Raw genomic sequence first — 288,358 nt, 5'->3', positions numbered from 1 at the left:
TTTAATATATTTTAAAATGTAATTTATTAATGTGATGGCAAAGGTGAATTATCTCTTTGTTCTACTTATTCTATTTTTATTATTCTATTTTTTTTAACATATATTGTCTTGTTTTCACAAAAATTTGTTTGAGATTAAACAATAATTGGCAGACACCCCACAGTGCCACTGTGGACCCCCTAAGGGATGCCGAGACCCCCTGCTGAACACCTCTTATCAAATCAGTAATTAATTTGGACTGTTGTGTGGCACCTCTTGTCCATCCACGGTACAAACTGAAATGCCCCATTGCGTGCCACCCTCACTTACGTCTTCTTTCTCCTCTTTCTCAGAAATGCACAGGATATGAGTCACGTTGTGATATTTTTCAAGAAATAATCAATTAGAAAATAACCTGTGCTACAATAATTCTTCTCACGTCTTTTTCAATAGACTGTTATATAAAAAGAAGAACAACAACATCAGCGGAAACAGATTTGACGCACCTTCACAGAGGAGAGTTGTTTGCATTTAATAAACAGCTTTTGTGTGTTTTCCTCTGTGAAAGTAGAGAAATCTGGAATGACAAATCTTCCCTGCAATGCCTTCAGGATGAAAGACACAAAGCCAGTCATGCACCTGCAAGACGTTCACAAATGAAGCATATTAGCAGCATTAAAGATTAGGGGTGTTTAGTATTTATGTTTAAGATGCTTTAAATTTGACTATTGGTGTCAAGATTTAGTCTGGCCTGTGAAAAGTGCTCCTGTCAACAGTTCCATCTGCTTCCTGCAAATTTCCACATCAGGCTGTAGCGGTCTTTAATCCGTGGGTCTCTTCGGATGATTCCTGAGCTCCACAGGGCCTGCCGAAATACAGACAGATATAACATCCTGCACTATTGAATATTAGCCCATATTAAAGCAATAGTTCACCCAAAAAGGAAAAACTGCTGAAAATACTCACCCTCAGGCCATCAAAGATGTTGATGATTTCGTTTCTTCAGATTTGGAGAAATTTGGAGCAGATTTGGAACAGATTTGGAGAAATTTAGCATTACTCACTTGCTCACCAATGGATCCTCTGTAGTGAATGGGTGCCATCAGAATCAGTTCAAACAGTTGATAAAAACATCACAACAATCCACACTCTAGTGCATAAATTAAAGTCTTGTGAAATGAAAAGTCATTAACTGATGGACTGAAGTTGTGTGAATTACTTGTGGAATACTGATGTTTTTATCAGCTGTTTGGACTCTCATTCTGATGGCACCCATTTGAGGATCCATTGGTGAGCAAGTGATGTAATGCTAAATTTCTCCAAATCTTTTCTGATGAAGAAACCAAACTCATCTACATCATCGGGTGAACTATTGATTTAAAGATGCTTTTTATGTTCAAAAAACTGACTGCAGTTTCACCTCTTCCCCCAGAGACAAAACTATCAAAGAGCACATCAGTAGCCCTTTTAAAATACAATGTGTTGTTTTTTAGTATACATGTGGCTAGTAGCTCATGAAGCATGTTAAGCAAATGATGCCTTGTGCATTTGAGACTCACACTTTTTTCTAAAAATGACCTTGATGCATCTCTGGTCAGCCCAAGTGTTGGCATGCTTGGGTGGCATTAAGTTTGTTCTGTTCTTGGTACTGTCCGTATTGTGCCTCCATTTGCTTATAAAAGATGGCATAGGGAAAGAATGGGAAATTTTAATAAAGCAGAAAAATGAAAACTAGATTAGCATTTCCTGAAGAAAAAAGAACTTGCTAGGCAACTAAATATTATATTTACACTACTGTTCAAAAGTGTGGGGTCGGTTTTTGAAAGAAGTCTCTTATTCTCACCAAGGCTGCATTTATGTGATCAGTAAAACGGTAATTTTGTGAAATGTCATTACAATTAAAAATAAAAGTTTTCTATTTTAATATATTTTAAAATGTTATTTATTCCTGTGATGCAAAGCTGAATTTTTATCATTACCTCAGTCTTCAGTGTCACATGATCTTTCAGAAATCACTGTAATTATACTGATTTGGTGTTCAAGAAACATTTCTTATTATTTTCAATGCTGAAGACAGGTGTGCTGTTTAATATTTTTTGTTGGAAACCATGATAAATCTTTTTCAGGATACTTTGATTAATGTAAAGTTCAAAATAACAGCATTTAGCATTGAAATAGGTAGCAAATAAATGTTTAAATATATGCAAGGCAGACAAGATAAATCACAATTTATTATTATTATTTATTTATTATTAATAGAAGTATAAAAGTGGACCAATTCAGTGTGCAAATACAACGATGGCACCATTGCTGTAAAATGCCACTTAGTATTCCAAAGTCAATTAAAAAGTCAATGACAAATTTCCAGAGAGAAATATATAAGGAAGCTGAAATTATCTACAAATAACGTTTGAATGGAGTTTGTACACCAAGCCTAATTATTTGCTGACATTTAGTACTTAAGGTTAGAGGTGTAGAACAAAGACTAACCAGAATGTTTGAGGAAAATGAATACACTGCTACCTCACAAGAGCTTTAATAATAATAATAATAATGAAAAAAAGCAAGAGTACAAAGCTACATAAAAGCAAAAGAGAAATAACAGGAGGTAGAAATGTGTACCACTGGAGATAAGTGCACATATTGTTTTATTTTGCTCTTTTACCTGTAGAGCCTGGAGAAACGTAATTGACTGGCCTCTGGGATGGATAGGTATGTTTTGGCACAGGTTGTGGAATGTTCCCTGCAGCTTTTGTTTCCTAGTAACATTAAAAACATGTATTGAGAGCTTGGCTGTGAAGAATTATCTATATATAGACTATTACATTTTAATTATATATAGCATCAAGCAAACAGTCTGCACATTATTTTTTCAAGTGAGAAACTAGCTTTATGGACCTAATGATGCATGCTATTCCTGAATAAGCTTATGTAAGTGCTTTACACTTTTGAAGCCTGATGAAATACAACATACAACATAATGCTGGTGCCAGACATACCCTTGGAAGTCTAACTAATTGCAGGTGTTTAGGGTGCGGGGAAACATATTGAGACATATTACTCTCTCATGTCAGCATGCTAGCTAATAAATGTTAGGCTCCAGCAGTAACAACATCAGCAGGGCTCAGATTTTATTACAGGTGAAGTACATGCTTATTGTCTTTGTACAGATATGCTACACTAAGGGTAAGCAGCAGATACAATGTGTCTATAATGTCCAATGTCTTTAATGTATTCAGTTTAGTTATTTTTTTTTTAAAGCAGAACAGTAGGGCAATGGAAGGGAACGGAGCCGATTTGTAAAGATTAAAATATTAATTGTTTCAAGACTATAGCCGCATACACAATACCCTGGAGCAAAAGCAAATTGTAGAGTGTACTTCAAATCTTAAAAGTATATATATTTGTAAAATGTTTACTTGCAGATAATATGATATTTATGAAATAAAAGGCCATGACTATTTTTAAAACACATATGTACACTTTTAGAAATTATATCAAAAAGTTTTACTGTACATTTTCAATCATATTTCAATTATTTTTGCTGTGCTTTAAAGAAGCACACTTATTTTTATGTGTTGACTAACATAATAATGCACATGTAAAGTACTCAATTGTAATTTGAAGTGTTATTTCATTTCATATCACATATAAATGTTCAAAAATTTTGCAATTTCATCATTACAAATGTGTAATTCCACATTTATTTTAATACATGACATTCAACTTTCAATAGAAATGACATTCAAGTATATTTTAGTTTACCATAAATGCTTCTCAGTTCACCGGTACAGTTAAACCAATATTACAAACACACTATAACTAATTGTGAAATTACTTATAAAGATGTCTTAAATAAAAAAGCACATAATTCAGCTAACTGGAGCTAATAGTGCAAATAAATTTACATTTCATAATTTAAATTTAAATTATAAATTCAAATAAATAAATCTAAACTATAATACATTTTCAATTAACATGCAATTAAGAGTCCAAATACAATAGATTCAGTTTTTTTTTGTCAGTAATAAGAAGTATTTTTAAAAGCTTTTTTTGTTTGTAACCATTTTTTTTTAAACAGGGTTAAGCATGTTAACTTTTTTTTTAAGTGTGAATAATTTGTTTTTCTGTGCAAAGTTATTCAATTCGACATGGCAATGCAACTCGATAAACTCTAAAACAACTGTAAATATTATTTCAATGTTTTTACAAATCAAGAAATACACAAGTTTAATTCTAAGAATTAATAGTGCTTTTAGAAAATTACATATACACTTCTGCTTTTAAAACCTCCAAAAACCAAAAACCAAGTGTCTCGCTTCTTTCTTTTTTTTAAGAAAAGGAGAAAAAGAGAGGGGAGTAAAAATAATTTTTTTGTGGTAATAAACAGTCTACCATTTGCGCTTAACTTGAATTGAATCTGGAATAATCCTTTAAGTCAAAACATCTCTTTTGCAAATGTCAGCTGAATGGCTAAGTCTCATTTTAGACAGCAGTAAAATGGCACATTAGCACAGGTGTATTGAGATGTCCCTCACCTCAGTCTTTTTAATAATGCTAGTCTTAGTTTTACGCCTCCGGGTCTGTTTTATAGTTTATGTGTGGGTGTGGTTATGCAGAACTCAGCATGTACCTTAGACGCAGTAAACTTCATAGGTACTACGTTCCTGTTGGTGAGGGCATCTGTCATCTCTCCATTCTCTGAATGAGTGGGAGGTAAAGAATAAAAACCCAGGATGAGAAAAATCCTCCTTTGCTGAATCTTGAGAGAGGTTTAAAGATAAGATTAGTGCTTATTTGTGAGTGCAAGATTTAAAAAGGATTTTCAAAGTTGAAAACCACTAAGCATTGCCTCAGCAAAGAATGTATATGAAGCTATTTTAGAATCTAGGACACCAAGTTTTTCATGCGAGTTTAAGACATTGTTTGTGTTGTGTTGTCCTCTCAGTCCAAAACCTCAGCAAATCCCACACAATAACATTTTCTGAAAACTAAAACATATGAAACCATGCTGCTGTGGATAGGGGACGGATGTAATCTGTCTATTTTTACTCTTAATCTTCCATCCAAAAGAACGATAAATCTTAAAGGCATACAGTAGTTGAAAAATGAAGATCATGTAATTCCAAACCTGCATGAATTTTCTTCTTATTTTGTGTTCCATAGAAGAAAGAAATTCATACATGTTAGGAACAGAATTATTTTCATTTTTTGGTTGAACATCCTCATCTCAGGAAGTTGATTTTGTGCCCAGATGGTGGTACACGCCAGACGAAGTTATGCAGAAAGTACTTCCACCCCTTAGGGTGAAACTTGAAAGTAAATTATGTTTCTTTAAAAGGAAACCCACATAACATAAATATGGTTTACAAAACAATGTGAATGTGGTTGATAACAGTCTAAGCAGTTTTACTCCTTGCCACAAGTCTTTGGGTTGCTCACTTGGGGCATTAAAGGGATAGTTCACCCCAAAAATAGAAATTTGCTGAAAATGTACTCACCCTCAAGCCATCCAATTTGTTTGTTTTTATCAGCTTTTTGGACTATCATTCTGACGGCACCCATTCACTGCAGATGATCTATTGGTGAGCCAGTAATGTTAAGCTACAGTAAGTTTCCCCAAATCTGTTCCAATGAACAAACAAACTCATCTTCGTCATGGATAGCTTGAAGGTGAGTGAATTTTCAGCAGTTTTTCATTTTTGGTTGAACTGTTGCATTAAACTGCTGCTGCAGTCTTTATTTCTAAACTTAAAAATACAACTGTAATTAATTTAAAAAATAAATGACTATAAATGAAATGTAATTTGTGAAGAAAAAAATGTTTTAAATGTTTTAAAAATAGTTATATTATTATAAATTTCAAATATACATTTATGTCACTGAAAAAGGAAGATATAACAAAGATTCTGTGGCTTTTTATGGCATTATATGTGTTCGTCAGCCACACTAAAACCAATTAATGCCACATCACTCCTCCCCAGAACACACCCACTGCCTTTGCACATTTTTATAGCCCAGATGTTGACCACTAGCCTAGTTAAATGAGAGTGTCTTCAGAACTGTCCTATTCATTTGGGCTAGTTTAAGCAGCACTCTCACACTGAACTTGGAGTTTCACTATAAAGCTGATGTGAATTTGGGATTTGAGTGGTGACCCGATCAATGATCAGTATAAACTGGAGCTAATGTGACACACAACCAGGAAATCACCAAGTTCACAGCCACACATCTAAATGACACTCTTACAGTGTTTTGTTTGACTACCTCTTTTGTCGTCCTCCTTATTTGGCTCCAGCAGTTTGTTGCTGTCCAGGCCTCCGTATCGCTTTCTCCATTTACGTCTGAGAGACGGTGTTCTCTGAAAACTAAAAAAATAATTTTTACTATCTGTTCTCATGAGTTTCTTTAAAAAGCATGCATGTTTTATTTCAGATATGCATGAAGAAAAGTTAGAAATGCAAGTGCTTTCTTGACAGCTTGCCTTTTGCAATAATAAACATCAGTAAAACACATTAATATATAATTCTCAGAGGATTTTGTAGATTCACTGGAATGAGACTTTGGGATCAAAGCAAGTGTGTCTGTGTAAAGACAAGTCTAGTCATGAAGAACAGTTCAGCGGTGAGAAACATCTGTGTGAGTTCTGACACAGCAATTGTCAGCTCAAATCAAAGCTGTACTCAAGAGCTTGTTGAGAGAATATATTTTGCATTTTATTTTACTTAAATTAGTTAGAAAGCACTATGGCTTCTTTTTTTGCAGTCCTTGGGTCTAACTGAATAGAAAAGACTGATTTCAAGGTTCAGACTTTACGCATTTAAAACTGACTTTCTGTATGTTCAAGAGTTAAAAACAGTTCTTACCACAGATAGGGAATTTCCTCTGCTTCTTGGCTTAAGCTGTTCTCCATGATGAAACTTCCCTTTATACTTTGGTAAAGGCAAAAGAAACTAGGAGTTTTTTTAACAAATCCAAATGGCATGTTTGTCTAGCATCTGGAGACAAAGATGAGTCTTTTTGGCAGCTGTGGATTCAGTGAGACAAAGTGTTTGAGCCAGTCTCAGTGTGAACGACCAGTTTTTAGCTGGTTGAATATAGGAGGAACTTAACTGCATCTTGGAGGAGGGATCTCTATTCTGGAAAGGAATACCCCGTAAATAATAGGAGAATTAAATAGACAAGAAAAAAAAAATACTAGTACTGCTAGACTACTGCTACTACTGTTGTTAATAATAATAATAATAATCACTATTGCTACCAAAAATAGTTATTTATTTAATAATATCTTTAAAACAATTATTATAATATATGTAGTAAATAATTTCATTTATAAAATACATGAAAATCACTATTATTATTATTATTTATGATAAGTAATAATATATATTATATGCCATCAAATGAAATATAAGAGCAAACACTCTTATATTTCAAAAAAAAAATCAACTTTAGAATGACAAATACATTCTCTGAAGCCTTTTTCAAACACATTTTCCTCACGCGGTCTCTGTTCTGCACATTTAGACAGCAGTCCTCATTGCTGCACCACCGACAGATGGAGAGGCCAATGCTGAGCTGCTGCGCTATTTATCCAAAGTCCTGGAGCTGAAGAAGAGTGAAGTATCATTAGATGGCCATAAACGCCAACTATGGTGTATTTAAACGTTTTCTGTCCACTTTAATGATGTATTATTAATACTTAATGTGGCTTCAATTGCTTCACATATGGTTCAAAATCCAGAGAAAAATTATCAAGGTGACTGCAGCTGTCAGCCAAGAGGAAATCCTGAAGAAGCTAGTGGTTGATACCGAAATGGACTGTTTTGACCAACATGTATCAATGTCCAGTTCTGTAACAGTTGCATCTTAAAAACCATGGTCCATGCAATAGTATATTTAGATTTCTGTCAGATAAAAAGATATTTTATTTTTGTGTATTTACCAGTTTTTAATTATTTTGTGTGTATAGAGGATGCTATGATGGGAATGTTGAATGCAATCCAAACATATGATTTATTAGTTATTATCATATATTTAGACATTTTTTTGAATGCATTAACATTCAGGATAAATATCCTGCTCTTTTTTTTTTTTTTTTTTAAGAAGTGCCTGCGGTTCCACACCGGTGACAAATGTGTTCATTAGGAGAACCTAATGAGTACGGTTATCAAACATTCACTATAAGAGCCCATCAATGAATATTAAAGATTTTTAGAGTCTCACTGTCTGCATTTATATTCAGCTTAAAATCTTACATGTAGTATCAATTGGACATCAAGAATGTATTCCCAGTCATTTTGAATCATAAATTATTTATATCACAAAAAGCATTTTACAATCACACATAGACATATTGGTGCAAATCAGACTCTTTGTGCATTTATATTAGCCGTGAGCTTAACACCATGCATGAAAAGCAAGCAAAGAAAATATTTAGATGTAAATCTAGAAATACTATTCTTTCATTTTGATTATTTACTTATGTACATTACAAAATAAAAATGCAAAAACTTTTTTTTTTCTTTTTTACTAAGTGGCATTTTGAGGCACCCCAACAAGGAGAGGAAAAGCCATGGGGAATGAAACATATTTACATTTAATTGCGCAGCCATTGCATTGAATACTTTCATTATTTTTGCAATACAACCTTTCCATAAATGGAAATCTCTGGTTATTTGCCTGTTCCCGAAGCTCGTTCTGTAATAAACTGATATTAAATAGGCCTTATGAAATGAAAAAAAAATATTTTAATCTAAAAATGTATTGAATCTAAAATTAGTTGTCAGATATATCCAATTTTATAATACGTTACACTTGTTATACAATAACATAACATGCATAGAGGTAGGTCCTGTATTAAAATTAATTTGAACCTTCTGTTTTTCACACACACACACACACACACACACACACACACACACACACACACACAGACACACACACACACACACACACACACACCACACACACACATGATTGAACTCCACAGGTTGTTTCGATTTAGATTTTTTAGATTTACTCCTGCTCAAGTGACTCAAGGATTTTTTCTTACTTGTACAACTATAAGCTTGATTAAACCAATTTATGTTTGTCATTAGCACAGTCATGAAGACATATCTTGTTATTACAAGGCTGTGCGAATGATTTATGTCCTGTGGATGGTGAAATCCTACCAGTAATTGAGGAGAGAAGTCTCTTTTAGAATCAAATGAAGATGAGTGGGAGTAGAAGACATGCTGGCCCTTCCTCTACTGAAGTCATATTTCGCAAAGCTGCCTTTCTAAAAGCCATAGAGCCACACAATATGCCATGATTTCAACACTGTTCTGTTAATGGGATGAGTGTCTATTAAAGTCATTATGTCATATGTTAATTGCAGGATTACTTCATTTAACAGTTGCCCTCAGCTATTAGCTCTGGCTTTTTCATATAAATCTGAGTCATTGAAATTACGAATTTATATCACATATTTTTTTTAAAGCTATTGATCAGGCAAGCTCTCATCCTTGACTTCAAATGCGGCCCTCTGCTGGAAGTGCAGGAAATATATTCAAATATGCTGGTTGTAAATAAACACCTTGGCTAAACAACACAATCTTTTGCTAGCAGCTACACTGCACTGCATAAATCTATGAAGAAGATTTTACATATAAATCAAAGTTTAGTGTTTACCATGAATATTACTTTAATCTTTCTTTGCAGATATCAAAACTGGTGACTTATTACTTATGCTCAGCCAGATCCATCTCTCCTGCCAGCATCATGCTTACAGTATAACTGAGACAAATCATATTTCAGATCAGCCTATAGCACATGAAACCCCTCAAGCCCTTAAGACCAACTCATTGATGTATTGAACTGAGAAGATTGTAAAGGCCTAATACAGAAGCAAAATATGATAAAACGCCTAACTTGTAATAATTTCTAGAAAATAAGTATAAATAATTAAACACAAATATGCAAATATGTCACAAATTTCAAAATGAAATATAAAAAATAAAAATATATCATATTTCAAACTTAATGAATGGAAATATGTAACTTGTGATAATAACATGAATGGTGTTTTAAAGGTGGGTTAAAAACACACAAGGTTAATGCATTTAAAGAAAAAATAATACATAACATCTGAACATGAACAATTAGGGGATCCTTTGTTTTTGTAAACAGCAAAGTACAGGAAATATTCTCAAAGTTCAACCCCAATTAAGCGGTTTTCTACCCGTGGTTGCTCTTTTGTCCTGTATTAGAGCAGATTCCCCTCTCTACTGATGCCATCAGCATTTTAATTGAGTATTGTTTTTTTTCTTCACACACCCAGACAGAATATACCAACCAGCAGCTGTATATGGCCCATCTGAACATGTATATATCCAGATCAAGTGACAATACTGACTGGTGATATGGGAGTAGAGGATGAATCAAGAGGAGATAATGAGGCCTGGTCTCTCCCACACTGGAAAAGAGAGACCACTACAGGGATTCATCTTCAAAGAATCAGTATGTGATCTCATTTTCACACACACGCAAACTCATATCTTTGCATATTACTTGGGCCCTTGTAATTAAACACTTTCTTGCCTGGATACACACCCATACGCCTCAAATTAGGCTTAAATGGAAATAACAAAAAACACATTTTGAGCATGCATTCCCACACAAACCCCTTCACGAGGCAAAAGCTGATGATTTAAATAAAGAGAAAGTGCACTAATTTTAATACTTATTATATCTGTAGTGTTTTGCTAGGTTTGCAGAGGCTGAGGATGTCACACGGCATCCAAGACAAGCACAGGAAGCTAAGAGATCATTAAAAACATGGCCTTTGAAGAGTTTCTCTATGATCTCGTAAGCGTTATTTCTCGATTTTCACCTCTTTAATCATGGCAATCCTCCAAACACAAATTCCTGCCAAAGTAAATGAGCACCATTTATTAATGTCTGACAAAGCAGCTTATGAGAAAAGTTCACTGGCTGCTCAAGTGACGCTGGCAACATTCTACTGACATGAAAAGTAATGCAAAACAAGATGACAAGTTAACTCCTGGGGTGCAGATAAAATCAAATTTGCTACTGGCCGCTTGCATTGGGGCTGATCTGCCTGTCAGAATGAGGAATTGGGCAGATGTAGGAGACAGCTGTAAGTGACATGGCCTTTAAATTCAGGGGCCTGTAAGCACCAAATGCTGTTCTGCCATCCTGTCTCCTCAGGCCTGAGACATGAGAAATAGCTCAGCGGTGGCCAGTAAGTACACACAACTGCTGCTAGCTAGCAAGGGAATTCGGGAACTTTATGAGTGTTGCCTTGTGTCATTTGTCCTGTCTGCTTACATCTGCAATCTAGCATTGCCATCAACATTTGTGTTCATGTGTTTGACTGTGTAACTCTTCAGATATACACATATGATAAAAATATTTTTAATATAATAATATAATATAATATAATATAAATATAATATAATATAATATAATATAATATTATAATAATTATCTGAATTTATTAACTGAATTTATTAATGTATTTTGATTCATGACTCTTTCTGCAAGTTACATTGTTATGCCAGTAGGTGGCAACAAATTAATCTTTATGAATGAGTCCTTTAGCCTAATCATTACCTTAGTTCTGAACCAGTTCGCACATTGATTCATTCAGGAACTAAAGAAGTGACTTGCTGCTGAAAGTCCTAAATTGCATACTGAGTAGGTACTACATATATGCAACATCATCAGTTACATGGCTTCACTGCCATTCCACAACTTCTCTGTCATGGCCTCATGGGATAGTAAAGTGTCCATCACATTTTTGAACTTCACCAAAAGTAGTAGGTCACTGCTTATTCTGTTTCAACTAAGCAAGCCAAAGTTGACAGCGGCAAGGAACCAAAACTCCATCAGTGACAGCAATGGAGAAAAAAACCTTGGGAGGAACCAGGCTCAGTCAGGGGGCCAGTTCTCCTCTGGCCAGACGAAACCCCGGCATGGCGTGGTTTAATCCAGGCTGCAACACAAGTCAGATTGAGCAGAGGACTCGACTGGTGCATGGTCTTGTGCTGATGGCCATCTAGGTGATGAGATCTTTGCAGAAGATCTGTCTCTGGGGCGCATCTAGGAAGTGTTCCCGGTTCCGGTTGACCTAATGAATGGAGCCTAACAATCCTTTAACGGATTTGAATTATAGAAATGTGATAGTGTACTACGTGTATGTCAAGTTAAAGAGAAGGGTCTTTCATCTAGATTTAAACTGATAGAGAGTCTCACTCTCAATGTTAGGTAGATTGTTCCAGAGTTTTGGTGCTAAATAGGAAAAGGATCTGCCACCTGCAATTGATTTTGACATTCTAGGTATTATCAAATGGCCAGAGTTTTCAGATTGCAACAGACATGAAGGACTATAATGCAATAAGAGCTCGCTCGAGTACTGAGGAGTTAAATCGGGGCTTTATAAGTAATTAACAAGATTTAAAAATGTGAATGATGTTTATAGGGAGCCAGTGCAGTGTTGACAAAACTGTCTCAAAATGTAGACAAGTCAGGAAGATTATTTACAAAACAGTCTTTTGTGGTAGAAGTGATGGTTCTATCATATTTGTAACAAGGAGTTTGCAGCTTTAGCTCTATGGAGTATACACATGTCTAGATAATGATCTGAGATATCATCACTCTGCTGCAGAATTTCAATGTCATTTACATCAATTCCATGTGACAGTATTAAATCTAGAGTATGATTAGGTCCAGACACGTGTTGTCTAACCCAAATAGAGTTTAGAATGTCTATAAATGCTGATCCCAATGCAAAATGTAATTTACTCGTTTTATTAACATAATGTTTCAAACTCTTGAATATACTATATCACACTCACAGATAGTCATCTAATGTTTGCTTTCACTGACTGTTAGAAAGTGGAGTCCTAAGCATTTTGATACAGGAAGCAAAGCACACAATTTTGGAGAAGAAGACCCATTTGAGGTTAGTGACCTCTGAGAGGTTAATTTGATTCTTTCAAGCAGGATGTAATTAGATATTTAACACTATCAGGGTGTGCACCACCTAATAAGTACCTTGTTGTCTGACTCATTTCTGAGGCAGATTGTTTTGCGGTGTTCCCTTCTGATCAATGGGCAAATCAATGAGTGAATTTTTCCCCCACAGGGCTTAATTTTGACTGTCACTTTGATAAACGAAACAGTGGAAGTGGAATGCCTGAAGTCTGTGTTTAAAATGGACACAATGACCAATTTGTGCACATTCAGTGCTTGTCACTTTCTGATAAACCACCAACATGATTATGTTAAATGCACAATTAATAAATAATTCTGATCTCCATTTCTGCAACAGTGGATATGATGCACTAACGAATTAATAGCTTGTGGAATATTTAACTTACATCTGTATGACCAGGCTGATTCCAAACAAACCTGTAACCATAACAAAGTAAAAAGGAACAGTTGTTTAGCAACAAGAAACAAATCATGAACAAAACAGAACAGAGCTTGCTAATATAAAATTTTACATTCACAAAAAAACATTAACTCCTTACAGAGTTTGATGATGGAAAAATCATTGACTGAAAACGAGTTAATTGGAGTGAAGAAGAAACCTTTTTTATGGTTTTGCTGAAGTTTGTTCAGGACAGTCTGTTTGGTACAGCCAAAATATGCCCAACTGATGTGCAAAAGTGCCAAATTTTTATTTAATTCCTTACATTTCTTATATAGCGCTTTTCTAGGCACTCAAAGCGTTTTACATTGTGTGGGGGGGGGTCTCCTCATCCACCACCAATGTGCAGCATCCACCTGGATGATGCGACGGCAGCCATATTGCGCCAGAACGCCCACCACACACCAGGTATTTAAACGGGATGTGCAATATCCTCGTCAAATCAATGATACACTGAGAATATGCAAAACTTAATGCTTATAAATGTGCACTGTGATACAGATATAGATCTTAATCAGGGTAGCTCCATATTTAATTTTTGACAGGAATGAAAATGAGGATGTGATGGAGAAGTACAGGGCGTTCAGTGGATTGTACTATTGTTTAATTCCATTCAGCTGTCTAACCCCCGGTTTCACAGACAAGGCTTAAGCCTAGTCCCAGACTAAAATGTAAGTCTGAGCTATTTCATCTGAAAGAAACTTGCACTTATTGATCTTAAAATATATCAATGCCTTTGTTTTGTCTCATGAGGGACACCAGTAATGTTTTTTGTAAGGCACATTTATAAAAATAACTTAAATGTCCTAATTGAACTATGGCCTAATCCTGGTTTAGTCTAAGCCCTGTCTGTGAAACCAGGTCTAAATGTCTTCCCCAGACAAAAAAACAAAAAAAAATCTCTATAAAACAGTTTTGATCATGTTGTGTCACCCTTTAACCTGCTGAACATCGCTTAGAAAGTTGTGGGAAAACTATGTCATCTAGGAGCTTTATACAGTGGGTACCACTGTCGTTTTCAATATTGCGTTAAATTCATTTCGTTAAATTCAATATGGCATCTAACCTGACAAACTATGGGTTAACCATTTTAAAGAGAGAAATGTATTGTTAATGGGCTGTAACAATTAAATAAAAATTCATATATTAATCATGTTGTGTCACCCTTTAACCTGCTGAACATCGCTTATGTATTGTTAATGGGCTGTAACCATGAATTTAGATGTCTTGTATTTTTCTCAGTGCATGAAGTACAGAGAGATTGATAGGTTAATCATGGGGAAAAAGCATGGGATGTCAAACACTGCAAGGGTTATGGGACTGGGGATGAAATTTGCGAGGTTGAGGAGGCACATGGGGTTTTTGGAAGACATGCAGACGTGGGCAGACATAAGCGGATCCCAAGGAGACAAATGGGAATCAAATCATGCCCCATAGCAAAGACTGAATATGGCAGTGGAACAAGGGTAAGATTTTAAACCCCTTAACTCAACACTCACTGCAGTGCTAAAAATAGCTGAAGGTTTGTGCATTGCACTTGCTGTGAAAACACCCTGTTTTTCAAGGCCTTAGGCAAATGTCACTGGCAGGTATTGATTTGTGTGATTTTAACATCTGTATAGTTAGTTGATGGATGACGACCATCCTTTTGATCATAAACTGGCGAGTTTAGCAATATTCCATTATCAATGAACTGGACAATTGCTAGTTGTAGTTAAACCCAGTTAAATGCTTGCCAGCCTAGCCAAGAGAATGAGTGTATTTAGTAAAACATCCAAAAATGTTTTAAATCAGCCACAGAGAGTCATTTTGTGCATTCAAATCTCTGATTCTTCAATCTAAGCTTGTCTGGTGGATATATTTTTAATGGGGGTTCAGGAACATATTGTACTCATGAAAATGATTTTCATTCACCCATAACCTCTATTTCCGATCCAGTCCTGTTTGGAAAGAAGAAAGTGTTTGCTCACCACACTGTTTGATTTATGAACTCATTGACAGGGGTTAGAAAGGCCACATCTTTTCAGTTAATTTATACCCACAGCGTATTATTTGGTGCCATCCATTGTCATTTAGGAGAATGGGAATATTGCAACAAAAAATAAAATATGAAAGTAGTGAAAATTTTTTCCCCTGTAAACACACCCCAGTCTGTGTTTTTTAAGCCTTCTCAGCTTTGTACAGACACAGGGGATTGGCTGAATTTTTCTAAAAGACACTTGGTGTGTTTGCCATTGATCGGTTATATTTTGATACGGATATGGACTAAAGAGAGTGAGTCATATGCCTCACGCCCATTGTTAAAGGGTCCTGTTGGGAAATTAAAAAAACATCTTTCGGATACAACTCTTGTGCGAGTTAATCCCCGGCATATACCTGACAGGGAACTTATTTTATTTCCACAAATGAATGCAGCACCCTAACTGTGAGACGTATTCTGCAAATTCATGGTTAGTGTGAATGTTGTCGGGCAGAAATTGTTTGATCTGCTTATACACAAATAGCCTATCAAATTCAAACTCAAAACAATTTCCTCTACATGTGATGTCACAGATGGGCAAAAAATTTAGCCTATTACATCTACCCAAGAAAGCCAAGCCTTGCATTCAAATTTTTTATATTTTTTATTTTAAATAAAAATCTCTATTCACATTCCAGTGAGGCTTAGACAGGTCTAGACGTGCTTAAGTAGTGAGGTGTCTACTTTAGAGTGCAGATGGCTCTCCTCCCCTTCCAATTAAACACATAAATTATTTAGATTTCCCCAAAATTGCTAAAAAAGCAAACTTCCTCTCCACATTACCACTCTTAAAATATTAGAATGTTCAAGTGCTCATTTGAAGTTTCAGACAACTTTAAGGATTGAAATGCTAAATAAATCAAATAATAGACATTTAATATATGCAACCATATAATCTTCCACTCATTTTATGCATATCTTTCAAATATAGCCAGATACGCCTGGTATAATTACTGTAACACCAGGAGCCCCTTTCTATTAAGTCTCTGCTGTGTGAAGCATATTTAGAGTCAAGCATCTGTATTTATATTCTGGTGTACAAACAATTATTGCTAAACATTGTATATAATACACGGATAGATAGAATTTAACTACACCAGTTGTAAGCTCTGATTTGAAATTATTATAAAAATGGCATATAATATAGTTTAATTAACACATGTATATAGTCTTATGCAATCAGGTTTAAACAGCCATGCATGCTTTCCAAAGTGCTCCAAAATGTTGAAAAGCTTCTCTTATACAATCGACAGAGCCTGCAGTATATGCTCCTCACAATTGAATCAAAACACATAGACGGATATGTTCTTAGTGAAGTTGAAAATATAACATTCCGGGGGCAACATTAACGCATTTGACTTGTCTCCAGCGCATTTACGCAATGTACCATAACGCTTACGCGCGAACGAAATCAATGTTAAAGGCGGGGCGACAGCAGATCACATAAATGTATGAGCTGTGGAGCCCATAAAAGGGTGCAAGGCTGTCGAGATGGTTATTTGCGCCAAAACTTTTAATAGAGACGTATAGGCGTTGCGCGTTCAGGTGCCAAAGCTCCCTGCATTCAGGACCATGGAGAGCTACAGTCTGAGGACGCGCATGGCAGTGTGCGCGTTGCTTCTCTGCTTGTTGACCGGAACCAAAGCGAACGACTCAGAGCCGGAGATACAAGTGGAACTGGACACAAGAGCCATCAGAGACTTCTACCCCAAAGACCCAAACCTGACAAGTGAAAAAAAACAGCTTGTGAGTAATTCTTCTTTTTATTGCGCAAAATGACAGATTTTACTTAGACATCATTGTGTAGGCTATAAACAAAAACGTGCCATAACTTTTAAAAGTGTGAATTGTTATTTTGGTCTATTTTCGAGTGATTTGACTGAAAGTAAACATCTTTCCAAATGTTTTGTCAAACCAGCTCGGAGCTCTGCAAGAAGTTCTGGAAAAGCTGCAGACGAAACGAATTCCACCTTGGGAGAAGAAATTTGGTCAAGTTCCCATGGTATATATTGATATAATATATTTTAACTTTGCGCATAAGTGCGTGTATCGGGTGCTGGCGACATGGACATTGCCCAATTGCATGGATATATGTGTGTCTTGGATGTTTTGTGTCTGTTTCTTTTATCATTTATATGTAAATAGTAAAATATCGTATTATTTTATTTTCAATAAATAGTATTTCTTAGATGGAAATTTCTATTTTTTAATAATCCATTTCGGGTCTCCAACCATAAGCCTTAATCAAGTGCGCTTTTACGCAAATGCTGTAATGACAAAAGTAACATGATCTCTCCCGTTTTCTCTTGCTAGTGTGATTTGGGAGAACAGTGCGCGATCAGAAAAGGCTCTCGAATCGGCAAGATGTGCGACTGTCCACGCGGGGCTTTCTGCAACTTTTTCTTGTTAAAGTGTTTGTGATGGAAACACACAATTCTGAATGGATTGTAATAGGATTGAGTCCATATGCATTATATATCATAAATAACTACAATTTAATTTATATTAATATTTTTTTAAGTGAAGAGACTGAAGACACTGAAGCAAAGTTGTAAAGAAATTGTTCTTCAAATATTTAAGTGATCATGTAAACATGTGATACTGTCATACTTAATGTTAATCTGCTGTTTTGTGCATTAAAGTGCAATATAACTTGTTTTGTAAAGTTGTCTTGTGTATCAGTTACTTTTATATTTGCATAACCCGAATAGTATAATTTTGTTTTGATAAAAATACAATAAAATTATTTTAAAGACCAACCATATATATATATATATTTTTTTTTTTTGCTACAACACTTTAAACTTGTAAAAACTATTGATTAAGGATGATTCAAATAATTGCGAGAATTTCCATGAAAGTAAAGCTCAAAAAAAAAAAAAAAAAAAAAAATTTAACTCACAGCATCATTGAATGTGATCCACGCACGCTGTAGAGTTAGTTGAATCATGAAATTTTGCATTGTTAAAATACTCAACAGTTGAAAAATATCCAGAATAACATCATAGCTGAATTTGCCTGCAGAACATTTATAACATTTAATGACTTTTCTATATTCATATTCTGTAAAATGAAAAAAAGAAAAAAAAGAAAAGTTAAACAGTAGACCATCCCTCATTAGTCACTGTCAGCCACATAAATAAACTGGTCAATAACTGTGAACTGCAATGTGCAAAAATCTATTTTTCAACTTTTCTACAGTATTTTTATTATATTATTTAGATATTAAATTAGTATTTATTTATATCATATTTAGCATGATTAAATTACACAAAATGGTGCAGGTCCACAGTAGAAACATACAATTTTGTGGTAAGAAAAACTGTTGGATAACATTTATACACTGCACCAGGATAAGCATCACACTGTCATTCAATCTGTAGAGCCCTGAAAAAATACTTATCTGTCCTTTGCCTGTAAGAGCTGCATTGATCTCTTCTTTCTTGTTTGGAATCAATTACTTGCCACTTGTTCCGAACCAAGGCTAAACAAGGTTCTGACAAAGTGGAATATGTTGAGAGGTCACTTTGTTACTTTGCTTTTGCATAGCTGGCTCTGTAAGCGAGCTTTTAGCCATAAGAGTCAGAATCAGATTGTTATGATCAGAGCCTTCAAAGTGAATCCACAATGTAGTTTGAAAGCAAATAGGGGAACATAGGTTTTGTTAAAAAAAAAAGAAAAAATTCTCAACTTCTGAATTCGATATTCCCTCTGACTGGTCAAATGGTGCCAAAAAGTGCCTCTCGTACAGATAATATATCAGTGATGACAATTAGCATAACATGAACTGATGGCTTCACAAAAAGTAGCTGTAAATCTATCTTTGAAGCGTCTTGCTTTGGCTCAGCCGCCTGGAACCATTCCTGACAGACAATCTGGTGTTGATGGTTATTTGTTGAGATGTGTCATACCCAACACTGGCTACATCCGTCCTCAACTTCTTTAAGGTGCTTATGTGTGCCTTTAGACTTATTGCTCGGCTTTGTCACTGATGCCACATATGTGTGCTGCCCCCCAAAACCTCTTCTGCAGATCAATATTTCATCCTTTTTGGATGGAAAAGAATGTGATGTTTGCCCCCTAGAGACATAAAAGAAAAGTAGAGCCAGGCTTTATGTGGCTGTGAAAAGCCGTCATTGTTGAATTATTTGTACCATGAATGGATTTCTGCTGCTGTCACATGGAGGATTGAAAATGGTCATAGCTGTAATCACATGTTGATTGTGAAGTTGATTGAATGGCTTTATCAGGACAGTAACTGGTAGGAGATGATGTCTGTTGCAATAAACTGACAGCTCAATTATATATTTGCGAAGTACTAATAATATAAGTTCGGCTTCAGAAAGAACAATTTTTTTTTTCTGAGAAAACAATACAGTTATATATATATATATATATATATTAAAAATATATTTAAAATTAGGATACATAATTTAAAATAAATTATTAAAATATTAAAAATAAATAATAAATTATTAAATTTAAATTTAAATATAAAAATAAAAATAAAAAAAAAAAAAAAATAAAATAATATTTATATATAATTACAATTATTTAGAAAGTAGAAAATAGAACATAAAATACATTTAAAAACATTGTTTATTAAATTAATATTTTTATTTACAATAAAATAAAATAGAATTCAACAACATGTGCTACTGTGTTTTGGGTGACACATTATTACACATATTTTTTATTAATTCTAGGCACTTTTTCATTGAGATTCAACTCTGGACCTCAAGCTTAACCTTCAGACTCTGCTCATTCTTTCTGCTTGCATTCTGTGTGAGTCTTTCTAAGGACTATCAAATATAGCTTAAAAAAAATTGGAACGGATATATGAATTTATATGCACAATATATCAATAAATATGATAAAAAGTAAATATAAACAAAATATAATAATATGTAATAAACATGTCATTATTTAAAAATGTAAAAAAATTACTCTGGAAAAGAGAGATATCAATGATATATTTACAATTATTATGTAAATAAATGTATTTTATTATATGTAAGATTTCACTGATGTTGAGATTCGAGTTCTGACCTTAAGCACAACCTTCAGAAACGATGACGTTTCTTTTCTAAAATCTCCTTCTGCTTGCATTGGGTGAAGCCTTTCTATTTGCACTATCCATATGGCAGCTTGCAGCAAAAAAACACTGAATTTAATATAAATTTATAATCTAAAATATTAGAATAAATATTATAAAAAGTTAAATAAAATGATTTATAATAAATATATTAAATAAATATGTTATTATTTCATTTTTATATTTAAATACATAAATACGTACATTTTAACTTAATAAAAAACTTAAAAATATATAAATAAAATTAATATAGAAAATACAATTATTTACATTTTGCTTGATGTTGAGATTTAAGTTCTGACACCAAACAACAACCTTAAGACAACCTTACCCTTGCTAATTCTTTTTTGCTTGCAACCTTTCTCATGACTGTCTAATATGGCAGCCTGCAGCTAAAAATATACCAGCATCACCTGATGGATCAGAGAGTAGGACTGCAATGTCATCCTACCTGCTGTCTGGATTTGTGAGGTATTTGCTCTACGGCTCATGTGAAAAAACTGCCAGGTCATTTCAGCTCCTCGGCTCAGCAGTTAAGTAAGGCATTTACTTGCCTAAACAGCAAAATTTTGGACTTGTCAGTCAAAGTGTCTGTACTTATAAATCCCAGAGGTGCTGAGAGATCTGAGGAATCAACAACAATTAGAGAGTCCTTGAGGCTGCATATATTGTTCAGTAACTGCTTTGTCCAAAGCATTTACAGCATATCTGATATCTGATATGTTGTGTTTAGCGGTCTGTCAGTTCATTTGCAAGTGCCCGTTATACAACCCAATTGGCTGCTCAAAACTATCCCAAAACTATCCCAATCGCTTTCCATGGGGTTCCCCTGGTAAAATTCGCATTACAGGGGTTATTCGGGTCTCTTCAACCAACCTACAAATTGACCCTATTGTCACTATTTGAGATTATTTGCACTTGTCTGTAATTTCCAGCAGAGGGCAGTTTGAGCTCATTTCTATTAAACTAACAGACTATGCTGACTCACTGCAAAAATCCAGCCCATGGCAAGACAGGTGCTTCTGCATGTTAAATCACCTTCAGAGGGAAAGCCCAATCTATTATTTGTTTATTTTTTATATTACCTCCCGATCATTCTCTCTCTGTTTTAAAATCTTTGGTTGCCTTACACTAATAAAATTAGGGAAATTACTGATCTGGGCAGATTTAGGGATGTATGAAAAATACAGCTTTTTAAAAAAATTTTTTTTCTATTTTTTTCTACATATACATTAGATTGGATGCAGTTAGTCCATTTTATACAAATTTTATTTAAATAAATAAATACAATTTTAATAAAATAACAATACAATAGAAAATAATAAAATGTCAGAGTCCAACAAAACAGAGTGCAATTATTTTTGTATTTAAATTTATGTTATTTATAAAAATATACAAAATATTTTGATTGCTTAGCAATGCTTATGTAGATTGACTAACTTGCATTTTCGTTTAACTTGTATGTTAATTTGTATATTTATTTTAGAGTGCACATCTTCAAGCTTTTAGCATTATCTGATTATTAAGCATTATTTTTTCATATTAACAAATTAATATATTATTACATTATTCTACTACACTGAAAAAAAATGGGTGTGAAAAAAACTGAAATTGCTAGTAATCTAATCATTATACACACACACATCAATATAAAACCACTGCCTATTGTAATGGACAGGAATAACAATTAAACCTTATTAAATAACTATTAATTATCATAAAATCATAAATTATTTATTTACAGCAGATGAATATTCACCTTTACTGCACATTAGCACATTATGAGGTACTGTTCAAACCATAGCCCATTACATTTGAGTTAATAATGTTGCACCGTATTTGCATCGCGACGCTATTATTTTAGGCGTCGAGCGTGACATCACACAGCTGCATGGTCTTTTAGCCAATCACACGCAGGTAAACAGCGCCCAGCCTCGCATAGTTTCAGCAGCCCTCCCTGTCTTAACTTCGCAGACAGGGCAGGTGGCAGCAGTTGTCATGGAGATAACTGCAGGCCCGGCGTCGGTGCGAGGGGTTGTTTCCATGGAGATCCCGCCCCGAGGTGCGCTGGCAGCGGTGGAGGAGGACGAGGACCGCGAGCAGTCAGGCTCCGAAGAGCGGCTGCAGCATCTCGGCCAGCTCCGCCGCCGTGGTCCGACCTCCCGCCAGGGAAACTTTTACATGCTCATCGTGATCGGAGAGATCGCGACGGAGCACCAGCTGCACACCGCCAGACAGCACACATAGAGCGCGGGTGAGCCTCTTACTGAAAGCATGGCCTCATCTGACACATTAAATATGGCTTATGATTTTTCCAGATTTTTTTTTTTTAATCAAATCATCTTGTTGAATGTATATGTACTCACAGTTGATTATAACAGATACCAAATTTACTCTCATACCTATTTAAATTTATTAAGTTATTATGGTATTATATGGTTTTATGTTGTCAAAAAATCACTAAAATCGCTTGCATACTTTATCTTAACTTCATTCAACCCAATTTGACACCTATATAAGCTGCATACTGTACTGCGGTGGGTGTGTTTATGTAATTATTGACGTACCTCGGTCCAAACAACGTCACAAATGTCAATTTCCAAAAGATTCTCAAATATATCATTTGCTTAATGGACATAATTAAGTAACTTCTACACATCGCCTGTTATGTGTACTTCTTTGGAGAGTTATATGATCCGATGAGACAGTGCATACTAGTGCCAGCAGCAGCACACTGCGGAGATCTCGCGTGAGTGTACAGAGCACTGCGTCATGAATTGTGCATTTTATAGCTGAAATTGATGAGGCTGCAGTGTTTGATGGTCTGTAAGGACGGGGATCTCGTGATATTCTTGCTTGTTTTACATTTTTTTTTTAAATTTACCACTATGTTTTTAGGCAGGTGTTTAAACTCTAAAGGGCGGTGATTAATTATGGCAGTCCCTGGTGTTTATTTTTTTTCAAGCATAAAATAGGCAAGGAAAAGGTGCATACAGTCTCAGAAGAAAGGGATAAAGCTGTCACTGGGGCAGAACAAGGGTGCAAAAGCTAAAAGGGTACATCTTTGTATCTTATTTACCCATAAATGGTGTATTAGCACTTTAAGGTCGGTACGTAATAATACTTTAAAATTTGCAATGTTAGTACCTAAAGTGTAACAATTTAGTTCTTGTATCAAAAGGGGTACTTTTTTTGGTAGACTATTATTCTTTAGAAACACTCTAAATTAATATTTAAGCTTATGTACAATAAACTGTTCAAAAACTCCTCTTACACTTATGTCACAAAGTATGTCTTAAAAAAAAGGATATGAAATTTCATAGACGTAAACAATCGAAACTTGAAATTTGTTTTGCAGGATTGTTAAATAAAATGATTTTAATCCTTTTAGCTTGTCACAATAATTTCCATAATTTCTAATTGATTTTATGATAACTCCATTTCATTCATCTGTAATTAAAAACCATTAAAAACAGACGAAAAAGTGCAAAGATCTTTTCACTTGTACTTTGGTTTAAAGAAGCAAGCAAAAAAAAAAAAAACAATCCATGCATTTTATATACCATCACCATTACCATATAACATTTAAATCTTTATGGTCTGATTCTTTTTCTACAGTACACAAATCATCAATTAGTTTACAGAAAAGTATATTGATTTACAGTGTTAATAGTGTTTTTATATGGCAGAATAGAATCTAGTACTGGTTACTTTTTATTGTAACTTCTTTGCTTTAGTACTTTAAAATATGTTTTAATATGTTTATCTGCCAACTCATAAAAAGTTGGGTTTGCTGAATGGACATCTTCTTTTCATAACTACTACTGACATTTCTTCTAATGATCATGAAACTTGACTTTTGAGTGTAAAACATTTTTGTTTACAGTATTGACACAGTTTGTGGCATTAATCACTCCAAAAAAGTCCATAAGCTACAGTATATAAAGTAACAAATCAGAGCTGCCAACTGCACAAACCTGAGAAACAACCAAATTTAGAGCATAACAGTCAGGGTCAACTATGGTACACATGTTATGCTACTCACATTCAGTACATTTACAATCCTGACATGCACACTCTGCAGCATTCTCTAATGTTTGGACGTCTAGAAACCCCAGGATTATCCCATTCCTCCTGACAGACTTTTAATCAGCAATTAGCATATCGATGAGAATGAAATCAATACCGTAAGGAATGTCTTGTGTTTCTATAGGCTGTGTAAATCTTAATTTGGGAAAATAGAAGTATCGGTTCATCTCTTACGGTCATTACCTGTTTTAAATCCCAATGACACAGCATTTCTGAGAACAAACACTGCAGTGTTTACAAGATGTACAGTACACTTCATCTACAAAGCAAAACAGAATCTGAGGAAACTAGCCCTTCATCTGTATGAAGAAGAAAGAAAGAGGAGGACACATTCAGCCGAGGAGAGTTAGAGACATAGAGATTTACATTCACTCCACGGACTAGTTCAAGATACACTCAATAAATAATAAATATTCTGAGCTCAACGCACTACATCTCGTATTTAGAACTATATGGCGGGAATGTCTGAGACCACATTGAAAAATGGGCTGAAAAAATTACAACCTAAATATAACTATAAAAGTTTTCTTGAAATGAGTAAACTGTAAATGATTAATAAATGAATTGATATAAATATTTGAATTATTAATTATCAGAATACTTTATTAAAACATTAATATTATAAATATTATTAATAAAAATGCACATTTAAATGTACATTCATTTTTCAACTGAACTTTTTACTCAAATTGTAATATCAAGTAATAATAAGTAATACAAAATAAGTAATTAAGTAATATAAATAATTTGTAATGAATAAAATGGTGTGTATAAATATTGATATGACGATACCATATATCACATTTAAATGTTAAGTAATAATAAAAATAATAATAATAAAAAAGTATATATCAATTTGTCATTAATTAAATGGTATATATAGTCTAATATATACATATAAAAGGAAATTTGTTAATTTTTCAATTCAACTTTTCACACACATTTTTATAATATATAATATAATCCTTTGTAAGGTATTATACATGAAAAAAGAGGAATATGGGTAAAGCTCATTATGTGAAATGAGGGTGTGAATGAACATTGCGAACACATGTAATTTCAGGTACTTTGCTTATATTGATCATGTCACATTTCTCTCCTGTACCTGCAGGCATCCGTTCCTGGGACATCGATGTGTCAGAATGTGACCTGGACCACCAACTACAGCTTTTCATAACCAGACATTCCGCCCAGTTCTCAGCCGAGGTCAGAGGTCAGTCCGATTGAAAGGATGACATCTAGATCCTGCAGTAGAGTTGAATGCAAATTTCAGAAGTCAGAAGTTTATATGAAAATCTACTGTATAAAAAAGATAAAGCTTCCATTTATTTCTTAGCATGCCACACATAAATAAATATTTTCACTTGGAGTCAAGCTGTTCATACACATATTGCCAGCCCAAGGTCATACTGCAGTGGTCTTGCTTACAGCAAGCTCACACATAACATGCATGATATGCAGCTAATGCAGCACTGAGAATCTCTCCACGGGGAGTCCAGCATGTGTGTTTGCACAGTCCTGCATGGCACAAGTGGTTATCAAAGACCTGTGTCAGGAGGAGAGGAGCTGCAGAGCCAGTGCTTGACTGCTGGGCAGGACGGACCTTGATCTGTGTAGTCATAAAAGCTCAAATGTGCCTCGGTGTAAGACAGGCCATTTTATAAAAGCGACTAGCATGGTATTGCTGAGCAAGTGCCTTACTATCCATTTTAAACCTTAAGCTGCTGTCAGAGGAGGTGAAATGATACAGTAGCTGGAACAAATTTCAAAATGTAAAAGGCAATGTACTTTAGCATAGAGTGCTTTTGATCTGAATATATATAGGCATGAGATTGCATGTTATCACAGATTATGTTCAAACCAACAGTGACTGTGAATGTCAAAATGCTTTCATATAACAATAGAGTGCTGCAAAGTAAGCCAAAACACCCCTTCCAATGATCATTTTAGCACTTCTGTTTTCATCATTCTTAAGTTGGTGGGTTTTTTTAAACAGGTTTTTGGTTAAATGAGTGAAATAAGGTTTGTGGTTAACACAAGCTCAATATATTTTCACATTTTATTATATGACATAAAATACATTACCTTGTGTTTTTTTTTTACTTGTCCTGAAAATGTTGGCTGTTAACAAGTGGCTAAATGGGACAACATTGGTTGTAGGGAACATTAAACGTCAATACACCAAACAAAAAACCTCGTCTACTCACTAGTTTGCTTTCACAGCCTCATTGTGTTTTTAATCATGCTCCCGCAAACTATTTTAAACGTCCTCAAACCTCAAAAACCTTAAAGACTGAAGGGTGTAGTTGTACTCCGTAGTCATTTCTAGCCTTCATTTAGCTTCTGTCAATCCGCCGTCTTGGCTTCAAAATTCATAAAAGCTGTGTTCATTTGTGGAGATTATCACAATGAAAAAAAAAAAAACACGTGTAAGAATCCTATAAACTTTTGGTCACAGAGCTTATTTTCTGCATAATCCAGAAGCCAATGGAAAAAACCCTACTGAGTTGTTGTTGCCAAGGCGGAAACCAGGTCATGGCCTACAAAACCTGGACTTTTTGTTGTTGTTGTTGTTGTTAATATTATTTCAAGCCCAGCAAAAATCCAAAAAAACACCAAGTCCAAAACTTAGAAAATAATAACACATCTCTCCTCAGTAAGCTACATTACTTGAGGCACCATACATGTCTTTAACAAAATATGTGAATTATGTGCCTAGTAATGCTTACTAGGGTTAGAACCAAAATAGCACCAAATAGATGGAATAAAGCTTTGGAGGTAGAGTGATGGCCTCTGACCCTGCTGAAGGATGTGATGTGTGCTTAGATCAGATTGTGATGACTGTTCACTGGGGTGATACAAGGTTAACAACCACTAAAGGTTGATGTCTCAGATTGTGCTTTTCTGTGGCTCGAGGCCTGTCAGACACAAGGCTCCCAGGCTGATGGTGCAAATGGGACCACAGTATTGATTCGACCGTATCATATTTAGCATGTGCCTTAGCATAGATCAATGACATTCAAACTAAGGGGAATTCAGTGGCTGTCCTAGGGCACAAATAGATGTGCTTCTATTCTAATTGGGAACACAATAATAGATAAAGTATTGACTAATAGAATTTCTTTGTCTAGGACTGATGGATGTTTTGTGCTCATTTTTTTTCAGCCATATAAGCACTTGAAGTTGAATTCCTTTTTATTATTAAGGATATACTGCAATATTTTTTTCTTTATTGTGTTCTCATCCTTCCCTTATAAATGTCTTTTATAAATATATAATTGATGAGCTGCTGCCATCTAATGGGATATTATGAGTAATGCAGAATACAATGTCAAAAGAGGTAAAACAAAAGATCTATCTATCTATCTCTATCTATCTATCTATCTATCTATCTATCTGTCTTCTATCTAAAGAATTCAATAATGTTTCCATCAACCGTTTTGTATTTGTAGACACTCCTTGTATTCACATCTTCTCATTTCTCATCTGTTTTTGGTAAGTATCATTTAACATCTTTTTATTTACATTTATGCATTTAAAGCAGACGCTTTTATCCAAAGCGACTTACACAGTGCATTTAGGCTTTTTATCAGTATGTAAGTATCAGTTTTAATGCCTGATTATGTCCTCACAACCCTTGGGTGTGATCTGCACTGAGTTACTCAGCAGTTTGAAGCTGCAGGTGGCTAAAAGATACAGCTGTGTCATTCCTATTATGCAGCAACATTTTCATGTCCCATCACATATGTCAGAATATATTGGATAAAATATTAACCTCACTCATTTTAAAGATGGAAATCATAGTAGTCATGTAATAATGATTATTAAAAAATTTCCACCATTCAAAAGTATGAAAGTATGGGGTCAATATGATTTTTTTTTAAAAGGAAATTTAAATAATTGTATTCACATTAAATGATCAAAAGTGACAAAGACTTTTATGTATGTTGTTGTTTTTTTGTTTTTTTTCAAAATGAATGCTCAAATAATTTCATATAAATTATTTTAAACCTTCTATTCATAAAATGATCCTGAAAAAACATGTATCATGTTTTTCCACAAAAAATATTAAGCAGCAACAGAAAATTCAGTTTTATAAATTATTTCAATTACACAGAAATAAATCATTTTAAAATATATTAAAATAGAAAACAGTTTTACTAAAATATTAAAATATTTCACAATTGTACTGTTTTAAACTATATTTTTTAAATCAAATAAATACATCTTTGGTGAGCATAAGAGGCTTCTTTTAAAAACATAACTGACTGACACCAACATTTTGCACTGTAATGTATATCTAATTTATCATAATGCACATAAGAGTACATTTTAAATAATTTCATTCACTCTGGCTTTCATTTATGTAGCCATTTTTATTATGTCCAAACTTCCATCATGAAAAACTGGCAATTTATTAATAAATGTTCAAGGTTTTAACTAACTAGAATTTTGTTAGTTCCCTAATGACATAATCAACTAAGAAGTGTTGATTAAAGAACAACAGCACAAACATCTGTGTTTATCTTAATTAAAAGCATTTGAGTCTGTTTGACTCAATTAAAAAAATTGTATGATAATTTCAGATGTAAAGTCATGGTAAACAGTAAAAGAAATTGCCAATCCCTCACAAAGGCTAACTTTAGATATATATATATATCTATATATATATATATATATATATATATATATATAATATATATATATATATATATATATAGGAATGACCTCAATCAGTCAGTACCTCAGAGTCTTGGGGGGAGGTTCAGGGCAAGGAAACGGCATGATCAGTGTTTTCATTTTTTACTGAGTCACTCCTGAACCCTCCTTTCTTCTTCTGGAGTATGTGCACATTATATCGATTATAATATAAACAACTGTTGTTATCCAATTAGTATGATACTGTATAGATTTATGATATCTTAATGTATCACATTATATTATATTAATAATAATTTGAACAACTGTTGTTATCCGATTATTTTGCACTATATGAACTTATGATATCTTAATGTATCATTTTAAGAAATGTCATGAGCAGGAATAGCAGCCTGCACTAAAATAAATGGTGTTTTTGCTTTTGGTAATATCAGATACTGGTATAATTGGCTTTTTATTAAACTGTGACCACCACTGCATTAGCTGCTAACAGGCTTCATCTCCTCAATATCCTGTTTAGATACTGAATGAGTCGTTTCGACCACTGTTATGCTCTGTGAGTCAGCGGTTGGGAAGAATGATTGTCTGCAGGCAGGAAAGTAATGGTCTGGAGAAGATTTTCCTATATTTCCAGTCCCGTCTGAGTCATGAGTTCCCCTCAGACTTACTGACAAAGTCTATAATATTTAGAGAAGACTGTCCATTAGCATTCCCATGCATTACAAAGGCAGTTATTGTCTTGCATAGGACCGTAAGTGAAGTAACTAGCCAAACCGTGACCTCTTGACCTTGTCTATCACTTAAGTGAATGTCCTGGCTAACAGCACCTAGCCAGTGCTAACCAGAATATGACCCAGACATTCCCTCTCATGGTGTCTGACTCTATTATCAGTGATTTTTTCGCTAATTTGTGTCTCCCACAAGTCAGAGACCCTCAAAGCAATTCTTTACAACCCCAAACACCATTTTAAGAGTGTTATCCTTGCTTACGTTGCTGATGTAAATTTAGCATGCATAGACAAAAGTTTGTTTTAACAGTTTAAAAGGAGAAGAAGTGAGTCATTTTATTTAATAGTGTCACTGGGAGTGCAACAAGGGTCCTCATGTACAAGTTTATGCCATCCATTTGAATCTTTCCTTTCTCTCTCAGGATACACACAAAGGAAATTGGTACTCTAGAGCTGAAGACTCAAGCAGGACCTATTTATAATGCAAGCACTGAGCCATAATTATGAATTTCACTGATGCTGAGGGGGAAGTGAACAATCACATGACTTTCAGACATACTCCAGGCCCAAAGCCAAAACTTCATAGCTCTAAAATTTAAAAGCTCTTTTGAAGTATTCATATTTGTGTGTATATTTCTGTTCAAAAGTTTAGGGTCAGTAAGAATTTTTAATTAATTCAGAAATTAATACTTTTTAAAGAAATGAATGTTTATTCAGCAAAGATGGATTAAATTGATCAAAGGTGACTGTATAAAGTTACATGTATAAAGTTACAGAAGATTTCAGCATGCCTTTGCCATAAAATACTAGCATTGAATATAAATAAAAAATCTAAACTCAGGAAAGGGCTGCTGCTCTTGACAGCAGCAAAAGATAACGTTCATACACACATTGTGGCCTTGAGGGAATGAGGTGAATAAATATATCCACCAAATATTATTATCTTAAAATATTATATTAATAATATTAATATTAATAAAATATTATTATTCTCTGAAAATCAATTTACCCAGTTCATGGGCTGTACAATAATTGTAAGAGCTAGAACAAACACAATCCCCTCAGTTGTTTGTGCAATCTTCAGCAGCTTCAGGCTTTTTGGTTTTTCCACTGATACAAAAGGCCAGTGAGACATTCGTGGCTACACACAGACATTGAAATGAGGGACAAAACAAACACTCAAACTGATTAAACAGATTATTTTTGCTATGCACTTTTATGATTTTTTTTTTTTTTAGATGTTTGTGATCTGTCATACATTATGGATGAACAGCAAACATTAAGTGAAGTGAGCAGATACTGATAAATGAAGAAAACTCCTAGGAGCTGGAGGACTTTGACAGAATTTCTGTTTTGTAACTAGTCTTGGCTTTAGAAACAATCACTGGTTTTGGTTGATATGGAAGACTTTCTTTCAGATTATAAATCATAGGGTACTACCTTTCAAACCTTTGGGATTAGTAAGATTTTTTTGGATATTAGTACTTTTATTCAGCAGGTATGCATTAAATTGATTAAAAGTGACAGTAAACTTTATAATTTTGCTAAAAGATTTATGTTTTAAATTGAATACAACAGTTTTCAACATTAATGATAATAGATGTTTCTTGAGCAGCAATCTGCATATTAGAATGATATCTGAAGGAGCATGTGACACTGACGACTGAAAATGCAGCTTTTCAATTATGGAAAAATTATATTTTGAGATATGTTCAAATGGAAACCAGCTGTTTCAAATTGTAATATTATTTCACAATATTACTGTTTTAACTGAATTTTGATCAAATAAAATGCAGCATTGATGAGCATAAAATACTACTTCCAAAAGCATTAATATATATATTTTTTAAAAAAATATGTAATATTATAGTGTTTTTAGAGCCATTCATTCATGCAATTTTGTGCTGACATCCTAGGGAAGATGGTCAGTCATGCATAATTGAGGCTGCTCAATATTTATGATTAGGATATTGATAACAATGCAGATTCGGTTTGATTCAAAGCACTAAACCAGAGTGTAATACATACCTGGCCACTGATTTTAGCATTACTTCATCTATATGTTGCTTTCAGTGAATCATCAGAGTGGATGCATTGGTTATGACAGCTAGTTTTCCAGGGCATTTTAATAACATTTAATCATTAATTAAATTACATGAATGAATAAAATACACAAAGGAAAGTGAGAAAGAAAATAATTTTGCTTGCTCCATTCATTTTATAATCACTACCCACCTAGTGATGAGGAATAAAATAAGACCGTTTGAATCATTTAATTCTTGTGGTTCAGTTTAAAATTTATAACACACATAAAACACACCAAAACTCACACATATTACAAGATGTCTAAAACTCACAAAAATTTCTCACGGCAATTCGTACATATTTTACGAGGTGGCTAATTCGTACAAATTTGTACGACCACACTCATACAAATTCATATGATTTTTGCCAAATCGTACGTATTTTCCCGAGTTGCACAATTCGTATGAAATTGAATAAATGACCTACACCTAACCCCGCCCCTAAACACCACCCACACTGGGGTTTAGACAAATCGTATAAAATCGTACGAGTGAGGTCGTACAAATTCATACGAATTAGCCACCTCGTAAAATACATACGAATTGGTCGTGAGATAGCAATGCTTCCACAGAGGGGAAATTGAAAATATAGCCCGTCTGGCAGAATGGGCACAGCAGAAGAAAACACTGCACCAAAATTCAGTTCTCTTATGATGCCATAAAGCCATGCATTTGCCTGCAGCAACTTTATTCGGGTCAAGCACACATTCATAAGGATGTAACAAACTATAAAAAAACATGAAATGATAATGTGACATTTTCTAAGCTGGGTGAAACTTGATTCAACCTATTGAGAACTGACTGGATTATTGAAGTGGTCTCTATAAGACAGGTAGTTTGAATGGAGGGACTGAAAATTAAGAAGGCTTGGTGTAAGAGAATAGTCACCATTTTGATTTCATTTTGACTCTGGCAAATCTTCTTGACCTAAAACGAGGCAGATATACGACTCAAAAACAGATAGCCTAATTGAAACATGCTTGGATACTTGGATGATCTAGTTACTTACACCCACATTCGGTGTGCATTTGAAGGTCAAGAGATGCATTTTTGAAAAATGTAAATTATGTTTTTTTAAAAGTTGAAACTTTTTTTTTTTTACTCGAGCGTTACACTGTCATGAGACGCATACAAAAATGGCAACTCAAGATTAATATGTCTGTCTAGTGCATTTACATAGAAAACAAATGGGAACTTTGCATTAGTTTTCATCCGAGTATGAGGATGGATGCCAGATGCTTTGTAATGGGCCTACGGGTAAATGGCATATAACATGTAATAGACATATATACCTTGATCTGGAAATAATGTTTAATAAATATAATGTAATACCATATTAGACATGAAAGGGTTACATGTGGTGCATTGAAAGTATCACTAACTCCCCCTCCTCCCCCGCCGCCTAACCCTCCTCTTCAGACAGTAGCTGCATCTGTAGTTTAATTGGCGGGGGGGCTGCAGCCAGAGTTGCTGCAACCATCCCGCTCTGCTCGAGAACCCAAATCTGCCAACCCACACACACTCTCCGACCCCTCCCACACACACAGAGCAGTGACTGCGCTCCCGAACACCCATCAGTCGCGAGACACACGACGGTCTGTTAAAGCGGCCCGCATCAGCATACGGTATGTATCACTTTCTGTCATTCAGATACAGAGACAGCGTTCTAGCGTGCGAGGCGGTCTCCGGCGTGACTTTTACGCAGTGTCGCAGTGATCCGGACAGTCAGTGACACTTTGCTTCATGAGACTGTGACGGTCGCGGAGGGGTGCGTATCCTTATTTGACCGCATATTTGTCTTCTTCTTCTTCTTGATGTTATTAATGATGTTAATCACGTAGTCATGGGCTTATGGGGCGCCACATAGGCTTATGATGCGTTTTTAATCGCTATGAGGCTACATGACGACGAAAGAATTAGGTAATTAAAGGTCCAGACAGTCGTTTACCTGTAATTTCGACATATGTCTAGGGGACAGAGTGTACGATCAACACCTTGCTGTGCTTTATCCAAAACTAACTTGATTCATTTGTGATGGACGGAGGTTGGTGGATAGCTCGCGCGGACGGGCTAACTTTTTTGCGTTTAATTAATAATAATCATAAATAAATAAATTAAAAAAAAACACAGGTTGTGAAATTTTTTGTTCGTTTATCAGTAGGTATTTGAAGTGGTTTCGTTATTTTATTATTTTGTGCTTGGGTTAATGACCACGAGAGTTGATTATTTTGCTGCATGACACTACACTGAGATATTTTAGGGAGGCTGTGTTAAGATGCTAAACGTGTACGTCTTTGTCCGGAGGAATATAAGCTATGCTCAAAAGTTGTGAGGTATAATCAGGAATGTTCATGTAAGAGTCGGTGTAATTATTTGAATGATTCTTGTTTATTAACTATTCTTTTAGTAGCCTATTTTTGTAGAATAAAAAAAATGGACAAAAGAAATGTTAGTATTAGTGGTGCAGATCGTTTTAGATTTCCACAAAATATTTTGCGAAAGATATGTTTATAGAAACGTATAATTCACAGATATTTTAGATGAATTAAACGCAAAATATTTTACATGACTATATATTACATAGAAAAGGAAAATATGGTAGCATTTCAGTTCATTCCAAAAATAGCACAGATTCCAATAAAACTCATATCTTTAGTCGGCAGACAGTAAAAATGCACTGTTTGGAAGTCTAATTAGCCTTACTATATATTACATAACACACACTTATTAGTTAATTATTAGTTTTATAATGGCATAACATTTAATTACAAATTAAAATGTGCGATTTATTAACGAGTCGTTTGAATACAACAACCGTTCCGACTGAGTTTTTATTTTATTTTATTTTTTTATTAACCGCTTTGTTTTGATAAAAAAAAGAGTGTGTGTGTGTGTGTGTGTGTGAGAGAGAGAGAGAGAGAGAGAGAGAGAGAGAGATAGAGAAGAACCGTCTTAAATGATTCATTCGTTTGATGATTCAATCACACTGGTCGCCCTGTATGTTTTGATTCACTGAAGTGAACCGGCTCAAAAGAGTACATTCGTTTGAGAATCGGACTGCATTAGTCCTGCAGTATGTATTTGATTGACTAAAAAGAACTGACTCAAAAGACTCATTAGTTCTTCAATTCCAATAAAATTACAACCAAAATAACGCAAAGTATTGGTTCTGTCTTAAAATCTAGTAAGATGCATTCCCTCGTCAGCAGATTCTACAAACTTATGATGCTGCGTGGGTAAGCAGTTCAGTTCAGATTGTTTTTTTTTTGTTGTTGTTTTTTTTTCTTCAGTTTTGAAAGTCACCTCTACAAATCTTTTTTTTTTTCTATTTTTTCTTAAACAGTGATTCCATTAAGTTAAGGCTATTATTTACTATAATTCAATAATATACAATTCTACAAAATCTTGATACATTCATAAACAATTAGCAATCCATGATTATGATGCCCCAAAATGCTGTCCAGTTTGTCAGAAGGTTTGAACAGCCACTGATTTTGTTCGCTGCCCCATGACTCAGCGTTGCTATCTGTGACTCTTTCTCTCTTTCCCCCTTCTCTCTCTTTTCTGTTTGCAATACATTTGCACATCTGGCTGCTTAAAGACCATTCAGAAAAATAATGTCTAAATGGATGACTAGCTCCATGTTTGAATATCATTGTGGAGGCCAGTTAAACCCACAAAACGACTCGTTGCTTCATTCGGCACAGCTGACATTAGTAGTAATGTTAAGTTGTTTGCTCTAAACTTATCTATATCATATAGGAGTACAAAAACATCAATTAACCAAATCAGACCTGCTTGAACTAAATGATCTAAGTACTCTAAAAGATTGCTAGCTTTTGAGGAGATACTGGGGGCTATTTTAGGTGCATTTGTTTGTCAGCTCAGTGCTGAAATGATTCAGTCATTCCTTAGTTCTCTTTTCTGATGCAGCTGTCTGGGTGGGATTCTTATATAGAGAAACACCCACTGACATCAGTGGATCTAACAGCATTAGCTGCTGAGTCATTGTCCCATTGGTACTGGTAGTAGCCTAAAGCAAAGTATGGTAGAGGTGCAGAATGTTTAGTGGACCTATTTTACTTTGAGAGTGTCTTTATAATATGAGATGTAATTTTCCTTCCAAATCTGTAATCTTATTTAATTGGTCTTGTTTTGTGGCAGTGTGCTCTGTTATTAGGTTTTAGAGAGATTCTGTAATAAGTTTTCATGATATCATTGATGTGAGGCTCAATGTTAGGACACTGAAGGGCACGTCCATCCCACACAGAAAAAAAATGCAAATAAAGACAAGGGCAATTGGGTGCTTGGGCTTTACCAAAGTGACACATGCTTTGTTCCATTTGACATTGGAAAATGAATGCTGAGAAAGGAGCAGCCATTTTAGACCTAGTTTCCACGGACAACACAAATGAATGGTCCAACCTAGAAAACAGTAGCAACTCAACTTTGGACATACTGGATAATCCTTCTGGATTTAGGAACGGTCAGTTGAGACGAACAACCTCTCATTGGTGGATTACTCAGTGGAAAGGGACACAACTTAAGTGGCAGGTGCCCGTCTGTGGATTGTAGCACTTTTAATTACAAATGAATATCTTAGACAGGCATGCAGTTTTGTCCTTATCTTTTTTCCTCAAACATTTAACCGGAATGATTGCTTGGTGCGGTCAAAATAAACCATTAAAATCTAATATACTTGTTTACTCTGAGTATTTATACTGAGTCAGCTCATTAGCCAATTTAAATGTATACTGGCAGAACTTTATGTAATGGCTAATGGCACCTGCTCATTAAGTTTGTAATAAAGACAGAGTGAATTTGAAGCGCAGACATGAGTTGAGTTAAATGTGCTGAAAATGAGGTGTGATGTCACAAGCGCTCACGGTCACAGCGAGGTGATATGATGATGCTCTCCCATTTGCTTTGGTGATGTATTTCAGTCTTTATTCAGTCTTTTGAAGGGCGTTTGTGTTGGTGGGTATGTGGGTGAGTGCACAAATGGCCATCATCCCTGGAAGCTTGCAAATTCAGTGTGGGAGGATCACCCCTCTCATTGTAGTGCTGCAGTGAGAATTCCTCTGCTGTTGAATCACTGTGATCTAAATTGGCCTGTCTAATGTGTTGCTTGTTCTGGTTTAAGATCTTTTACCTCATTGTTTGATAATCATACATATTGCCTTAGGAGACTTTCTGCGTTAAATGTTGTTTCTTTGGTACAGTTCTTTATGTGAAATATTACTGCATCAGGACTGGATATTGGCAATGTGGAATGGTAGAATCTGTAATCTGGGAGTTAAAATGTAAGCTTGAGCTCATAATACACCTTTAATTTATTAATAATGCATGAGACTTAGCTTATAGGTAATTGGGCATGTCTGAGGTTCAATGAACAATTGTTCATTTTATATGCAGACACTAGTACACAATACTAAGTATTCAAATGAAAAATCCAACCACTCCTTTTAACTGGATCTCTTCATAAGGCTGAATAATATTTAGATCAAAAAGATTTATGATAGGCTTAATACAGCATACTATCTGGCTCTGCTCATGTAAAGTCAAGTCAAGTCATGTACTATTTATGTACTATCAAATTTTATGTTTAGATGCATATGTTTTCAAATCCACCCATAAGCTGTCTGTAATCATCTGGTTAAAGGACTGTGGAAACACTGACATTTCAGAGCAGATGTTGACTCAGAACAGACCCATGTCCTCTCTAAGATTAGAAGGTGTCTACTATTTATACTGCTTTCTACCTGCTTTCATAAGCACTCCTCTATATTACAGTTTAAACATGATATTAACATCTCAGCATTTGTATATTCATAACTTGGTACATCACTTGGTATGTACTCATGACGTTTTCCTTTATTTGAACTGCCTACCCACCAGTGTTCTGGGGATATATTAGATCTTTGCACAATAAGGCCAGTTATCAGGATTAAAAGATGCACTTATCAAGCTTCTAGTTTCTTCAAGATATAATGCTTTTCTCTATTGTTCTTTCGTTCCTGCCTATTAAAATGTACAATTTGTGTGGCCATAATATGTATAGAATGATAAGACATCTGTGTGACACCAGGACATTGTTGTGAAGTGCCGGAGTGTTGTGGAGTCTCGTCAGTGTTGGAGAAACATCCAGCCCTTATTCAGGACCACAATGGTGTGGCTTCAAATGCTAATGAACGGGCTGTGTAGGGCATGATCTCATAGTTGGCTCAGGCTTAGGTTGGAGTTTTCTGGCCTCCAAGGAAACAGTGGTACAACACCAACAATCTTCTCATACCCTTTTGATTGCTTTAAAACTTGCTTCCTCTGTAGCCCACATATGGCCTACCTAATGTTTTCACAATTCACACACTGAAATGTATTTATATTGTTTTTATTATACATTTTGGTTTTGATTTTAATGATTAGCCCTAATTATTCAATATTTTATATGTACATAAATACTGTTAGGCTAATTTGATTGCATATGCAGCTTCATTTATGTCTTTTATCAAGTTATAGACTGCCATCTTATAGTGCTAGTTATTAGACATGACTATTTTTGAGTTCTGTGAATCAGTATTGACAGTATAATAGTTCAAATCAGAAATGGTCCATGCAAATGAGGAATGAAAGCACAACATGCACTCTGGCTGGGTCATTGTGCCACTTTCCCCAGGTGACTGTCTGAGATTCAGTGACACATCCGTGATAAAAGAGGCTTTAATATGCTTAACAGCAGAATCAGTCGGCACTGCCAAATCACAGGACTAGGATTACCAGAAGAAACTAGGGCATTCGCTTCTTGTGAAGATGCAACAGGGAGCATCAAGAGTCCGAAGACATATTGGCCACCTTGTGTTAGTGTTGTTTTAGGGCTTTATAGAGTGTATAGAGCACTTAAAATCATGTACAGTGGCAGAAATTGCTCATCTGCAGAAAATGATGGCGCCTAGCGGTGTAATTTATAAGAGTATTACTTTAATGGATTTTTTAAGTTTCCTATCATACTTCTCTCAACCAGAGCACTGGACTAAGACTGGATTGATGACGCATTTATAGGATGACAATAAGTCCCTCAAAAGTAACATTAATTCCCTCCATTCTGAAAAGCTAGTTAGCTACAGTACTTGAGATAGCAACAAACACCTGTGGTGCTTCATGCTTAATGAAAGTTCATCTTGCGTTTTAAATAAAAAGAAATGCCATAATATTGCACAACCTCTGTGTCAGCTGTACATGAAATGGGAATTAAATGGCTTGTTCCAGATTTAGTGTTGCTGATACAGTGCACTACAGCAAGATGTGCTGTTCACAAGGTTATCTGCTCCCAAAAGCACACAAGACGGTGGCATGAGTGACTGTTTTAGATGCTCAGATGAGGCGATTCTGTTCCCAAACTTCCACAGGCCTCAATCTCTTGGGTGACCATATCTAGAGCAAAATATCTGGAGCAGCGCTGATTCTTGGTCTGTCTTCTACCATAGCACTATTTGAGCTTATTTTAACAGAGTGCTCTCATTTTTTAAAGTTCATGAGCAGATATTTATATCAAGCGGGTCAGGTGAGGTAGTACTGGATCTTTACACTGAGACCTTCTTAAAAATGACTTAGTGTTTTACGATGCTAATGCGATTAAGGTGTTTGTGCTATAAAAATTAAGTCATTAATTAATAATCAGTGGTCTCTTGGCCTTGGACTTTTGGATTACTGTTACAATGCTACAATCTTTCCCTTTCTTTAGCGACTGTGGAAATTACCAAAGGGAGTAGTGGAAACTGGAAGCTGTAGAGTAGTGGAACACACCGCTCTGCAAAACCATCTGTTTATTTAAAATGAGTTTTGTGGTTTTTAAGGCCATTTGAAAATTACAGTCTTTCTTTTCCTGTAATAAAAAATGAATAAAAATGTATGACTCATCCTGCATTACAATTTTTCACCTGTCCAATCAAAAAACTCTCTAGAGAATGAGATGTCCCACCCCCCCAATGCCATATGTGAGTAGCAAATCATGGTTAATGGTTCTGATGTACAGTAACTAAAGCCTAACTGACTATTTTTAAAAAGTGATGAACCCTTTGCGTCCTGCCAAAGTTTCCTGTTTCAATACAAAATATGTCAATACAGTAATTATGCTTTTTAAACTAAATATAATATAAATGCCACTGAATAAATGTATTTTTGTTAACAGGTTGGTAAAAACTCTTCTGGAACTTTTTTAAATATATATTTTTTAATATAAAAATTGTATTATTCCTCTAACATTTGTTTCAGCTAATTCTTACGGTTTGGACATTGTAATTTTTTATCACCTACATTTGTTAATTCTCTGAGTTCTGCCGCTTCCTAAGATTTTCATCAAACAACAACAAAGCACACAATGCGTTCATTACAAAGCCAATAGACCCATGAAGCTCTGGGCTTTGTGCCTGAGGGAGAGCAACTGCAGTGCCTGAGACTTTCATACCTCCCCCGTTTCTTTGTACTTTGTCACTTTGCAAAGGGCAGCAGGGTCGGAGCTACTAGTTTCCGTGGCAGCCCGTATTATTTGCATTCAGTGCGTCCTGGTGAAATCTGTCTCACCAGTCTTCACAAATGTTGTACTTTCACTTCTGTACTTCATCATTCTCATACCATCTGGCTCATAGAAGCAAGGCCGGGCTTAGGCCAGCTTGGTCCAAACCCCAGTCCTGCTGCGTTTCAGCAGCTCTTTGATTATCCCACTAATTCCTCTATACACCCTGCCCTTATAACACTCTTTATACAACTGAAAACACAGGATAAATGTGTTTGGACTGGACTTTTGAGATGATATAAAGACTTATGTTGCATTTGTGTCATGTGATTTTTTTCCTTATTAGCCTGGATATCCTCTTATCGTAATTTACAGTTAAAACTCTAAACCCCTTACTTATGACTGTAATCCAAACATCCATGATGTCTCATTAACAGGATTGCTGCTTGAAATATATTGCATTAAGGTTGTCTTTTAGCTGTAGATATGCTGTTCTGTACATCTTGGGAGTCCTTTTCTAAATAAATGAATATTGATGTGAGTGACAGCTATGCCTTTCAGTGTCCTACTGCAGGGGCATTCAAACATTAAATCAACCATACGGCTGCTATAATTGACTTTCAAATGAACAAATCAATGCAATGTTGGTTAAGGAACATGCTTTAAAGGATTGAGCTCTGGCTACTGTGCATTTCAGTGAGTTATGGTTTAGCATTTAGCCCTATTTCCGAATAAGTTTTCCCAAATCATTCAGATGAGTGTGTTTCCTTTTTCTCAGAATACTGGCATAAAGTTTATTAAGTCTAATTAAGTAGCTTAACTTTTTTAGTAAAGTAGCAAACCTTTTCTAGTGAAGCTCTTACCAACAGTCATATTGTATTTTGAATGTCAAACTGTATTGCACATGCAAATTCATCGCCAAGTGAGCTCTTTCTCAAATGTAGTACTAGAAAGCCTGATTTGTTCTACTGAATCATTTCATCCTAAACAAATTTTCACTCATATGTACCGCTGGAAGGTCTGGTTCATTGTAGTAAAATGGTTCGTCCAGAAGTATGATTCATTTTAGTGAAACAGTTAATCTTGAAGTGATTTATTCAGGTGAACCAGTTCCAGAATCAAAAAAGATTCACTAATTCAAATTCTTTCATGTCGTTCCAAGCTTCTTTATTGCAGCTTATTTAGTTTCTTACTTATTTCTTATTAAGTCAAATTTTATGTTATCACCCTATTTATCCATTCATTCAAACTTTTATTGTTTTTGTGTGAGAAAAGTACAGCTCTAATTAAATTATAATCATTTAATTTTATATTGTATAGTTACTATATATATTTTAAAAAAAAGATGTCCTTCATTGTAGTTAGTAGTTTTGCTAACTACTACTACAAAAGATTAGCTTGAATGTAGTTTAATTACTACAGATTATTTTAGTAGTAGCTTAACACTTTTTGAAAAGCCAATAGAAAAAGCACAGTCATTTCTCTTAAGGGATTTGTAACAGATTACTATGTTTACAGTCTTTCTACTGCTTAAGCCTCAGACGCCCATTTCTGTCTTTTCACTTTCTGTATGAGTTTTCTTTTATTACAGGATGACCTTCAACTATGCTGCATCTGTTTTAGATTTACAAATTACAAATCGTGAATAGGCTCAATAAGTGTAGTCACAATAGATATTTGTAACTTAATATCAACAAGAAAAACCATATGTATTTCTTACAGGTCAAAGGACTCTGCACCACAAAAGTGATGTTCTTGAAACGGTTGTATTGGTGAACCCATCAGAAGATACCGTTATCTCTGAGGTAAGTAATTTATAAAAAAAACACCTCTGGACAAGATGCTGTATGTAAAGTATTTCTAATAAAGATGAATAATAGGTTTGATGTTAGACTGAATAACCTTGTTGAAATATAACCTTGCTGCAAACAGACTGACTCTAATAGACTAATGTGTTTTAAATGCCTTTTTGGTCTCTTATTACATCCTAGATCCATTATCTTGTATCTGACCCAGCTGTGCACAAGCTACTGGTCCTGAGTGGGCAGAGTTCTGACCAAGGTGACCTGGTTCTCCAGTCTGGAGTGTTCAGTCATCAAACCTTCTCACGTGTGGTTGCTGATCCTGGAGGTAGTTTTAGATAATATAACTGTATTCAGATTGTGTATATACAAACCCGATTCCAGAAAAGTACAGAAAGAACACTGTACAATTTGTGAATAAAAACAGAATGCAATGATGTGGAAGTTTCAAATTTCAATATTTTATTCAGAATACAACATAGATGACATATCAAATGTTTAAACTGAGAAAATGTATCATTTTAAGGGAAAAATAATTTGATTTCAAATTTCATGGCATCAACACATCTCAAAAAAGTTGGGACAAGGCCATGTTTACCACTGTGCGGCATCCCCCTCTTCTTTTATAACAGTCTGCAAACGTCTGGGGACTGAGAAGACAAGTTGCTCAAGTTTAGGAATAGGAATGTTGTCCCATTCTTGTCTAACACAGGCTTCTAGTTGCTCAACTGTCTTAGGTCTTCTTTTTCGCATCTTCCTCTTTATGATGCGTTAAATGTTTTCTGTGGGTGAAAGATCTGGACTGCAGGCTGGCCATTTCAGTACCCGGATCCTTCTTCTACGCAGCCATGATGTTGTAATTGATGCAGTATGTGGTCTGGCATTGTCATGTTGGAAAATGCAAGGTCTTCCCTGAAAGAGGCGATGTCTGGATGGGAGCATATGTTGTTCTAGAACTTGGATATACCTTTCAGCATTGATGGTGCCTTACCAGATGTGTAATCTGCCCATGCCACATGCACTCATGCAACCCCATACCATACATAGTCTGGAAGACAGAAACTGAGCGCTGATAAACAACTTGGGTTGTCCTTGTCCTCTTTAATCGGATGACATGGCGTCCCAGTTTTTCAAAAAAGAACTTCAAATTTTGATTCGTCTGACCACAGAACAGTTTTCCACTTTGCCACAGTCCATTTTAAATGAGCCTTGGCCCAGAGAAAAACCCTGCGCTTCTGGATCATGTTTAGATATGGCTTCTTTTTTGACGTATAGAGTTTTAGCCGGCAACGGCGAATGGCACAGTGGATTGGTGTTCACCGACAATGTTTTCTGGAAGTATTCCTGAGCCCATGTTGTGAATTTCCATTACAGTAGCATTCCTGTATGTGATGCAGTGATGTCTAAGGGCCCGAAGATTGACCTAATAAGTTGCAAATTGGTCGTCCAGCTGTTCCTTATAGTACATTTAACTTTTTCGGCCTCTTATTGCTACCTGTCCCAACTTTTTGGAATGTGTAGCTCTCATGAAATCCAAAATGAGCCAATATTTGGCATGACATTTCAAAAATGTCTCACTTTCAACATTTTGATATGTTATCTATATTCTATTGTGAATAAAATATTAGTTTATGAGATTTGTAAATTATTCCATTCCTTTTTTTACTCACAATTTGAACAGTGTCCCAACTTTTTTGGAATCGGGTTTGTATATATATCTATATATATATATACAATAGTATAATATATATATCATTTTCTTGTATATACATCACATGTGTGTGTGTGTGTGTGATGTATATCTTGACTAATTTTGGACTTGTTTTCATCATGTAGGTCAGTAATTTGCTGGTTAAAGCCAGCTCTGGACAGTGGGCATCACTGACTGTGTCTTGCCGTGGTGAGGCAGGCTGGAGCTCTCTGGGGCAACAGCAACGCATTAGGGAGTTGCTGAATTATAGGCTGAATCCAGAGCCCATACTCCCTAAGATGGAGGGGGTTACTGAGTTTACCGAATACATATCTGAGACTGTGGATGTACCATCCCCATTTGACCTTCTTGAGCCTCCAACCTCTGGAGGATTCCTAAAGCTGTCAAAGCCTCTCTGCTGCTACATCTTTCCTGGTGGACGAGGAGATTCTGCGCTTTTTGCTGTCAATGGTTTTAACATTCTGATTGATGGTGGCTCTGAAAGAAGGTCATGCTTTGGAAGCTTGTCAGAACATTTAGATCGTATTGATTCTATCCTTCTTACCCATATTGGCGCTGATAATCTCCCTGGAATCAATGGACTCTTTCAAAGAAGGTTGCAGAAACAGGAGGAAGAACACTCTCAAGGCTCAACCACCTACAGTGATTGGATGAAGAACCTGATATCGCCCGAGCTCGGAGTTGTGTTCTTCAATGTACCTGAGAAGCTTCGTGCATCAGAATCGAATTTGAAAGTAAAGCGAAGCATTGAGGAAGCCTCTCTTACATTGCAATACCTCAGCAAGCTAGGAATTAAGCCTGAGCCTCTTTTTCGAGTGGTTAGTAATACCATCGAGCCCATCACTCTTTTTCATAAGATGGGTGTGGGCAGGTTAGACATGTTTGTCCTGAACCCTGTGAAGGACAGTAAGGAAATGCAGTTCCTCATGCAGAAGTGGGCAGGTAACAGCAAGGCCAAGACAGGGATAGTGCTTGCAAATGGAAAAGAGGGAGAAATATCTGTCCCATATTTGACATCTATTACTGCACTCGTTGTATGGCTCCCTGCCAACCATACAGAAAAAATCATCAGAGTTTTGTTCCCTGGAAATGCACCGCAGAACAAAATCCTTGAAGGGCTTGAAAATTTGAAGCACCTTGATTTCTTGCGGTATCCGGTAGCCACCCAAAAAGACATTAATTCTGGCATTTCACCTTCAGCTGTAAAACAAACAAAGCTAAAGCAAAGAACTGACAGCAAAGAAAGCCTCAAATCATCTCCCAAGACTCAAGCACCAGCTAAGCCTTTAAAGAAAGAAACCGACGAGCATGAGGATGTATCCGTTGTCGAAATGAAGAGTGACTCTGTCAACGAGAACAAAATGGAGAAAAAAGAAGCAAAGAAGCACACCAAGCCATTGAAACCAAAAACAGAAGTGACAGAAAAGAAAAAATTATTGAAGGAGAAATCACTGAAAAAACACCCCAAGGAAAGGGTGTCCAAAATGGATGAAAAGAAAGACAAAGAAAAGAGGGAAGTTAAGAAAGAAAAACGTGAAATTAAAAAAGATGATTCTGTGAAAAAAGATGAGAAAAAGTTTAAAACCAAGGACACTTCAAAACCTGAACTGAGAAAAATAACTAAACCTGACCTGAAACCTTTTACACCAGAGGTGAGGAAGACCCTCCACAAGGCCAAAACCCAAGGGAAACCCAAAAAAATAAAGAGCAAACCTACAACTGCCAAGTTAGAGAGTGCAGAGATGTGGCAGAACCAGTGGGCTGAGAAGATTGAACCTGAGGAACCAGAGAATGGGACAGGAAAATTAATATCTGCTCCATCTATTCCAGAAGATTTAACAAAAGACTTTGATGAAATGAGACCCACTGAAACGACAGATCATTCTGAAGCCCCTAAAAGTGCCCTTACTGTCTCTGGATTGCCAGCTGAAAGAGATGATGATGTAGCAGAGGAGCAAGAACAAGATCATGTTACAGAAACCGATATCGTGGAACAAAAAGCTACAGAGAAAGAAGCAGCGCCATCAGCAGAAATCCAAGAAGTGCCATCAGCAGAAGTGAAAGAACAACAGGATGAGCCCCAAACATCAGAACTAGAGAAATTTGAGGATGAGGGTGCTGCAATTGAAGATGAAGATGAGGAGGAGGTTGAGACAAAGCCTGTTAGAAAGAAGACAGAGGAGGAAGAGGAGGAGGAAGACATGGGAATAGGAGATGAAGAAGACGAAGGGCAATAAAGGAAACCAAACTTAGAGGAAGTGGACAGAAAACATGAAGTTGAGGAAATGGAGAAGCAAAAACAAGTGGAGGAAAGAAAGACTGAAGCTGAAGAGGAGCAGTTTGAAGAAGAGGATGTGATTGAAAAAGCTGAGCTAGAGGAGGCAGAGGATTTGGATGCCATTGCAGATGAAGAAATAAAAGATATCTCTGCTGAGAAAGTCAAGGAAGAAGAGAATGCATACTTGTCAAATGTTGGAGGTGTTACAGCTGGCATTACCTCTACAGCCCAAGGAGCTGCAGCAGCAGAAAACTTGTCATATATTCAGGATGAAACCATCCCGGTTACTCTGAGACTGAACAGACCATCTCAGATTAGGAGATCCATGAAGAAGCAGAGGACAGGATACCACACCTTCAATATGAGGTTGGTAGCTATGATGTCTCGGTCCCAGACCAACCAGGCTCCTTTGATGCCATCCATGGAATGAGAGAAATGCAAGCCGCTGTAATGGGCAATGGAACAGGCAAAGTATTGATTGGGCAACAGGAGCCACCTATTTCCATCTACACCAGTATACTTGCAGCGCCATTAGCTGAAGAGGAACATGTTTCTTCAGCAACGTCTATAACGGAGTATGACAAACTGTCTTCTTTACCCACTTCCATTGCTGAAGATCAGTCAGTGGCATCCGTCACAGCACCTCAGACCGAAGACACTGGAAAAAGTTCCCTAGTCTTGGACACAGTTCAACCGGTTACCCAGACTGAGGCCACCCAAGGAAAAGACTACCTACATTCAGCTGGAACCGTCTCACCAACATCCTCCTTGGAGGAAGACAAGTGTTTCAAATCATCTCCATCTGAGGAATTACCACCACTTCCCTTAGAAGGCAAAACCGAGGGAATTGAGATGGCCGCCCAATACGGTGATGAAGAGGAGGATGAATATGAGGATAAAACACCAAATGTTGACATTCCACTTGGAAAGTTACAAGAAGCATATGCCTCACTTGATAAACTTGAACACAAGGAGAAAGAAATGGACAAACCCAAAAGTCCCGTGCCTTTAGTTCCTGATACTTCATCCTTTGAAAGATCCTCACCACCTGAGATGGAGAAGGTATCAGTATCACCTTCTAGGGAAGACTCATCTTTTGAAGCACAAACAATACTCTCCTCCCCATCGCACAGTGTTTCTAAGCTTCCTGTTACTGAAGCTAGTGTTTTTCCAGATGTGGAAGACCGATGCATAAGCCCTGATGACAGCACTGTAAAAATGGCTTCTCCTACACATTCTGGACCACCTAGTGCATCTCACTCTCCCCTCAGAATGTCACCTGTGGAAGGGAAGGATAAAATTCTCCTTAAAGAGACTCATCAAGAACCAGGAGTGCCACTTAGCCCCACTGAAATTAAATCTGAAAAGGAGAGTGCAAAAACAAAAACTTGGTATTTTAGATGAGAAAGAAAATACCTCAAGCAGAGGAGGAAGAAAAGAAGAGAATTCAGGAAGCAACCTCTGTACCATCTCCACTTGTTGATGACCTGTCAGCTAAAAAAGAAAGTCTACCAGTTCTACCATTAAAAGAAATAAGAGATACAAAAGTAATGCCTGATCCAAGTGTTGAGAAGAAGGGCAAAGTTGAAGAGAGCAGCAAGGCTGTAATTCTTGAGGATAAAGATAGCAAGTTATCTGATGATCATGATGTTAAAGAAACTTGTGATTTAAAATTGTCCACAGATGAAGAGAAGAAAGAGAAAGAAAAGGAGGGTGAAAGAGATAATAATGCTGAAGGGATGCATAAGGAGAAAGACCAATTATTAAAGTATGCAGAGGTTACAGATAAAGGTGATATAATATCAGAACCAGAAAAGGCAGCATTGCCATCTAAAGAGGATTTTGATAAGAAAATTGCAAATGAAGAAGAGTTGCAAGATAAGAGTTTTCCAGCAGTTCTGGAACGTTCCGAGATAGAAAAACAGGAGAAACAAACAGAAAGGAAAATTCAGACAGAGAAAGCCAAGATATTGTCTAAATTAGACAAGGAATCCAAAGAGAAAGATCTGACTGATATATCTTGTCAGTCCATTGAAAGCCCAGACATCAAAGCAGAAACATCAACATCTCATGAATTAGCCAAAAAATATATGGAGACACAAGACACTGTAGAGACAGATGTGACAGCTAAAACCGGAAAAGATCTCTGAGCAGAAATCTGAATCAACTGATATTACACATGAACAGGTGGCTTTGGAGGAAACTGATTCATCCGTCTGTATAAGCCCATTTAAGGAAGACACAGATGGCCTCAAATCTCAAGTACAACAGTTAAGTAAAAAAACAGATGTAATCTTGAAAGATGAAGAAAAGTTAGAAAGTAAAAGTGAGGCTGGACTGACATATGAGAAAATGATTCCAGCTGCCAAAGAACATGAAGACTCTAGAGATATAAATGTAGAGAAAGTAAAATCTGTGATGCAAGAGCAAATTTCCCTCTCAAAACCAGATGTTCAGTCTACAGAGATGCACGTAGAAGTGTCCATTATGGAGAAGGATATGTTTGCTAAAGATGATCAAGAATCTAAAGGGATGTCAGCGCAAGAGATGAAATCTCATATATTAGAAGCAACTCCAGGTGAGACTGAAATTACTAGTAAACAAGATGAAGACTTGAAGGAGAAGCTATTGGAAGAAACTCAAACCAAACAACATTTAGAAAAAGCAGATGTATCATACAAAGAAGAGCCTCAAATAACACATTCCTTAATTTCACAATACACAGATGAAACTAGCCAAGATATGGAAACTGTAGAGGAGACTATATCCAAAACACAAATATCCATTTCAGACAAAATGGATTCCTCACCAATATTCGAGCAGGAACCTAAAGATGAACCACCAGAATTGAGCCAAGTTCAAGCTTTGCTGTCTGAATCTGAGAAATCAGATTTGTCTTCTAAAGATGATCAGGACCAGAAAAACAAGGAGTTAGCGAAGCTAACTATCAAACTAGATGAAGAGTCTATAGAATGTCAAACTTATGAAAAAACAGATAAGCTTACTATCTCTAAATCTGTGTTTGATTCTGAAGTGAAGAGCGAACCCCAGACACTAACACCAGAAAAAAAAGACTATGCAAGCTAAAGAGGATGAAATAAGCAAAGGCACATTTGTCAAATCTGAACACCAGTTGAGTTTGAAGACATTTCCGCAAAACCATATGAATCTAAAGAGAAGTGTGTGGAGGATACTCAACTTCAGATATCTACAGATCAATCAGTATTTGAGAGTGCCGGTGCTAAAAGCGACCAACAGTATGAAGAAAAACACACTGAAGAGATTGTAACGAAAGTACCTCAGCCAAGTATGGCAACAGATGTGCCATCTGACACAAAACAAGAACCTAAAGCAGTATCTGTGGAAGAAAGGTCAGAACAGATTCCAACAGAATCAAAAACTGTGGATTCGAAATCAGAACACGATACTGTAGAGAAACACTGAAGAAAAGAGATCCCATCGCAGAAGAGAAAAAACAACTGATTCAAAAGTAATCAAAGAGCCTGAGAGAAATAAATGATAGAAGATGCATCAAAATTGGTGTCAGTTGACACCAAAATGGACTTGGGAGGCAAATCTTTGGTAGAATCTTCAGAACAAATGTTTGAGACCTCAGATCTGAGCTGTAAAGAAAATGTGGTATTGAAAGATGAACCTAAAGGAGATATCAAACAAGACATATTACATGAAAACAGATACTTGCCCATTGTCAGACATTGGTTTCAAATTTAAATTTAGATTATAAAGAAAAATTTATTGAAGAAGCCTCCTCAACTGTGGACAAAACAAAAGACACCAAGTCGATCTTTGAAACTACATTTCCAACCAAATTTTCAGATGAAGATGAAAGCACTGAGGAGGATGAAGGAGATGCTGTTTGTATGGGAGGGGCTGGTTCAAGACCATTATCAGTGGAAACTTGGAAGTCTGAAGAATCAATGGCAAGCAGTTCTGCACAACCACCAGAGACAAGTATGAAAAAAGAGGAAATTGTGGCCCATTTAGAAGAAAAAGAGTTGACTAGAGATTCCAGTGGAATATCACCTGAACCAGAGAAGGAGTGTAAGGTGGATACCACATCACTTACAACTTCTACTACAGATACAAGTACTAAAGCTGTCTCAGAGACTCTAATTGAGAGTAAACCAACGAGTATCACACTGCCCATCTCTGACAGTCAGGCAAGTAAGGATGACCAACATGAAACATTGCTCCCTTCAAAGGAAGCAGCAAAACCTGAGAAGGAGGCTGAGAGGGAAAGAGAGGGAGAACGAGAGGTTGCCTCTCCAGGGCTAGAGTTACATTCTGATTTTCAAAAGACTGGCAGTGCAGATGAGAAATGTCCTGAAAAGACTGATAGCGAGAGAATGAAATCTGGTGACAAGATGACTTATGAAGTGGAAAAAGAAATATATGAAGCCTCTAAATATGAGCCTTATGAAAAGCCCATTTCAAAAGACACTGAAAGAGAAAGAGAGGAAGAGGACCAGTATCCTAGTCTGGATAGAGATTTAGATGACAATAGAAAAACAAGTCAAGACAGTTTGCTTGGAGCTGCTTGTTCAGTAGAGGAACAAAGTGATGATGAGCTAGTGTCTTTCAGCAAGGTTGATTACCAGACTTCACCAAGTATTCCCAGCAGCCACAGTGCCTACTCAGAGCAAGACAATAAGGAACGATACCAAGAGGAAGAACTGGTTAGAGAAGAGAGACCAGATCTTTTTGTTGACAATAGTTCTACATATGACAGAAAAGCCACTTCGGCAACAGGTTCAAGCTTGTTTGCCTCTAGTGATTTGCAAGACAAATCAGAGAAATTGGAGAGAGAAGAGAAGGAGAAGGAGAAAGAGGACACACATTCTCCTCTTCAAGGCAAAGATGATGGAAGTCATGTTAAATTGTCAGATAAAGAGCCATGTACATCTGCTTCCAGCCTTTCAAAACCTGATACACAAGAGAAAGACCATAAAACAGAAGAAACATTGGCAATGCCTCATTCAGAGGACCTGGACATGACTAAAACCCATGTGCCTGAAGCTTCCCCTCCACAAGGGATCCTTACATCATCACAGGATAAAAATCTTCAGAGTCTAACAACTCCATCAACATCTGCTTCCGATGAGAACAAAATGGAGAGTCCAATCTCAAGTGATAGTAACAAAGATAAAAACAAACTGGATTCAGCTGAGAGCCAAAGTGACCTGTTTTCTTCTGGTCGATACTCACCACCTGAAAAGGACATGCTTGCTGCCAGGTTATCACCTGATGATCCCAGTGCTGCCACTCCTGGTTCTTCTGGGCAGTCCATGAAAGTCGATGACAATGTTCTTGCACTTGAGTGCCCTGGCAAAACTGATTCTCTTTGCAGCAAGTCAATGATTGTGAGTGCAGAGACTGAGGAATGCTTGGTCAGAAGCCAAAAAATATTTGCAGAAGAAGAGGAGGACTATGAGGATGAGGAAGAGGAAGATGCAAGTGACTTGGATATTGAAAAGGGTGCCAGAGAGATGTCTGAGAAAGAGTCCAAGGTAGCATTTGATACCATAACTGCATCTACACCACTCGAAACAAAACAAGAAGATACTACTGGTCCCTTAGCATCTGGAGCAACTGCAGAAGATCTACAAACAGAAACAACTGGTGATTCATCCGCAAAAAAGTCCCCCACAACAGAGCCTTTAACAGTACCTGGAGAGCACAAGGATGTAATCAGCAAGGAAGATGAACAGTCCAAGAAACAAGATGCTAGTTCAGTCCAATATGACACACCCAAACCCAGCGATGACAAACATGAAACACAGAAAGGGACATCTGATAAAAAGTCTGAAGGGACTGAATCCCTAGCTGTTGCTCAAGCAGCAATGTCTGATGCAACTTACTCATCATCTTCATCCTTTAGTTACTCTTCTTCAACGTCCGCCTCATATTCAACGGGTCAACACCCTTGGAGAAAGCATAGAAAACACTGATTAAATATTCCTAGTGTCCAACTAAGATCAGATGGAGACAGTATATCATATGAGTACTCATCGTTAAAAGAGGAAGAGTCACCCATTACAGATTTACCATGTTTAAAAAAAGACGAATACATGGAAGTCTCAGAACGAATGACACCTGCTACAACAATAGCTGAATCAATATCTAGTCTTGCCAGGTTTTCTCCTCTCAGTCCCTTGGAAGAATCCAAATCGTTACTTCAAGATCAAACATCATCAGCAGAGGAAAAGTCAGAGGAGGATATGTCAAGCATTAAATCTGACAGGGATCATGTCTCTCATCCTGAACATGTAGCAGAGCCACATTCCTCAAAATCACCAGAATCAGCAACTTCTGAGCATGCAACTCATCCAATTGTGGTGGCATCTGTGACATCCCTCAAGTTTGACATTGCACCTTTGGAGAAGGCTGACTCTGCAGACAAACAGTCACAGGAAAAATCCTCTGATGATGAGCCTGAGGACAACAAAAGCATTTTTGAGGAGGGAACCTTACCATGCAGAATTGAATGTGAAAAATCTTCAGCTACTGAAAAATTAAGCACAGCATCTTTACCAGAGCAACATGCTGATGTAAAACCCTCAAAAACAATATCAGATCCATCTCATCTGCAAACCATAGATGGACCAACAGAAATGACAAGTTCTCAGAAGGTGCCAGTCACAACATGCGGGCCTCTTAGTACTAACACACAAAGTGAACAAAGTATGAAGCAAGAAGAGGCAGAGACGTCTAAGGAAATTAAAGACTTGCCTGAAAAAGTACAGGAGAGGGTTGAAATGAAAGAAGCCAAAGTGAGCAAGATGGAATATGAAGAGAAGCATGAGACAGATAAGAAAGAGGGAGTAAAACTTAAAACAAGTGAGGAAGAACAGATACAACCTGAAAAGATGGTCGAAGTGAGGTCAGAAAAGATGGGAGAGAGCCTAGATAATGGCAAGAAGTCAGAGCAGCAGAGCGACAGTGAAAGGAAAACCGAGCAGTCAGAAACAAAGAAAGACGTAGAACAAATTGAAAAAATTGTAGAAAAGGAATGTAAAGAAAAAATGGAAGAGAAGAAAGAGCAAACAGAAGAAAAGGTGATGGAAAAAGACAGCAAAAAAACAGATACGGTTGAGTCTAGCCAGCATAGTGCCCTTGCATCCACTATGCAGCATGAGGATTTTGTATGTCTGGAGGCTCCACCTGGCTATGGGGAAGATGTTTATGAGGGTATAAAGCAAGAAAAGGGGGGTGAAAAGGAGGAAGAGAAGTATGATTCAATAGAACGTCCACCCACTCCACTATCAGGAGCACAGGCTTGTTACCCTGAGGTCTCCAAGACGTCAGATGAGGGATTAACTCGACCCTCTGATCTCGGTATGGAGGCCATCTCCTCACAATCACCTTCGCTCTTCAAACACCGCAAAGGAGATATCTCTCCATCCTTTATAAATCCAAGCCCACAGGAACTATCAAGTGAGGACGGAGAGGAAGATTCCAGAAGCGATCATTCAAAGGATGATGATGGGGATGAGCGTGAGCAGCATTCTGTCAAAAGGAGATCTCACAAGCAGCAGCATCATCATCCCCACAGTCACCATGAAGTTGGTAAGGAGGGATCGCACAGCATTCCGAGTGGTACAGCGACTGGGCACGGCATTATGCTAGCAGGGGAGGAAACTCCTCCTACATCTTTGAGCGAGTCACTCCCATCTCAGTCTGACTCAGATGTTCCTCCAGGGACTGAGGAATGTCCTTCAATTACAGCAGAAGGGAACCTTGATTCTGATGAAGATGCAGAGCATCTACCGGTGGACAAAATGTCTGCAGCTGCCGACAACGGAGGAAGTCATCATTCCTCCTCCCCGAGGAGTCACGATCCCCCTCCCAAACCAATGAAAGACCCCCTTCCTCACCCACCACAACCTGATGTGTGCATGGTGGACCCAGAGGCCCTTCTTAATGGCCAGACCCACACAGAACGACCAATGAAGAAGGACCTTAAAACAAATAGAGGCTTGAGGAAGACACTAGGGAAGTCTGCATCGCCGGCACGTAAGGTAGATGCAAAAAGCAGGAGATCTACTACCCCTGTGAAGCAGACATCCAAAGACTCCTCACCCCATGATCTTAAAAGAAAAGATTCAGAGAAGACTTTTCATTGTCCCAAGATGTCTGAGACACAGGGATCCAGGGGAGACGTCTACAACCCAGGAAGAGGATTGGTCAATGGCGTCAAGAGTAATGCAGGTGCAAACATCAAGGATGCATGACACATTTAGTACCATATTGGTTTCTGAGTGATATTACAGATTTTAATAATTTATTAGCCAATATTGGATATTTAATTGCGCATGCTAATTTACCTTTACTTACTTTTAAATTATCTTCACTGTAATGTAACACTCACTTCAATTAATTCTTCAAACACACAATTGAATACTGTTAAAAGTAATTTTTGCTGTTAAAAGTAAAATAAACATCCTTTTTCATACTGTACATTATAATGTTGTGATACCTAAATTCACTTTTAGCATTTAAAATAACAGATTTTTGTTTTTTATTTAGTGCTTTGTTTTTAATTTATTTAGAAAAACTAGTACCAGATTTTTAAATGTTGTCTGTTTTTGGGCAATCAATCATTACATGGAAGAATTATCAGTGTAAGCCAGACAAATATCTCAACTGCACAGCAATGGTTCTTCATTAAACCCACACATGCAAATAACCAATGGTATATACTTTTAAAGGCTCCAACTTGAAATCCAGCGCTGGGACTCCACCTGGACCACCCATCTATGTCGATCTAGCTTACATTCCCAACCACTGCAGTGCTAAAAATGTCGACCAAGAGTTCTTCAAGCGAGTGCGAGCAGCATACTATGTCATCAGTGGAAATGACCCAGGCAGTGGTGAACCCAGCCGTGCAGTTCTAGATGCACTTCTAGAAGGGAAAGCACAATGGGGCAATAATCTCCAGGTATGATTTGACTTTACAGTAAAATGAAATATATGGATGAGTCTGTAATCTGTTGTTGTAATCCCCTAGAACAGGGGTTTTCAAACAGGGGTCTAGGGACACAAGGGGGGTACTAGGTAATATTAAAAAAAATTATATATATTGCACTCAATATATTAATTCAATCCATGTTTAATGTAATAATTGAAACCCCTGTCCTAAGGTCTTATTTGGCAAGTAGAACACTGCATTTCATCTGACCATCTTCTTCTCATTTAGGTCACTTTAATCCCAACACATGACACAGAGGTAACTCGGGACTGGTATCAGCAGACCCATGAGAAACAGCAGGACCTGAATATAATGGTCTTGGCCAGCAGCAGCACAGTGGTCATGCAGGATGAATCTTTTCCAGCCTGCAAAATAGAATTTTGAATTGGTTTTCTATTTAGCGCTTTTCGTTCGTTCCTCATTCATTTTTCTAATTTTTTGGGTTTAGATGAGTTTGCTCCACCCACAACCTTCCATCTGCTGCCATTTATAGTTTGTATTCTAATCCCCTCAAAAATGCAACAAAATCCTAGTGCTGTCAAAGGGACTTTATTATAAGCTTTGGTCCTGAATCTATTGTACATTTTTGATTGCATCTGCAAGGCTTTGGCAGAAAACTGAATGTTCACGAGCTAGCTGTTATGAAATAATAATGTAATGTTCAAGTAGGCTAAAGTTGCATTGCAATTGAGTTTTCTCATATTCTTTAACATAACTTAGAGACCAAGATTTTATCCTGCCCTGTAATTTGAATTCAAAGCACAAAAAAGCACAAAAATTGGTTAATTCTTATCTGATTCATGTTCTGCATCCATAATCATCAATTTTAGCACATGTACCACATATAGACAAAGTTGTACAGCAAAACATACTCTAAACATAAGGTCACAAGGACTTGAAGAAACAACCTCTGAGAACAAACATAAAAACGTAAAAAGTTCAGAGTAGCTGTCTTGTGAGCTACGGTTACAGTGAGGCTAGATGCAGTCTCTCCGTGAGATCACAATGCTAGCAGATAGAGTGAAGAAAGAAAAAACTGTACTCTAAATTGCTAATCCAACGCAGATTTGTGCCAAATCTCAATTCTTTCAAATGCTGATTTACAAAAAACAAACATAATCCAAGATTTGGGTCGCTTAGGTGACAAAAGATGGATAATTCTCTATTCAAAACATCTAAGCAATCCTGCAGTTTTACAGTATCTCAATAATGTGATAGTAGGGAAGACTGTACATGTATATATACATGCTTTTAAGAGTAAAGCAAAGTAGATGACATCTTGACAAACCACTAACCCCTGATATGACATATTTTGGTTTGACTAAGCTCTAATTCGATCATGTGATCAAGGTTATAGAATGCAAAAAAAAAAAAAATGGTTATAGAAAGAATAACAGTTTAGTGTTTTCTCAGTATTGCAATTACTGTACTAAAGCATGATGCTCTCTAGCTTGGAGTAAACTTTGTAGGTATATTAATCTAGTGATCTGTTGTGGGGATCTGTTGGGGTCCAGATCTCTTTTGCAAAGCAGACTAATAACGAGCAGTTTAAATACAGTCTGCTCATAAATCGAGTAGACCACTGTTAGAGTCAAATGGAAATGGTATTTTTTTTGCCAATTACATGATGTTCTGTTGCTTTAGTGAAAATATAAATGTTGCCACTTTAAAACCAACAATGCCAATAATGCTTCAAATAATCTGTCATATATTTTGGAGTAGAGGATTCAGACTTGTGACATGCTGAATGGTTTTGTTTGTGCGTTGCTGATATGCTTGACCTGATTTTTTCTTCCCCCAACCTAAGATTCTCTGACCCACAAGCACTTTAGGTTTAACTTGTTTGAAAGGAAACTGGTGGTGGAAATTACACTATATATTAAAATGTAGCAGTAGAGACATTTGTTACAGAGCGACTAATCAATAGAATTGAATATTTGTTTCATGGTTGCTGTGAGAGCAGACAGTGGAGGGTTACCCTCGTGCCTTTTGCGTGTTGTTTGACAAAGAAAAGTTACACACACATCACACCCACACACACACACACACACACACACACATTACAAAAATATGTGTACTAACAGAGATTTATTTTGGATTAGCGAAAATTTCAAAATTCTTTATAGCCTTACTTCTTCTTTAGATTTACGCTAATAAAGTTTTAATTGACTAAGAAGTTTGAGTATTATATAAAAAAGCAGGCATTAATAATGATTACATTACATGTACAATTGCACTTTTCTAAAATGAAGTCAGTTTGGTAGGTACAGTAGGCATCATGTAAATAAGTAACATTTTAATTTATTTGAAAAAAAAAATATCTAGTTAAAAATGACTGATCAACATTTGTTTTTTGGTCTGATGAAGTGATCAAGAACATCTTTAACTAGTTATTATCTAAATCAAATTCTATGGAGGGTCAGTTTATTGAGAACAAATGCACTTAAAGTTCTAGAACAGGAACAGTTTAAGATTTGACTTTTGTTGCCAGAATCAGTATGCATTAATGGGCATTTTTATGGCTTATATCTTTACAAATAGTAAAAATATGAATTCAACCTAAACTGAAGTATCATTTACAAACAAGCTAACAATTAGTGTTTCTGTTTGCACTGGAGGCAAGAAAAACATTAGCAATCTGTCATTGGCTTTAGAATGCCTTTGGAACTAAAATAGTCTTGATTTGACAGTAGCTCTACATCTTCCAGTTACATTGTGAACAGTATCTTCAATAGCAAAAAATCAAGGGCCTCACTGGTAAATGCACAATTGTTTTGGTGGTCCTTAAAAGAACCCTTTGTTTTCAAGGCAGGCAGCAGCCATCATTTACACTATTCCAAAATAAGCTCTGAAACACTGCATCCTTAACCCTAATCCAGTATATTCCACAGTGAGTGGTTTGTTTTTTTTAGTCTGTCTTGGTTTTTATTTATTTTTTTTTTTTGTTTTGTAAAAAGTCAGTATTATGCATTGCAACATACTTAATTTTGTGTCATTTGAATATAGATTTAAGTTCTTCCTTAGAAAAGTTGTCTTTGAGATGGGTCAGAGTGACAGGGTCTTTGTGTACTTTTACTAGCTGAGAACTCACAGTTTAGCAGTGGTGGTCAAAACCTAAGAACTAGGCCTAGGGCCCTCAAAAAAAAAAAAAAAAAAAACAAGGTGACGTTAAAGATTATTACTAGTTTATTAGTTAGATACAGAATTATTCGCAAATCATGCCCAATTCCAATGAGTGTACGCAAACCCACACTGAGACCAAATTCTTTCATTTTTTTTGCTAGTGGGATTGTTCAAATGGGCTGAATCTGTACTGTAGCCTACATTATATGGTTTGGATATATTTTCATATTTTAAAACATGAGAGTTTTACTTCAAACACCTGGCCTTAGTAACAAGTACTATATGGTCTTATTGAATAGCTGTGATTTCTTTACACAAAATTAGTTTTGTGATAAAGGATGAAATGCACTAAATTTAGCTGATAATTTTGAATGTAAAAGTTGCTTCGCTGGATGCTGCTTGAACAAAACAAAGAACTAGCAAAATATGCACATGGAACAGTAAACCTCAGAAAATGGGTCACCGAAAGAACTGGCTAAGATCATGAGTGACTCATGACAAAATATTACATGTTCAGCTGTTGCTGATTTTAGTACAGATACATAAATCTCTTGAAAATAAGATTTAGAAACTTTGGTTTGCAGATGGCTGTTTCACAACTACTACACTGAAAATGGAATACACTATAGCATTGAGCTTTCCTCCTTTACAATGAAAAAAAAAAAAGCCAAAATAGAAATCAAAACATATGTCATAACCTGTACATAAATCAAAATAGCTGACGTGCTCATTTATGTGAAATGCTTTCTTTTAAGAAAGTTCTATGGTCATTGTAATTCTACTTTCCTAAAGATAAAAAGACTGCTTAAAGTACCTCTATGAATCTCTATTTCATTCTACATTCAAATGCATCATGATGTGATGGATTCATTTAGCCATGTCATGTATACGTATCCATCTTTGCATGTGACCTTATTAGTTATACTCCTGAATGTAATTGTTTAATAATCAGAATTAAAACTATTTTAAGAAGATATATTTGAAGCTAATTGTCTTTATGGTACTGAAATGTGCATATATTATTGGGCTTGGGCTTCTGTTTGCCCTAAGATGTTGTCGAGAAGATGCTGTGATATTTCCTCGTTCTTTGGCGCTGTATGAATCTTAGTTATTCTCTTTAGTGCAATATTCAAACATTCTGTCTCTAAAAGCTCAATGCAAAAGTAGATTTCTGCTGATTTACTGTAAAGGGAACCATCCTGGTGATCATCAATAAAAAACATCAACATTTGGAAAACTCTTTCTGTGTGGACCTCTTCATTATTATTATTTTTTATTATTTCATACACCTGTCAGACAGACTGTCACCCAAAATACAATATTTAAACTAAATGGTCGATCTCAAAACAATACATAAGCCTGATTAAAAACATACCGTTAATCTGACAGTCTGAAATACTTGATTCTGATAGGTTAGCAACAAAAGTGGTTATAAGTCTTCCTTAAAATATTATAAGCCATGAATCAAACCAACCAGCTATGAGGTGAATCACAACATTACAAGCTTTTATTTGTAGCCAAAAAAGTAATTATATTTTAATATAAGTTGTTAATGAAAGTTGGTGCTTCATGGGAGAGGCTGAGCTCTTTTGGCACAATTTGCTGCCTGTGACTTGCTGATTGTGGAAGTTTTCTGCATGAATTGTCATGGGTAAATGATTTTTCATCAAATTCCACTGTTAAACTTGATTATTTATAAACAAAAAAAAAAAAAAAAATGAAATAATAATGCGAACAGATGACTTCAACAAAAGCATATACCATTGATTAACAACATGAGAGAGCTCACAACAGGTCTGTATTTATAGGTTTATAAGTTATAGTTAAAAATCAATTTCCCTGTAAAGAAAATAAATGGTAACGCTAAGGTGACCATATGTCCTGTTTTTTCCAGAAATGTATTCAGACCTAAAAAAAAAAAAAAAAAATGCGTCCAGCCAGGATTTCTAAATCGCCCAAAATGTCCGGGATTTGGCTTTTGCTTTCTACAGTCGCCATTAGGGATGGGTGATACCATTTACGATACTGATACTTTTAAAGGCTAGGATCATCGATATCGATTCATATAATTATGAAATTTATTAAATTACTAAGAGTAAAATAGGGTAATGATATCCACTAAACTTTATATTTACGCATTTTAACATTCAATATGCCTTAACTGCAACTTATTAGGTTTATATTTTTGTTTATACATATTTAAAATAGGTTTACTGTGGTGGTAACCATGGAAATCTACAAATACTATAGTTGAACTGGTCACTTTAGTAAAACTATGGCTCATTTTCCTAAGGGACTTCCAGTGACAGGCTGTTGCACGCATAAAATGCAATGTTTTTATTCTGACAGTGCTTGATTTATACTAAGATTACAGAAGAGAACATGATCAATATGAACTTTTAACATTCAATTTAAATAAATGTACAATGCACAAACTATGTAGGCTACAATTTCAGTTTATTTATTGTGAAATAACCCAAACATGTTTTTTTTAATGTTCTCTGACACAACCACCCTAAAATGATAAAGATCCACCCAGTGTTTTTTTTAATCTACTAAAATCTTTACCCCTTTCTCAAATCGAGCCGATCTCAGATGCCTGTCTTTGTGACGTCACACATACATGCCCCTCCCACGATAGTTTGATTGACAGCAGCAATGTTTCAGCAAAGACTGGACTGGTGTCTTACCTTAGACTCGCCCTGAGTGAGCTGTCATCAGTCCTTCGTGGTTTCCACGCTGGAGCAGATGTAGACAAGAATGACTCCTAAGCGATTGAGGTGTACTGTTGTTAGATGTAATAATGAACATAGCAGTCATCATTTACTCCCGACATCTGAGCCACTGATGATGCAGTGGATTACGGTTGTTTTTGAAGGGAATGTGCCCTCGATCAACCTAAATGCGTCTGTTTGCACAAATCATTCATGGTCCAGTTTCACCAACAGAAAAAATTTGCATACAGTTTTTTTAATGAATCTTTGGAAATCGCCTTTCCTAATAATAATGCTAATTAGCAAGTTTCACAATGACATTTATAAAGTAAACAGTCTTTCTGAGAGCGGCTCAGAAGAGAGGGGCGGGGTCAGCAGAGCTCATTAACATTTAAAGGAAAATGCTACAAAAACGGCTTGCTCTGAAAATAGCTGATTTTGGACGGTAAAAAAAAAATGTGTTTTTACACTACCATTGAGAAATTTAACCTAACTATGTTACAGACTTTTCATTAAGACCTTAAAGAAGCATATCAACTTGTAGAAAATTGGCATCCGATGACCCCTTTAAACAAAATCACTGGTAAATTAAAATACCCTTAGTATCTATATTTTTTATTTGAGTATCGATACTTTCGATACTCGCATCAGTATGTTTTTTTTACAGCCTATAATCATTATCGATATATCAATACTTCAGGATCGATACGCCTACCCCAGTCACCATGCATTGTGTGCGTTTTTGTTTAAGAGCCCTTTTTTTTTTCTGAGGAAATCTGTGGTGTTACTGTTGATAGATGTTTGAAACTAGAACAGTCATTTGAACAGTTTCTCCTACTTTCCTTTAACACTGACCTTAACTTACCTCATGCTAACTGAGCGTCCACAGCAACACACACATTTTCCGAAATCTCTGAGCACCGGCCGATGACACACTTCTTAATTCGCCAGCTCACCGTCACGGATAACAGGCCTCTTGGTTGCTATGACGATTTTATATTACCAGCAGGCGAGATTTCAGGGCAGAGAGGTGGAAGCAATTTATGATATTGTCTTTTCAATTTGATTAATGTTCTCGGTAACCTGTCAGAATTTATATGGCACATCAATTGTGAAATGAATGAATTACGCAGCTACTATGCAATTCAAACTAGGCTAAGAGAATATGCACAATATCATTCACTTCAAAACCTGTCCTTGTGGGAAAAATAGCCGCTGGACATTTGGCATATTTGTCCTCACACTAAATGAAAACAAGCTAACAGCACAGTATGACTTCATTTTTAGGACGCAGGCTGCCTGGCGATGACTCGCTGTCTTCACACACCAGGCACTCATTCAGTTGAAGTCAATAAGGATGAAAAATCCGTCACTATAGCAACACAGCAGCACAGCTGAGGGCAAAGCATGAGTCATCATTATTGTTTTGCATCACTCTTTTGAGACTCATTCACACCACAGATTGAATTTCAAAACCTCAATTAGGTCGGAGAGAATAACAAATGGCACCAGGTATAACTCACAGTGATTTGGTATACTTTGAAGCTGAAAGGTTTAGAAAAAAATCATCACAAAGACACTTGTAAAGCAATTTTATTAAGTAATCTAAGTCTCTAATATTAAATATACTTTAAATTTTACAGAGTAAACACAACAGCAGATTGCAAACAGCTGAACATTCTTGAAAAGGTCTAGCTGCAGCTCGTTTTAAGCGACAGGTCTCCCAAAAAATTAAAATACTGTCATTATTCACTCACCTTAAAGTTGCTCCAAACCTGTATGAGTTTCTTCCCGTTGAGCACAAAAGAAGATATTTTGAAGAATGTTAACAACCAAAAATTTGACATAGCCATTCACTTTAATAGTTTAGGGGAAAAAATACTATGTAAGTCAATGGCTACCGTCAACTGTTTGGTTATCCACATTCTTCAAAATATCTTCTTTTGTATTCAACAGAAGAAATAGATTCATACAGGCGACACGAGACATGAGGGTGAATAAATGACGGAATTTTCATGTTTAGGTGAACTATCCCCTTTAATCATTCTCAAACAATACCTTTTGCATTTCATACAATAAAAAAACAGCAATTTTCATTTAAATTTCATTCAAAACAAATCATGTGATCAAAAAAAGAATCTAAAAAATATAAAATAATTCTAATATAAACACAAACTGAAAAAAAAGAAGTAAAATTAAAAATACGCAATCTTGATCTGAATGATTAAACATTTTTTTGTGGACTCATTGGTCCTGTGTGCTCCTTTGAGAATTTATTTGAGTTGCATTACTCTGTAGGTGACAAAAAAGATGCACAGACAATTACTATTGTCGGTAATGTCTCTGTCTCTCCACCGGAGCTCATAAGTACAGCAGAAGAGCTAATTACTGGTTTCAGAGCTGTATTAGCTGACAGATCAAACTATCAGATGAATCTCAGCCAAAGAGGGCTCGGTATCGTTTAGGCAGAAGTGCAGATAGTACAATATTAGCAACCATGTAGATAACTAGGACAGTATCAATCTTAACCTCGATCCTTTAAAGAGATACTGCAAAAGTGATGCAAGAGCAAAAACTGTTTCCAAGATCTACTTGCTGTTGAATCTGATGTTGGATGAGGGCTCTGCTACAGAACAAACACAGACCCGGCCCTGGATACGGTACTGGGAGGGCTACTGGTGTCTGCACACACAAACACACACACAGTTAATGTCCTTGTCTTTTAGAATTTTTTTATTTCTACTTTTTGTCTTAACAAAAAATATCCTTTAAATGGAGCAATGTCATATTCATTGATTTAAATCAAATTTACTATGAATAAAATGGCGTGTAATCTTAATTGCAAAAAATATTTTAATTAAAAAGAAAAAAAAAAAGTCATTTTTACCAAATGCACTACTTTTCAAAAGTTTGGGTCGGTAAAAATGTATTGCTTTTATGGTCACCAAGGCTGCATTTATTTGGTCAAAAATACAGTAAAATACAGTTCACTATATTATAAATATAATTTGTTGTTGTAATTTCAAAGCTGAAAATTACTCCAGCCTTCTGTCACATCACATGATCTTCAGAAAAATGTTAATATGCTCACTTTGTGCTCAAGAAACCTTTTATTATCAAAATTAATCTTTAAAACACATATAAATACAGCCAAACCAGAACCTGTTCTTAGTATTTATTCATATTCATCATGTTTAGTGACCGCATTTATAAACAGATATCCTGCTGTTTTGTTCTACATAAAGAACCTCATAGAACAGAACAATTACACTATTAATCTGAAGATATGTTTGTCTTCCAGCATGTCCCTGGCCCCACTTTCACAAACAATATTATAGTAAATAGGGTTACAAAGAGGCAGACAACGCAGTGACAAACGCAACCTAGATTTTTAACTGAAAGCTTTTTCCTAAAGCCACAGACTGAATATAAATCACTAAACTCCCGGGGGACACTGTGCGGCATTAACGCCAACAGTAATCATCTAAATGGCAGAGCTAAAAACCAGAATAAACCTGACAACAAGTCTTAACTACTTTTTGCACCAAATATGAGGTTCATGTGCCCTCAAAGTGCCTTATCCTACTGAAAAAGTACTGTGGAGGTATGCATATGTGATGGACATTGGTTATGATAATTTTTGAAGGCATCTTAAGTAATTTGCGCAAAACCCCTATTGTCTACTGACCATGTCCATCCCTTTCTGACCATAGCTACTTCCAGCAGACGCGCTGTCACATAGCTCAAAATTGTGTCAAACTAATTTTTTTAACATGACAATGACTTCACTACACTCAAATGGCCTCTACAGTCACCAGATCCCAATCCAACAGAGCACCTCTAGGATGTGATGGAAGATTCGCATCAGGGATGCGCAGCCGACAAATCTAGAGCAACTGTGTGATGCTATCATGTCAATATGGACCAAAATCTTTCTGGAATGTTTCCAGCACCTTGTTGCCATGAAGAATTAAGGCAGTTCTCAAAGGCAAAAGAAGGTCCACGCACAAGGTGTACCTAATAAAGTGGCCAGTGAGTGTACATCATGATAAAGTGATGTATACTCACACCAGAGAGACTGTGCAGCTGGTTGGTTCTGGACTGGGGTTGACATTGGCGTCTCCTGATTATCAACATCTATGGATGGCTGGGAGTGGCTCTCAACACATGGCAGACAGGGCTAAAGAGAGAAAAGAAAAGAATATACACTCTTAAAAAGAAACGGTTCTTTTACAGAGATGCCACAGAAGAACCATTTTTGGAAAGGTTTTTATGGATGTTAAAGGTTATTTATGGAACTGTTGATCCTCAATAAAAAAACCTAAATGCTAAGACCTATTTTAAATGTAAGTGGCAATTCAAGCAATTTAAGCAGTTTATAACTACTACACGCGTTTGGTGTCCGTTCAGTGTAAATAATTATATCTTTGATGCAAATGTGATCAACGTCCTCATAATTAGATTTCATGACAATCAAGTGTAATAATGAATGTGAAAGTATTCGTCCACTTACATTTGAGCCTCTTAAATTGTGTCCTCGCTCAGTTCTTACACAACGTCGTGAGGAACTCGTCCACCTGCTTGAGGGACAGTGAGTTGTGCAGTGTCTCCAGTGGATAGATGAGGGCACCAAGGAGCAACCTTCAAACCCTGCACCAACACATGGTCCAAAACACAAACTCATCATTACAGATTCCCTATGAACACTTTCTGAGCTCTTGTACATGAAATACACAACAAAAGCATGAAGTCAACCTCATGTGACCTACAAGCACAGTATGGCCATACAAACATCCAAACCACACCATTTAGACACTGGGAATCCAGAATTGTTTTAGCAGCCTAAAATCTCAAGAGATGCACCATGATGCAACTGGAACTGCATTGTATCATGTTGGCTTGTGACACATTAGTATCTTCACAATTAATTGGACGAAAATGAACAAGTTCTAGAACGTTGGTCCACTAACAAAGTGTTTTTGCATCTCGTTTGCAAGGCATTATCAGTTTTAATGCTGAGAGAATTAAGACGGACTGCTGCAGACTAATAAAACAATTAGGAGCTTTACACGTTTAAATAACCAATAAAAAGATTAGAGAAACTTTCATTTGAAAAACAAGTGCCATGCTTGAGAGACACATTTTAATGTCTCTAGTATATTGAAATGGATTTAATTAATGTCTTCGTTTGCTAATGCGTTTAGGTTAGCAGTAATGGAAATCTAGAGATTATAGAGAAAAGGTGTAAATGGAAGCAGTGCACTTTCTTAGTTTAATTATGAGGGAAAAAACATGGTTACCATGGTCATCAGGTAGTTTAATTTCAGCACTTTATATAATAAGATTAGCATATTCTTAAAATAAAACCTTTTTTTTAATCTCTTAAACAAAGTGCACTGTAGTTCTTGTCTGTCCTTTACAATAGCTGGTAATAGATGGTAACTTGGAGAACTTTTGCAAGCAGGTCATTTCAGTTAGCGAGTGAATCTGTGAACAAATTAGTCCTGATTTTATGAAAACAAATCCTTATGTGTGAGAGCTATAAACAGCATACAGCTTGGATGAGTGTTATTTGTTTAATTCTACTGAAATAACGTGTGCCAGGCTGCTTTTTGTCATGCAGTTTGTACACACCCCTATGGTAAGATCATACATGCAATAAAAAACTGTTTTTTGAATTCCAGACCCCCAGAACACTATGATTCACTCATTAAAATACAAAACCTTAGAATGAATTTATGCGCATAAGCAATGTCTGATGATGCACTTTCATGTTTCCTTACACAGGTTACATAACTGTGTTATATGTATATTATATAATATTAAGCAGCATATATATATATATATATAATTTTTGATACCATGATACATTTTTTTAAGTATTCCCTGAAGAATACAAAGTTCAAACAACAGCATTTATTTGAAACAGAAATCCTTTGTAACTGTATAAAAGCCATATAAATGTTTAATTGAACATCAGTGGCATAATCCAGGTTCTACCATTTCATAAAAAGCATATGCTCACTGGAGGGTCCATGCATTACATTGATTTTACCATTGTTAAGCGGGATACTCCACCCCAAAAAGGAAAAAAACTTTTGTGCATTAAATCCTTCCCCCATGTTGTTCCAAACCCGTAAAAGCCAAGTAAGTAACATGTGTCAAGGTCCATAAAGGTATGAAGTCGTCGTCAGAAAGAGAGAGATGGAGTATTCTGAAGATGACTATCATATCTTTTATGGACATTGACACTGTTATTTACTTGGCAGTCTATGGGCCCAGTCACAGGCCTCATGTAATAATAAATGTAACTACAGGCCCTCATTGTCGACTACTCTATAAGTTACTCTAATAAACATGTAAAAATGGTGTAAGATGGCTTCATTCAAGCATTATACTTACTCTATGCCAGAAGTTTAACATAAGCAAGTGGTCCTTCACATTCACCAAGCCATGATGTACAGGCATGCGGTACAGAAAAGAGGTTATGAGATGTTACACACTGAAAGAAGGCCCAGAGTGAACGAAAAGCAAGAAGTCAGACTAAAAAGCAGAGCAGATAATTCTAACACTTTGGCATACGCTGAAGCATCACAAACTTTGTTGCACGTGTACACCAAAAATAAGGTAAGTGACAAGGGGGCTGACCCAGAGAGGGCATTCGGGGGGTTTCTGGCCAGCACGGAGCAGAAGCGGAGGTGGTAGGAGCAGCGGTGTAAGGTGGTGTGAGCAAGAGCCGGTCGTGAGCAGAGCCAGCCCAGCTAACGCTTCTTACACCACCTGATGCCCCATCTAAGAGCTCTACGGGGGAGAAAGAATGAAGCGGAGGACAAAAAGGACTGAATGGATGCAAGAGTGAGAAGGTTGAGCAACAGAGAAGCATATCACAAATGTGGCCTGAGGAAAAGGAATTCCTGGGGGGGGGGCATGAGACAGAGGAAAGGTTCCTATAAAATCTCTCATTTGTAATTTTTTTAAGAATAAATAAAGTTACACTGTAATTTAAAAAAAAATGTACAGGTACCTGCCACAGGAATTCTGGGAAAAGTAGAGGGGAAGAAATAAAGTAAGGAGAGGTGGTGGTAGAATTTTAAAATTACTATTAATTTCTCATTTGTAATAAAATACAGACTTTATATATTACTACAATTAAAAACATACACTGTTTTTGTTTGTTAATTGTTTAGTTAACTATTCTTCTGAGAATAGGGAGTCAGTATTCACAAGCAGAAAAAGTCAAAATCCACTGAGTATCAGATGTCTCGAAAACTACTGAGTAACAGGAGGAAGAGGAGGGAGAGCAGGAGTACAGGAGGGGGAGGGAGGAGGTAAGCAAAAGATTGTGGCAGAGCCTAGAGGAGGGATAGCGGTGGGCCGTATCTGAAGCACAGGATTTGGGAGGGAACTAAACATTGCAGGTGAGGGGAACAAAGGGATGGACAGATGGAGGAGGGAGGAGGAGGAGGAAGGAGAGGCCACCCTGCAGCACACAGCAATGAGGATCCACTGCCTCAACCCCTTGCTGAGATGTTTTTGCCACAGGTGAATCAGCAACATACAATTAAATGAGCTGAAATTAATGTAATTCGTTTTTGTCAGGACCTACAACTATTTTCAGAGGCAACCAAAGTGCAATTAGAGTCATGTAATAAGCAAACTCTCCGAACAGAGCCTAAAGATTAACAGAGACTATTTGCATTTCCAACAAACGTTTTAATTTATGCTATTTGTATTTGAACAATGAAACATTTGGATAGATTAGGTTTCACAGTGCATGCAAACACTCCGAAGTCTCATAACATAGTGGAGTCTATAGAGTCTAGTGAGATCAGTGGCGTACGAGACACCCCTGCAGGGGACCCATCGCAGACATTCTAAAAGGCATTCACAAAAACACAGTAGGGGAAAACAGGAATAAAAAAAAACTTAAGGTCTCCTTTTTTTAACTTTTAAACTTCTTTTGACTAGAGCGCCTGTTTCTGGAATGTCGTGTATTGCTCGAGACACTGCAAAATACGTGAGGCACGCGTACATTTTCAATACTTACATCACTGCTGATGGGAGGGCCCCATCTCGTTCTTTGCAGGGGGCCTCACAGATGTGTCATTAAACCACTGGTGATAATATCCTGTAAGGTCATTTCTTCTTGACTGGTAAAAAAGCAAGCCAAATACACATGTCCATAGAATAAAGTATTTAAATAAATAATAATTTGTAATTAAAAATAAGGCCCTGTTTTTTAGCTTGAAAAAGCCAGGCACAATAAATGACAATAATAATAATAATTAAATAAATAGTAATTAAATAATATATTACAAAATTAATTAATAAAAGACATCAACAGTGCAAAATCCTATTGATGTCAAATTGCTGTAATTAATAAAAATTATATAACAGTATCATGACAAAAATGAGTTTCCCTAGAGGAGTGTTAAACTGTCAAATGAAATAAGCAGAGTTTGATCATTTCAACTCTTCCTTAGGCTGTAGTGTGTAGAGAAAAACACTTCAAGGTGAAAAAAACACTCTCAACCTTCAATTTGAAAAACCCATCTGAACTCGAATCCCTACAGTGACAGCGACCACATTCACAAACAGCCTTGTGGAGACAATAAAACAATATTGCATCATTTTTATATAAGGGTTTGTGTTCTTCATAAACAACAGACTTGCTTCATGAGCAAACTTATGAATGTGAATATAATGATCATCTTTAAACCTACTCTGCAAAAGTCTAAAAAATGTAAGACAAACAACTTGTAAGTCAAACACTTGGTATATACTAATTGAAGCTTTGAAACGTACCATTTCAGCTTCTACTTAAGATGTGTAATTAAAAAGAACAAGAAACAATCAATAACATCATGCAAAAGTGCTGCCATCCATACATAAACAAGTTTGGGGTCGTAAACATAAAAATGGTTAGGGGGAGAAAACACATCATTCTCTTAAATTCACATTTCAAACCAAGATCAATATAAAACAATAATTAAGCCTCATCCCCATTAGGCATCTATGACCGACCATGCACCATTGAGTGGAGGTGTGTCCATCATACCCACTGGCAAAAGGTGGGCGTTTAATAAATTACAAAACACTGCCCCCCCCCCCCCAAATTGTAAAAATACAAAATAAATAAATCAAGCTATTTTTGATGTGTTTTCCAGTTAAAATATAGAAATATCCGGAAAAACAAAAACACATTTATAATATAAAAAATAATTTACTAATTTGATTAAGAATGATTTTTTTGCAAGGAAGATGTCTACTTTGATGCGTTTAAAATAATGCATAATGCCATGTGGATCATTAAAGCTGTAATGGTGGTGGAAGGGTTAAACCATTTCTGATCAAGTGGATCAACATGAAAGATGTTCAAATGTTTTTCCACACAAACAGCAATATATCAAGAGAGATAATTCAGTACAGCAACCCCTGCATCTAGCCAATCAGAAGGAAGAAAGAAATGAATTAAGATGGGTGTGTCTTTGTGAATCTAAATGAAAAGTGAAGAATCCGATTTATGAATTAATTAATAAAAAAAAATCACAAATGGTGCTAGATATACAAAGACTATGTTGAAGCAACAGCAGAAGGCATGCAGGAGAGTCTCAAAAAAAAAAAAAAAAAAAAAAAACGGACTCTGAAAGCTCCAAACGTACCATAGTCGTCAGATGCCTGGCATACGAGACAGAAAGATCTCTTAACTGCCGGCATAGAGAGCAGCTTCTGAGGGAGATAAAAGAGGCATTCGGCAATTACTCGTGTCACTGTTGCCCCTCATGAGCTTCTCACTTTTACTCAAAAACTACCAGCATTTTTTAATCCTCCCACCATCATGCCAATCGTTTCTGTTTCTCATAAAGCCATCAATAACATGCAGGTAAAAAGTAAACGTGGGGCCAGATGTTGCCCTTGAATGATGGAGACTGCGAAACTCAAAAACAACAGATGGTCAAACTACCCAGGCCTTCTCTGTGCTACAGCGTCCTTTTGGATGCAGCGATGACATGGGCAGTATTTTGAGTGCTATTTCAAATGTCTTTCTTCAAACAAGGTAATCCTCTTTATCTCAGAGGACACAGCAACACCTTGGGACAAAATCAATTAATGCCACTATGGAGTGAGAGGAGAAAGTTCTATTATAAACTATTATTATTATTAACAACAAATATTATTATAATCATAAATATCAAATATCAAATATAAATATAAAATAATAAAAATCTTCATAATACATAATTAATTTCAAAATGTAATTGACATAGTGTATTTGAGTACTGAGAGAGAAATGCATGCGCTCGCCATTGAATGTGGGAAATTAGGAGTGCAATTTTCCAATGAATGTTTTGAAAATACTCATAATATCAGAGTTATGGCAATGGAGTCTTTAGAGACTGCCGGTGTAAAGCCATAATTTGTGTTTGCCATGGATATTATCCATCGCAAAACAATCAAAACACATTTTCAGCAGTCGTCAGCAGGACACTAAAAGGTTTCCCTTTTGATAAAATAGCTTGCTTAATAGGTGCAAATTTAGCAAATTATGAAACAACTGTTTGTTTATTCTCCATAAACATGCAGCATGTCAACTAAAAGCAGTTGGAGGTCGCAAAGGTGACAAATGATTAGTTATAAACATTATTCCCCAGTAACGGTGGCAACCTAATTTTCCCAAGCGAGACTTGATAAACAGCTAGACACAAAATGGTTTAGGACACAGATGTTGGTGCGTAATGCCTTTATTTGTAAAGTCTTAAATTTCAACAACATTTTTAAATGGACGTATGTCCTGAAAAATACAGCCAATAGGATATAGTAGCTCGTATACAAGACAGGGACTACTGAATAATAGGCTCGTGTGGTTGAAGTTGTCTATTATAAGTTAAAAATGGCAATATCAGTAAGTTATTCAGGAAGGAATCGTTTTGATGGAATGTTGTAATGAACTACGTCATAACCCTGTGTGTGGGTGTTGGGGGGACATACGGATTTGAAAAGACAGCTTTTCCTGAGTGAGGAGGGCTTTTGCGGGGAACTCGAGCTAGGTCTTTCCGATTGGGGAAGGGAGGCACTGAAGGAGTCCTTGCACACTGGGGGAGCCTGCGTGTGGCGAGCGGAGGGGACAGGGACCGTGGGGTGCAGTGGTTGGGGGGGGACGCGGGTAGTAGTTGGTTAGTGAACATTGCCGCTTCTAATTTGCAAGGAAGTTTAAAGGAGATTAGTTCACACCAAAATTAAAGGATCTGTTCTAAAAACATTTCTGAATTAAAATTGACATTTTATATTTCTTAGGGCATGAAGTCAAAACTACCAGGATAATACAACTGTCCAAACAAGATGACATGTTTTTTAAAAAACAAACGTAGTTTAGCTAAGATTTTATATAATCTATTTTTTCCGAATATTATTAAAATATTTAAAAAATATATATAAATTATTTTTAATTTAATTTTATATTTTTATAATATTGTGTTTTATATTAATAAAGTTTACTAGAATTATTACCAGTAATTATATTATTATAGTATTAATAAAATGTTAAAAACTATATAATTATTCGAAAAAAACCAAATGATTTTTGCATGCAAATGTTAGATCTTAACATAAACCAGCTCATTTTAAATTAAAAATACAAACATTTATTAACTTAATAATTCATAATAGTTATTAAAATATTTTACCTAAAAAAAATACTAGGCTAACTTTGGAAATGTGTTGTCTATTTCTCGATGGGTTATTTTTTTTCACAATTATAAATTATTAGTAAATTATTTTTTTTTAAAGTTTTGTTCTTCTTGGGCCACTATTATTGGTCATGACCCCTTTTTGACATTAAATTTTTGGCGGGATGAATTATCAATATTAGCTCAATTCCAGGCATAGAGAGAACTTTTTTTGATTATAGAAAAACCAGTTAAACGGCTCGGGAACATAAATATATTTTCCGTGCAGGGAGGGCGTGAAAACACTGAGTGACACTAGAGCGGCCGGTACTGAAAAAACAGCACTTGTTTAAAAGCTCAAAGGAAAGGCATGCAGGATGAAAACATGCATTTGGTTTTAACAACACATCAGTGATCTGACCAAAATCAGGCTATAAAAGCTGTAGAAGGGAAGGGTGGTTTCACACTGCACTTTCTTTTCCATTGACCTTCCATTCATTAGCATGTAACTGCGCCAGACCGGAACGCAAGCTCAAATTACAAAAAAATGTAGGATCTTGCGGTGTTCCAAAGTTCAAAGTTGGTGAACTCTGAACTGCGACATTGTCGGATCAATGTGAAGATGTGGTGACCAGCTGAGAAGATCGATACGTCACTTGCGTGTACCTCATTGATTGTTACAGAAATCAAAAATAGAGAGAGAGAGAGAGAGAGCAAAAAGTGTAGGACTGCTTCATATTTTATGCCATAGTTGCAGGCGTCCATCTTTTATATCAATACATCTTTAAAAGATTATAAAAGATATTCAACACATGTAAAAAAAAACCGACACATGGGTTCCACGGCGAAAGTTGCCGATAGATAGAAACAGTATAGACAAGAATAGCAGAGAAGGTCCTGCCAGCAAGCACACGATTTAGCCACTATGGCAGCTTGGAAACATTTCCGGATGCGACGTGGGTATCAGCATTGATTTAAATAAACTCGAGAAGGGTCCGTCACCTAGTGTCATGGCCACTAAAACCGAAAAAACCTAGCGCATTTAACGGTCAACAGGGGAGTCCGTCATTTATGAGAGAGTTTGAGAGGGTTTTTACAATGAGACTGATGTGAAAGGAGCAGATCTGCTACATGAGAACATAACAAAAAATGAAAATGTAATTCCCACCTAGCCCGCTGGGGTTTGATCTCAGGTGACTGACAAGAAGACGACGGGAAAGATCCGATACGCCGTCCTCGAGAAGATTGTGTTTACTCTCTCTGAAAAGAGCCCTGCAAAGGCATACGGACAAATATATAAAAGGACAGACATATACACAAAACAGCAATGCTAATCGTTTTAGCGCAAACCCTTCTTTCTTTCTAAGTACAATTCAGCTTGTTCATTCAGTTTTATAAATTGCGAACCGCGTTTTTTTGTTTTTTATTTACCGAGATGCCAAGAACCCCCAAAGATGATGACCCCCTGTGATGGACATAAGTGATATATTTTTATATACACACTACGATTCAAAGGTTCAAAACATTCTAATATGTAAAAACACAAAAACGAAAAAAGATAAAACTAAGTTATCTGTCAACGTCTGATTGTGCCATTACTGTCAAAAACACACAATGTCCAGATATAATCACAGTTTGGTTATGTCTAAAGTGAAAGTAAACAGAAAACACCGGATGTGTGCCTGTACACCAGATGCATGCAGGTCTTAAGGTGGACAGCAGATAATAGAACTAAACATGCTGCCGCTTGTCATTAAAGGGAAAGTTCACCCAAAAATAGAAGTTTTGTCCTTATTTACTCACTCTCATGTTGTCCCAAACCTGTATTAATTACTTTCGTATGCTGAACACAAAAGAAGATTTTTTTGAAGAATGTGTGCAACCAAACAGTTGCTGGTCCCCATTGACAGGAGAAAAAATAATAACAGAATTCACTGGAGAACAGCAACTGTTGTTGGTTATATACATTCTTCAAAATAACTTTTATGTTCAATTGAAGAAAGAAACTCATTCACGTTTAAAACAAATGAGATGATGACAGAATTTTAATTTTTTTTATTGAACTATCCCTTTTATTGAGAACTTTAATAAAGTTTGGTTTACAAACAAAGAACAGCGTGGTTCCCAACAACTCACTGCAGGTCTTGATTTATCAAAACACACTTAGAAGAACTCATTAATACAGTTGGTGGTAAAACAAGAATCAATGTATAATTTATACTGTAAAGTGTATGTAGAGTTTTATTTATATATTTGTTCATTCAGTATCTTGAATGTTACTGCTAAATGCATGTACTATACCTGAAAAACCAGCACTGTTTGTTTTATTTGTATCTTACATGTATTTTTTGTATCTTTGTTCTTATTTTTCAATAACAAAAGATAAAATAATGACAAAGAGATTTATCTTTGCCCACTTTGGCCTAAATGTCTGCCATGCTTTTTTTTATTTATAATTTGTTACCTTGTAAGGCTTGGGTTTTTGAAAATAGGGAACTTGCAGAAGAATAGTAAAACCAACATGACTTTCCTGAAAAAAATCGTGATATATATTTTTGCCATATCATCCACCCCAATTACAATTGTCTTTACTGTCATTTTTTATCAATTTAAGGCATCCTGTTTGCCTCGATGAAGTATTCTGTAACGTAAAATATTGATAAAATAGATATAATATAATATATATATATATTTCAGAAATTCCAGACGTCAAACATTTGAAACTGCTGATAACTATGTGAGAAAAATATTTTGTTTTATAATAAATGTTTTTGTAATTAAATATAATACTAATTGTTTCCAAAATTAAATAATTGCATCCTATACTGTCATTAAGGCAAATTGTTAAAATATCATCAATTTTCACAGAATGCCACCAGAAACTCTTGAATCAGACTATATAGTCTTCACAAAACTCACTGCTATTTGCCTGCCGCAGTTAACATTGCACTATTACCACCACACTGTTGGCGGTAAAATGAATTTCATTTAAAGTAAATGTTTGAGTCCATTTTTTTTTTTGTGAGAGGCAGCGGTTATGAAATAAAGAAAATTAAGGTCTACCAGAAGAGCCTATAGTTACAGTACTGTACTCCACAGATCCCGCCTTTTCGCTGTCTGCCGTATGAGTGGCGAAAGCGACTTCCTGTCTGGAATGTTGAGTACGTTAGGCTCGGTCAGTGCAGCTTCCTCGCTAGGCTCTGTTTTTTAGAGAAGATCCGTTTTGGGAGGCAGGTCTTCAAGACTGCCTGGGTCTTTCTGCTTCTCGTGGTTCTGTTACATATGAATGGGAATGTTGGGAGTGGTCCACCAATGCAATATTTCTTAGTTCCAAAGCTCAGCAGATCAAAACCTCATCAAATTAATATATACTTAAAAAAAAATATATCATTGGCTTGGGGCGAGTGAAACACAGACCTCTGAGGAGGCAGGGGCCGGAAGCCAAAACCCATTGGTGCATTATCCTCATCCTTGCACCCCTTCACCCCTGGACTAAAGTGCAACTCCACGTGAAAACGTTCCTCTGAGGAGGGGTCCTACAGGCACACATGTCAGCACATGAAAGAAGCATAGAAACTGAGTACAAAGGGCTGATGCCACATTTCATACCTTGTTAATTATGTCTTCGCAATACAAGCATAAGATAACAATCTGTGTCATATAGTTGAGTTTCGGTTACAGCGCTGAGGTAGTCCTTTAGCCTGCTTCCACTGGTTCATCTTTTTGCCTCCTAAACAGACACAGATGAGATTAAAGAAGTAATAAACTGCATTAAACATGATCCAGGGCATAATGTGCATGTTTGATGATTGTTTACTCACCATCTAACAGGCCTCCGTAGCGGGAAGATGTTAAGAAGGGAGTGAACGTGGCTCTCGCTGGTGAAATAGAGCCGGGTCCGAACGTGCCGACCCGGCGACATCACTCCCCGGGAGTACCTGAACCACCAGGAGGGATGAAATACACAACTGGATCACTCACAGGTTCTGAGTCTGCAGAGCTTCTACAACAATAGATGAAGCTGTATACCGCATGGTTGTGATGATAAAGTGGGAACTTTTAATTTTGTTAACAAAAACTGTTCACCATTTTGTGCAAGTTAAAATGGATATCAATTTAAAAAAAGGACAGAGTTAAGCGTAAGGGGTTGTGAGTAAAAACAACCACAAAAAAGCATGCGGAATGTACTAATAGAAATTTAACACACTATACAGGATGTACAGTATAGTATGCAAAATGTGATTTTAGCCTTAACTCTCTCAAAGAGTTTGGCGTTGCACCCCCAGTATAGAGACTCACAGAGGATGCAGCTTGTTGACGGCCTCATCACTCATGTGTTCTCTGAAGATCCAGCTGAATCTTCTTGACCAGAGGCAGGCAGTAGGCACTGGCAATATCCAGCCTCTCTCTCCCGCTTTAGTGATTCCATACTCCTGAAAGAGAGTGTGCATGCAGATAACAGCAAGATGAATAAGAATAAACAAAGCACTTATTATCCGCATTTATCGATTCCACTACCTGTGGGATGATGATGTCCGCAAGTGCTCTGGACAGACGGAAAAAGCTCCAGCGTGTCCTCCAGACCGAGAGAAAGAATTGTGTTGGTGTCATATTTGACACAGTCATAGATGTCCGGGATTTACTGATGTCCCATAGCGGCCGTTTTTCATGCGGAAGTACACGCTCCAGTTTGGACCAGCGCTGCAGCACTGAGCTCCAGAGTCTCGCTGTGGTATAGCTGCAGATCTGTGAAAATAAAAATATATATATATTATATACACACACACACACACACACACACACACACTATATATATATAAAAATGTTATTTATTTACTTACTTTTTCATTTTTATTTTCACAGAAATTTTTATATTTTATTAACACAAATAAATCTAAATAAAATATTGCAATTATTTAAATATACAGTAAAATGAATAAACACATATATATCTTTAAACATTTTATAAAATGTATTTAACGTTTAAATATTTGGAATTGAGGAATAACAATACTGCAAGCACTTAGGAAGCACTTCTAATATTCAATACTACTGCAAGTAAGAAGTCAAAGAAGAGGGCAAACCTGCAGATTTGGGGTCTTCCAGCCTTTTACAGATCTGACAAGTAAGGCTTTTAATGAGGGTGTGAACTCCATCACAAGTCCTGACTGGATTGATAATTACCCCCATAGAGTTCACCAGAGATGAGCTGCCTGTTGGAGCCAACTTAAAGAGACAGGACACATTTTAGGGCTAGTTAAGTTAGATGAGATTATAAGACATTTTTTTAAATAAGCAGTTGCAACTTGCTTCACCTTATTGTAATCCTCCTCACTAAATTCTTGTGTCTTCTGCATGATCTCATGTAATCGAGCTTTGACTCTCTGCTGGCAGTCAGTGAGAGAGTCGCTGTCACTGTCCAGCAGTCCGTTCATGTTGGCACTCTTCACCATCTGAACAAGGATTGGAGTCAACTCTCCTTCCAGTGCTAACAGACCCTGAATACAGCCACGGGAAATAAAAAAAGAAAAAGAAATCAATACAAACAAATAAAAACAATAAAGAAAATCAACAAGCAAAGTAGCACAATTTTGAACTGAGTAAATCTATTGCAGTTTACATCGATCTCTTCTAAAAGCATTATGTAATATCAACATACCCCGCAGACAAAACCCAACAAACCTTTGCAAACGCCGCCGCAGTCATCTGCACACGACCCTCATCAGATGCATAAATTTTGAGGTCATGGCGGTAAGTGCTGTGTAAACGGAGAAGGCCACAACCAGGGAAGCCGGCATAGTCACCTGCAAAAGCACAGAGAATCAGTCTTTGAAATAACAATTGCAAGAACAGAGCTCCTGATTTATGTGTATATCCTGGAGTTAAAGGAACATTCATATTACATAACCACTGTTTACAAACCTACATACAATGTGCTGTACGACCAGCTGGCTGAAGAATTTCTCCACAAAATTTGAAAAACCATGCGTTTCAATGCATCCACACTTGCATCTGGCAATATGGGTTTAGGTGCTTCTCACATGAGTGTTGCATTGCACTACAGTATATCAATTAGCAAAGAGGACTCTGATTTCAGATTCCAGAATGTCCATTTCAGAGAACAGATGAGTCCCCTAAAACAAACAACTAGGTCCGTCCAGTTTTTAATATTTTTTTTCCATGTAAGCAAGTGTCAGATATTTAGCCATTAGGCTTTGAGCATTACTTTTTTAAGACAGTAACTTTGTAACAATTTTGAGATGTGCTTACAGTGTGCTTTATCTAGCTGGTTTTGAATGCAAGAACATGTCCTGTGTATATACAGTCTTACTGGAAGTCCAGAAAAGCCCAAAAGATAGGTAAATCATAATTTGGTAAACCATAATTAGATACTTCTAGATACATAGTAAAAAAAAAAAAAAACATTAAAAAAGGTCACAATTATGACATTAAAAAGTCAACAGTTTATGCAAGAATTATAACTTATGTAATAATTATGACAAAAAGTTGAAATTGATACAAAAAGTCATATTTATAAGATGAAAAAAAAAAATCAGATTATTACATATTAAATCATATTTATGATTTAAACTTTTACGTCTTTGTTATAATTTTCATTACCGCAGTAACAGACATTGAAATAATGGCACAGTTGTCAAAGAAAATGTATGTGTAACACCAAATAAAGTCACAGTAAAAAATGTGTAGACTTTACCATTTTCAAAATATCTATGCTGACAAAAATAAACCTGCTAAACATACTTGCTACTAGGGAATAAACTCATGAACTATGATATTTTATCTCAGTATGTCAAAGTTGGACCAATGTTCATGGAATCTTCCACACTATCCATGGCAAAAGCGAAGCATGTGGTGTCTTTCTGATTGGACTAGTTTAATGAGATGGATGTTAAAGAATTAAAATGATGAATGGGGCAGACGATGCATTATCAACCCAATATCAAGACCACGCACAAATCCAAAATGTCTTCTTACCACAGTCAATAGGGGACTCACAGCCAATGGACCTGCAGCTGTCTAGTTAACAATTCAAGGTACAAGAACACCACATTAACCAGCTTTGCAAGATGCTGCGGATGCTGAAGCTAAGATGCTATGATGAGAGAAAATGGTTTGGTCTTAGTAAGTCTGTGAACTCTTGACATTTAATGAGTTACACTCAATTAGGTGCAGTGTGCAAATATGGACTCGAATTTGAGGTCCAGGGGGAAGTGATGTAACTACAGAGGAGAGAATCCAAAGCATGACTAAAAAAAAATTTGTGCTGGCATACTGAAAGTTAAAGGTGCTACTTGAGGTCAAGTAAGTATTCATTCCTCCCCAGTCCTGCCCCTACATGCTTTTGTATGCCAAGCCCACTGAACAAGCAGGTGGAACAGGTTTCCTGCACAAAGCTATGAGCTTTGAAAAACTGCATCACTGCCCCACTAACTAAAAACAGACACAATATCTTGTCAAGGCATCCGATTTATGATGATCTCATGCAAAGGGAGCAAAACAACTGTTCTTGTAAACAACTTAGGCTGGATCCACGAAAATCTTAAGACAAAAATTAAAGATAGAAAGAGCATGCTTTGTTGTAAGTCTTAATATCTATAATATTATGATTTATATAATATTAATATCTCAATGTATCTGTAATATTTTATATTATTTGTATAAGTTACAGTACACACACACATTTTTGTATTTAGATCTGAGGCTATTCTAACTGTAGGAGGATCTTTTAATTATATTATAAATATATATACACAATGATTAAAATTTTTGTGATTATATATAATTATTAAAATAACTTATATTCATTATGCCCAGCTTTATTCTTATCAATGCTACATAAAACTGTCCCTGGAATTAATAAAGATATCTAAGTGTCTGTATTATTTGCCCATTAATAAAACATACAGGAGCCCCAAAAAGTATATAGACACTTTAGCCACATTTAAAAATGTCTGAATGTCATTGCATGAGATGCAGTATATCAAAACAAGCTGTTTTCTTACTGTTAAGTGTGACTTCAGTTTCAAACTACTTTTTAGGGCCACTATTTTTATCCAGTTTATTAGGCCAGCTTTCTGGCTGGTGCAAGTGTTGAGTTATACCTTGTCCTCCAGGGTACATGCAGCGAAAGGCTCGTCCAAGCTCCTCAGCCTGAACTCTACCCGCGGGCGTCAGCTCACCACCCCACTTCAGCACGAGCAGCAGAGATGGACCCTCCTTCAGAACATCTGCCATAGACACAGGGAGGTCAAAAGTGACACAACAGCAAGACAGCTAATTTGAGTCAACATACATACTGCACACATACCTTCCTCTTCACTGGATGCTTTGGGCTGCCCATTTGGCAGGTAGGTCAGCTGCACCTTCCTGTTGATCCCTGAGAAATGGCCATACCTGAAAGACAATACACGGGGCAGGGGACAAAAAACATACCACCCCCTCTTAATGAGCATTCTCACACTGAACAACACAGATAGCACACATCAGACACAGCACTGGGCTCAAACCACTAGCAGGTGCTCTGTGGCCTCCATGTTTCTGGAAACATGTATCTGAGTGACCTTCCCAAGCTGGCAGGGGTTAACCTGTGCCATACCAGGACTGTCCCTACAGGAACGACAGGCTTTGGGAGGAATAAAGCATGGCATCCGCAACAGTGTCATGTTTATAGGTTACACAGCACAGCAGAGAGCGGGTCATTCTGGATGGCTGGATACTACAATTTAATGAAAAATGTATTAATGTATAATATCTTTAATATATGTTCAAAATGTGTTCAAAAGTCTAGAGCCGGTAAGACCTTTTTTAAAGAAATTAATACTTTTATTTAGAAAGGATGCCTTAAATTGTGATTTAAATGACAGTAGACATTTGAAAGACACATGAAAGCTATGACATCAGAATAAATAGCATTTTTTAAATACACTGCCCGTTCAAAAATAAAGTCACACACTCTAATATTTCGTTGGACTGCCTTTAGCTTTGATTATGACTCTGGACTCTGTGGTGGCCAATCCATAATGTGAAAATGATGTTGCATGCTCACTGAACCACTCTTTCACATTTGAGCCAGATGAATCCTGGCATTGTCATCTTGGAATATGCCCGTGCCATCAGGGAAGAAAAAAAACCTTAATTGACGAAAAAACCTGGTCATTTAGTATATTCAGGTAGTCAGCTGACCTCATTCCTTTGGGCACATAACATAATCATCCATGCAGTAATTATCCAATGGGAGGATCTTAACTATTTGCTTAGTTAAATCCAGGTGGTGACTTTTTTTGGATGGGCAGTGTATATTTAAATAGAACACAGCTATTTTAAATTGTAACAAAATCTCAGATATTACCGTTTTTACTTTATTTTGGATCAAATATATTCAACCTTGGTAAGCATAAGAGACTTCTTTCCAAAAAAATTAATAATCTTACCAACCCCAAACTTTCGAAACGATAGAGTAAATATTTAGGGAACAATAAATAACCAGAAACTGAAGCAAAAAATAATTTTGACATGATTTCTTTTCAGTCCAACCTTGAGGTTTTCAGGTGTAGACAAAGGATGCACAATATATCAGTACCATATCAGTTGTCAGTCAAATTTATTGGTATATGTTAATATAGTATATACTGGCCATTATTGATTATTATTATTTTATATTATTATTGTTTAAACAATGTTAAATAATATAATAGTAATATTTATTTACAAATAATAATTCTAATTATTTATATGAATTATTTCGAAATATTTTTTAGATAATAAAATATAAAATAATACACATCTCACTAAAATCAGCCAGAATTGTAATATCAGTGTATCCATAGTTTAGAATATTTCTAGTTTGATACAACTTTGTCTAAACCTGGTCTAAAGGTCTCACTGAACCACAGAACTCACAGAAACTGACTCTGGAGTGAACTTGCTCTGCTGCATTATGTTTAATCATCCCAAAGCAAAGCACTTCCCCAGGCACCTGTTTCTTAGTAAATCTATGACCCCGAACAACCGATAATGTGTTGATTAGGTGCCTCATTTAATCAACTCATTGAGAGGGGTCTGGAGGAAGTGAGGGATCGTGAGAGATTAGAAACAATATCAAAATGGCATGCAGATGCCACACAGAATTGCAAAAGGGTTTCATTTCCAAGGTATGGTCAATTTTGGAGCCCTCATTAATGTGTCAGTAATTTGGAGAAGATCTCGGGTTAATGAGGGTTATGATCCACTTTGCCTGCTTTCTAAAGAGACAGGGGATTAAAGGCTGCGCACTGATTATCATTCAGGCTGGATTCCCTTTGGAGAGAACAGCCAGGACACAAAGAGGGACACAAAGAGAGGAGAAGAGAGAGAAAAGGAATGAAGTTAAGAAACTGATCCATATGAGGACACCTAAGGAAGCAAATGAGTCAACGTCACACTCAAGTCAGTTCAGTTCATACATTCAGCTGTTCATGAAATATCAGGTTTAGCATCCATGATTCTTAATATATAATAGCAATGTAGGTTTTGGCTGTGTGTGTGTCATCATGTCTGATTAGGCTTGCACTGATTCCACAAACTTTAAAGACACTAAATCTCCCACCTAAATTTCACAGGCACAACTAGGGAGACACAATATATCATACCATATCTTTAACCAGCCAGTATTAGAGATTTTTTTTTATTTATTATTTATCGGTAGCGGTCGATATAATATAACAAATAATTATATACTCACATCCACATTTTTTTTCATTTCATTTTGACCTATGGACAAATAAAGTTAATCTACAAAAAAAAAAAATAAAAAATAACACTGTTGAATGTAATCTTCAGCAAATCTCAAAATTGAATATCCATTCATGTTGTACAGTACATTATAATGTGGTGATGCCTTCTATTTTTAATCTAATTTTATTTATACATTTCAAAACAGTACAGAATTTGAATCGGGGTATTGACTGTAACATGAACAATTATTATCTGCTTCTCTGTACTGAGCAAAATTGAAATAGATACATGATGTGAAAAGAGAAGTGAGAATTTTCAGAGGTGTAAACAGTAGACAGACAGTATAGCAGTTACTTCCAGAACAATCCAACATGTTTTAGAAATGATCGAGATGAGATGATGGTGTGTGTACAGTAGCTTTTCATAAACTCACAGGGATGGAAACAGAGGGTTTGGTATCACACCTATTGAACTTGTGAACAGTTAACTTACATCTCCAGAACCGTCTTCAGTTGTTCTAGTTTGGATTTCTTCTCCTCAATCTCACAATCATTATGTAGGACCAGTTCTGCCAACAGCTGACGAGCAATATCCAGCACTTCCTGTAAAACATCAAATAAAGTGTTCAGGTTTTCATAATGATGTGCAAATCACAACTGCACTGTCACAGATAAGTACATGCACAGATCAATGGCCCGAAGCCTAAATCAACCATCAACATGGATCATTTTTACACGTGCATGACACACCGATGAGTCTCATGGCTGCAGCATTCCAGACATAACACTACATCTGTCTTAAAAAAGACAGCTCAATCCTATTTGACCTTTGACCCTGTGGTTCAAATTCCTGGCCTTATACGAAGTAAATCATATGGATGGAGGCAAACCTGATATGAAACTGAAATATTATGTCAGTTCTTGCACCAACAAAACAAGCAGCACTTGTTATAAAAATAAGTGAACCACACAGATCACTTGTACTTCAAAATAAAACACACCTGGAGCTGTTTTTGGTTTCTTCAGCTTGAGTTTTCCGGTCTTATAGCCACCATATTTCTCAAATAAATCAAAAAACCTGAGAGAAATGGAAATAACCAGAAGATAAAATACTTCAAACATATAAACAACTTTGACCCAGCCCCCATGCGACAACCACATTAAATACAGAAGTGAATCCTATAAATGATCATTCAGTACAATTCTGTTTAATTAATTAACTTTGACCACTTAAGTTTAACTTAAAGCAGCCTATTAGAATTTGTCACTTACAGGGCGTTCCTGACCTCCATCTTCATCTTCTGTTTGGGCGTACGGTCGCCATGGCGAATTACAGCAATAACACAACGGAGCTCCATCCTTCAGACAAGAAATTACATATTCAAAAGCAACAACACTCATAGTAAGCATTTAATTCTACCTCATTGGTTTTAATAATCCAGAATCCACAATAAAAACCTAAGAGACAGTGAAATGCATTTTTAGTACACCCACATGGTTCCTGAGGTAGTTGGGACGATAGGGATGTCCTCTGCTTCCATGGGGATCGACCAGGGAATGTGGAAGTGAGGAGCCAGCTCTCGCATCACCATGTTCCTGAAGGAAAGACATCAAATGTGAGCTAAAATATCTAGAAATGACCTTTTAAGATAGGAATGAATATATCTGTGCTGATTAATGACACTATTGCTTTCTGTAGAGCTGCTTTATAGTTGAACTGAGTTTGCTCGCTTACTAATAAACTTTGCAACATTTACCCAGTTTACTAATGAAATAAATTGAATCAACATTGGACTAAACTGAAGTGGATAATGACACGATTGTCTTTTTAGACCAGCTTTAAAGCTGCAATTGTATTCGCTTCATTGTTAAAGAACTTTGCAACATTAATACAGTTATTTACTTGTTGGTTACTGCTAAGCTGATTTGAAACAACCTGTATTGTAGTAAGCACTATATAAATAAAAAAAAATAAAAAACTTGCTGTTTTGCTTTTCTTCTCTGGGTTAAGCTGGTCTTAGCTCCCAGCCTGCCAAGTATTTAGCTAGTTTAGCTTGGTGGTCAGCTAAAAAATTAAGATGTTTTTTTCAGGTCAGAAGAGAGTATTTTATTTTTCAATAAAACTGAATGTTAGTTTGATGAGCACGTGTTGAATTTTAAAGAAAAGGATTTGCTATTACACCGGGAAAAAAATGGTCTATGATTAATTTGAAACAATTTCCACTCAGAAATTGCAAATAAATTTTACACATAACTACATCAAAAAAGAATCAAATTTAATTAATTGTGAAATTTTGAAGTAAAAAGACTGAAATAATATTTTCTTTTCAAATGTACTCCAAAAATCTGTTTTATTTACAACTTTAAAAAAAGGTGTTACACTGTATGTGGTTATGCAGTAAAAATTGCATGATGATGAGATTTTTGAGAGTTACCACAGACAACAAGACAGCAACACGGCCTCACCTACCCCAGGACTTTGGCACAATCATCATAGTACTTCATGGAGTTCTTTACAAAGCTGAAGCCATTAACGTCACAAACGAAAGAGTGACCATTTGCTCGGAGGAGGTCAAAACCGCAGACTGTTTGCTGGGTTGGAAAGATGTTATGAGACAAAAAACACCTTCATTATCACTCTTAGCAGCTGAGAAAACACTTTGTGTTTTTCTTTTGTGAGGCTCACCTTAAATGCAAGACACACTTTTCTGGCCACAAGCTTCTCCATTGCGGTGAGCATCACAGGATAGCGGATCTCCTTCCCCTCACTGTCTCTCTCCACTTTCCCATCCAGAGCAGGAGACTTCCGGGCTTCGGCGGCGTGAGCATAATCAGGGTCCTACTGTATAAACCTACAACATCCATCAGGAATAAACAAACTATCCAGCCACTACATACAGCAGAGTCTTAACATGCATATGTACCTTAACATCTGTGCCATCTGTGGCCATGAACTCCTCGTAGATGTAAGATCCAGTCTTACGAACCATACTTTCAGGAGAATACACACTGCTCCGACTGCCAATCTATAGGATGGACAGTATGAGCTCCAAACCAAACAATTCTGAAGTTATTACTAGTTATCAGTACTGTACCTTTCTAAAGAGAGACGCTGGCTGCCACCGCCGGCTGAGGTTGGGTAATAGATGTAGACATTGTGGTCCTCGGCGGAGACAGGCTTCTCCACAAAGGGTTTGTGAAACACTTCCCCGTTCACTTCCCACATGGTCCTCGCTCTCCACCAGGATTACATTCTGATGTCACAAATGTCACAATCTTTCACAACACAGAGGGTATTTATGTATACACTATGAGGAACTTCAAAACAATTCACACAAAAAAAAAAAAAACAACACACATTTTAAAAATATTTTTTAATTGCGATTTCTCTTATAGAAATTGCAATTGTTTGTAGGGCTACACAGTATGGTTTAGTTGTTGTAGTGATTCCTATTATTATGAAATTAAAATATTAAACAAAATAAGAAATATTACAACTACAAAAAGGAGTATTTAATAATAATAATAACAGTTGTATTTTAAAGTACAGCTGTAAAATGACAACATTAATAGCTGCCTTGATTTCTTTATTTTCAAATGTTAAATCTGCAAGTTTTATTTTCATGAAAACCGCAAGGAGCCATTAAAGCTTTTCTTTTGTTGAAAATGTCTGTTGCCAGGTTATAAGTGCTCCTCATTACAACTTTGGGAATGTTTCCAAATGCCACCTAAACTAAACATGCAAAGACAGAGTTATCATCATTAACGAAAAACTAAAACAAATAAAAAAGGAATTAAAATAAGACATTAAATACATTTATTTACAACTTATTTTATTTCAGCTACATTGCTCATTTTCATTTAGTTTAAGATGAAGTACTAAAATAAAAAACTAAAACTAAAGCTACTGTAAATAAAAATTATATTAGTATATCAATGACACTAAAAAAGCACAGAGCTTTTATGAGACACTGAAAACACAGGATCATGAGCTGCTCGCTTGTAAATGAACAGTGCCACGCTTCACTCTGAAGGATACAGAAAAATTATTCAAAGTTATGACGAAGGTAATAATCTTTACCCTCTGGTCTGTCGGGGTCCCGGTTCAACACTGCATAGCGTGGAAGGTCAATGCCCTCTTCCTGTAGAATCCTGTACACTTCCCTCCTAAAGCCGTGAGCATAGAGTTATATGTCCCAGTCAACTCTCATAACAGGGTTTGCTTGTCAAGAATATTTTAGAGAATGATATGCCACACCTGTCTTGAATGAAATACTGCATGTTGAGGTCGTTGATATGGAGGGGGTTTCTTAGTTTGGCATAATTTACTGCTTTGTCAAGGGGAAATCCTTCAAGACAAGAAAAAAATATTGTATCCATTTGCATCAATTAAATCAATCAATCATAATTTGGGGTTGTCAGATTTTGATTTGATTTTATTTTTTTGTCTCTTTTGCTTACCAAGGTTGCATTTATTTGATCAAAGTACAGTAAAAACGGTAATATGGTTAAAAATTATTACAATTTAAAATAACTTTTTTCTATTTTAATAGAATTTTAAATGTAATTCATTACTGTTTTGAAGGCAGCATTAAAGGGGTCATATGACATTGCTAAAAAGAACATTATTTTGTGTATTTGGTGTAATGCAATGTGTTTATGTGGTTTAAGGTTCAAAAAACACATTATGTTCCACATACTGTACATTATTGTTTCTCCATTCATGGCTGAATGCCTCAAGCATGTGACAGAAATGTTACGCCCCTTAACATACTGTGATGCCGTCTCCGGCACTACGAGACAAAACCAATAAAACCCATTATAAACGAGGCATTTGTTGCATCCAGTGGGGACATAATTACTGATTATAATGACTTATACTGTCTTTTTTATGCGTTGCGTTGCATCACGCTGCGTAAACATAAAACGTGGTCTGCATTTGTGATCAGAGAAACGACAAACAACAAGCGCTACTCTACACTGCTCAAAACACGTGTTTGAATCATCAGTGACAATCCTTTACACATGAAAACGTACTTACAGACTGTGAGTCAGAAGCGCCAGACTGTCCTTACAAAGATGGAACTGTCTCACTTTATAGAAACAGACACTGACAAAACAGACAAAGTAGTTTCGCTTTCACAACGAAACACAGCATCTCCCACAACATGGCGGCGGCGACAACAGCGAGAATAAAAGTTACGCCTTCTTTCTTTGCATGAACATTTGTGTGGCGTTATGTAAATCTTCCCACATCGTGATGTAGACATATGGGGCGTGTTAGAACGAGCCGTTTTAGGAGGGCGTGGTCGACTCTTAACTATTATAAAGAATATCTCTTTGGATTTGAGACTTTAGTCTTTGCAGCTTCACAGATCTTCTTTATTCACCAAGAGCTTGTAACACTCCAAAGAGAAAGGAAAACTTGAAATCGCATCATATGACCCCTTTAATAATACTGAGACAATATGTCACATTGAGATTTCAAGCTGATTGTATGTGAAACTGTGGTGTGATGTCAGATACCTTTGGAATGGAAGGAAATGAGGCAGTCACACAACGGCCACTTCTCCACCGGTTCATTGAGTATAACTTCCTCTGGAAAAAACGTCCACGGTGATGTACTCAAACTTACAGAGTCTCTCCAGAATCTCAGTCATTGGTTTGGATGTCGATTTCTTCATCATGGAGCAGATCCCCACCACAATCTGACGCTTTGACTAATAGAAGAAGATAGCATATGGGCATCACTTATAAAATGTAAAAAAAAAAAAAAAATTAAAAATCAATTAATGAAACCTTTTCTGTACCTGATCCTCTTCCTCATCCTCCCCATAATGTCCTGAGATGCTTCTCATGTCTCCCTCATCCAGCTCTCTGCTCTCACCACCCTCCCTTCCAATCAGGAGCCGGGGAAGTCCACGGTTGCACATCCCCTGTCCACTTGACTTCGACATTTCTGTCGAGTCTCTGTCAAACAACCAAATTCCCAGCACACCATCTCGTGCTGATGCTCAGTGGTGGAACATTACATAGATGAGGTGTGTAATCCAATCAGATGAGGGTCCAGAAGTGACTTCAATGCCAAGGTTCTTAGAAAATGACAGTGTGTTTAATCCTTACAAATTTGGTGTCATCCTTCCAAAACCAGGAACATGTTATGAGTTCACCTTGATTAATTTTTCTCACAATATTCCTTACTGTTCTTACCTGCAATAAAGAGCCAACACGCAATATATAAGAAATTAATACTTTGTAAGTATGCATTAAATTGATCAAAAGTGACAGTACAGACACTTACAAGATTTCAAATGCTGTCCTTTCAAACTTTTAATTCATCAAAGAGTATTGTTTATACATAAATATTGTGTCTAGAGCAGCAAATCAGCATATTAGAATGATTTCTGAAGGATCATGTGACACTGAAGACTGGAGTAATGATGCTGAAAATTCAGCTTTACCATCACAGGAATAAATTACATTTTAAACATATAATTTAAATAGAAATAGAGTTATTTTAAATTGTAATAATATTTCACAATATTAAAGTTCGTACTGTATTTTTGATCAAATAAATGCAGCCTTGGTGAGCATGACAGACGTTTTTATTCTTCTTCTTTTAAAATAAATAAATAAATAAATCTTACCAACAACAAACATTTGAACAGTAGTGTAAATGTAAACAGTGTAAAACATTGTAATGTATTCCGGAAGCATCATTAAACACCTTTGCAATTTGAACTTATTTTATGCATATTTTACTTAATTCAGGAATCATGAACAAACAATAGAAACACAATTTAAAGCATTCATTGGTTTAGGATAACGATAATTCATAGACCATATATGTGCATTGTTCATTTTCGTTTAATGTTAATCTTGATAAACAAATTTTTATTTCCTCAACATAACAAGTACTGTAGCTAAACCTTACCTTAACCAAGATTAATAATTGCTGAAAAATTGCTGTTCAATATTATTAAATGTTAGCTATTGCGTTAACTACATTATGTTTACATATATTACCTTATTCTAAAGTGTTACCACATTCTTTGTACCACATTCATTCATTTTGCAGATGTTTTAAAATAATGGTAATAATACTAATAAAAATCCTACAACATATAAACAAGTCTTACAGTTACACTAAGCCTACATTCCTTCCAAAGTCATGTCATCTCTTCCAATATGCTGACTGCTAGGGAAAGCACGCAGCACTAGATACAGTATATATATGCGGTTTCATATCACATTTCCATACCCATGCTGATACAGGTCATGCTAGCTATATTTCTCTAAGCAAACACGGCACTGCTGCTTAATCCAAACTCTCCCAGGGCTACTTTTACACAATGTCTGAACTCCCATCAAGACGTTCAGATATGGAATTTGCTATGCGGTTTGTAAGAATACTACAAACTACAAATAGCAAACAGTTTGCATGTGATCAAGGGCCCAATAATAGCCATGGGCCCTTGGCAGAGGTGAATCTGGGGGAGGGGTGAGACTTGGATCAAATGCTGAGGTCTACGGTATCCAAAGATAACTCTTCACGCTGTGGATGTGTTGACAGGGAACATTAATTTAAGAGGAAGCCGTCTACAGTGACCCAGGGTCAGGAAAAACACACACACACACACACACACACACACAGAGATAAACAAACTCATAAATAAATGCTACTATCGCTTACAGCTAAAGCCACAAAGCAACCAGAGTTCAACATCCCTACAAGATAAGAACATATGTCTTTTTAGTGCTTTTTGAACATCTTAATCGCACATGGATCAGAAACTCATTGCCTTCTTCTGCAGGGCCTCTCCTGTGTTGTGCAATCTTGTGTTAAGCAAACATGCCAAAGTAAGTATGTCCAAATATGTAACATTCAACATGCACTATGTAAATGTCTATCATGATTATTCATTTTTCAGCCTTAAATGGACAGATTTCTTTATGTTTACGTCTATACAGCTATACAGTCTATACATTTTTGGAATTGCAAAAAACATCTGAACACACCCTCTTCTGCTATTGGTCAAAAAAGATAGCTCCGCCCTAAAGTCATGCAATTGGTCAAGCCGACATTACTGGGCCGGAATTTTGTTTTTTTATCGACTCTCTTGTTATTTCAAACTTGAATGCATTTCTTTATTCTGCGTAACACAAAAATATATTAGAATAATTTAGAAAAATGTCTGGGTTTTTTTGTTTGTTTGTTTGTTTTGCCCATATAATAAAAGTCAATGAGCTCCAAAGTGGTGTTTGTCCAGTTCATCAGCAACATGCCAACATGATCCTGTGATGATGAATCTAGCAGTCCAGCAGCTACTACTAACGAGAGAGCCAATGACCTTTCAGGATCATATATAATGTAAAGTGCTTTTATTATGATTGGGAGGATTGCCAGTATTTAAGTTTATTTCAGTCATAAATGGTTACCATTAAGATAAAGAGGACAACAGCAGCAGCACTGCAATAGAAATGCATACCAATGACTGAACGTGATCATATGATTTATTGTGCTACTATAAGAAAGTTATTTTCTAGAAAAAAAAACATTATTTAATTTATCTATTCATTTAAAGTTTGAATGTTGTGGTGTGCATTTTGTTTTTGTTCACAAAATGTCAAAGATTTTAGCAAATAAAAACAAATTCCGCAACATTTTGAAAAATAAATTTAGTTATCTGAAAAATTATAAATGTTTCAGTTTTCTTTTTTTTAATCAATTATGATAAATACCAAAGACTTTAGTAAACCAAACCAAATTTTTCAATATTTTTAAAAAATTTACTTCATGGGTTTATTTAAAGTTATGTATGTTTTGGTTTGCATTTTTGTTGACAATAAAAAAACAAATGTCAAAGTCCGAACCATATTTTTCAACATTTTGCAAAATCTAATTTATTTATTTTATTTATTTAAATCAACAAATGTTTTGGTTTATTCTTTATGCAAATTAATTGCAAGAAAGTGAAAGTATTAAAGTGAATGATTGACAGAAAGTATTAATAGCCACAAAATAATTAATAATGTGCACAGCAATAATATTTAAACACAATCAAAAAAGCTTGCAGTTGTAGAATATGAAGAGTTCTAAATTGCATAACTGGTCCAAAATGGTGTATAATTAACTAGAAAGTTAATCATTAGCAGTCTATAGTAAAAATCATTGCTATTCTATTATACCTTAAAAAAATAAAACATGTTGAAGGTAGAATCAAACTAGGAACATCTTAAAAAAAAAAAAAAAAATCCTGTTCCTTGAAAAACATAAAGCTTTTCTATCATTTACTCACCCACAGTCAAATCCAATAAGACTTACTTTCATCTGTGGAGAAGAGAATAGAATTATGTTCATTATCCCACAAAAGAAAGTAAGTCACACGGGAAGCCACTCTGTCTCTCTGTTATTTTTATTTTTGTTTCATTTTTGGGTTAAACTATCCCTTTAAGTGATTTTTTTGGCCCTCAACTTTAATTAACAGAGTTAATTTAGGACACTTGCATTCAACTGGCGCATACAGGTACCAACCTCACAAATTAACCACAATGAACAAACATCTCATGCAAGTAGAGCATGATCCACAAAGGATATGTCCGATCTGCAGCTCAGACTGATGGCTGTATTTTAACACACTGCCTTAAAGGTAGTCCCGAGAGGCCAGGCAACACACACACACACAGCCCAGATGCCATGCTGCTGGATGAGGAGCAACTGGAACAAGTCAAGCAGGAATGCAGTGCACTGCACCTCATAACTAGCTCCTATGCTTCATTTTCTATTCAACAAAACATTTGACGAGTAAAAGGACAAGATATAAGACGAATCTGAGCTACAGACAGAAAGTGGGTGATATGAATACAACATCCTCCTCTCATCGCATCATCAGATAGACGATTCAGCTGCCAAGTCAAACCATCACTCAACCGAGTTCATTTAACTCACGCAGCGAATTAACTCTACAAAAACAAACTTTATAAAGCAATAAATGAAGATATACAGAAATGACTGCGACATGGCAACGGTCCACACTGCAGGATACTTACTTGCTGAAAGTGGAACACTCGGCCACGGACAGAGCTTGACTTCCTCATCTGCTGTCAGAATGAAAACTGGAGCTCCGTTTGAGCTTAGAAAACATTTGACAAGCGCTTTCTCTTTCGTGCTCGATGATACGGAATCTGCACACAGATGACTGCCTCCTACAGGACCGGCGAAACAACGCACTCCTTTAGTATCCAACCATGCAATGCCTGGCATTAGATTTTCTTTTTTTTTTAACAGTTTATTGTACATTTAGATAAATCTAAAAGAAAATCTAAATCATGTGATTTATGTTTTGCATTATATTTAATACATCAGACTTTTAAGGCCTATATAGTGAGATTATGGAGCCACGCATGATGTAAAAAACAAACATATAAAAATATGCAGTTTGCTTTAGTTGTTATTTATATTGCCAAAATTAAATTCTGAACATTCCTCAAAAGCCTGATGCATCATATTTGATACAAACGTCTTAGCATGATGTTTGTAGAAAAAAGGATACTCAAGTACAATAAACAAGTTGTTTCAGTAAATGTTTCTCTTGAAATATTAACATAAAGTTCATTCTTATGTTTATTTTATAAAAATCAGTAAAGATTTCACAGCAAAAAGACATGTGAACCAACCTGAAGGAGGACACTTTTAAATTTATATCTTTACTTATTAAAAAAATAACCAATGACATAAGGCATGAAAAGGATTCATGTATTAAATATGATACACTACTTCCATGCTCATATACCATGTTATCATATACAAAAACTTGCTAGAGCAAATATACAGTTGTTTAATTGTTTCTCAAGGGAACCCATGGTGAACACATGGTCTTATACAAAAAGTATTAGGTTTCATTCTATGCCCATTTTGTGTAAACCAATTTTTATCTAACATGAATCTGTTATAAATAAACACAATCCAAAGCAGTAGTTTTGAGTTCAGTTCAAAGACAGCAATGAGTTAATTCAATTTAATTTACATTTAAGGTGAACATGTTCAGATACTGCATATGCTGGGACATGTGAGTTTGTTCTATAATGGAATATAACATTACAGTGTTCCAGATTAATAGAGAAAACCTCTACAGACCTGCTTGTGATTATTCAATGATGCCCAGACTGAGAGCCTGAAGTCTACCCAGAGTCCAGAGATGGTATGGTCTCTGATGTAAAAATATGGAATGAAATTTGTCATTGAAATGTGGACTCGTGTGATAGAAACAAGTCTTTTCACAATATATATATATATATTTAAACTTGTATTGTTTAAAATTTAAATGTACTGTAACACTATATGAATTTATACATCAATAATGATTATTTTAATAGTAATATAAAGTGCAGTATGCAAATTACTTTGGTGTGCTACTGTAAGTATAAATGTCCATCAGCCAAATACTATCTACATATTATTTATAATAATACTTTAAAATAAATAATTAAATAATGAATAAAACAACAAAAACAATAAATCAATTAATTAAAATTGTGTAAATCCTAAGCAATTGGCTTTGGAAATAATTTTATTAAATAAGAAAAAAAAATGTCTAGTCTTCATGGAACTTTTGCTGCATAAATGTCACCGCATTAATTTATATTAATACATAAGTTTAAAAAATAACCTCTCTGTAACCTGTCAGTTGGTCACTGGATGCTTATATACAGCAGTAAGGGTCTGTGGCTGTGACATCTCCATAATGCCTCCATTCATTTAAATGAAGCATAGTAAAAAAAAGCCCTCAACAGACACCTAAAAGCTATGTCAATACCCTATTGAGCAGGCCAAATGGGAAGTGAGTCAAAGCAAGCTTGTTCCAATCCAGGCCCTCCATCATATTGGGCCAAGTGATGAGAATTTGGGTTTGAGACCTGCGTGGCCACAATTGATCGCATGTCACTCGGGTTCACCACAAAATATAGAGAGAATAAAAACAGTGTTGGAACACGTATGATTGTTTCCAATCAAAAACACACATAATAATGAATCATTTTAAATATAATCATTTTTCTAGCTTGAGATCTCAAGAGATGTCAGAACACTATGACTATGAACCAACCATTACATGGTCTCTAAACATTTCACAGGCAGAAAGGCCTAATTAAGAAATGAAGCAGATTTCTGTTGAATGAGTAATTTTAAACAGTTAAATCAAAGGAAGGCTATGGACCAGATAACCACAGTGCATTTATTTTGAAAACAGCTGCAACCGAGCTTGCGCCCCTGTGGCAAACTATCTTTCAGTGTTCTATAGGCACGCATATTGCAGTTATATTGCCCCCCCCCCCCCCCCCCCCACACACACACATGCACGCTGCAAAGTTTCGGGAATGACATCCGCATGTTTAGTGATTCATTCTCGAAATAGCAGTGATTGACACAGTGATAACCATAGCAATGGACGGGATTTAATTGTGTTTTTATTGTCAGTGATTTAATTCTGGAAAACAAATCAGCAGCAAGAGTCAATGCTATAGTCCACAGTTTAGTAAATGTTGGTAACCTCTTTAAGTTATTCTTGACTGTGCTGTATGACTGCTTTGATGTGTTGCAATACGGAAGGGCATTGTTTTAATGCCTACATCAGAAAATTTATTTCTTTTGCCTTTTTGTAACAGTGTGGTTGTTAGAGTGTGCTGAATGTGAAATGATGTATGCGATGCAAGACAATTTTTGGATGAAATTCCAACAATAAAAGTGAAACTGAAGTGATATCAACTATATTTTGTGCACTATGTATCATGCTTCCATTCATTGTTTGTCAGAAGCTAAATGTGAAGACAGACCGGATCAAAACACTTGCACTGGTTGTCCAAAGAGGAAGAATTAATCATAAAGAAATCTGACAATTTTTAGGTTTGGCGTTTGGTCGAGGTCTAATATTATCATTTGTGACATGATTCAAGTGTATCCTTTCATTTTATGACCAATTTGGGGGCTATTAGTGCACTTAATCTCTTACACTGTGTCCTTCATGTCAGCTTTTTTCAACCTTTTATTGAGAGCTGGACTTCCATCATATGTCAAGCAATAATCATGAAACATCTTGATCATCATAAAAAAAGTATGATTCACAAATTGACACGAATCTTTAGCCATGTCATAAATTCTCTGGCAATTTCTCTTTTGTGACATATTTATGTGACATACGGACCTCGATTTTATGCATTTAATAAAATACATTACTATATGTAAATGAACTATATGTATTGTTACAAAATCAGAGCAATGTATAGAGGTTTTGAGCCATATTTCAGTAATTTGTGAACATTAGCCACTAAAAATGTTCCTATCATGATGACCCTCGTCCCAGGCAGAAAAATGAAGCATCAGCAGTCCTTGATTGGCATGAAATTTGCCACCTCAAAGAAAATGCGACTTTTTTCCATGTCTTCCGCATGTTGCTCTGAAAAATAAGCAATCAGCATGTTCACTCTGATGAATGTGTTTCTCGGTTTCATTTTAGAGAGGAACTTGAGCAAACATTGTGATTTGCAGGGGTCCTGCTATGAACAAGGACATACTGTGTCATGACGGTCTGAGTGAAATCTCTTTTAGCTTTAAAGGTCAGTTTATCTTCAAGTTATGTTCTTAGACAAGCTTTATCACAGTCATAATCAATTCCTGGATCACATTTACATTATATAATTTATAATTGTATATTACAATTTTTATTAACATTATTATTTATTTTACATGATAATACCTTACACATATCTTAATGTTATCTATGTTAAAAATGGTTTTTGCTGCTCAATATTTTTGTTGAAATCAGGATACATTTTTTCAATATTTTCTGAAGAATAGAAAATTTGCATTTATTTGAAATAGAAATCTTTCATAACATTACTGATGTATTTACTGTCAATTCTGAGCAATTTAATGTGCCCTTGCTGAATAAAATTATTTGTTAAACTTTTGAATGGGAGTGTATCACAGTTTAAACTACAATATTACAGTTTTTACTGTGTTTTTGATCAAATAAGGCTTGGTCAGTAAAGACTGCTTTATATTAAAAATCTTAATTATTTTAAACTTTTGACTGGTATAGTGCACTCAAGTTATTTTTCTTTTACATAGAAGTATTAAAGAATAATTACATTTAAACCTGCAGTACAACACATATACTATTGATATTGCCATTAAGATGATGTCATCACTTTTCCGGTTCATGAATGTTAACTAGTATCCAGGGATGTGTAAAATCCTGGCCCTAATGAAATCACCCCCATCCTCCACCTCATTCAAAGTCATCACTGAACTACAGCTGTTATAAACTAAGCATGTTATAAGGGTCAGCTTTTTTCACCGTTAAGTGCAGACAATACCTGCAATTCACTGACTTCCCAGTATATTTGAAATAAACCCTGAATGGTCACTCATGAGACCTCAAAGGTTATTAGTTTGATTCATAATGTACGCAGAGCAACAATGTGCTAGTATGAGAATCAACAAGGACAGCTTGTGAGACTAGACACAATGTTTTGGTTTTCCTGGTAATTGAATTTCTGTTTTACACACATGGTTTATAGTTCACATATGTGAATATATTGCAGGTTTTGTTTCTGTTGCATGTGTAATGAGGTGTACCATCTATTTGGAAGTCCCTACTCAAGACATTTTAGATATCGATGTAGAAATAACCTGTGGGAAATGTTTACTAGAACAATCTAGAGAAAAGAAATGGATAAGTCTGCAGAAAAGGAGGGGAAAAACATTCAAAGTGTAACCAAGCAATTTTATGTAACTTCTAATGAATCTCTGCTCGGTTAAATGTCTGAAATGCTGGCCGTTGCAGAATTTTCTCTTACCTAATAAGCCAGTCTTGTCACACTTCCTCCCAAACTGACAAATTCCTTGGACAGAAGGGACTGGGCACTCATGGGTTTTAAAACAATAAATTTCACATTTCTTGACCATATATAACCTAAGTAACCATAGCAAGCAAGTTCAATTGCGTAGCCAATTGAAAGAAAAATGAACTGCCTATTGTGCAAAGCAAGTTTCTTCACATACTGTATAAGGATAGAAAGTCTTAAAGGTATATCTCACACTTAAAAAAATGTGTAGAAAGCAGGTTCTGTTGGAGAGTCATCACTTTAACACTTGAACTGTGAAATTCCAGCACCATCAGACGTAGACTGATATTTGGTTGAGAGATTCTTGCAAGATCCACCAGTGTCTCTAAATATACCACACAAAAGGGCCACAATAGAGCTATAAAACCTGTACTAAACAGGAAACTGAAGCACAGACCGATGTTTCCACACAACTGATGAAGACTAATAAACAATGCACATTTTATGATATTCACTACTTTAACTGTAAACAAACATGAAGCAAGACAGCAATGACCCCTATGACCTCTTCTGGTTTCTTGTGGAGTTAAATTAAAAACCTAATTAACAAGACCTAGGTAGGAAATATTAGGAATCTAAAATACTGGAATGAAAAATGAATTATGGGTAAGGGAAAACTGGGGTTGGTTGGTACAATTAAAATTTTTTGTTGATTATCTCAGATAAACCAACTAGCTGGAAATAAAAAATGAAATTAAATGAAAAAATTAATAACCAAGACAGATTCAATGCCAATACATTTTTCCTATTTTTTTTTTAATATACATATATTATATGCAAATATATATCAAAATATAACAGACTCCCATATCTATTAACTATAATTGATATAATCTCTGTAAATTCTTTTTAATAATATTTTTAGCTGAGAAGTTGTTTATACTCACTTTTTGAGCTTTTAAATGTATTTATAGAATCAATGATTGCGGGTAAAGAGGAATTTTTTTTTAAACTTTTTTGTGACAGCACCTTATTATAGCCCAGAACCGAATCATGTGTCAATCAGCCCCTACAACTTATCAAGCCCAGTCTAACGTTGTGATTTGAACATTCAAAATGCCACTCAGTGGCACTCAATAGCTCTCTGCCTCCCCTTTTCTGTTTCTCTCTCTCTCCTGCTCACTTTGCTAAACTGTGCCCAATTTGAATTAGATCCCTTTCTGCTCCTGACTCAAACAGGGAAGGCAAGCAGTCTAAAAACACCGGATTTTAGACATTTCCCAACCGACAGATTAATGCAAGACACAAGGACATTGCAAAAAACACAACTAAAACAAGCAAGCATTACTAGTTTTGGTAAGTTTTTTTTTTTTTTTTTAATAATAAAAATCATTTATTTATTGTTGTTATAATATAGCTTGAACGCTATTAAATGCATTATTAACTGTATCTATGCACATCATATTTTTTATTTATTTGTCTGTTAAGTTTAGAAATATGTTATTCAATGTTATTGGTTACATGACTATAATCTATAAGACTATAATAAAATCTATTATTTTTTTTTATATTAATATCAAGTATTTATAAAGCATGTTAATTAGAATCATGAAATAATTCAACAATCAAATTAAACTGGATGCACGGATGGAATGGATATGTTTTATTAATATATTATTATTTAACCAGTATTATACTGGCATGCTTGCCTTTTAATTTGAGTTGGCATCTACTCTTTTCCTTCATTTTTGGGGAAAGTAATTACATTGAAGTTTGGGTAATTTTGGGTGTATAAATAAGTGAATGGAAAGGGCCTTTGCTTCTTTTTTGTATACAATTTCAATGCAATATGAATGTTGCAGTTTATTAATTTGCATTTTAAATATCAGGTTATTTTCAAACATTTCATCTTGGGTGTAAAATTCTCCTGATATGGCTGGGGGAAGTTGTATCATAGGTACTTACTAAAAAATGATTGCAAGTGTGCAGCTATGGTCGTGAACTATGACCAAATGCATGCCTCCAGATTACATGTAGTATGTCCATGTATTAACATATATACTTTCACCGTACTGTATCACAGTACTAGACTTACTTACCTGCCACTCTGTGTTAAATGTGGACAGTGTTCTTGTCCTGTGGCTCTCTTGGGGTTTTGGTGATTTAGGGCCTCCTGTGGAATACAGCAGAGTGTTTACATTGGCTTTAACGCAGGTCTGCGTACATGAGCACAGACCACAGCAGAAACAAAGCTCTGCTTATTGGCCTGTGCCTGATGGGAAGAGAACATACCACACTGGTTGAATGGAGATACTGTGGAAGTCCTCTCTCCACCCCGGCTTGACAAGACCAGAATATAACTGTAGAACATCAAGTTGCATTTTTTTAAACAGCATTTGAAAGGCACATGTGACTGGTCATTTTAAAGAAGGCAGGACACAGTTCACTTATAAGACTAAAACTGAAGCTAGTGGCCAGATATACTTTATAAATATCGTTTATTTTGGTTGTAAAAAAATTGTCATCATTTATACACTGTCAGATATTTATTCTTCTGGACTAGAACGTAATTTTGACTAAATTTTGACCTCACACTACCTATTTTGCATGTGTTTGGTGTGTGTGATGTGAAAACATATTTTCTGCAAAGAATCTATTGAAAATAGACAGTATTACATACTAAAAAAAAAAAACTATTTTACTTTTTTTATTTATTTTAAATTTATTTTTTGCAGTGAAAGCATGTTTTAAGCTCTCATTTACTTGTATAGGAAGTGGTCTTTTTTGTTCTTACTTCTGATCCTAACTGGCATATAACAACCAGTAAAACAGAAGTAAGCAAGGCATTAGAGGTGGGAGATAAAAAGTTACTTCAGAGCCGTGCCAGGATGGAGGTCTCCTACAGTCACTCAGTGCATTTAAAACAGCTTGATTCAGAAAAACCTGAGCAATAGCCAAAAGGGAAAAATGAAGCAAAGTAGTGAATGATGCACTGTACTCATTATCAAAACTGAACTTTTAGCATTTATAAATCATAGAGGGAAATATAATTTTTTTCCCCAGCAGATTTCTCATAACCACTAATTAAAATTCAACTTACCAAGCCCAGAACATTTCCTGTGGCTCAAACTGTGAAACTATTTCTTCTTTAGAGACAGACAGAGAGAAAAAGAGTGAATTAATGACGTCATGTTTTCCAATCTATTCCAAATTTCCACCAGGAGTACAGTAGCTCAGCCAGGCTGTGTAAAGCCTTGGAAACAGGGAAGAAAATCCTCTGGAATGGCTTGAGTGACTTTGCTCACTCCAGGTGTGCCCTATATAATCTACACCTTTAGGAGTACAACAGCTTGGTACTGGAGCAGTAGTCTTAAAGGGACATCTGTGTACCTTTTTTACCCCCCACTCTAAGTTTCTAATATGCACTTTTTAGGGGTATTAGAAACAAAGTTGTGCCTTTAAAGGCAGGGTAGATGCTCTTTCATGTGTTTTGGAGGAGGTGTGGCTTTGCAGAGTGATTATGCAGGAAGTATGGGATCTTGCTTTCAAAGCTAGCTTGCTATTGCTAGCCTTTCCTAAATCGCCCACCCTACCTTGTACTATCTCAGTGACAACCCCTAAAAGTACAACTGCATATTTTTTTCTGACAGACTATATCTTGTTTAAAGCAGCTTAGGCTTTAGTTCACTGCATCGCTGTTGAATATTGGTCAAATTTGTGTGGTACTATATATATAATAATGTAAAGCATCCACTCTTATTCTATATTTCCTAAGGTGAAACATGTCTTTAATTTGGCTCCTGCTGTATGCATGCATCCTGCCATTTCTGGCATGATCTTTTTTCGGGGATATGGCTGGGTAGGTTGAACTTTTTAGATTGCCAATTTTTACTGCTTTTAAGTGAAAAAGCATTTCAAAATAACATTATGTTTTACAGATCAGGACAGCACCCTTAGTGTGAGCATCCCTGTGGAACAGCCACTGCATCCCCTATTAGGGGAAAGCATGGTCATACCTTGCTACTTTCAGGACAACACTGTCCAGGACCCTGGCGCCCAAACCACTGCCCCACTGACCCACCTTATTAAATGGAGCTACATCTACAAGGGCAGTATATCTCTTATTCTCGTTGCAAGTGGGGGCCTGGTGCAGGTTGAGACAGACTACATGGACCGGGTTCATATGATAAACTACCCCATGGTGCCAACTGACGCAAACCATTTGAGATCTCAGAACTCCACTCCCAGTGACTCTGGCAACCTACCGCTGTGAGGTCTTGCAGGGGGATTGAAGATAACTATGATTCTGTAGAAATGCAAGTTCAAGGGTAACGCACACATCTGTTCAGACAAAAAAAAATCACAATCATTAAACATATAAATAACTGAAAGGGAGAATTAAATAAATGGGTCAAATCTTTACAGGCATTGTGTTTTCACTACCGAGCAATATCTACCCGATATACTTTGACATTTGAGATGGCAAAGGCAGCCTGCATTCAGAACAGTGCTGTTATTGCAACTCCTGCACAGTTTGCAAGCTGCCTATGATGATGGATACCATCAATGTGATGCTGGGCTGGCTTTCAGACCAAACTGTGAGGTAATGTGAAAGGTCAATGTCTAATGGAAACAATATTAATATATTTATAAACATTTAGTAGAATGTTTTTTAAGTATATATATATATAATATATATATATATATCTATATATATATAATATAATATCTATATATATATATATGCAGTAATGTTGTTAATAAACATTTAGTAAATTACTAAAGGTAAATTAATAATTCTATACAATTCTCCAAAGGTATCCCATTCATGAGCCAAGGAGCCCTGCTATGGAGACAAAGAAAATTTCCCAGGGGTACGAACATATGGAGTCAGAGACATCAATGAACCTATGACGTGGTACTGTTTTGCAGAGAAAATTGTCAGGTACTTCAGGCATTGTTTTCTAAATTGTAAATGTAACCAAATGGTGGCATTTTTGCTGTGTTTTTTACTTTATGGATTCTCCTCATCACCCAGGCAGTGTGGTTCTACTCTCTGTCTGATGTGAGAAGTTTGTCACCTTTTGCAGAGGCTGAAGACCAGTGTGCAAAGTTGGGAGCCCAATTGGCCACCACAGGGCAACTCTATCTAGCATGGAAGGCTGGCATGGATGTGTGCAAATGCTGGTTGGCTAGCAGACAGGAGTGTTGCGGTCCCCCATTAACATCGCTCGACCCCAGTGTGGTGGGGGGGCTTTTGGGGAGTGCGAAACAGTTTACCTGTTTCCTAATCAGACTGGTTATCCATACCCAGATCCCACTATGATGCAATATGTTATGTAGGTAAGCACAGAGAATGTAATTCATAATTTTTGTACTTTGTTTGCTAAATCACTTCACATTTACACACCTCAGAACAAATCATATCATAATGTCACTTAAAAACAGAAACTCAAATGGAAAAACTTATTTAATCACACCTTTTTGTTGTTTCCAAACTTTGGCATTCAACAAAGTCTGTGTCCTCTTATGATTCAAAAGACTGTCATTCTCACAAGCATTTTATTAATTATTTTTTCAGAAAAAGAAGATAAGGTTTCGACAAAGACCTCACCCATTTCCTGAATAGACACGTACAACGGATTTCCATGTTCAGTGTGGCTACAGTCAACCTCAAGCCCTTCAGAACTATACTGAAGAAGATGACCACAGAAGGGGAGGTCCATGGCCGCTAGTGACAGAATGAGCCTCTTAACAACACCACAAGCATAGAAAGACCTCTACCTCCCAACATAACTGAGGTTGAGGAGGACATCATCAATGTGGCCACAGCTCTGCCTTACCTGGGATATGAGATTCCCATGGACAATGTCACTGCTGGTAAGTAAACTAAACTGGATCCAGTGTTATGACATAGCCACATGAAATTAAAAGCCCACACACCACTGAGGTAACTGAGCCAAAGTAATTGAACCAAAACAAGGATCGCAAGAGTTACAGGGGACAAAATTAAGGTGTCTCAACTGATTGTTAAAGCAGATATTAATCCCACATGCAAACAGTAGAGTTTAAATATGGCCAAATCTTTCCTCACCCTAGAAACTAAGGGAGTGGTATTCCACTATCGTGCTCACTCCAGGCGCTATGCTTACACCTTTGAGGAAACACAAGTGGCATGTCAGAAGCTGGGAGCATCATAGCCACCCCTGAGATTCTTCAGGTCTGCTTATGAAACCTGGCCTTCATCAATGCAGTGGCAGGTTGGCTACATGACCAGACTGTAAGGTAAACTTATTTTTTCTTTTTTTACAAGTTTTATGTGTTCTAACAGCATTTGTTTTTTTATGTTGAATTAAACTGGAATCCTGAATCAAATATTGTTGACACCTTATATAGCATTCAACACCATTTTCAGGTATCCAATTGTGCATCCACAAAAGAACTGCTCTGGAGATCAGAGGCCCTTTCTGGCAATCGTTCTTACAATGTTAGGCCTGCCACATGAGCGGTACGATGTGGACCTGTTACATGGACCAAGATAAAGGGTGAGTACAAAATAATTCATGACATAACGATAACACTTTTATTTAATCATCTATGAATCCCTCACTGGGGTTCTCTCTGTCCCTTAGGGGAGATCTTCCATGTGAGTTCATTAGAAGGCTTCACCTATTATGAAGCTGTTGACCATTGCAGAAAAATGGGTTCTACACTTGCCTCAACTGGAGAACTCTATGCCGCATGGAATCAGGGTTTCCACAAGTGCAGTCCCGGGCTGGCTCTCTGATCGCAGTGTCCGCTATCCCTGTCTGCATCCAGGCTTTGATTGTGGTGAAAACGAGACAGGAGTGCACACTATTTATGCACAACCAAATCAAACAGGCTTCCCGAACCCATACTCCAGATATGATGCATACTGCATCAAAGGTATAGAACCTTTTAAGAACCTTTGTATAGAACCTTTGTATTTATGAGTTTGCGATGAAAGGCAAGAATGGATGTTGATCTTATAGATGATTGTTTATTTTTTTCAGCAAATCTTTCTATGCTGCTTGATGAAGATTGTTGAATGCTACAAGGACGGGGGATGGGTCTTAACTGACAGACATAACAGAGCTGTGCTTAGACCTGGTATGAGATACGTTGGATATTGGCCACTTTGCCTACTGCTTCTAATCTTTACAGCATTACTGTCTTATTTTAAGCCAGGCCAACTTTCTGTGATGTGTGTTTACAGTTCATCCAGTTGTTCCTCCCCGTTGTTGTGGACCGATCTGGATCTGGATCTGGATCTGGATCAGGCTCATGCTCAGTATCAGGTGATCATGATTCCAGTTCCGGGTACATGGTCAGGGAGTGGCATACCCCGTGGGAGCAGATCCAGTTTGTCTGGCCAAAGTGGTGATGGATCAGGGCAGTCACCTTGTGAGGTACCAAGAAGGTGGTGCAGATACAAGTCATGTGGCAGACTTCTGCCTCAGCATTGGCTTTGGAGGTAAGAGAAGGTAGTGGCAGTGGCAGTGGTGTTATCATTACTTCAGGGAATAGAATCAGGGGACCAAGAATCTGGAGAAGAGTCCTGGACTCTTTCATGAACAAGTGGGAGCTAGTGGCCTTCCATCGGGACTTAGCAGTGGAATTAGTGGTTCAGGAACAAGTGGATTCTTCAGTGGTGTTGAATCAAGTGGATCACGCTTCTTTGGTGTGTCATTTTATAAACACAGAAATTTATTGATCTGAACTGCAAGACCTTCTGGAGAACAGGAATTGTCTGGTGTTTTCCTCCATTTGACTTTGACTGATGTTAGTGGTTTTCGGCTCTGCTCCTGGAATCTGGCTCTGCCTCTGGATTTTGGATCTGGCACCATCATGACTTTTGGATCTGGCTCTGCCATTGGCTTTGGATCTGGCTCTATCTCTGGCTTTGGATATGGGTCTGCTTCTGGAGCTTCAGTTTAATCCCAGTCATCCTTCAGGTGAGGTATCTGGCCTCATTCATAGTCAAGATGAAAAGATTATCATTCTAACGGACGATGAGGTCGCCGACTTGACATTTAGGCCCTACAATCGGAACAGAACAGGGTCGTGGAATCACTAGAGATCAGTGGAGAGGGGCAGTAGTCAACGAACATTATGCCCCCTGAGGACCTCTCCATATCTCTTTCTAATAGTAGTACTTTTATATAAAGATTATTTGGAGTGCCAATGAAACCGTGAATCTCATACCAGAAAGATATGAGCAACTTAATGTCATCACAGATGAATTTGATGTGACTGATCAGTCCCCACTGATCACAACACCACCCACAACCTCTATATTCACCAACTTCTTCAGCTTCACTACAGACACCAAAGCTATGGAACATACCCCCACTGAGCCATCTATTACTGATGGTAATAACTGAACAAAAACTTCATTTTGAATGTTTATTCAACTGGTGTACAACAACATACTTTTTTTAGATTTTTTAATTGAGATGAACATGTCTGTCTTGGGCAGCTTCTGCTACCCCCTGTGATGTCCAAACCCCTGTGGTCAGGTTTATGCTCTCTACAAGATGGCATTACAGTATGGTCAGTGTCATTCAGGATTCAGCGGGGAAAACTGCTCAACACGTAAGTGAAAAGTCATAGAACGAGCATTTTAAAAATAACTGAACACATACATACCATCTTGCTGTGTATTTATTGTGACTGAAGGACAGTTTTAACCACCATTGTCTTACTGCCTTGTTACTTCCTACCAGCAAGTAAGGGTATTATCAAACTGGATTCACAGGGTTTTTTGATTTTCTTATATGAAATTATAAAACAGTAGGGCGCACATATGAATGATGATTTATTAGGTCATTTGAAAAGTACACAGATATACCCTGCTCAGTGTGTAGGGAGCAAACTGCATAGGGACCCTGTGAATTAGAATGCAGCCTGTAGGTCTTGTTAGTCTTCTGTAACTAGCCACCCCTTAAAGAACACATAATAAAAACTAGTAAAATTCATTGTCTCTTTTGTGTTATCAGCGGTACAGGGATGTTCTGAGGGGTGGATTGGAGTTCATGGGTAGCTGTTTTATATCCATTTTGATGAGCGTGAGACCTGGACCAGTGCTGAGCCAGCACTGTCAAGAAGCTAAAACTCTCACCTGGTTAGCATATCCTCCCAAGAAGAACAAAGAATTTGTAAAAAAGTGAGTTTATATTCTGATTTCTAATAAAATACATATAGCTGCTTGTTTATCTAAATAAAAGTGCTTATACTTTTCAAAACCACCTAGCTCAAGTTCACGACTATCAGTGGATTGGACTAAATGACAAGGATGTGCAAAATCAGTTTCGTTGGACAGATGGAAGCCCTTTGGTGAGACAACCTTCCTCTGAGATTCTTTCCAAATTGAGTGATGACTTTGTTCTGAAGCATCTGCAATATGTCATTATTTAAACCAGTGCTACTTTCTCTACAGGAATATGAAAACTGGAGACACAATCAGCCAGACAATTACTTCAGCACAGGAGAAGACTGTGTTTGTTATAATGTGGCATGAGGATGGCCAGTGGAATGATGTACCCTGCAACTATCATCTTCCTTTTACTTGCAAGCGTGGACCTGGTAAGAAGAGTGACAGACATTAACTTCAAGCACCAAGTCAGTCCTACCCAAATTAGCAAAGTGAGCTATTAGCCTAACACAATAGCTATTTAATTTATTGTGTTATTTTACTGTAATTATAGCGCAGCTGCATCAAGCAACTTTGGTCTAATTACCAATGGACAATGAATATTGTAAATTTAAAGGAACTACTATTTCCTTGTTTTAATGAAGAGAAGTGTTTTTTGCTATTTTGTTTGACTCTTTTTACTGTAGTCACATGTCATCACCTCCTGAAGTGGAAGAATGCCAGGATATTAGGCAACAGCAAAGATCGCTACCCTGTTAATTCCATCATTCGATACCAGTGTGACAGTGGATTCACACAGCGCCCACCTTTCAGTGGTGCGTTGCTTACCTGACGTCAGTGGCAGGAGCCTAAAGTGGAATGTATAGGAGGTAAGCATATGCCACTCACACTAGAGGACAAAGACAAAGGACAAGTTTACTATGTGTATGCTACATAGATTAAAGTAAAGTTTCAACTTCAAAGTCAACAAAAGTTTTTGTGTCAATGTTATTACCTCCCTCAACAGGCAAAACAATCGACAGTCTAAACAAAAGATCCCTCAAGAAACATCCTAAAGCAGTCAGTAGTCGGACGTGGACAAAGGTCCTCTAAACAAGACTAAAAACACACCTAAAAACATCCAGAGGACTGTTATTAATAAAGATCATCTGTACAGAAGCTTTGTTTACCCCCCAAAAAAATTTCAAAGACAAGGAAAGAACTTATGTAATGACAAATTTTTACTTAACCATCTGGCTGATTGGTTTACGTGCTACTCAGAGCTCTGTTTTTGGGGGAAAGAGAGATATCTGGGTTTATTCAATTTATTTAAATAGGATTTTATTTTCTCATGCTTTTTTAGTATGTTACTTCTGGGCCCAAGAGATAATACAATCTAAAAAGAATAGACTAAATTGCACAGAACGCCCCTTGAGGTTTCACTTGAATTATTACATAAGCACCACTTAGTCCCTAAAATAAAAAGCAACGCACAGGAATTTACTTTACCATTAGTGAAAGTATTTAAATGTTTCCTCCAGGCCACAAAGTGATGCTAATGCTTACTTGTGTGAACATTTTCCCTTCTTTCCCCGCTAACAATTTGCACAATCCTAAACTATGATCTGTGGCTATGTTCGGAATGGAATACTAGCTTACTACTTACTGAATTAAAAAAATGAGTGTCGCCAATAAAATTAGCATATTCTGCACAGTATACTTACTACATACTGCAGCAATAGTATAGGTTGTGTAGAATTATACGAACATAGCCTCTAGAATCCCCCAAAGCCCCCCCTCCAATTTGCATAACCCTATTTCGTACTAAATGTACTTCAATGATGATTGGAAAATGCACATTTTTGAATACAATAACACTATCGGGACATTTTTTCATGTTTAGTATTGTCACATGCTGTTTTGCATTTGAATGTGTTTTTATAAAGCTCCATAATCACCTTAACTTTAAGGTTCATACATTTACATGTGGCTGCATTGGCCTTGCATTCCTTTTTATTTTTTTCTACAATTTAAAATGAGGACACAATTGATTGTGGGCAATATTAGCCCAACAATCACAGAAATATATATATATAATAACCATCCTGGAACCTTTGGCATAATATATATATATATATATATATATAAGGTGCCAGAAATAGGGTATGCCTACCATCCTGGAACCTTTGGCATACCATTTTCAGCATATTATGTTTTGGGATGTAAAAAAATCCTTATCTGAGATACTATTTAGGGCAGACAGTGTGCGAAGTGGGACAACGTCCAAAAACAACTGTGTATTAGATAGCACAAAGCTAATATTGTCTGTGTACCTCTGGATAACACTAAAGTTCAGCACAAGAAAAAAGGCTTTAATGACCACAGCTGGACACAATTACATGTAAGTACATTAGTCTTTCATATAATTTAATTAAGATGTATCTTTTTTTAAATGTTTTGTTGGTGGTGTAAATGTCTTGTTGTATCTCTGTGAAACTGTGAAAGAGATAAATTCCCCAGCTTTTTACTTCCGATTCTAGGTCAACTGGCATAGCATACAAATTGTTTACTCAGATTAGAATGATTTATTAATTTATTAATTCACTAGCTCATATGATTTGGCTTGACCTCCATAACAGACTTAAGATCTAATATAACCTACACTGTGTTCACTTTTCTGGGAAACAAACCTACCAATGACTTGCTTGTAGTTCTTTCTCCATGTTTAACTGGGATGGAAAACATTTTAACCCCCCACCCCCCCCACCCCCACCAACACACAGAAGTTGACCACACACACACACACACTTGACATTTAAGTGGTTGTATGGTGAGTTTATGTGAGAGAAAAAGAAAAAATGTTAAGGGAAACTTATGCTTGGAACTTAGCCTCTATATACAAAAAAAAATAAAAAAAATAAAATTACACCCCAAATTATCATAGGGATTATGTTTAATGTTTACTCTATCCAGGGTTCCCACAATCTGACCAATCCATTTCCATAACTTGTCCATGAGATTTTCAATTATTTGTAAATTGTGATTAACGAACTAGACAGAGATTCTGTGGAGACTGAACAAACAATGGCAAAATCAAACACAAATTTGTGGCATCTGCAACAAATGATGCAATACTTTTTGGGGCCACTGTATGTATTTACACCTGTATACAGAGTCTTTAATGTACTACATACATAGGATCAAGCATATATTGTCCAGAGACAGGTCAAAACAGGACAGTTCATGTGAACATGACCCAACATTACTCAACATCCAAGACCTCAATTACACGGCAAACAAATCAGTGCCTACTTCATGACATTTTCTCAAGGGAAAAGAAAAACCTAAAAGCTCATGAATATACCTCTCTTACCCAACACTGTGCATCTTTATGTGCAGTTAGCAGAGTGAAAATGCCAGGCTGAGGAACACTGCTGTCTTTTTATGCGCTACTACTCCTCCCCCGCCTAAAATCCATGTTTAGGAAGCAGGTGTAAATATGGTACATCTTTGACGCCAAAGGATCATGAAATCCTGTGGAAAGGGTGGCTTAATCATATCCCCCTTCCCCCCATAACTGGCTTAATACTAAAGATAAACCGGCTTAAAGGATGCTGGATTGCTCTTGAACCCAGTGTTGTTGTTGCTTTACTTCTTTGACGCGGGACCCCCGCTGACTCAGTTTGGCGCGCCCCCCTGCTGGGCAGGATAAGAAACGCACCTGAAAGTCATAATTATCCTATATGGACGGGACAAGGCTGACTTGTTTCAAAAACACAAACAGGCATTGTCTAGGTGATTTAGTGGGCGGTCTGAACATTTGAAATTACTGAAGTAAACACATACAGAATTGTTGTTGGAAAAAACTATTTATTGAAATGAAATCTGGCTTTTTTGAATGATGTCTCAGATTATATTAAGAGGTCATGCATACAAATAATATACCAGCAGATTGCCACCGACTAATTGATTTATTTGCATTAAAATGCTACATAATACAAGCGATCAGATCATAAAAAGTCTTTTAAAAATGACCCACCACCAATTTCAGTCTTTAGCCCTAAACAAAAAAAAAACATTGTAGAACTGTAAATGCTGTATAAAATGTGATGACCACACAAAGTTAGTTTAAACCTTCATTTTTTTTAAGTTTTAAAGTGTAAATATCCAAATTAGCACTTGAAATTTAATTTTCCAACACATTAGAACATTTAAAGGCAACTTTAGACAGCTGAGTTAAGGCTGCTCTGTGCCTACTCAAAATTTTGTGTGAAGAATAATGTTGCATAAAAACTAAAAAAAAAAAGCCAGACTAAATAAGCCAGCTCTAAAACCCACCACTGCATATGGTTGTATTTGCTGTGTAAATGCATTCATGCAACCTCTGAGCAGCATTAAACAGCCTGGGTAAAGACACCTTAATGCCACATCAGAAGCGCTTCTGTGCCACCTTTGCACTGTAAAATTGGTAGGAATTCAAGGACATTTCAAATCAAATCAAGACACAATAAAAGACACGTTATTACGAATTGAATATCATTAGTGTAGTAGAAAGAAGTACTGTTCACTGCGGTTTTTTTACAGAAGTGTTTATACATTTGAAATAAATTGGTACATTTTAATCACCAGTGGGCTTTGTAGCAATATACGCCATGTTTCAAATGTTTCGGAGGAAAGCCAAAGCTGCGCACCCCTGGTTCTGATGCCCCACAGTTCATCCTGGTTGGATGATTGGGTAACGTACGCTACCGTCAGCCAACCAGCCCGCATCACACTGGTCCAATCCCACAAACCTCCAGGCTGCGTATAACTGGCCAACTTTAGCAATACGGCCTCCGTCTTTCCATTCTGACAGGCCTCCGCTGCTCTCTGTGCAAATTTAGTTTGATGGGATGCTGCAAGAAGTAGACCTCTCCTGACATTGAAGAAAGACATAAGATAACTTGTCGCATCATATTTGGTGACTTGAAAATAAATGTGACTTAATCTCAGAAATGAATTCCAATAATTGATCCAAGGTGACAAAATATAACTGCCACATCAAGGCAAACAGCTTTACAACATATGCATGACTGATTAAAACAAGGAAGAAGGCCATTTTTAATCCTTGTTGGCAGGTTCATCCCACTTGTCATCCTCAACTTAGATTTTTAAAATAGGAACATTTTGCAGAATTTTCCACAATTGCAGCCACATGTACTGTATCCTGAGCCAAATTACCATTAAATTCAAAAAATTCGAAAAAAACAGTAAATAATTCTCTGACAAAATTTCACATAAACAACCAGCGTAAGCCAGGACTGGATGAAGTTATATGAGGGTATATTTAAAACTCCACTTAAACAAACATTATTACCTTTAATGGATGAAGTGAAGCAGAAGGCATCAAACCGGTCCAGACTTTTGTCTCGAGCGCCGTAGCTCCGTACACCAGGTGCCAGGTCGGTGCCACCACAAGCCTCTCGTGGCACTACGATGGGATATTGGGTTGCCGTCCCATCAATGAGCCAAACCCAGCGTTACACCAGTCTAACCCTTCCTCCCAACAGCTGTAGAGCTGCTCAAGGTAGCCAGCTGTGCATCCTGTTTCTCACATGCCTCCTTAGCCTCATGAAAGGTCATCAGATTAGCGCCCCCTAGAGGAGTGATAGGGGAACACCACACCTGCTGGAGCACAGAGCACCAAAACACCCACTGAATAAACATAAGATCAACTAAATTTTAAGATAAAAAGATAATTACATATAATTAGAAAATTAAAGATAAGTAGGATTTGCCAGTATGTTTGGGATCACTTACACAATAAATAAATACAGTACAAATATACTCCAGTATAATGGAGTTGTTAATAGCAGTTAGAAAATAAACTAATAATATATATATTTTATAAAATACAATATTAATACAATAAGCACCTCGAAACTTAAGATGCACTGTCACGCTCTCGTCCTCGAGACCATCAATAATTTCACACCGGTAGCGCCCGGTATCGTCGGACTGTAGCGGGTTGATGACGAGGGACACATCGCCCGGGTCGCTTCGGCGGAGCCGCACACGTCCTTTAAAGTCTCCGTAACTCCGGTGACGCGTGCCGATGGCCACCATGACGTCACGCTCCCCGCCGCTCACGGGTTGCCAGAACCACTTGACCCGTGTCAAGCGGGGCTCGCTGAGCGCCGGCTCGTAGCGGTAATGACAGGGCAGTGTGACGTTACTCCCCTGCACACCCGACACTAGAGTCTCAGGAGACTCAACGTGAAGACGGATCTTGTGGAAGTATACTAAAAAAGACCATTAAGTAAGTAAATAAATGAATAAATAAAATATTCCAAAAGAGAAAGAAACTATTATTTGATTTACTGTTTGTTTATTTGTTTAACTATGCAAAAGTAAAATAGCTTTGAAATAGCAGATTTTGGTGATGTCTTAACCATCCTTTAGTGTATATTTAAACTATATTATTATATTATTACTAGGCTATAAAACATATACTATATAGCCTAACTATATAATTCCCACTGAGTTTATAACAAATATCCTTGTTCAGGAATTTTAAATAATTAAAATATAAATAAATTAAAATGCAAAACCCCCAATATTCAATGAAAAGTGATAAAAGTACATGTCATATAGCCCATCAGAAAGCTAGTATTTGGTTGCTGGTTTGTTATTTTGCACACATGAGTAACTCATAAATGAAACATACCATCAACAATATCCATATAAAAAAATCAAATGGAGAATATAATAGCCACCGCATAATAGCACCTCACCGCTTCCGAGGACCAGGTGCATTAAAAGCACCAGCAGATGGCGTAAAATCCTCATATTCACGGTGACTCCCTGTATCCCACTGCTTTCCAACAGTGTCCTTGAATTTTAAGACAACCCAAGACGTGTAAAGATCAGCAAGGAGTTCAGCAAACAAATCGAACGCAACATAGCCTATATTTAACTTCAGCACTTTTGAAATCTGATTTATTTTAAAAAATTGTTTGATTTGCTCGCCATAAAGGAGATAATAATCAGATATTTACTTCAAGAACTGCAGGAAGTTGAGTGCTGGTTAAGCGACTGAAGAAGCAAAAGAAGTCAACTAGCTATACAACTGAATTAGGCCACATAACAAGTAGTTTTACGACAATAGTAAAATGTAGCCTAAGTAATAAAAAATTATCAAATTGATAGCGTTTGTTGTTGTTGCATTATTTGTAGCATTCAAAAGAATCTGCTAACATGCACATTCATTAAATAATAAAAGCATTAACGCAACTTACCAATGTAAAATACTTTCTCAGGCTCCTTTTGCTACAACTACTCTGCTCATCGTCCGAGGTGAGGAATAATAGCTAGCTCTCTCTCCCTCTCTGTGTGTGTGTGTGTGTGTGTAATAATATTGTGGGACAGTGAGGTGACGTCACTCAGGCATCTCTTTTGAAGTTCTCCAGCTCGCGAACAATAATAATTGTGGGGTCTACAAAGCAGTCGAGGGCTGCCGTCCATCATCACGGTATAATTTTACAGCATAAGGTGTGTTGATAATTTCCCAAAACTCAAACTGAAGCTTTGTTCACGGTGCCAGCGAAAATATATTACACCCAGGTCTCTTGTTACGCGGGTTTGTCACAAAAAACAACAACAACAATTCTTAATGGCCTCAGAGGCTGCCTGGCCTAATAACACAGTTGGTAATAATAGATTGTCACATACCGATTTTTCTTTAACATTCCGAATGCACAGTGTTATAAATTATGCCCTTTTAGGTGGAAAACAAGCTCTAAAATCTGTACAATAAAAATATTTTGTAATGTAATAATGTGTAAATAGTATGCCCAAAAAATTATCACTGCATATGAAATTACACACCAGAAACATAACTGCTGACCTTTGACCGAAGTCTCAAAAAAGATTACTATGGGAAAGTCAGTGGTTGAAATTTCTCTTCTGAGCAAAAACCCCCAAAGTGTGCTAATTTTCCAAAGTCAGTAGCAGAGGAAAGTATCCATAGCCTTGCAGATGTGAAATTTTCCTATATATAGTGTTCATCTTTTATCTCTTCCCCAAAATTCTGACCTTTTCTCCTTGCTATTTAGTGATACAGCTGATGTTAGATCTAAAGCGCAATATTTAAGGAGGAAAAGACTGTTAGTTGGCCTTTGAAGGGGCCAGAATGTTGTACTGACAGCATCACTCAGTATTATGACCCCAAAATGTGCCACACTGCACCACCCTTTCTCTTTCTCTTTCACAGTCACATTTACTTTTGTGCAGCAAAATTTTCTCAGGCTAAATCCAGTCATTTCAATAGAAATCGACACACTTTGAAAGTAACTTCTATGTGAGCTGTATTTCATACATCACTACATTATGGACACTTTAAAAGATGAGGGTGAGCAGATGTACATCGCCTCTCTCACAGATGCTCACAACATTGGCGACGCATTTGAAGATTCCCGTCAATTAGTCCCCACAGCCAAGATGAAAGCCATCGCCTTAGGCAAGGAACGCCAAGGCCCTTTGAATAGCTGTGGGCTTCACAGAAGCATGATTTTGGCAGCTATCATTTGGAAGAACATTGTACTCTAATTGTTAGCCCAAAATGAATGGGTCCAAAATGGCTGGATGTAAATGTTTTAGATTCTCCTGACGCCCTTGGCAGTAGTTACTACAGCCTGCCTGAGAAAATATGACACAGATAAAGTGTATAAATGTTAATTAGCTGCACTGTGCATTCTCCAAAAAAAAAAATCTGAATATAATGCATCCTTGTTGAATGAAAATATTAATTTCTTTAAATAAAAATAAAATAAATAAACAAAAAAGTACTTAGCCTACCCCAAACTTCTGAACAGTAGTGAATCTATATAAAATGTTTTTTTTTTCACACATGTACAGCATACAGTATTATTTTTATTTTTTAAAAGGGTGTTTCTTTTTTCAAGATTGTGTTCCCTATGAATAACTGCACTGAAAGGCCTTGAACAATATATGTAAGTGCTTCCAAACATCTTCTGAATGACTATATGTGTGTGAATGAATGGAATTCAGCCACACAGTTTTGTGAGTTTTTGATTGATTTATTTTGGCAGTTTCCATCAAACAAGCTTCCAGTGAAACTCTAGTAATACTTCGGTTTGTACTGAAGATTTTGACAGCGAGGGTGAATTTTACAAATGTTGACCCAGTTTACAACCCTTCATAAACTTGTCAAGCAATGAGGCGAATGAAGCGAGATTTCCTTTGTATAGATGTTATTAGAAAGCAAAGAATGTTTGCTTCTGACAAAATATTTGCTATAATACATCATCCAAAATAGCCTTGTTTTTCCAGAAAAGAATCCTTCCTGGCTTTGCCCATCAGGTGCTGCTGTTTCCCTGCCATTCTTTCGACTATCACTTGATTCTCTCCTGCCTTCCTGCTTTGAATCTCTATAGAGCCTGTATATTAGTGTGTTCCAGTCAATCAGAACTGAAAGGAGTTATATATAGGTACAAATAAATAAATACATACAGTACATAAATAATAATACAATAAAATCCTCAAATATTTTTTCAATATACACACTTGAATAATAAAATATTAAATGTATTATTAAAATAAATAATATTAATATTCTTATTTTAAATATATTTTATTATTTTACATTAATGTACGATAAATACATAAACACACACAATAATATAATAAAATCATATTTTCATTTTACACACAAAATAAAATATTAAAATAAATTATTTTAATTATTATAAAACTAAGTATTATGACTTATTTTTATATATTTCATTACATTATGTGTAATAATAATAATAATTCTATTATTATAAATAAATACGATTATTCAATATAAAAATATTAATATTCATTATTTAGTTTTTTTTAGGAAAAGAATGCTTATGATTTCCAATTTGATTAGTTGGGGAAATTTCCTAAGATTTTAACTTTCCTTATCAATAACAGCATACTGTGGAGGATTCATAACAAGACAACATGGCTGATAGGCCATAAGTATCTATTAATATTCTTTATTTGTTTCTACAGTTGAAAACATGAGGAAAATATTTCAAGAGATACTAAGGAAATGCTTCTAGCATAAACAATCTGAACACAAGAAGAGTGCTACAGTATGAGGCATTTAAAAAATTACAAAAAAGAAGACAAAAGTTTAAGAGCACATTGAATAGAAATACCAAAGTCAATGTGTCTTTACAATTGTGAGAAAAATCAGTACAGAATCCAAAGCAAAGAAAATCAAAACGCATGCAGCCTAAATGCAGAAATCATGCTGGATTATCAGAATGATCTTCAGTGTTTGTTACCTTGAATACCACTTTGCTTCTTCTCAGAAAATATCTCAGAGAAATACTGCCCATATATATTCTCCTAAAGCTCTATTAATATTAATTCATAATACTCATATCATATTGCACAAGCCCAAAATTGTAAATTTATTCGAGTGGATGGGTTGGGGTGAGGGGTCACAATGCATCATTTTGAAAACATTATGTAGATTGGACGGTCATATCAGAGGTTCAGTGCCACCGTAAAAAATTATTCTAAATTAGATTTGCACCCGTCCCGCATCTCATTATGGGACCAAATATAGTGACAGGGTACATCAAAGCTTACAATGTAAGTGTGGCCCCATAAAAAAAAAAAAAATTATATACATATCCTTTGCTAACATCACATTTGCTAACATCATAATAAGAAAAACATTAGATCACTTTGGCTTTTAAGTGTTTTTGTATCCAAAAAATATGGTTTATTTCAGAATTATGCTGGAATAAAATGAAACAAATAAAATTCAGTAGCACACTGCAAATAACTGAACTGCACCTGAGAACAGTGGGCATTCAAATTAAACAAAAGTGATCAAACAATAATAGATTATTGACTGTCACATTTTATATTTACGTTTGATGAGGCTTTAAAAAAAGACTGCATTAGCCTAGTTAAAAAAAATAAATTGATTTAAACCAAATATTATTTTATAGAAGAAAGAAATGATCAAATGGCTACTTTTATTACATAATATACAAATTAGCACAACCATATTTCGTGACTTTTGTCACTGTCTAATTTAAACTACTTCGTAAGATAAGATATAAAACAGCTTGACTGCATTTAAAACCAAACTAAAACACTGATTCTTGTGAAAACAAATAAATTGTGACTTATTTGGTATGTACAGTTTCTTTTTTTCAAGAAAAACTGAGTTTGAGTTTTACTTGACCAAAAAAGAAATAGAATTGTTACAACTCATTTGTAACAATAAAGTTTCAAAACTTCAGCTATTTTCTTATATGGTCATCTAGGGTTAATAAACATTGACTTCATCTTCAAAGGGTCACTGCATCAGACTTGTGTTAGTACAAAATATTTAATGGTAAAGGCGTCACGCTGTGGGTTTGAGCTTCTTTTCCTGCCGGTCCCCAGCTGTGTAAGGTGGTGTGATGATGGTGCCCTCTGTTGCTAAGAGTGAGGCAGTGCAGGCGTGGTTGAGGGAAGAAGGAATGGTGGGAAGTATAAAAGAGAAGGAGAGAGAAAGAGAATGAGAGAGGGGAGAAGGAGAAAGAGAGTGCTACTCATCGCAGCCCAGCAGCTCCATTCGCAGGGTAATGCGTTCATGCCACGCCCACGGCAGGATGCGGACGAATCGTGCGTAGAAGGGGGGCTCGAACACGTTCTTTTTGTGCACGTTGTTGTCACTGTTGCCAGGGAAAATCTGCAGGTGAAGCAGAAGGAAATAAAGATGGGGTGAGACAAGGACGTGACAGACGGATAGAGGAAAAAAAGCAGAATATACACAAGATGAGCGGCCAACGCTGCGGCCAGTTGAAAAGATGTGGGGGAAGTTCGGAATCTGTTAAACGAACATTCTGTCATCGTCATGTCGTTCCAAACCTGAAAGACTAACTTTATTCTATGGAACACGGTAGATGATATTTTGTAGAATGTTTCAACTTTTTTGTCCATTTATGAATGACAAAACAGCATATTGGTTCCAACAGACTTCCAAATATGAACAAAAAACCCTACATTTCTTCAAAATATCTTCTTTTGTTTCATAGAAGAAAGAAAGTCATACAGGTTTGGAAAGACATGAGGGTGATAAACTGATAGAATTTTCATTTTTATGTGAACTATCCCTTTAAGTTTTATAATTATTGGCATATTGACATATTTAATTGATTTCACATATCCATATCAACATACTGAAATCAGCAATCCATGTTGACATATTGAATTCACAGATCCTAAAAACAGAGCAATGCTGAGAACATAAACATCATAGTTATTTTATTAGTTATATGCTATTATAGTATTTATTAATAGTTTTGAAATAGATTTAATTTTAATATTTTCAGTTTTTAATAAGTAATTTTGTGCTTTTGTCATTTTTATTAGTTTTTCTATTTAGATTTAATTGATTTTCATTTCATTTTTTACTTTTAGTAATTTTAGTCCTTCAACAAACATATTTTATTTCAGTAAATTTTATTTTTTAAGTTTTTAATGAAATATTTATATTTTATTTTAATTTAGCTTTATTTTAATTAACAAAAATTATTTAAAATAGTATACATTTATAACAACACTGATAACTGGCACTAAAACATAAAAACAAATGTAATATGAAACATAATATTTAATTACGTTATGTATTACCTAATTATTTATGTTTAATATTAACAGTTTTACTTTTGATATTTGTAGTACCTTAACTTATTTTATTTCAGTTAGTTGTGAAGGCAACGTTAAGTTTTTCCATCTTATTATTTTTTTTTAAAATTTATTTTATTTTTAATTCATTTAAAATAAAATAAAAAATGTAATAACAACACTGATCACAACCACTAAAACATAAAAACAAAAATGACAATTAAATCAACATGAAACAAGATTTGCGACCCATTTGTGCTCTGAGTGAAACATTTAATGTGTAGGTCAGGATAAGACTTGATCCAAAAGGAACTGAGTAATTAGGGGTTAAATTGAGGAATGAAATCGTGCTTGAAAACCAACCTTATCTGTTTTTGTCTTGTCGTCTTTGAGTATGGTCCAGTATTTGCCGTCATCACTGTGAGACACTTTAAAGGCGGACACAAATTGCACATTACCAAAGTCTTTGGCCCCTTGCGTGATGATCCCCGTGATGCGCTTTGGTCTGAGCAGGTCCACCTAAAAACATACATAAAACAAAAAGATAAGAACAACTCAGCAAGTGGTCTTACATAAAAAAACTGGCATTTAGTTATAATGATCCATATTATGAGTCATTCACTACATAATTGTAAGAGGTTTGTTGTCTGTAAATGGTGGCCTCTCAGGACAGCACTTTCAGAGTGCAGATTGAAAATTATGGCAATCTGACTGCATTCAGCCAATGAAAGGTCATGCAATGTGTAAATGTGCTAAGATCCCAAAGCACCAGCGATCAAGAAGGAATTCAACTCCTATGCAAACACTACCAGACGTTAACAGAAGAGAAGACACTAAAACTCAACATGGACAGTATCCAGACAATACTCCCTCTTAATAAAAATGTCTTTCTTTAAAGTTGCAGTGATATATACACTATTGCTCAAAAGAGTGAGGTTAGTAAAAAACAAAAAGTTAAAGAAATGAATTTCATTTATCAAAGACATTAAACTGATCAAAAGTGACAGTAAAGACATTTATAATGTTACAAAAGATTTCTATTTGAAGTATATGCCATTCTTTTGTATCATGTTTTTAAATGCAGCACAATTTCCCAAAAATATTAAGCAGCACGACTATTTTTAACCCTGATATGAATAAATATAAATGTTTTTGAGCACCAATCAGCATGTTCGAATGCTTACTGAAGGATCATGTGACACTGAAAACTGAAGTAATGATGCTGAAAATTCAGCTTTGCATCAAAGGAATAAATCACATTTTAAAATACAATCAAATAGAAAACAGTTATTTTAAATAGTAATAATATTTCGCAATATAACTGTTTTTATTGTATTTGTAATCAAGTATTTTCAGCCTTGGTGAGCATAAGAGACTTCCTTGAAAATTAATAAATACTTTTAATGGTGTGTGTGTGTGTGTCTGTGTCTGTGTGTGTGTGTGTACAAAACCATACAATAAAAAAATCTTGTTTTATACGACCAGCATTTTGCCTTCGCATTGCCTCTTTACAAAATATAAAACTACAAAAATCTTAAAAATTGTGACTTCATTCAGTTTAAGACATACCCCAGATTTTACACATGTAAATATTTGAAGTGACTCTGTCACTTCACAGCATTACAAGTTTGTCATCTCACCTGCAGCCACTCGGAGTGGCTGTTAGTGGCTGCTGTCCAGGCGTTGGTCTTGCCTTGCTTGTCCAGACGAGCATAATGTGGGTGCCAGGTGAACGCCTCGATCCCCCAGGTGCGGAAAGAGCTGGAAGCTGTCATTTGCCTGTCATCGATCAGCCGTGACTTGATACCTAGTGGCTCGGAGCAACCTGTCGTGTTCAAATACACTGTGAAGTGAGACAACAGAAAGAGAGATGGGACGGAGACAGGAAGTGGCAGAGAGATGGATGGGAAGCGTGTCAGCACAAGCAGCACAAACAACATCAGTGCTGAGCAAGTTTCATGCAGGTGAGCGGCAAGATGCTGTGTGTGATGGGGTGTGTGTGAAGCACATTCAGGCGAGAGCCGGCAGTGTAATAAGCGTGCTGTGATGGACAGCCTGAGAGACACAGATGGAACAGTGAAGTGGCCAATACTGTGAATGAAACATTGACATCTGCACTGTTTTACTGATTAGAAATTAGACTTTCATGTAGGGATGCATGATATAACGTACCATATCGCCCAGTATTAGAGTTTTTTTTAAATGATCAGTATCATTGATATTCAACATTAGTACATTCAACATAGTACATTTAATATCAGCCATTAAAAATTGACCAATTATATAATTTATAAATTAATTGTATAATTTTTAATACAGTTTATTTTTTTAATTAATTTATCAAATTGCATACATTTGTATACATTTATTTATATTTAATATAAATTGTATAAAAACCAATTTATTATGTTGATTTATCAATGTGAATGCCAAAACTTGAAAATAATTATTGGTTTATCGGCCAAAATGATCTAATATATCAGTGCATCCCTACTTTTATAAAGTGACATGACATGTAGCCAAGGGTGTCCCATACTCAGAATTAGTGCTCTGCATTTAACTCATCCAAGTGTCCTTAACTTCACCACAAACATAGACAAGCAGGAAATTGTGCAAATTGTGATGCTGCTTACTCACTTTTTCTTCCATTAAACCACAGCAGTATAACCATATTCTAGTGGAGATGTTTTGTCTTTTGGCTTCCATAATTCTATTCATAAGAATGTATAAACATGCAAAAATATAATTATGACTTTACCGTTGAGTTCACAGCCCACCAGCTCCATTCTCAGTGTACACGCTGTACGGCACACAACGGGAATGATTCGTATGTACTGAGCTATGATTGGAGGGTCGAACAAATTGGTCTTTGTCCCATCATTGTCCATATTACCAACAAAGATCTGAAGAACAGAAATGTATACATTCATTAGTTATTTAAAAATGATAATATAATTACAGGCTAGAAACGTATGAAAAATGCTATTGAATGATCATATTTGGGCGCCTTTATGTTCCAGGGATTTGATTTTAATTAAAAGAATATATATATATGATCACATGAAAACTGAATGTCTTCATTTTCGCAACTTTTCAAATTATTACTAGAGTTATTATTATATTATATAATAAAGATGCAATAAATATATATATATATATACACACACACACACACACAATAATCAATTATGTAATTAACATAGTAATATATTGTCCCAGACCCATAATTTTACATTTAAAAAATACAAATTACTATTACATTTAAAATTATGGTGATCCAAACAAACAGTGAAATAATCAGAAACTCTTTCAATATTTCAGAGTGAGAATTATTTATATACATATTTTAGCAACTACAACTGGCCAAAAGTTTCCACAGTTAAACACCCCAAAATTCCAAAACAGCCACTAAAAATAAAATAGAACAGAAAAATTTGTGAATTATCACCATGTGGTTGCTCTGGCCCTCAGCTCTGTACATGGTGTAGGTTCGCCCATCCAAACTCGACGCTACCTTGAAGGATTTGATGAACTCGGCTGTGCCCATGCGACTGGCACCCTGGGTAATGATGCCAGTGAAACGCATCTTCCTCTGCAGGTTGACCTGTTATAAAATGAATCATTAAATGAGTCATTTTTGGGTGAATACAGATAATATTTGAACTCCAAATATGTATTTAACCAATGAACTGAACAGACTTGTTTACCTCGATCCAGGGGTTCTTGTCGTGTGTCGCAGAGGTCCAAGCATTAACAAGTCCCTTGTTATTCAGTCGGGCCAATTCGGGCCCCCAGCGCTGCAGTCCCAGAATAGCGTAGTACACCGAAGAGGCAGAAATCTGAGACTCTGCGATGCCTCCTCCTTCCATTCCCAGCAGAGAGATGCATCCTGGGAACCAAATGCAGACATTAGCAGATATTAGTGCTCAGGAGACAAACAGGCTTACTGTCCGACAGACAGATGGATAAACAGTGTGATGACCGCATTCACAGGGCAGAGAAATAGCCATTGTGTAGTGAATGAAGTCACCAACTGAAAAGCCAAATATGAGGAAATGAAGTGAAAAACAGTTTGCGTACAGGAGCTGGACATGTGTGTACTGGCAGTGTCCTACTTACGCAGATGGCAGTGCTTTCCTACAAAGGGCGAGTGACATTTACAGGTGAAATCGCCATCAAGATCTCGACAGGTGCCTCCGTTCTGACAGGGCTGGCCGGCACAGTCATTCACATCTGCAAGAATCATAAGGTTTCTGTAAAACTCACCAAAACTGGTCTGGACAAGCCAAACATTTGTCAAAATGAAAGCGATTTTCTTTGTGACCTCTAGGTGGCGCTCACTGGCAACATGCAACTTCTACAATGGTTTGCGTTACATAAAGATAAAATATAACAATAAAATTCTTTGCTTCAAAAGATAAAATAATCTAATATAAATTTATTCTGCAAAATTGTTTCCAAATGCAGTTTGTAACATGAAAAATCCTTTAAAGTCACCTATATTTATTAAACATATAAACACATTCTTATTGCTTGAACAGTTTTTTGTTCTGATTCCCTCAACAATGTCATTTACGAAACAAAAATCTCTTTATTAAAGCACAAAAAAATGAAAAAAATGACAATATAGGCCTAGTGGTCCTGATAAAAATAAAAAATAAAAATGTATATCACTTAATTATATAACAAAATCAAACCAAGTGGCATTCAATTAAAAGAAACATGTTTAGATTTTGATAAATAATGAACTAATAAACAATATTAATAAACAACATTTTGTAATGCACAGATGTAATAACATAGATGTAATGCAGTCATAACAATTTTTGGTGAGGGCAAATACTTTCAAAGCTCTTATTGTCAATATCCAAGAAATGTGTGCTCATCCAGTTAGAAATGAATCACTCAGTTAACTACAATAATGTTGTACACGTGTCCAGGATGTGGGTATAAAATTAAGGCCAGAAACAGTTGTCATAAGGTTTTCAACTTATGATGGTTAGCTACCCAGAATTGAGGGCACATAAAGGAAACCCACATATGACACAGCATAATCTCAGCATGACTGGTTCTTACAGACGTTCATTAAGAGGATATAAGAGACTGAGGCAGACCTGCTGAAGTTTCTAATCCACTTACGAGCAACATGGCCACATCAGATCACCAACATGCTTCAAACACAAGTGTGTCAGAATTATTAAAAGATCAACATAATGATGCAGAGCAAGGGTAGTATAATGGTCCTCATGTACCTGAAGTGCGCTATATGTTGTGGGGAAAACTAGCATGGATTTCAGCTTTAAAAATGGCACCAGTCAGAAAAAAGACACTGTGAAATAAATCATTCCAGCAAAACTGGAAAGGAAATCAGTGGGATTATCTGGTGTGTGCATATGGAGCATGACTGGGTGTGACCGGTCACAGTGGTCCAGTGCCAAAACAGTGCTCAGGCATACTGAAACACCTCCAAACCTCTAGAGGTCAGCGAGTAGCACTTCCCTGTTCCCTGTAAGTGTTAAGAGCATTACTACGTGCTCGACTGACCTAAAACTTCACTTCAGGCTGCATTTTTTGCCTTATCTGTGTAACCTCTAAATAAATATGCTGTCATACAAACTCACAAAAATTAGCAAAATGCATTTTTTGGTTTTACAACAGAACGTCAACTTCCCAACAGTATTGTCAACTACCCACATATGGCAAACACTGTCAACTCTACAATGCGTTAAACCACTAACAAGCTAATTAGGTTTTTAGAGACCTTTCCAAAAGCATTTAATGTCAAAATGCTCCCAAACGCTAACTGTTAATGCTAATATTATCAACTCTACAATGCATATAGCATACAGTAACACAAACAAGCTAATTAGCAACTTTTTGAAGTCAACTTTCCAAAAACATTTGTCAGCTACCTAAATGCTTACTACATCATTATAAACACTTCAAGTGTTTAACTGCTAACAAGCTAATTAGCACCTTTTCTAAGCAGTTTTAAATAGCGGAGTGGCTTTTAATATTTAGCCTGTTGATAACTATAGGAGGCGATGGGGTTTAGCACTGAACCAAAAACTATCACTAAGATATGAGACCCCACATTTGTCATCTGTAATGATGAAGTTGCAATTCAGTACATTTAAAATATAAAAACTTTAAACGTAATATGCAATTACAAACTGCAGTTAATTTATAATCAGGTACTTCACACATGCACATCAAAAGATTATTAAAACAATGACTTAAAATGTAACTTTAAGGTAAACTTTAAACATTACAAAGTCCACTTAGATCTTAAAAAAGTGTGTTAAGAAACAGTCATGAAAGTATACTCTTTAAGTACATTTAAATGGCCTTTTATTTCATGAATATTATCTGCTAGTAAAGTTTTTTTTAAATATTCTTTTAAGATTTGAAGTGCACTACAAATGCATATTCAATACAATTAAGCACACTTCTTTTTCACAAGCATCGTGCAGTTCAAGTTTCTATTTCAAGCCTGGCAACTCAGAATAAAACTATAAAATGTTAGCCTTTTTTTCCTAACATTAATGTGAAGAAGCAAATCATTGCTACCCCCTGAGAAGCAATTCAACACAGTAGTGCATTGTATTACTCTGAGAACATCAATATCTAGCTACATAACGTGAAATGCAATCTAATGTCAGCAACATTATCCAAATCAACAAAATGCAAGGTCAGCAGGTCTCCACTTCAAGTGAAATCCAAGAGAAAAGACTGAACCATGCTAAGAAGGAACAAATTACAGCTTTTTTCCCCATAATGTTGTCTTGAAACAGCCTCCCTTACAATACAGTAGCTACACAGTGAGTCTATGCTCAAGACACAAGACTGTGTCAAAAGAGACTATACACATTTTCCACTTTTTTGTGTTTTTTTGTACAACTGTTCATGAAGATTGCTGCACCCATTTATGTATTTTTTCATACCGGCTATTTTGTTGTGGTATAATCTATAATCTATGCTCACTTGTCACCAAACAACAAGGAAAAAAACACAACTAGCTGTTATTGGTTGTTTTCTGTGTCCATCATATGGCCAATTCCTGTCTAAGTGGGTGGTTCTTGACCAAAAAAGCTGCAATGTGGACATTTTGCTAAATAACTAGTTTTCTAACTACAAAGTTGGTCTGAACAGTGACAAGTAAGTACTGTACAGTCAGGGTAGTGAGACAATATAAACAATGATATGATGATTTAGTCAATAAATCCAATGTTAGTGCTTTTTGTCAATTATATTTAATTTTTATAGGGCCAGTGTTTTTAATGTAAATTAAAACTATTACTATTACAAGATTTAATTAGTTGAAATAAAGTCAAAATAAAATAAATATAAATATTTAAACTTCATTATTTTGCCTTGGCTACTGAAATAATATAAGTTTAAATGTAAAAAAATACAAAAAAAAAAGATTAAACTGAAATAAAAATAAAAGATAAAATAAAAAACTGTGTAAAAAAGGAATAAAAATATAACAAAAATCTCCTTTATTAAATTTAAACACTAAATTTAAACATATTAAAAAATAAAGATAAAAGCTCATTTAAAATATTAATAAATACTATAAAAGTATATAAATATTACACTGCTGTGGACCAGTTTGGTAAGAAATGCTTCATGCTAAAGCTCTAACCAGCCATTAAAATCCCTTGACCGCAATGTTAAGAAAGTTTAGTGAGAAAAAAGGAAAATAAAGACACTAGTTGAGAAAAATACAGCAATTAGAGGTGAGAAATTCGAGTGAGAAAACTAGCTTTTATTCAGTGGAAAACATGGAAATTACAAAGTAGTGGCATAAGGGCAGCATTAATTTAGCTAGCTAGCATTAGATTCAGGAACCAAGCGCTTTGTTAACTCTTAGACTTACTTGCAGACACACAAAAGAGGCACTGACTCTGCATTTAAACCCTACAGCAGGTTTCTGTTCAGGTAATGTGACCAGTGCTCCACTGCGTAAAAGCTATTGACACAGATTTCACAGCCTCTTGCAGGGCTTTCAGACCAATTTCATGCTGTCACTGAAACATTTCTGCCAGCTGAGAGCCAAGGATGAGCACGGACTTCATTTACTTTGCTTCCTCCACTTGCATTTTACCCAGCAACAGGGCTAGTGTGTGACAGCGTGGGTGTGCAGTCATATTTGAATTTATGCTGCCACTATGTTTGGCACTAAACTACGCAGTGTCCACAGTCTTTGCCATCAATCCAAGCATGATTTAGACGTCTCCCTGAGGGATTAAGAAGTTTCTAAACAGTCAATTCAATGTCAGTGCCATTCTAATCTAGCCACATTCCCAGCCGCACTCTGAAGATGAGACCGCATGCTCAACTAAACCCAGTCAAAACATCATAACCGTGCTATCAAGCATGGAAATCTGGCACCGAAGCCATAATGTCCACCGTATTCAGAGAGAACATGAAGGAGTCTCTGTGGTGAACTAAACAATACATGCTGTCTTAAATGTATAGCATGGAAAAGCAACATTCAATTTTGGGAGGATTTCTGGCTTTTTTTTTTTTTTTTGCTTCTTGCTGATTAATTTCTTATCCGCGAAAAAACAAGTTTACTTTGTCAAATTTGTGAAATCAAAATGAACTCCTCAAAATAACTAATAAAATACTGTTGCAAATGAAAATATGAGAATGACAATTGATCAAAAGTGACCCTATTTACGTTCTTAAAGGAAAGGTCCATGCAAAAATGAAAGTTTCTGTCATTTACTCACAAAAAAAGATATTTTGAAGAATGATGGTAGCCAGACAGGTTGTTATTAATTTATATAAAAATAATGAATTTTTAAATGCAAAATTTCAATTGTACTTCAGAAAAAAAAAATGTCAAATCCATTTGCCAATCAAGTTATGATTTTTTATTTATTTGATTTAAAAAATTTTTTTTTGCGTTTTTCAATCCTGCTGAAACTACTGTATTTTTTCTTTGCATACAGAATTGAATTTGGCATAAAAGAAGCTAAAATGGCCTAAAACAAATAAGCTTAAAACAAGTTAAGACTATTTATATACATGTGTTTTAAAATATTGGCTTTTAAAAGCAAAATAAAATTACTGGAGCGACTTATTCGCTGTTAAGGTGTGTTCACAGACAAACAGAGTAATTTCAATAGTAATCTGTGCGAGTTTTAGTCATTTCAATAGTAATCTGTGCAAGTTGCAGTCATTTCAATAGTAATCTGTGCGAGTTTCAGACATTTTAATAGTAATCTGTGCGAGTTCCGCATGAGGGCAAAAAAGTTCCCCACACACATTTTGAAACAGGTTGAAGTTGTTAATGCAAATTCACCATTTCACACAGAAAACTACTTAGTGTGAAAGTGACTCCTGTGTGAGCTGTGTATGTATTCATATGTCGCTACACTATTAACAATAGACAATGGACATTTTTGCCCCATATAAAATTTCACAAATGTAAACGCATTTTTAACAGCACTTCTATTCAGTACATCTTACTGAATCCAGATGATTTTATAGCTACAATCTGGTCAATTAATTACCACTTGGATGCAGATGTGATCTCAATCCTAATGTAAATTTGATTTCACAGCAATTGAGTTTTTCATAATTCTCAGTGGTGTCTCCTGATAACCACTTACATGCTTGGCATGAAACAGATTCAATGGTTTGGATAAAAGCGACTCACTGTTCTGGCAGTGGATTCCATCGAAGCCTATTGGACACTTGCACACATATTCAGTGAAGACGTCTCCTCTCGGGGTGTTGATCTCACAGAAGCCATCGTTTTTACAAGGGTTAGGTTTGCAGGGCCCTGAGAACAAAGGTCATGTGAGAAATGATCAGCCTCAGCTGAACTGGATACAAGTAACCTCTGCACTAAATTAAACAGTTTTTTTCTCTTGCATAAATATAAATAACTGATAAGACTTTTACCAATATCTGTCTCGTTGCAGGTGGGTCCGGTGAATCCTTCAGCACAAATGCATTTAAAAGGATCTTTTGTTGCATCAGTGACACAGGTTCCTCCATTCAAGCACACATTAACTTCACAGAGTCAGCTGAGAAAAGACAAAGATAGTGGATTTGATATTATATCCATTTTTGACATACCTTTCGATAAAACTCAGTGGGGCTCATTCATTAAAACATGATTTTTATATATATATATATATATATATATAGCCACATTCAAATCCATGGATTACAGAGAAATTATTCATCTTGTGTTTCATGAATAATACTCTTTTGGGTTTAATACAGTGCCGTCAACAGTAATTTTCTGATGGGACGCTTACTGATGGTGTAGATTTCTGTTTCTTATGAAAAGGGGAAGTGAAAAAGACAATTGGTTCACTGTTTGGTCATGTTTTTATTTGGACATGACCCAAATTGCTAAAGTGGGTTGCATCATTACAGAACAAATAGATAATAACAAATAGCCCTGTGATTTATACAAAAATTATTCATAACGGTCAGGAATGTTTACGTGGGACAACAATGCTCTGAGGAAAAAAGAAATGGAAATGCACATGGAAATTTAACAGAATAAAAATAATAATAATAAAAATTAATAATTGAGTTAAGAACTTCCTAAAGGATCAATGGAAGTATAAAATTCATCAATGTAAGATAATAAAAAAATAATTTAAAAAAGACGGGAAGAGGAAAAAAAAAAAACAGTATATGGGTTTGGAACTACAAAGGGGGAGCAAATAAAATGGCAGAATTTTAGTTTTTTATTGTACTAACTAAAAAAAATAACTGCACCTCTTACAGTTTTTATGTATATGCTGAAATGGAAACAAAAAAACAGTCCACCTTCATATTTTTTGGAGCTGTTACTATATTTAAATGTAATTTTAAGCCTGACAAATATATAGGCCTAAAATTTGCGGAAGTTACAACTTTCCACCAGGCCCCACAACTCGGTGTAAATAAACACCTCCGTGAGAGAGACTTCCTGCGGCTTTTATCATTGTGTCCTCCCCTGGCACCGGGTCCAAAATACCAAACAGAGACACTCAGCAGGTAGTTATCGAGGTGAACCAGCCACTCAAAAATGATAATTAGCCCACATTTCATGCAGCTCCACCACAGGTTTCAATCGTTTCACGTGACGCACGGATTGTTTCACGCGCAAGACACCATTTGGTTCGCGGAACAATCTAATGGTACTAATTCGTTATGACAACAAGCAATGGCTTCTTTCACACTCAGGGCAACTAGATTCTGGAAGGATAATGAAGAATCTTGAATTTATTTCCCATCCTGATGATAAACAGAATCTTCTTATCCAAACGATTGCAATGCTTATCTTTGGATATGGAATGCTCCTCCTTTTCATGCAATACCAGAAGGCTGAAAAGCACAAATTCGCTTTGCAATCTACTCAAAGAAAACAATAATTTTATTCTGGAACCCAAAATAAATAAATGAATAAATAAATAAATAATCTAATTAATTCCCTTGGAATTGCCTTTGATATTATATGCCAGGAACAAACTGTTTAGCAGCTCAAATCAAACCCATCCATCAAAAAAAGCACTGAAAACTCAATGTGGCGTAACAGAAAACTGTCTATGGCTAGCTTGAGAGGATTTGTAGTCAACTACTTTTATCTTGGCAACCAGTTATGACAAAATTGACAGGGGAAGTTGAGAACTGAAAGAAATTCATTGCGACTTAATAACTTTAAACACAACTCATTGCTAGTCACATTCTGCTTTTGTTTTCCATAGAAATGTAACTCTGAATAGAAACCATTGTTGTCCATTTGCATGGAATGTTGCTTTTAAGGTGCTGACATGGGAACATGTTTTTGTTGGAAAACTCTTGTATCTAACAGGATAATTAACAAAAAAATGGAATCATGCCATCATTTACTCACCCTCATGTCATTCTAAACTCATGTGATTTTCTTTCTTCCGTGGAACGCAAAATAAGACGTTTTGCACAATGTTCAGTCCATACAATTAAAATAAAGTTAATCAAGTTTCGGCAAAAACAGTGCGGCAAAAAAAAAAAAAAAAAAAAAAAAAAACTTGATTGGCAAATGCTTTTGAAATGCAATTAAAAATTGCATTTAATTTATTATTTTATTGTTTTTAAAAGTAATAATATAATAATAATAATAATAATAATAATAATAATAATAATAATACATTGATTAGAAAATTTTAAAGAAAAGCACTAACCAATTTACAAATTATTTTCAAATATTTATTAATTTACAAATTACAATTTACAAAAATTATTATTTTTATTCTATTTTAAATGTATTAATTATTGCTTAAACTACAATTAAAAAAATGAATTAAATTGTTTTAAATTTGTGTGTCAAATAAAAAAAAATATTAAATTAGTTTCTCTTGTTATATTTAAACTATTTTTTTTGTTGTTTTAATGTCTTTTCATTGTCAGTTTAAAAAGTAATTTATCTATTGATGTTTAATGTTTAAATTATTCAATTTAGCATTTATTTATTATTTTATTTTTAAGTAGCACTCCTGGTTCTTGTACCCACCATTCACTTTCAGTGTAAGGAAAAGAGCAGGCAGAGCATAATCATCTCCTTTTGTGAAGAAAAAAACCACACAGGTTTGGAATGACATGAGGTTCTTGAGATTACATGCATGAAAACTAAAGTATAGATAATAATTTCATTATCAAGGAGGAATCCACATCAAGCTGTATCAATCTAAACATTTACCAGCTATATCTTAACCTAGTTTAACTGTCAGAGAACAAGCGATGTTGGCATATGTTGTTTCTGGAAGGCCATTAGACAGAAGTGAACACATCAGCTGAACGCAAAATCTGTTTGATGAAGTAAAAACATTTGATCAGCTTCTCATCAGCTGAGCTGGCCTTTTGATCAGCAAAAGCTCTGAAATAGGAGTGAAAGCGGATTATTCTGCCACAGGCTTTCAGATAGATGGCTTTAGGAACTATGGAATATCACATGGTCCTTTCTCTGAGTTAAACATGTAAAGGCTGGCAACTGTGGGATTGTTTCGCTGCTCTATCACAAATGAGGCACGCAAACAGGGACAAAAAGAAAGCAGAAATGGAGTTTGGCCAGGCAAACTGTGACCTGAAAAAACAAGCGAGCAGAGCTGAGCCAACTCAGAAAAATGAGTAATAACCAACGTGCTATGACGACCAATCCCCAGTATGGTTAAAAACAACATATTGTGACCTGCACTGATATTGAAAATGTGGAGGCTCAAAGGGATACACCTAAACATAAGAATTTTGGAAATGAGTTTGGAGCAACACTGAAACCAAATGCTGGCTTGTTACAATATTTTTGCTATTTAATTTGGTGATACTAGTGGCTACAGAAATTACATGTTTATACAAAAAAAAACAATTGAAGTAAACAGTTTTAAGATAACAAACACCATTTGATGTGCTACTATTAAGGTTATGGTTTGCCAGAAAAAATACTACATTTTTTTTTACTAAAAAGAACCAAAATGAATAGTTCAAAACTGAAAATAAGGTTTAGCTGAACAGTTCAAAAACCATAAAACCACTCACTCCTTCATTTCATATATCGTAGTACCTCACTTGAGGCAATTTCATAAAGATGCATGACCGGATCTGCAATCTTATGAGTACAACAACTATTTAATAATTAATAACGGGTTAAAAAATATAGGGAAGGGGCTTTAGAAATGAGTCATCAGCATGAGGAGTCATTCAGCTACAATCTGCTTGAGCGGATCACGCACACTTGCCAACAAAAGAACCCGCCCCTGACTGTCGTATTAGGAACAGGTGCAAAACAAAAACAACAGACTGGAGGACAACCTAAACACTGCACACGTGCATGTGAGAGAGCAACGCAAACGCAACAACACACCTACACGCCAAATCCCAGTTTGATTCTAGGAGATACACTTGAATGACAGGAAATGCAACTGTACTATTGCAGTGCACTCAATGTTTTATAGGCTAAAGACTTTTTATAGGTTGATACTGGCTGATTTAGTGACCACTGTAAGTTACGAAGAATCATATCTTTCATGAGACACAAAATTTCCTTGGTGATTTTTAAGGACTTAAAGAAAAAAATACTGTAACTTTCACAACTCCAAGGACAATGTTAAAATTTCTATATTTTGTCTAAATTAAATAAAAATATTTAAAATTGTAAAGAATAAATTATTTTTTTATATGCAAATGTATCACAAACGATCAGAGAAATCACAACATTACAAATTTTACAGTATGAAAAAAAAGTTTTATGAAATTAGTTTTGAGATTTAAACAGTGTAACTTAAATAAGTGGAAGCTGTTTTGAAAAATGAATTTAAAAAAAGTTAGATGATGGCATGGGTAATCTAGATATAAAAAAGTGAAAATTAATATGCAGATTATAGAATAATAATATAATAGTTAATCAAAGGCATGTACAAGACAGAGCAGCACAAAACAGCTCATTTTGACTCTATAGTTCTCCAAAATTATAAGTGGGCTTAAAAGTGAGCAATTTAAGAAAAAATTAAAAATTAGAGAGAAAAAAATTATGCCGTGCACTTGACACTGATAAAATATGCATACAACAACTATCCAAGTAATGTAACAGAACCTTTTGAAGTTGTTAAAATCAGGTGATCGTGTCTAGGTGTTGATTTGTGTTTTGCAACCTTTGTGTATATTTAGAAGCCCAAAGTGTTACCTTTTACGACTCACCTTGGAACTTTACTGTACGGCTTATAGCTTCACACTTTACGCTAAAGATGTCCTGGATTCCTGCTGGTGTGAACATGCATGTGTGTAGGTGGTGTGTTAAATGTTAATGTTCAGTGTGTTTTCTCAGGCTATGCGGTCATTCGCACATCATTTAAGATGCCTTCATACAGCCCTGGGGAACTCTGTGTTCCAAACCTCACGTTCCTAGTACATCACTGAATCCCACGTTAAAACTCCTAGAGCGGCTCAAAGCGCTGAGGCATGCAGCTTGCACCTCTTAATGACCAAGCAAATGACCCATAAAGATATAGACTGCACACAAGAAACATACTGTTCTTGGACCAATAAGCTGCTTTAATTGGTAAACTGTCAGTGAGCTTTCATCTTCAGGTACCAGATTTCTGTAAACTAAAGGCATTTCTCCAGAACACCACAGCCATCTGTTCTTAAAAATAACCCACAAAGACTAAAAATACACTCTGACGTACAGAGAAAAGGCAACGCAAATAGGCTTATAATTAATCTTACTTGGAAATGCTGTAATGTAAAGCATAATATTTTGACGTGTTTTTCACTCAAGCCACGGATTTAAAATGGACATAAATCCAGCGTATTTGTTCAAAACATAGTAACAAAACTTTCCTGTCAAGTGTCGAATATGCTCTTTTAAAAATTCAACGCACCAGATTGGAAAATGGAGCATGAGACCAAGATGGAGCGAAATGAGAAATGCAGTGTTGCGCTGCCTATGAATGAAACATTGATTAGAGCTCATTGAAAATTAATCACAGGAGAAGCAGCCTTCATTGGACTGCTATTAGTAGTGGAGTCGTCAGACAAATGAGCCCATCCCCGGAGGGGAAGACCCCGCTGCCAGATGGCACGGGCCACGCGACAGCTTTTGAACGGCTCGCAAACACATTCTAGCAAAAGAGAGCGAGTGAAAAGCAGGAGGCTGTGTGGCCGATCATAATTAGCATACGCTCTCCGTCAGCTGACGTCTGAGAGGCTAGGGTTGTGTTGATAAAAGTCTTTATCTGCTGATTTTAAGCAGTTTTTTTGGAGACCCATGAAGATTTTGATGGATGAGCGCTGATCTTAGATCAGCCTGAAATGGAAGCTTCAATCCAAAGCTGTTTGCCTTCTTAATCCGATAAGACAAATAACTCTCAACTTTTAAAGGGATAATTCACTCAAAAATTTACATTTTGTCATCATTTAAACATCTTCATGTTGTTTCAACCCCCATATGATTTATTTCTTTTGTCTAACACACAAAGTGATGTTAGGCCAATTGTTGACGCTGTTCTCTTGCACACACTGACACTGACTGGTGACCAGCAGCTGTCAAGCTCCAAAATGCACCTAAATGCATCATAAATTAGTCCATACAACTATATTCCAAGTCTTTTGAGGCCACAATATAGATTTGTGTGAGGAACAGACTGCGTAGAGAAGCTTATCAGTCAATATTATAACAACAAAATTTCTGTCTTTTTCTTGTTTTCTTACTAGATTTGGGAATACAGTGCACATGTCATATAGACTACTTTTACAGTACTCTTTTGTCCTGGGTCACCATTCACTTTCACTGAAAAGAAAAGAGCAACTGGTAAACATCTGGCTTTAAGTTCCCATGAAGTCAGAAATACCACAGGCGTTGGATAGACAAGATGATAAGCAAATGATGAGCAAAATTCTCTTTTCTGAAGAATGTTTTGTTTAACTGCTTCCAAAATCATTATAGTGCGCGCCAATTTCATCACTTAAAGTGTGAATGTAAGAAGATCAAGGGAGGCGACAACTGAACCATTTGAAACTTCACAGAAAATGCTTTGACATGGAAAACTCTCTGGAACACTACAACAAACCCATTCAAGAAGCAGTCAGCATTACAGTAAAAAAAACTCTGCAGGAAAGAGGGTGAATTTTCCAAAGGTTTGTGCAAACCTGTTCTGCTGCACTGGTCATTAGAGGCAAGAAGTGCCCTGGCCTTGTTGGGTTCCTCTGTATATAGCGCGGCCACATTCACTGGAAGTGACTCAGTGATTTGGTCACTTGAGCCACACCTACAGACTGGAGTCCAGATCATGGCTTGAGGCTCAACGGCAGTTGAGGAACATTATTCTAAACAAGAAACTACATCCGTGAGGCAAAAAATGAGTAAATAGGGCCAATTAAATATTTCAAACAAAACCAACTGAAATCTAGACATTACAAAACAACACTTGGCAGTACAAAAAAGGTCATCTTCCTTTGTTTGTTCAGGGTTTATAAGGAAATTAATTCAGAACATGCTGTCAAAAAATCTTAACATACATGAGTGGCCAAGGCATGAAAACTGGTGCTCAAATGGTCTTCCACATCTGACCATGAAGCTTAAAGTCTCTCCAAGCATCTAGGTCACTGGTAAATGATTTGAAATCAGGACATGATGTTTTTGTGTACACTAGTGTGACAACAAAAGGATACAGCAGAGACCCCAAGGCGTTAAAACGCAAATACAGACACGAATAATATACATTTTGGTCGAACAGAGACATCAACTAGATGACCACAGGGACTATTCATAAAGTGAAGCCTCCAAGACTTGTTTACAAGACCATAGTGTAAGAATGGACAGTAAACACCATTCATTCATTACTAAATGTATGAAAGTAAAAACTCCGGTGTAATAAAGACTATATTACACACAAAAGAAAAAAAAGACAAGAAAATAAGCCGTCTGGTGTCTTGACATTTAAAACGTTATATATAGATTTCACTGGCTTTGTTTATAAATGTAGTTTTCCATGCGTTTTATTTATTTTTTTGTTTGTTTGTAGCGCTCAATGCACAGACGAAAACAAAAAACTTACCGCTCGCAGTGGAGACTGAAACAGCAAGAAGACAAGCCGCGAAAAGTGGCAAACTAACAAACAAGCTTAAGAAAGTTCTCATGGTGCCGAATTGTAGTTCTTCGGTGAACTTCTCGTCAGTCTCTGGAGCCGTTCGGTATGAATCCGTTCGCCGTTATGACTACGGGCAAGATTAGAGGCGAGAGAGGGACAATATGTGCTCCCACGTGTATCTCTGCTCTTAGCCAATTACATCCTGTTTTTAAAATGTTGCCCCGCCCATGACCCCACCCCTTGGGTAGTCATTAGTGAGGATGGGATAACTGGGCGCTGCTTGATTGACTTGATAGAGTAAACAAAACAGCTCGGTTTACATTTGTTGGTTTTAGGCATTTTGCCGTGTTTACAGGGATAGTTCAGCAAAACATTTAAAATATTAAAAATATTTTTACTCACCCTTATGTCGTTTCAAACCTGTAGGCCTATAACTTTCTTTCTTCTATCCAGCTGTTTTTCTCAGAATGTTCTGGGAGCATTGGCTTTTGGTAATAGAGATAAAACCTAAAATTAATAATTTAATGAACGTTTTTGGGAAGGTTAGCTTTTGTTTAAAACAAAAAAAAAAAAAAACAGAACGTTCCCAAAACCTTATTTTCCGGTGTTTTCAATGTGGAACCAAATAAGAACGTTAGAGGAATGTTATGTGTATGTGTTTGTTACCATTCACTCTTGTTATATGTTATCAGAATTTTATATATTAGCAGAATTTCTTTAAAGATCTTAAAAGAAGTTGATTTTTCTGAATGCATGATTAAGGCTTGTTAGAAGTGTTTATTTAAACAGGAGCTAGGACCAGTTTAATGCTGATAATGTGATAAAGTGGATTTTTGTGACAAACAAATGCTGTATTCATGCAAAAGCATGACTTGTTTGTAAGGTAAAGGTAGTGGGTGTATTGCTCTAAGATCCATTTATGCGGGTCAATGCAAAGTGTGGGTGATGGTCAATTGGTGATCTTAGCGCATCATGCTTTTCTTTTAGTATCTTGTGCTCTTGTGTAAATAAATGCAAGTTGCTGGACAATGTGAACTCGAAGAATAAACTCGAATCCAGTAAATTAGAAATATAGAAAGAGAAAAGGTATGTTAGTTAACCCCAAATTTGAAAGGACTTCACAAAGTCAAAACGTTTAAGGAGAAAACCAATTGTTCATGCACCACTAGATTTCATTTTATGCATAATGAAAAATAGCTTATTAATGTCTCTCTTGGCTCTGTTGCTGGGGCCCTTAAGAGCTCGTGTCTAAATGCTCCTCTACAGACACTTTAGCCAGTCTCACTTGATTTGATTGAATATAAAGTGAGGTTGATTTTCCTCCAGCGGAGCCACTAATCTCTAATAACATAATGGATGTCGGCCTGAGGGAAAATCGTGGCGCTGGATTTTAAACATCAGACATTTAGGATCCTGGTTGTCTCACAAAATATCTATCTTATTTAGCGTGACTAACTGAGTTTCATTTATGGCACTTACAGGAAATAATACAATAATTTATGAGGGGGATCAAATCAGCTGTGCATTACAGACACAGAGTGCATTTGGCCCTACTTGGAATTTGCCGTGTAATTGCTATATTGAGTCTTCCAGATGTTTTTGGACTGTTGGTCCACTGCTGTTGTCACTTTTACATCTGCTTTCTCCAATTCTCAGAATTTCTGTGAGAACATACCACTCTGACGAAAGAACTTGTAATACATGGAAATTGTAAACAACTTGCTCCAGATATGACATGGTGTGTGGTTTTCAGTTGTATCCTGCCATCTTGTGGAAATTATCAATCAGCACACTGTTCTTATGAAGCCGGCTATTAAATCAACCACAAATCATCTATCTATCTATCTATCTATCTATCTATCTACCTACCTACCTACCTACCTACCTACCTACTTAAATCAATCTATCTATCATTTATGCTATTCCAATTGATTCCCTTCTTTATTTATGCCATTCCAATTATTTATTTGCTATTTATTTAGATTTACAATGTGGGATTTTCCCCTCTATTTTAAGCATTTTAATTCTGGGTGGTTAAAATGCATTTAAATGCAACTTGCAGTAAAGTCGTACAGTATGAAGGAATAACATTAGCAGGTCGTTATTTAGATAGGCTAAGTTAAAATTAAATTATAGGTAAACAAACATGTCCAGTAAGATGCTAAAAAGAATAACATTATTTATCTATCTATCAATTAGTTAGGTGAATATTTTTATTCTATTCTGTGGAACATGCAAAACAAAGGAGATTGATCACGTTAAAAGTTCGAAAGTAAAAAAGGCTTACTTTTACTTTAAACGTTTAAGTAAGCGAACTTATAATGCTTTAAGTGACTTTAGGCATGTGGAAAGGTTCTATAAAATAAAACTTCTTCTTAAGTACAATTACATATTGAAAGCTTTTTTTTTTGTTTTGTTTTTAACTTTCACTTAAGTATGTTTTTGGCCCAATATTTTGACTTCTCATTCAGTAAAAATGTAGCACAGTATCCATACTTAAATTTAAGTGTTATTTCTTTGTACTTTTTACTCACTTCAGGTAACAGCTATTGAATGACAGTGAAGTTGACGCTATTGTAATTCTAGCTCACAGTGCTGGTGCTGGAACCAGCTGAATAGCAATGGCACTGAAGGCGCGCCGACTCTGACGTCATTGCGACTCTACTCCAATCAGAGGACACGAATGAAGACGCGCTCCGGTTGCTGGGTGTAAAGTGAATGACGAGGCACGCTGCGTGTTGTTTGAAGTCGTCTGATTTCTTTGAGTAGCTACAGTGAAGATGTCAACAGCAGCGGCACAGAGGAACCACGACTGTGAAGCCAAGGTATGCATTGGTTTCTTTTTGCGTATTGTGCATGCTAAGAATTCGATTTTATAGTTCTATTATATCATAGCGTACAAGAAATGCATAAATTGCTCAACGTGTCCTGTATTGTCTTATAGCCAGTGCAAAATGCACGTAAAACAGCAACTTTATATTGAAAAAGTTGTATTAAAAATATTCTAAGTTTGTCAGAACTCTATGGTAGGGTCACTGTAAACTGATTAACCGCCTGTAACTCTTGCATGATGTAGTTTACTTTGACTGGATGATGACATCTGGGTCAGTGAAGAGCCTCTGTTTTTCTGCTGGACTAAACACTGACATTCGGAAGCTGCTTTGTAACCCAGCACATAATTTTTAAAGGTCAAGGTGTGGTATGAAATTATCAGCATTCTATGTGCAATATTTATCTATTTTGTATTTGTCATTTATCTTATCTTTATATGTGTTTGGCATATTTTTTATTTAAGTTATATTGTGTGCAAATTTCTATTTTACTAGATATGCATGCATGCACAGGTGTGTATATATAGAGGAACAACAATTAATGTCTGATATTATAAAAAGAAAGAATATTATTTAGTTTAAGACACGTGTCAAGATCTTTGTATCCTTCTAATATTTTCTACAAAAAAACAACAACACTGACATTATTCATTAATTTGCAAAGTTTTACACAGTTTTATGAATATTGAGATGCTTATTTACTTAGGCTTATTCCATTTTATCTGAACGTAATGTGATATTCTACAGTCTGCTTATTTATATATTCATGTTTGCACTTCAAAAGTTATTATAAGTTAAAATATTAATACATTTTCTTTTTCCTTATTATTATTGTTATTATTTCCTCAGCCATTAGTAGACTAATCCATCATGAGTGCCCAAGTGGAGGCAGACGTCCACACAATATCCCCTGAGATGCCTGCCATGTTTGATGGCATGAAGCTGGCTGCTGTAGCCACGGTGCTGTATGTCATAGTGCGGATCCTGAACCTGAAGTGTCCCACAGTGGCTCCTGACATCACCTGTCAAGATACCCCTCTCAATTGCTACCTGCTCAAGTCTTGCCCCATTCTAACCAAAGAGTGAGTGCTGCTGCCTAGAAAGCTTTCTTGTTATCCTTTTGCAGTCCTCTCCCACATGGCGTCTTTTTTAGATGGCAAAATACAGTAATGACTAGAAGAATCCAGGAATAAATGTTTTGTTAAATAAATATTTGGATACTACTTTTGAGCCACACTTTATAAATATTATGCCACATGCCAATGTATCCAGGTACATCCCTCCCTTGTTGTGGGGGAAGAGTGGACATCTCCAGACTGCTCTTTATGGGAAGATGGGAAGGGTAAAGTCCCCTAAACCTCGTGGCCTGCGTAAGTTCCTGCCCATGTCAGATGGAGCCACTGCCACCTTTGACCTGTTTGAGCCACAAGGCGTCCACAGTACTGAAGGTGAGCTTGGGTTTTGCAATAAAGGGATATTTGACCCCAAAAAGGAAATCTTGATCCAAAAATATACACAGAGCTATCATATGGTTCAAAAAGACTGAAATATTAAACACAAATAATCTTTTTTTTATGATGCATTCTTGCATTTTTAGACCTTGACAGCCTGACATTTTCATCCACTTAAGGTGTTGATGATTAAGACGATTCCTCTGGAGAGGCAAAGGTGTTGCTCGTACTTTCACTAGAGTTTATCTGTCTCTGTCTCATCACAGATGACATCACCATGGTGATCTGTCCTGGGATCGGTAACCATAGTGAGAAGCATTATATACGGACCTTTGTGGATTATTCACAGAAACAAGGCTACAGGTGCGCCGTTCTCAATCATCTTGGAGCACTACCAAACATCGAGCTGACTTCTCCGAGGATGTTCACGTACGGTAAGCCACGTGTGACAAGCATGCTTGTTTGTTATGAAACAAGCATACTTGTGACTAACAACCAGAAAGCTGGTTACAGTTTCTTTATAATAAGATGAGTTTTTTGTTAAACATAATATATATACATACATATATATACATATTTGGTCCCCATAATGTAGGGAATACTAGGTGCATACACACAGACACACATACACACACTTAGATTCTTTAGAATTGTAACACAGAATTATAATTATAAATGATAAATAATTTTTTATACTTGTTTAATATAGTATTTAATATACTATTTATATATGTGTGTGTGTGTGTGTGACATATATATTCTTTAGAATTTCTAATTATTTAATTTAATTATTTTAATGTAATTTAAATAAACTTATGTTATATTAATATAGAAAATGTACAGGAATCACTGAATGCTAATTTCTATTATGATTGTTTATGGTTTATGTAACACTGTGTTAAAGGTTGTACCTGGGAGTTTTCAGCCATGGTGGGCTACATTAAACACACATTCCCACAAACTCAGCTCATTGTGGTGGGCTTCAGTCTGGGAGGGAACATTGCCTGCAAGTACCTGGGTGAGAATCCAGCCAATCAGGAGCGAGTGTTGTGCTGCGTCAGCGTCTGCCAGGGATATAGTGCTCTGAGGTGAGAAAGTATTTTTAACTTATGCACTTAATGTAAAATTACAACTAATTTATGTGATTTTTGACTACTTGGTTTTCTGTTTTAATTGCTTGTCTTTAGGGCTCAGGAGACATTTCTACAGTGGGATCAGTGTAGGAGGCTGTACAACTTCCTCATGGCGGACAACATGAAAAAAATCATTCTATCTCACAGGTAAGTATCTTTATTTTTGTGACATATCTGATTGTAGTTGGTCAGTCAGGGCATCCACTAAACTGTATGTTTGACAACCAGTGGCAACCAATTTTTTTATATCCCTATTAGCGATGCAACAATACAGTTATACCTCATTTATTTAACCCCGGTTTTCGGTTAGGTTCTGATGGCTTGGCACATCAGGCTGCTTTTTTTTTTTTTTGCGATTTGCAGTTTCAAATGCGATTTTTAAAACAAATTAACAAAAAAAAATTCCCAACACACTAGAGAAAAACATGGACTATCATATGTCTACTTCAAATTTCTTTTGAGTGAAGTATTATTTTTCCTGTTTTTACTCAGAATTGGCCATTATTGAGCGTTATAGACACATGTAATGTCTGTTTAATTCATACCGGAAGCCACAAGTATATTTAAATATTTATTTATTTTATTTATTAAGTATTCTACCTCATGCTGTCATTTTGTGAAGCCACATCAGATCACAAAAGGAAGTTCTTTTAAACACTCCACTGATGTTGTGGAGTAAAACCATGGTCATTTCATCGCGCAGACTCACTGGCACACAAACAGAGCTGATTCAGAGAGAAATAGAATTCACGGAAATTATTTAAATGCAAAACTGCAATTCACAATTGTGTATTGAACCGTGTGTGTCATACAGAATGGTTCAGTATTATATTTAGAATTGTGACATCCCTAATCCTTATATATCCTATATTTACTGACCATGTGAAACTGAGTCAAGTAAATCTATCCTGTAGGGCAAGTTTATTTGGTATGAGCTCTAGCAAAATGGAGCCCGCCGACCTCAGCCGGCTGTTTATGGCCACTTCACTCATGCAGATTGATGACAACATTATGAGGTACTTTAAAAGCTTTTATGAGACAATTCTGACTGCATCTTAAGTTCCCATAATGATTCTTTTCGAAATGTATGTCTCTTTTAGGAAGTTTCATGGACACAGCTCCATAAAGGAGTACTATGAGAAGGAAAGCTGTGTGCATTATATTCACAATGTAAGTAATATTGTTGAAAGCCAGTTTGTTGAAAGTCATATTGTTTTGACAGTTTTTTTTTTTGATAACCATAATCTTATATGTCTCTAATATCAGATCAGTGTTCCTCTCCTCCTGATGAACACTTCAGATGATCCATTAGTCCACCAGTCACTGCTGACGATACCTCGCACACTAGCAGGTATTTATATATTCGATTTTTACTATTCTATCTAATACTTTCCATTTTTATCCATCTTTACTGGAACGAGTTAATGGATGTGTCAAGTAGCTTTTAACAGGCAAAAAAGAAGCCATTAAACATACAAGACAGACCAAAGGAGTGTAAAAAAAGGGCGCTCGTCGTCGACATGTATGGCCTAATAGTGCTTTTAGGCGCCCATTAAGACTCTCAGCATTGCTGTGTGTCTAAGATCCTGCATTGGACACCTGTGCTGAATTTTTCAGGGCCATCTGATCCGTCCCTCTGTGATTATTTATCAGATTACTGCCGTCAGCTTCTTCCTTCAGCCTCAGGTGAAAGATCCAACAGCGAACCTCTATTAACTGCTTTGAACTGAGGAAATATGGGTCACCTGATCTCCAGCTCCTTCCCTTGAGCTTCAGCAGAACTTTAAAGTTGATGCATTTTTAAAGAGGCCACAACAGAAGTCTTTGTAGCCTCGTATATCAATTTGGATGGATTATTGAGCATTCTGAGTATATGTGTAATTGATATTTAATGCTGTTGATTTATAATAATAATAATAAGGTGCATTTATAATAGGATTGAAAACTGATTCTCATTCTGGTTCAGTTCAAAATAAAACAGGACGATGTGAACTGAATACTATTTTAAAACACTCTTGACAAAATTTCCTGCACTACAGTAGCACCACAATCTTAATCTACAGTGAAAAAGAGCAGCACAAGATGTGAAGTCCGATTCTCAAATGAATGTCTCTCATGAACCGCTTCTTTTTAGTGAATCAAAAGAATATTACTCAACCAGTGTAGTTTGATTCCTTTACAAATGCCTCTCATGAATCAGTTCTTTTTAGTGAATCAAAACAATCTTGCACAACCAAGTCTGATGTAGTCTGATTTCTGAACGAATGCCTCTCATGAGTCACTTAATTTTTAGTGAATCAAAGGCATAATGCACAAACAGTACAGTCTAATTCCCAAACAAATGACTCTTCTTCACTTCACTCGTGGCACTTCTTTACTAAATCAGAAGCATATTGTGTAATGACTGTTCTCAGATTCATGATCATATGCATATTGTCCAGTTTCTAAAAGAATGACTTTCATGAGTCAGTTCTTTTTATTGAATCAAAAACTTAACGACCAGTGTAGTTGGACTCCTGAATGAATGACTGAGTCAGTTCTTTGTAGTGAAAACATACAGTGCAGCAAGTCCAATTCCTATCATAATGACTCTTATGAGTTGGTTCTTTTAAGTAAATCTGAATGGCTATAAAAAAAATCTGTATTGTTTCTCCACAGAAAAGAAACAAAATGTCATCTTTGCACTGACACTACATGGGGGTCATCTCGGCTTCTTTGAAGGCGCTGTTCTCTTTCCTCAACCTCTTTCCTGGATGGACAAAGTCATCGTCAGTTATGCCAACGCTATCTGCCAGTGGGAGAAACACAGGCCACAATGCCAGTAGGAAAAATAATGCATTGTGCAACACTAAGCATAACACTTTATGGTGTTCTCGTTTGCTCTGAGTTGAGGTTGGATGATGGTTTCTGAAAGTCTGACTCACTAGAGTTTGCTCTGACCTTCAAGCAGGAATTCGAGAGAAAGCACATACGGTAATAAATTATGCTTACCGTAAGTTGCGTCAGATGTCAATGGTGTATCGCTTCAAAGCCTGACAAACTGTGCAGAGGGATTCGTAAAATGTTTTTGAAAAAGTTATTTGTGGAAAAACATATCTGGCAAAAGGAGATGGTAAAGAGGTTAAGACAAATAACTAACCCAGAGTTCACCGGCTGTCATTTGAATAGATTTTTCTACACTGTGAAGTCAGCGTATCTCAAATAATAACTCATCAAATCACCTTTGTGAGATGTTAAAATTTTGATTAGTTTAGAAATTGTTAATATTTAGTAATGAAAGTTTGATATAATTTGAAAGTTTGCACTTGCATTGAAATGGTCCTCATTTTCTTTTGAACAGTCTGTTAGGTTGCCTTATGTTTTATTGACACTTGACTCTAACATGGTACTTTTAATTGCATCATTTTATCACTGCTTCAGTGGCGCACTTATTTTCAGTAAATGTATTTAATAAACAGTTTCCTGTAGTTGGGAGCACAAACAGTTATAGCAATACTCTTTTGTCTGTCTGTCTCTGATTTATTGGCGTCTTTTAAAACTCTCTTTCTCTCTGTGGCTCCTGCTATCATTCTCTGTTGTTATATTAGACCACTATAAATAAACATGTCAAAGTAATTCCTTTAAATGTAACATTAAACCAAAGAACAATGACATAGTATTTTATTGCACTCTGGAAGTGGTTTAGCTTTTTCATTTCATTTCTTGAATTGTCATTTAATAATAACCAGTTAAAATCTTTAATTTCTTGACAGTATATAACAACTGGTATCAGATAATATCTATTCCTAACATGTTTATTTTTATTTTAGTATTCTGACTACTTTTATTATTTCAGTTTATATGAATTATTATTTTAAAATATCTCTTTTTTTGTTGCTTATTTTAATGTACTTTTCTTTTTTTTTTGCAAACACCATATAAAATTAACAGAAAAGAAATCATCACTTATTATTTAGTTTGACCTCCTGAGGCTGATGATCAATTTTGTCTAAAGTTTATTTTTTTTTTTTTTAAATATATTTTTTATACACAATTTGTGGAAATTGCCATTATTTGTGCAGATTATTTTCTAGAAATAAATAGTTGTAGCACTGTTTTGAATGTTTGACATTCCAAAAGCTTTTTATTTGTGTTGTTTTACAGGAAATACATGACAATGTAGTAAAGTTGTAATTTTAAGTGTGCATTAGTAAAACAGTTATTGTTATAATGAAAATTTATGTACTCACTTTAACTTTCTATAGAAAGTTATCCATTCAATACATCATATATTTTTATAATTATGTTTTAAACATTGCCTGGGTTGAGTATTTTTCCATTCTCACTTAACAAGAGAAACAACAGAAATGTCTGGACTCTGTCATCTGTTCCAAAAGAATATCTATAATTTGGGGTAAATCTGAAAATGGGGGCCTGCCCATGATTAGTAAGGAATGTCAAGCACTCCAGTAGTCACAGATAATTTAAATTCACTGATTGTATCTGTTTCATTCCTTTTCAATGACATCTTGAGACTTTTCCAGTGAGGCTGGCGGTTTGGTATGGGAAAGCCTCTATGCTGCTGGGTTCACTCTCAGAAAAACAAAAACACATTCGATCATTCTGTAATACAATACAACTAAAATAACACACAGTCGCGTGCTTTTACGGCGACAAATAAAAAGTGCTTAGTCAAAGAGTTGTGTTGCTGTGGCCTTTCCGTCATATTTGGGGCCTTTCCCATTGAACTCTGAAGGCAGGATTTCCTCATCAAACTCCTTGAAGTAGTTCTCCAACTCATCACCGTGGACAAACACTTCAAAGACAGAAAGTCAAAATCACTTTCTCATCCATCAGGAATATTCTTTGCAATAAACACAATTTACCCTTTCCAACAGTTTGCTCTTCATCAGGGGTTTGACCACATTGTAGGTGGTGGTGAAGTACCAGGGCTGGTGGATAAAGTGCACTGCTTTGAAACGCGCAGGGAAAGAATCCTGCCATACACAAGAAGCAGCAACAATTAAGATGTGGAAAGATGGACATTTATGTGTTATTAATACATTTATAGACTATGAAGATTGATACGCCAACTAACTAATGGTTAGATTATGGTCTAAATGCAAAAAGTGTGTACGTTTCACTCGGTTATGTTTTACTGTCATCTTGGACTTAAACTGACATTTAGTGGTGTGGTTGTAGCATTACATATAAAAGCAAATAATTTTCAGTTACTGCTTTCACAGTAGAAATGCACTATTTACGGAAGCCCGTTTCCGCCACTGAATAAAAAATAAAACAAGGCAATTGCGACTTTTTATCTCACAATTCAGACTTTTTTTCTCAGAATTTCGAGTTCATATCTTGCAATTCTGACTAAAAGTAAAAATTGCGAGTTATAAATTCAGAATTATGAGATATGAACTCTCGCAATGAAAAAGTCGCAATTACCTTGTTTTATTTTTTATTTTTTTTTAATTTGGCTTCCATAACTATTAGCAGTTAGTCATGATTAATTCATTTCATATTCATTTCTTTGTGATAAAACTTTCTTTGTAGGTAAGTATTACTGAATGCACCTTTAAGAACTAATACAGAGAGCCATTTTTCTAAAAGATAAAAGTCTATACGTCACCTGCAACATGTCCACCATTTTCTTCAGCTCCGTGGGCTTGATGCCAGAGGCCTGCTGCATGGTGAAACCCTTAAAGTTTTCAATGATGCAAAACCCGTTGATTTGAGTCTCTTCATTTTCCAGAAGCTTCTCTAGGATCACACAATAGGCTCTGAGGATCTGGAACAAACACAATATCAATACATGTAACAGACTTTAAGTTATTTTTTAATGCATCTTTGAATGCTGAATACAAGTATTTTCTACTAAAAAATCTTACCGACCTCCAAATTTTTGAACGGTATTGTATATATTTATTTAATAATACAATAAAAAATGCCACACGTCACTTCACTCACTCACTCATCATTGAAAAAAAAAAAAATAATAATCACCTCATCAAAAGTGATTTCCTCATAATCCCAGTTCTCAATGTTGAAGAGCAGCACCACACGGCCGTATTTATCTCTGCTGGACAGGATCCCTGGGTAACCGGCCTCAATGGTGCTGCGGACAGCTTCTGGGGTCAGGTTTTCAAAGAGTTCAGGGTAATCCCGTCTGAAGCGCACATAACCTGAAGCGCACGTAACATCTCAGGGTGAGAAGCATTCCAGTGGCATCAAATGTATAAATAAAAACTCTTTGGCAAAACTATTTACCCTTCATGAGTTCATAGGCCCTGTTTACTTCATATTTCCTAGCACGGATGAACCTCACCAGCACACTGTCGGGGTTGTCCCCAAAAGTGTCCTGTACACCTTTAGCAAGGCTGTCTCCAGAATCCGCCTTCTCTTTTATAATACCTCTGAGCTCCTTTACAGCTGACACTCGCTTCTCATCCGTCTCATTTAGCTCATCTTTAGCCTACAATGACATCACAAGTTAAAATATTCATAAAAAGCAAAAGTTTTTGTGAGTCAGAATGTGTAGTGAATCATGGTTACTTGATAGCAGATGCTATTGTCTAACATTAACTGGATTTTTTTTAATTTTCTCAACAAAATCTTGTGCCAAACTTGCCACTGTGATGCTATATAGTTGCTAGGTTGTTACTAGGGTGTTTGGTTAGTTATTAGGGTGTTTTGTGTAGAAATTTAGCAAACAGCACTATAGTGAGTTAGCTATAGAACATTTATATTTAGCTATGTGCTGTGTTCAGTCTAATTGTGTATATTTTGTACTTTCTAAACACCTCACACCTTCTGCACCGTGTGGTCAGGTATTTGGGCGCAAGGTCCGAACACCGGCCCGTGATCTTTGACCGTGAGGTGCTCCAGCTTAGCCCTGAGGGCCTGCTCCTCCTCGGACACCATCCGGAATGTTCCACTCTATTAAAAGTTATGAAGAAAGACTTATGAAAACATCCTAATCCTGAGTTTAAGCAAACAATTTAGTTTAGTAACCCTAATCAATGGACGCTAGTGTGGGCCAGTGCTAAGCTCACTCACATGAATTGCGTAAAGCCTAGTAAACCTGGCCTGAGATTGGAGATAAGCTGCTAATGTTTGTAGCTCTATCCCTAAACACTAAGAACCACCTTGTTCTTAAAACATTTGTTCACGAAATGAGTGATGGTTTGGAGGAACCTGAGCGAAATCACATGTTGTGTGACATAACAGGGTCTTAAGACTTCACATAAGTGGGCAACACTGTGTTTTGCTAATTTTGCACTTGTAAAATTTCTCTTTCATTCTGATAATATATTTTGGTCAGTAAGCAAATGCAACACTGAATGTGGTTTTACAGCTTATAAAGACAAAAAAATTACTTACAACAACAGCCATTGCTTCAGATGCTCAGTGCAACTTTCTGTGGAGAGAGAGATATTGATCACAAGGAAAATGCTTCCTCTCCAACAAAGAGTATTTTTATGACATTAAGACATAATGGTTTTTAACCATGAGAAATTAAACAAGCTGAGTGACTTGGTAAAACTTGTTATCATTACATATTACAATTGGGACATTTCTGGCTATATCACAAGCATTTCAGCAGGGTTGTTATGTGATAGTCTCCGTTGATCTGAAATTCTGAGGTGAAAACTGCATCAATTGTAAAAGTTGAAAGTGAAAAAAAAAATGTCCCAGACTACACCAAGTCACACTACCTCAATAGTCAATACAACCACTAACATTTAGTAAATAATAGAGAAGAATACTCATCATCATCAATATTTTAAAAGATTCCCAAACATGAGCAACTTGCATTCTAAATGATAAATCAATCCCATGCTCTATCCTAAGAAACGACACTTACCTGACACAATGCAGTGTTGCTCAAGCCAACAGAACTGAGTGAGGTGCGGAACAGCAGGCTCCAATAATTTGTAGTGTGACCTGTGATGGATTAACAACGTCATATGGGATTATACAGAGCAGATTTGATGTTAATCAGTGAAAAACATTGAGAAAAGGAGCAAAGAGAACATTGACCAATAGCCTGCAGCCAATAGCATCATGACTCTCAGATTTTAATCAAGAGGAACCTTCCCTGACCCCAAACACATTGTGTGATTAAAAATAAATAAATTAATAAAATAGGGAGTGGATGGGAAAGAGTGTGTCAGACATATTAACAGTTATTAGAGGTTAAATCTGAGGGGGGGTTAGCAATCCACTGACCAGTATGATTTGACTGGATTCCAACACCAGTGAAAACTATGTGCCGGCAACGTGAACAATGTCTGGAAATAGACCTTGAACACAAAGCCGTATACACATACCTAAATATATATTTAGGCATTTTTATTAGAATCAGAAAATAATTAAAAAACATAAAAAAAAACATCAAATCAAAAACATAAAACCTTAAAAAAAATCCACAATATAAACATATAATCAGAAATACAATTTTTAAACATAATTTTTGAATATGTACAAGGTAGGCCTTAAAGGGGTCGTCGGCCGCTACATGCACTTTTACAAGTTTTTTGAACTGAAATGTGTGTTGGCACAACCACCCTATAATGATTAAGATCCACCTGGTGTTTTTTTTAATCTACTAAAATCTTTACCCCTTTTACATCACACATACAGGCCCCTCCCACGATAGTTTGATTGACAGTAGCGTTTCAGCACAGCCTGGAACTTTACCTTAGACCCCCCCTGAGTCTAGCTGTCATCAGTCCACCATTGTTTCACCGCCGGAGCAGATGTAGACAAGAATGACTCCTAAGCGATTGAGGTGTTCTGTTGTTGGATGTAATAATGAACATAGCAGTCATCATTTACTCCCAACATCTGAGCAGCTGAAGACGCAGTGGATTACCTTTGTTTTTGAAGGGAATGCGCCCCCATTCTACCTAAATACGTCTATCTTCGTGCGAATCATTCGTGGTCCATTTATATAACAAAACAGTTAATATTCACAGATGTTGACATTTAGAAATAAAAACATATTGCATATGGCTTTGAGAAAAAAATTCCAGTCTTCATCTCTCCTTTCTTGCGCCATAAAACTTTGAAGAATAGTTTGTTGAAGCTTTTGTCGAATATTTCTAGATTGCATTCTCTGTAAAACTGCATTTTAAGAATATTCTATTGTTAAAAAAATTATACAAATAAATAATGAATTTTGAAATTGAACTGAAAATATTTCCAATAAAGTTTATACATTTAACAATATTCTAAATGTGTCTAGATAAAAATACAGTCTGCTAAAAATATGAAAATGCAAGCTAACTAGTTCCCATATAATACTTTAATAACTTTATTTCAATGATCACATTAACGCAAATTTGCAAATGTGTACTTCCATCTTGTCTTTTATTCATTGTAGGGTATAACTTTATATTTTGGGATGAGGGTCCCAAGCCAGGTTATAATCATATTTGAGGATTCTTTCTTGGCATCAAAAAGTTTTGGAAACCCCTACTGAAGAGGATGGATAGTGAGTTTGGGCCATATACATATATCACAAAGAGCTCAAATCACTGTCATGTCACTTTTTTACGTAACCTACGATCACTCTCACTCTCCTGGCTATTTGCTATGGTTTCATCTTTCCTTCTTTCCCTGAACAGTTATCATCTCTTGATGTTAACAGTGCTACTGATACTTTCTGCTCCACTCTTAGGTCTATTTAGATACTGTCTGCCCCTTGTCTTCCAGGCCAGCTTGTACCACCTCTTCTGTCCTTTGGCTATCTGATGTTCTCCACGAGCATCATTCTAAGCTCAGAGCTGCAGAAAGAGTATGGTGCAAATCACAAAATCCTACTGACCTTAATCTATATCGATTTTCATTCTCTATTAATGCCTCCATTGCTAAAAGGACATACTATCACAACAAAATTAACAATTGACCGAATTCTCTTCTTCCCTCCTTTGTCCTCCTCCTCCCCTCCCACCTATCATCTCAAACAGCACAAACAAGGCATTAAAAATAAAAAAAAAAATGCGAGAGTTAGGCAAATTGCTTATTTTGTTGTCAAACACATCTTACCAGCAATCATACACTTGTTTTTATCCTTCTCTCCACTCTTTGAGGCAGAAGTGTCTAAACTCATCCTTTCCAATTATCCTACTACTTGTCCACTTTATCCTATTCCATCTCATCTCCTTCAAGCCATATCTCCTGCCGTTGTACCTGCACTCACTCACATCGTTAACACATCCCTTCATACTGGTGTTTTTCCCTCAACATTTAAACAGGCTCGTATAACCCCACTTCTTAAGAAACCCACTCTTAACCCAACTCTTTTAGAGAACTACAGACTAGTTTCCCTTCTACCTTTCATTGCAAAAACACTTGAATGAGTTGTGTTCAACCAAGTCTCTGTCTTTCTCACACAGAACAACCTCCTGGACAGCAACCAGTCTGGCTTCAGAAGTAGACATTCGACCGGGACTGCCTTGCTTTCAGTTGTTTAAGCCCTAAGCCCTAAGACTGGCTTCCAAATCTTCTATGCTTATTTTGCTGGATCTGTCTGCTGCTTTTGAAACGGTGAACCACCAGATTCTCCTGTCAACCCTATTGGAAAATGGCATCTCAGGAACTGCACGTCAGTGGTTTGAGTCTTACCTCTCAGATAGGTCCTTCAAGACATCTTGGAGAGGTGAGGTGTCTAAGTCGCAACATCTAGCTACTGGGGTGCCTCAGGGCTCAGTTCTTGGACCACTTCTCTTCTCTATCTACATGGCATCACTAGGTTCTGTTATTCAGAAACATGGCTTTTCATATCACTGCTATGCTGATGACACTCAACTCTACCTCTCATTCCATCTTGATGATCTGACAATAGCTACTCGCATCTCCCCATGTCTAACAGACATTTCTTGTTGGATGACGGACCATCACCTTCAGCTCAACCTGGCTAAAACAGAACTGCTTGTGGTTTCAACAAACCCATCACTTTATCAAAATTTCACCATCCATTTAGGCTCTTCAACCATAACTCCTTCAAAAACAGCTAGAAAGCTGAGAAGATTTCTCAGACCACATTGCTAAAACTGCTCGGTCCTGCAGATTTGCTTTATACAACATTGGGAAGATCGGGCCCTTTCTTTCAGAACATGCAACGCAACTCCTTGTTCAAGCTCTTGTTCTGTCCAGGCTGGACTATTGCAATGCTCTCTTGGCAGGTCTTCCAGCCACTTCTATCAAACCTCTACAATTTATCCAAATTGCCACTGCAAGATTAATCTTTAATGAGCTGAAAAGAACGCATGTCAAACCTCTGTTCATAAATTTGCACTGGCTACCAGTAGCTGCTCGCATTAAATTCAAGGCATTAATGTTTTCCTACAAAACCACCACTGGCTCTGCACCCATTAACCTAAATTCATTACTTCAGAGTTATGTGCCCTCTAGAAGCTTCCATTCTGTAAGTGAATGCGTATTATTGTGCCATCTCAAAGAGGCACAAAATCACTTTCACTGACTTTTTCATTAACTGTTCCCTCCTGGTGGAATGACCTGCACAACTCAATCCGAGCAGCTGAGTCCTTAGCCATCTTCAAGAAACGACTAAAATCTGTTCCATCTTTATTTGACTCTCTAAATCTAGCACTTTCTATTAAATTTTAATTCTACCTTAATTCTACTCTATTTTAATTCTATTTATCTTTTTTATTTAAAAAATAAACAAATCAAAACAAAACAAAAAAACACTAGCTTTCTATTTTTTCTATTCTACTTGTTTTTCTTTGTGTGTGTGTATATGTATATACCTGTATATATATATATATATATATACATATATACATATATACATATATACACACATATATATATATATATATATATATACACATATATATATATACACACATATATATATACATTTGTATATACATAATATATATATATATATATATATATATATATATATATATGCATATATATATACATATATATATACTATATATACATATACATATACATACATATATATATATATATATATATATATATATATATATATATATATACATACATACATATATATATATATATATATATATATATATATATATATACTATATATATATATATATACACCTTGCTACATGTACTGTGTTAGGCTAACCGAGACTTGTCATTGCTCTTTTTTTAGTTTTGACTGATTGTATTGTCCTAATTTGTAAGTCGCTTTGGATAAAAGTGTCTGCTAAATGTAAATCAAATACTCAAATTCAATTTTAGTTGTAAGCAGTCAGTGGTTTGCAGCCAGAATTATCATCATCCACCCTCAAACGTAACTGCAAAGTTTCTCACTGATACTTTGATCGGTGGGGTGGCTATAATCCTGTAAAGCAGGATTTAGCATTTGAATGTGCAGGTCTGTATTACTAAAGCAATGATTGCAGCACAATGGTTGTCTCTGTGCTACCAGAGCTGCTCAGCGCTTATTTTACATCTATTGGGTAAAAGCATAGTTGACAGACAATACATTTGATGATTCGTTATTATGCAGGTATATTGTTTCAACATTTATAGGACAATTTATAAGGCAACCCATTATATCACAATTTCAATCCAGCCCGTCATGTGCTGCCAAGTTAGAGCTCACATCACACCATAGTCTTTACAGACTTATTAAAAACCAAAAATACTATATTCAAAGTTTTGAAATGTACACCTTGACAATACAACTATTGTACGAGAAAAAAAAAAAGAAAAAAGTCTATGCGGTTTCAAAAAGGCCATCGGAGTCAAGAGAGGCTTAACATGGGTTGGACCAAAATGTATTTACTGATCATTTATGTGAAGTTGTAGTTTTAGCTATTCTTCCTTCTGTTGCGCAAAACAGAAGATATTTTTGAAGAATGTTGTTAACCAAACAGTTGACAGTAGCCACTGACTTCAATAGTATTTTTTTTCCATATTATGCAAAAATAAATAAATAAATTTTAAAAAATATCATACAGGTTTTGAACAACATGAATGTTAGTAAATTATGACAATTTTCATTTTGATGTGAACTATCCCTTTAAGGTGCAGTCACATTTACTCTTGTTCAGTGAATTTTCTTGGTTAAGTCCAGTCATTACAACAGTATCAGGAATTTTTCATGAGGGCAAAAAAAGTTTTCACTTAGATTTTGCTCGTGTTAAAATTGGTCACTCAAATTTACTGCTTGGTTTGAAAATGACTTCCTTTTGTAGAAATTTTGCTATTGTGAACATACAGTGAGAGAAATGGCATGAATTAATTGAGAACTGTTTTCCCCATAATCTTTATTTTAAAATTTTCTATTTGAACTTTTCATGTGACAGTACTTTTTGGATGAACAGCACTGTCAGTATGACAATATAGTGCTAATTAGCAGCATAATGCATCACATTAGACCTTAATAACATTGATCATACAAATGAAAACTCACAATGTGGAGTTATTCCCTAAAATACAGTCAGTGTAAATTCAGAAACCTGTTATTAGCTTTAATATTTAAAATCCCTTAATAAACATTATCAGCTTTTACAGAGTCAAAGTTCAAGTTATTTAAATAAATTTTTCAAGTCCAACAAAGTGCTAGTTAAAGTTCTACAACATTTCCATGTATTTCCTTCTTGACTGTTAACATGTTTAAACAAGTTTGAGGTTTACATAACATTAATGGTTCCCAGCACTGAGGTTATCCTAACTCTTGGTCTTACGGGCTGCAGTCCATTATGCTTTCTGGCCAGTACTGGTCCTGCATGTAGTGCTCGAGGGAGTTGCTGGAGTTTGAAGTATGGTCCCGGGACAGGATGTCCTTTTCCCACTGGTCCTCTACCAGCTTGTACAGGTCCATAGCAGCACGAGCATCCTCTACAGAGCAGTGACCCATTCTACCAGACTAAAAGAAATATCCAGTATGTAAACATCAAGGAGCAGGTAAAAAGAAACCGTATATACACTAAGCTGGATGTTCCAACTTTATCTCATGAAATGACCTGTTCTGCTCCACAGTCTTACCTGTATGGTCTTATTGAGAAGTTTCCCAGACAGTTTCTTTAAAGAGATGTTGCATCTAATGGAGGCATTATACAACTCCTGCAGCACCCTGCAGGAACAGGTATCTCTAATCATATGTGGTGGGACGGAGATGTCAAGAACCAAGAAGTCATTAAATAAGGCATGGCCAACAATAATCTTCCCTGTGAGGATGTCAACAATCTAAAAAAAAAAAAGACAAAAAGCACATATTTCAGCAATATTCTATTCTATGTAATACAGTAGCCATTTATAAGCAGAGCTCAACAATGGGGATATCAACATTTACAAAAATTGTAATTACTTATTTCCACACACACACAGATTTTTTTTAAATTACTATTCTTTATTATTTCATTTATATAAATCAATATTAAAAAAATTCAGGTTAAAAAAAATACATACATATATTTTGTGAAAAAAAATAAATAAATAAAATATGTAAAAAACAATTTTTTATTAAAACATCTGTTCTACTGGCTTTATTGTGCGAGCAGAGGAAAAAATCCCTTATTGTTCAAAACTGCTACACAATATGAAATTAAAGCAGAGCAGATAAATCCACACGTATAGTGCCGCCTCACCTCGTTCTGAGCATCCTCAAAAGCCACTGCGTGTTGTAAATGATGTTTCATAATGCCACTCCATCTTGTGCGGTAGTCTGTGACTGGATGCCGAGGTAAAATATATTTATCATACACAACACTACCATTATAATTTACTATACTACAGCGTGCCACTTCACTACACTTGCCGCCAGGTCCAGTCCCGACCATTTCACAGTCCATAGCTACAAGCCTAGAGTGGTCTATTCCCACACATGGAGAACTCCTGCCACTAGTGGGAGGGCTGGATTCAGAAAAGCCACTGTCCACCTCCCAGCTGTCACTGAGCGATACTGCAGACTCAGCTTCACCAGCCAGTGTATGAGAGGTTATTCTTGGCCTTTTAAATTGCACATGATTTGACTGTTCAGACACAGAATCCAAAACATCCCCATGTTTAGCACACTCCGTCTTGTTTTCTAGAAGCTCAACTGACTTTCTTTTCTTTGCTCTTTTTTGTTCAAATGACACTTCATGGAATTCAGTTGTGGATTTTTTCAGTTTATTCTTTTTCCTTCGTCTTTTAGCTTGATGAGAAATGGTGTTTGTTTCTTCGTTGTTGATAGTTAAGATATTTTGGTCCACACCATTGCTGGGGGAGTATCTCCAAGGTGAAGCAGACATTGTGTCACCACATAGTTTTACATCTGTCAAAAAAGATGATACTTCTGTCAATCAAACATCAAGTTACAGTATCCGTGTCCTTATAGTGACGAATAATACCCAAGATGCAATATGAAACAATTAGCTTGCTACTAAGTTAATATACATAAACAACATTAACTCTATATTTGACTACATACTCCATCTAAGGAAAGGAGATGGTCTGAAACTGGCCATTATTTATTGCTCTAGGTTTAAGTTGTTATCGTGATCAATTCAGTATAGCTAGTACTACCAAGCATTTAGCAATGAAACAATAACGTAATCTGTCGCGTTTCACGTTTAATAACAATACAAACCCTAAATAATGTTACACTGTAAAAACATTAAAACAAAAACACTTATTAGCGTTGTTATACTTTGATAATTTTACACAATAGCACTTACACGTACACGTGGATCCGGTGAGAAGCAGGACTATGAGAACCAGGGTTGCCAGGTTTTCAAAACAAAACCCGCCCAATTGCTGCTCAAAACGAGCCCGTTAAAAATCGCGTTCCGGGGGCTAAAATACACATTTTTTTGGCGGGGCTCCCCGGTGAAATTAGCATCTCAGGTGCTAAATATCTCGTTATTGGTGTGGCTTCAACCCGCGGACATGAAAAACAACCCGCGGCAACAGTGATCCCGCGATTTGACGCGGGAAAAACGCGGACTTGGCAACACTGATGAGAACATGCCGAGACGAGACGAGACCCAAATCCCGCGATTTGATTGGCCGGCCCGTTTCTACAGTATTGCACTCTCATTGGTCAAAACAAATGCCAATGCAGAGCTCTTTTCCCAGCCTCTGTTGAAAATATTGATGTATTGTTGGTTTGCTGCTGTAAATCGAGGTGTGGACTGAGAGATTACGACAGAGAGACCATTTTATGAATGGAATTAGTACGCTAAATAAACTGCTTAGAGATAAATGACAACAATACCAAATAGCAGTACAATCTGAAGGAATCTGACAGCTGGCAAGATCCTAATTTCAGACACAAAAACAATAGGCGTTATATTTGACTAAATACAGAATTCATTAAAAAAAAGTGTTTTTTTTTTTCTCTACAATGAACTTGAGCATATTCCTGGAGAGCTTTGGATACCATTGGCTGAGAACTAAACTTTTAAGTGCTTATAAGTGTATCTGGCCTTTTTTCTCAAGTTGATGGTGATGATCAATGTGATGTGTCTGAATCATGTGTAACACTGTGCTTTTTTGTCTCTTTTATTCCCAGATGCACATCAGAGCTTTTCTTGATCAACAGGAAATCAAGGCATATTTTTTCCCCTTTTAGATCCCTGATGACGACAATAAATCGTGTTAAATGGAAAGATCACCCAAAAATGCATGACTTATTACCTGTATTACTTTCTTTCTTCCATGGGATGCAAAAGGAAAAATTATAAATAAAATACTGGTTGCTCATCTTATGTTGCCATTCAGACATCCCTCCTTTGTCAACACAGGAAGAACTCCACACAGAGACAGTGTTCTCAGAGTTAAAATGAATTGACGGTAGACATTTATATACAGTGGTTCTCACTTGATGTCATACAATTCAAGGAAATATTACCTATAAATTCTGATTTACAGAGTTTTTTCTGCTTTAAAGACTTTTTTGTTTTTTTTTTTTTTTTTTAGAAATGAGAACGCAAAAGGTCACACAGCATATGGACAACTTAGTTCCTGAGCAGAAGTCACATGACAGATAGTATTTAACGGTATACAGTTCACTTGGTGGACATCTGAGGAACTTTTATTTTCTTTCAGATACAATGAACAGGATCTGGAGCTTTTTAGTTTTAAAAACATAAAATGATCATGAAAAATTCTTCAAAAGATGCAGAAAGAAAATCACACAGGATGGATGGATAGTCATGAGGGTGCCTGCCGTGTCCCCACTAGATGGCCTTGTCCTTCTACAAACCACAGCTGTTCACTTACACTGATTGGATGGACATGGGCCAACCTCCCGAAATCACTATTAATCCTCTTAGTGACAACAAAACTCTTACTCGGCCAATCCGCTGCGTCTCTCCAGTGTGCCCACCCTTTTCTCCTCTTTCCATCTCCCCTCCCCATGCTTATGAACCCACTGTGTGGAGAGATTGTAATCCAAGTGGATTACACTGTAAATTGGGTGATGGAGGATTGGATGCTCTGGAAGAGAATCTCAACTGCGGCAGAGTGCTTGCTTTACAGATTTAGAGACAACTGATTTGCTTGATTTATATATTATAACTTGTATTATTTCGTGTGAAGAACCACTGAACTTTGGAGAACATCTTTCAGGTGTGAGGTTTTGCAGATGATGTGATGGCGAGCATATTAAAATACTGATATTATATTTACCAGAGTTTAGCACAAAGAAAGAAGGACCTAATGACAACATTAAGTGGATTACTTGGATTATCGGTATCATGCTGAATATGAGAAGCGTTGATTACTCCATGCAGCTCAGTGAGAGTTTGAGAAGTTTCTGGAAGATCTGAGCATGGTTAGGAGTTCACTGACGTGGATCACCAAGCCCTCCAAGAACTTTTGGATGTGCAAGTTCAGTTGATGAGGAGCTCAGAAGGGTCATAAGAGACGTTTGAAACCATTTAGGCCAAAATGTACGGAAGTGAGTGGAATGGACGTTGGGTTTTATTCGTCCTACTGGAGTAGTGGATTCTCAGGACCTCCTTCTCATGACTTCACCATACAGATGTGGCCCTTGAGAACAGAAGTCAACATCATGTGTCACATAAGAGGGTCGTCTTGGGTCAAATTCTTCATGGTCTACACAGGCTGGCTGTGTATCTTTACACATGCTCAAATGAAGATTCCACCTGAAACGTAAGAGTCACCTTCATTTAAGTTGTTTAGCACCTTCATTTTCAGGTATCACTGGTTTGATATTTTGTTCAACACCATAGACATCAATTCAAAAGCTGCCTTTGCTTGATGTGCTTTCGGGAGAGAGTAACTGTTGATGTTTTTTCCCTATTTGTTACTGTTCTGTTTTATTCATCCAGTGGTTAGCTAGATGCTTGTAAGTCCAGACAGACTATCTTAAGGTCTACTTTGCTCTGTGGCGTCTTCAGTTCCGTGCACATTAGAATTTCAAATAAGACAGGATGAGAAATTGCTCTGAGAGTTGTGTGAACATTTTTAGTAATTCCCTGAATCCCTGAGTTTGTTGAGGTGTAAAATTCAGTTCTCACGAGGCTTGGAAGTCATTCAGTGCAATAGCAGATGGCAGACACTTCTCGGCAGCAGTGGAAATATTTTAAGGTGGAAATGGAAAGATAATTTGGTGATAATGCTCTCATAAATGACTAATACAGAAAAATAATAAATTATTATTTATATAATTATTATGTAACCATAAATATGTACAAAATAACTGAATGATGATGATTTTTGCATATTTTAAAAAATCTAATGCTTTTTTAAAGGGATAGTTCACCCAAAAATGTTGGGTGTTGTTTCAAAATGGACTTTCTGTCTTCTGTGGAACACACAAGAAGATATTTTGAAGAATGTTGGTAACCAAACCATTGCAATGGGTTAGTTTCCATTGAATGGACAAAAAACTCCAAAGACATTTCTCAAAATATCTTCTTATATGTTCCACAGAAGATGATAGGCACACATTTGTTGCTGTCAGAATTTTAATTTTTGGCCATTCCTTTAATGTTGTCACAATTCTGACTGGCCCTACAAAAACAAACCAACTAAAACCATGTCAGAGTTGTGCTTCAAACTTCTTTGGTTATTTTTCCAGACATTGTCAACTAGTAGGTTAATGTTCTATCTTGAAGTAGTGCTGTTCGAGCAGATACACTTATACCATTAATAATGCCTTCTGGATACCAGCCAGAGACACTAGCTAGTTCACAGATGGTCATACAGGCCAGGTCCTGTGCACACAGGAATATCACAGACTTTGAGCCTTGCCAAGAGTGCAACTAACATTATTCTCATGCATTATATCTTGACTTTTATTATGGGTACTAGACTGTGCTCAGCATGTAAGACCAAGCATATTTCATAGCTATGCGAGCGCATCTGTGTTTTAGGGATTTATTGCTAAAAACAGTTTTATCTTGGCCTTAATCCCTATATTTATTTTTAGATTTTTAGATTTATATAACTACAACAATTCAAGGACATATTGTTCTCTTGCAGCATCAGTCCATTTGAAAAAATCACCAAAGCTGCATTTGATTAGAAACACAATAAAAACAGTAATATTGTGAAATATTATTACAATGTTTTCTATTTCAATATATTTTCAGCAGTCTTCAGTATCACATGATACTTCAAAAATGCTGATTTTCTGCTCAAGAAACATTTCTTATTAATTTATTTGAAGGAAAATTTGATATATTTTTCATGGTTCTTTGGTAAATAGAAAATAAAAAAACAGCATTTAAAATAGAAATCTTTTAAAACATTATAAATGTTTTTACTGTAATTTCTGATCAATTTAATGTTTCCTTGCTAAATTTCTTTTTTTAAAAATCATACTGATCCCAAATCTTTGAACGGTAGTGTATGTATAATATACAGCACTGTACTACATTATATATTTAGGCTATTCTGAAATTTTACTTGCACAGGGGAAAATACCTTTCTGTTTCCTTGTCTGATGACTTGTTCTTGACTTCCCAAGGATTTCCCTTGCTGTAATAGTATCATCATCCTCAACACTGCCAAACTTTTAACATAATTCCTCAGACTCCCTGATGATCCCAGACTCCTTCAGGTCAACACAGATGCTGCAACATAAGACTAATGACAGACTCAGTTCAGTGTTAAAACCGACTGACCAAGAGCTCACCTCTTATTAAGACAAAGTGCTGACAGTGCTATTTATTTGACTAACCACAATGCTTCATTTGTTATTTTGTGCATTGTACATCATGGATGACAGGGATATTTCATTATATACAGTATATTTGTGGTCTTTATATCATTTACAGTGACATATATACTTTTTATGATTGTCTGTGTTTGGATTGGCTTTCCTTTGTCAATGGTCAGAGATCAATAGATTACTTGGAATCCTATGAAGTGATTATGGGCCACCTGCAAACTAAGACAACTATCTATATTTAGGGGAAAGGGATGGGGGTTTATTCAAAGTAAATGTAAACCTTTTTAAATAATTTATTATTTATAATTTACTATTAAGTTTATCAGGGTAATTTCAAACATTAAGATAAAATCTTTAACTCTTAAACAAAATTAAACAACTCTTGATGAACAATACATTTATTTATTTTTTATATTTAATTTTTTATTTTTTATTTTTTGGTTATTCTAGGGTTCAAAAATGGGCCATCACCCTTTCAGAGCAAATCAATGCAATTGCATCAAAATATTCAGGAGCTGCGCTATTACAAAAGGTAAATATAAATGAAAATGTAAATGTAAAAAATTGTTCCAGAAAAGCAAAATGCTAAAACAGTTCTCTCTGTTTGTCCAGAAACTCAAAGATGTTGAGCCTATCATCAGAATAGAGGATGTGGATGGAGCACGATTAGTGCTGGACTTTGCAGAGGAAATCGAAAGAATGCTTGGCAGCAAGATGAAGTCTGTGAAGGTCAGTGTAAAGTGCTCTTTTTTATATTGTCTAGATCAGTACTTTTTTTTTAGACTGTGGTTTAGAGTTACTGGTGTTATTTTATGAGGAGCTTTGTTTTTAACTTGAAATGAATCAAAATAATGCTGTTCTCTTTGTCCTCAGAGGCTCGCTGACACAGCTGAAGACGCTGACCTGTATCATGAGTATAATGCATCTTTACAGGTGACAAAATTGGAATTTGGTATTTAAACCTGTTTGTAAAAATTATGCATTAAATGTCATGTTTTAAATTAAATTTAAACAAATAGTTAATTAAAATAATATTACATTGCATATATTTGTATAATACATTAAATTATGTAATGCATGGTCTTTTTTATACTATATTTTTCTGTCAGTTTGACTACTTTAATGCATTATTGGTGAATACTATGGACGAAGAGGGAAATTTCATTGAACTTGGAGGCGAATTTCCATTGGAGGAGAATGAACATTTCAACAAGCTTTCGGTGAACACTTTAATGAGTGACATCCAAGTTCCAACTAATGTCTACAACAAAGGTATGATAGCAATAATCAGCAGATCTCCATGGGCTTGGATTCCAATTTAAACAGGATGTTTAATCAAGGCAAAAATACACTTGATTAAATCAGATAAACTGCAGACTCAACAACTCAAATTCCAGTCTTCATTAGTCAGTATATATTATAAATCTTCATTTGATGACGATTACTTCTGATTTGAGTGCTTAATAAATGAGGGTTGCATTTTCAAGGGGTGAATTAAATTAAAATCTTAAAAATTAAAAAAAAAATGCACACCATGCACTTTCAAAAATATACTTTTAATCCCCATTTTGTGCAAATGCAACATTTAAAATGTCAAAAATAATATCAGGCATCTTTATTTGCAGATCCAAACATTCTTAATGGAGTGTACATGTCAGAAGCATTGAATGATATCTTCATCAATAACTTCCAGAAGGATCCCACGCTCACTTGGCAATATTTTGGCAGCTCATCTGGCTTCTTCAGACTCTATCCAGGTTTGTTCAATTCTGTTTCACAAACATTGTTTAGTATTGCTCAGTCCTACAACTTGAAAGACTAAAACTGGACTGTACAGTCTTAAATCTGCATTCTTGATGTAAATGTAGGTATTTATTTTTGCTTGACTTTGTACTTTCAGGAATTAAATGGACCCCTGATGCTAATGGCGTAGTTTCTTTTGACTGCAGAAACAGAAACTGGTGAGACAAAATAAAGTATCTGCCCTAAAACCTAAATAGTTGTTATCCAGTGCTTGGCAATGTAGTGAGGTTGATTCATTCATATGAAATAAAATTTATGCCAGTTGACTTGGATTCAGCAAGGTCTTTTCCTGACCCAGTGTGCAATGCAGGATTATCTGTGTGGATGCCACCCAAATGTCTGCTTGTGTCTATGGTAGCACAGCCAGTTAGGCCCTGATCCCACCGAAAGACTTTAATCTCATTCTTAAGTGGTTAGCAGCTCAACGGCCAGGTTAGTAGCACATACACAGCAACCACATGCTACTGCATAAGCAGAAGCAAGTGATTGCAGTGAATCGGAATAAAAACACTGTCATTTTGAAACAAGACAGGATTAGATTTACATCACTGGTGTTACGTTTTTTACTTTGTAGACCAACTAGCCCTAAATAGGTCTGAGAAAATGATACCGTATTGCCTTTTTGCCATATTTTAATATACCATACAATTGGATATTTATGTGTTCACACTGAAATGGCTTAAAATTGTGATTTTTAAACAAAAATTAGAAAAAGGATTTCAACTAAGCCATTTTACCAGAGAGATGTTTAAAGTTTAATGTCAAGCCAAAAAAAAAAAGTTTTCATATGTAAAAAATGTACTGCTTTAAAAATGTACAAAATATATTTTTTTAGTTAAACATAAGATGTTTTTAATTTAACTTAAATTAAGATGTCGGATGTTGACTAAAAAAATTTAAATCTAGTTAAAAATAATAAGACTAATAAGAAATAGTTTTTTTTCACTAAATGAACACAAGATTAAAATGATATTGAATATGTAATTTAAACAATTATTTATTAATTATTTTTGTTTTTATAATTCTTTATTAATGATTATATATTTTATCCAAAAATATTATTAAACAGCAATATTTACCAACATATATTTTTACTGAAATAATGAGTGTGTGACATGCCATTTAAGAATCTATTAACTTTGTTAAGAGATTATTTACATTCTCTCACCAATGATTTAGAGTTTTGAATCAGTGAACTGATTCACTGAACTGATTCAAACTTACCTCTCATGCAATATTAATTGTAACAGTGAAATAGAAAAACACTTTAAAATCACTGCATTCCACATTGTTGACAGGAAAATTATCACAAATATATTGTGAATGTTTGATATAATGCCCAGTCCTAGACCTAAATTGGTTACTTTTATAATTAATAAGCATTTAGCATTGCCCTCCATACCCTGATCTAGAAGTGTCCTGGGCCATCTTCTAAGAAAATCCTCTCTCTCTGTTACAGGTATATCCAAGCTGCCACCTCTCCTAAGGACATTGTCATTGTAGTTGATGTCAGCGGCAGTATGAAGGGTCTGAAAATGACCATTGCCAAACACACCATCAACACTATCCTGGACACGCTCGGGGAAAATGACTTTGTCAATGTTATTGCAGTAAGAGCACACTTTGTTTTCCATTTAGCATCACTTTATTCTTTGTTCAGCATGGTAAAATATGTTTTTGCATGTCCTTTCCTTAGTACACTGATTATGTCCGCTACGTGGAGCCCTGTTTTAAGGGGACGTTGGTACAGGCAGACTTGGACAACCGCGAGGTAAGTCGATTATCCACTTCACTTGAGCCTGAGAAACTAAGCCAATGACTCCAATCAGCACTGCAGGATACCGGCTCTCTACCATTCCCTCATATGCACTCGCATATGCCTCGTACGTGCATGTATATGAGTGCGTGGGTTTTCTTTTCATGTTTCTTTTTTCATTTTTAAAATTTACATGAAGACTTTATTTATTTATCTTTTTTTTTTTTTTGTTTGCTGCTTTTTTACATGTCTCTAAATTATTCCATTATTATTTAGGTCTGCAAATTTATTTTTAATTGTTTACTGTTTTTATTCCCTGTGACTTGATTTATTTAATTGTATTTATTTATTTATTTAATTGATTATATAGGTTTAGTGGGTTTTTTACCAAATATATTTGTAAAAATTATGACTGATTTCAAACTAATTTTCTGAACACTTTTTCCATCTGCCTATGGATGGTAAAACAGGTAGTCCCAAACTCACCCCATTAAAACAATAAGAAATTATAAAGAAAATAAATAAAAAGTATGAAAATATAACAAAATAAAAATTTAATATTATAACAAATTTAAAAATAGAATTAAAAAATCATCAATCAATAAATAAATAAATAATCACACACTTCTTGAGCCAATGTTACAAAGTCGGACTGGTTTTGATTGAACCACAGAGCCACGACTTTTTTTTGGAAATCAACATGTGAATGTTATAGTTGGTTATACAGAGAAAATATACATTAAAGTAATAATAATAATAATAATAATAATAATAATAATATATATATATATATATATATATATATATATATATATATATATATATCTATATATATATATTATATATATATATATATATATGTGTGTGTGTGTAAATAAAACATTGTAAAATATTAAAACATTATAACAAATTTAGAACATATAAAACTTTCATTTAAAATTATCTTAAAATCATACACTTCTTGAGCCAATGTTGTAATGCCGACTGGTTTTGATGGAACCAGAGTTAAAAAAAAATTGACTTTTTTGGAAAATCAACATTTGAAAGATTAACTTATAGTTGGTTATAGTTACTTATAGAGAAAATATAAATGAAAGAATTAAATTAATTAATTAAATATAAGAAAAAATAAATAACACACACATTTATATAGAGAGTATATATATTATATATATTTATTTTTTCTTATATTTAATTTATTATATATATAATAAATAAAATGAAAACATCATAACAAATTTTAAAATACAATAAAGGTCATCTAAAAAAATCACACACTTCTCCTAAGTAAATGTCTGCTAGACTGTAGCTGTGAAACTAGGCAAGGGCATTAGGCCCATCCACATTCTGCTGTTGCTTTTAGTCATGTGATAGACTAGCGGCTGGGTGATTTGATCTAATGTGCAGCTTTTTTGCTTGTTTTATATCAGAGAGCAAGTAGGGACGTACTCTAATCTCTGGAATTACAGTCAGATACAGAATTATAGAGCCATCAGAGAGTGAAGGCAGCACGTTCCATCTTTCATGTCACTCTCATAATACTGTTTTGTTAGTTAAATAAAATTTCAGACAGTTTTATACATGTAATAGGAGTAGGCCACATATTTACATTATTTATAATATCGTGAATGGATTCAAATTGTATTTTGAATTGAATTAATTACATGATAAGCTGATTAATTAATAAAATCAATCACAATTATTCACATATATCAATGTTTGCTGAGAAAAATTAAGATTTTTTTACATAATCATTTAAATACCACCTTTCTGCCCACATTGTTTGCTTTATAATACAACTTTAACATAATACAAATTATACAACTACTATTGTACATCTCTAAATGTCTACAACAAAATAAGGATGACATAAAACATATAGGACACTTGGACAGGTCTGCGCACTCACAGACTGGTACTTAATACGGGTGATGGGTCAGCAGAGCTTGTAATGATAATACAAATCCAATCAACACACCACCCACTCACCTTACACACACACATCCAATAAAAAATAATAAAAAAACAAGCACCATGACACATCTCCCCCCCCCCCTCACATATTCAACAACTTGATCCAGAATTTTGTCCCATTTTTGTTCAGCGTGTAATTGCACTTAAAAAAAGCGTTACTTGAGAATGATGTCTTTAAGTCTGAACCTATGTATTGTCACTGCTCAGATAATAAAAGACATGTAAGTTTGTAAAGATTATGTATTGATTAGGGATTTCAAGCGGTAAAATTTGATACATTTAATTAAATCAGTGAATAAAATATAATAATTAAATCTTTTCAAATTTTTTTTTTTTATTATTTTTAGGAAAATCTCCTTTTTCTTCTCCTGTTTTATACCATTGATGCCAGTGTTATTTTGAAGTGGATTAAAATTTTTTATCCAATATTTATTTTTCAGCTTCATTTCAACTAATGACATATTAAAGAGACATTTTTTGTGATTTTCCTTTGCTACGTGAAGAAGTAAAAACGTCATTTAAATATTTCTATTGTTTTCGCCGTCCCATCTCTCCTTTCAGCATTTCAAGCTGCTTATTGAAGAACTCCATGTGAAGGGAGAGGCTAAAGTAAAAAAAGCCATGAAGGAGTCGTTCCGTATCCTCGCTGACGTCAGTATCATTCACACAAATGTACAAAACTATAAATACGGTGCCAAGCCTCTGCACGTCCTCCATGTTTCTCTTCCTGTCTCCTAGGCCAGAGCAAATGGTCAGGGCAGCCTATGTAACCAAGCAATTATGCTGATCACAGACGGAGCCATGGAAGATTTCCAATCAGTGTTTGAGGAGTTCAACTGGCCTGACAAGAAGGTAACACACAATCTGCTCGCTCTACAGGGAACGGAGGGTGTAACATATGACATACTATAAAATCTGCATACTGCTCTGATAAATTGTTGGAGAACCTTCTGGAAAAATATCCTGTTCATTGCCCTTTTTTCCTTCATAAACAGATTTTAAGACAATGAGACTTGATTGAATGTGAATGTATGGATATATTTCCATCCTCAGGAGCAATGATCGAAGTACAGTAACAAAAATGTAATGGTTTCAGGTTCGGGTTTTCACTTACCTTATTGGCAGAGATATGACCTTCTCAGAAAACGAAAAAATTACCTCCAACAACAATAAGGTTAACCAATAAAACAATAAAAACACAAAAACATACACTCCCCCATCTGCTTCCTAACCAAACTAATTAATTACTCATTCATTTTCTAAGGTGAAGACTTTCAGTGAGTAATGGCTTAAATTGTGCTCTGCGTCTCATGACATGGAATATAGTAAATAAAGTCATATGGACCACTTATATGATACTTTTATTGTGCTGTTGTGTCTTTTTGGAAGCTTGAAAGCTCCAGTTTATTGAGCGCTTCAGTTTATAACAATAACAGGTAAATATGCAGAAATCTTATACTCGTATTTGATATTTACAGGTTATTATACTCACATCTCTACACTGGCTGACGTACAGGAGAATGTCATGGAGTATCTTCATGTTCTGAGTCGACCGATGGTCATCAACCATGACCATGACATAATCTGGACCGAGGCGTATATGGACAGTGTGGTGAGTATATGACTTTTCAGAAGAATTGAAATGCAGATTCCATAAATTCATAAATTTCCACCACTCCTTTTCAACTGTGCATGTCTCATTTCAATGTATTTTGATGTGATTTTGTTGTGCTGTTTACTCATATATTACTGTTTCTGTACTAATGTGATATTTTTCCATTCATCGCCGTATTTTTCTCTATCACACAGCTTCCTAATACTAAGGAGGTAACGCTTAGAAACAGTAAAACACACACCACTGTACTGTAGCGTGTACAAATAGAAGACTTTAGATATTTAGCCTATTCTCAGAGTATAATGTAGTTGTTATCCTGGTCAGCATACTAGGACTTCTTGGTTTAGGGCTCCCCCTGCTGTTTATCATCATTTATCTCATTTGTGCTGGACATGATGTGATGACCTGGAGCTTTCACTAATAAAATCAATATGAAATGTAGCTTTCAACCCATTTTGCTGCCATAATTTGAGGGAATTCTGAAAAAATGTTGAGGACAAATTTATTTTATTCATCTGGAATTGTTTTGATCATGAAAAGTGGGCATGATGAGACCGGGAACGTGCATTTGGAAAGTAAATAGGGTTCATTTTCATTTCATGTTGATTTTAACTGTGTGCTTTAGCGGTCTGAATGTTCGGTCATCAAAGTGTAAAATGCAAAATTCCTCAAATCTCTCCCGTAGCTGTTCAAAAGCAAAGCTCACAGTCTTCTGCTCATGACGTCAGTGGCCATGCCAGTGTTCAGTAAGAAGAAAGAAACACTTTCTCATGGCATTCTGCTAGGAGTGGTGGGAACTGACGTCCCCCTGCTGGAGGTCATGAAACTTGCCCCGCGATATAAGGTACAAAAAGAATACAATAATAGGGTTGCCAATGTCAGTTTGAAGCTTTCATCATTTTTCATAATTTCTTTATATCATAGACAAACTTTGTATTAATATAAATATATAAATATGGAATATATCCATGTCATAGTTCTTGCCAAATTAAAAATGTGAATGTGTATGTATGTATATATATATATATATATATATATATATATATATATATATATATATATATATGTGTGTGTGTGTGTGTGTGTATATATATGCCAATAAAATATTTTAGAATTTTATAATAAATGTATTTTTTAGTTTGCATTATTTTCATGACAATTAAATACATTTACATTCCAAATTTTGTAATTCTTATTATTCTTGATTATGATTTTTTAAAAAATACTGCAATATATATTTTTTTAATTAAACCAGCTTAAACGAAAGGCAGTACAACAAATGCTACCATGAACTATAAATATTTTACAATTTAAATATATTAATATATAATTTGATATATAATCAAACATTATTACACATCACTTTAGCTTCTTTCTTAGTCAATTATTTATAATAAAATAAATATTCCAATACAAAAATATTTCAAGACATTTTAATGAACATAGCTACAAATGCTGTGAAAATGTCAACAAAAATATGAAATGATGAATGCTAATGGTTCATCTTTTAGCTTGGAGCACATGGGTATGCCTTCCTCATCACAACAATGATAATCCTGGCACATCCTGATTTAAGACCACTGGTGAGTCCCATCTGAATTGTCCTCAATCACTCAAGCAGCTGCTCCTCTAGACAGATTTTGAAATAGTAATGGACTGATATGATTTGTCATCCCTCTTGCTGGTTTTTTCTCGATTTTTGTAACAGTACAGTGATGGGAAGAAGTTGAAGCCCAAGCCCAACTACAACAGTGTGGATCTGTCAGAAGCTGAGTGGGAGGACACTGAGGACAGTGTGAGTTGTCCACATTCCTGTAAGCATCCACACTGTTTTACGGCTCAGAAAAATCATAATGATGTCCTGCCCTGTCTGTGCAGTTGAGAACAGCCATGGTGAAGGGAGAAACTGGCACTCTGAGTTTAGATGTGAGAGCAGCTGTGGATAAAGGGGTGAGTGTGTTTGCATCAGCCATCTTTTATGTTATAACGTTAAATTACTTGAACTACTCCTTTTGGGTGAATTGAACAAGCCCTGACAAGAATGTGTCCAGTTAAGCACAATTCCCCTCATATTCTCATTACATGCAGAATTAATAAAATGTTGAATTTTTGCCTAATTGCAGACATCACACTTATTATTATGTTTTTTTCTTCAGTAAAATGTGACCTGGACATGTTCTTGATAGGTTTTATGAGATTCATTCTTTTAATAACACGTGTAACCTAAAGTGATAACAAATTAAGTTTTATGTAATTGTTATATTGGGCAACAACCTATAATAAATCTGTCTTTGTGACTGCATATTTTATTTTATTCCCCAGAAAAGGCCATTGTTTCTCAAAAATGAATATTTCTACACAACCATCAATGAAACTCCATTTAGGTTTGATATGCTTCTCACATTCTCAAAATATGCCCTTCATACTTACATGTTGAAATTAATTAAAAAGCACATTTTATTGTGAAGTATTTTACCCTTCAGTTGACCATCATATGATGTGCTTTCAGCTTTGGGATGGTGCTCACAAGAGGTCATGGACAGTACATGTTCTTTGGGAATGTTTCCGTGGAGGAGGGTGAGTTTACCGTATGATTAATAGCTCATGTGATATACAGGTGGTGAAAATGATACAGTACCCTTCAAAAGTCTGAGTACAAGATGATTTAAAAAAAAAGGAAATTAATGCTTTTATTCACTAAGGACTTATTCAGACAGTAAAACATTTATAATGTTACACAAAAATTCTATTTTAAATAAATGCTGTTCTTTTGAAATTTCTATTCAATAAAGCATCAATGTATCAAGGTTTTCACAAAAATATGCAGCACAATTATTTTCAACACTAAGAATAATAACAATAATGTTTTTGGAGCAGCATATTAGAATGATTTATGAAGGATCATGTGACACTGAAGACTGGAGTGATGAAAACAGATCTAATAATATTTCACAATTTTACTGCATTTTTGATCAAACAAATGCATTCTTAGTGAGTGTAAGAGACCTCTTTTAAAACCATCAAAAAATCTTACTTACCCCATATATGAAGAGCAGCATCTAAAAATTTATATAAAATTGATATAATGTTCTATTATTATAAATACTGATAGTCAATTTAGTCATTCATATTTTTATGATGGATTTTTTTTCTGTTTAAGACCAAAAGTCTGGGTCTGCGACCAGGGTAAAACAATGAAATTTATTCATAAAAGGCATTTGAAAAGTAGCCAAAATGAATGCTTTTACAGAGATTTTAAAAAGTTTCCTTCATATACCAAAAAGAAAAATGGTTTAATAAACCTCAACCCCTGGGAAATAAAAGTGCCTGAAGCTGAAGGAACACTCATTAAGAAACTCTCAACACATACAGTGAAAAGAATGTATTGTTATTATAGAACGAGGTACCTCATACCTACTGATCTTTTTCTCCTTTCTTTAGGTCTTCATGACCTTCAGCAGCCAGACCTCTCTATAGCAGATGAATGGTAAGTACTGTCGATTTGAGGTGAGAATATGAAAATCGAAAAAGCCTGACACTTTCTTCTGAACACCGTCAGGACAACAGGTTCTTTAAAGGGGTCATATGAGGTGATTTCAAGTTTTCCTTTCTCTTTGGAGTGTTACAAGCTCTTGGTGCATAAAGAAGATCTGTGAAGTTGCAAAGACTAAAGTCTCAAATCCAAAGAGATATTCTTTATAAAAGTTAAAACTCGTCCACGCCCAGTATGTGGGAAGATTTGCATAACGCCGCCCAAATCTTCACTCAAAGAAAGAAGGCATAACCTCTGATTCTCGCTGAGCTTTGTAAAAAACGACAAGTTTTAGAAAGGCGGGGCATAGAGGAGAAACAATAATGTACAGTATGTTCAAAATAATGTGTTTTTTGAACCTTAAACTGCAGAAACATATTACATTACACCAAATACACAAAATAACATTCTTTTTAGCAAGATCATATGACCCCTTTAAAAACTTTCAAACTTAGTTCTACGTCTTGATAAGGTTAACTATGGTCTTTGGTTTACCCACTCAGGACGTATTGTGAGACAGATATTGACCCTCACCACCGTAAGCTCACTCAGCTCCAGGCTGTGGTCCGATACCTGACTGGGAAAGAGCCGGACTTGGAGTGTAAGTGTGTAACTGTCTGTTTGACATTTTCTGTAGTATTTTCTATGCAGATGAAAAAACCTTTAAACAGGACGTTTTGCTCATTCTGATTTTAAAATGTGTATTATACTGTGGCTAATTTGCTGAATGTTTTCAACTAACAATAAGAGTGTACTTTCAACTCTGTTTAACACATTTTATCATCTTCAGTAACAGTAACCATATGCTATTCTTAAAGTAAAGGTTTTATTTTTGCATCAGGTGATGAGATACTTCTTCAGCAAGTTCTTTTCGATGCAGTGGTAACAGCACCACTGGAGGCCTACTGGACAGCACTTACGCTAACCGCCCCAGGGTAAGAGGCTTTATTTAATCTTTGTATGTTGTGCTTTTTTGTGTGTCTCTTTTTTATTTTGAAGAACTTTTTGGGAAAAACAAGGAGTCAGTGTTTATAGTCATTCTTTCTTTGCTTTTATCTCTGTATAGCGTAGATGAAGGCATGGAGTCGGCTTTCCTGGGAACCCGCTCTGGGCTCATGCGTGTGATCAGATATGCAGGAAGTGAGAAACGCGTTGGAAAGTGAGTGAACGATTTTAAAAAACAAACAGCATGTATAGAAATTGTATATTTTTTAATTATCATGTATTATCATTTGTACCACCTAAAATACATTTTTAAAGTGTTTTGAGATAAAGAGAAAAGATTTGATACCATTGTCAGATTTAATTTCTCATTTGAAATATGTTATTGAAACAATAAAAAACGGAGAGATTTTGGTCTTTCCCCAAATTTCCTAATACTTTGACCTCACAGGAAGTTCTTGACCCCTGTGGACAAAGAGAACCTCTTCACAGTGGACCACTTTCCCATTTGGTATCGCATGGCAGCTGAGAACAAACCTGGTCAATTCTTCTTCTATGTCCCGCACGATGATATAAACAAAGGTGCTTAAAAAGTCATTGTTAAATGGATTTGTTGCAGTGTTATAGTTTCCATGTGTTTTATCAGCTTCAGTATGCTCTGACCTCTGTCCAACAGGCAAGAACACTTTTGTGGCGATAACATCTGTGACTGTTACTGAGGGGAAGAGAACAGCTGTTGCTGGAGGTAAGATATCTGTCTGCCATTGTCTGCTGAAATCTGATCTTACATTCAACATACCATTTTGTGATCATTCAGCACATTACTAATTATACAAAATGAAGTGGTGTCCAAAATTCTGAGACCATATTAGAATTTTTTGGGCTGATATTAAATATTTAATTGTTCATGCTCATTTCCCCTATTTATACATTTATAATACCTTTGTCACCATCTAATGCTCACAGTTAGTCTTTTGTGTTTGAATAAGCTAATTAATAACACTGTTAAATATAATCTTTTGCACATATGAAAATAAATATCCATTTTTCATTCTGTGCATTATAAATGTCTTGTTGCATTTAAAATGATTGATTTTAGTTGTTAGTGTATTATTTTTCTTTTATTTTGACCAAATAATATAGAATTTTAATAACATGAAAATAATAATCCCTAATGTAGACATACGTTACTTAAATATTGAACATACATATATATTTAAAATATTATTCTGTTTTTCAATTTTAGAAAAGTGTACTATTTAATATGCTAATTAACAACTGATTGATTGCAACTACAAGAAACACAGAGCTGGTTTCTTAGGAGAATTCATAGGAAAATATAGAAGTTTACATGAAATCATATTCAGTATATTCTTAAACCTACTTAACAGCTAACAGTTTATTATATTTGGCTTTTTGAGTCTTTTTGAACCAGTTTGTATGAGCCGTAATTGCTCCTGATCTATGTTGGGTCATTTGCTCTCCATCTCTTGCTCCCAAACATACATTTATAAATATATGTTCATCAATGATAAACTGTAGCTTCCAGTAGGTTCCTCATGTGCCTTAAACACACACTTCTGGAGGAAACGCCATCCACCCTACACACTCTGTGGCTACTGCTCCCTTTCCGATAGTTGACATCAGATCCTCCTTTTCATCCTGCTCTGGTTCCTTAGCCACCATCAGCGGCTGTTGCTGCTGGCTGTTTCCCTCTGTCAACTGCTGCTGTTCGTGAGCCATCAGAATTGCGTAGATGCAGCCGTAGGTGGCTGCTATCACCATCATCACACACACCATGCCACACACCACCCCAGCTACCACCACTGTGGCAGTCGCTCGACGCACGCTCACAGACCGGTAGCGCTGGCGCATGCAGTCTCCGGCCGACCCGGCTGGTACCTGGTGGCCCTCAGCAGCAGACGGGCTCCTGGTCTCGAGATAGAGGGGGTAACAGTGTCTAAACATCTCCATAGGGATACTGCGAAGATCCTTACCATGCAAATTAGCAGGAAAGGAGCAGTTGACAGAATCTACATTGCCACCTATGGAATGATAAAAGAGAAAGACAAATGTTTTATGGAGATTGAGAATTAATTTAAAATATGAATTAAAAATGTAAAAAGTTAAATGTATTGGTATATGTTAAATATGTATATAGAGTATATTTAAATTTATAGATTAATAGATTTTATTAAATATATGAAAATTCTGACAAATAGGCAGATATAAGCCTATATTCCAAATACCAATAAGCCTATAATTTTGTGTTTTGGCTGTTAACAGATAAATAGTCAGTAAATAATTTTGATAATATTTGGTCTTAAAAATTAAATAAAATAAATATGAATTTCTATAATATTCATTCATAATTTATTATTTTATGATTCATTTATATATACAAAAACATACACACACACACAACACACACACACACACACACACACACATATATATATATATATATTGATATCTATATATATATATATATATATATAGATATATATATATATATATACATATACATATATTTGCATATTATATATTATTAATTTATGATGTATTTTATCTTAGTCAATGAACATGGATGGGTGGAGCAGCTAAAAAAACTACAAGTGAATTTAGACATCACAACATTATAATTATCACATGTGTGGGGGGGGGGGGGGGTGGATCGCGGCATTATAATATATACTATGAAAAATGGGTATTCATTTTGGGTTTTGCTAAAGATTGCAGTTAACAGTGTCATGAATTATTGGTGTTTTTGTGAGAGTTTAAATGATGACAAAGGTAATCTAAATGTAAAAATAGACTAAATGAGCTTGCAAGATTCAGCATTAACATACTTCTGTCTTGTGATGTTTGTCGCATTTATCCAATCATTTAGTTTGTTAAACTCTGTCCTTTTTTACAATCAAATGAAACTCGCATTCATCTCCACCTCCTTTCAATCAATAACCAATGCATAGAACCACATCCCACCATACATTTTTTAAATAATTAATTTCACTCAGATTTACATCACAACAAGGATAAGATCTGTCACTACTTTTTTTACACTGTGACTTTAAATCTCTGAAATCTCTCTAAATCGGCATATAATCTATATAATGTTGATATATTGTACATCACTAACTCCCAGCAGTGATAAATAACTTCTCTCACCTGTATAAATAATCCATTCCAGCCAATGCTTGAGTGGAATTAAATTGCAGTTGCAATTCCATGGGTTTCCCTCAAGCAAAAGGTGCTGTAGAGCAGTTGCTTGCTCAAGTGAAGTCTGCTGCAGAGTTCTCAGCCTGTTACCCATAAGCGAGAGCCACACTAGGTTCTGGAGCCCATCTAATAGGTGTGTGGGCACAGAGCTGAGACTGTTCAAGGAAAGATCTAGACGCCTAAGCTCAGTCAGGCCTTTGAACTGATCTGGATTCAGTTCCTTAAGCCTGTTGTCTCTTAGAGCCAGTTCTGTTAGGCTGCCGAGGTCAGAGAACAAGTTAACGGGGAGCCTCACAAGGAGGTTTTCAGAGAGATCCAGGACTTCCAGGTTATTCAAGTGGGAGAAGCTTGAAGGGAAAAGGCTGGAGATAAGGTTTCTGGAGAGGTCTAGATGAAGCAGTCTGCTGAGATTGGAAAAACACCCAGGGTTGATGCTGGAGAGAAGGTTTCTGGAGAGGTCTAGATGTAGCAGGCCACTAAAATTGGAAAAACTCCCAGGTTCCACAATGGTGGAGTTGTTATTTGAGAGGTTGAGGTAGCTTGTGTCAAAAGGAAGCTGGTCCAGGATGGAGTCCAAGGAAGCCAGTTGGTTAAGGTCACTGCAGTCTGTGTGGTTGACATTGCAGGAACAGCCTGATGGACAACTTGTAGATGCTCCACAAAGGCTCAGAAGAGTCACTAAGAGACCTGAGGAAACTACAAGAAAATGGAGAGAGTTAGGAAACTGTGAGAGTTGAGAAGGTTGAGGATGCCGTAATAAGTTGAGGATCTTACTTATAATGTTCAACCTGGTCTGCATTGTCCACCAAACCCTGTTGTAACAGTTTCTGAGCAAACGGGGCATCCACTGGTCTAGGCCAAATAAATGGCTTCCTTCTCCATCATGATGAATCCACCAGGAAATTGGTTAAATTCACCTGGAATTGCTTGAGATAATGGTAACAAAGCAAGCAAACACTATTAGACGAATGAGTGAAGAATGAATGAAGAAAGACGACTCCTCTAAGATCCATGTTCTGCTGGTGCAGATTTATGCTTGACATTACTATTAAGTTGACTGTAATTAAAATGAATTATTAAATTAAATGAATGCCCTGTGAAGGCTGAACATATATTACATCATGAGGTCTAAAAAAAAACAATGCAGACCTGAAATGGATTTGTGTCTTCAGAAGGCAAAGAAAGAGTGAAAGAGAGTACTTTGTATAAAAGCTGCCCAGAGGCCAATTGTTTGTTGTGAGAGAAAAAAGCCAAGTAAAAAACTAAAGGTGCTGTGAGGAAAAGTATATTTCCAGCTACTCCACACTATACTCATATATGTTTTTGAGCATTTAATTTAATTTAAATTATTAGGTTAAAAAGATAATTTGCTATGCATGCACGTGTGTGTATAAAATACACAATATATAATCTTTCTCCTTTTTTTCCTGTCACATTTGTTGCATTAAACTATCAAGGATTAAACTGTCCACACCATTAGATAATAAATCAGAGCTGAGAACAACATCCGCTTTATCAGTGAAAAGAGGATCAAATTTTGCATGCTGGAATGTGCACTTTTCATAATACGTAAAATTGAATTAAATCTGTAAAAAAAAGAGATATTTTTATATCTGGTTATACATGTTTGTTCTATAGATCTAGAATAGAAATAAAAGCCTAAAGGAAATTTATCAAAAGCACAGATTTAAGAATTAAATGGTATGAACTAAAAACTGTTGTAAAGAAAGCAAATATTCTGTCTAACGAAGTCCTAAATATTGAATGAGCACAAATAACGACCATTGATTATTTAACCTAATCAGTGAGATATGATTGCACTAAAAGCAAATCAGACCTGAAACATACCTTCCAGTAGTCCTCATCTATGGTTCCTCATGATTACTCCTCTCAAGCTCTCAAGACAGAGTGAGCGAAACAACAAAAAATGAAAGAAACAAGAGGAGCTGGCAGTTGTTCACAGCTTGAAAAGTCCAGAGTGTGTATGAGTGCGGCTCACATCAGTAAGTGGGACTAACATTAGAACAGTCTGTGCCTGCCTGCTCGGCCAGAGAGAGAGAGAGAGAGATGGATGACTGAGGAGGGGGCAGAGGAGATAAAACATCAGCTTATACAGCTTAGAAAATGGTAGCTTCTTCAGTTTTTTTCATGACTCTTTGCTGTAGCTTATGATTTTGAACATATGAGGATTAATCGTGTGATATACAGCGTCAACAGATGTTGTCAAGCAAAACATTAATACAGGGTTGTTTTGCTGCATGGAAAACCTGGAAATATCAGGGAATTTTAAAATGAAGATTTGTCACTTTCAAAAAAACCTTAAACTAAAAAAAAAAAATAAAAATAATAATAATAAAAAAAATTATTATTATTATTATTATTATTATTATTATTAATACATTATTTATGTAAATTGTTAACAAAATATTAATTTGTCTTGTTATGATCTGCTCTAAAATATTGAATTGACTGGAAATTGTTGAGAAAAGTATTTTAAAGATCCTGGCAATAATATTTTTTGTTTGTTTTTACAAATATTGTAAATATTTATTAAGTTTTTTATTCTATATCTATATAATATATATATATATATATATATATATATATATATATATATATATATATATATATATATATATATATATACTATATATATATAATATATATAAAAGTGAAAGTGACGTGACATTCAGCCAAGTATGGTGACCCATACTCAGAATTCGTGCTCTGCATTTAACCCCATCCGAAGTGCACACACACAGAGCAGTGAACACACACACACACTGTGAACACACACCCCCGGAGCAGTGGGCAGCCATTTTTTATGCTGCGGCGCCGCCCGGGGAGCAGTTGGAGGTTTCGATGCCTTGCTCAAGGGCACCTAAGTCATGGTATTGAAGGTGGAGAGAGAACTGTACATGCACTCCCCCCACCCACAATTCCTGCCGGCCCGAGACTTGAACTCACAACCCTTCGATTGGGAGTCCGACTCTCTAACCATTAGGCCACGACTTCCCCATATACATATATATATTTGTAATCCTCAGCAGAAATCTAGAAATAAGAATGCAACCTCTATAAAATGATCTGATTTTATTATTATTATTTTCTTCCATGTGCAGCTATTGGAATGCAGGCATCCCTGGTCCTGCTGGAGAGAGTGTTCATGTCTATTGCCAAACAAGTGAGTTCGACCTTAAAAATATTCATATTAGATATTTGTATTATTAGTATGTATATATGTTAAATATTTCAATACATATAATTAATTAATTAAATATATATATATTATATTATATAATTAACAAATATATAATGTATAATTAACAAATACTAAATTATACATGTTAAAATGTTAATATGAAAAAGTGAATACAGGTGTGAATCTGTCACTGTATGTAAAAAAAAAAAACAAACAAAAAAAAAAAACAGATAATGTCCTGCAAGAAAATTTTTACATTTTCTGTTAAATGATGGACATTATCTTCAACCCAAAAACAATTCACAATGCTATGTGTTTAAAATACGCAAACAACTGTAAAAAATCTATTCGGAAAATTCCTTCATATTAACACAGCACACTGAGCCGTATTTCTTGAGTGTGTGTAGTGTAGAGGCAGACTGCAAATGGCAACAATCTAGTAATATTAAGTGTTGCGGTCCTGAAGGTCTTCGATTAATGGTGTGTATCTGTTCCTGTCCACCTCACACTGACGAATGAGCAAATAGTATTTGTCACTGGAGATTTCTAAGGGTATACATGTACATGCTCACGTCTGCAGGCCTCCAAGCAATTCAGCAAGATGCTTGCAACTTACCAAACACTTTATTCAATGCAATTTGCGACATGACTTATGGTCCCTTCTGGGGTTTAAACCTGTTGCACACAAGGGCTCTTTTCTTGTTGTTTTTGCAATCTAGTGCAACACACACACAAACAACTATCTAAAACATTTAACCATTTTTCTAATTTTTTCTTCTTCTTCTTCCTCTATTTCCTGCTGTCAGCCAAACACCACAGATGTAAGTAATGCATTTTATTTCTAAGGCACATTTGATTTATGTGGTACTACACTTTGGTGTCCCATTACTTTTTTTTTATTTACACACAACCCCCACAAATTTAAACATGCACCAAATATTAGAAACAGAGTTGCAAAAGACTCTTTTTAGGCCCCATTCATAGAAAGTGCCGTAATGTAATCTCTATACATTTAATTTAGTAATTTCACCACTGTAGTGTTTACTCAATATAATGCATTTGATAAAATGTTCTTGTCCATTTACTAAAGCCTTTGCGGTTGTCTTCTTACTCTTTGCAGTGCAGTGATGTGGACGGTATTTGTCCTCTCAGCTGTGATAGCATTGTGAGTGAAGCTAATTGACTCTTCTTTCTGTTATCTTTATGTAATCCGTGAATCGTTGTTCATTTACACAAACCGATTAACTATAATGAATTTTGATCCAGTTCAACAAGGGAGATCAATTCTAATCCAACTGTTTTTCACAGGATGTGAACTGTTATCTTGTTGACAATAATGGCTTCATAATGGTCTCAAAGGAAAAAGGAGATGTGAGTACTTCATACACTTCGTTGAACACACATTGACCATTTGTGACAACATGCCTCAACAGCATTTTGTCACAGAAGAGAAGCATAAAATGAAAAAGGGTGACCTGTGTTAGGTGACCGTTTTAGCTGCACGTTTCCTTGCCCAGGAGGTTTGATGTGAAGGGCAGGTGACGAGATAAGCGGATACTCTCCCGTGAGGACTAGATAATATACCACAAGTTTGTCCTTGAAGCAAATAGATGGAGTCTCAAATAAGACAGTGATTGAGAGAATGAAAATGGACTTGGTAAAATTGGATAAGCTTGGAAAGGTCACCAAATCTTTTTTAATTTTAGCGCTTGGGCTTTTATTTATAGGAGAGTAGAGTGCATACAGGAAATAGGATCATCGTAATAGAGAATGAAGCACTTTATGCAAATGAATATGGTGCTTGCATACAATAATTATTTTTTTTGCTGTGACAAAAATATCCTTTAAATTGACAATATTCATGCCGTTGACCAAAAGAAAGCTGCTTGATTTAAAAGTGAATTCTGTGTGAGCTGTGTACTATTACACTATTGACAATACACAGTGGACTATAAAAATTTTTTATTTCAATTGTTGTGATTATTATTTTCATCATGTATGAAAATGTAAATACTGTGTATTTCAGGCGTCTCCAACCCTGCTCCTGGAGAGCTACTGTCCTGCAGATTTCAGTTCCAACCCTAATCAAACACACCTGAACCAGCTAATCAAGGTGTTTAGGGCTAATTGACAGACAGGTGTGTTGGAGCAGGGTTGGAACTGAAGTCTTCAGGATGGTAGCTCTTCAGGAGCAGGGTTGGAGATCCCTGGTGTATTTTGTTACATATCCATTTCTTTATGATCACAATGGTTTCATACCATAACCGCAGCTGTTTATAGCAACACATGTACTGTAGCTATGTGAGCAGTAGCCAGGAGATTAATGCTTATGGAGTCTAATCCCAGATTGCCGTGGGGCAGACAGGGCAGATTCAGGCATCTGTTTGCACATCTGTCTATGAGTGCGCAGGTGTGTGTGTGTTTATGTGTGTTTATTCATCATGGGATTCAGACATGATTTCATAGTGTGTCATACTGTATAGCTAAACTCTGTATAGAGTAATCCTTCACTGTTTGATTTATTCACCGTGACTCTGTGTTGTTTCACACAGGTTGGTAAATTCTTTGGGGAAATAGATGGATCTGTCATGGCCCAGTTACTAAAATCTGGCTTGTTTAAAAGGTAACTGGACTCCTCAGATACTGTTTTTTATTCATATAATAAATGAATAGAATAGAATAGAATAGAATAGAATAGAATAGAATAGAATAAATTTAATTATTTGGTGAATTATTACTTTAAAATTTGGTGGTACTTTGAAAATTTGAACATGAAGTAATGCTACTGTATATTGTTCTGCAGGGTGACGCTGTATGACTATCAGGCCATGTGTAAGAACGCCCATCATCACACTAGTGGAGCGCGACCACTGCTCAGCGTACGTACACCTTAGCATCTATTAAAGAGAAACCTATCTTTTTAATGCATAATGCAGTCTATATTGTGCTGACACCATTGACAATCCACCTCTGCTCATCTCACAGCCTTTCTATGGTCTGCTGGCAATAATAAAATGGTTCTTCTCACATTTTGTGATGTAAGTGCTGTTTGAGGTTGTGAAACCAGGGGGAACATAAAATATGTTATTCATTTAAAATGTAATATGATTTGCCAGTAAAAATGTATCCTTATTTTGAAACTTACAGGTTTCTGTTGGAGTTCAACATCTGTGGACTTTGGCATAATGACTATGTAGTGGATGGTAAGTTATGAAAGTAACAGTAACAGTAAAACTGTTGAGACTGGACTGAACTGCACAATATAATAAAAAGAGGCCTTGCAGTTTGTCATGATGTGCTTTTAGTTCACACACACTTTCAAACTTAAGAAATCCTCAAACAACCAAGCATGTAATCTTAATCTCCGTAATATTTGTGTATCATTTAATGTGTCATCACATGTAGTGTCTGCCTCGCTTCATTTTCTTTCTTCATTCTCCATTTCCATTGTTGTTCATTATTTTGCTGTGATTGTTTGTCATTGACATTGTTCAGCTAAAGCTGGGTTTCATGCAAGTAAGTATCCACATGTGTATTTGAACACGTCCTTCATCTAGTTTGTGCCTTTCTTTAGCCAGGATCCAACTAGAGCCTGAGATGGTCATTTGTAGCTAATGAAATGCCTTAGTCATCTGTAGTGCCTTTAGCATGGAAATAGGTTTTCTAGACACAATATTAGTCTAGTCTGAAAGTTTAGAAATTCCTGATTTATTGCGGCAATGGGAAAGTAAGCATTTCAAATAGTGACATTCGATACATAGTGCTCATTATTAATCAGAGATTATTAAACAGTTGTGCTAATACACTGTATTGCTAACTGCTTTACTGACCTAGACATTTTAATATGAAAGGCCTCTAAATTTGATAAACATATTAAGGCAGATCAATATATTCCGCATATATAACGAAATAGCCATTAATTGAATCCATTATCTATTGGTTATAATGAAAACTTGTTTTCTCCAGCTCACAGACAGAAGAAAGTGGAACTAATGCAGCCTTGTAACACAGAGTATCCTGGCTTCATGTACGACACGTCCATCAGAGAGACCAACAGCATCATCAAATGTGGCCGTTGTCAGAAGTAAGTCCATCAGTCAGATTGTCCTCAGATTGGTGGGTTTGTGCCAGTAACAATTTGTCAGTTTCTCTCTCTTCCTCTGTCATGTTTCAGGATGTTTGTCCTACAGCAGGTTCCTAACAGTAACCTGGTCATGCTGGTGGTCCAGGCCGACTGCGACTGCTCCCGACAGTACGCCCCCATTACACTCGCGCCCAGAGAGGTCAAATATATCCTTCCATGATGATGAGTTTCTTGTTTTTGAAATGTGGTTTTAGTTAAGCTTTGTGGGAAACTGAGGTCTTCTTAACTCCTTTGAACATAACGCCACAGTTAAGTGCAACAGGATGAAATCTCAGAAGATTCGCAGACGACCGGAATCATGTCACGCATACCATCCTCATGTAAGCCACCACAATCATACAGTGCATGAACGACTCAGAATATATATATATATATGTACAAATGACTGTTTTGTTGTATATTTGTTCTTACAGGAAAATGCCAAGGATTGTGGTGGAGCATGTGGGATAGCCGTGTCTCTCACACTCTACTTCATATGTTTGGGCACTTCATTGGCTCTCCGCTGATTAATAATATGTCCTTTTGCCATGACCGCTGTCTGACAGTGGGCCAAATGACCACAAAACAGTACACTTGTGAGGGTAAACTGTGGATCTTTAGCATCAGGAATTCAACCAAAACAGGTTTATACTACATGTTTTAAAGGGATAGTTTGCCCAAATGTGAAAGTCCTATACCAATTTGGAATGACAAAAGGGTGAGTACATGATGACAGAATTCATTATTTTGGTGAACTGTCCCTTTAATTTGCATCATACATTGTAATTCTGCCCCTACCGGACTTAATATGACACTGCACAGGTGATATTTTTCTCAGTGGGAGCTACAGTGAGAGATATAATCTTAGATTGTCTCGTGTGTGACTTGATGTTATACATCAGATTTGCTATTCTCTTAATTTTTTATATGTTTAGGATTATGATGAATGTTTTAAAGCAATTAAATAGCAGTGGCAGCTAAACTGCTCTTTCTTTTCATGATGGTTACTACTTAATGTTTTTCATTGAGCCACATTTTCAGAAACTCTGTAATGAAAAACATTTCATATGTTGTGTAAGATGGATAGTTTAATAATTTTTTAAAACTTATATGTGTTTTTAGTACCTGTATGCTTATTGATCCAAGACCAATAGTCTTTAAATATGGCTTGACAGTGTTTGACAAATGTTTTACAGGAGTACAGAAAATAGTGAATGATGATAAATTTACTTGGTGTTTGTATGATTAAAAGTGCAGAAAGTGTGAACTAACTTTTATTTGTACATTTTGTTGAAATTTGTTTATATACACAAATGCCAACTTATACTATTATTACAGGATAATAGAATTAGAACTATAAGCCCACTTGTTTTATTTTTAAAATCTTTATTATTTTAATTTTCTATTACTTATATGTATTGACTTTTGTTTAATATTATTATATAAATACATAGAATTATATTTTGTATATTATCTAAATATATAGAATTTATTAACTATTTGTGTGTGTGTATAGAACACTTGAAAAAACACAAAGAAACCACAATAAAGGCCAGAAACATTATTTACTGAACACTGATTGTTCTGACAAATAAATATGACAATAAGAGCACTGATGTCCGATATATTCTCCTCTGAAGTAACAATAACTTTAAAATGGGCAACTGATTCCTAACCAATCTTTTTGGTTTTAGACCTTTTTTAGCATGTTTGCCAACTGAAAAATTAGCCATCATTTACTGCATTACTTTGCTGCTGGAAATGGAATCGTATGAATATCCTTTAGCACAAGTACAAAGTGACAGAACTGCTTCTTTGTTCCAAAGCGGGAATTATGGTATCACAGGAAGCGGATTCCAGCCCCAAACTGCACTCCATCACATATCCTGAGAGACAAAACGCATCAGCATATTACAAATTCATAATAGTAGGATAATGCTAGTACATTAATGTGTTTGTGATTGATTATGTGAGTATCTATGACTGTCTACCTGTCTCCGCTTCGGACGCCCATGGGAATGCAGTAGTTGAGCTCCAGGCGAGCGATGTTCCCTAGACGCAACACAATACCCGCTCCATAAGACCAGCGGATACATTCGGCCAGCTTGCTCAGGTGTGCCCTGGGTCCTTCCCCTAGTGGATGATTTCAATTATAGCAACAATTATAAGTAAAAGAAGGAGAAAAATATGACCTTTGCAGCCTTCATCTCACCATAGTTGAGGTTACACAGGTTTCCGGCATTGAGGAAGAAATGTGTCCTAAAAAGTTCTCCGAAGCTGCCTCTGCCTGGCCTGAATGGGAGAGGGGTGTACAGATGAAGCCCTCCAGCCCAATACACCTCCCCACCGAGGTAATCGCCTGTCATCAAAGTGAGAAAACAAACCTTAGTTGTGAATATTGAGATACTGAGCTTCACTGTCAGAGTCAGAGTCAGTTACCTTCACTCTGAGGGCCGATACTGTACATGCTGAAGCCCCTCACACTGGTCGGACCGCCCAAATAGAATCTAAACACACGTTTAAATACAAAAACAACATTACTTTGAGTGTTTGTGGGTTATTCTTACCAATGACAGAGGAATTCACTAACCTGTCAGCGATAGAGGAGGGTTTGTCTCCGAGGGGCAGCAACATACCGCCCCACAGAGAGGTAGAGAGCACCTACAAAACAAGGAAAATAAGCAAATGGAACCTTATTAAAGAACATTTTTGTTGAGGTAACAAACTTATTTTCAGTGCAGAAAGTGTGAACAAATTCTTAATTGAACTTATTTGTGTATTTCTTTTTATTATTTTAATTTTGTATTAATAATTATATATCGACTTTTGTTGTCAACAATTAGTTGCCAGGGAAACATTTCTAATTTTCATTTTGTTTAAGGACTAAAAAAACTAAAGAGAAGCCCTCTGAAAGCGTTTAAAACATCAACAAACTAATGTTATCATTAACTAAACTGTGACTATTAAAAACATTTACTTTAACTGTAAAAAAATGTTAACTGAATAAAAAAAATTATATGTTAATCCACACCAATGAATAAAAAATAATATATATATACACACATGCTCTAAACTGCAAGCTCAGTGAGAAAAAGTTAGAGTATATATATAATATATAGGAATACGTATAAAGTATATACATTATATAATATTTTTTGAAACACATACATACATACACACACAAAACAAAAAAATACTTTCGTTTTTTAACATATACAATATATATATATATATAGATAATATAAATGACCACAGTGATCAATATATACACACACACACACACATATATGTGTATGTGCATGTGTGTGTGTTTGTGTTAAATATGATATACATGTATATATCATCTATATATTATACAGCATACATGTACAACATATAATATATATATATATATATAAATATATATAATATACATATATGATATATGATATAACATTCATTTGCATCACAGGAATATACATATAAATAGAATATATATATTATTGTATAATATTACACAATATTACACACATTTTTGACACAAACATATATATAAGAAACTTCACACAACACACAAATATATGTGTATGTGTGTGTATGTATATATATATATATATATACATATACATATATATATATATATATATAAGTGGGCTATATATAGGATATACATATATATATACATATATATATATATACATATACATATACATATACATATACATATATACATATACATATATTATATATATATATATATATATATATATATATATATATATATATATATATATATATACTATATATATACATACATATATACACATATATACACACACATACATATACATATACATATACATATATATATAATTATTTTCATTTAGTTGCCATTTCTAATTTGAGCTTAATTCATGTTGGAGTACTACAACTACTAAAATTTGAATAAATACTATAATAGTATATTAATGATACTAAAATAACACTGCAATAAACAAACATAAGCAATAGTTTCCTCCACAGCTTCTCACCGAGTCCCAGAACAGAGTTTTGTTGAGCTGAATTTCAAAGTCTTCCTTCAGGAAACTGACATCTCCTCCAGTGTAACCTGCCAGTTCCTAACAGACCATAACAATTTAAGTTAATAATGACAGTATTGGATAAACTATTTCTTATAAGGACAATAACTGATTCAAACAAACCTGGTTGATCTTCAGTAAGGCACCTTTTCTTGGAAGGATGGTAGAATTGCGTGTGTCGATGACCATTGTGTGCTGTGGGGAAAACATCATATATATTTAAAACCTAAACGATATCAATGAGTGTAATATCAAGTTTCAGAGAAGAAACATACGGAAAGTGAGGACTTCAAGGAATGGCCACTCTCCTCCCTGACAGCAAAGGAGGACGTACGGGCCAGACAACCCAGCTCTCTCCACACACCCTCCCACTTCAAAGTGTGATTTGTCCTCCAGATGGGGAACTGGTGATTACAGACAAAACAATGGACAATCTCATTTAATCTTACACATATACTAAAGCTTTTGACTTTATCTAATAAAACCTTATTTATGAAATAAAATAATGTGTGTTTTGTTAAAGAGATAATAAAAGATACAAAATAATAAAGTAAAAATAAAACAAATTTTAATTAAACAAAATTGTAAAAATAAATAAATAAATAAATCCCTTACACTGAACTCTGTGGAGACCCCTCGATCTGTTTCTCTGAGTGAGCTCCATGGGAACTGCCCTGTGACTTTATACAAGTTAATGGAGAAGCTGAAAGAATGAGTAAGTGTCAACAGCAAATCTAGGAAAAGTCACAAAACTACCACTGAAACATAATTACTATAAATCTAGTAATCGGAGCTATACTGTATATTCAAAAATTCAGTCATTATTTCAGAAGGCTATATCGTAGTGTAGGACATATCGAAGATTTCCAAATAAGCTTTAGTTGACACAGCCATGAATAATGATTTGCTAGTTTATTCTAGAATTTAACAGGACAAAGAATTATAAAACTTGTTTGTTTGTTTTTTTCCTAGATGAGATGCATTTTAAATGTTTACAGTATCTAGTAAAGTAAATTGTGTTTTTTAAGCCTTAATGAATATTATGTAAAGATTGTTTACTAATAAGAAATGTTCTTAACTTCAATGACTAACTTGGCCAACATGACATTTCAAACAAATCAAAATATCATTTTTAAATAGAAATCTTCATTACCAGGCCAAGAAACATACTTGCGCTCAAAGTGTCCAGGCTGGGGCTTGAAGAATGACAGGCCATATGAGGTTTCCTTAGTCCCATAAGAGAACTGGAAGGTCAGCTTCTCTGCACGGCCAAAAACATTGGGTAATTTCAGACCCAGCACCTGAAATAAGAGCCAGAACAACAGTTTTGTAAATAATTTTGGTTTCTTGTAGACACACAGCCAACAGTGACGATGCAGGAGTCAGTAGCTCACCATGCTTCCCTCGTTGTTCCCAACCATGGTGTTGTAACTTCCTGTCATTCTCCTCAGCTCCTTCACCTCGAATGTTACATCTAGTCCATTTGGCAGTGCGTCAGCACCTGTTTTGAGAGGAATTCAGACTTCGATGCATCACTTAGATTATTGGTTGTTTGCATAATTCAGCAGTCATACCTTCAGCGGTGTCAATGACAACTTCCACATTTCTGAATATACCCAGACGCAAAAGTCTCTGTCTGGCCTCATGGGACTTCTTCATTACCTGTAACATAATTATTATTGAGGAGAATTATATAAATTAAGAAAAAAATGAAAGCATGTAATATTATTTAATAGCGTAATTTTAGCAGCATCTATACACATCAATCAAGTTTTTGGCACGGAAAACATCTGCAATCTCGTATGTTAAAATGTCTTCCTTTGTTCTTCCGAGACCAGGGAGGTGACTTCCGAGACCACCGATGTGCACATGCTGTACTACAACCTAAACAATTAAAATACATTAAAAAAAAATAACAATATGCCTGATACAAAACCACATTTCTGCATGTACAAGCAGTGGATAGATCAATCACATGAAATCCATCTCACATCTTTATTTTCCAGAACTTCCTGTTTCTCTTCATGCTCTGGTTCTCCCAGGTCCATGTCATCTGCTTGAAGCCCCAGTTCAGGCCCTTGCATAGGAAGGGGGTCCAGACTCTGAGTCAACAGATATGTACAAGAGAGTGAGTGATCTATGATGTTATTATAGTAAGCATACTCAAAGAAACTGATCTTGTATAAATTATCATCACTGTCAATATGTAAAACTACAACAGATACTATAGAAGTGTGCGAATACAAAAGCAGTGAGATAAGTATTGTATGACAGCTATAGTTTGTTCATGTCCAAAGCGACATGAGAAAGTGATAAAGAGAGATCAAGCGTTTATATTTGAATAATTGATCTAACATACAACTAACATTTAATAATGATTAATGTGTATTACTAAACGTCATCCTGAACTCGGCCTGTCATTCAAAGACTCTGTTCAGAGGTCATTACTTTAGCTTTTCCGACAACTTTGGAAAAATGCGCTTACCCTGGCATGCACGGTCCCCATGTTTAAAAGACTTTTTTACATTCAAATATCCGCAATATGATAATAAACACAGTTCACGTTAATACAGCACAATCCGCGGTCTGTCTCTGGCACACTAAAATGTCCCGGTGGCCGCCATGACACTTGGTAACCACGCCCCTCGGCAATGATGATTGGCGGAGGAGGACAGAACAACTTCGTCATGTTAGTCACTATTTTCCTTAAAAGATATGGTGGGCAAATTGCAGTTTTGACGTTCCACAGGAATCTGCATTCTTTATCATCAGGTACTGTTGGTTTGCAAAAATATTATATGAGTTTATTCGCTTTTCCAGTGTACAACCTGATTACTGGTTGGTTAAGCATTCCAGTAGGCGGAGCCAACTCCTGATTGACAGCCAGACCATATCCATGGGAACAGCTAAGTGTCCTCGACTTGTGGTCAAGTTTTTAATTTGAACAACGACAGTGTAAATACGAATTTAACACAAGAATGAGTTTCCGCTGTGGAGAGTTGGGTTAGTATTAATATAACTTTATTAATATAATTTCTGAATGAAAAATACGTTCTGGTCCTTAAAATCGTAATAAAAAGTTTCTAATGGTTTAAAATTAAGTCCAAGTTTATATATATTGAAGACTAACATTATAATATATTATAATAAATATAATAAATTATAAAATAATTAAAAAAATGACAAAGGAAACAAAACCAATACTGTATTTCAAAAAAAGCTGCTTACCAAAAAATGTTGTATTTGTTAAATTCAGGTATCACCTTTTGCACAAATGCCTCAAATCTCAAGCCATTTAGATCTGAGGCCTGTGACACAGGGGCTAATCACATCATCCCCAGAGCTAAGAGTGCGTCTCGGATTTCCACAGGAGATTTCTCAAAGAGGAACACAATCAAGTCTGACTTTGGTATGGTCTATGCTGTTTACTTTCTTGGTAATGATAGAAAAGCATGTTGTTGAGGAGATTTTCGATTTTATTACTTCTTCTTTACAGCCTCCTCCGTTCAGTCAGTGCCAGATGAGAATCTTTCTTTGGTGGAGAACCTACTCTTGGAGAGAGTCAAGGACAAAAAAGAGGACTTGAAGGCTTCTTTTGAGGAAACCAAACTGTCAGTTCAGTTCAGTTCGAGGGGTTTAATTTAATTAAAATCTGTTTTCTATTTTGATTTACAGATAAAGAAGAATTATAGCCTTAATGAAAAAGCTATGCAGGTATTTGACATAACAGTCAGTGGGTTTGTCTCTCAAGAGGATCTCAGATCTGTCCTCAGTAATTTCCTCTTCCCCTTGGATGATAATATCGTCAGGGAGTTACTGAACAGGTATGAGATATTAACTGTCGTTTATGTACCTCTCTGAATGCAATTCTGAAATTCATCTAGTGATTTAGTCACAGATTTGGAGTGAGCAGCACAGAGCCTGTGCAGTGGAGAATATTTCTTGGATTGAAAAACTTGATGATAAAAAGTTGTCAGTTGTGCACATCAAATCACAGCTATTCATAATAGTGATAACTGTTTCTGCAGAACAGAACAGGGTTTATCAGTAGAGATGATCTATGCAGAGCTTTGGAGAGCCTGAACTTCCATCTGACCGATGAGCAGTTCACTGCACTTGCTGATGTCCTGGATGAGGAACATACAGAAGCCATAAATTAACAACAATTCCTGGACTTCCTCCATCACCAAAGACCAATCGTGATATTATTACCTTTGCATTACTGTAATATCCATGGTCACATTTTTCCTTAAAAAAAAAAAAAGAAATATCACATGAAGTAAATAAAGTTTATTCTTAGGACCCTTAAGATTTTTTTGGCATTGTGGCATTATTTTCAGGACAATCAAGCTCATTTTAACCCCCATTTCTCACATACTGCAATATACAAATTGTGATTAGTGAAATAAAAAATAAATAACTGAAATAAAAAAATGCGTTTTTGAACACTCCTAGTGGGATCATGTGATCTCAAAATGGCAGCTTCCATGAGGAGAAATGTTTAATGAGAAATTAAACATACTTTTTACTTAACAGTTGTGTTGGCAGGCCTTTTGTTAGTTGGGTGATGATGTTAAAAGCATCATGACCAAAAATGATTTAAAGCAGCTTCTTTTTAAATACTACATGCCCATCACTCCAAATGAGTTTGAAAAACTCTGGGGCAGGTAAGCATATGAATTTCATTTACAGTATATTTCACCTTTAATGTGAAAAATGTTTGATATCTGCTGTATATAAAACTAAAAAAGAACTTATTTTACAGATATGATGAAGAGTGGAAGGGCTTTGTCACTCAGAGTTTTTAAGAACAACAGACCTGCTGTCTGCTCCCCGGGCGCTGCAGCATAAATGGCTGTCCACTGCTCTGGGTGTGTGTTCACTGCTGTGTGTGTGCACTTTGGATGGGTTAAATGCAGAGCACGAATTCTGAGTATGGGTCACCATACTTGGCTGTATGTCACATCACTTCACACTCACTTTTAAGGTATATATGTCAAAAAGGAGTAAAATTGACATAATAAAGTCTTGTTTTCATGCTAAGTCCCTGACTGTTTTTAGGTTTGTTGAGTGCACTCCAGAGATGTGGACGTATCTGTGGATGTGGCAGATGACAATGAAAATCATTGGACAAATATGGAAGAAAGCTTTCTCAATAAGGTTTGAAAGATGTTACATATCTATCTTCAGTTGTACATGTACATGTTACATATGTATCTTCAGTTACATATGTACACAGAAATATCCAACTCTTCACCAACTCCCTTTACCTTCAAACCAAACTCACTGACCAGCCCCAACTCTTATTCCTCCTCTTCTTATATACACGGTGTAATTATTTTTAATAAAAAAACTGAAAAAAATTAGAAAAATAAAAATAAAATACTAATAAAGAAATGAATGTACAAGCAAAAAATAGCATTATTGTATTTTAATGAAAAAAAAAAATCATGTTTACAGAAAGAGTAAAAATAGCACCAAGTAAGAGCATGTCGATAAATCCATAAATTATATCATGTTCAGGATTAGTTGTATTACCAGTCATACTGTATTGTATTTTACAGTACTGAAGGCGGAGAGATGTTTGTGAACAGTGATGCTGATGCTTCCTCATCAAGGAACACATTTCAAGTGTACAGTCACCAGTAATTGTAACTTTTCTTGCAGTGGCATCATAAAAGCTCCTAAAAACCATCATGGTAGCGTCCATGTAAAAAGGCAACATTTGTCACATTATGATAGTAAGAAAACATTACTTAAAAGTTATCCTTACAGATTTTGCAATCCGATTTGAAAAATTTGGGTAGTTACACTTAAAATATTACTTCACAAGCAAACATAATACGTCCCATCTAAAAATATGAATCAAATGAAAAAAATAGTGAATGCTCCTTATGAAAAAAAATCAAGTATCAGTCCCTGATATCACAATGCAATAAACCAGTGCTCAGAACCTCGTACACTAAACTACTGAAAATAATGTCAATAACTCTAAACCATTAAAGTAAAAGATAAGTATATTCTCCAATTCCATAGAAATGCTAATTCCTAAAAAGTCTAATTGAAATTCAATGTAAAAACTGTTCTTTTCTTTATTAAAGAGGCTTTTGAGATTTCAAAGGCCCCCAAATTGAAAATCAGAGGTATAGTTTCTTTAAAAGCACAGCAGCCATTGGATTCTTCTTGTGCAAGTTGGGCCACCTGGTGTGATACTGCAATTCCTCAAATCGTTCCTGAAATTATAACGTAACAGACTGTCACAGCAACGCAAAGGAGAAAGAAACCAATGCCCCTGAAGACTCCTGGATTCGATTCTGAGAAGATAAGAGGCACAGCATCTCTGGAAGAGGACAGGAAACGACAGGCTTCATCTGAAGCCTTTGTCCTTCCTCATACACCCCAGCTTTGGGCTTGAGAGGAGCTGCCGATGTCTGGGATCTGATCGGCAAAAGACTGCGTCATCCACTGACCGTCGTGAACCTGGCCAACTGCATTTGGATTCGTAGGCGCTTCCTCAGCTGTGTCAGCTAGAGATTTAAAAATAAAAATGATTTTAAACTTGTCAATAGGATCCAAAGACCTTTGACTTTCATTGCATGGACAAAAAAACACTGGAACATTTTTCAGAATACCTTTTTTGTGTTTCACAGAAGAAAGATGGTACCAACCTGTTTTCTCAGATGAGGAGAAGTTACAATATCCATTGCTTTGGACTCCTTCAGGTGCTGGTTCTCCATAAACTCCTCCGAAAGCTGCCTCATAACCAGGAACATACTGCTCTTCCTTGATGGCCATTCTCTTAGCATCCTCTGTAAAACAGAAGGCAAATAAAATGTGGTCAAGTACAGTCCATAACTGTGTAATCACTTTGTTTAGAAAAGGAAGGCAATCATAAATGGTCTTCTTGTACCTTTGGCCATGCCGAGATCAAATGTGTATTTCACTTCTTCTATCTCCACTGGTTTGATCACACCCTTCAGCTGATCTCGGAGCTCTCTGCTGATGTAAAAATGCACTTTGTCCTGAGCACGAGGAAACTGAGCACAGCGGGCACTGGAGGACGGCATCAGGTACAACGCCTACAGAAAACAGTAATATGCAGCGTATGACTCAAATATGACAGAGTTATGCTTTTTTCATGCAGTGAACCAAAATACGGTTTCTTACCGTCTCAGAGTCAGGAATCTTATGAGGCTGTAGGCCAAATTCAAGTGTTTTGGGCTTCTTTCCAAATATCTCCCTACAGAACATTTCATATATACCTGAAACAAACGTAATTGTTAAATACACGCCTTCATATGAGTTCGCATTCTGTATCCGGTCCGAATACTTACATTTCCCATTAAAAACTGCTATGAGTGGCTTGAATTTCATGATCTTTTCCACTAAGATTTTACCACCTTCTCGAAGTTCCTTGCTGTAGAACGTGACAGGCAAAACAGGTTAGAGAAACATCATCACTTCCAGTCATGAATGAAAGCAGAGTGACTATCTACTGCACCTAGAGAGATCTTTGCTTCCCGGTGTCGCTCTAGCTACCATGTTTGTAAAGCCGATGCCATATTTCTCAGGCAAACTCTGATCATCCATGTGATTTAGCAACTTCTCTGTGAATCCAGACAGGAACAGACACTTCCCTGAAAGATTGACAAGAACGATTATAGTTTAAAAATTGAAAGATTTTAAACAATTTATTTTTATATTAATATATAACAGATTTTTTAAAAAAAATAAATCAATAAAAATAATTACATACAATTTAATATAAAAAAAAATAAAAAAAAAAAATATTATTAATCAGATATTATTATTATTAAATATATTATTCATTATAATAAAATTTTTAGTTTATATTAGAATATTTCTGTATTTACATTATTGTCATAGTAATATTAACTCTAAAAGAATAGAGGTCGACCAATGCATCCGTTTTGCCGATAATCGGCACCGATAATTGATTGCCGGAACTTATCGGCAAAAATCCATGCCGATAGTTTTCCCGGGTTGTGTCTGTCATTATACGAAGACCGACAACAAAACAGTGTGTAGACACAGCGCTGCGCTGTTGCCCGGTGTGCGACAGCCATATTTTGTTATTTTAAAAAGATAATCATCAAGTGTTCTAGAATAGAAGCAATTAGAAGTTTGAAGAGCATACATACAATATCCATATGCATATTATTTCAATGCTATGGCCTTTGTGTAGATATTTAAAGATGTCCATCTAGTTAGAGTGTGTTAATGTCAACATATACACATAATTTTTTTTTAATTTTGAAGTTGCTTCTGTTAGCATTAGTTAATGAACTTTGAACTAACTTTAATGATTCATATATAATTGATATTTAATATTAATATTTTTATTCATTTACAAAGTATGATTCAGTACTTCAGATTTATTTATTTATTTTTCATAATAAAGCCCTATTTTAGTTTTTGTTCAGTACTATCGGTTAATTAATCGGTATCAGCCAGTGAGGTCCAACCTAGCTATCGGTACTGGTATCACTATCGCTAATACATATATATTAATATTTATATATGAATTAGATTATATAAATATATATTACATTATATTTCTGTAATCTCAGTCTTGGATGTGATTAATCATGATTAATCGATTTCATAGCCCTACAGTATATTATACTGTATAAATGTTTCTGTTGACATCAATAATATAGATAAGAATATCCAATATAATGACAACAATAAAATGTTTTAATGAAGAATATCTTTACAGTAAAACATAATAGTGATGTTAAAGTTAAAAATGAGTAGAACTGAATGCTACTTACAAAAATGGTTTCCTGGTCCAGGGAACCATCTTCCAATATAGGCCGCCATCAGCCCTGGATTAATTCCGATCTGAATCATAAAAATAAGATTTATATCTTATTGCGAGTTCAATGCCAGCTTTGCTTTAACATTCTTGATCGTTAAAAGGCAACCTTAGGCAAAAATGGGAAAAACTTACAATGACATAGTCCAGATTGGGGGTAAGAATGTCAGGCAGTGTTTTCTTCATGACTTCCTCCTCTGACATGCCCTTAAAGCGATCGACTTTCCTCTTGACTTTCTTGAATGTTCCATCAATCTTCTCCTGTCCTTCAGCTGGTGGGGCCTCCTTATCCTCCTTAGCTTTCTTGGGTTTAGGTCCCGGTTTGGCTTTAGGTTCGCCTTTGGCTTTAGGCTCTTTGCTCGCTGGCCTTCCTCGCTTTCCTTTAGCAGGTGCTAAACAGGAAAAAAACACTCTGACTCACCAAAAGCTACATAAGAGAAAACATATTCAGCCTGCTGAGCTTAATTCTAATGTTTGAAAACACAGTCCAGGATAACTACCTTTCTGTGCAGCTGCAGGCTCCAGTTGGGCCGCATCCTCTGGGTGTACATGCGTCTGCTGCATGCTTTTCTAGGACGGTCTTCTCTGGGTCCCTCCATCATAAAGCCAGCATTGCCATTAGCCATGTGAGGATACTGAGCCTGCAGGGCCTGCAGATGCTGCTGAGCTGACTGAACCCTAGTTTCAGAAATAAAAACAGGGCCTGACTGAGTTGTCAGTCCAACTTAGACTTTGTGTAGAAAAAGATCTTAAAAGCACACATTTAACAGGAAACAATGGTGTTTACAGGTAAAATAACTTATTTATGGTATAGTTTATATAATTATTCCTTCACTCAACAAGAACAACATTTAACAGTTAGATAATACAAAAAGATGAAAATGCATTTGCGATTATTTAGATTGCTTATTTACCTTTGCTCAAATATAATGGGATAATATTATTAATGACGTATTTAATTTATAGTAAATTATTAAACTATAATATTTTATAATTATATTTTTTAATAAAAATTAAAATGTAAAACTAAATTAAAAATATAGTTTAATAATAACAACTAATTTTTGAACATCAGTTAACAGAGACTTAAGTCTTATTTTACAAGAAACAATTAAGTTTAAAACGCACAACCAAAGATGAAAACTAAATTTGGCAACATTTCGATTTCAAACCTTTTGCATAAAATATAATGGCGCAATAATAATAATAATAATACTAATAATAATAATAATGTATTAATTATAGTTAATAAACCATAACTGATTTATAAATTATCTAATTATTTACTATATTTTTTAATTAAAATAAATAGTTTTAATAACTAAAAAAACATTTCTAAATGTCAGTTAACAGAAACTTAAGTTTTAGTACTCAACAAGAAACACTCAACATTTAACAGTTTACCTAACATTTAAAACATTTAAATACATTTTGCAACCATTTAGATTGCAAAGCTTATATAACCATAATAATAATAATGATGTATATTTAAATTTATTTAATAAACTCTAATAGTATTTTACAATGACTATAAAACTTGTAATTCTTTTTAAATGTATACAATTAAAATGCACATTAAAAATATAGTTTAATAACTAGAAATGTAACTGACACATAATAACATTATCTACTTTACAATGGAGATCGTGTTATGTAAACAGGTACAACTTCCTAAAGTGATACTGAGTTAAACTATATCATTTTGAGAAGTCAAGACATCAATGCAACCCAGATCTTATTTTTTTTGCTTCAAAAAGAACATTAATAATTGCAGGAAAACATCAGTTTTCAAAACAAACAAGTGGCAAACCAGGGCAGTTTATTCTTCATGTAAGCTGGCCAATAAAACTTGTTATTGTTTGTTTTATATTCGTGCATGGGCGGTACAGCCTGGTTAATAGCATTCAAAAACAGACTTAAAGGCTGAATGTTATTATAACAGCATAATAAAATACGTGGGATCGTAATTAATCTTGGCGGGCAATTGACGACCATATGGGCACACTCACATTGTTGGAGGTATTCCGAGGGGGCATGAGGCAAAGATCCATAGAGCCTTTCATCCATCTCTACGGGTTTACTTAAATAAACAAATATTTGTAGTTCAATTTCAACAGCCAATTTCAGTGGTATTCTCACAGGAGAATATTTTATAACCAACCCTTTTACTTCAATTACACATAAATGCATTCCCTAAATTTAGAGAATATCGAAACTTATCCCGCCTGGCTTAAGTGTAGAAACCAGATCAGAAAAGGTTCGGTGTGCTGGATTTTAAACACACATCTCACACTAAGCTACTATTTTGCCACAGTCAGTAACGGTTAGTTTAAACTGCGGCACTCAGCGAATAAACTAAACTGAGTAATTACATATTAATTCAGCAGGACAAATGCAGGTAAAGGGTTAAGAATCTTTTTTTTTTTTCATAAACAAAAAACAATATATGTTATAGTGTTAGCATGTTCGGCTAACCCTGGCCTAGCGTGCCAGTTCATTGAGTACAATGAATGATGGTCCGCTAGCTACTGTTGCAGCGCGCTTCTATCGACATAAAATGCATTTCCATAGTGCTATTAATCAAATCAAGCTCGTATTTGTTAAATTAATACATACCGTTGTGATGTGATTAAACCGATAGTCCACCGAAATGTTGATTTTTCTTCGTTTTAGGAACAAAAAAACCGGTGAAAGCAACAAAGATGAGACCAAACAGCGAAAAATCAATTTGACAGTGGAGCGTACCAAAGCACCAATACTAGGGGGGTGTTGCGCGCAGTATGTTTTTTTTCTTCCGTTAAATATAAAGAGAAAAACAATTAAATCATAATTTAGGTTTTAATTTAACTATATCTAATGTAAAACTAAAAACGTATTTCAGGCTATTAGTTTTATCTTAATTTCAGTATGGTGATGAAAAATGCACCCCTGTAAGTTAATAGTATGACCTTCGTCGCCGGTGACGTTTAAACTCTTCAAAGCGTGCTTTCTATTGGCTGCGCTTCAATAAATAAAAAATGCCTGTTTCCCGTTAAACAAATCTCAAAATAAAGAACTTAAGCATTAACCACTTCCACCTCCAATTTCTATAAATTACAACACAAAACATATTTATTTATTGATTTCTCAACAACGAAGATTATCGCTGCTTTTATTTCAGACATATCAGAAAGTTTTGAGTTTTAATTTTAATTGTGACAATAACTAGTACACATGACTTTTCTTAATATTGCTTTTATTTGGCCCTTAAACCGTTCCATTAGTAATACATACATACATACATACATACATACATATAAAAAATAAAATACAGCTTACAAAATGACATACATAGTACATAATTGTACAGCAAAAATGAAGCTGGATTATTATGATGTAACAAAACGGGTATAAATAAATGGTACCAAACAGTTATGCACACTGATTGCAAAATAACAAAACACAATTCTAAAAAGTCTAAAAACAGCATTCAAAATGAGGTAAATTGAGTGATCTGTGTTCAATAAGCACCATAAGGTGGGGGGCTGAGCATGCCATCTGCAATACTACTATAAAAGGCCATGCACTAAGGGCATGCACTGTGATAAACCTCGGCTCTGCCAGAGTCCAGCTGTGGTGTGCAATAGGAATTGTTGTTGCACGTGAAATAGCTCATTGAAAATATGTGAATGTCAAATAATCCCCACAATCACAAAATAACTTCAGCAAATGTGAAACTATTTAAACAAAAACAGCATTTATTTGAAATAGAAATCTAACATTATACATGTCTTTACTGTCACTTTAAAATCAAATGAATGCATACTTGCTTAATAAAAGGATTCATTTATTTAAGAAGAATACATCTTACTAAAACCAAACAACTGAAAGTTAATGAATGAATTAACCTTAAAAAAAAAAAAAAAAACACACACACAAGATTTCTCAATCTGAAAGTCTCATGTTTCATGTTCAGTCAAGTTAACAAATCTCCTTTACACACACACACACTGAAATCACATACATGAAATAATCCGGGTAACAACTCAGAATCAATCACGCAAATTAAAACAATTAAAAAAATTGAGTTTGGTGCTTCTCAGTACAAAAACATTGTAGACAACAGTCTTTGTGTGATAACTACTTTTCTCAGGCGGTTCAGTTGTTGTTGCTACATCAGATGTCTGGAATCTGGTCTGCAAACAGCTGCATTGTCCACCAGTTGTCCGATACCTGGTCTAGAATTGAACTGAAAATTATTATAAACACCTGACACATAAAACTGTAAACTGTTCATATTCTTTCTGTACACAATACAATTCATATACCCATATTTGTAGGAGGATGGACCCCAAATTGCTCCTGTGGTTCTGTTTGTGATCCATGGGCACAGGTCTCCTCATACCCAGGGTCTTGTTGCTGCTCTTCTTTTATTGCCAATGTTTGGCATCCTCTAGAATAAACAATGATAAAGTACATTGGTTAACAACATATATTTTCTAACAACACAAAAAACTGTCTTTAATTGTGAATCTCTGCACCTCTGGCCAAGAGTCAGATCAAATGTGTAGTTTGTCTCTTGGACCTCTTGAGTCCTCACCACTCCCTTCATTTGATCCCTGAGTTCTTTTAACTTGAGGAAGAAGTGCACTTTGTCCTGAGCTCGAGGATAGTAAGCACAGCGTGGGCTTGATGATGGCATCAGATAGCAAACCTGAACCAACAGAAGCTCATATCTAATCAATATGCAACTATAAACAGAAGCGTTAAACTATCAACAAAGAAGCTCATACCGTCTTCCGTTTCTGGCACTTTGTAAGGCGAGCTGCAATCCGAACTCTAAGTTCTTAGCCTTTACTACTCCAAAAATCTCCTTGCAAAAATATTTCATATATACCTGAAATATCAAACGGGATTAACTTACATCATAAATAAGTGTTTAGACTTAAATCGATAGCAAATCAATGACTTACATTTTTCCATTGAACACAGCGATTAAAGGTCTGTACTTCTGGAGCTTTTCCAAAAGCTGGTGGCCACCTTCACGGATCTCTTTGCTGCGCAACCAACACTCACAATATTTCAAATGTATTCACATCAAGCATCTTCTTGGAACTAAACATCAAATAAGGACATGAAGCGGCTTTTTAAAGGTGCGGGTCACATTTAGCAAAATGTTTGCAAATGTCCCATTGTTTCAAACTTTCCAAAAAGGTCCACTATCAGTTGTGTATAAAAAAAAATGAAGCTTTGTTCACACAGAAAATCACTTTCAAACTAAGCAGCTTGAACCTGTTATGCCCTCCCACGAAATGACTGAATTTCATCTGCAAAACTTGCTGCAAATATAACCACACTTTTACAGGGATAATGTTAATGTTAAGCTCTTACTTTGACAGGTCTTTACTCCCAGGTGTAGTCCTCTCCACCATATTTGTGAAGAAACCAATGCCATACCGTCAGGTTAGTGTCTGATCGTGCAGGTGGTTGAGCTGTTTCTCAGTCAGCCCCGAAAGAAATAAGCACTTCCCTATGAGACATTCAACAAACAATAAGACAAACAGAAATATAGAAATATTCTTCACAAAAAAGAAACCAGCTGATTAATACATACAAAAATGGTTTCCTGGATTTGGATAATGCCTTCCTTTATAGGCCGACAACAGTCCAGGATTGATACCGATCTGTAAAATTAACAATGAGTTTATACAAACAAACAGATGAAAATAAATATATACACATTTGCATAAAATGTCACACAATAAACATATATAATAAATATTAATGATATCATATTTTTTAATTTTACATTCATGTTTTTACATTAATATATATAAAATAAAAAAATACATCAAACTTGCTGACTATACAAAACAGAAGCCTTACAATCAGCATGTCCAGATTGTGTGTGATGATGTCTGGTAGTTTTCTAGCCATGACTTCCTCCACTGACATCCCGTTGAACCGATCTAAGATCCTCTTCGCTCTTCTTGGCAGACTCTTCAGCTTCTGTCTTTTCCTTTCCTTCACCTTTTAGAGGCCTTCCCCTTTCTTTCCTTTTGCTGGAGTCAGTGTAAGAGCTGCAAACCAGATGTTTAATAAGTTGCAGAAACGTCTCAGTTAGACGCAGTGTAAGGATGGAAAAGGATGTACCTGGTGGTTGGGCAGAGAGTTGCTGAGGCTGTTGAGGTTGTTCCAGATATGGATCTTGATGCACTGCTAAATCAGTCATGATTTTGTCCTCCACAGGTCTCTCGGCGTATTGGGCCGCATTAAGCATCTGTTGGTGCTGCGGCACCTGCTCTGCCTGGTACTGCTGAGCATTTGTTTGGTACCTGAGAAAACAAAATTACAAAGACACTGCACTTACTTCAAAAGCTGTGGTAATAATCTGATCTCCTTGTCAGCGTTCACACATTTAACATACACCTTCATATACTATTTTGACAGCATCTGCTGCAATCACAGCATCTCATTTATTTAAAACATTTGAGAAAGCAACTCTTTGGGGATCTTTTCGGGCTGGGCAAACTCACCAGTACTGAAGATAATCCATAGGGGCCGTCAGAGATGAATACTGCCTTTCTTCCATCTTAATAGGTGGTCTTACTTTAATAGATTAATATTCATGTTTATGTTACTGATATGCCAGCTGGTAAACCACACCTCCCTTTGTTTAATCTCTTCTTTTACATCTGTCCTATTATGCTTAGCTTATCAACTGAACGTCACAGGATAATATGACATACTAATTTTATCTAGAAACATACACATTTCAAAAACTATTCAACACTATAGTATGCAGCTCATTACATTCACTAAGAGCTGTTTGTGGACCACTGACCGAATACAAGCATTAAAACCACTCGTTTCGTCACATATTTCTCTGCGTTAGTATTATGAATCTTACCTGCCATATATATTCTTCAGACCTTTTCTGACACATACCAGTATTTAGTGCAGAAAAGTATTAGCTAAATGATGCTACACACGACGATTGAAGCCGGTGTAGGTAAAAATGTCAACAAAGGTAATGCCTAAGTTAAAAAATAAAAGTCCCTAATTTAATGCATGATGGAAGGATACAGTAACATAGTTTTTGGATTTAACGCTTTCCATTTGATCTATTTATTACAGACAACTAGTAAAAAAAACTAACACGTTAAAACATTAAAACGAGCTACCATTTGTGCCGAATCTGAATCCATCCTTCTATACTTTTAAATGATAGTTTTTCTAATGGCTGATTTCACATTGTTGGACTCAACCATTATTACAAAAGGAACGTCGGGTTTTTCTCTTCATACATTTATTTAAAACACATGTTATGGTGTGCATTACCAGATTTCAATTAAATTTTAATAACGTTTGAGTTTTATCGGTTTCATTTCTTTCGATTAATTGCTTAGTGAAATTAGGGCAAACCATTCATTGCTGTGGTCCCTATAATAAAAGTGATTTACAGAGTTCCAAAGCGAACATGTGAGACATAGAACCTTTAGTAACAATAACTGCTTTAGTAACTTTATTACTGCTGAATGTCGTGCAACAAAACCTGCAACGTTCTTTTGATTATAACATAACAAGGTTAGTATATGCCTCTCCAGATTTGATCCTGCTTGATGTGGGAATTATAATACTGTTTTTATGTCATTTACTGCTACGTTTAAGATAGCTAGCAGTGATAACAAAAAATATTAAACTGACTGATAAAATACTAATCTATGTCACATGAAATGCTTAAGTGTTTATTATTATTATTATTATTTAGTTGCCTTTAAATAAGATTTGATTGACCTATATGAAACTGTTTATTTAAACTGGCTGTATTGATTTAAACATGAAATAATGATTTTTGCTATTGTTGTCATTTTATATAATTGTATAAATAATCTAATAATATTTGTTGTTGTCATTTAAAATAGTCATTAAATGGATTTAATTGTTGGTAACATTAGCCAACATTTCCTTTCTATTTAAATCATTAACATAGCAGTTAGAAGGGCAATTATAACTTTTTTCTTTCTTAGGTCAAAATGAATTTAATTTAATTGACAGAACATTTTTTCAGCCAGCTGGGTTTTAAGGATGCCAGCAGGTGTATCGTGGCCAAGATATCTAAGGATGTTTGCAGCCAGTGTGTTGTCGATGTTTGCTGGAGCACAGTTTGTGCATCAGTATTACCGTCCTGATTTAGTAAGTTTCCAAATCAGATTTTGTGCTTTTTTTCCCATTTGTTTTTGTGTTTTGTGTTGGTGCAAACCTACCTATTTATCTGTAAATGTGAATTGCAATTTTCAACCCATTTTATTTCTGCAGTTTTATTTTTTTAATTTATTGATAGATCCATTGAATTACATGCACCAATGAATTGTTCTTAATAAGTCCAGAAATGTGCATTTTGAAAGCAAATTGGGTACATTTACAGTCCTTGTTGACTGTAAACATTAAATACAGTATAAAAAATTTTTTTTTTACATTATAGACCATTCCAGACGTCCCACCAAAGCCTGGAGAACTGCAAAACAGAACTTCTTGGCTTGAAAGAAGGACAGACAGACTCAGTGTCTCCGAAACAATGACCCGTTGATTAGTTTTTCTTAACTAATGTGCAAAGCCTAACTGATGATACAAAATGTATTTTATTCTGTGAATAAAGCTTTTTATACCAACATGTAATGTGTCTTCATTTGTCATCTAAAATACTTTGTAACTCATCACTCTGTAGCAGTTATTTATTTGTACATTTTCAGTTTTTGCTTATTATAGCTTTATCCAGAGTTCCTCTAACCAGATCTTTTATTACATAATTCAGGGGGGAAAAACTAAATTAGATAATTATTAAAAGATATAAAACTGTTCTCTGGGGTTTTCATCTCTAAAATTTATTTTTAATAGTTGCTATTTTTGTTACTCGGGACTTTTGTTATGAAAATGCCTGTCAATGTGCAAACCGGAAGTAAGCATGTGTATATTTGAACGCCACTCCTCTGTCAAACAGAAGGCAGCTCTGGTGAAGGGAAAATATGCCGACCTTTCCCTTGCCAGTTTCAAACCTGCTCAGAAATAAGGAGAGTTTTAAGAGACTGATCGCGCACTTTAAGTATTCGCACACTAGAAGCGGAATATGGACGGTCAACGCAAGCATGCCGTGGATCTCGAGCTCCCGGGGACCGAAATCTGCTCTCGGTGTCCCGGAGACAGGTTCCTGTGGGACAGTTGGACAGCAGGGAACATGAGCACCAGCTCCAGGGAGGACAAAACCAGCTGGCTCTGGTCTGTTTACACATGAAACCAAACAGCAAACGCAAGGTTAGTTTAGATTCATGTTACAGAAATTCCTCTCAAGACGCTGGTCATCTCGTCAAAGGGCAAGAAGGCATTTGGATGTTGTATATTGACCATCCATGAATACTTTTTTCTATTTTTCTTCTCCTAGTATTAACCTACATTTTGCTGTATTATATTATATAGGCTGTACGATTTTAGTTATTTATAAAGTTATATGCTGGTTACTCTATTATTGGACATTATGCTGTAGTATGAATGTAATACATTTATGTACTTGACGAACCATTTCTTTTTTTTAATACGTTTTTATTCACATCTAAGATTGTTTGTAATACATTTGTGTACCTGCATAATAATATAAAATTTTATAAAGAGAGAGCTGCTCGGACTATAAAATTAAGTCATTAGTACCAATGTTATTATTATATTAACATACTATACTAGTAACATAACATACTAGTATTTATCAGTATATTTAAAATTATCTTTTTTTTATTTAAAAAATGTATTTTAAGTTTTAGCAATGTTATGTGATCTTAAGGCATTTTAGTAATGTTTTTATGATTATCATTATATCTAAATGTCTATGTAGCTTGAATACATTTTATTTCAGTTTCAAGTTTCAGATTTTATTTTGTTTTAGAACGTTAAACGCCAAGGAAGACTTTTTAATTTTACATTTTTCATCTAATATTTGTATTTTATTTTGTTTCGGCTTTTTTTCTATTTTTTTTTGTATTAATTTAATTAATACAGATATTTTAAGTAGTAACCATGCAGGAATATTCGTTCACATACAAAGATTTACTTTTCATAATTAATGTCACACTATAGATTTATCAGTAATCATTTTTAGTTCCTTTTTGATTATTATATTTATTATAACTTAGCGAATATAATAAAAATATGAACTTAAAGGGTCAATTATTTATTAACACATAAATGTTTTTGCCCCACAGATTTAATTCCTGTCATATCAAACAACTTTGTGAACCCAGACACCATCTTTGCTAATAATCAGATGAGTCTGCAGGACATTGAGATCTATGGCTTTGACTATGATTACACACTGGCGTTCTACTCCAGGCACCTTCACACACTCATATTCAACATCGTCCGAGACATCCTCATCGATGAGCACAGGGTGAGTGACCCAAGACCTCATTTATGGCCTATAATAATATTGCTACATTTTGTAAGAATGATGAAATCCATCAAAAGTGGCACAGAAATTACACCCTTAAAAGCAGGATATTTTTAGTTTCAGCAACTGAATGTTTTCTGAATATTTTGTCTCTTTCTGTCCACATAACAGTATCCAGAGGGACTGAAGGAATATGATTATATGCCGAATTTTGTGATTCGTGGTCTGCACTATGATGTACAGAAGGTAGGAGTCCAGTCCTGATCTACTGTAGATGCATTGTTCATGGGTTTTTGCTAACCTGTCAATCTCTTCTGCTTACTAGGCCTTACTGATGAAGATTGATGCCTTTCATTATATCCAGCTGGGTACAGTGTACAGGTAGAGTGCAACAAACAATCTACAAATAATGTTTTTACTATTTTATGCATTATTATTCATATCAGGATAGGTTCTCTTATTGTCATTTGAATGTTTTCTATAGGGGTCTTAATCCTGTGCCAGAAAAGGAGGTCATTGCGATGTACGAGGGCTCCCATGTACCCCTCGAGATCATGAGTGACTTCTATGGCAAGGTCTGTAAGCTTGAAGCAAAAGCCCCCTTTCAACGCGATCGAGCAGCTTTCTGTTGGTCAGTGGAGAGTGAAATCACAGGACCAACTTGAATGCATTACGAAATTTGCATTACGAAATCTTCTGCCTTAATGTGAAATTCACAATTGCATGCATTCCTATTGAAATGAAAATTGCTGCTGAACACCTTTTAAAACCGCTTTTCATTCTGTCTGTATAGAGCTCTCAAGGTCACACCATGAAGCAGTTCATGGATATCTTCTCCCTGCCAGAAAAGAAATGACGCCTGCTGTCATGCGTTAATGACTACTTCATGAAGCACAACATCGACTATGAGCCTGTTCATCTTTATAAAGGAAGTCAAGGTACAGTTATTCCTCCAAGCGTGTTATGTATCAGAGCAGAAAACTTACCTTATGTTTCAAAAATCAAGATTTCCTTCCCCAATATCAGTTCCTATGGAAACCGAGTGAAGTGCTGTTGTATTAGAGGGTACCACAGATGTCAGAAAGCACAGGATCTCTTGCGCTCCCATTTTGGATAAATATGGCTCCTAAAGGTGCTATTTAAGTTCGTAGGAGCAGCAGCATGGAAAGGAACAGTCTAATTTTAGAGGAAACTGTTTGGATGCGCCATCTGTGCTATGTGCCTGGAGAGAAGCATTGTTACAGATGGCCAAATTGCTTTTATTGGGTCTGAAGATCAGTGTAATTACTAAAAGACACACACCATTGCTCTTACATTTAGTCCTGCCCATAACGATGAATTAACAAGTCTCAAAGGATATGTGACTGAGCCCAGATGAAATGACAGAGAGTTTCGCAGGAGGTGTTGGTAGTGCGTCAGGGCTTTGTGTGTTGTTTTAGTGCAGAACACTGATGTTACACTGGCTTTGATATTCTGCATCTGGTCTGTTTCTCTATTCCCAGGAGGCCCATAGGAGATGTCCATGTCAGAGGGATTATGTATCGAGCGGTATAGAGGCTGATATCGGTAATATTCAGAGTTCTTACATGGACCTGCATGCAGCAGACCTCATTAAAGCTTGAGAGATCTGAACAAATTTGAGCAAATCAAAGTTATACCATGACATAGTCATGGGAATTGTATAATAATGATAATAAATGTGTTGTAAAGTACTGTATAAAAATGAATAATATATTAATATGCAGAAGTTAAATATAATAATAATAGTATACTGTAATACACAATATAAAGCATAATAATATATAGGAATTCAATAATCAAGTAATATTATTTTTATTTTAATTGCATTTATATTGAATCTGTTTTATTATATATTAGTATTATTATCACAAACAATTGATAAATAATAAATAATCTATAATAATAATAACCTATAAAATAATCAATAATAATAAATACATAATATATTATTATATATATTATTATAGTATTATATTATTATTATTATTATTATTATTATTAATTATATAATAAGTATTGTTTAATAATAATCATAATAATAATAAATGTTGTTATTATTATGATTAATAAATAATAATTATGTACTGTAACATACCTTTTAAAATGTAATAATATATTGATTCGCAGTAATAATAATAATAATAATAATAATAATAGTAATAGTTATACTTATAATAATAATTGCATTTATGCTTAATCTATTTTATTATTCATAATAATTATGATTGTTATATTATAAATAAAATAAATGGTATTAAATGGTATTAATAATAAATATGTAATGTAATGTGTAGTATAAAATGTAATATATTTATGTACATTAATGAAATATAATATTTATATTTAATCTATTTTATGATTAACAACAACAATTATTATTATTATTACTGTTATTTTTGTAGTATTTAATATGATGTATGTATGTGTACCTCTCACTCCCCCTCTTTTGTAATTATCAGTTCAAATCACACCTTTCCTTTCTGCAGAGAAGTACATCTGTTACGGTGAACAGACGCATGCTGTTTTACGGAAGCTGTCTAAGAACGGGAAGAAGATGTTTTTGATTACAAACAGCCCTTTTGATTTTGTGTAAGTGCAAACAAGATATTAAATTGAAAGTCAAAATAAACATCAATGGACATAAAAAAAAAAGTGCACACCTTACTAAGAATTTATACAAATCCATTCTGACTAACTGCTCGTATGAAATGCTCTTTTCAAATAAAATGTCTTTATTGTAGAGATCGAGGCATGAACTACATAGTTGGTAAAGACTGGCGGGACCTGTTTGATGTTGTCATAGTGCAGGCTGACAAGCCAGGCTTTTTCAATGACAGGAGGAAGTAAGTTCCAAAAAACTAGAGAAAGCTGGCAGCGCTGAATCACTCCTAAATCAATGTCATTCTGACATAATTACAGCCTCCCTAACAGATTCCTTTATTTAAATCAATGCGAATGACCTTTGAGAAGGTATTTAAGCATGTCAACCTTTCTTGAATCCAGAAAGTATGAGTATGTGTGTGTTTTTCTGGTTTCTAAAGACCATTCAGACGAGTTACTGATAAAGGCGTGTTGCTATGGGACAGAATTCACCACCTTGAGAAAGGGCAGATCTATAAACAGGTAATATTTAATTCCCTGGTGTTCAGCTGCGAACTGTTTCTGTTCAGTAAAGAAGCAGGAATCTGATCGGTTCACTTTATCTGTTGCCAGGGAAACCTGTATGAGTTTTTGCGGCTTACAGGCTGGAGGGGCTCAAAGGTTTTGTACTTTGGAGATCACATTTACAGCGATCTTGCCGTAAGGATCATATTCTGTTGTTTTCTACATGTATACAAACATACTGCTTTTTGATTTGATAATAAGATACACTGATAAAATAATAAATTTTTAATCACGTGTCTTTTATTTCTAATCAAAAGTTTTTTCTACTTTATTTGTCGTTTTGGATTCTAGGATATGCAGGGTATTGGCAATAGTTCTGTAAACATGTCTCAACATGCCCTGTACTGATACCAAAGGCAATACTTTGACTTTTTTGATTATGCAAAGTGTGATGTAATGAAAATGATGTCATGATGTATGTAGGACCTGACCCTGAAACACGGTTGGAGAACGGGAGCTATCATTCCTGAGCTGCGTAAAGAGATCAAAATCATGAATACTGAGGAGTACGTCCACACCATGACCTGGCTGCAGGCCCTGACCGCACTGCTGGAACAAATGCAGGTCAGACCACCGGGGGCGCTCTAAATCACATAACACCACCACAACCCAGTTTACTTTGCAATCTGATGTGCTTCAGAGTGAAACTTGAACAAAGACTATAGAATACCCAAGACATGTCACTCGTATGGTTTTGAATGGGGGAAAATGCAATGTTCAATCGCAGGAAGCTCCGCCTTCTGAATAAAAGAGCCAATCACTAATCGGTAAAGTCAGCGCGTCACTGCAGCTGCCGTTAGAAGTCTGGGTTGCTATAGAAACAGTCAGCGTTTTGAGACATATACTCAGGACTGTCTGAATAATAAGCTTTTTATAACGCTATTTGTATAAAAGAAACAGCATTTATGACACAGTTGTTGTCAGATTTCTTTGGTGATTTCAAATATGAAATTTAATCGTAAGCTTAGTGAACCGTTTTGGAGAACTTGACGTTTACCCATTTAAAGAGATACGAGTTGCACTTGGATGCCCGAGAGGCGTTTCAAAGATAGCCGCCGAGTCACATGGACTTGTCTTAAAGGGACTTTGACATGACCAATGATTTTGGACTAGTTTTGGGCTAGTTATGAAGCTGTATTTGTCTTTATGTTGCAGGTGCACCAGGACCCTGCGTCACAAACAGTCATTCAGCAGTGGATCAATGAAAGGGAGGAGATGAGGTGAGTATCCTTAATATTTTTCTATTAAGATTAATTATCTATATTTCTAATCTTTATATTTTTAGTCTACAAACAGACCAGTGTTATTTTAATATAATTGAGATACTATTCGTTTTTATTCCTTTTTCTTTCAGTTTTAGCTTTAGTTATTTTAGTATGTCAAGTTTGGTATATCAAAAAAATAAAACAAGTTAATCAAATAAAAGATCAAATAAGTTTAGTTTTTTAAAAATAATTCATTTTATTTCAGTTCAAATTTAAAGTTTTAAAATAATGGAAATATTTTTATGGTATTAGTTTTAGTTAACTACAATAATCCTGACAGACAAACATTTGGGTTCATTATAGAGGAACATTTAAAATCATTAAAAAATTATTTTTCTTCCTACCACTGTATACTTTGATGGCATAGAGAAAATGTTACACTATAGATAAACTTAGGCTATTCCTGCATTTTAATTTGTATTTTATTTCAAATGTTTCTCTATTCCAGAATTGTACATAAACTGTGTTGCAATCTTTTCCCAAAATGTAATTTACGTGGAAGTTTTATGAAGTCTGTAAAGAGGAGAAAATACTGTACCAGGCAGATCAAGTCACTGTTCACGATGCTTGAAATATAGGAAGACAAATATGAAGGGGTTAATATGAATGTATCTCTGAGAGGAACTGCATGTCGTCAGAAACGTGGGAAGTCGTGGCCTAATGGTTAGAGAGTCGGACTCCCAATCGAAGGGTTGTGAGTTCGAGTCTCGGGCCGGCAGGAATTGTGGGTGGGGGGAGTGCATGTACAAAACAGTTCTCTCTCAATGCACAATACCATGACTTAGGTGCCCTTGAGCAAGGCATCGAACCCCCAACTGCTCCACGGGCGCCGCAGCATAAAAAAATGGCTGCCCACTGCTCCGGGTGTGTGTTCACAGTGTGTGTGTGTGCACTTCGGATGGGTTAAATGCAGAGCACGAATTCTGAGTATGGGTCATCATACTTGGCTGAATGTCACGTCACTTTTCACTTTAAACTGTTCCATAAGTGCCACCTACTGTCAGAGAATAAATTTGCATTTTCATTCAGTTTGTCTGCTGTTTTGTCTTATGTAGCATAATTTTACAAAACTAAAGTCAGACCATTCTGTTATTGCTTTAAATAGTGAAATTATACAATCTGATTCAAATCAAAAACAGCTGCTGTCTGTTCGAAATTAATAAAAAATTAATTTCCTGTTATACTGAACTCGTATAATCTGTAACCCGTTACACCCCGATCCAAAAAGTGTAACTATATCCAATTCTTAAAAACAAATTGTTTTAACAGGTTACGGACCAAAGACATCTTCAACGCCCAGTTCGGGAGTCTTTTCCGCACATACCACAACCCGACCTACTTCTCGCGCCGTCTTTCCCGCTTCGCCGACATCTACATGGCATCCCTCAGCTGTCTGCTGAACTACGACACCCACAACACACCCTACACCACACACACACACCTCCATCAAGAACCACCCACCTATCCGGCCCGAGCAGACCAGCACCGGAGCCATGAACATCCCCTTCCAGAGTCACAGGACAACCACCGGAACCGAATAGAGAGAACTGTATAAGACACATGCTGTAAAATGTACGTACCACAGAGCAGCTGCAGTTAACATGTTACATCACTTTAATCAGATCCGGCTCTAGTTTTAAAGACACATGTGGGTGAGTCACTTCATATAACTTGAATTGTAGATCTGTGCTGTGGTACATGCAAACTGTGGATACCTTCTTTTGATACCATGTAAAAAACTCTACATCAGGGGTCGGCAACATTTTACGGCACACGTGCCAACAGTGGCACGCAGAGGGATAATCACTGGCATGCGAGCAGTAGGGAAAAACTGCATGACGTACATTTTGAGGTAATAACTTCTCATAGTCACACAGCCTGATAGGAGCTATAAATACTATTAAAGTATGAGAATTAAGTCGCGTGGCAGCGCTGACAACAAGTTTATGATCTTCTGAATGTTACTTTTTGCACAGCGCAATTTCAGATATCTGTTTGTCAGTTGTTTGTGTGTGCGTGCGCATCAATTACAGCAGCGCATTAAAGGGATACTCCACCCCAAAATGAAAATTTGTCATTAATCACTTACCCTCATGTCGTTCCAAACCCGTAAAAAGCTCCATTCATCTTCAGAACATGATTTAAGATATTTTGGATGAAAACCAGGAGGCCTGTGATTGTCCCATAGCCTGCAATGTAAATAAAAGGTATGAAAGTCGTCGTCACAATACTCCATCTGCCATCAGACGTGCAATCTGGGTTATATGAAGCAACGGGAACACTTTTTGTAAGCGAAGAAAACTAAAATAATGACTTTATTCAGTAATTCCTTTGTCAACGGTCTCCTCTGTGTCTCTCCATATCACCGTATGCTGCATATGCACTTCTGTATCATCCGCGCCACAAGGATGTGATGTATTATTCAAAATCAAAGCTAAATACACGTAGAAACAGCGCATCCTTGTGGCGTGGATTATTTACTGTATTATTGATCAAAGGTTGCCGAACAAAAATAATGACTTTATTCAACAATTCCTTTGTTAACAGTCTCCTCTGTGTCTCTCCATATGAACATATGCTGCATATGTTCTTCTGTATCATCTGTGCCACAGGGATGTGCTGTTTCTACGTGTATTTAGCTTTGATTTGGAAGAAAACAGCGCATCCTTGTGGTGCGGATGAGCATATGCAGCATGCGGTGATATGGAGAGACACAGAAGTCACACACACATACAGTGGTGTTCAGTACGGTCACACTGTATAACCACTAAAAAAAAAATTGTTGCACCAAAAAAACAAAAAAACACAAAAAAATACTAATAAACCACATTCATTAAAATAAAATAACACTATCACATTTGAAAACCAGAAAAATTAAAATTGGCACAGTGGATAACCAGAAAAATAAAAAATAGCACATCATGCCAAAAAGGTTGCCGACCCCTGCTCTACATGGACAAGAGAGTACTTAAGGAACTTTGTGGTGTTTTAATGTGCCTCGTAGTGGTAAAGGAGATTTTTATTTTTGTATTTGTGTTGTAGTCTTTCTTTCCATCATGGCCCTTCAAAAAAACCTCCTATTATGCTTATGATAGACTAAGGGAGAGAAAGTGAATGTACATACAGAAGGGTTAAAAATCAAGTTGATTTTGAGCTAAACTTGGTTGCAGATATAGCTAATGAAGGACAACTTTTGTTTGAACCAAAAGGGTTCAAACAAAACTCAGGAAGGCAGATGGACACTATATTCATTTTGAAATTATCATAAAAACAGTTTCAGTGTTTAATGTTTTAAAAAGCCTTACATACTGTGTTTAGCAATATTAATGATAATGTACAAAGTGGCTTCAAAGTTGAGTCCGCTAGTGAAAAAGATCTACACTTCCGTTCAGAAGTTAGGGGTCAGTCAGATTTTTTTTTTTTTTTTGAAATGTATTTTATTAAGTTTTATTCAGCAAGGATGCCTTAAATTATCAAAAGTAACAGTAAAGGCATTTATTATGACACAAAAGAATTTCTATTCCATAGTAAATGCTGCTCATTTTACCTTTTTATTTCATCAAAGAATCCTGCAATATGTGTCACCATTTCCAGAAAAATATAAGCATCACAATTGTTTTCAACACTGATAATAAGAAATGTTTCTTGAGCAGTAAATCAGCATATTAGAATGATTTCTGAAGGATCATGTGACGCTGAAGACTGGAGTAATGATTCTGAAAATTCAGCTTTGCATCACAGGAATAAATTACATTTTAACAGTTCTTTTAAATATTTTAATAATTTAATTAATTTAGTATTTCACATTACTGTTTTACTGTATTTTTGATCAAATAAATGCAGCTTTGATGAGCATAATAGATTTATAGAAATCTAAAATAAACATACAAAAAAAAAAATAAAAAAATTACATTAAAACTAAAAACTTTAATTAAAAAATAAAGAAAAATAATGATAATACAAAAAAATTTCTACACTGTAAAAAAAAACTGTAAAAAAACAGAGATTTTCCAACAGTAAAGCACTGTTATTCAAAAATACAGTTGAATACTGTGAATGCAAACCGTTTTTGGAAAAAAAACTTTTAATCGCAAACTGCTGTTTAATTCAACGGTACAGAACAGAACGTATTTTGGTTAAGTCCTAGTCACGTGTCCGAAGCTGTTTCGAATGCTCACAACTCCTCAGAAGATAAACCTGCAGGTCTAATCTGAGCAAGATCATCAAATCTAGCCTCATCTTTTCACCTGGTGTACCGTAAATATGGCAACGAGGATAAAGTATTTTAGAACACACACATTTTGAAGGTTTGTCCCGAGTCGACGATGAACTGCAACGGCTGCAGCTGACTGGTCGAGATAACAACGGCATTCACCCCCACCGCACGGGTTTTTCCCTCCTTGCTTGATGTAAATGCAATTTCACTTTCAATGGTTTAAATTTGATTTTGAATCTCAATGTTAGCTTTTGCATTCTGTAAGTTTAGTTTCAGATTTTTGGTCCCTGTTGTATGTATTTTATTGAATATTGATATTGTGTAACTGTTTAGAAATCATCAGCACAAGATTATGCTGAACATTATATATATTTGCTGTACAATGAGAGTTTGTGTGACTCTTAGCTAGAAGTTAAGTCCTAATCTTGCAGCAACAGTATTGTACTACCAGGTCAGCATTTTCTGCTTACATGCTGGGTAAAAAATATATTTTTTGACAGTGGTGGTTTTTTTTTTTACGGTTTCAGTATACTGAACTTGGTATTGTATGAACGTTTGACCTATCCATCATGTACCTTTTGAAGGCACCAGTATATGGATGGATTTTGCTTTGTTGAAATTGAGAACACCTGCTGATCTATGTTTGTTTGTCTGTTATTTTAAGCTTTTTTTTTTTTTTTTTTTTGACACTGAAGGAAGGACTTTTGTGACACTTTTTTGCCTTTGTCATTTATTTGACACTTTGTTCAAATGTCTTTAAACTTATTTAAAGTGTATTTTATTTGGGATATTTATTATAAAATTTACTCAAATCTTGATAATTGTTTTTGTGATCTTTTTCATTGACCCTTGAGTTTTTCAAAGTGTATTATCCATATATAATAACCTTAGAACAAAATCCCTGCATGCTGCTTTGATTAGTCCAAGATTATTAATTAGCCGGCAAACCGTAAGTAATTTGACAAAGGGCCTTTAACAATTGGATATGAGTGATGCCGAACCAGATGCTCGCTACGAAAGCAGCAATTCTTTCTTTTTAAACATCCCTAAACACATATTTTTACTGTCTGCTGGTATAAAGAAAAAAATCAGCTCTGAACAAAACACCCTGCCGTCCAGACTTCATCTTCCACCATGGACTGTTCATGACTAAAAACAACAGATACGAAACAAAGCCATCCTTGGATGCCCTGGGGTTGCAACCTACTATAGTTTAGCCACGTGTGTGGGCTACAGCATACTTTCATACCTTATGTTTATATAAACACATAATAGTTTTCTGTGTTTAATAACTTGTTGGTGATTGCTGTGATGCTTAAGAACCTGCATTTTCTCAATGCGATGAACGTCATCATTCTCAGTCTGGCTGTAGTCAGATCTAATGATTGCCACCTGCGGCTCTGCCATGGTGCACCATCACAAATTACCAAGGAGCTTTCTTTTTTAGGGGATGCGCGCTCTGTGTGTTTTTCAAGGTTCTTTTGCTGTGAACAGTATTTTGGTGAGTGTACAGAGCTGAAATGGATTGTGGTTATTCTATTAGGATGTGTCCCAAAATATTGCTGTTTTTGTACAATTCCCTTACGAAGAATCCCCCATAATGGTATATAGTGGAAATTTTCATATATATATATATATATATCATATTGTGATAAAGTAATAAAAGATGCACTGTAAAATTACATCAAAGCCGAAAATTAGCCAGCTGTTTACTGTAATTAACAGGTGTGAATAAATATTAAAATATTGTGGGTTTGAGATTTTATTTCATATATGACATTAAATATGTGAACATTATATAGTAAATGAGAACTCTATAAATATTTACTACCAGGTCAGCATTTTTTAATGAAATTAAAAATTTTTGAAATAATTAATATAACATTAAATAATTGGCACCTATTTATGTTATTGAGACGTTCTATTTTGACATATGTAAAGACCCATTATTTAAAATGTATTTGGGAAAAATAAATAGTATTTCAAAGTGTAACATTTAACCTCAGAACAAAATATTTGTTTATATTTTAGAAGTAATTTGACAAAGGTGGATATTAAAATATATGCTGGTATATAATTATGTCCAGACTTAAATGTTTAATACTAAAAATATTACAGATTTATATTTATATATAACATTAAAAATTGCTGTGATGCTTAAGAACCCGGCTTTTATATTAAGGCCATATAATAATTTTAATGTCGAGATCTTTCCTTTTAGTGGGATGCGTTCTGTGTTTTCAAGGTTTTTGCGTGGAACTATTTTGTGAGTACAGACTAAATGATTGTGGTTATTCTATAGGATGTGTCCCAAATAGTTGATTCCCTTCACGAAGGAACCCCCATATGGTAATAGAGTGGCATATATATATATATATATAAAAGACGATATTAGTGTGATAATATTAAATATTTAGATTTTAGTTCATATATGACTTAATATGTACTTATAGTATTAACTATAAATATTATTTTTTAATGAAATTAAAAATTTTAAATAATTATATAACATAATTAATTGGCTTTTATTTAGGACGTTCTAATTTTTCAGGGAGAAATACCCATTTAAAAATGTATGGGAAAAATTAAAATAGTATTGAACATTTAATAATAATATTTTTTATAGTTTAGAAGCGGAATTAAAATATATTTTATATTATGTTTAAATGTTAATACGAAAAATATTACAGATTTTTATATTTATATATACATTAAAAATGGCTTTTAATGAAGGCTATAATAAGTTTAATGATGGAAATCCCATTTAAAATGTTGAGAATTTTTTTTTTTTTTTTTTATATTAATATTAAGTTTGTAAAAGTGAATGTTAAAAATAAAATGTTTACTACTAAAATACTACATATGGTTATTTCTATAAAGTTTAAATACAACTTTCCAATTGCTTTTACATTAAGCTACTATATATCCAATATATATAGGATATTATTTATATGACACACTTTTTGTGACTTATAATCTTGAAACTCTTATAAACTACTGTACAGCCAGGCAAAGCCATAAATAGATCTTTCCAAACAGAACAATAACGTCTTTTCCTTCCTAGGCCATGGGGGCTTTGTGCACTCTCACGTTTACTTTCATACTATCGGTACAACGTGGTCTGCAAACCCATGGCAGGGCTTCCAACTGAATGTCCGCAGGAGCTGCCAGGGTCTGCTGTTCGTCTGGCTCTATTGCCTCTCTCTGCTGTTGCTTCCACTTGCTGTGCTGGAGCGCGTATGGGCCGGAGGGCTTCCAGACCGTCCTGCTCATTATGCTGTGAGTTGAGATCCTGGAACCACTACAGTTACCGCTCATCGTCCTACCACGCTCATGTGGCTTCATTACTGCCTACCGCTGTACATTGTGTACTGCTCATCAGCAACTTCCTCGTGTCCATGAGGAAGGAAAGGCGGCTTGTTCTTAGTGCTGAGAAATTATAAACACTTGTTTATTTACAGCATTGGCGAATGATTCCCCATACTTTTTAGATCCAACAACAGCATTGAACTTCAAGGGGGGAAGACTGCCTTGGAGGACAATGAACACATGGTAAGGATGGTCCTGGCCATGATCATTGCCTTCTTCATCTGCTGGTTGCCGTACACCGCCATCTCTGTGGTGGTAGTTGTGGATCCAGAGATCGACAACCCACCTCTTGTGGCCACCATGCCGATGTACTTTCGCCCAGACCAGCCCGTCTACAATCCCATCATCTACTTTCTTACTAACAAACGGGTCCCTGTTATAGTGTCTGAAGCTTTCTTTGACAGAGTGTAATTTATTTTTGTTTACATTATGGTATATGTTACTCCCATTGTTGTAATGAAATGCTCCAGGCATCCTCTGAAATATGTTTGTCCAGTTGCGAGAGTCGTCTCTGGAAATCCTGTCTTGTGGTCGATACGTCCCTCGTTCACACTGGTGATCTAATGAATGTGCTCAAACCCAGAGGAGCCACACAGGATTAATCCAGTCTGATCTGGGTCCGTGGCAGTACGAAATTGTGGCATTACTGACTGTCTTTCTTATAATTAGTGTCTATAAAAAAAATTTGTTGATCAAAAGTTTTACGAAATCAATACTTTCCTTTCAAGTATGTGGTTTAATTTCTGTGAAAATGACAGCATAAAGGACATTTGTAATTCTTTTTCACACAATTTATTCTTTTTAACTTTCTATTCAGTAAAGTAATCAAGGGTTCGCACACAAAATAGAAAGCAGCACAACTGTTTGTTTTAACACTGATAAAAAGAAATGGTTTGCCTGAGCACCAAATCGCTTCACTAATGAATTTCTGAAGGATCCAGTGTGACACTTGACACTGGAGGTAATGATGCCGAACACTGAGCTTTGCATCACAGGAATAAGTTACATTTATTTGAACATTGGAATAAATTTTGAACACATAAATGCAGCCTTGGGTGAACATGATACTTCTTTAAAAAATTAAATATAATTATTTGTTGGTTGGTTTTCAATCATTGGTTTATCGGCCATTATTAAGATTCTTAAAATTAATTAATTCGCATTTATAGTCAAATAGTTCATCTTTAAAAACACTAATACCGCACTATTAATATGTAATCTTTAGAAAATATCAAAACGAATAATCCATTTATCAGTCCATTCTCAAAATGAATTTCCCATACATAATACCATAATATCCATCAACATGTGAAAAATCAAAATCATAACCATATACACATAGGCCAAAATGATACTGTGATATTAAACTGAAGGCAAAACAGTAACCTTACGAAGTAAAAACTGGGCATCTTAAAATCCCCGATTAATACATCTTTCAGGAGGATTAAAAAAAACCTTTCCCAAATGAATCGCCTCAAATAATATTATGTGATTCGCTATGACAAGACCATAATCAAATAGCAGTTCCTGACTATTCTATGATTCCAAATAAAGCCTTTTTAAAATTAGAAATCAGTTTACAATAACAATAAAAACCCAAAAAGCTCAGTAGCGAGAAATCAAGGGAAAATCAATTCAAATCCCCCCTTGTGCTGTATTGGCCATGTTCCAGTCTGGAGATGACAACAATACGGAACTAGGAATTTGCCTAAAACAAAAAACCCAGCCCCGGTGACCAGGAGCCTGCCGGGTGTTTAGCTGAAAAACCAAACCAAATGGAGACCAATGGTGATGAACGAGGGTTAAAATCAAGAGGTTATTGTCTACAAGCTTTTAAAAAGCAGAAGACCAGATATGGATGGAAAGGATTGCTCGGGCTTGCTTTCCCATCTCCATATCGGTCATATGCGTGATATTTGCGAAAAGACTCGCAGGTGCAGAGGTTTGCGCATGGAGACATTAGAGTCGTACGACACATTTGGCTTTTTATCTTTTGTCTCCCATCTGGTGCTTTTGTTTTGACGGTCATCACTGGATTCTACTGACGCATTTTCCTTTAGTAAGAGCGCACGGCGGAAAATATTCGATAAGGGTTCGTCTTTGCACCACCGGATAAGAAGAAAGAGGATACAAATCACAAAAAAGAAGAAACAATTAAGACCTCTATTAAAACTGATACAGAAAACACACAACCGATAACGCTGATTTAAAACCGCCTAAAAAAAGAGTCCGTGTGAAGAATTGCCCGTCCCAAAAATCTGAGGAACTCCCCAGAACAGCTGTGACTGACACTTCAGATCTAAATAAACCAGAGACTGCGACTGAAATATCAAGAGAAACCAAAGTCACCTTTAAAGATGAACTTTCCAGTGAAGCACCACAGGTTCTCGAAGTTCTTGGGGAGCCAAAAGACCACCAACCTACTTCTGCAAAAAGTTATTCTTCATCAACTAATGAAGAAGATGGTGCTGTAGAGTCAGGCACACCCACCAAGATGGAGAAATTTCCGTAGGATCAACCAGTGGAGAAGCTGGTGTGGAACCAAACGCCCAGCAAGATGTTGCTGCAGAAAGTTCTCAGTCTTCAGTAAAAGGAGAAGATGGTGAGCAAGAGTCGAATGACCAACGAGATAATATTTCAGGAACTCTTCTTCCATCAGCTTCTGAAGAAGATGGTACTGTTGAGGCAAGCACTTCACAAGATACTACTGAAGAAACTTCTCCAACATCAGGAAATGTAGAAGAAGGTGCTGAAGAGCAGAATGGTCCTCAAGAAACTGCTGTGGAAACTTCTCCAGCATCCACCGGAGAAGCCACAGCTGCTCCAGAGGAGGAGGAGGTGGCGGGTGCCGTCTGTATGATGCCATCTCTCGCACAAAGAGAACGGAGGAGGACACGCCAAGAAGGAGAGCAAAACTGGCCAAACGCTCCGGATACATCATCTTCACCTTCCTCATCTTTTGGATCCCGCTGATTGTGACAATGGTTTTAAATCAGTTATTTTACCGACATGACAATCTGACAGTAAGTTTCAAACTAATATTTTACTAATTTGTATCACAATTTAACATACTCTTTAAAAAAAAAAAAAAAAAAAAAAAAAAAAAAAAAAAAAAAAACTAGAAAAGGAGAAAATGCCCCATTCAACCAGATTAGAAATAACTCTTTGACAACTTAATATACAGCGATATCGACTTAATTGCACAGATACTATCTAAACTGAACTGAGCTGGATGATGACATCACTGAATTCAATGATGAACTGCCTTTAACTGAAAATGAGTGTTTACTATTGTCATTTTGCATTATTGACACACTATTTTCCTATTTAATACTGTAAAGTGCTTGTTAAAAGCGCAACATAAATAAAGGTGACTTGACAACTAGCTACGTCACCATTCACACCGCAAATAAATAGAACAAATTAATCATGTAATTTTTTTGGTTTAAAGTGTAAATGTCATTCATTTTGCAGCTTTATGCATAAAACAAGAGAAATAAAATAAACTAAATAATGGAAGATATATTTTAATTTAAGTCTTTATGTCTTGCATATAAACTAAAAGTATCTTGTTTTAAGGATTCATTTTAGATTATTAATCTCAATACTTAATACTGATAATTGATTACATAAAATAGTATTTTTATTTATTTGTTTAATAATTTATTTAATTATTTTTTTTGCAGTGCATTGGTCATATAGGTCTAGCAAAACAACAGCTAAAGTTACTGATGTCTTGGCATCTATGTTTAATGTTTTTCAGGAGGAGGTTTATCAGGAGCTGGAGATTTTAACAGTGTCTTTGGTCTGCATAACATCCCTCACCAACCCGATCATCTACGCAGCGGTCAACCCTCAGTTCCGCACTGAATTTCACAATCTGAAAGCAAAATGGAAAGTGTTTTTTACAAATTCATAGAGTTTATATACTTGTGGGGTCTTCAGAGCTGAGATCCCACTATGCCAAACACCACATCTGATCTGTTCATTGGTGTTATGTTGTGTTGTCACATGCTGTTGGCCACAAATTGAATTAGACGATGCGGTCTAAAATCTTAAGAAATGCTAAGACTGTTAATAAGAATGAAACAGATGCTATGAATGTTTGTAAACAGCTGCATTTCTGTAACTTTGAAATACTGTGTTTTCCATTAGATCATATTTTGTAAGACAATGTTCAGCCTTTACCTTTGGGGGACAAATAAAATAAAATAAAGATTGAGTATTCTGGCTTCTTTGATTTAATTTCCAGGTTATGCAACAAAATATTATGATAAATGATCAAAGTACTCATGAAATGTTGAAATACAGATGGGATTTTTAATCAGGTAAAATCTTATACAGTGATTGAAAAAGAGAATTCATTTTTAGTAGTGTCAATATTTTATATTATATTATTTTTTTTAATTAATTGTAATGTTTTTGGTGAGCCCACAGAGATTGTATCGAGAGATAAATTTATCGCCATCATTTTTAATATATACAAATAAAGAGTAAATGGCCATTTATGGTCCTTTAGTAGAAAAAATGTATAACTACACTTTGGTCTGTTAAAACAGTGGATCGCTCATACAGACTTTTTAGTCCAAAAGTCAAGACATTCATAAACACAAACAGGGTCAGTTTTAAGAAACTGTTTCACTTCAAATAACATCTTCAAATAATGGCATCTAGAGTAAGGACTTACATTTGCAGATGTAGTGGCACAAATACATAGAAGCTCAAAGTATGTGAATGAACCATGTACTAACGACAGTCTGGAGGAGAAACACTTGAAAAACTGGACTCTTGTTTTGCAAAATACTTATGTCTCTAATAAATAACTTATCTATTAATTCTGTTACAATCCCAATGACACTGGTGGCGTCCTCGTGTTTTTTTTTGTAAAAAATAATACTCCTCCTATTAGCACAAGCGGCGGTGGGTGGTGGTGGTCCCTTTTGACTTACCCATATGATTAGTGCCAAATCAGGTCCTACTTCCTTGTTTGAACAGACATTGTTATTGATGTTACCAAAGGATCCCATGTTAGGAATGAGTAATAGTCTATCTGTTTCGACCTATAACACAAGTAATGTTCTAAGGATTAATCGTGAACCAGTATAACAATGTTTAATAATGTGAATCACACCTGGATTGAATTGAGCTGAATGTCTTTTAGCTCTCACCAGAAGGAGACGGATCAAAATATTAACCGTGCCAGCAGTATGAGAGGACACCACTGACCAGAGCCGTGCCTTGTTTCAACACAAACACACATCAAAACCACTGTGTTAACACGGACGTGTCTCATCACTTAAATCCTGATGCAGCAAGACCAAGCTGAAGTATAAATTGACAGGATTAGCTGTCGGGTACTAATTATGAAAAACATATTACATAATCACAGAGGGCTTTTTGTATTTGTTGACTTAGTGGCTGCAAGAAAGCCTGCTAACATTAATATGTAGAAATCTTACGTACAGAATCTTAATAATTCATCTAAACTGTTTGGTGGTGGTAAGTCTGTTAAGTGATAGGATGGACTTTATTTGCTCACAAAATCGCAGTATATAGCAATGAGAATATTATTAATTCGTTTCCAGTAACTGTTGTCTATTTGCGAAATATATATTTTAATACATGTAATATTATTCCCTGTGATGGTAAAAGCTGAATATTCCATTATCATTACTCCAATTCTTTCAGTGTCTATTGATCCTTGCAGAATCATTTTAGTTAAATTTAAAACTAACTTTAGTATCCCAACGTCTGATATGGTATTTTTAAACTTTTTGATCGAAGGACAGTTTCTGCTCAACTTCTTTATCATAAACTAAAGCCAAAAAGGAAAAGTTTACTAACCCCTGGTTTAGATAATTTCACTTCAACTTTTACCTTGTACAGTAATCAGACTTTCCATCCATCAAAATATAATTCAGCAACGATGACACTAGATGGCTGGGCCCAACAGGTGCAGGTCGCGAAGATGAGTACAAAACCAACGCCGGTCACAGAAAAGATTATAAGGAAAACCATACTATGATACATACGCGTCACTGAGTATTCTGGAAAGCACCAATGGCTGCATCAAAAACAGCCATTATCTAAAAACCACTCACCTAGGAAGATGGTTGAATAAAACCACGGATGGGGATCTGAATCATGCACGACGCTGCACTGCAATTCAGCTTTCCAACCTCGAACTACTGTAAAAATACAAAACGTATGTATTTTTGAGAGTAATCGTAGAAAACAAGCCTTATGAAATAACACCCAAGGGTTGAATTAACTGAGACAAGAAAAATCTTGTCCAATGCTATTTCCTGATGCCTGAAGTGTTACAGAAAAACCAAACAACCTCAGAACTCTGATTGTCTTTCTGAAGAGCAAACTGCACTTCCATTGACAATTTTCTTCTTCCCTGGGATTTTCAGGGACCATGGCTAAAACAGTTCACACCTATGAAATAACTGAAATGAAGGATTAGGATCAGATCAATACATACAGAAATACATTATGTATTGATCTGCATGATGCCATTATTGCATTATCAACCTGAGATATAGCCATGAGTGGCTTAGAATGGGCGGGGATGTGGTTCGGTGGTCAGGGGGTCGGTGCACCACGCAGACATCATTCAACACCCGTGGCAACGATAGAGTATAAGCAAGCCGCTCGCATCGTGAACCAGTGCACTGACGCTCCGAGATGAGCACTTCTTGCACCCCAACACACAACACACACACACACCCACTACACACACACAACACACACAACACACACCTCTATTACTTCTTAAAGAATCCTTCTTGATAATCACTACAAGCCATCCTACCTACAACCCTTTGAGTCTGATAGACATGTAAAAAAGCATGATTTTTTGTGATGACCGCGTGGTGTCTGTTCAAAGCTTCCGTAATGAGTTCATTTAACAACCTCCCCTGTTCCAAGCAACCAACGTGCATGTTCGTAGATGTGGGAATGTGTTTTAAGAGTAAAGATGAGAACTTGATATAAGGGATACGGGCAGTATAATGGAAACCTGGTGTACACCTACGGGAGAAGGCATTAAAAAAAACAAAAAAACACACCAACAGGCCACAGACAAGAGGTATCTTAATCAAGATTTTATTAATACTACACACATTAAACAAACATTATGCAAGTTAATTATAGTTTTAGCTATTTTTCGTAATAATCCTCTAAAGAACAGTCAAAGAACTTTGAGTACTCTCTTACTGCGTATACAAAATGAAGTGTTCTTCCTATGAACTTACTAGGTGTGACTGTGAAGACAGGTCTGTAGGCTGTTTGTTCACTTCTCTAGTGAGACCAGAAAGAAAGTGGTGAGCTATAGAACTGTGCCTCAAATGGCTTGATGTTTCTCTGTTCGTGCTTACATATTTCCTATTTGTAATCATCACTCACCGTTGTCGTAGGGGCAGTTTTTTGTGCACGTGACAGGATCCTCTGCTGGTTGGTCACCGTAGAGTGGGTACAGAGGTCCTTCCTCCGACTAGATTCACATAGGCTTTGGAGAAGAGCGTAGTGGCAAACACTCCGTACAGACACCACAGGGGAACATTAATGGAGAGTTATTAAACAGTCTCCAACATGTATTTGTGTCCAAGATATGAATTCACAAAATCAAAAAATAGATTTATAATATTTGGCACACAAGCATTTCAAAAAACTTCAAACACAAAGCGTAACAATTCCACAACTTAATTTATAAAGTGCTGTTTGTAGTTGACTGTTAGCAACTCATAATTTTTGTAAAGTATGCACTTATGGTTACGCTTCTGATTTCAGTTGAATTTCTGTGATCCATCTAGTATAGAAGGCTTAGCTTACTCATGTGTGTGGAATTGCGACTGTTTTCTGTAAAATTCATCTAATCTCATTTTTCTGAGAGACTAATTTTAGTTCCCCGACCATTGTGGTGATACCTGTTATCCCAGTGTTAGCGTTTCTAAATTAGTGCATTTATAATTAATAATTGTAAATGAATTAATATTTTGAAGACTCTCGTAATCCGGTCCAGAGAACATAAATACTGAGATTCATCTGGTAATATGAAGCTGTTTCATGCGAGAAGTATTGTTTTTAAAAAAAATTCAATTCACAAGTTTTTTGTTGAGTGGTGAAACAAAATTTACCCTAGTTTAGCTTCTCTACTAAAATGTTATTTTCATAAAGGAAAGAAATGAATAATAATTGTTGTCAATTGATCTTATTTTAATTTATCCAAGGCTATGAATGAATAAATTCATGTTTTTCTTTTGGCTTCCGTATATCCCCCTTACATTAAAATATTTTAGATAATCATGGTGAGTTTGTTCTTTTTTTCCAACCCAAGGTTTGCCAACAAAACCTGCTGGAAAACTGCTAGTATCGCTCACAAATTACGACACTTCAACCTTAAAACTGATTCTATTCCTGTTTTATTCTATGCTATTCTAATTCTATATAAATCAGTTGTCCTACCCTATAGTTAACTACTTCCTTACCTAATACTGATTTTTATTCAAAACTATGGTCCACAACTGTGGACGTTAAATGTGTTTTACAGTGTCATTTCCAACAAGTAAGTCTATGAATTACTTGTAACTGACAGCAGAGAGAAGCGCAATAACAAACACATTTTTGTCCACCTCATAGCACGATGACCATCTTACCCCCTACTGATATGACCATAGCAGAGAGTAGCTGCCAACCCTCCGAGCGAACTATTAAACCTACTGCTTCAACTGTGCCTGAGCCATCCACTTATCATACAGAATCCCCTGAGAGACACACCACACACATATAATGATCTGCATTGCACACTTTGCAGATTTTAAAATCCTCAGTTGGGTAACGATCACATACTGGTATGAAGAGGATGCAGCCCATCAGGTTTCAGGTAAAAGAGCTGCCTTTCACTATCTCCTGCCAGGCACTTAATTCCCTGGTGAAACCCTCTGACCAACGGCTGGGATGTAAAAGTCACTCTGTGATGGAAGCCGAACGTCGCATTCACCACGCCCCGACAGCAAGTTTTACTCTGATCGGAAATACTGCGAATCAAGATGATAATATTGTTTTACGTCAAGGCCTTTGTGCAGTTGTTAGGTGGTTTTTCTGGTGCTCACTGCTCACCTTTAGCAATGCCCATGACGATGTAATATGGAGAGTGGAACTAATGGAGCTTGACTGCTGTGGCAATTTTGACATTCAGAGCTGACAAACATCGTTTGATTTGTGCCACGTAACCAACTCAGCTAATGATACTATCACTAATAGTAAAAGATCTGTTAGTAACTCCATGTAAGGACAATGCCCCAAAAATCCCACACCATGAATTGTAATGACAGTTAAAACCCCAAAAAAAAAAAGTTAAATTTTTTCTTTTCCTTGTTTTTACATCGAAAAAATTAAAAGTCATTCTTAGCTGGACCCTTACCAGTCCACTAGCAGGCCAAGCACAAGATTGTCAGTAAAACTATTCAAATAAGTTTATTAAAAAAGAGATTAAAAAGAATCTAACTTGGTAAAATGCTAAACCAAAAAATGTACACATTCAAAAATCTGGGTTAGACGTCGTTAAGACATTTCTAAATAATTGCTTTATATAATAATACTTTTATGCAGCAGAGATGCATAAAATAGAATGTCACAGTGACAGTAAAGACATTAATAATGATGTGACTTTCACATGACTGCTGCTCTTTGACACTTTCCTATTCTTCAAAGAGTTCCTGACAAAACACTTTCTCCTTGGTTGCCAAAAAAGAAGTAAGCAGAACAACTGTTTTTCACACTATCTATATACAATAAATGTTTCTTATAGAAGCAGATTTTTCTGAAGGATCCTGTGAACACGGCGACTGGAGTGCTTATGCTGAAAATTTCAGCTTTTTTCTTTTTTGCAGAATTAAAATGCCATTTTCTAATAAACATACAATAAATTACAATTAGTTTAATTTCGGAAGAATTCACCAGTTGCCCACTTTTTTCTGTAATTTTTATCAAATATATGCAGCTTTGGTAAGCATAATAGACTTCTTTCAAAAACATGTATAAAAAATCTTACAGACCCCAAACTTTTGAATGCGGGTTAAGATGTAGTCTAAAAAACATAAATACAACCAGATTTCGAAATATCAGAACTATCAGAACTTTACAAGTTTTAAACTTCCGTGTTTGTAATTTGATTGTTAAGGATACTGAAAGCAAAAACAATGATCCAATCCACTTGTGTTATTTATAAGTAGTAGAGGTTCACTGCAGGTGTCGCAGCACAAAATGACTCGGCTTTCACTGCGCCGGCGAGTCAAATCAAAATTATTCTTATTTTGAAAAGTATGATACAATGGTCATAATTTGGATGAATTCACAGATGGCCGTTATAATCCACAGTATGGAGCTTCTCACCTCTTTGCTTGTCTGATGTTAACGTGTTCAGGGGTATAAGCACATATATAATGTAAGGTCTTTTAGTGCTCATCTTGTCCACAGGGATAGGTGAAAACATCATCCATGAGATCATGGCACAATCCAGAGTGTGGTTACGGCCAGTAGAGGGTATGTCCACCAACAAGCCATATACTATGTGCTCCACGCCACTTAATCAATAATTTTGTATGGGTGAGGCACAAAAACGGACGAAAGAAGATAGACTATCGCCAGCCCTTAGTGTCCCAGAGGTAATATGCTCAATTAAGGACCTGCAACAATAGATTGCAAGGTCATGTATGTAGCATCTTTTTGAATCACATTTGTCTCAATCCAACGCACAATAGCTGAATTGCGAAATAAGCAGGAAACTTTATGAAAAATTAGGCTACCATGATAAATTATCCACACAACTGGGGGGGGTTTTTTTCAATATTATCTATGTTACAGTAAGTAGGTTCTACTAATTTATTTTAAAAATGGAATTTATTTTCCTCGTGATAGCCAAGCTGCACCTCCATTACTCTTATGATTAGTGTCTTCACTGTCACTATGATATTTCATATATATCCTATATCTTGCTTCTCCGCCAGTTAGTGGTCATTCTGCAGTGGCTTTCTTTGAGGCTGCTCGTATGTCTCCCACCGCGGTGTGCGGCAGACAGTGGATGAAAAGTGAATGTCTTCTCCGTCCTCCCTGCCCTGTCCAGATTAGAATTATCCTGGATGTACATCATTCCACACTGTAGCGCGATGCCAGAGACCAGACTGGCCTTAAAACAGCAACATATCCAAACCACAAAGCATGCCTGGAACTGGCTTGTGTTGAAAGCAGTATTCTCCCTGATTTACCCCAGAACACGGGAATCATGAAAACCACTTCAAAACCATCATTGCGTGTGTAAGCTGGGCCCCAGCAGACTGATGCAATCAAGATCAGAGATTTTCAGCCACAAAAATGTTGCATTTGGATATGAAATAAACACAACCTTTTCCGTCGATTCTTGCCAATGGCCACCAGAAATCGCAGGACAACTTGCAAGCAACATGTGTTTGCGCTGAAAATAAAAAGCACAGCATTATTGAGATCAGCCGAGAGATACCTCAACATTTATCAGTACTTATTTAGGATAAATTCTTACCACTAGGGGAACGCCAAAAACTGTGAGGAACATTAGGGAAGTCCAACTAAACACATAACCACCAGAGCGATCCACCAGCCAAACAGAAACACGTTACAGAACATTGCCACAAGTGAACAATGAAACGCCACGGAAAAACCCGGCGAATAGGGGGGGGGGGGAAGACACTGAACTATTTAATTACCTTAAAGGGAACCAATTGTGTGTATAATAATGCCACTTTTTTTCAATTTATTGGATTTCTCCCGTTTAGTTTTGTACAATAAAAACCATTTCATCAAATGAATGCAGTACAATACTTATCTATAATTATTTCTCGAAATTACATCTTTTTTTTATTTTGGATAACTGATAAATGGCCAATCACTAATTGTTAAATCACAGGATTAAAAAACAAATCATTTTTATTAACTATAAGACTTCCATTTATGTTCTTTCATAGTTTAATTGCTTTATTGTTCCATATTTGCAAAATATAGTAATAATAAAAAATTAGTAGGTATGTACATACATTTTCCCAGGTACTATGACATGTACTACAGAAGGAAATGAGAAGAGCTTGGTCGGACCTGAGTAGGTTTTAATAACGTTCAGGCTCAGAGTAAAGCTCCTTCACAATGTTCGACCTGTCTTCAAAGGGACGCTCTGTCACATGACTCTTCCCCTTCCTGAATCCAAAACTTATATGAAGAGAACGCATTGACATCAGCATCAAAATACCAAAATGAAACTGGACATATGTTCGCTCACATGCCCATTTACCTTATAATTATTCGCAACGTTTTTGGGCCCTCAACTTCATTTTCATCAGCACTTGTAGGGTGGGTCTTGCGCGGGTTTCTCATCCCGTATTTCCACACAAAGCTGCATGCTGTAAAGAAGTTGAGGGAATGACAAGAAAGGGGTAGTCGCAATCCTTTTAGGAAGCAAGTACAGAAACAAAAACTCCCGTGCTCTTTCGCAAAGTTTGTATGGGGTCATTCACTTCTCTGTGGTTTGCTCTTGGTGGGACAGGAGCTGCTTGTTGTTGCCACAAACAGGGATTGAGCAATCCGGCGGGGCTCCGGAGTGAACGTGAGGCTACACAAAACCTCCGTTCACCAGCATTGAGCCAGGCTGATGAGCTCCGTCAATCGTCCCTCGAGAGAATGCAGATCACGTGAACTCCTAGCGTGGTTTTATATTATTACGGATTCACATCGATTTGGTTTTATTTAATAAAGATTTCAAAATGCTATCATTCCTTCAGAATTCCTCCGTAGAAAATCCGCAGCATCAACCGGTTTATTGTTTGGAAACAAAACCTATTATGGCTAGAAGTATAATTCCTAACTTTAAAAAACAAAACATGTTAATTCGTACTATTAACGTAGATGAGATGCAACCTGGTTCAAACATGGCCTATAAATGTATATCGATATAGGCTTTCAATTGCAAATTAATATGATGCAATATCGCAAACCTGGTTACTGTGTGATTTACGAGACTAGCATACACGGAATGTGTGTTATTTTGGTAGTGACACTAATTCTCATTTATCTGGTTTCATTTTATGACTAACACAGTTAGCCATCATGTGTAACTTAATTTAGGTTATGTTCACACGTGTGTCATTCAAGCACAAATTGAAATTTTACTATGCAACTGCATACATCTTAAATTAACCCTTATAAAGGTAACAAATAAACTTCTTCCTTTTGTGTCGTGAAAGGTATTTCTCTTAAAAAACTGTGCGCTCTTATTTCTCTGTACTACATTTGTTTTATATTTTAATGTAATGCAATTATCTCAACACTTTTTTTTTTAAAAGTGTGACAAATATCAATATACAACATACAGATATTTTTAATAAGAATTGAAATGCCTTATTGGGTTCACCAGCAATCACCGTTTTGAATGCGCAGATCTAGCCGCGAATCGGGCCGACAGGAAACAACGTTTATAGATAATTTAGGGACTCGTGTGACGGATGCGGTCTCAGGTGTTCCGAAGCCTTTCACTACAGAAACCTAGCCGTGGCTGCAAATGCATTAGAAGAAATCATTTTCTGAGCCACAAATTCTGTTTCATTTCTGTACCAGAATAGTAGTCACAAAACGCAACAAAACATCTCATTTAGGTAAAATACAGTGGACGGCAGCAATGATTCATGTCACGTCTGAAATAATGAGCATGTGTTACATTCACTTGTTGCATAGTCAAGGGCCTCGTGAATTGAGCAAAGGTGTAACTGTCTGCTGTAGATAAAACAACGCAATTGCACTGTTGACCAATATACAGGCGTGGATTTCAGTATTCGTTCCCTCATGTACACAAAATGGGCCTTTGGTTTTTGTATGACTCGGTTTTACCTGTATTGTCTGTGATCGAGTTTTCCCTCCAGTCGCGTCTGCTGACATTCGTTTGTCATTTCAGCAGCAAATGCGCGTCCTGGCGTCCGTCCACGCACAGTATCTCGAATGACAGACAGTTTCTTCAGTATCAGCCTCAATGTGATCCAAGCGCGCTGACGCCGAGCGGCCGTGTTGCCAGATCGCGCTAAAACAAATTATGACGACCGCAAAATAAAAACGCGGCCCATTATCCCCCCCCCACCAAAACAGGCACTACAGTTTCTCGAGATTTGTGGTGTCAGTATGCTCTTATACGATCCGAATCCGTCATACTTGGCTCCTATGCTATGGTGTAAAATAAACGTTAAAATAACGCAAACGCGCATTATTCGCTTTCGAATATGCCGGACATGGCAACCCTGTGCGATCGCTACAATCTAAAGGTAAATGTAGCTTACTGATACTCACTGTTTAAACGCTTGAAGATTGCAGAGTTTTGTCTTCACGTGCACCAAATTCAATAAACAAAGTATTAAAAAAGTAATATTCTATTTAAAGTACTGTCACGATAGCTGAAAGCATTCCAAATTAAAGTATAAACACTGTATCGTATAATTGCCTTATAACATTACACAATATTATTAAAATAATGATGCATCCCATGTCAACATCATCAGGGAGCATCAGAAATGTCACAGTACAATCAATGCACACACATTCTGTAAAAATAGTTTCCTGGGTCAGTACTACATAAGCATAACCTGAATAACCTTTGTTTAATGGTAAACTTCACGGCGCATTATGCAGCAATGAAGAAACACTTGTTTTCCCCAAGGCATCTAAGATTTCTAAACACATGTAGAGATGTTAAAATAGTCCTTTCCACCACTAGTCTGATTATCCAAAGCACGTAGCGTGGTCAAAAAAAAAAATGTCTGCATTCACTTGGCAAGGAAAACTTTTGGCAGTAGAGAGTTCTCAACGAGGGTCTGTGGGTGTTCACAATGTCTTATTATATTAAGAAATATCGCTCAACAATCGCCAGAGACAGTCATTTATTGTCCATTTTCCTAACATTTTGAGAAGATACCGATGTCCTACCCTAAATGGAAACCTACCTGCTACTCTCTTAGTAGTATTATATCACCTTTTTTTTACTCTGCTTTGTCCACTAAGCAATTAAAGCTACACAGGTTATGCAGAGTGCCCTAACGTTTATGTAAAAAAACATTCTACACATTGAAGAATGGCATATTTGGTAAAAAATATTCTGTAATGAGGTTATGGTGAGGAGTAAGTGGCACCTGCATCTTCACCTCCTCATCTGGATGGGACAGCAGCAGGGGCAGCTTATGGTGCAGCTGAGAGGAGCTGTCTAGTAGAACACAGTACAGAGAGTCCTGCCGCCTCCTCAGAACTTCAGCCACCTGTGCAGAGGGTCTCCACGCATGCAGGTTCCCCACAAAGAACAACAGGCGGAGAAGAACAGATTGCCTTTGTGTGCAGCCGTCAAACACACAAAAATCAAGAGCTGGCAGCCTGTGACCAGCTTTACACAGTAAATGGAGGAGCTTGTGCCAATATATAAAAGCAATCCTAAAACTCAAGAGAGAGAACTCATTATGGCTGAATGATGAATCAAATACATTATGCGTAGAATAAATAATTTGTGCAGTTTGCTGAAATCTAAGTTTAACGTTTTTCAGAGAAATAAGCGCTTGCTAGCTTGCTTCCACAACTTCCAAATTTTTTTTTCAAAATACCAATGTTAAATTTCAACGTAATACTTTATTGTTTAACATATTGATACTTAATGAAGAAATTAAATAACCCAGCCAAAAAATTTGTAGAGGGCTGTTGGACAACTTTTGGCCACATTGTAAGTCCGACAAAACAAGCCTTTTTAAATCACAACTGCAATTTTTTTTTTTTTGCCCAAAATGGCAGCCCTTTGAAAATGTATAAGGTTTCAATAGAAATACTTTGGCCATTTGGTTTACATACAGTAGTGTAATAATAATATATAATCATATATTATTTTTGAAATGTTGGATACAATTTTGTAATATAAACAGATGGTAGTCACTGTTTATACACAATGGCACGATAGGCACTTACTTGCCTGCAATGAGAAAAACTAGGACACCTAGCAACCAAGGCAATTATTTATAGATTTATCTATTTATAGTAAATCTATAATGACATAATAGTCCCTGAAACCAACTGCACTGTATCTCACTTACAAAAAAGTGAAAGCATTACAGCAGAAACCATAAAAGACATGCTTGTTCACCTGAGCTTGCACAATATCATCCATCAGATCTGGATTGGAGGAAAGATTTACCTAGGACCTTCAGGACTTGGATCTGCAGGAAAAGATTAAATCTTCCAATACATCTGGCGTGTAAGCATATCATGCAATGTGTTACTCCAGAATCACCTGTAGGACGTCGTTGCTCACTATGAGTAGAGAGAGGAGGAGGGTGATGGAATTCTTCATCAGATGCTGGTGATTATCTGTGACTGACAGATTAGTGAGCAATCTGAGCGCTGCCATGCATGAAGGTCAGAGTTCACACGGTGACGTCTCAATCATCTGCATCACCGACGGTAGACATATATCTGACCAGCAACCACGAAAACATGTGTAAGCCATAATATCCACAGGAGAACACAAGAAACGCCACACATTCAAAATGGTGCTATTTTATACTATTTAGGTATGATAGCATATTTATTAATAGTCTTTTCTTTCTACCATTGTATAGCTTTTAATTAGCTTTTTTATATTTTCATTTTAGTCATTTTGTTAGGTGCTTGACATTTTTATTCAGTTTATTTCTACACATCTATATTTATATCAAAATTATATTTATAAAAATTATAACTTTAACTTATACTAATTGATTTCAGTTATTTGCCAAGACAACATTTCTATTTTTTTTTAATTTACGTTTTCCCATCTAATATTTACATTTTATTTTATTTTCAGTTTTATTTTAATTACTGAGAATAGTTTAAGTTAACAACACTGATCTGAAACCAGGGTATTACAACTAAAACCATTAAAAAATATATATTTTTGTTACATGAAATGAAATAAATGTTAACTTATTTTAAGCTAGTTCCAAAGGCAACATTTATTTTTCGTTTAGTACTAAAATAATAAACTCAACAACTCAACTACAATGAAAAAAAACATAATAAAAACTATATACAGTCTACAATCTATACCAGTACATTGTGCCTCTCTAAAAAGTAAATAAGCAATACCTTCAGCTGCTCTTGATTTGCAGATATTCATGCTTAAGTTGTTCAGAGCGTTAAGAGTCTGGGACCCGAATCTCAGGTGAAGGGTCTGAGAGGAAGCCAGCTATGATGTGAAGACCTCCGAATTCACGCAGAAGATCCTAATGAGAAGAAAAGTGAAAAAAAAAAAAATATTGTACATGATGCACAATCTTCATATGCTTGCTCTTCTGCAAATCAAAACATATTAAAGTCAGTCTAATACATAATGTCTAGAAGACAGAACATCAGATGACCTGGTTTACTGTTGAGGCAGCAGCGTTTCCTAACGTTACGAGAACGTCCTCCTCTCTTGGGTTTGGGCTGCTCTGCAGAAGCGAGAGAAGCATACTCAGATGCCGAGGCCCCCTCCAGGCTGGGCAGCAGATTTTGAGTGAATATCATCTTATCAGAAGACAAACACACACACACACACACACACACACACACACACACACACAAACACACACACACACACAACACACACACACACACACACAAAGAAAGGTCCCTGTAATATTTATTGAGGGCTGACTGGGTTGAAAAACAGCCCTTCAAACTTATAAAGCTTTCAGTGAGCTAGACTTTTTTTTAAAATTCATAATACATCCTGAAAACCATTTCAATGTCACTTACTAGATTCAGTATCCGGATCCAGATTATCACTTTTACTGACAACTTTAAATCCAGACACTTTGGCCATCAGGCTCCCAGGCTGAACAATCAAACTTTTAGCAGCCTTTTTTGTGTTTACTCCTGCATCTCCTGCGCGAAACTAAAGACTAGTTTATAAACGCCATACGAGGCTCCGGCTCCTGCTACGATCCCCAACAGAGCCTTTAAGCTGCCGAGCCGGGATACGACATTGTCATCTCCCATTCTCCGATAGGAGCAGAGTTCATCGATAGATGTTAACAGTAACACATGGTGCTTGTGCGGCAGGATAAATCAGGATGCGAACAGTTCCTGATTATATTTGTCACAGACTGTTTCCTCTTTATGTTGCCGCCTATTGCATCAGCGGACGACCAAAACGTTTCGCGGAGTGTTTGCGTTCATGAACCGATTTTGTTTTCCTCTTGGTCGCACTCTGCAGTCAAAATACATTATTCTAATACCTTTAAACAAATATAAAATTAAAAGGACAGCAACCATAAAATTTGCTGTTGTGATGAGCGCAACAGATATTTGCCACCTACGGTATTAAACATAATTTAAAATTTATAATTATTTTACAGCTGTAATCAATACTGTTTTATATTGTGTCTTGCAGCCTTGGGAACTAACCAAAGTCTGAGAAAAACGACCACGGCTATGTGTTTTCCTAACAGATAATGGAATAAAGGTTTTGTTTACCTTTTTATCACTTTATAAATTTATGGTTTGCAGTATATTTGCCATCTGATTACTCTTTTTGGAAAAGTTCACATGATTATCACATTCACGTGATGATCTTTTTCTCTTCTGCAGATGTTTTGCCAACAGTGTCATCATCTGGAGCTTTTGGATGTGTTACTGTATGTGTCTGCCCTCTTCTTCTTCTGCAGGACCATTGTCACAGTCAGAATAGCTGGATGCCCTAAAGTACTGTACTTCTTTAATTCAGTAATCTTGAATGAATAAACATTTTTAATAAGACATATTGATTATAATGATATATAATGAATAAGATATAATGATTACAAGATCGTTAATAAAATAAGAAGATTTGCAGTTGAAATTCAACGGTTCACTCAAATAGTTATGCTTTTAATCCATATGGCAAAATATTTTCGAATATATATATATATATTTAAAAAAATAATATAAATATAAAAAATACAAATATATTTTCTACAATATAGTTAAGATTTAATATATTTTAAAAATATATATAAAAGCATATAAAAATTAAATATACATTTTTAAACATAAACAAAAAAAAATGTTTTTTTTTTTAAAAGCATTTAAAAATAGATTTCAGTCCAATACAATCTCTAGTAGGCTATATAAAGTTTAATAAAAATCTAGTTTTGATCTCTAGTAGGCTATTCCATCCACATTTGCATTTAGACTAAATGTAGGCTACTGTAAGATTGGAAATGTATTTTCTTGCACCTGAAAATACATTTTTAAATATATTTGGGTATCTGAAGATTGAAACTAAACATATTTCCAATGACAACATATATTTAGCATATAGAAATAAAAAATATATTTGTAATAAAAAATGCATTAAAATAGAAATACAAATTTTCACTTGTAGTCTCAGATCTTTGGATCTTACTATACGGTATTCATTCAACTGGGTAAACATCACATATTATCTGCCACTATACTTTGTTACTAAAAAATACTAAACATTAATTATTGTACAAAGTGAAATAATTTTATTAGTTTATTTAAATGTATTTATTAGTCTGGTATCATTAGTAGGGGTGATGACTGCACTCAGCCCAGTGATCCTGGTGTGTACACCCGTGTGTCACAGTATCAGCAATGGATCACCACCTCTGTTGGCCAAAACCTCCCAGGATTCGTCATCTTCAGCTCCCTAATGTCATTTTCTTCTTCCAGCCAAAATCTATATAGCCTTAAACATGTACACACAAACTCAACCTAGACACATTATATACATTTGTACCTTTCTCTGCAGGTTAAGGTAATAGTCATATAAAAAGACGCTTACCCATACTTCCAGGAACTGCAATCAATGCCAGTAACCAGTTCCACGGTAAAAAAGGCCTGCCACAGAACTTAATTCATATGATATGATCTGACCCCGGATAAGTCTGACCACAGTAGTTATAAGGTGTGATTAACAAGATGAACTGTGGACAAAAAGCAGTATTTTGTTAACAGTTTTCACTCATCTCCTCACTTTTTCTTCATTTTGCATATAATTAGCAAATATTAAGCACAGATCTTACACATACATGTGACTTTAAAATTTTTGTCACAAAAATAGTTGAGCATGTACTACTGGTCAAGTTGTTGAAATAAATAAATAAATAAATCATTCAGCAAGGACACATTAAATATATCAAGTGACAGTAACAATTTAAAGGTTACAAAATATTTATATTTCTAATAAATTCTGTTCTTTTGAACAGGAAAAAAAAAACATGGTTTATACAAAAATATTAACTGTTTTCAACACTGATAATAACAAAAACTGTTTCTTGAGCAGCATTTTAAATGATTTCTGAAGGATTATGTGACACTGGAGACTGGAGAAATTACTTTGCATCACAGAAATCAATGACATTTTAAAATATATTCAAAGTTAGTTTAAATTGTTAAAAGTTATTTTTTACTTTAAAACCCAAAATATTTGAACAGTAGTGTATGTATTCTATAATACGCTATAATATTGTATGTTGCAATGCATGTAGAAGCTTTTCACAAAATAAGTGCTATAAAATAGCATGGTTTATTTCTTTCTTTTGTACAGTTGTTTCAATGGGTTCTGTTTATCAACTCATCAGGTATACTGTATACTGTAACATCTCTCAGGATCTTGTCCTACAGGATCTGGCAGGATGTTACACCATTGCATTTAGTGTGAATACATGAGTACCATTACTTGTAAAAAGTAGAAAGTACCCATCAGGATCTTCTGAAGCAGAACTTGCCCACAGCGTAGCCCTAAAAAGACATGCAATCTGTTTCAAACGTCATTTAGATGCATGCTTCAGTCAAGTTGTATCTCACTTTAGCTATATGTGAAGTGTCTTGTTGCACAGATATACACAAGATCCAGTTTAAATCTCCTGTATAAATCCAGCAGCAAGGTTCTGTCAGTTCTGTAGTTGGTCCCAGGTGCTTCTGTGCAGGTTTTAACTCTGAGCTCCAAGTCTGAGGGTCTCAAACCAGCTCTGGTTTCTCAGGCTGACAGCACCTTTTTCTGCAGTGGCTTTGATCCATCGTTCTTCATGCGTGCCACCATTCAAATGAGCTAAAATGAGTACATACAATCTAATGAATGCATATAATATGTTTAGATCATAACTGTATTTTAAATAGTCCACATATTCATGTTTGTATTTTAGGATAAGATGTAGACTTGCAACTGAAAAAAAAAAAAAATTACAGGCAGTTCAGGTAGTTAAGAGACATCCAGTGGGTCTGGCTTCTACTCACCCGTAACTGTTGTCTTCCCATCAGCTGAAGTACGTTCAGTCTCTTGACACGAGCTAACTATCTCTGAGCTCATGCTAACAGAGGTTCCACACAAGTGCACTGCTGCTTTCATAGTGGACGGCACACGCACACTCACAGCACCTGAATCAATGAAAAATAAAAGTTTTCGAAAACTAGTTTAAAACAAGGGTCAATCTGTTAGAAATGAACTCTGTATTCACTGGTTACATATGCTTCTGAAAAACCATTGTAGCATTTTTAATGGCTATAAAAAAATGTCATGTGAGGTAATCATTAAGTATAAAAAAAATGTGAACACCTAATGATTAATTTCAAAATACTTTACATTTTTTATTCTTATTTTTAATAATAGAATTATATAATTTATTCAAAAATATGTATTATCTATTATTATTTAGGTACAATAGATTTTAAAGACTAAATATAACCAAATTTAAAAAATAACAGATGGCTGCAGGAATAAAAAAGTAAGTAGTCAGGTAAATTAAATAGAGATGTTCATACTAGGCTCATCTTATTTATTAGTTTCTTTGATGTTATATTCTGTTTGTGATTCTGATTATCACCTTGCTGACTGTGAAGCTCTCCGCTTCCATCTTGGCCCACATATGCATCAATGTTTCCAGCAGTAGTAAACACCTTCAGGGCACCACTTGAGCTGTCTATGAAGAAGGAAAGACATCTTTAGTGCACTAAATGAGTGACTAAAAACCTACTGTCAATTCAGACTGATAACTCACCAATGACAATGTTTCCTGTTTTACTTTGTACAAAGAGCTTCAACCTGTAAAACAAACAACAATTATTCATGTCCTAACTGCATATCAGGTCTTGACAATAATCCATTACCGTCCCGTCCCCTCACCGTGCACGTGGCCAATCTGGATGTTCCCGGAGGAAGTGGACACTGATGTGCATTCAGCATAAATGGCCTTCACTTTCAGATCCCCGTGTTCTGTGGAGAGATTCATGGTGGTTCCCTGAATTTTCTTAATATCGACATTCTGGAGAACAAAAACTGTGATTTAATAACAATTCACAGTACAGTATATACAGTTATATAAATCATAAAAGTACTTACACTGTCCAAAGATGTGCTGATATCGACATTCCCATGTATGGTCTGAAGTCCGGTGACCTTTCCTCCTGTGGACTGCACTTGAACCTCATGACCCTAAACAAAATCAAAATTTGACACATAATAATAATCCATATTCCATATTATCACAAACAAATAATCAGGGGTTTGCAATCTTTTACTTAACCACAGATCACAAAAAATTAGCAGTTAGGATGGGGAAAGTTTAAAAGGCATCTACATATTTTCATGTATAAAGACCCAGTTTATACTGTTACAAATTGTTATAAATATGTTAGTATGTTGTATTTAGAAAATATTTAGTTTCTTTTACATCATTCACTACATTAATGTTTAGTTAAATACAGAATTTGTATGTTATTTTTAACATTTATTTTTATTTAAAAACACCTAGTACTCCCTTTCATCCCCTAGTTTGCAAACCCCTGCATTAAATGATTAAAAAACGAATGTGTCACCTTGACAGACTCTAGGACACAGTGCCCTCTCTCTGTGTGAACGTGGCAGAGGTCACTCTCCATTTTCTGGATCTTCACATTGCCTTTGTCTTTAGTCTTGATGTGGAGATCTGCAGGAATGGACAGGGACTAAAAGGATGCACATGTATTTCTATGAATGTTAGTTATAAAAAATTACACTTATTACAATACTTTTACTTACTGTAAATACAGTCTAGATAGTAAAAGCTCTTCATTTAAAAAAGGTAAATATAAAAACATCAGTTATTAATAAAATAAACCAGCAATATATTAATAATATAATAAAAGTACATGATTTATTATGATCTTTAAAAGCTTGAATATATATACTTACCACATTTAACAGGTGCTGTCAATTCAACAGTGACATTGCAATCCACCTCATCTGCCGAAATCTGAAGTTCATTGCTTTGATCATCATAATGAACATGAAATCCGTCCACATTAGGAGTTTGATTCGCATCTGTCACGTGCAAACTTACAAATGCCCGATCAGCCTCAGGGAAAGCATGTGGATCCAGTGATTTTATGGATATATTACAGCCTAAATGACATTTGACCTTTGTGAAAGGGTTAACTAATAATTCCCATTGCTTTATAGGTTTATTCAAGTCTTTAGGAGTTGCAGGAGCATCTGAAAAAGTTCGGAGAGCCTGAGAGATCAAAGCCCTGGTGAAGAGTCTTGAACATCCCTGCACTGAACCCACACGCACACCGTGACGTAACAGCTGTGTAACTACACAAGTAAACATCACTAAAGCCTCACTACGGATTAGAGCGAAACGTTAAACGCTACTTGCATTAATAAACGCCGTGCAGAAATGTTTATATAATGACGGCAAACCGGAACAGGCTCAAGCGCGAGTGGAATTATGGGAAGTGAAGTCCATCAACCTGAAAATGAAGTCCAGTCTAGTCTGTCATACTGATCATAACAAGATGTATCATTAATTAATTAAAGTGTGACCGTCGCCTTTATGATCAAAGAAGGTTAAAATTACGATAAAAAGACTTAAGGTTAAAATGCCAACAACAGCAACAGCAAAAATACATTTGTTGCTTAATTTAAATGAATAGCAACAACAAAAACAACAACCATATATGCCCCCTATAGGGTCATAATCAAATAATAAATCATGTACTTTTACTATAGTCACTTTTAGTTTAATTTAGTGAGACAATAATATTACAGTGTTCCGTGTTGCAAACTTTCATGTCATTTTGAGCGAATGATATTTCAATAGGCTACACTAACTCTCTCTGTCTAAAATGTAACTCTTATGGAACCTTTTTCACATTTTAAGATTGTTACATTATTGATTGTTTATTAAGCCGGTTTCTTATGGGAACTATTGTTTGGTCCCTAAAATTAGAAGCTGTTTTCACGTTTGTGGACATCTGTGTGTGGACAGAACGTGACCCAGCCTGCAGCACTAGAGATGAATGTCCTGCTGTGTTGTAAGTAGCTCATAACTGTCTTGTCATGATGATTTCAAACTCTCAGTGCTGGTCGTTTTGGAGCTGAGCAGACAGAACGTCATACTGGGGCGGACTTTCCGTCTGCTTTTCTAATAGCTGCGAGCGATAGGCTATTATTCATGACACTACCTCACTGCTTGTATAACTAGTTTAATTCCTTCAATGAAGGCCCAAGGGAACTTATTTTTTTACTGAAAGTGATTCATAATCCTGAAACAAAGGGCCACAGTCAAAAAGTGGTCACAAATTGCTCTCCTGGCCAGCTATTGTTAGAGTTACACACGAATGCTAAAACTCGTCCAGTAGGTGGCGCTCTCTGTCATTTCGACATACGTGAAGACGGGGGAATCAGCGAGGTCACAGGTTTACAGTAGCTCATTTAGTATATATAAATAACAGTGTGTCATATCCTCCTCCACATTAGCTTATGAATGAGTGTTGAGTTATGAGGAGGGATTTAGTATATGTCCTCTAGTTAGCACAGCCAAGTTCAGAATCTAATAAAGCAAGCTATGTGAGGCTACACATGGTTTCTTGCATTGCAGGGCTACTTTTTGAACACATTTAATGCATGTTAACCAAATGCTGTAATACTCATCAACACTTTGCAGACTAGTAAAAAGTGTTAATATATATGAGATAATATTTCATAATATATCATAATATTTCATTCATTTAGCTGCGCTACTCTCTTTCAGACTGGTAGTGTTACCATTCTTTTCAAGAAAAGACCATAAAGGAGGAAATTAAAAAGCCTGTCTAGACGCCAGCGGTTGAGGGTCGAGTCAAGAGCTTTGAGGATAATCAGAAGGTCATGGTCAAAGTTCACACAGAGCCGATGAAATGGAGACTTCAGAGGACAACATTTGCTAGATACAGCACAAAGAAGAAAGTCTACTCATATATTACACACATAACAAAACTTTATTATCATGACTGGAACAACAGAAATATTGTCATTTGTACCATTTCTGAGTTTGATGTCCGTATAGAAATCTCAAGAAGACAGTCCGACAGGCTCACAGAAAAGAACGGTTTTCATAAACGGTGAAACCTAAACCGTAATATAAAACAAACAAGATTCAGCCCGCTTATTGATCATTTGTAACAATAACACTAGAACTTTACTCACATAGGGATAAACTGAAATGTTGATTGACCTCATTTAACTGGTATACCAAACTGTCTAAATTGTACTGTGTTTATAGGCTATATATACACATGTATAACACAGCAAGTAAGACAATAAGGATAGAGAGACAAATTATTTACATCATACAGTAGTCCGTTATGGCAAGTCACATTCATAGTCATCTTCACTACACAGAAACATACATACAGGCCTACACTGATTCTGTGTCTGCTGTTCACAAAGTCTCACACATTCTCTCTCTCTCTAGATTGTATATTTTGTGTGCGCATATGCAGAATTCCATATACAAGCATGTGTATATATAAACATTTGATATTTAATATATATATATATTAATTTTATATTTATATATACACATGATCTATCTATCTATCTATCTATCTATCTATATATATATATAAATATATACTTTTAATAATTAAAATATATATTAAATATAAAAAGCATATATTTATATCGCTATTATAGATATATGCATGTGTACATTTTCACAACTGATTAAGTGCACAAAGAAAATATGTTTTTTCTTTGTGCACTTAATCAGTTGTGAAAATGTGAAAAAGCTGCGCAGATTCAAGGTGGGCCTTGTAGTATGTTTGCTTTGACACTAAACTTAAGCAGATTATATAAAAATATAGAAGAACTATGGAATAAATCTTGACAGTTAGATTGAAATGGCCAGGACAGAAAACAATCATCTGAACATAAGTTAACAAAACAGAATCATTCATATCGGTCTGAATCAGACGACAGGCCTCACAAGAGCATTGACAGATTCAAAGTCCCTCAAAACATCATCAAACATCACGTGAGTCCAGTGTTCTCCTGATAACTCCATTATGCTGCTCTCAGTTCATAGTATGAAGGCATGCACAACGTTTTATTACACTTTTCACAGAAAATAAATTGGTCAACATACGCTCAGGTTGCTTCAGAGAACACAAGTTGAGACATCCTGAAGTCGTTTGAAAGCATCTGCCAAAAGCATAAATGAATCAGATGGTCACAGACTGCAAGAAGAATCAAAATGCAGCCCTACAGATGAAACGTTAATGGGATGCCAACCGTTTTCACAATGGCAGTGGAGTCACAATCTCTGTCCCAGGAGATCAGGACCATCTCGTGCTCGACTGCAGAACCTTAACTCCACAGGTCACGGCTCATCATAATCTATTTACAGCGATTAAGGGAGTGTTCGTGCCTTTTATGTCTTTCACAGTGTCCTTGGGCTGCTTTCCTCCTCCTTTAATGATGAAAGCCACCCCTGGTAGTCAGTCCAGTGACTTTCATGAACAGCAATGGTTTTTTTGTTGTTGTTCTCCTCTCCCTCCCTCTGTCTGGTGTCTTTGTCTCTCAGGTGCAGCAGTCACGGTCGAGGTTACTCTGAGAGGAGATGAGAGAGGGGTAGGGCGTCATCTTATCGATGTTGACGTAGGTGGTGTTAAGGAGGATGTAGTGCTCGCCGCTGAAGCTGGAGAAGATGGTGGAGATCGGGACACTAGCTCTGAGAAGGTGGGCCGGCGCTCGGGTTTGGGGTGCCAGCACTCGATCATCACATTATATCTACAAAAAATAGATAAAAACCTAAATTCATAAATTTTACTTTCTTAATAAAAGTCCTTGGTCTTATTGTGCGAGATTCATCTGCACACATTTATCCAAGCCAAAAAAGCTTTCAAAAGTCATTAATTAATGTTCATGGCACAAACAGAAGCAAAATACTTTAGCATGAAGGGTTCATTTATACAACTAACAAACAACATTAATAATGTTATATCCCACTTTGCACAATCTAATCAAATCCTACTGGATAAAATCAAGCCTGGCCCTGGATTAATTTAAACAGAGTATTGTTTTAATTTAAAAATTAGTTAAATAGTTATTCTTTCATTGTTATATTTAACTAATATTTTAAACATGAATTAAATCGTTTTTAAATGTCTTTATTTGTCCACTTTATTTATTTATTTTTATTTTTGTAAGGTTTACATTTAGTTTTTTTTAATTAAATAAATAAATGAAAATAAATACAACATTGTTCAAAAGTCTCAAGTCAGAGATTTTAAAATATTTTTGAAAGTCTCTTAGGTTCACCAAAGCTGCATTTATTTGAACAAAAATAGAGTAAAAACATTAGTATTGTGAAATATTATTACAATTTAAAGTACCTGTTTTCTTCTTAAATATATTTTTAAAACATAATAAGTACTATTTAAAATGACAGTTTTATTATATTTTGAAATGTAATTTATTTCTGTGATGCAAATCTGAATTTTCATCAGCCATTCAGTCTTTAGTGTCACATGATCCTTCAGAAATCATGCTAATATGCTGAATTGCTGCATAAAGAATAATTTCTTCTTGTTATTAAGTGTTGAAAACAGTTGTTCCGCTTCATAGTTTTGTGGAAAATGTACTTTTTCAACATTAGTAGTGTAGTTTTAAATATTTCTATTTATTTGTCAATTTTGATTCGTTTTGAGCTAAGAATCACAAGTGTCCTACTTCTCCGTTGTCCATCCCAGCTGCTGATGCTTTGCTTTGGCAGACAGCGTTGCCTTGAAATTTATAACCTTCGGTGCAAACTTTCATCTCATTTCAGAACAACATTCCATTGTTTGTCCTGCAATAGTCTGCTGAGCAGAGGCACCAAGACCTGGGAGGACTGGCTCTTTTTGTCATTTTGGGAAGGGAGTGATGACCCACATATCTCTATTCAGAGCCACGGCTGGATATTAGACGGCGGCGTGTGAAGAATGTTTGGAGGTTGACTCATATCATACAGGCAGGGTGGGGAGTCGATGTGTGCCGAGCTCAGGTAGTCATGCAGAGCTGAGCTGGCCAAGAGTTTTGATGAACTACTACTGCTTGACTGAATCTGCGGGTGGTTACAATGGCTCTCTGTGTTACACTCGTGTTGACACACTCACCCTTCAGAGTGCTGTACGTTGGTTATAATGAAGGACCAAGTGTGTGTCATGTGGGTGTGTGTGTGCACTTACAGTGCATCTGGGCAGAACTCTGGCTGTAATAGTCTTCGTCCTTGCAAGAGGAAGACAGTGATGTCGAAGGAGTTCACATCGGAGTAAGGCGGGGCACCCCGGGTCATGAGTTCCCATAGCAACACGCCGAACGACCACTGTGTGAAGATCAAATTCAAAACAATGAGTAATGAGGACAGCAAGTGAACTTTGGTGGCTCTGACACTGTCATTTGTTGGAGGCCAACAAAAAGGGGGAAAAAAAGCACAGGAAAGCTGAAATCATAAATCCATTTAAGGGAACAGTCAGGTCAGTATTTGGGAAATGTTGAGAAACTATTTTCCACATAAGTGGTTACGTGTAGTCATCTATTTCATTTGAAATTCAGGTAGGTTAGAAAACAGGACATGAGTCATGATTCACCTTGAGCTTGACATGTGTGTGCATGAATGAGTCAGTGTGATAGAGAAAAGTTCTGCGCAAATCTTGTCAAAGTGACCCAGAGACCACAAGTTGATTTAAGACTGGATAGCTTTTAAAATATTGCCATCAGAATAAAATACCATAGTAAAACTTCATTGTACTGCAGTAAGCTACATACATAGTCAGCATTTTGGGGGATCATGGGTGCATGCATGGGTGCTTGATTTAGTGCATTTAATGCCCAAAATTGATATTTGAGTTTGATTTGAACATTCAAGCATACTTTTGACACCCAAAAATGTTAGGTTTGATCATTTAAACTGCTTATAATGCTCAAAAATGTTCAGTTTGGTAATTTAAACATCTCACTTTTGAAACATAATGTAATCTTCTAATTATAGGCTGTGAAAACTGATACTTTTTCAAATTAACTACAATTTATGTTAAGGATGCCAATACAAACTGAGATTGAGTTACTTACCACATCAGATTTGGTGGTGAACTTGTGTGTCTGCAGGCTTTCTAATGCCATCCATTTGACGGGCAGCTTGACCCCGTGTTTGTTGTGCACGCTGTAGTATTCTTTATCATAGACGTCTCTGGCCAGGCCAAAATCAGCCACCTTTACCGTGTAGCTCTCATCCAGCCTGAGAGGGATGTTATAAACATATTAGGTTAAAAAGTAATTAATTTAAGAATACAAGCACCCTAATGCAAGTCACATGCCCCTAAAAACATTAAATTACATACTGCACAATGCTGTACATAGTCCTGTGCGATACTTCAAAACACTGTTGGGTAATTTGTTGAAAAACTCACATGCAGTTTCTGGCTGCGAGGTCTCTGTGTACAAACTTCTTGCTGGCGAGATATTCCATTCCTTTAGCCACCTGCAGCCCGAAACCCATCAGGTCCTTCACTGTGGGGTTCTGTGGGAATGAAAACAAGCTCTCCATTTAAAAACAATGACAATAAAAAGCACTTCAACAGGAGGCACTGTCATCTTTTAGATTTCATTGTTATAATCTTTATTATGTTTTTAATATGAAGCTACAGTCTGACACTGAAGTTGTGCTGAAAGACATTTAGATGCTGCCACCACATACATGAGTTTCATCTCTGATGAAGTTACGCAGATCTCCGTGCTTCATGTACGGCAACACGACGAGAGGTGAGCCCTCGCTGGGCAGGCAGATTCCCAGCAGAGAGAGGACATTGGGATGGCTGAAATCTTTCATGATGATGCCCTCCTTCAGAAACTGGGACACCTCCTCTATATCGGTGATTCCTGCCACATAAGTGTACAAAAACAGTCTAACAAGTTCAAAGATTACCATCATGGTTTTTGGTATCACCCCCAGCCTAGATTTACACATGCAAAATGACTCTCGTAAAATCTATCCTGCTATACATTTTCTGAGTTAGCAATAAATCTGCCAAATTGTCAGTGAACCATTCACCACGACTTATAAATTATCCTCAACACTATCAAGTGTTTTATCACAGACGGCCTGATATTTCACCCGGGAGGTTTCAGAACAGAGACTTAATTCGCTGTGACATGACCGCAACGTTGCTAGCAGAGCTCTGAGATTCTGTTGGTCCTCCACCTTAAACTTGTTGGTGGAGCTTTCACATTTTGAGGAGATTAAACAGATGTTTAACCTTTCACTAAGAGAAAGAGAGGTTTATGGGTACACAAAAAAGAAAAGGCCTGTGTGTACATGTCTTACAGTAGACTGATCCTGAGCGATGAGGCATCCTATACTGCTGTCAGAGTAGCTTAGGATACTCAAAAGACCTAAACTGTTCTGGGAACAGCCTTAAAGTAGTCAATCAATTCTTCATTATTTATTGATAACAATTTTATGATTCTTTGTTGTGATTAATATATGAATGCACCAGGGTTATTGTAGTTAACTAAAACCACAAAAACAAATTAATGAAGTAAATGTTAAACAAAATAAAATTGCTTTTTTGAAAATGGAAAATAAATAAAAATAAAAACTAATTTAAAATATTAATAAATGAAAAATTAAATGCACAACAAAAACACCCCTTTGTCAAAAAGTTAAATATGATGTAAAACATGATACATTGAGAGTCTAGTTAAGCAACAGTTCCTGTTGAAAACTGAGACAGAAAAACAAAGCTTGGGTCATAAATCTAAAAGCTCTCAGTGACATGACGTGATTAGAGGCATCTCTAATGCGATATGGCTGCATCCATCATCATCATCTTCATCACAAGGCCCTATTAAAACAGCCTCAACAGTCATACGTCATATCTCAGTAAAGAGATGTCAAACTGGGTTCAGAATGAATTCATAATCTATGGGTGGAATAATTATGCAGACTAGAGGGGATCCTAAATGTATTTTAACATTTTTTCTGTAGGATTTAATAGTTTCAATGATTTTTAGGCGGTTAGGGCCAATCAATACCACGTTATAGTGGGTTTTCCATGTATAAGGGGTGTTAGGCACAATAGAATGCCCAAAACCCTCATGAATATAGTTGAATGTGGCTCATCCAGTCAGATTTTAGAGCTTCAGCTCTCTGTGCTTGCAACTGTACCACCTTAACACTCATGTTGTAAAACTCACGGTTTAAGGACTTGACGGCGCAGTGCTGCTTCTGGCCATCTGGTTCAAGCAGGGTTCCATGGAACACGCAGCCAAAGTGCCCTGGTGCACACAAAGACAGGAAAAGATGAAGAGATTATTTGCACATCAATCTATCACTGTGCTTTATGCATAGCAGGTGCATATCACATCAAGTCCAAAAGCAAGAACAATAGAGTGTGAATATATTGTGGTTGGACTTGATCTGTTGCTCTTAAACTTTCTCTCTCTGAGTCTACTAGTCTCACACAACATTATTTTTTTTTCACAAAAAGTGACATATGAAGTTCATCTAAGTTCAGTTGAGTACCATTTCCCACTACATTTCCTTTTTTTATTTTACATTTTATTTTTTGCACCTTTTATTGATAAAGGGCAAGAGAGGACATGGATATGCATAATAGGATCTGGAAATGTTGCATGCTGATTATACGTTACCATTTAAATGTTATTAAATTGATCAAAGAAATTTATAATAGACTTGCTGTTTTTACTTTCCATTCATCAAAGAACCCTAAAAAAAGTATCAAAGAATTATGTTCAACATTAATAATAAATGATTTTTGATCAGCAGTTCAGCATACTACAACGATTTCTGAAGTGTAAAATGTAGTATTTTATTTACAATATTGCTGTATACAATTTTGATCAAATAAATGAAGCCTTAGTAAGCATAAGAGACTTCTTCCAACGATTTGCACAGCAAAGTTGAATAACTAGTGCTTTATTCAAATCTCTAACCCTAAGTATGAGCTATAATAATAGTGAGAATGTGCAAAACAGACACATAAATGAATAATTGTGAGAAAACTGTGAAATATGAACTCAAACAGGGCGTCTGGAGTGCAGCATGGTGTATAACTGAAAGATTAACCAATTACAAGTGTCTGGGCAGGGTATTCTCTCTAATGAGGGCATGGAGAATAGAGGGCAAGAGAGAGTCGGGGTGTTGTAATAACAGAGCGTGGAGTGCTGTAATCTCTCTCCAGCTCTGCTATCACGTCTTCCCAGATGCAAGCAGAGTCGGATTACCGGCACGGAGCCCTGAGACGGTGCAACAATGAGCCTGGAATTTAACACGGGAACAAATCACCACACATGCCACCCGAGCACCCCAACATACTCACACACATGCACAGACTCTTCCTCTCACTCTATGAATCGCTTTGTGTAACATGCACAAACACAGGCATACACACACATATATATAGTATTATTTTCCAACATTTGTGAGAGAACTGGAGTGGTTTTCACCTGAGCCCCACAGTGAATCTGATACACACATTCACACCCCCACTTCTGTAGTACAATGAGAAGATGTTCACACATTAGTCACCCACTTCTTATAGTACAATGAGAAGACGGGCAATTTAACGTTCAAATGTCCAACCTGCCGGGCTGATTTGTCACCGTTTAACCTGTTAACTTTAACCACGTCTGAAACCGATTCCTTCTGCTAAATCACTCATTTGAGATATTGGATTTCTTGTAATGTAGCTTTTTGGCAAAATCTTCATTGCAAATTAGTTTTTGCAAGATAAAATAACACTACAAATATACTAGATTTATTACAAATAATAACAAACAAGACTGAAAAAGAAAAACAGAAAAACAGACATTAATAAAATACAGCCATACACAAGGCATTTCTTTCTTTGATATAATTTCTTGTTTTAAGGTATCTATTTCTGCATGTTTCGTACCTCATGATAAAACTGCTTCACTGCTTTCTTCCCCTAAGAAATAATAATAATAATAAAGAATTATGCCAAACTACTCAATGAGGTATTAATTAAAAATTAATTAATTTTAAATACCTAAGCATGAGCAATGGTAATAGTGGTGCTTACCAAGATACCCTTAAATCTTTATTTTGCTAAAAGTACACCACCGTTCAACAGTTTGAGTTGAAGTTTTCTTTTTCTTTTTTTTTTTTGGAGAGAAATAAATGAATATTTTTATTTAACATCAATTATTATAAGAAATGTTTTTTGAGCAGCAAATCATCACATTAGAATCATGTGACATTGAAGACTGGAGTAATGACTGATAAGAAAATCAGCTTTGCCGTCACAGGAATAAATAACACTTTAAAATACTGTGTGATATTACTGCAATTTAAAATATGCATTTCCATTGTGAGCATAAGGGACAAAATTCTTCATGACTTGAGCAGTAGCGCTTTTCATCAAACATTCATGACCATCATTTTAACACAGATATTTTGTGTTCTCTCACCTCTCCCAATGATCTCATTCACATGTAAGAGCAGGTCTTCCCGGGCGATGACCACATGCTGCACTTCAGTTCCACAGCAGCTGGCGTGGAGGCTGCTCAGATCTATGGGTGCATTAGAAGGCAACAGTGGAGATGCCAGGTCCCCTTCCATCGGCCCAAGCATAGGGGACAGATCCACATGGGCATGGGCGTAGAGATGAGGCCGGCAGGACTCAGCCTGTGACAGAGGCAAGTTTTGGTCTGCAAAGCAATGGGGTAGAGAGGTCAAAAGTCAATGACTTGTTCTCTGAGGCCTGGGGTCACCTGAACAAAGCAGGGAAAGTCTGGGAGGCAGATTCATTACACCAACTACAAAGAGCTGAGGAAATTCTAAACCCGGCTCTACAGATGAGAGGGGATTTTTTCGTCTTTTCAGAAATGTCTTCAGATAGAGAGAGCGGAGGGTAAGGTCAGAAAGCGTATGTGTTTGGAAAAATGGAAAAAAAGTTGCCTGTCAGCAATGATCTAAGACCAGTCTTCCCAATCCAGAGCCATAAAGAGAAAAACATTAAAGGCTGGTCTGAGATCAGCAGAGAAGGCAAACCTCCCCCAGGGTGTGTTTTGAGCGAGAGGACGCGCCGCGTGAGAACATACCCTCAAGCAAAGTGGTTCTATAGTCCACCGACTCGTGAGAGACCCTTTCATTAGTCGGGCTGACACTCCTCGCGTTTGCCAACATGTCCAAGTGCGGAATGTGAGCCCGGCCGTCATACCAAACCATAGCCTTAGCTAAATCTACAACCAGAGAGAGACAGAGGGTGAGAGAGAGACCAAGGACAGGTGAGAGAAAAAAAGGGACAGATCGCTCCACCATGGACTTCAGCAGTGTCAACTCCCACAAACAACCCAGAAACAGCTCTCTTTCTTTATCTTATGCTCTCATTCCATTCAAATTCATTTCAAATAACCATCACCAAGTCTCTGGTAATGAGAGCAGCTGGAATCCCTACAGACCTCTGACATAAAAGCAAGCTATGCTATTACTGCAAAAAAATCTTTTTCCTAATCGTATTTTTTAGTTCTAACAAGTTCTAAAACAAGATGTTTTAAGCATAAGCCTCACTAGTTTTTGTTAGATTTATGCACAAAATTTTCAAGCAAATTTATCTACTTTTATTTTTCATGTTCAGAATTTCTTTCTGGAAAACAAGACAAAAATACGTGTTTTTTGTTTTTTTGTTTTTTTTTAGTTTTTTTGAAGGGCAGACATCTAAAACTGATTTAAATCAAAGTTTTCCAGTATGGAATTTTTTTATGTAAATTCTCTTCTCATACAAATGATGTAAAACGTGTGCAAAGGGTCACAATTTTAACTTGAAAAGATGACTGCTGTTAGCCTATATCAAACACTCATACATTCAAGGCTGCAATTGAATATGAAAATGCAAAGACACGTACCATCAGTATGCTTCTTCCTTTTGATCCAAAAAAAGACTGCGAGCAGGAGCAGTAGAAGGATGGACACACACACTACTCCTGTGATCAGTATCCTGTAGTCCTGGTCTTGAGCCAACAGCACACGACCTAGGATCACAGATGATGTGGCCTGCTTCCACTACAATGGATAATCAAATGACTTAATGTTATTTCCAATAAAAATCAGTGACCAGATAGATATCAGCATCCAATTTTGCTATTATATAATATTTTTACATTTTATTTTATATAATTATTTTGGGAGGATATTAAAACATATCATAAAGATATTACAGTATATATAAAATAAATAAAACATTTAATTAAAAAAATTACCTCAAATTATTTTCAGTAAATACCAGTGACCATATAGTATCAAATTTTGTAATTATATAGATATCTTAACATAATTATTTTGGCAGGATTGTAAGCATAACATAAAGATAAATATTTTAAATAATGCATAAATTATACCTCTTTTAGTCGATTTTTTTTAGCATCTGTCTGATTAATTGGCAAAAGTTTTAGCCGAATATTAGAAGAAAATATTATCACAGATAAAGACAAGCACACATATTCAAAACTACAACCAGGGAATCTCCATGCCATCACATCTGCGGCACATTTGCTTCAGATTTCATACGCGGCGAAGTGTTTACATTTGAACCTCCAACATCACAACAATCCATCTAGAAACATCCTCAGGGAGCGTTTACGCTCAGAGAGAGGGCTTCACTGGTCATAAAGCAGCATGGCAAAATAAAACACACACATCCACTGCAGGCAGGAGGGGAAATTGGATCAGAGATAGAGCCTCTCTTATGTAGCGCAGTATTATTGAGTTTGGGCAGAGATGAGTTTTACCGCACCGTATTGTGATGGGGTCAGATTAGAGCATCGTGTCACACGCACCCCGTCCATCTCTCCCCGACAGATAAGCACTTTCTGCTGAGGCCAACATTTCCTTAATCTTTGCACCAATCATATCAGACTGTCTGGGGCCAGAATGGGGGGCAGAAATGTTTTTTTTTTTTTTTAATGTTCTTGTTGAGCTAATAGTGACCAGAAAGGAAATACTAGGAAGGCATCTTATCAGGTGGAGTCTGATATAAAAAAATTACAATATGAACACCTTTGAGGAAATTAAACTTATCCTCATTTCCAAGAGAGATATGCCTTCAGGAGCTAATCTGGAAGGCAACCCAGAGGCCTTTGCTAAGATCAGAAATAGCTTATGTTTGGTACTCTGAGTAGCTGCTGGAACAAGCAGGGCAGAGCTGGCTGGCTGACGAGTGGCTCTTATGGAGGCCGGTCTGGACTGGAGTGGTCTGCAGTGGAAGAGAGAATGAAAGAGTCTTGTACCTCCACCTCCAGCTCTTTGGCGGCGGACTGGAGCTCCATGGGTACGATGCATTCGAGCGTGTTGCCCACCAAAGTGACGCTCTCACAGGTCCGGTTCGAGACTCTCAGCACCTCGCCTTTCACCGCCTCCTGATTCACAGGGGGGACTCAGGAGGAAAATAAGAGAAACAGAAAGGTTAGATGAAAGAAAAAAAATCTTGGGCTGTGTTTAAATTGGCCCATGGCTGAGTGTGTATATGGGGCGTATAGATGTGCAGTGTCTACCCCTCTAAAACCAGCCAGCTCTGGTGTTACCGAGCAGAGCAGAAGGCAATAAAGACAGTGACCGCATTCCCCACATGACAGCCTGGGCTTTACAGATGGACAACACTCCACTCCTGCACCTGTTATCATACAGCACCGGCCAGCCTGAGATCCGATGCGAAAGAGACACACATACACTTACACTTAAGACCCAGCTCCCTGAGGAGATCATAGCCATTCACAAAAAGCAAATGATCACTGCTTAAAAATGTGGGGTTTGTTTTAGATAATCAGCAACCACCAGAATTGCGATATATAAAGTGGGCATGACACATTAAGACACGTTTAAAAAGCAGTGATAGTCTCCAGAAAAAAATTATTGCAATTAGTCAGACCATAAGTAAACCTGAAATGAGCAAGTCATCAACTTTTCACTTATAAAATTATAAAAAACATATATATATAGGATATATAGATATATATATCTATATATATATATAATTATATATATATATATATATATATATATATATATATATATATATATAATTTCTAATTTTAAATAATAATAAAAAAAACACTTACTTAAAAAAATTACCACATAAAGAGCAATCTCTCTGCTGGCACCAGTAACATTCACAATCTCTAACATTTTGATATACCCCTTGAGCATCAGCAGTGCTGCCAAGTGCAATTTTATTTCCCTAAAGAAGGCCTCAAGTATCAAGCTGCAAAATCTAAACAAACAGACTGCATGGGAATGAAAATACATGATCTGAGTGATAGGACGTATAATGACAATTAAGCTAAACTGAGCCTGCTGTTGTGCCTATTATTGAATATAGTGGCTTTAAATGAGACTGAGCTGTACACAACGCTTAGTGTGTCTGTGTGTGTGTATCTGGGTCCCGAGAGGGGTAAGGAATGATTTGATGCTGAGGTCTCGCATGGGAAGAAAAAGTAGAATCTCACGCGACCCCTCTCACCCCTCCCCTTCACAACAGCTGCGTTTGACTATTGAGTGGCGGTTTCAGGGAAAAAAAGTCTACACTTATATTTCATTGTTAAAAATGAAGTTTTTTTTCTCTCACCAGCCTACCCTCACCAGTGTAAAGGATCTCACCATCAATGTGTCAGAGGCTATAACCTTTAGGGGACGAGAAACAATGTGAAAGATGGAGGTGCCCGATGGAAAACAAAACTAAACTTCCTGTTTTGTTTTAGTATCGTTTCCTTCCAAATCAGTGACGCAATAGGGTTCACTCTGCGTGTGCATGTTTGTCTGAGATCAAGTACTTCCCTGTGGAGCATCAGTCTCACCTTAATCTCCAGAATGCTCTTGTTGCCTCTTGGTGTAACTGTAGGCTTCTGAAACTCCTCGAACTTGGGGTCTTCAACATACAGTAGGTCATACTGATCGGTGGAGAAACCATCTAACACAAAGGTCATTTTTGTGGCAACTGGAGGCTGAACATTGAGGCCTTTCAGGGAGGGTGTGATACAAAGGATATTTCGCTTATCCTCATCATGACTGCAGGTCTAGGCACAGAAAAAGACAAACAAAAATATTAGCCATCTCTCTCATTACAAATGTGCCAAGTTAGTGCTGAGGCATGTTAGATTCTTTTGTGTGGCCAAATCAGTTTATCTTTTGTTTGTTTGGGAGCAAAGCATCTTCATATGTAAGATTTACACAAGGCTTTAGTGTTTAACCAGGGGCCAAGTTTCAGGAGTGATTACATGACTGAGCATACTTAAGTTCAGATTTCAGAGGCTTTCTAGAAAACATCCAGCAAATTTTAAACATTTACATTACAGTTACATTTATGCATTTGGCAAATGCTAATATGTTGTATATTCTGTGTTTCAGGTAGAATGGATCTCTGTCAAAGTATGCAATCGTGCATAATTCGAGTATTGTCCATACATTTTTTTATAAAGAAATTATGAAAAATGGCAGCTTTTGAATACCTTAAAAACGTCTTTTGAATTGAAATGTGAAGCAATAAAAAATTGCATCATACAAAATCACGCACTATTACATACACTACTATACAAAAGGTAGGGAGTTAGTACGATTTTGTAGGTTTTGAAAGAACGTCTCTTTTACTCAATGCATTTATTTGATCAAAAATCCAATAAAAACAGTAATACTTTGCAATATTTTACAATTTAAAAATATAGCTCGTTTCTATGTTAATATATTGTAAAAAAAATGTAATATATTCTCTGTGTGGCAAAGCGGAATTTTCAGTATCATCTACTCCAGTCTTCAGTGTCAATGATCCTTCAGAAATCATTTCTAATATGCTGATTTGCTGGCTCACTAAACATTTCTTTACAATTATGAATGCTGAAAAAACAGTTGTGCAGCTTACTATTGTGTTGAAACGGTAAATTAAAAAATGTAAATCTTTTGTAACATTATACATGACATTACTGTCGCTTTTTGATCAATTTAATGTGCACTTGCTGAAAAAAGAAAGTATTAATTTCTGGAAAAATATTAAATCATATAGACCCCAAACCTTTAAATGGTGTATATACCCGGTTTTCAAACCAGATGTCAGATCAATCATCTGGCATAGCATACATCAGAATCTTTAAAGGCCAGTGGACAAGGAACCTTTTGTGAGATTGAAGACCCTGACTCAATGCAATTATGCATGAGTTACTACTCGAAGACTTCACATGCCAGCTGTGCCTTCAGCCCTGCCCGGTCTGGCCACACACCATTTTCATTCCCTATTATAACACCACAACTACCCCTTTGACAGCATGCCTGTCATTACATCACCACAGCTGTTTAATAGCTGTCCTCAAGTGAAACGTTCCACTTGCATAACAGCATAACCCTAGTGCAAGAGACAGATACTCAAATTGGCTCAATGCATTATTTTATGAACATAAGGCATCTGAGTCGCTCTGCTCCAAGTCTTCTATCCAGCAAACACGGGTCTCCCTCTGCACACTTGGCAGGGTGTTAACAACGTTCTAGAGTCTAAAAACAAGTCATTCTGATTCTTCACCATAAGTGTTGTTTGTCAGAGTTAGTAAAGGCCACAGTGAAATATTGTTCAATCTTCATAAAAAGCCCCATTGATATTTGAAGAAATGCCATGATCTGGGAGCTCGGCATAAAAATCTGATGGCTCTGAAACAAATTTAGAGAAAATGAATGAAGATAAATAAATTTTTAACCAAAAACTGATTGGCTTTACTCAACTGTTCACTATTTAGGGCAATATTTCCCTTTTCGCTCATGCACTGTGTTGCGCAATATCCCAGATGGAAAACAAAAATACAGCTCCTAAGAATCATCACAGCAAACGCGCAAACTATGGAAAAAGTCCATGCAAATGAACACCACATCTGTATATTTGAATAGCCACAACGTCTAATTGTTTAGAATGGATCAAGTATCTCAAACGGCTTAAGGTGGTTGGGCTTGGAATAACAGCTGCTAAAGAAAGCAGCCAAAGGATGATGGGAGACACTGAAAAGCTTCAAAAGCGCGTGTCGGTGTTTGGGGAAAGATATTCTCACTGGGAGATAAAGTTATGTTTTTTTTTTGCAGGATTGAATGGTAAAACTCTTTTATAGGTGTTTTAGCTCTGATATAACTGTCTTTGGTGGTTCCTTTCAATGTGAACTTAAAGATAAGAAAGGAAAAAAGGAACTTTTTCGGACATTGGATATTATGAGGCAAAATGGAGTAAGGTGTAAGGTGGAATAAGAACAAACTGAGAAAAACAAAACCATATTTTGCATTGCGGATTGATATGGAACTAAAATGAAAATGACCCCCTCTGAATCCCAAAAACAGGTGTTGATCTTGCTAGAAACCCCGGTGTGGTGTCTGGAGCATGTTAGAGTCCTGTTAACACCCCTCACTTCCCATAGGCATGTCTAGGACAAAGTAGAAAACTTGAACATGACCTTTGGTTAGAAACATCTAGAAATCTTGGCCAATGAAGAGATGCCATAGCCCTAAACAAATAAAACCCTCTCTCAGGTGTCGCTCCTTTATTGTGGACATTGCCAATCGCCAACGACAAGCTGCAGCCTGTAAAAATGCTTTTTTCATGTTGGTCGGGAAAAAAGGCGAAGAGAGTGGCTGATCCCCAGATTTAGCTGAGATTCTAAGATGTAGATATTCAAGAACCGCTCTGAGATTTCATTCATTTTTCCCGAGCCACCACAATTTGCCTTGGTTCTTAATGCTCCTTCATTTGGCCTGCAGAGCTGGATTGCAAAAAGAAGAATGAAATGAAACTGAAGGAAGGATTCACAGTGCTCTCGAGAAATTGAGATCAGTGTCCGCCTTTCTTCGTTCAGGTCTGTCAGCAGCTAGACGGTGAATGCAACCCACAAGAAACTGAGCTACTGACCGCGTTTCTGTTTCGGCCCAGCGTTGATCGAACTTCAGCGTAACAGATGACAGCTCAACTAGGATTACACAGCTGTAGTCAGTGTTACTGAGAAAAAAGCTGACAGAAGATAGGAAGTATTCCTCCACGGTGCTCCCCAATAAAAGTGAGAGGGAAAAAACAATAAACCTCTTATGCTTTACAAATTAGGACAAAAAATATTGCCCCAACCCCCACTGTTTATAAAGTAGAATTTACAGGCTGACAGCTGCAGGGACCATCTTAAATCATTTGAAAGGATAGAATGCTTTTCATGCAGTCTCTGCTCATTTTGTGTTCTGGATGCCTTACTAAGAACAAAAGGCAGAAATATTTCTCTTTCAAAAGCTCAAAATCATTGACAAACTCAATGTGCATTGTTTAAAATGGCACTACCTACTTGGTATTAAAGGTATAGTTCACTTTCATTTGCTGATCCTCCTCACTTACTTTCACAGTATGGAAAAAAAAATCAATGGGACCCAGCAACTGAAGGTGAACTATCCCCTTTAAGTAAAGTATCTTTGATTTGAGATAAATCAGTGAGATATTTACTGTATGTACTCTGATGTTTGAGGAAGGAAACTGTGAGAGTGACTGGAAATGAAGAGACACAATCAAAATTAAGATGTGTGTAAGCACGAACCCGTTTTTGGACTATGACGGGACTTGTATGCTTAAGATTAGATAGCATTGTTCGCACGCACTGTACCACTGCATGACCACACTCCACCCCCACAGAAATCAGATAAGGGGAACTGTGTGTAAATGAGTATGTGTCTTGGTCCATTGAGAGAGGAGCAGTTCAAGTCAACCCACAGCTCTCAGGAGATAGGTGTGGAAGTGTTTCCAAATGGATGAAGGAAAACTTGGATAGGCGAAAAAAATGAGATACATTACAATTTAAAAAACTCTAGAAATGAAAGTGGTTGCCAAATAGATGAAAGAACACTTAGAGTGAAAATTGAGATGCATTATAAAAAAACTAAACTAATAAAAATTGCAATTAATTTAGACTATTACATTTTTTTCAAGTGAATGAAGAAACTCGGATAGATGAAAAATAACACACATTACATAAAATAAATGACATTTAAAATCTCTACAAATTACAGGAAAAAATGTTGAAGAGTTGGAAATATATATATTACATACATATAGAGAACATTGTGTGTGATTTTTCCATTTCCTCTTCACAACTGCAATTGTGAAACATTGCTTCCTTTATTTCTCATATCTGCTTTTGTGTTTAGTGGGTTAATGATAATAGCATGCCTGTGACATGGTAGGGGAGGTATTTGATGTGTCGACACTCTGTGTAGGCCATCTAGACTCACCACTTGGAAGAGTTTGCCCTCTGTGGCGGCAGTGAGAACCATCTGAGGTTGAAGGGCTGAATGGAGGTAGAAACCATTCACTGTCACTGTGCTTCCTCCACTGTGGACACACATGCAAAAAGCAGAAAAGCTTGCTGTTAAATCCAAAATTGTTCACTCTTCCATTTTAACCCCTACAATGTACTGTAGCTAAATGTCTGCTGCAGGACTGACCTGATAAACGAATGCTTGGGCTGGATGCTAGCAATATGTGGGTTCTTGTTGTAGGTGTAGCTGACAGGAGCTTCACGAATCACTCCATCAATGTGCAGCTGTACCTTGTGTTGGGATGGTGATGGCTGAGGTGGTGTCCGACATGTCAACATCGTGGCTGAAATACTGCAGAAAGGCACACAGAAATCACACACATAGAAAATGTTTTAAATAGATATATATGCGTGACAGTGGTGAATGGCTCGTGAACAAATCTCTCTTTTTTACTTCCATTAATTAGAAAAATGGCTATGAGGCTTAAACATTTTCTGACTTTTAGTAGATTTGTAAAGAAAAACAAATTGCATGTATTTTATTTAAAACTACAAATTAAATGTATGTGTTTTTTAAATGAATGAATAAACTTGTACAGATGAAAAAAATTAATACATTACATTTAATTAATATATATATTTTAAATTAATTCATTGTAAAACTACAAATTAGAGAAGAAAAATATATATAAAATTTTAATTAATTTCAAAACTCTACAAATGAAAGAAAAACAGTTGAAGTGGACGGAGAAACTTGGACAGATGAAAACTGAGACAACACATATATAGACACAAATGTAAATGAAATTCATTTAAAAGCAAAGAAAATTGAAGAGTTTTAAAATTAAATAATTTGGAAGAAACTCTTAATAGATTTTGTAGACATGCCAAACCTCTGCACCACACAGGTAGCGTTGCCCATGGTAACCAGTTGCATATTTCCACTATCCAGGAATGAACCCATGATAGTGAGCATCGTTCCGCCAGACTTAGGTCCAAACTCTGGGAAGATCTCTGTGATAACTGGGTTCTAAAACAGATAAAATTTTGTGTTAGTGAAGTAAAACAGTACTACACGTTAAATCTTTGCCAGTAGTTACATGCATCACATTTGAATGGATTATTTTTTTTTGCATCATGCTATGTAGCCCCAACCAGAGTTGAGATCTCATTGGCCCAAAATCCTGCTAGAAAGTCCACATATCTATATAGTACATATTACACAAACATGCTATTTAGTTGATATTTTGTGACTTTATGGCAGAATTTCGCTTACAGTACAGATAGAAAATGCACTTGGCGGCTAGTTAGGACACTGTGGAACTCTAACCCAACTCCAAATAATTGGGAAAAAAGAATATAATAACATCCTTGTGCTCTATAAGTCAAAAATACATTACTTGAATGTGTGTTGAAACACTTATATGGTGATTTGTGAGGATTCTTACCACAAATGAGAAACCGTCTTTCTGGGCCTGTTCCTTGCCACTGTGCACCCTGACCACAGAGTCAGTGCTGGATGCGTTCACATGATCTAGTCCGCAGACCAACCTGACATACAACACAAAGACATAAACATCTCCCGCCACAAAAACAGCAAACAAGATGTGGTTGTAAATCAGTGGAGTAAGCAGGCTATTAGTCTACGCTAATTTAATGATAACAGTACTACTCGGCAGAAACTACACAGGAGCTATTCTTCGAGGGAATTTCTCCATTCCTCTCACAATAGGAGGGCTGTAGGGTGGTATGTCCGGGGGCACAAAAGCTCATGAGTTTTGGGTCTTAATGGTATGAAAGTTTGACATGGAAGGCGAGATGCACAATAGTGCACTTTTGCAGACCAATCTAATGTTCTGTAGGGTTGCAACTCGAGCACTATGTTGAGAATGTGACCTAGCGTGTTTCTGAAGTTGTATTTACATGGAGTGCAAGAGGATTTGCTTACATTCGAGTAGAAGGTTTATCTATTTCTATATCAACTTACCCGATTATTGCTACTGTCTTTCCTTTCCAATTTACACTTTGTTCCAGCAACCACCACATCAATGAGCTTGGTATCAAAGCGATCTTTCTTACTGAAACCAAAGTTTTTGCCACAGATTGTCACGTTGGTGTGGCCTCCGAGTGGAGCAGAGGAAGGAGAAATCTAGAAAAAGAAAGAAGAAGCTGTGAGGTCAAACTGTGGCAGTATTTTTCTTGTCTAAACCTCCTGCTGTGTTTCTTTATGCCAAGAATTTTCTCTGCTCATGAGGTTGGTAACCACCGACAATAATTTGTTTTGGTCGTATGGACACTCTGAAGGCATGGGGTCTTCCAGTAAATGGTGACAGAGACCAAAAACTGAGAACAAAGCAACCTTCCTGTTCCTTTGTGCTTTAGTCTCTCGATTTAAAAGTGCCCTTTAAGTTGAGCCACCAGCTGAGTACCTTAAAGGTGAAATGTGTCATTTTTTCAGTGGTAAAATACTTCACAATTGCCAGCTTAAAATGCTCATACAACTGTAAGTAAGCTGTTTGTAGGTTAATAAAAATAATGATAAAACAAAATAAATATATTTATTTATATATTCATATAAATATGTATTTATTTACTTAAGTAAATAAATAAATGTATTTGTTTTAATGAAAGTAAACAAAGAAATAAAGTAAATAAGTACATGTATTTATTTACTTGTAAAGTAAATTAAAAGTTAATAATTTTATTAAATAAGCAAATTTGTTTACAAATTTGTTGCTCAAGGGCACCTTAGTCGTGGTATTGCTGGCCCGGGGCCTCGAACCCACAACCTTAGGGTTAGGAGTCAAACTCTCTAACCACTAGGCCATGACTTCCATGTGGTTTCTGAGTGTCCTGTTTCTGAGATGTTAGTTCTTTATTGATAAGCAGATGGTGTTGCTTTGAAAACATGGAGGACAAGGCCTCATTTAGGCTCAGAGTTAATAATTACGTGTTCAGAGCACCACTTATCATAAACAAAGAGATCTTACACAAATACAAATATAGTTCTGGCTGCTCTGCAGCAATGCATGGATTTAGAGAAGGCACAGAAGGGCAAACGAATCCTTTCTGATATTTAGAATCAATTTACGTCTTTAAAAGAAACCAAGAGGTCCTTGAAATCCTTGCTTATCCCTGAAAATACAGCAAAATAAGCAAAATCAATGAAGGTCAGAGTTTCGTATGTGCTCTCTGTACTTAGAAAGCACTTATTCTATTAGCTATGTGCTATTAGCTGCTTTAAAAACCATGGTAATGTTGTTTGTGATGGGCCGGGGTAGTTACCGTGGTTATGAGGAGGGGGCAGGAGTCCTGGATCCAATGGGAGGGGGAGCACTGAGGAGCTCTCGTGCAGCGATTGCTGGTCTTGCACCATCCGCAGCCCATGAAGGCAGGAGCCAAAAGACAGGAGCTACAAGTCCACAACTGTTCACATCCAGGGCCTATCAGAGGAACCTTAGAGACCTGAGGAACATGATATTACATTTTAAATTACATTTATTAATTTAGCAGATGATTTTATGCAAAGCAACATGTTGACAACATTTTTCAGAGGAGGTGACTTACTGAGGCCTCTTTGTTTCTCTATTGCAGTCATACCCTGTTTACTATATCAGTTAGCCTTAAATCACCAGTGTGTTTGCCATCTATTCACTGTAATGTAAGTGATTTTCCTGAAAATGTTTGACCCCTTTCCCAAAGCCACTTTTAAGATTGGCCGCGTCGCTCACCTTGTTTCCTGTTACCAACAATAAGGAGCCGTCATGACGCTGTGGAGACAGTAGGGCCATCTCGGAAGACACAGGGAAAGTGTCCAAGCGGAAATCCACATGCGGCTCCGTCTTGCCAAAGCGGGAAACCACCACCTGTGGAGGATGCCAGCAAAAATGGTTGGCCTCTCACATCAAAAGCCTAAACGGTAAATGCAGGACCTTAATAGAGAATGTGCATGGTTACAAAAAGACTTCAACAGCATGTTTATCGTTTACTGGAATAAGCCTGCATTCCACATTGGTGATTAAATGCTGCTATTGAATGATTTAAACCTTGTGGTTCTGGTGTAAGCTATTTATAGAGAACAAAATTTGGATCAGGTCAACAGTAGGTCACATGACATTGGTCTAATTTTTCATAAAGTTTTTTTTCCATAAAAAGGAGTCCTATTTAAGAACCATTAAGATATTATGCAGTATGACCTTATTTTCATGAAAAAAAAGAAGATATTTTACCTATGAATCCAGTAATGGATTTTATTTTGCAAAAATTAAATAAAATATAAAATTAAAATTAAATATTAAAAAATAAATAAAAATGGGGAAATATGACCTACATAACTGATTCACCAACATAATGCTGCCACCACTTACAAACCCTGAGCTTGACCATTAAGATATTTGTCAGTGTGACCTTATTTTCATAACAGTTAAGGGTATTTTGCTCCCAAACAAAGTAATAGAAATCTTCTCATAATTATTATTTTTTTTAAATAAAATAAAATAACTTTGATGATTTTGGGGTGAAATACCACTTCCAAAAATGTGAGATTATATTCATGAAAAACAAACATTCTGCATGAGCTGGAGTTTATGCAAACCCATTATTTTTTCCTTCTAGGTTATAAAACATTAAATTACAGATCATGTCTGGAACTTTCCTTGGGAAAGAGGAAGCATCAAAGGAGGTGCAATTCAGAGGCAGTCTTTGTAAGGGGACAGCCTCTGCTTTGCTATGGATACTGTAATAACCAGTGTCTCTGCCTTTCAGGGTAAAAGTTGACAGATTGAACAGCGATGACTGCGGTTGACGTCAGGGAGTGGGAACAGACAAAAGCGTAGGCCCGCAGGCAAGTGCAGACGTAAAGATCTCTGTCTTTCTGGCATGTTGAGAGGTGTCAGAACAGTAGCTCCATCCACACACCTGGACTAACATTTATCATGGTTACATTGCAATTACAGGCCTCTAAGACAGCCTGCATCTGAATAGTGCTTGTGCTCCATTAGCGATCAGTGGATCACATCATTAATAGCCCTGGGCTTTGAGCGTGGGGCATCTGGTGGTTGAGAGTATGCCATTACTGTGGTTATAGTGATTTTAGGATGGTGTGCATGACATATCTCCATCTCACTCAATATAGTGCACTAATGTGACTCCTTCTGTGGTCTGTTTTAAAAGCCCAATCTTTAGTAACATATCAGATCGGACTGTAAAAAGTGACAATGTTCAGTTGTTACCTTAAGGAGCTATTTCTTTCAGGAGTTATTTCTTTTTTATCTTTCACTGAAGCAATACAATGTAGTCAGAGCAATTAACAACAATGTTTTATTACATGAATAAAAGAATTAGATTCAGCCACATACAGCATTTATCTTCATACTTATTTTTTTTGCATTACCTGACAATTTAGTCCATGCAAGCTCTGCAAGTACAGATTTACAGGAACACAAGTTTTCAAAACCTCCTAGTGTGGAAGGGAAATTCCTCTTGTCACATATATATTTTACAGACATTAAAACATAGTCTGCTATATATATATAATACTTACTTTAATTTTATATTGTAATAGCAATTTCTGTTATATAAAATAAAACAATTAAAAAAAAAAAAAATAAAATATATTTCCAAACAAAAATAAAAATAATCATTCTTTTTTTTTCTGGCTGCACAAATACAATGTGCTACATTCATGATTCCAAAGCAAGAACCCAGAGCTAAAACTTGGCAAGTTTCACGTGGCCCAGAAAGTTTCCAATAGCATTAAGCCATGAAAGGATTCTGAGTCCCAGAAGCGAACAAGCTAAGCCAGGCTTAATTAAGCTGGGCATGGCAGAAAATGGCTACAAATGGACCTGTAATTGAAGGAGGAATGTTACGCACTCTGGGGGAAAATACACACTGCGAAGCCCTAATAACTGTGTGAATTACAGCTCATTGTGTATGTAAGGGAAGTCCTGCTCACAAACACAAGGCAAGGTGTTGAGTTTTTCTCACCAAGAGTGTGGCAGAGTGGGAGCACTTCCTCATACAGAATAAGGACCACTGGGACTGCTACTGCCCTGTGCCCTCCGCCCCCCTCCACCCCCACCCTTCCCAACCTTTTAAAAAGCTTGTGGGGGATCTTGAAACTCTCATTCACACAATCACCCACTACTCACTCGCATTCCATATTTTACTCAACTTCATAAGTCTTTCTCACAATCTTTTTTTGCATTCTCATTGTCAAGGCCTCTTAAACACTCACCCACTCCCTTTGTCTTTGAAAAAACTCTCACTCAGATGGGACAGCTGGGCTAGCACTCACCCCTTACCAGGCCTCAAAATCCAGACAAAAGAGGTGAGAAAAGTTGAGAGGAAAAAATGTAAAAAAGGAAGAGAGAAAGAGAGGGAACGACAGCTGCAGCCGTTCCAAGAAAATGCCATGCGAGGACGTGTCATCGAAGCCCAGTGCTTACTATTAACGTACCATTCGGTTTCTCTGCCACGCTTTCGTGCAGCTGTCACCCTTTTTCTTGCCACTCATTTCTCAAACATCTTCCTGTGGTATTTGCAAAATAGTCTCGTTTTTGGTGCTCAGGCAGTACAGATTTAACATTTGGGTCGGTTCCACTCCTGCACAATGAACATGTTGAGAACACATCGATAGGCAAAGTTTCACCTTGTGTGCTTTTAGATTGGAGAGCTGGTACAGTGCTACTCAGAGGTCAAAGGTGACTCAAATGCAAACAGGAAAAGACTACATTTCCCAACCTGCCACTGGCACCTGCATTTTTCCTTCATTCGGAGCTGTTTTCACTAGTCACATACTTACATCCTGTCTATTTACATGCACAATAAAACAGGGAAATAGTGTTGGCAACAACAGGACTTTGACAAAAAATATATTTGGTTTTAATTTTAGATTCTGCAAACGCGTCACCTTTTCTTTTCCCAGAATGAGGTCAGCCACACTTCTTCCAGCACTACGACACATGCTGAACTCATACGTTCAATCTAAACGCTGACTTGCTAATTCAGACATTATGTAAGTTTAGCTTTAACAGTAAATAAATCAAATAAATTTCAAAAAGAAGCAAAAGCTAACATGGCTCACCTGGATGACACGGCCCTCAGCTGTGCCTAGGCTGACCACAGTGTGGTTTTGGATGGGTACCACAGCTATGGAAGTGAGAAGAACGTTCCGGAAGCGTCCGTGGAAGTAGTCCCGACGCGGGTTGGTGCTGGTAACCTCCAGCCGGTAGCCCCTTTCATGTTTGCCACAACTGAAGGAATCTCCTGCAAAGCTCTGGTAACAAAAACAGAAATACACCGACAAGTCAGACAAGTGGTATTCTACCAGGCAACAAGCAGAAGCTCTCGATAGCCTATTAGAGTGGATGAATTCAGCAGCATTGCCATTTTTCCAGAGGACTGGCCTCAAGTTCACCGTGCCAAATGCAATTTATGGGTTAGATACTTGTGCAAAAGAGTGACTTAGGCCTCACACAGTAAAGCTCCATCTAAGCTCGGCATCTACTGTTTCATCCTGGCCAATGCAGTTGCGTGTTTTCCCCCATGGTGCTTGGATCATCCTTGTTGCATTCTGAAGGCTGTGCTCACAGATGGCAGGAATTCATGGGAAACTGTGAGGAACATTGGGCTTGCTGTTGCTCTGTTAGAGCTCCGATTGTGGCCAGCTTTGTTTGGCTGGGATCTCCACAAACTGTGGAGTTTTAGAAGTTTCAGAGAGGCTGTATGGTCCCTGGGATATTAAAGGGGCCATATTCATGACACTTCTGTAGCATTTAATTCTTCCCCCCTAAAGTACACTTATAATGCCGAAAAACATTCAGAATTACATTTTACATTACTTTCTTTTTGTTACTGTACATTAAAGGCTGTTTTGTAAATATGTGCTGTATTGTATAATGATCTCTGTTATGATTAGTTGTACCTGCATAGTTCGCACTGTCATTCATCAGGGCAGTCCAAGTTGATTAAACCAAACAGGCACTGAGGGAAGGAGCTTTGTGTTGTGCATATTAGATAATCTGTCAACTTATTATTTCAAAAGAAAAAGCCTTTTTCCCCTGACATGCCACTTTAAGAAAACTATACTTACATTTTGACTATATTTAAAGGGATATCTCAACTTTTAAAGATAAACCTGACATCATTTATTCATCTTTATACATCATTTCAAACCTGTATTGTGTTCTTCTGTAGAAGAAGAAAGGAGAAATTTTAAAAACAAATAATCAAAGTGAAAGGGGATGTCAAGCTGAAAAATGATAATTTAAGTAGCTACCAAGCTTTGCGTGAGAGACAGACCACATTTTAAGTCATTACTCCCTGATAGTTTAGAGTAATTATTTTTAATGTTTTTAAAAGAAGTCTCTTATGCTCACCAAGACTGCATTTATTTGAATTACAATAGAGTAAAAATAGTAATCTTTTGAAAAAATATTTTTGTGAAAAATTTATTTAATTTAAATAATTTAATTTTATTCCTGTGATGGGAAAGTTGAATTTTCATAAGCCGTTACTCCAATCTTCATTGTCACATGATCGTTTAGAAATCATTCTAATATGCTGTTTTGCTGCTCAAGAAACATTCCTCACAAAACAAGGTCTTTGAAAATAGGGGACAAGACAAATGGAATACGTTCATGATACATAGACAGCTTGACAGTCCTTCATTTTCAATATATTGAAAATATCAACCTAAAAAAAATTAAATGAAAAAAAAAACCTTATGGGTTTGAAGTGCCATGCGAGTAAATAATTATAAGATTAAAAGGGCCAATTAAAGGAATAGTTCACCCAAAGGGCATATTTTATTATCATTCACCTTCATGTAGTTCCAAACCTGTAGGCTATGAATATCTTTATTCTATGGAACATAAAAGAGGATTCTGCAGAAGAAAAAAAAAAAAAAAAAAGTCATACAGATTTGGAATGACATGAGGGTGATTAAATAATGACCAAATTCAATTTTTTAGGTGAACTATTCCCTCTAATTATCATAGTTTATCCAAGTAGAGTTAGAGAGTAACCTGAAAAGGAACAGGGCACCTGAGGGCCACACAGTGGTCAAGCTCAAAAGGTCACAGACCTTAGTATGAAAGTTAAGAAGTCATTAATAATTAATAAAACCAGACCCTGGCACCACAGGCCATGACTAAAATGTTGGAGTACAGAGAACAGGCGGTTAATGATTAACACCATGCTCACTCAAACTCTTCTCAGATGGTGTTTTATTACACTCTATGGTGAAGGCACCCTGACAAAAACACTAAAAACACACCCATGAAAAATCAAAAAAGGACACTCCATTCTGTGCCTGAAAAGTTCTCACTCTTTCTACCCCTTTCACTGGCGATGTGAATAATACACATGAGTCAGTGGCATGACTGTGGTTGCAGCTTCATTTTGAGGGCATGTCTCAAAGGGCTGCTTTGAAGATGCGGAGAACAACACAGGTAGACGATAAATCAGGCCAAACGAGCACTGGGCCCTGCTCTCATTACAGGGCCGAGCGGGATGGCTCAGAGGCACAGAATCAGTATACAGGTGAAAAAGCCAGCGAAAATGAGGGGGATTACAGGCCATCTTATCCCAACCCCTGGAGGCAGAGGAGGACTTCTGCTTATTGAGGGAGCGTCAAAACAAGAGACAGTGAGACACATGTAGCATGAAGCGGCCAGGGAAATCATCCAAATGCGTACAAGCCTGCCTTTGATGTGTCTTCAGCAGGGCACATTTGCTTTGCCGGCTTATATAAGCCCACTGTGATCCATCATATCGGCCGAGCTGCCACGTATTTCAATAGGACTTGCATAAGGATGTGTAAGAAAGCACCGTGGTTTGGAATTGATTCGGGGGCTCTCTGAAGCCTGACCTATCAGCAGCTGAGCTCACCCCTGAGAGTCTGTTTTAGAAGAAGAGAAAAAAAGGTTTGTGGGGTTATTTTCATAGCAAATAAACTTCACATTTTGCCATGTGTTTGAAAAGGTAGACATTCCACCACTTAGCTCATGGTATTGCAAGGATCAAGGGTAGAAATTGAAAAAACTAGACAGTGTTTTGACAAGTTTCGGTTGCTTTAATCCTGAGGCTCCTTCAACCACAGAGTGTCTTGAAGGGTTGTCGAAGCTTTGCTCTCATCATTTCTCGCTTCACTTATTAAAAGGAATATTTAGGGTTCAACACAAGTTACACTCAATCAACCACATTTGTGGCATAATGTTTATAGAGTGATGCAAGGGTGATGTATTTTTGTAGGCTAACTCTGAAGTTAGCATTACCCTATTTCCCTCGAAAAAAAATTTAATAGGGCTTTTCCATTGGTTTTTGGATTAATGGAAAAAATATACTCTGTGAACAACAAAAGTTTAGGATTCTCACATGCTTTGTTCACAAAGATAATCTTCAAAAATTAACACAACTTATGAATTTTGAAGCCTAAATACAATTGACACAAGTAAAAACCTAAAATTAGGCTATAAACAAACTATACCATGATCGCATGACTTCAATGTCACCACCACTAAGCTACCGATAACCCTTTCAATCTTTATTTGAAATCTATGTTGTAGAAGAAAACGTGAAAATATCTTGAGCTTGTGATAACCACAGACTTTATATCATACATTTAACCCCCAAAAAATACATTGAAATAGAAATTGAAATAGTACCATTAATTACTTTAATATTTATGCGTAGGCCCCATTCAATTCCATTGTAAACTTTAAAGAAAAGCAGGAACAAATTCGAAATAATTTTTGAAAACATTATGCCACAAGTGCTGTCAATTGAGGTCAACCTGTATTGAACCCGGAATATTACTTCATAGTTGAGTATTTTGAGTATTATTTCAAAGAATGCTGAAAAATATCACACAAAAAATATCCTGTAAGAATGGCAGGCCAGTGCGTAGCTCCTCTTTGACACATTAAGCAGCTCTCATTGTGTGCAGCACAATGCTGAAGCGATAGGGTTACTGTGCCCCACCTTTGGTGCTTTATAGCTTTGTGGCCTTTGGCGTCACCTCCAAAAGGCTTGATATGAGTAAAAGGAGATCTGAAAGACCAAATGTCCCCTTCACAGACCTTCTGTTAACCCTATGGCCCCAGTACAGTTGCAACCACTTACAGCGTACATGAAGTATTCTGGAACATCACTGCTCCATGCTGCCACCCATCAGCTGCTTCTTGACGAAAATAATGTGACCTTTGACCTCACAAAGTTTTTACTAATGTTATGTATATGTTTATATGCATGTGGGTAAGATAGTGGTGTGCCCCACCTGTGCATTTAAACAGCACGTCACAAGGCAACCCGATTCTTGTGTTTATGCACCTTTCTTGGATTACTGGGTCGTGAAGGTCAGTAGTCTGGGGAGAATTAGAGAAGCTGACAATAATGTGGGATTAGAGGCTGGCGGTCAACCATGCAGTCCTGTTGCCTGGCTGCTGGTGTGTTAATACCTGTGGACTTCTGTGATGAACACTTGAAGAGGCTATTGTTGGGCTGTACAATATATGAAAATAAAATTGATACTGCGATATGGCCTAATGTGATAATCATATTGCAAAGGCTGAGATTTAATCATTTTCTCAGTTTAATCAGTTTATTGTAAACTGTCAAAGTCACATCTTACTTCTTAATAGCTGTTGTCTGTGAATTTGCCTGTTGTTATCATACTAACTGAAGACTCTGTTGACTCCAATTGAAGTCTTTTTCTTGTTTTCAGTTTTTTTTTCTCATGTTGCTTTGCTCACATTCCTCTTTTTGGTGTTATCTTGTCTTGTTACTCTGTTTTCACATCTCTCACTCTTTACCTCTCGACTTGCTCTCTCAATCCAGCAGTCAAGTGATCTGTCAGCAGGGGACTTTGTTCCTCACTCAGGTTTCCAACTGGGAAACAATACACGGCCCAGAACAATGGCTTGTATGTTTGCTAAAATATGTATCAGTTTATTCAACTGCTCATAGTTAAATCTCATCTAGTGTACTTGAACTTGTTGCTGCATGTTACAATACAATCCGCTCAAAGAGTGGCATGATTAATATGCCTGGACCAAACTAGTGAGAAAATATATTTTGGCACAGGTCATTAATCAAACTGAAACCATGATTAAAATGCAATTAATCAAAGAGATTTGGTAAAACAACAGGACATCATACTTGATTATTTTTCATTGTTACTTTGCAGTTAATGAGCCATGAAGCACAGATTGGGTCAACGCTACACAATTTACACTAGCAAAAATAGCAACAAGCTAAACATAAGTGAGAGAGAGAGCTGTCATTGTATTGACATACAGTACACTGGAACATATTATGGGAGTACTTATGAACCATGCTCATCCATTCAATTAGACATAAGCAAACGGGGGATAATTTAGTGTGGAGTCCATTCCAGAGGCCGGGAGGTCTGTCATTATTTACTTGTGCAGCATGGATCTATTCAAAGCATTAGCAGAAACGCCCATTCATTATAGTAGTCAAGATGAGCACGCTCAAAACATCGCTCTCTGCCACAGTCCACATGCATGCTGGAATAAAAACCTCCACCCTTATGCAAGGAGCATGGATTTGATAAAAGGGTAAAGAGCACGGCTTTAAAACCATGAAGCGTTGAGACCCTTTAAAAGATCAAATCCAGCCCATTATGGAAGAAAAGAGAGGCAGAGCATTCAAATGCCTGGTTTGCAGTTGGCCAGAATAATTAATTCCAATCTTGACTGTAAAGGCTTGGCAGGGCCTGCTTTTCTGGGATGATCTTACGCTTTTTCACATGTCAGAGGGAGCAAAACGTGCCTATGACTGGACAGATCAGACACAAGAGTTGAGTTTTATTTTGGGGGCTGTTTAAAGAGTTTCGCAGATTCTCTGTTCCTAATTTCAGCTAATTTATTTCAACGCATGACATTCTTCAGAGAACTTTGCTCCAAAGAAATGCCCTTAAACTCAAAAAAGCTGAGAATGAACATGTGTTAAGGCCATCTTGACACATTTACTATGCTAAACGCTGTTAGAACAATAGGAAGAAACTATTTGATGATAATCTATTGTTTTAAGAGGAAAATTGTCTTGGAAGAAATTAACACATTAAATGGCTTCCTATCAGGAGTTGGCATGAGCCGTATTTTCCTGTTGCTGACACTAAGAAGCAGATATGATGAAATCCTTATGTCAACGTAGGCTTTTGCAAAAACACATACGCTACACGTTCTGAGCAAAGATCAAGGACTTTACTTTTTGCCAGAAAAACACAACTAACATGATAAGAGCATGAGCATGCAGCAAATTCTGTCCTTAGTAGTCATGTTTCTCAGCACTATGATTCAAAGCATGCAGGTGGCATCCTTTTCATGACACACAAGTTCAGTGCCAGTCAGCCATTATACGAAGTGTGTAAAACCACGCAACAAATGGAAAACAAACAGTTGATCTTGGCGGCAATATGTAAAGCATAACCACATGGTAGAACAATGCATCATTGTGCTATCTTTTGGTAAACCACTGGAAGCTGGCATGCGTTTTTATTGCCTTTTTTGTGCAGGGATTATGGCCACGCTAATGCATTAATAAACACATCTGTTTGTTTTTAAGTCTTTAGGAGCAGAAAGGGGTGCTGACCCACCTGGTCACAGGCAGGGGAGATGGATTTGGTGAATATAATAGTGAGAGGTGATAACTCTTTGTTCTACTGTTTTGCTACACAGCCTTGGAATATTACATTGGTTTCCTTTAACCACAGTCTCTTATGACATGCTCAGCGCATGCATCATATGTCCTTTCTACACTAGGAGAACAGAATGATTTTCATGTAATTTAGTTCCGTTAACGATTCATGAACATGAATTCTGCTGTTGGTTCTGTTTATTGTCTCAAAAACATACAGCACAACCAACATATTCTGATTTCCGAATACACAACTCTTATGAAACGGTTCTTTATAGTAAATCAAAAAATACAGCACAGCCACTATAGTCCAATTCCCAAATGAATCACTCTTATAAGCGGTGAATCAAAAACAGAGAGAAAGGTTTTTGTAGTCTGATTCCTGAATGAATCAAAGCACACAACAAGACCTGAATGAATGACTCTTCTGAATTGATTCTTTTTAGTAATTTTAATTAATTAATTAATTTATTTATTTTAATAAAAAAAAAACATACAGAAGGATTCATTAAATCTAGTTCCTTAATGGCTCTCTAAAAAGAACCTGCTCATAAGAATTAAAAACATACCATGGGACCAGCTAATTCTTATTCCCAAATGAATGAGGCGGATCTTTTCTAAATCAAAATACTTTTAGTATGAATCAGTCAGAGCAGTTACATACTCATTCTGAATCTTTAACTATTACTAAATGATGGTTCATATGATAACGTGCAGTAAAAGCTAAAATTAAATTATTGGTTCTGTTGTAATCACTGGAGTTTTTTTTATATTATAACAGGAATCATTATCTGAATCTAAAAAAAGAATCATGAAATTCCTTTTGATTCCCATCCCTACTCACACTGCTACAAACTCTGCATGACTGACACCTGAAGACCACTCCATTAGCTGACCAAACACTGGGCGTCATGCCCTACAAAACTCACAAGTCAGGTATCAGGTAAAAGCTTGCTCTCTTTTCACACGATCACACAGGCCGTGTCTACTTAGGAATAAGCTTGAGAATATCTGACTGACATGCTGAATGAGGTGGAAGGGCAGCCCCAGATAAGCTCTTATATGTGGTGTATTGTTGAATTCTCAGCAGGAGATAAAGTAGAATAGTTCCTGGCCAATCCAATCCGTTCCATTACTTAAGCACACATTCATTCAAGCCTGCATCCCATGGAACCATTGTGTCTGCTTTAACAACAGCACAACACAGCAAAATCTCTCTTGACCAACTAGTGGAGGATGAATAATACCAAAAAACCAAAAAAATTATTATTTGTGGTCCCCGCTGTGTAAGCCAAAACAATTAGTAGAGGTCTTTGAACTGCACCAAACAATTAGTCTGGATCAGTCAACTCGAGTCGTTTAGCGGTGCAGGCTGATTGAATTTCCAACCTGAGCGGGCTCATTAAATGCTTCAGCGGGTATTTGATTTACACCTGGTCAGGATGTCTTTAACCTTACATGGAGGTTTCAGAATTGAGCTCTTTGATGAAACCTTGTGCTCACGGACCCGGAGAGCTGGAAATTACTGGAGGGAGTAAAAAAATGAGGAAGTGAAGGTATGGTGGATGCCAGAGATGGATTAGCATGCCTCTGGGCCAGTGACTCATCAGCCTCACCAAAGCAATCTCTCCCTTCACCTGACACTTACACATGTTTCTGAATTATGCCCAGAGAGCACTGACAAGATTTTCAAACCTGAGGGCTGTGTTTAATACGGGCCAGTCATCACAATAACGAAGAAAAAACGCCATAGTGCAATAAACCTGGAGTAAACAGTAGAGTATGAGCCAATCGTATGTTTGTTTGTATGTGAAGTTCCTCCTGAAAGACAGATTGTAAGCGCGGGTGTTTATCAGTTGTGTGCTTAACTGCTTTATGGGACTATTTAGGACACACAGGTGCATTAGAGCAGGAAAACAGTAGCTTCTGGGAAGAGAAAACAAGTTTTTTTTATATCAAATATAACAATTAAAAAAGAAATCAACTGTTTTCTACTGTTTCATTTACACACATATACATATACATTTACATACACACACACACATATATTTTTAATTGTTATATTTTACTTCCATATTATATTTAAATTATATATTTTTAATATACTTAAAACATTAAAAACATTTTTTTTTACTTTTTTACACATATATTCTATAACATTTTATTAAAATTATTAAATTAATATGAATTGTATTATTCAGCAATCTCTAATAATATTAAGTAGACTTTTTAGCCTGAGAAAAGTCAGCACAGTAAAAGGACATAAACGTCAGATGCATCCCCACAGGCGCTCTCATCCCCAGATGCACATGAGATGAACAGTTCACACCTGGATGCCAGCTGTCCAGTCTCCTCTAGCTAACATTATGGTCCAAAGTCACGCAGGTTTCCCACCAGGGCAAGGCTGCCAACATGAGCTTGACATTTTGAGAAAACACACAGCTGCACATCTCCATCTGCCCCCTTGTCAGAGCTGTTGGTCTGTGACGTGCACATGCATGCCTGTGTTTGTATGCTTTTGCCAGAAATGATTCAAGGTGACTTAATTCCTCAGTATAAACCTCAACTCACCCATATAAAATACATTTCTTATACATGTGTACCTACACACAAGAAATGCAACCATGCAGGTAGCTTATCGCAGCTTCTTAGACAGGATACAACAAGTACTATGTCTTTCAGCAATATTTTGCACCTCCCAGAGTGGGAGACCGTGGCCGATAAATGATTTTGCGCAAACACATCTTGGCATAAGCAGGCCGCGGCACGTACACTTTTCATATGTGCTAAGTACAGTGCATTAGCATGTCACCCTGTCCTTACATGACCAAAACACACGATAATGCAAAAGATTGAGCAAGGTACAAAGAGCTAAAAGTATCCGATTTACATTGATATTTGCTTATTTATAGTCAAAAAAATGTGGGCGCTTTGCCTTACACTTTAAGACTTGGCATCTCAAAACATGTTCATTTAACCACAGTGGCGGTAATAATTAAAATGGATGTCGATCAAAACTCCCTCTTCAGGAATTATACTACAGGCAGCAATCAATCAAGCTTCAGATTAAATTTTAAAGTAATCAGCATTTGCCAGTTGTTCCCCTGATCAATTGTAATCTAATGATAATTTTGACCTTAAATGTGGCTGTTTGTTATTGCCGGTCTTCAGTGCACCCCTCCCCTCTGCTCTTTCAAGACAGGGGGAGCTGGGTTTGTTGGGGTGGTTCCAACTCGGATAGATCCATTATTCCAAACAATAAGGACTATATTTCTGTCTGTTTTATTAACAAATATTGCTGAGCTCGAGCAGACTGGCCAATCGATAATTTAAAGAGCTTGGGTGAAGTCTGAAAGCTGTGGTGTCTTTTTCTCGAAGGGTAAGAGTCTATTACGGACTTTGGCGATTTATCTGATATGATATTCAAATAACTTTGGCTCCACATTAACAAATAAAACAGGAAAGCAAGGCAAAATTCAATCAAAACTAAAGCACAGTGTCAGATGCCCAATGTTTCCACATAAAGCCAGGAGATGTTAGAGTCCCGTTTGTGGAGTCAGTTGTCTAAGAGCAAAAACAAGATATTGGGATCAATTTATCATGGCTTTTTACAATGTAATTGTTTTATGACACTGCGTCAATTGCCCCTTTATGGGCTAAGAGAGACTCTGTATAATAGGGCTGGGTTTTGACACAAATTCACAATTCGATTGGATAAGCCTTCACAAGCTTGCGGTTCGATTAGATTCTGATTTCGATTCGATTATATTCAATAATGATTATTTTGGATATATATCAGGGACATGGCAAATTTTTCCAAGAAAAAAGAAAAAAAACTAATGCTGTAAAATAAAGAGTCAAAAATATGGAAGTTTGAAATTTGCTGATTTGTATACAAACACTTAAAATATACTCAATAAAGTTGTTTTAATATTAAAGTTATAATACTAACTTTAACTTTAAATTACATAATTATATTTCTACTCCAATTAATTTTTTGAAATATAAACATTTAAATGGTGGTTGTCAAAAAAACTTGATGGATTTATTCAAACATAAATTAACCAGTAAAAATGATAATAAATAAGTTATAAGGTGCACATTTAGCAAAATGCTCCTCTCTAGAGTAAATTTTTCTAGCTGACAAATGAGCTCATGTTTTTCTGAGGTAAATGTGACATTACTTGACACACTGTTTACAAAATATTGTTGTCTTCCCGCATTTGAAACACTGATTGTGCGATTACATGAGACAGGTTATGGATTTTGGTAAGTAGTACTCTTTCTTTTAACATACCTTCGGATGTGCATTCATGTTTATTTCGTGCTGTAACTGCTATTAAAGCTGCCGCTTCTAACCGAGGTGCTACAGTGATCTGTCACTCCACATTAAACAGCGCCAAAATGGCATTTAATATTTGAATATTGTAATAAAATGAAAAGGACAGAATTTGATATCTGAGACTTTGTTTCATATCAAAAATAAAGTAACAAATCACAAAGCTTACTGCAATTTAGTGGATGGGAGGCACACAGCAATGTTCCATTCATTATCGGACAGGCTAATCAATGCTTGGGATTTATGAAACAAAATTTTTTCTTAAAAATGAGAATCGATTAAAATAGAGAAATCAATATTTTTTTTACCCAGGCCACCTGCATAACATATGCTCTTGGTATCATAATTCTCAACAATGGCACCATGATTTGCTGTCTGTCATCACACACACACACACACACACAAAACAAACAAATGCACATGCACACATTCACACACTTATGGATAAAAACTGTATTGAAAACAGGCACTTTCAAAAGATGTTCAGACCTTTCAAACATTTCTTCAAAGACGCCTAGGGAAATATCTTCCAACCGACTTGTTACTTTAATAGTCATTTAAGATATTATTAATGAAAACTGACAGAAACACAGCTGACTTTGAGTATATGTTTGGATCAAGGATCCACAGAATGAAAATATTTAAAATGTCTTGAGTGCTTCAGTCTGCAGATCTTCTGCTGTAATAAATGACTGAGTGCACTTTGTGAGTTTGGCCAGATAAAGTTCAGGGCACTGAAACAACTACACCAGACTGGAGATCTGTGTGACTCTGAGACGAGGCCAGCCACTCTGGTCTGGCCCATATGAACTGCTAAAGCAAACAGTACAAAGACTGTTAGAGACAGTTGAAGAACACCTGCTGAGTAGTGATCTGGACTTCCCCACTATATGGACTCTGATAAGACACCACGCAAGCAAATAGAACAGCGCAAAGAATTGGCAGCTTGAGTAAAACTTGTCAAACAAGCCTGATTCACAAGGACCTCAAGCAAATCTAGGTTTCCTATCAAAGAAAATTATCTGCTATCTGCTATCAGCTATCTGCACATCTACACATCAATACGATTACCAAATACACTGATTGCAAATATAAGCTGATTGTTATGCAATAAAAAGTTTGAGTGAACAAGAAAAACAAGCAATGGAGGGACATGATATGGAGCTGCCAGGATCTGATATAAATATACATTTTCAGATTAAAATTTTCTTTTGAATCTATGACACTGAGTTTATGACTGAAGTGCTCAAGAGTTTATTGATTTTTTTTTTACACACTGACACACTTGAGTTTAAAATATACTTAATTTCACAGAGCAGAGAGTTCTGAGCTGTGTTGATTTTTATATTTGTTAAATAAGTAGCATAGTTGAACTGCTGTTAATTTTTAAAATAAATGTACCAAATAAATGTTGCTTTTCACAAGGTACCTTTTCTGTAGACTACAGAATCAGCTAAGTGAACTCCTTTCATATGCAAGCAAAAGGAGCATTTAAACTGAAATATACCAAAATGAATCAGAATCAAATTTAATCAAATCAGACTCAAATGAATATTTTTCAGTTAATTAAGTGCATCATTCAGGTATCTGAAGTGTACTTCTTTATGAAATTTTCAGTGTGCACACACTGATTCCTCTATTTTTATATATATATATATATATATATATATATATATAAAGCATAGAATGTTGCATAACTACACACTTAGCCTTATCTTTGAGTTTGTTCCACAGCTTTGGACCATTCTTTAGTAGTTCTCGAACATCTGGACATCTATGTATACTCTGTCTTTACATATTCAAACCATGTGTCTTACTATTCAGATCTGAGCCATGTACAACTATGCTGTGCAATGAACTCTGGGAAGTAATAGCCCTGCATTATCGATGGATGGGCCCTAAGGGAGTCGTCAGCAGTTAAATTTGTGTCATTTATTGATTGCCATGATTTACTGATTGATCCAACGAATGGTGATGGATGAGTAAAAAAGATGAGGAGGGTCAGTGATTTATGATGGCCAGAGGATAGAGACAAGCAATTAGGCTGACAAGAAGTCAAATTTTGATTGGCAACATTTTGAAAGGGTCAGCAAATATCCTGTTAGCTAAAACTGACTGGAGAACATGCATGATTTGGATGAAACCTCTTACCTGGTTGAGATTTTTCTCCTCTGACCCTGGAAAGTGACTGAGCTTCCTTGTGTATCCCTTCTGCATGAAATCCCTGAAGAAGTTATTGATGTCTGTGATGGAGATAAGGCAAACGGCAGAGCTGGCCATAGGCTCCGGTGAGTCAGGTTTGCTGCGGGCAAAGGCAGCAAACAGTACGTCCTCTCCTTCTTTCAAGCCCATCTCCTGCTGAAAGTCATAGCCGACTTTGGCCACATGCGCAGCCTGGAGAACATTGAAAACCACCTGAGCCGAGCGCTTCTTTCTTCTTCGCTCAGAGAAAATGCACTCGAAGGGCATTTCAACGTAGCGCAAGATCTCAGGATCTGAAGAGCACATGCGTACGATCCTCGTGTGGAAGGAATTTGAGCTGCCACCTTCTCGTTGGACAGTGAGAAAATACACGTATGGGCCGCTCTGGAAAGAGTAGACGTAGCGCAGCGGGTACTTCCCACGCAGCCCTGGGGCCAAGTCCATGTAGGATTGTTCAGAAAAGAACTCAAAGCCGTCTTGAGTCTCTCGCATCTTCCTAACAGAGATGGTGTGGTGGAGACGCGGCACGGTCGAGTCAAGTGGCTCAGAGTTTGCAACGAAGAACCTCACAACTCCGCTGCTCATCACGTTAAGAATCTGAGTGCCCGAAGGTCCTGCAAGGCAGTCTGGGCAACCGTGGCTGCTGTCTTTGTTCTTCTTTGAATACATGCAAGTAATTTCCGCATCCAGGGGTCCATCCTCTAACAGGTATCGACGGCAGACGCCGTTCCCAACTGAACCACAGCTGAAGAGCTCAAGATCATAGAAAGTCTCCACCAACAGGGCCATATGGGTGTTGTTCTGGTTGAGGGGTTTGTTTTTGCAACCACTGCATGGATCTGGTGCACTGCAGTCTTGACCCTCATGAACCGGTCTGGTATTATATTCATGTATCTTCTTGATGTCTTTCGACAAGACATAAAGCTTGTTGACAGCACCTACATACACAGTTCCATTGAATTCCAACAACTTCTGTATGGGAGTGTCAGACACAAAGTGAGAGAGGTCATAGGTCACAGAGAGGTCGAGTTTGGAGCTTTCTATTGGTTCCTCACATTGACTATTCAACCCCCACCACAGCGTCTGAAGGATGATGAGGATGGAAGTGGCTTCAGAATAGTGAATTCTCATCTTTGTTCTTCTGCAGAGTAAAATTACAACATTTATTTAGCATATTAACCATGTAAACCCTGAAATATGAAAAAAAAAGGTCAGATTTTTTTTCTTTTTCAAATGGAACAGTTTTTTGAATCTTTAGAAAATATAAAAAAAAAATTTGCATAAGTGCTTTATGTTTCGTATCATATTTCATACACCATGCTTTTATGGCTCATATAGTGAGCTCATACTTGGGGAGAAAAAAAACAAATTTTATTCAGATGCCCAAACTGAGCAAAAATAGGTAATTTAATGCAGCTGCTATTTATATGAACAAAAAGTGAGATTCCTGAAAGAAATTCTGATAAATTCTTGTACTGTAAATCATTTAGCTTGTAATATAATTGAAATGTAATCTTGAGTTTAAATATCACTAACAAAATAAATGTTTTTCTTACATTTACATTATGAAACTCATTAAAGTTTTTACAGCAAAAAGACACATGTGCCATGCCCTGAAGTTGGACATTTTTCAAACTACTTGTATGCAACAAGGTTTGATTATCAGGCATATTCTAAAAGACTTCTGTAGTACCCATTAGAGCACAAAACAGAAAGACACAAAACCTTTATGAACCAAGACAAAGACAAAATACTGAGAACAAATGACACTTGTAAATCACAGCCACACGCACTGCAACAACAATGATATCACTAGTTTTCTTGCATTGTAGAAGCCTCAATAATTCACCACTCACTATGCATGACAAAGCCATGGATAAAAGAAAGAGGGCAACTCTAAACGGTCCTCGTGCCTCTGACTTAGACAGCACTTTTGTGGCGGTGTACGCGAATCATCAAAGAGTCAGCCTACACTGAGTGCACTGCGGTGACAAGTCTAACTTTAGACAACGTTCTCGAGGGAGTAGTTGATAAACTCAATTAAGCCTGGTAGGCTGCGGAAGCCGGAGAAGTGATTTATTGTTGGTGTACTTAAACGCTACTCCTCTAGGAGGTCGCTTTTAAGGTTGAGAGGGAGAGAGCTGCAGAGCTAGAGAATATGGGATTCACCCTTACTATTATCTAAGCAATTTCAGTGCGCTGAGCAGCACTATAGGTCACTGCAAACTCTGAGTATAACAATGAGAGAGACTGAAGAACTGTTGCACTTGCTGTCATTCTAGAAAGATTCAGTCAATATATTTAGCTGTTTACCTACATACAGCATCTCCTCTTTAAAACACCTGATAAACAGACTTTCACATTGTCTTTCATTTTCATTACATGCAAAACACTTCAGTAAAGTACAGCAACTTGGCACACTAAGGGTCCTCTCTCAATGTCCTTAAAAGCTTTTTTATTATAATTCCCATCAAATCAATAAACATACCACCGAAAATAGGGCTGGGCGATATACACAAAAAAACTACCAAACATATACAGACACTAAAACCACTTAAAAGCTACGCAATAAATCACCATCACCTGCTTTCAAATGGAGCGGCATTTAATAGACAGAGCCGTAGTTCACTGACAAGGTACGCAATATCGCGTTGATTATCGAAGGCGATTCATCTGCGATAATGAACGCGATATTGCGTAGCTTGTAAGTGATCTACGGCTCTGTCTATTAAATGCCGCTCCATTTGAAAGCAGGTGATGGCGATTTAGCGGTAATCAAGGAACCAGATTTACTGACTAGATGCGCATGATCATATCGTTAGATATATCGCCCAGCCCTAACGGAAAATGTTTATTAATTAATACACTGAGATTCATATAATACATTTCCATGTTGTTTTTATATTTAAAAATAAATGCATTTAATTTACAGTTTTACCTTTGCATCTCCTATGAAAAAATATTAAAATGTAAAATATATTAAAATTTACCTAAAGATAAAGATGGTGAGATTTAAGTTCTCTGCAGACCTATTTATCCATATTTTTCTCAGAAATCAGGGCACTCACTTGTCAAATCTGTCAAATGAATGCATCCCCAGAAAATAATAATAATTAAAAAAAAAAAAAAGTTCTAAGGTGTTTAGAGATAAACGGGCCTACATTTCCAAACATTACGTTACTAAAGTGAACAAAAACTAAACAAAAGCTTTTCTTACCTGAGTTTCATGGAAACCTACAGACTACAGATTTACAATGACTCATACTGTCAACAGCTAAACGCACAGTTTCCTCACAAGTCTATGAAAACACTTCAACTAAAATGTTTAGCCAAAATAAAAATAAAAAATTGATGTATAAACAGTTAACTTGTTCAGTTGAATAGTTCACAACAACTCACTTTTGGTGACATAATTTCCCAAAGAATAACCTTCAGTACCAAGTGTTCAGAAATAGTGCTCAGAAATAAAAAAAAACGCTCCGCTCACTCACCTGTAAAATAAAGACACATGTCGGAGACAGAAAGGGGAAATAATCACATCTTTTTAACAGTCCGTTCTGCAAGAGACGCGCGCGCTGTTTCTGGCGGATGCCTGCAGTCTCGAGATGCGGCGGTGAGCTTCTGCACGCTTTCTGCTAAAAAGTTGCGCTCTCTCTCTCTCTCTCTCTCTCTCTCTCTCTCTCTCTACGCTCCCTCTCTCTCTCTCTCTCTCTCTCTCTCTCTCTCTCTCTCTCTCTCTCTCTCTCTCTCTCTCTCTCTCTCTCTCTCTCTCTCTCTCTCTCTCTCTCTCTCTCTCTCTCTCTCTCTCTCTCCTCTCCTCTCTCTCTCTCTCTCTCTCCTCTCTCTCTCCTCTCTCTCTCTCTCTCTCTCTCTCTCTCTCTCTCTCTCTCTCTCTCTCTCTCTCTCTCTCTCTCTCTCTCTCTGCTACCTCGTAACCACTCACTGAGAGAACGCGCACTCGGGTGACTCAGGCTCAGAATGGGTCACATCAGTTTAAAGTGCTTGTTGTTGAACTCTCCGCAAACGCTGCGGGTGCCATTGGACGGAATGGGTCTCTCAGGTGAGCGCAGAAACATAAGTGGCAGTTGCGTCACTGGCGGTGGAGTAACGGAGTTCGATGATTGGCTGCTGATATTTTACATTTATTTATTATTGGGGAAGTTCAATAAACATCAAATAAAAGTGTTAGTGTTTGTAAACAATTTAAGGTTTTCTTTTTATATCTATTTAAATGTTCGTTCCTTCTCTCCTTTTGATCCTAATTTAGCCTCCGCCTGTATATATATCTTTAAAGCGAAAAAATATAATAAAATACATAATCATCAAATAAAATGGCTGATTTCAATTTTGTATTATTTTGCACGTGGTTTTAAACAATACTGTAACATTTTGTTGAAATGTAGGCTAAGTAAAATTGAAAACCTGTTACCTCTTCTGTTTTAGTTGACCATCTGTTATATATTTTTAAATAAAATATATAATTTAAATGCAAATATGAAATAAATACAAACAAATATACTTTTTAAATTCAACATCAAATTAAAAATATTATATTTTGTGACTGAACATTTCATTTGCTGATGTAACATGCAAATATTCATA

The 288,358-nt window shown here is 36.1% G+C and overlaps 11 protein-coding genes, 1 long non-coding RNA gene and 9 pseudogenes across 13 annotated transcripts in view; 9 read left to right on the top strand and 12 right to left on the bottom strand.

Moving 5' to 3' along the window:
* LOC109060816 (microtubule-associated protein 1A-like) overlaps window positions 1-55,806 on the top strand; it is a 131,909-nt gene extending 76,103 nt beyond the window's left edge. The window contains 11 exon segments of the mRNA XM_042715918.1: window positions 25,736-25,837; window positions 42,327-42,409; window positions 42,596-42,731; window positions 44,241-46,670; window positions 46,673-47,791; window positions 47,890-48,515; window positions 48,583-49,369; window positions 50,134-52,258; window positions 52,370-54,624; window positions 55,125-55,354; window positions 55,613-55,806. Of these exon segments, the coding sequence (XP_042571852.1) occupies window positions 25,736-25,837; window positions 42,327-42,409; window positions 42,596-42,731; window positions 44,241-46,670; window positions 46,673-47,791; window positions 47,890-48,515; window positions 48,583-49,369; window positions 50,134-52,258; window positions 52,370-54,624; window positions 55,125-55,354; window positions 55,613-55,768 (10,049 nt within the window). The 3' untranslated portion in view covers window positions 55,769-55,806.
* LOC109060820 (cocaine- and amphetamine-regulated transcript protein-like) lies at window positions 16,897-18,105 on the top strand. The gene is made up of 3 exons (XM_042715403.1): window positions 16,897-17,186; window positions 17,359-17,442; window positions 17,754-18,105. The coding sequence occupies exons 1-3, from the start codon at window positions 17,013-17,015 to the stop codon at window positions 17,859-17,861; spliced, it is 366 nt and encodes a 121-aa protein (XP_042571337.1). The 5' UTR covers window positions 16,897-17,012; the 3' UTR covers window positions 17,862-18,105.
* Window positions 55,807-76,543: 20,737 nt separating the features above from the next.
* On the bottom strand, window positions 76,544-93,739 carry LOC122135685 (annotated as a pseudogene).
* Window positions 91,403-108,902, top strand: LOC122135684 (annotated as a pseudogene).
* A 3,338-nt stretch (window positions 108,903-112,240) lies between these two features.
* Window positions 112,241-114,340, bottom strand: LOC122135683 (annotated as a pseudogene).
* Window positions 114,341-117,624: 3,284 nt separating this feature from the next.
* LOC122135584 (EGF-like repeat and discoidin I-like domain-containing protein 3) lies at window positions 117,625-138,037 on the bottom strand. Of its 2 annotated transcripts, none has more exons than XM_042715387.1 (9): window positions 137,828-138,037; window positions 129,955-130,080; window positions 124,401-124,514; window positions 123,989-124,170; window positions 123,730-123,885; window positions 123,040-123,184; window positions 121,922-122,124; window positions 120,645-120,800; window positions 117,625-119,343 (listed from the first exon to the last, which is right to left on the bottom strand). In XM_042715387.1, the coding sequence occupies exons 1-9, from the start codon at window positions 137,907-137,909 to the stop codon at window positions 119,200-119,202; spliced, it is 1,308 nt and encodes a 435-aa protein (XP_042571321.1). In that variant the 5' UTR covers window positions 137,910-138,037; the 3' UTR covers window positions 117,625-119,199. The 2 variants fall into 2 exon arrangements, with proteins under 2 accessions (XP_042571321.1, XP_042571322.1); XM_042715388.1 differs by having other exon boundaries at window positions 121,922-122,106; window positions 137,828-138,036.
* Window positions 138,038-140,527: 2,490 nt separating this feature from the next.
* LOC109050905 (monoacylglycerol lipase ABHD2-like) lies at window positions 140,528-146,923 on the top strand. The gene is made up of 11 exons (XM_042715389.1): window positions 140,528-140,685; window positions 140,937-141,054; window positions 141,541-141,773; window positions 141,964-142,139; window positions 142,409-142,576; window positions 143,047-143,230; window positions 143,330-143,422; window positions 144,190-144,291; window positions 144,376-144,445; window positions 144,542-144,626; window positions 145,934-146,923. Exons 3-11 carry the CDS (start codon window positions 141,562-141,564, stop codon window positions 146,098-146,100), a joined length of 1,257 nt encoding a protein of 418 aa, XP_042571323.1. The 5' UTR covers window positions 140,528-140,685; window positions 140,937-141,054; window positions 141,541-141,561; the 3' UTR covers window positions 146,101-146,923.
* Window positions 146,924-147,250: 327 nt separating this feature from the next.
* LOC109050634 (retinaldehyde-binding protein 1-like) lies at window positions 147,251-151,206 on the bottom strand. Its single transcript, XM_042715385.1, has 8 exons — window positions 151,125-151,206; window positions 150,641-150,677; window positions 150,068-150,196; window positions 149,528-149,732; window positions 149,264-149,442; window positions 148,890-149,048; window positions 148,141-148,251; window positions 147,251-148,071 (listed from the first exon to the last, which is right to left on the bottom strand). Exons 2-8 carry the CDS (start codon window positions 150,650-150,652, stop codon window positions 147,943-147,945), a joined length of 924 nt encoding a protein of 307 aa, XP_042571319.1. The 5' UTR covers window positions 150,653-150,677; window positions 151,125-151,206; the 3' UTR covers window positions 147,251-147,942.
* A 5,313-nt stretch (window positions 151,207-156,519) lies between these two features.
* LOC109050635 (apoptosis-enhancing nuclease-like) lies at window positions 156,520-159,171 on the bottom strand. The gene is made up of 4 exons (XM_042715384.1): window positions 158,941-159,171; window positions 157,870-158,537; window positions 157,268-157,468; window positions 156,520-157,148 (listed from the first exon to the last, which is right to left on the bottom strand). The coding sequence occupies exons 2-4, from the start codon at window positions 158,512-158,514 to the stop codon at window positions 156,963-156,965; spliced, it is 1,032 nt and encodes a 343-aa protein (XP_042571318.1). The 5' UTR covers window positions 158,515-158,537; window positions 158,941-159,171; the 3' UTR covers window positions 156,520-156,962.
* Window positions 159,172-160,626: 1,455 nt separating this feature from the next.
* On the top strand, window positions 160,627-186,843 carry LOC109112419 (voltage-dependent calcium channel subunit alpha-2/delta-4-like). The gene is made up of 39 exons (XM_042715383.1): window positions 160,627-161,380; window positions 163,857-163,938; window positions 164,019-164,135; window positions 164,280-164,339; window positions 164,516-164,678; window positions 165,032-165,163; window positions 165,307-165,367; window positions 166,669-166,819; window positions 166,906-166,980; window positions 169,501-169,590; window positions 169,678-169,791; window positions 170,036-170,112; window positions 170,416-170,551; window positions 170,749-170,766; window positions 171,240-171,398; window positions 172,066-172,137; window positions 172,263-172,349; window positions 172,433-172,504; window positions 172,877-172,938; window positions 173,064-173,131; window positions 173,996-174,041; window positions 174,590-174,687; window positions 174,928-175,021; window positions 175,153-175,245; window positions 175,480-175,610; window positions 175,705-175,773; window positions 181,370-181,431; window positions 182,256-182,270; window positions 182,570-182,614; window positions 182,758-182,820; window positions 184,002-184,072; window positions 184,253-184,328; window positions 184,435-184,487; window positions 184,597-184,652; window positions 184,945-184,965; window positions 185,416-185,533; window positions 185,624-185,739; window positions 185,831-185,913; window positions 186,007-186,843. Exons 1-39 carry the CDS (start codon window positions 161,175-161,177, stop codon window positions 186,097-186,099), a joined length of 3,405 nt encoding a protein of 1,134 aa, XP_042571317.1. The 5' UTR covers window positions 160,627-161,174; the 3' UTR covers window positions 186,100-186,843.
* Window positions 175,685-180,260, bottom strand: LOC109085694 (leucine-rich repeat and transmembrane domain-containing protein 2-like). Its single transcript, XM_042715382.1, has 4 exons — window positions 180,096-180,260; window positions 179,022-179,173; window positions 178,197-178,943; window positions 175,685-177,073 (listed from the first exon to the last, which is right to left on the bottom strand). Exons 2-4 carry the CDS (start codon window positions 179,089-179,091, stop codon window positions 176,595-176,597), a joined length of 1,296 nt encoding a protein of 431 aa, XP_042571316.1. The 5' UTR covers window positions 179,092-179,173; window positions 180,096-180,260; the 3' UTR covers window positions 175,685-176,594.
* A 275-nt stretch (window positions 186,844-187,118) lies between the features above and the next one.
* Window positions 187,119-192,276, bottom strand: LOC109112012 (sorting and assembly machinery component 50 homolog A-like). The gene is made up of 15 exons (XM_019125032.2): window positions 192,116-192,276; window positions 191,622-191,732; window positions 191,392-191,514; window positions 191,205-191,292; window positions 191,025-191,131; window positions 190,801-190,931; window positions 190,246-190,333; window positions 189,906-190,034; window positions 189,754-189,825; window positions 189,583-189,669; window positions 188,163-188,233; window positions 188,012-188,079; window positions 187,785-187,931; window positions 187,564-187,705; window positions 187,119-187,458 (listed from the first exon to the last, which is right to left on the bottom strand). Exons 1-15 carry the CDS (start codon window positions 192,134-192,136, stop codon window positions 187,413-187,415), a joined length of 1,431 nt encoding a protein of 476 aa, XP_018980577.2. The 5' UTR covers window positions 192,137-192,276; the 3' UTR covers window positions 187,119-187,412.
* Window positions 192,277-195,708: 3,432 nt separating this feature from the next.
* On the bottom strand, window positions 195,709-200,536 carry LOC122135682 (annotated as a pseudogene).
* A 2,881-nt stretch (window positions 200,537-203,417) lies between these two features.
* Window positions 203,418-205,515, bottom strand: LOC122135681 (annotated as a pseudogene).
* A 413-nt stretch (window positions 205,516-205,928) lies between these two features.
* LOC122135725 lies at window positions 205,929-207,131 on the top strand (annotated as a pseudogene).
* Window positions 207,132-207,474: 343 nt separating this feature from the next.
* Window positions 207,475-214,890, top strand: LOC109112420 (annotated as a pseudogene).
* Window positions 214,891-214,980: 90 nt separating this feature from the next.
* On the top strand, window positions 214,981-221,478 carry LOC122135680 (annotated as a pseudogene).
* A 2,364-nt stretch (window positions 221,479-223,842) lies between these two features.
* Window positions 223,843-225,141, top strand: LOC122135724. Its single transcript, XR_006153654.1, has 2 exons — window positions 223,843-223,942; window positions 224,683-225,141. It is a non-coding gene; the product is annotated as an uncharacterized LOC122135724 (long non-coding RNA).
* A 1,121-nt stretch (window positions 225,142-226,262) lies between these two features.
* On the bottom strand, window positions 226,263-239,188 carry LOC122135679 (annotated as a pseudogene).
* Window positions 239,189-241,499: 2,311 nt separating this feature from the next.
* On the bottom strand, window positions 241,500-244,656 carry LOC109065149 (protein FAM185A). Its single transcript, XM_042715381.1, has 8 exons — window positions 244,156-244,656; window positions 243,801-243,910; window positions 243,325-243,417; window positions 243,093-243,247; window positions 242,984-243,027; window positions 242,810-242,905; window positions 242,223-242,363; window positions 241,500-242,037 (listed from the first exon to the last, which is right to left on the bottom strand). Exons 1-8 carry the CDS (start codon window positions 244,571-244,573, stop codon window positions 241,919-241,921), a joined length of 1,176 nt encoding a protein of 391 aa, XP_042571315.1. The 5' UTR covers window positions 244,574-244,656; the 3' UTR covers window positions 241,500-241,918.
* Window positions 244,657-246,205: 1,549 nt separating this feature from the next.
* LOC109065147 (hepatocyte growth factor receptor-like) lies at window positions 246,206-287,465 on the bottom strand. The gene is given in 23 exon segments (XM_042715380.1): window positions 246,206-247,943; window positions 247,946-248,016; window positions 249,456-249,592; window positions 250,339-250,504; window positions 250,677-250,786; window positions 250,964-251,145; window positions 252,463-252,543; window positions 254,719-254,958; window positions 255,352-255,492; window positions 256,156-256,312; window positions 257,536-257,681; window position 258,878; window positions 259,099-259,317; window positions 263,525-263,624; window positions 263,738-263,902; window positions 264,444-264,580; window positions 264,999-265,100; window positions 265,538-265,699; window positions 266,836-267,015; window positions 267,282-267,416; window positions 270,638-270,829; window positions 283,706-284,897; window positions 287,248-287,465. Coding segments are annotated over 22 exon segments (4,143 nt in total). The 5' UTR covers window positions 284,888-284,897; window positions 287,248-287,465; the 3' UTR covers window positions 246,206-247,806.
* Window positions 287,466-288,358: the final 893 nt, after the last annotated feature.

This window comes from Cyprinus carpio, chromosome A25 (genome assembly GCF_018340385.1).
Source record: "Cyprinus carpio isolate SPL01 chromosome A25, ASM1834038v1, whole genome shotgun sequence".
NCBI classification, from domain to species: domain Eukaryota; kingdom Metazoa; phylum Chordata; class Actinopteri; order Cypriniformes; family Cyprinidae; genus Cyprinus; species Cyprinus carpio.
Note: the sequence above shows the minus strand (reverse complement) of the source record. Positions and strands in the feature narration are given on the sequence as shown.

Coding starts and splice junctions, on each gene's coding strand:
- LOC109050634 (XM_042715385.1), bottom strand. Junction 149,733..150,067: donor CTGACCACACGGTGCAGAAG/GTGTGAGGTGTT, acceptor ATGTCATTGTAG/GCTAAAGATGAGCTAAATGA. Junction 149,443..149,527: donor GGCCTATGAACTCATGAAGG/GTAAATAGTTTT, acceptor CGTGCGCTTCAG/GTTATGTGCGCTTCAGACGG.
- LOC109085694 (XM_042715382.1), bottom strand. CDS start 179,091: ATGCCCCGTTTGCTCAGAAACTGTTACAACAGGGTTTGGTGGACAATG. Junction 178,944..179,021: donor GACCAGGTTGAACATTATAA/GTAAGATCCTCA, acceptor ATTTTCTTGTAG/TTTCCTCAGGTCTCTTAGTG. Junction 177,074..178,196: donor GGAATGGATTATTTATACAG/GTGAGAGAAGTT, acceptor ATCATTCCATAG/GTGGCAATGTAGATTCTGTC.
- LOC109065149 (XM_042715381.1), bottom strand. CDS start 244,573: ATGTTTACTTGTGTAGTTACACAGCTGTTACGTCACGGTGTGCGTGTG. Junction 243,248..243,324: donor TCAGCACATCTTTGGACAGT/GTAAGTACTTTT, acceptor TTTGTTCTCCAG/AATGTCGATATTAAGAAAAT. Junction 242,038..242,222: donor TGGGAAGACAACAGTTACGG/GTGAGTAGAAGC, acceptor TACTCATTTTAG/CTCATTTGAATGGTGGCACG.
- LOC109050635 (XM_042715384.1), bottom strand. CDS start 158,514: ATGTCTGCTTCACCTTGGAGATACTCCCCCAGCAATGGTGTGGACCAA. Junction 157,469..157,869: donor TTGAGGATGCTCAGAACGAG/GTGAGGCGGCAC, acceptor TTTTTTTTTTAG/ATTGTTGACATCCTCACAGG. Junction 157,149..157,267: donor TTCTCAATAAGACCATACAG/GTAAGACTGTGG, acceptor TATTTCTTTTAG/TCTGGTAGAATGGGTCACTG.
- LOC109112419 (XM_042715383.1), top strand. CDS start 161,175: ATGGACGTTGGGTTTTATTCGTCCTACTGGAGTAGTGGATTCTCAGGA. Junction 165,164..165,306: donor CTTCTTCAGACTCTATCCAG/GTTTGTTCAATT, acceptor TTGTACTTTCAG/GAATTAAATGGACCCCTGAT. Junction 184,073..184,252: donor AAATCTGGCTTGTTTAAAAG/GTAACTGGACTC, acceptor ATTGTTCTGCAG/GGTGACGCTGTATGACTATC.
- LOC109050905 (XM_042715389.1), top strand. CDS start 141,562: ATGAGTGCCCAAGTGGAGGCAGACGTCCACACAATATCCCCTGAGATG. Junction 142,577..143,046: donor TCCGAGGATGTTCACGTACG/GTAAGCCACGTG, acceptor ACTGTGTTAAAG/GTTGTACCTGGGAGTTTTCA. Junction 143,231..143,329: donor CAGGGATATAGTGCTCTGAG/GTGAGAAAGTAT, acceptor GCTTGTCTTTAG/GGCTCAGGAGACATTTCTAC.
- LOC109112012 (XM_019125032.2), bottom strand. CDS start 192,136: ATGGGGACCGTGCATGCCAGG. Junction 191,733..192,115: donor TGGGGACCGTGCATGCCAGG/GTAAGCGCATTT, acceptor CTGTTGACTCAG/AGTCTGGACCCCCTTCCTAT. Junction 187,459..187,563: donor GGCGTCCGAAGCGGAGACAG/GTAGACAGTCAT, acceptor TTTGTCTCTCAG/GATATGTGATGGAGTGCAGT.
- LOC109060820 (XM_042715403.1), top strand. CDS start 17,013: ATGGAGAGCTACAGTCTGAGGACGCGCATGGCAGTGTGCGCGTTGCTT. Junction 17,187..17,358: donor CAAGTGAAAAAAAACAGCTT/GTGAGTAATTCT, acceptor TTGTCAAACCAG/CTCGGAGCTCTGCAAGAAGT. Junction 17,443..17,753: donor AATTTGGTCAAGTTCCCATG/GTATATATTGAT, acceptor TTCTCTTGCTAG/TGTGATTTGGGAGAACAGTG.
- LOC122135584 (XM_042715387.1), bottom strand. CDS start 137,909: ATGAGAACTTTCTTAAGCTTGTTTGTTAGTTTGCCACTTTTCGCGGCT. Junction 130,081..137,827: donor TTCAGTCTCCACTGCGAGCG/GTAAGTTTTTTG, acceptor CTTTGTTCTCAG/GGCCCTGCAAACCTAACCCT. Junction 124,515..129,954: donor TGGAATCCACTGCCAGAACA/GTGAGTCGCTTT, acceptor TGATTCTTGCAG/ATGTGAATGACTGTGCCGGC.